Consider the following 243,793-nt stretch of genomic DNA (forward strand, 5'->3'; position numbering starts at 1 on the left):
ATGATGCTCTGAAGCCACAATAACAAGCAGAAGGCCTTGGTTCACAAGGCAATCAGATCATGATTCATTTGGTGCTGTGAAAGATTGGTGGTTGCAAAGTATTGCTTAGCCTATATAACAAAAGACATCCAGAGTGGTGAGAAGACTTACACCAACTGCCCCACTGGAAGCCACTCCTCCTTATTTCTCACATCTGAGCCAATTCTAGCTAAATCCCATTGAGGGGGAAAAAGCCCAAAAACTACAAGAAGTATAGTATTTCCCCCAAGTTCATCCCAAAAGGAATGTAAGGTCACTTACCTGAAGAACTAGATACTGGGGAAAAGAGTAAGATCATTAGGAGTTGTTGGGTAAAGGTTAAACTTGTTAGTGATATGAAGGATAGAAAAAATGCTCATGAATTTCCAGTTAAGACTAGGAATGCATGAGGCCAATTAATAAATTCCTCAAGGAGGATTCTTCATTAGACCAAGTAGCCTCTGGTTCCACTGTGGATTCCCCTCATCCTTGACACCTAAATGTGAGCATATATGGAAAACCATCATCATGGTTTTTCAAATTCTGGGGTTTAAGTTGTAAAACATATGAAGTAGGTGGCCAGGATGGCTTGAATATTTGGCCAGAGCAGCCACACACACTATGTTCTCCAGGAGGCATCAGTGATCCCTACTTTCTTCTTAGGGGAAATACTTAGGGGAACTAAAGGAGAGCACTAGTGAGGAGAAAATACAGTCTGTGTGAAGAGCTGGTGGGGGAAGGTTGGTGGGAGGGAATACATGAAGCTGAGCTCCCTGATGTCTGTGGGGATGGTAGAATTTGGACAAGAAGTGGCCTGGCACCAGATTTTAATTGCATCCACATTGCCCTGAGGGCTGCCATAAAAAACTATAAGCCAGAGTGGCAAGCATGGGGCTAGTAGATCATGACCCACGAAGTGATGACAAAGATGGGTAGCTAGCCCTGAAGGGTTTAGCTCAGTGGATAGAGCATCGGCCTGTGGACTGAAGGGTCCTAGGTTCGATTCCGGTCAAAGGCATGTACCTTGGTTGCAGGTACATCTCCGGTGGGGAGTGTGCAAGAGGCAGCTGAATTGATGCTTCTAGCTCATCATCGATGTTTCTGACTCTATCCCTCTCCTTTCCTCTCTGTAAAAAATCAAAATATATTTAATTAAGAAAAAAAGATGGGTGGCTAACCATCTTGGAAGTGTGGGAACAGGAGGTGCAGAATATAAAGCTGGATGAAGGAAAACCATGATTTTTCAAATCCTGGGTTTTAAGTTGTAAAGCATATGAAGTAGGTGGCCAAAGTGGCTTGAATATTTGGCCAGAGCAGCCACACACTATGTTCTCCAGGAGGCCCCAGTGGTCACTCCTTTCTCTGGAACTAAAGGAGAGCCAAACTGAAAGGGATAGAGGGGATGAAGTTTGAGACAGCTCACCACTGGAGTCATTATCCCTTATTCAGTTATCACACCTGATCACTTATCTGAGAAAATCCATCTTGTGATAAGGGAACTCCTCAGATCATGCAGGAGCTGTTGAATACAGAATCAGATGTGAAGAACCCAAAACACTCATGGCCTTCCTAATAGAGTAAGGAGTAATTGATAAAGTCCCCTCCCAAGTTGGTCTTGCTGGGTTCACTGAGTCTCTGAACCCATCCTGTATTCATTTCCCATTGCATTTGAAGGCTTGAGTTGGTCAGATCTTCTTACCATTGGTAAAGCCCTCATGCTACTTCCTGGTATGTGGAATCTATAAGCCTAAGAGACTGTTACAACTGGAGACCAGATGACTGGCCTGTAGCTATGATGTGCACTGACCACCAGGGGGCAGATGCTCAATGCAGGAGCTGCCCCCTGGTGGTCAGTGGTCTCCCACAGCCAACCTCCCACAATCCCTCCTCCTGGCCAGCCAACCTCCCGGCCCTGATTGGTTGGATGGGGACTGGGCAAGACAGTCCTGATCAGCCCCAATGGCCAGCCAGGCAGAGGGACCCCACCCATGCATGAATTCATATACTGGGCCTCTAGTCAATTATAAAGGAGGGAAAACCCTACATTTCAAGGGACAAGTCCATAAAACTATACCCTGTATAAGAGAACAGAATTAATACCAGATGTGGGAGGAATGGTAGATAACTATTATTTCCTGAGTATCTTAGAGGAGATGGGAATTGTGACCCCTGTCAATCATATCCCTGTTCAATGACCATGGATGGCATCTGCAATAATCAGAAGGACTCATGGTGGATAATGAGTGGGCCTAATTACAGGCACCAAAGGAACCAATTACAATAGTATACCATAGAGCCTAAAGGCTACCAGCTTGATATTCCTGAGGGTAGCCTCTTGTCCAGAGCTGGTACATCAGCTTTGTTATCTTTGGCACCTGACTGTCTGAACAATGCCTGCACACTTGAAACCAACAGCCACTACACAAGGCCACCAATAGGTAGCACCTGAGAGTACCCTATACATGAGGGAAAAGGTACTCATATCATGCCTTTAGTGATTCACTTAGGGACTTATGCTTCCCCTTGACACAATCTTAGAAGTACTGGTTTCTAACAGAGGGAAGAATGGTGGATAATGTTCCCACCAATGGACACACAATCTCCACCAAAGTATAAACACTACCAGATCCTATAGGATCAACAGGCAAAGAAGGTAATAACAAGGTGATGAACTCTAGCTGTGGTGAGGAGTCAGGGTTGCTGCTGCATAATGAGAGAGTGTGGGAGCATGTGTTGAATTCACCAGGCACCTTTGCTTCTTCCACGACCTGGCAAGTGACTGGTAAGCCAGGACTTAGACTACCTGGGAATGAAAGTCTGAGTTTACCTTTCTAGGCAAATAATTTAGACCATACAGGTGAGGTCTGGGAGTGAGAGAACTCTATCTTGAAAATGTTGTACCAACTTTGTACCAACAGCTACTACTTGATGCCACCAATCGAAAACTCTTGTCTTCTACCTATCACCAAGTGGCCACTCATATTCCCTACTCAGGACCCACCTGGGGAACTTGTGCTCATCTTTGCCATACCTTTGTGCTCTATTGGGAGGGGGGTTCTGATATTTTCTATAGATGGAAAGAGGAAACTTCTCACCAAGGATACACAAGAAGGAAATTACTATATACATTTCTTAGTGATGTAGTGCTAGGACTGATGTGACATAATGAGAGTCAGGAGCACATCTGAGGATCACTGGACCTCTTGGTGCTTCCATGAATTTCAGTAACCAAGAGTTTTGTGGACAGGATTGGACACCTTAGGAACAAAAGCCTGGTTACCTCTCTCTATAAGACCCTAGATCATGCAAATGAGATATAAGGGTTAAAAAAATCTGGAATGAGGAGAAATATAATATAGATGGCACCTGTGAAAGGAACAGAAGGATGCAGATTGGGCAGATGGAAAAGGCAAACTGTGAGGGATGCCAGAGAAAGTTTCAACCAAACTGATGGGTAACTCTCACACAGAGCACCTCATCTGTGTCCCATACTGCACTTACATGGCCATGACTCTAGTTCCCTTCTTCACCCAGTCAGAATGTGGTGGGTCAGAACTTCACATTAAGCAGGAGGAGACTCTAGGACTGGCTCAGACCCCAAAGGAGCTGGTGAACTTGCAGGCTCCAATTTTAGGCTGGGTGACACTTTAAAACAGTTATGTCAGCCAGGGTAAGTCATATTAAGTCATTCAGGCAGAGGGGAGCTGAAGTTCTGTGGAAAAGCTGACATGGATGCAGATCACATCAGCAGAATTGACCATACGCTTATACTTCCTTATTGCCTACCTTCCCACTTACAGTGTGGCCTGCTCTCCCCTAAGTTACTGAGGCTGTCCACTTATTGCTGTCCTTTATTTATGGCCTGATAAATATTGGGCTGCCATCGGCCTCTCCCTGAAGGCAGCATGTTCTCATTTATCTAGGACATCCTGTTCTCCTTACTTGGTAGTGGTTCTATTCCTACCACAGTTTGAATTCACTCCAGGGCTCAATGTTAGCAGAATCCCTTAGCCTAACTACAAGGGACCATCCCGATCATCGGGGTGAGGTGAGCTGGTAGGTAGCTAGATGGCTTCTAATAGTAGGGAGTAGGATACCCAGCTTCCTGCTAAGAAAACCCAAAGTTGAAGAACAGCTATCAACTCAGGCACCTAATGTCTGGGAAGACTGAAATAAACGCTGAAAATAGCCAACAACGTGAATAACCCTTACAATTAAGGATTTACCAAAATCTTGTACCACAAATAAAATGATTCTAGAAAATAATCTTGAATGTCTTCTCTTGTCAAAAAAGGAGATACAATCAGATACTGTGTGCCTCCTGATGGAAGTGCACAGCAGGTCTGAACTCAGACATGCAGCATTCTGGGCTCATTCACCTGCTCCAAGTCTGACTCCAGGGGCTCTAACACTAGTTGGTACTTTTCCTGCCATCTGGGAAGACAGGTTGTTGCTGCCTCAGCAATTGCCACATAATGAGGGATTTGCAAGGGCTGTATCATGAGTCTTCAACTTGCTCCTGGCCTTGCTTTATGGTGCCTCCCTCTGGGAAGGTAGACCATGGAAGACCCTCTGAATTCACATCAGATGTGTTGGGTAAGTTAACAGTCCCTGGGCAGCTTTGCCGGTGAGAGAAAGGAGCTGGTGGATAAATTATTCTCTTCTTCCCTCAAAGGGATTTGGGGGAAATAACTTCCTTGGCCTCTCTAAAGACTTTTGGGCAAACTGAGACAACAGCCACGGGTAGTTAGGAAGCTACAGTGAACTCAGAAACATACTTTATCATATTTGCAATCTCTCCTTCCCTGGTTTTTCCCTTCCTGTTTTTCTTGGGATGGTACTTCCTTACACTAAAGTATCAGCAAATATTTTTGCCTCAGGCTCCATTCCCAAAATACCTGGCCTAAAATAGTCCTCTGTTAACTGTTCTTGTCAAAATACAGATTTGATCTGAAGTGTCTAGATCTAACGTTCAACTTACAGAAAATGGAAGGGGCAGAACATGATAAATGACACCCTGCAAAACCTAGATTCTGGAACCATTTACGGAGTAGGTTATGTAGTTTCAAGGAGCTATTTGTTAAAAGAAGCACAATGGGTTTGGATTTGAATCCTGATGGAAATTAAAGGTTTCAAAGGTATTGGGAAAACTCTATTTTATTTACATGAATTGTTTATACACATAGTTATTTACTAATCTTTAAAGTTATCTTATATTGAATTTCATAGAATAAAATATTTAGAGCAGGTTAAAAATATAGGGTTGAAAAAATTGGAGATCTGATGGCAATTGAGTGTTTAGTAAGGAGGAGGATTCTAAAGTTTCAGTGTTTGGAGAAATATACAGAATTGGTAAGATGTGCAACATTCAGAAATGTGTCCTGTGGGAGCTTTGAGGAAATGAAGATCTTAAAAATGACTCCCAAGTTCCTCAGAAGTGATCAACTCAGATGAGGTGTGAATTATGTATCTTCTAGTCAGCTCCAGCTCCTTGGCAACCCCATGAATGAGTGATGTCCACGTGTCCTGTCCTCAATAGGCCTTCCCAGCTGCTGGAGACTCAGACCCATGGCTGCCTTTATAGTCAATTTATCTCATATTTGTTCTTCCTTCTTCCCTGCTGCCTTTCATTTTTTTCCAATATCTTTGTCTTTTCCAACTAACTCTTTTCAGGATATGCCCATAGTAGTAGAGCTTTGGTTTGTCATTTCTTTCCTCCTGTGATGTTTCAGGCTTAATGTACTCTAGGACCCACTTGTCCATCTTTTTGGGGGGCCAAGGGTATCTATCTATAAAGCTCTCCAACACAATCTTTCAAACAAATCAATTTTTCCCCTATCAGCCTTCTTCACTATCCAACTTTCACATCTGTACATAGTGATATGTGGGGTTTGGCGAGCAGACTCTCCTTCTGGGTTCTTGTCCTATGAAGTTTGAAGAATAAATTCGTGGCCGAAACCGGTTTGGCTCAGCGGTAGAGCATCGGTCTGCGGACTGAAAGGTCCCAGGTTTGATTCCGGTCGAGGGCATGTACATTGGTTTCGGGCACATCCCCGGTAGGGGGTGTGCAAAAGGCAGCTGGTCGATGTTTCTCTCTCATCGATGTTTCTAGCTCTCTATCCCTCTCTTCTCCTCTCTGTAAAAAATCAATAAAATATATTTAAAAAAAAAGAATAAATTCGCAGACTAAAATATTTTAAATAAAAATGTAGTTTATTGAAAGCATATACAAACTCCCTCTAGGGGAGGAATCCCTGAAGGGTAATTCATTGGGGAAAGGTTCCCAAAATGGGAAAAGCCTGCTCTCTCGCTCTCTCGCTTTCTCTCTTCTCTGTTCTCTCTCTCTCTAAAATGGGAAAACATCTAAAATCCTCTTGAGTCTCTTTGTCTCCTGGTTTATAAAGGCTGTAGCTTTTGTCTCTTCATAACCTTTTCTAATTGGACCCTTCCTTAATTTATGACCCCCATGCTTTCCTAATGGTTCATTCTTCTACAGAGTATCAGTTTCAGAGGTCAAAGCCCACCTGGTGCCCCCTTCTTTTGCTCCTCCTTATCTTGTAACATTCCTCTACTCTCTGTGAAAGTTTGTTTTCCTTTTGTAACATGTCTCTATCATCCGTAAATGTATGCCTCCCTCTTGTAACATTTCTCTGACTTCTCTAAAAATAAGATAAGGATTCTGGCATCTTGAAGCTATCTCTGCTCTTCACATATGCACTCCTCTCCCATGGACCACCTTCCTAAAACTGCCTGTCCTGTCTCTAAAATTCCTCTCAATAATAATTGGGAATATGAGAGTGTGGATGATCTTAGCCTTGGTCTCTAATGACATACCTTTGACCTTAAAGATCTTTCCTAATTATTTCCTTGCCCTTCTGAGTCTCAGCCTTCTCTTGAATTAATGCAGTCTCCATTTGAATTGATGACTGAATCAATTGATGAGCAAAACCTTTAACAATTTCCATGTTTCCTTTGTCTAAGCTAAAGTTGTGTATTTCTTCTGTGGTCATAATTTTTGTCTTCTTAATTCTCAAATGAAATAATACTTTGGCACTTTCTGTTTTCACTTCCATCAGAAGTCATTTCAAATAATCAAGTTAAGAGGGTGTCATCTGCATATCTTAAGTTATTGATATTTCTTCCACCAATTTTTACTTTTTCTTCCTTTGAGTATAACCTGATTTTTTTTTTTGTATAATATATTTTGTGTACAGATTAAACAAATAGGAAGATAAAATGCACCTATGCCTGACACTTTTGCCTGTAGAAAACCATCTCTCCATATTCTATTCTGACCGTGGCTTCTGTCCACAATACAGGTTACACTTCAGGATAATCAAGTGCTGGGACACTCCCATTAATTTTAGTAACCCAGAGCTTTTCAAGATCCACTCAGTCGAAGGCTTTACTGTGCTCTGTAATACATAGACTAACCTTCTCCTGAAATTCCATGGAGTTCATCCATATCCAACAAATGATCACAATGAGATCTCAAGTGGCGCTTCCTTTTCAGAATCCAGTTTGAACATCTGATATTTCTTGCTCCATGTGAGGTATAGAGGCCTTTGTCATATCACCTGAAGTGAGAAGGAAACCGCTATTTGTAACAAACTGCTGTTTGGAATGTTCTGCTGTTATTCTTAGATAAAATGTTGCTTTCTAGTCTGCATTAGCCTGTTTGAAGAATGATGATAAAATTAGCTGTCTGACCTTGCAGGTCAAGACTAGGTATGCCCATAAATTTAGCTGTGTTTGTTTTCATGGACAGCAGCAAGATAACCACTAATTGCACAGAGAGCTGGCTCCTTTATAAAAAGGGAAGCTCTGCTTGTACCTTTGCTTAGAATTTGAATTCGTTTTCTCTAAGCCCATCGCGCGATGAATAAAGTGAGTTTCTCCAAACTCCCCTCCTGCGTTGTTTGATTTTTCGGGAACTCTGCAACAGAAGCATCACTTTACTTGCTTGGGAAATTAGAGCAGTGGTCCTATGGTTACTGCACTCCTTGGCATCTCCTTTCTTGAAAATTGGGATGTATGTCATGCTGAGTGAAATAAGCCAATCAATGAAAGAGAAACACCACATGACCTCACTCATTTGTGGATAATAAAGAGCATTATAAACTGATGAACTAAAAGATAGATATAGAGACAGTAAAGCAACAAGCAGATTGTCAAATTACAGCGGGGAGGGGAGGAGGATCTGGGGGAGATAATAGATCAACCGAAGGACTTGTATACATGCATATAAGTACAACCAATGGACATAAAACTATGGGGAGGGAGGGGCTATGGGGGAGGGAGGGAGGGGGGCAAAAAAAAATCATTAAAATATGTAAATAAAAAAAAATAATAAAAAAAAAATAAATAAATAAATAAAAAAAAAAAAAAAAAAAAAAAGAAACTTACAGGTTTCAGCTGACAGTGTACAGCTGAGAGCATCTCACCACACCCTTACTTGGCTTCTCAAGCTTTAGCATTAGATTGCATGAGAAATCATGCCTCTTGCATTTGTTGATGTTAATCATCCACAGCTCATGTAAGGTTTGGCCTTCCCTCCTTAATAAAGGTTGCTGGAGTTGTGATAACTTAAAAAAAAAAAAAAAAGAAAAAAGAAAATTGGGATGTATGTAATTTTTAGTCTGTAGGCAACTGCTTTATTTTTCATACTTGTTAACATATTCTTGTTAGGATTTTGACAGATTCAGTCTCTGTGGCTAAAAATAAGGGTCAAGTTGAGAGAAGTTTCATTCTGTTGGAGCCTGAGATTCCTGTAGCTCATTCAGGTAGAAATGGGCTTTGGCAATTAGGGAGCCTGGACAGAGGCCTAGGTAGAGGAGGGGACTTGCCGATGAGAAAGTACAAGGTCGTTAGCCACTGACCATACAGGATGGCTTTATTTCAGACCCTGCTCTGGGGGAAATCCAAGCTGAGGCTGATGTGCAGGTAGTTTATTGGCAGGAGCTAGCTGTAGTGGGAAATGAGCCAATACATGGATGCATCATTGAGTTAGTCACTACTACAGGTGACTGATGGTGCTATTCCTTGGGAACTTCAGGAAAGGCCTCAGAACTATCTTCCAGGGAAAGAAAGGGGAAAGCATCTATCTAGAAGGCTCCATTGTCTTGACTTTCTGGGTTCTATTTGCATAAGCACTGAGCAGATTCCCACAGGCATCTATCTGGGACAGGATGCTGGTGGGGTGAGATGATTTTGGATTTCTCTTAGATGAGAAAGTTCCCTGTTGCAATGTCTTCAAGGAGAGGCAAGGTCAAAGAGTCTGAAGTAGTGCACAAACATTTCCAGCCCTCTCCAGGGGAGTTTATAGAGAAGTAAACACAGTTGAGCCCCAGGGCAACACCAACTTCTAAGGGACAGGTAAACAAGAAGCCTCACATTAGACTTCAAGGATTAATAGTAAAGAGGAAAGCTTACCACAAAACCCAAGAAAGAAGAGGAATTAAAAAAACTGGTATCAAATTTAGCTAAAAAGCAAGGTAGATAGTGACTAGTAAATTTGGTGGGAAGTCATTAGCTAAAGATTACCCCTAGAGCCCTAACCGGTTTGGCTCAGTGGATAGAGTGGATAGAACCTGCTGACTCAAGGATCCCAGGTTCGATTCCAGTCAAGGGCATGTACCTTGGTTGCGGGCACATCCCCAGTAGGGGGTGTGCAGGAGGCAGCTGATTGATGTTTCTCTATCATTGATGTTTCTAACTATCCCTCTCCCTTCCTCTCTGTAAAAAAAATAAAATAAAATAATAATAATTATATATATATATATATATATATATATATACATATATATATATATATATATTATTTTTTTTTTAAATAATAAAGTCTACCTCCTGAGATGAAAAAAATAAATAAATAAAAGCAAGGCTGCAACATACTGAGCAGTAAATGGATTGTGATCTGTGTAGTCTGGTGCCATTGTATACGTCTATCATATGTATATACTACTGTATTGATGCAATATGTTTCTAAATATTCTCCAAAAAACTAGTCACAATGCAAAAAAAAAACACGTTAATTTGTGAATAAAAGTGCTCTATTTTCTAAAGTTTTTTTTTTTTTTTAACACTATATGATACTTGGAAGATCTAAGCTTAGTTTGTTTTGATGCTTGATTTTAAGGATTGTTATAGCTGAGAAAGGTGTTTTACAAAGGTTGGTAGCTTCAAATGAAGGAACTACACTGTTTACTGTTATTGAATTGTGAATTTCACAATTAGTTCCATCTACCAATTATGGTAAACTCTTTGTTTTTGAGACACTTTGGGAAAATTCCCATCTTCTCTGATGCCAATCACTTGTAAACTAATTGGAAGGTGTTATATTTCTACATTTTTAACCAATTAGCCTAAAGCTGCTGAAATTGTTTGAAAACATAATCTTCTAATCTGTTTAAAGCTCTCCTGGGTTTTAGTATGCAGACAAGACACCTTTTTTCCAGAAAAAAATATCAACATTGGAAGCATATCAAAATGTGCCTTAGCATGAAATTTTCCAAGGCAGCCTTCACTTTTACCTCCCCAAGAGAGCATCAGACTCTCCAGGGCAGCAAAGGGGGAGCATTTGAAAGTTTAAGACATGCATGACTCATCTTTCCTTTTCTCTCTTGAGGGAAGGAGTGATCAATTATTTCATACCAGAAACATGTGGTTCTTATATCATAAAGAGTTGACTGTGGTTTTTAAATTCTTGTTTTCATAAAATTAGTCTCATCAATGAACTCTTTTGGCATTGCATACTGTTTTCATCTTCCTCCTGGCAACTCCAGTTTGTGAAATATGTGCTAGATGAATTGCATATGCTGTGTGATATCTATAAACTTACGCTGTAACAACAGTGGTCACACTTATATTTTCCATGAAGGGGTCATTTAATGTTAAATGTGGCTCACAAAAGTAATTTTCGGTGTATATCATTTCTGAAATAGAATCTGGCAGATACTGCAGCCTGAGACATGTTCAAAATATTTATACTTTCAGCCAACTGTGTAGCAACCTCACACCCTATGTAATTTGTTCTAAGCCTTGTATCTCCACATCTTCAGTATTTCCTGTGCATCTGCTGATAATGTTTGGTGATAAATACATTTGGTTTCTACTATTGATTCCAGTGCATTCTGGAAGTGCCTGTTATGGTAGAACCAAGTGTTTCCCCAAGAGTAAATGAAATTTTATCTTTCACTCCTAGTCATTTATTGCTAAATTTAGTGAAATATTGTGGAGTATTCAAATAGAATTGCATAACTTTACAAACGACAGAATTATATTTATCTTATATGTTCTGCATGCTTAGTATGCATTTACCAGGATTAGAAAGACTTCAAAAATAACATTAACATGCCAAAGTATAACATGTATATACTTCGGAAAAGTTTTTTTTTCAGCTATGAATAACAAACATTACCCTAAAAGTCTTGATCATTTCAATTTAACAATCCTCTGACAGATTTCTTGAACTGATTGTTGTATCTCATAACATAGGTAGGAGTAGAAACTACCCTGTTTCCCCGAAAATAAGACACTGTCTTATATTAATTTTTCTCCCAAAGTTGCGCTAGGTCTTATTTTCAGGGGATGTCTTATCTTTCCATGCACTAGGTCTTATTTTCGGAGGATGTCTTATTTTTGGGGAAACACGGTATCAGCTTTCCAAGTCTTATGCTCATGGTCTTTATTAGATCCTTCAATCTGTAGTTTCACTGTCACAGTCTTAACTCACAGGCTCCCCAAATTATGATGAAATAAAACCCATCAATCCATGTAGGGCAGCACATTGTGGAGTGAAGGCAGAGGAACCTTGGTCAGCATCTCCAGGCTGGAGAGCTTCCTCTCTGTTCACGTCTCATGTACCAGGTGCCCCCAACCATCCAATGCACAGATAAACAGTGGTCAACCTGTGTCTCCAGGGACCTTCTCGGAATTTTCCAACATTAACTGAGTTTTTATTGGGGTTAACTGTGGGTACATCTATCTCAATATGGAGTCTGCTAATACAATGAGCAAATAACTTTAAGGAGCTGATCTGTAAGGAAATCAGTAATATTAGAAAAAAGAAATTTTAGGGAAGTTTTTGTTTTTAATTAGATGAGTGAGACAGGAGTTTTGGGTTAAGAGGAAGAAACCACTGGAAACAAAATTGAAAGTGCAGGAGAAAAAATAATTGATAGAGTATGTCACAAAGAAAGAAGGGAAAGTCTGGGACTTGGGAAACACGAGGAAGAATTAATCTTCTACCTCAGATGACATCAAGTCCTGCTAAGTAAGTGTAGAGAAGTGTAGAACCTAAGTAACTCTAGGGATGAAGGTGAGCTGGAGGAGTCACACTTCACATATTTTCTCAGCAGCTTGAGGCAGGGGCATGTGTTCAAAGAGCAAGGAAGGTTTCATTCCATTGTGATAAGACATCTTGCATGGTTTCAATCCCATAAAATAGACTTGTTTTGCAAGTTTTAATGTGGTCTACCAAGAGACTTTCATGCAAATTTGAGGGGAAAAAATGGTAGTTCTTTTGTTGGGTGGAGTGCTCTGTATAGGTTAGAAAAAAGTAGTCTGCAGTGTTCAAGTCCTCTGTTTCCTTATTGGTCTTCTTTATTATTCTACTAGAGGCCCATTGCATGAAGATCATGCAATAGACCTTCCTTCCCCTTGCTGCGGGCACCCAGGACCCAGGGCTTTGCTCTGGCCAGAGCGCTACTCCTGTAGCTCCCTCCATCCCAACCCCTACCGCCTTCTCCCTCATAGTAGGCATCCTGCCCCACCCAGCTGCTCCTCACCTGCATGTGTGCTGCCCAGAGGCCTGCAGTGGCTGGGGGGTGGAGCTGCTGCTAGCTTTGTTATGTTAATTTGCATATTCACTCCTGATTGGCTGGTGGGCATGTGGAGTGATTGTTAATTTGCATGTTTCTCATTTTTTAGTTTAGACCCTCTCTTATGGTAGAACCATCTAATTCTCCCTTCAAATCTGTCAATATTTACTTCATATATTTAGGAACTCTGATGTTTAGTATATATGTTTATAATCATTATAATTTTTTAGTGAATTAACCCTTCTATCATTGTATAATGTCCTTTTTGTTTCCTATAACAGTTTCTGACTTAGACTCACTTGTCTGATACTATTATAGCCATCTCTACTCTTTTGTTACTACTTGCATGATACCTTTTTTCCATCCTTTTATTTTTAACCTATACATGTCCTCGATCTAAAGTGAGTCTCAGGCTCCATGTGTTAGGATTTTAGAAGTCACTACTTCATCCTGACAAGTGAAAAGCTAAATACTGAAAAGATTAACAACTCTTTTTGGATCAATAAGAGAGGGGAGGACACAGGACAAACTGCTGCCCCCCGGATTTTTGAGACAAGAGAATACAGGTAGTCATGGCTTACCAGGGTCAAGACTCCCAAGCAGAAACTTGGGGAACCAGTGCTGGGCAGGAAAATCAGTACCCCATCCAGGGTACATGCTACACTATATTGTGAGATTTATCTCTAGGAACTCTACAGGTTCCCACAGTAGATGTTGGAGAATAACTCCTCAGGCTTCCCACAGAGAGAGGGGGAAAGAGATCATTTTGAAATGTGCCAGAGCCCTCTGTTCTTCTTCCCAAGGCCTGCCCTCAGGGGAAGCTGTTAACCAGAGCCTGGCCTGTTCAGCATTGTCAGAGCCTAAGGGATCTGTGGGAAGGAATCCCTTTCTCCAGCCCACTCAGCCCAACAGCCCCTCCTAAGGGTAGGAAAACTCTAACAGACATTTGTGAAATCTAATCTGGGACTCCCTAAAAGAACTAATCATAGCACTATAGAACACTCCCCTGCCTCACCCCTGCCTCGCCCCTGCCTCGCCCCTCCCCAACCCACATGCACTCCATCACCAGGTGACTAAAGGCCTACTTATAGGAAGCAGTTCTTTTTACCTGGTACAGCATGTCTCAGTGTGAAGTTATGTGTGATCATTTCACAACATATACAAGTGTCAAATGATACTGTACACCTGAAGCTAATATAATGTCATGTCAATTATACCTCAATTAAAAACAAACAAACAAACAAACAAAAAAAACTACAAGGCATACCAAAAGCAAAAAACCATACAATTCTAAGAGACAGAGAAAGCATTAGAAGCAGACATGGCAGAGATGTTGAAAATATTAAGCTTGAAATTTAAAACAACTCTTTAATATGTTGAGAATTCTAATGGATAAAGTAGACAGGATATAAGAATAGAGGAGCAATTTAGGTAGATAAATTCTAAGAAAAATTCTAAAGGAAAAGCAAAAAGAAATTCTAGATAGAAAAAAGCAGAACACTAACAAAATAGTGAAGTATGGCTTTGGACTTTAGACTAGACATGGCTAAGGAAATATTCTCTGAGCTGAAGGAAAAAGTTCTTTAGATTCCAAAGTTTCTCAGCTGATTTAATGAACAACTAAAGTCTAGAACTACTAGTCCAAGGAGTTGGCTGTGATATGGAGAAGTCAGCTGCCCCGGCCAGCGGGACAGCAACATGGGAGTGAGGAGACACCTGGAAGGGAATGAGGGAGGACAGGAGACACCGAGAAATGGAGGCAAGACAGGGTTCTGATCAAGCCTCAAATTTTATTTGTTGCAGCTTCAATATATGTACACAGGTTGTAGGGGGAAGTTGCCTCGGAGACATTCTAGGGCGGGGAGGGTTGTTTATCAGCTGGATGTGTCTGCGGGGGAGGATACAGCAGAGATTCTCCGGGGCAGGACGAGTTATCACAACAGGTGTGCCTTGCTCAAAGGCCAGATATGCTGCTAGGCATTTAGATTGTTTCTAGTTAACTGCCACACAGCAGCTTGTCACATGAGTTCTGGTAAGTCATAAACTCAGTGTCTAAGATGGAGGTGTCTTTTAAGATGTAGTCACTAATTCTTTTTCGGCTCCCGACTGTCAGCACTGTTCTACTGTCATCCCAGAATTTTGTCCAGGAATATACACCTCACACACCTGGACAAAGTTCTGTGATCCTGAAAGAGTCAGGAAATAGGTGCATAGGATAGACTCTCTAAGACCAACTTCAAGAATGAAAAGTCTGGCCAGTGGAGGTGAGCACTGTGCTCACTTCCACCCCAGTGTCAGTGGAATTGTTAGAGTTCCCAAACAATCAAATAATGCAGGAGGGGAGTTTGGAGAGACTTACTTTATTCATAGCATGATGGACTTAGAGATAATGAATTCAAATTCTAAGCAAGGCTACCAACAGAACTTCCCTTTTTATTAAAGAGCCAGCCCTATGTGCACTTAGTGGTTATCTTGATGCTGGCCTTGAAAACAATACAGTTCTATCCAATTAAAAAGTGCACCTGGCATGGCATTGAGATTATGGCATAACTAGTCTCTGGCCTACAAAGTCATACTGCTAAGTTTATCTTCAAACAGGCTAAAGCAGACTAGAAAGCAAACATTTTATCTAAGAAAAACAGCAAAAAATTCCAAACAGCAGTTTGCTACAAAATAAAGATTTTCCTTCTCAGACTGACATCTTCTGGAGGACCTACCCCCGGATCTGAGAGGCTGGCCTTGGACAAGGACAGCTAGGAGAGTTGCTAAACTGCTTCCTGTAGAAACAGCCCAGATGGGGGAGGGGAGTCCTTTCCAGAAACATCTAAAAAGACCTCTACAGGAGAGAAACAAGCCCTGAGAGATTTGGGACCTATTTCTCCTTAACTTTATGAAAACTGTATAGTTCCTAAGGTTTCTTCTCCAACTTTATGGAGGTATAATTGACATATGAAACTAATGTTTTTTTAAAGTTCTTTTTCAAAAAATGATAGTTCAGAAACTCAGTTTTACATAAAAAGGGAAGAGCATTAAAGAAGAGTTTTGTAGACAGCTTTATAGTTAGATCCTGTGTTTTTATTCATTCTACAAATTTGCCTTTGGTCAAGTAGATTAAGGCATTTGCATTTAAATTACTGATAAGGAAGGACTTAAGGAATTCCATTTTGTTTAGTATTTTCCATATGTCTTAGTTTTCTTTAACTCCATTTCCTCCCTTACTCTCTGCCTCTGTGTCCAGTTGATTTCCTTTTTCATAGTGATTCCCCTCTCATTTTTGTGGGTGTGAATAGTCTGTTGATGTTTTTGTGTCTACCCTGGGGTTACATAAAACATCTTAAAGCATAACAATATATAATTAGTGGCCAGATTATTATGATGTCTGGATGCATAATAATCTGGCAACTCAGTGTAACCCTATATGATAAAAGGCTAATATGCAAATTGTCCCCTTGACCAGGAGTTTGACCAGCAGGCAGGCCGGCCAACCACCATGTCCCCTCCTCATGGCCCTCCCTGTGCACGAATTTCATGCACCAGGCCTCTAATATATCTATATAGGTGTGTGTGTGGTGGCGGGGGGGTCCTCTCAGTCCAGCCTGCACCCTCTCCAATCTGAGACCCCTTGAGGGATGTCCGAATGCCCTGGGATCGGGCCTAAACAGTCAGTTGGACATCCCTCTTACAATCCAGGACTGCTGGTTCCCAACTGCTTGCCTGCCTGCCATCCTGATTGCCCCCAACCGCTTCTGCCTGACAGCCTGATCACCCTCTAACCACTCCCTTGCCAGCTTTATTGATGCCTAACTGCTCCCCTGCCAGCCTGATTACCCCTAATTGCTGTCCCCTGCAGGCCAGGTCACCCCTAACTGCTCTCCTCTGCTGGCCATCTTGTAGTGGCCATCTTGTGTCCACATGAGGGCAGGATCTTTGACCACATGGGGGCAGCCATCTTGTCTGTTGGAGTAATGGTCAATCTGCATATTACTCTTTTATTAGATAGGACAGAGGCCTGGTACATAGGTGGGTCCAGCTGGTTTGCCCTGAAGGATGTCTCGGATAAGGGTAGGGGATTCCCTTGGAGTGTTGGTGAGGGTCCTGTGGTGGTTTGCAGGCCAGCCATGCCCCCTGGTGTCCCAAACGGAGGCCCTGGTATCTGTGGTTTATCTTCTACAATTGAAACTTTGTAACCTGGAATGGAGCCAAGCCTTCTGCTTGCTTCATGGCAGCAGCCATTTCTATTGGGCTTTATGTATCTTCTACAATATAATTGAAACTTTGTAGCCTTAAGCAGAAGCCTGGGCCGGCCAGGGTATGTGGAAAGCTTGGCTTCCTCCATTGTCTGGGGCAGCCCTAGCCTCCTGCTCTTAACAGTTCCGTGGCTGCCACCATTTCTGTTTAGATTTGTTTACCTTCTATAATTGAAACTTTGTACCCTTGAGTAGAGGCCTAGGAGGAAAAGAGCTGGCGGAAAGCTTGGCTTCCTCCATTGCCTGGGAAACCCAAGCCTCCCTCCTGCTCTCCCTGGCTGTAGCCATCTTGGTTGGGTTTATTTGCATATTCGCTCCTGATTGGCTTGTGGGCATGGCTTATGGGCATGGTTTATGGGTGATGGTTAATTTGCATATTACTCTTTTATTAGGTAGGATGGGTATATATTTACATATATTTACATATATTTATATATACACACACACACACACACATATATATATATGTGTGTGTGTGTGTGTGTGTGTGTGTGTGTGGCCAGATTATTATGCATTTAAAGATGATAATAATCTGGCCACTCAGTGTATTTTACACTGATGAAACAATTGAATACAAAACTACCCATTTACAATTTCACTTCCCATACTTGATCTTATATCCCAATGACTTCTGTATATATTGTTTATGGAATAACAAATTTAATTTTTTTAAAATATATTTTATTGATTTTTTTACGGAGAGGAAGGGAGAGGGACAGAGAGCCAGAAACATTGATGAGAGAGAAACATTGATCAGCTGCCTCCTGCATACCCCCTACTGGGATGTGCCCTTGACCGGAATCAAACCTGGGACCCTTCAGTTCGCAGACCAACACTCTATCCACTGCACTAAACCAGTTCCGGCAACAAATTTTTACGCTTTTTTCTTTTAAGTCTTACAAAACAATTAAGAGTTATTGAAACAGGAATTTTAGGGGTAAAACAGGACAGGTTTAGGAAATTTAAGAAATTTTGAAAATTAAGGGGACCCTGGAAGAAACCAACAGCTACAGAGCAGCAGAAGGTATATTTCCATAGAATAGGAGGGCTGGAAAGCTGCAACTTTTTAATAGAATGTACATTTCCACAGAATGGGGGAACTGGGAACAGCAAAAGATCTATATTTACAGATAAAGAGAAGGAACCCCTTCATTCAGAAGGAGAAGAAGGAAGCCCAGAGGGAATAGGGAACAATGGGGGAGGATCAGGAGGGGGGTGGGGGAGAGAGCCTCACATGCCCTATGTGAGGTTCAACCTTTGAGCCCAGGAGTTACTATAGTAACCAGTCTAAGGGAATAGTGACCAATTAGAGGGGTATCAAGGCACCAGGATCTGCAGCCTTTATAAGACATAGGAAAAAAGAACTCAGTGGGATCCTTTCCCCTCCCTACGTGGGAGTCCATTCTGTGGGACTCTTTCCCTCTCCCCATGTGGGAGTCTGTATATGTTCTTTAATAAATTTCCCACCTTTGCTATACTACTTTCTGTCCATGGATTCATTCTTGGACTCCTGCAGACAAAGAATCTAGGTTTTCAGTCCAAAAATTACATATCATTATGAACCAAAATTACAATAGTATAGATTTTTACATTTGGACATATACAGGGTGTCCCCAAAAATGTACCAGGATACACAATTTAACAGCTAATAGCTCAATTTTGAAAATGAAATGCATTTTAATAAACACTGCCTTTATAATGACTCAAAGTGTATAAATACTGAAAGGTTTAAGTCGCTGGTGCACAGGCAGGCTAAATAGCCATCTCAGATCATGAATAAAGAAAAATTGAATTTATTTAAAGAAAAGGGGTAGGGGGATGGGGATATCCAAAGGGAAGGACTACACAGCACCCAGCCAAGGAGTATTGGGTTAATGGAGGCAGCCCCTAGGAGCTGGAGTCTCATCCTTATACACAGCCACTGGCAGGAAGCTTTTGGCATCAGTGAGCTGTGCGGGTTTGGGCAGTGGGGTTGGGTCAAGAGAAATGCAAAAGTGCAATTGGGTGCTTCTGGGCAGTTTTAGTTCCTTACATGGTTTGATTCCTGATGTCTGGCATTTCCTGTCCTACAAGTCTTCCTGGCCTTTGTCCTCCTGTAGTGGGAAGCTTACAAAATAGCCATTAAGAATTATATGACCCTGAAGTCCTAACATCTACATTTGGGAGAACACCCTATATTTACCTTTATCAGAGAACTTTGTTTTCATATGGCTTTGCGTAACTGCCTATAGGACTCTCTTTCACGACCCATGTAGAAAGAGTTCCAATTCAGGGTTCAGGTTCTGGAGAAGGGCCGCACACAAATGAAGAGACTTGAAGAAATTCAATTTGGTGATATGGGGGGCCAGGCGGTAGTCCAACTCTAGTGGGAGAACTACTCCTGTTCTGGCCCTGCCATCCCTTTTATTGAGGCTTTGGGGAAAACATTTTAGGCAACATAAAACAGAAATTTACATGTAGCCCTTAGGCAGGAAATAACAGAAACTTTCTCGGGACAAGGTAGATTCTGCTTCAGCTAACAATATCTCAACTAAAGGTTGGAGCAATTAAGGTTGTTGACCAGCCTTCCTGGCTTCCTGTCAACATCTCTTTTTTAGTGAAACAGATTTGTTTTCCAGCAACTGCCTAGCACCCTTTCCTTTCCACTGGAAGGACTCCCTCCATTGTTTCTGTGGGGTAAGTCTAGTGGTCATAAACTCCCTCAACTTTTGTTTATCTGAACATGTATCCCTCATTTCTGAGCACCAGATGTGCTTAAATAGTATTCCCTGATATTTGTTTCATTCAGTACTTTGAATAAATTATCCTGTTGCCTTTTGGTCTATAAGTTTTCTGCTAAGAAATTTGTTAATAATCTTACTAAAAGTCAGAGGACAAGTATGGCAGACACAGAGGTACCTCTCTCAAGGGCAGGCTACTGCCTAAGTGCAGAGAGTCTTTCATCCAGGTCAAGCCTGCCCTGAAGCAGCCCATGCTCAACAACTGAGGAGGTGGGGCTGTAATGACCCAGCTGTGTCAACCCCACAGAGGACATTGAGATGCACAGACTTCAGGATTCCCGCTAGGCTGGCCAAAGTATGTTGCAGTTTGATCCTCTCTTAGTTCCATTTCTTCACCTCCCTTTCCCAAGGGTTGATATCTAGCAAACATCTGTATCCCAAACTCCATGTCAGTGTCTCCTTCTAGAGAAATCAACCTGTGAGAATGAGGGAGACAGAGGAGCCATTGCACAGTTTACCTTCTGTGTGCAGAGCAAAACAGAGGTAAACACAGAATCCTATATAATAAAAGCCTAATATGCAAATTGTCCCCTCCACTGGGAATTTGACTGGCAGTTCAACAGAGGGACTGGCCCCGCCCCCATTTGCCCCCCACTCCTATTGGGGTGGGCCGGCTGGACCCCACCTGTGCATAAATTTGAGCAACAGGCCTCTAGTAACTAATAACAGTGAATCTACACTTAACCTCCACTCCTCCCTCCTTTCTCTTAAAGTGCAGAATTCAGTGAACCCAGTATCCTTTCATCTGTGAGGGCCTGCTCAGTTTAGGGACATGTATAAGGCTCTTGGAGCTGTAATAAGAAGGTGTACACACCAATGCATCCCATCCCTGTCACACACTCCCCAGGGGGCATGTGAGAATTTGCCTGTACATGCTGTCACTGTGTCTCCAGTGGCATGCGTGCATGTCAGCCCTATATGGAGCTCTTCACGTGCTGTCAAGGGAAACTCCAGGACAATTTTAAATGGTGCTGCTCTGACTGAGGCGATTAATCAGCTCAGTGACAATATCCTCTTGGGGAGGGGAGGCGGTGTCTGAGAACACGCCTGAGTGAGTCAGAATGCGCCTCCCATGAAGGGAGCAGGTTGACACCCCAAGTTAAGGTGTAGTCAGTTCGCACCTCTGGCTCATTGAAGCAATTCTGCATTTCTTCCCAATCTGCTTGCATTTAAGCAATCTTTAACTCTGAATCATATCTCCATTACACAGGGAACTCTGTTAAGGATGGGACAGTATCTTCTCTGTAGGTCATAGGGATCACCACGTAGGAAAGGAAGAGAGGGGCATGATGGACAGAGAGAACTGACACAGACTAGATGATGTCTGAGCATCTGTGCAGAGAGCTGTTCACCCACTGGAGCCACTGGGCTGAATGACCAGGTCCTTATGCCCACACCAGGTCCCAGGTTCGATTCTGGTCAAAGGCATATACATTGGTTGCAGACACATCCCCAGTAAGTGGTGTGCAAGAGGCAACTGGTCGATGTTTCTCTCTCATTGATGTTTCTAGCTCTCTATCCCTCTCTCCTCCTCTCTGTAAAAAATCAATAAAATATATATATTTTTTAAATTGTTAGCTGAGCCCGAGGCACTGGCAGAGTACCTTTGTCCAGGTCAGCAAGGGCGGGTCTAGATTTGTAAATCCAGTAATGCTAGAGCCTAGTTAAGAATGCAAATAAGCTCCTTTGACCCTATAAAAGGGGAAGGCCTTGTGAGCATCTAGGTGGTGCATCTCCATGTCTAAGACTCTCCAACATGAGGCTAACACTGCCAATTCTGTTCTGGTTCCAGGCTATGGAGGGGTAGGATGACAACTCCTGGATCTTAGAGGCAGGAGCAAGTGGGGCCTTTGCTGCTCCCACATGAGACAGTGGGCTCCTGCCATGAATCACAGTAGTTCCTACTAGTCATTGGTTCTGCGTGGATCTGGGTCAAGGTGTGACTTAAACTGGTCTTGAAAGGATTGGCTGGACCGAAACTCAGTCTCAGCCTGCATCCTCCTTCCCAAAACAGCAAGACTCAGAGACTAAGACAGCAGGACAGAGGCCAGTGCAGGGAATCCTTCTTAGTGGGCTAATGATCACAGAGCAATTCACAAGGAATGAAGTAATTAAACACTAGTATTACATTGAGAGTGAGCCCAACTTCCCCGTTTCTAGAAGGGAAGAATGTTCTTCCTTGTAGAGGGCTGCCTGAGAAGGCACATGGACAGTCTTTAAATTGTTAGCTGAGCTGAAACTGGTTTGGCTCAGTGGTAGAGCGTCGGTCTGCGGACTGAAAGGTCCCAGGTTTGATTCTGGTCAAGGGCATGTACATTGGTTGCGGACACATCCCCGGTAGGGAGTGTGCAAGAGGCAGCTGGCCGATGTTTCTCTCTCACCGACGCTTCTAGCTCTCTATCCCTCTCTCCTCCTCTCTGTAAAAAATCAATAAAATATATATATTTTTTAAATTGTTAGCTGAGCCCGAGGCACTGGCAGAGTACCTTTGTCCAGGTGTCAGGAGGGGCGGGTCTAGATATGTAAATCCAGTAATGCTAGAGCCTAGTTAAGAATGCAAATAAGCTCCTTTGTCTATATAAATAAACCTGCCCTGTGGCTTGGGGGATTGCCTTGCTGCCTCTCCATCAGAGAGATGGCGCCCACCTAGCACCCAGTTTGATGAATCTATTTCTGCCTCTTAGTTTCTTTCTTTCTTTCTTTCTTTCTTTCTTTCTTTCTTTCTTTCTTTCTTTCTTTCTTTCTTTCTTTCTTTCTCCCTTCCTTCCTTCCTTCCTTCCTTCCTTCCTTCCTTCCTTCCTTCCTTCCTTCCTTCCTTCCTTCCTTTCTTTCTTTCTTTTTCTTTAAAAAAATATGGAACGCTTCATGAATTTGCGTGTCATCCTTGCGCAGGGGCCATGGTAATCTTCTCTGTATCGTTCCAATTTTAGTATATGTGCTGCCGAAGAGAGCACTAGTCTCTTTCTTTCTTAATCCCCAGTTCCTTCACTCAGGAACCTGTCGTTTTCCATGATGGACACGGAAAACAGAGAAACAGCTCCCTGCACTTACTGTCTTGGCTCCTTTCCCAGCTGTGATTGTCTGGAAGAGCGGTTCTGCCATCTTGGAGCTGAGTACTCCATCTGTCCTTCACCCCCAAGCGAGCACAAGTACAGCTCTTGCCCATCTCCCAGCCCCGTGGATCCTGGGGGGTTCCTGCTGATGTTTGAGTGTCAAGAGCATGAGAGCCAGGCTCACTCTGCTGTCTAACCCAGAAGCTAAGGAACAGCCAACTGAGGTCAGAGCAGCTGCTATCACCTCAGCATGCCTACAGGCAAGCTCTGATGTTACACTTGGGGTGCTTGACTGGCAGCTGGGCTATGTGGCAGGATGAGCCCCGAGGGCACGTTTGCCTATGTCCCCTACCAGCGCTAGTTGCCATCACTTGACCACCCTGTCACTTGTCTCCTGGAGATGCTGTCTGGACATGCGAGGCCTGCACTGCCTACTTCTTTAGCCTAGCTCTGGTCAGGAAAACAGCAGGAGTGTCTGGGTGGATAGACATCACAAATGCCCGTTAGGACTGAGCTAAGCCCATGCCCATAAGCACTGACATTCTCTCCTGAGTTTCAGGATCCCACCTAGATGGGGATGCCAGGACACTGCCCCAGAGCCACTGTTTCCCAGAAATTGCAGCTGGCCATTCTGATGCCCTCTTTCATGGTGTGTCCTGAGACTGTCAGGGACACCTTGCATGACTTAAAATACTGCTTATTAGAAGAAGGTAATGCAACATCCAGCAGAGGATGGCTGTTCTGTTTCACTTTCGGAGGTGCCTGTCAGCAGAGTGGTAACCAATTCCCAAATCCCCCTGCAGTGTCAGAGGGGAGCTGCCTGCCAGGTGAAGCTGCGGATGCTGAGGCCAGCAGCGTTTCACACATCTGCCTCTGAATCTCTGCCAGTGTGGTCCCAATAGGGAACACATGGCCCACTCAAGTTTATATCATTTCAGAGCTGTGGGTGGCTACAGGGGGACCACAGGAGTAGTCAATAACAAGCCACAATGCTGTGACCACCTCTGGGCTGAAGATTGAAAGGGAGGAGAGTGAGACCTTACTAAACATGGCGAGTGAGTCTGAAAGAGAAAGCAGCCTTGAAAGGAGCAGTTACCTTTGGTCAAGGGGGCAGCCAGCTGGAGGTAAGTAACTCCCTCCCTTACTCTGATATACAACCTGGCCTCCACATGGATTAAACTCAACCCAGAGCCAGAGAATAAGGGGTGAATCCTTCCATATACTCAGCCTCCCAGGGCAGACCGAATAGGGAATGGTGGAGAAGGTAGCTCAAGGCACAAGGGAACACCTGTGGGAAGAGTTCTAATGTTCTCTTCATTTGGTATGTGTCCCCATCAAAGCTCAGTCCCAAGAGTTGGCTGAAAGGCTGGTTGTTATTATGTGCTTAGATTCATTATCTATTGCTGTACAACAAATTGCCCTAAAAGTTGGCAGCTTAACATCATGCTGTAGTTTCTGTGGGTCAGGAATCTAAGCCAGCTAAGCAGGTGGTGCCCGCTCAGACTACCTCGGGAGGATGCAGTCATCTGAAAGCTTGACTGGAGCCGGAGAGTGTGCTCCCAAGGTGGTTGGCATACACTTCTGGCTAGGGTCACCAACTCTTTCTGGTTTGCCTGGAACTGTCTATATATTGGCTATGGCTGCCATGGCATCCTACAAAGGAAAAGTTGAATAATTCAGAGACCAGATGGCCCTCAAATCCTAAAATATTTAGAATCTTGCATTTTTACAGAAACATTTGCCAATCCTTTACATAGGTAGGCTGATGGTGAAAATCAACCCCAGATGAGATGTGAAGTCTTTTCAGCTTTCATGCTTGTAGCAGATGGTGTGCACGGTTGACTAGTGGCCCCCAATGCCCCTCAGGACCGAGGTAAGACTACCCCACAGGTATAAGACCCAGACTCTAGGCGTCAAGATGTCACCAGGATAGGGATTCCAAGGCTGTGCAGCCAGGATATTTTAAATCCATGCTACAGTGCTCTTTAAATAGGTGCTACCAAACTTGACATCATATGTGAAAAACCCACTGAAGTCACATGGTGGTGGTGGGTTGCCCACATCCCTTGGTTGTTACCAACAGCACACTCAAATTCCCCTTGTAACTGCACCTAGGCTTCTTTGCCTGCACGGGTTTTCTGGCTGCTGAAATCTGGTCCACGGCAGTCTCAAAGGGTCAGGGTGTTCATCAGTGAAGGCAGCCCTCAGCCAGTGACTAACAGGAATTTAAGTGTAAACACCCCAGATCCCTGAGGTGTATGTGCTATAGGACTCTCCAAGCACCCCAGGGAAATGTGTTCCAGGTATGCACCGTAGTGATGAACTTGACAACATACCGCTCATTGACTGCCTTCTCATCTTTGTGTCATTTCTCCTCCCCTTATTAGTATTTTCCTGGACACATCTCCAGGATACTAAGCCACTTTCTCTCAAATCCTTACCTTGGGGATCCTTCTATAAGAATGCAACCTATGACATGGGACGTTTCAACTTGAGGCTTCTTAAGCAACCTTGAGACTTGGCCCAGGCAGCTGTTTCCAATAGCTTACTTTGCCGTTCCATTGCTGCCTGACTTTGGTTTGCAAACAGGATGATTTTGCCCAGTATCATCTATAAAATGAGAAGGTCACATCCTGAAATCCTGACTGAGACTAATAAGAGACCAGTCAGAAATTTCCAAGAGTTCCTTTTGACATGAATCCCTCAAATCTGGACCCCCAAATGGTCCCTCTGCCTTAGTTCTTGCTCTGGACATAATAACTGCTAACGGTTTGCCTTCTGCTACCAGAGATGTTATGGTCAAGAGTGAAGCCAATGATGAGGAAATAGTTCCTGAGAGTTTCCTCCACCCTGAGCCATAGGCTTATCTTCCCTCCAATGGGGCATATAGGTGGGACCAGCTGATGCATATGGTGCTCCTCTTGAAGTCAAGGTACCAAGGGGCTCAAGGGAGCTCTTCAGGTGCCCAAGACTGAGGTAAACTCCATCAGCCGAATCTATCATCAGTTTTCCATGTGTGGTGATGACAAATCTACCGGTTCCTCCCTTAGGAAGAGGAACGTGGAAAGGAATTCTAGAACACAATGGAGAATCTGTGAGCCATAATCTGTGAGCCAAACAGTGTGGGCTTATTTCCAAAAGAGCTCATTTCAGAGCTGTGGTGGAGGAAGAATCTGGTATATCGGCAATATAATGGACCTTGACAGAATTATCATATAGTGGCGATGCCTGGATTTGCATATATTAGATTTAAAGTGACTAGGGAATCTTAATTTCATTGTGCCAACCATCCACCATATGTACTAATTTAATTTGACAGATGCTGATCTAACATTGCTCCATGACTTGAAGTCCAATAATGGGTATAACATAATGCCTTCTTGGCACTGAGGTGAACATCAAATTCCAGGTCTAGGGTGAGGGCTGTAGGTATAAGGTTTGGGAGGATAATGGCTTCACACAGTGGGAATGTCAGAGATAATCAGGGAGACAAATGTGGGTGGATAAAGTAAAAGTCCAGATAAAAATTCCAGATAGGATACAGTCCAAGGAGGTAAAGGCTGCAATAGAAAGGGATGAGAGCTGAGGGAGAAAGGTAGGCTGGTGGAAATAATAGTATAACCAAAGGGCTTGTAAAGAGTGTAAGAGCCTCAGAAAGACTGCAGAAAATAATATTGGGTGGCCACGTAAGGCATGTGACTTTCAAGTCAGTCTTGGGTTTGAATATGTCTCAAACTTAAAAGCTGGAAAAACTTGGGCAATTTTCATGGTTTCTATTTTTAAAAATATATATATTTTATTGATTTTGTACAGAGAAGAAGGGAGAGAAATAGAGAGCTAGAAACGTCGATGAGAGAGAAACATCGACCAGCTGCCTCTTGCACACCCTCTATTGGGGATATGCCCGCAACCAAGGTACATGCCCTTGACCGGAATCGAACCCGGGACCCTTCAGTCCCCAAGCCGACGCTCTATCCATTGAGCCAAACCGGTTTCGGCCATGGTTTCTATTTTAATAATTATTTTTAAAATATATAAAATGGAAATTTATTACTACCTCCTAAGGATGTAAGAGGATTATAGCAGCCAATGGATATGGGTAGACTGGCCAGCATGGTGCCTGGCAAACAGTAAATGGTCAAGAAGTGATGGTCACTGCCATTATCATGCCATGTATGAAGGCCAGTCTATGGAAGGTAACAGTGAGCTCTACCTGTTTTGGCTCAGTGGATAGAGTATTGGCCTGCAGACTGAAGAAGGGTCCCAGGTTCAATTCCAGACGAAGGCACATGCCCAGGTTGCGGGCTCAATCCCCAGCAGGGGACGTGCAGGTGGCAGCTGATTAATGATTCTCATCATTGATATTTCTAATGTTTCTATCTCTCTCTTTCCCCCTCTCCCTTCCTCTGAAATCAATAAAAATATATATATTTTTTAAAAGTGACAGTGATCAGTGATTCTGATTGTCCCTGGCAGTAAAAGAGGGAGGCAGATTTGTTTGGTGTTAGAAGTCATTCCATGGCTCTTCCGGTTGTGTGAATAAGAGGTGGGGGGAGAGAGGGTCCCTCTAGGAATCAGGAGACCCTCCTTCTTTATTGGAGCAGAAAATGCTTCAGGCTCACTCCTTGGCTGTATGGAGTATTGAGTCAGCCTTGGCTGGATGGTCAGACAAATGAGGAGACTCAGAGGCTGCTTCAGGTTCCGTGAGAGATGTGTGTTAATCTTGATTTTTATCCTACTAGACCTCGAGTGGACCCTGCTCCAACCAAAAGCTCTGAAAACAAATTTGTTTCCAAATCTTTTCTGTTTAAACCTCATTGTATCTCATTACCTGACCAGGGACTTTCATTAGAAGAAGTGAGGTAGAAAATAGGTATGAAAAATGTTTTGCAGTCCTTTAAATCTAAGTAAAAATGAAATTACACTCCAGCCAAGCTATTACAAATTGAGATTCTGCGAGTGGCCGTGCCCAGCCTGGAAGTGTTCTTGAACCTGCTCAAATTAAATCATCTTCAGTGCGCCAGGAGAGAGCTTGATGTTTAACTCACATCGGAGGATGGTTCTCATGGAACAGCATTTATAATAAGATGGCTGGATTTGTATATATTAGATTTAAAGTGACTAGGGAAAAGCAATTACTTCTTATTACAAAATGAGCGTTGTGTTCCTGTGAGGGGATTTTTAGGATCAGTGGCTAAGAGTGAGAGAGGGAGCTAGGAAAAGACCAACTCGTCCAGCATGCAGATCCTGGCTTTGCCAGGGAAGGTCTTACCTGCGTCCTCACAGGCTTCATCTTTGGGTACCCCCTGGTTATGTATGCTGACTTGTTCCCACCTGAGGAAGAAACTGGGAATCCACCCATTTCCCTTGGAACATGAGGGTATCAGGGCTGACTTTCAACTGTCAGGATCAGCTCTGTGGATGACAGCATTTTTCAGAAATTGATGGGCAATTGACAGCAGATCTCAAGCACTAAGCAATGCACATTCCCTAAGAGGTGCATTCAACTGGTGATTGACGGGTATAAATACCCCACCTTCCACCCCCACACACCTGAGTGGGATCATTCTGAGGCCTTTGTTTTGTACCGTTACTCGGGGTCTCCAGTTGCCTCTGTGGCTTTTTTGGCATCCTTCTTTACCCCTGTCACTTCCCCAAGCTTCTATCAGTTCCTCTGTACCAGGTGGGCCACTTGCACTGGATTCTTGTCCTTGGCCTGTTTCTGGGCGGATATAAACTAAGACATGAGCTTTGTGAACTCCTTACCAGCCTTGCTGGATTGCTAAATCTGAGGCCCATGTGCATGAGCACACAGGCACCCTCCTGTCTCCATAGTTCCTGGGAGTAGCAGTGCTGCTCTCAAGGCAGAGTTGGGAAGTTGGGAAGGTCAGATCAGGCTGAAGTGTCCTGGAAGCTGTGCTCAGGGAAGGGTTGGTTTGGCTATTCGCTGAAGGCTCACCTCTAAAATTAGGGCACAGACTGTGGTAGGGGGACAAGTTCCTAATGTCACATTACCCTGCAAACGACTGTTAATCAGCCCCAGTGCATTATTCCAGATTCTTAAGCTGAGTTTCTATCATCTGCGCCCTTGTGTACAGGGGTAGGATGTGTGGGTGCCTGCCACTGCCTCCTCAGAAGAATATTCTTCTCGTTTCCAGACAGTCCTGTCTCTCCCTATACACACAGAATTTGGGGGAGGGGAGGCTTTTTTTCTGGCTAGTTGAAGGCTAACTTTGAATTGTTTCTCCCAAGGGAGGTCACAGCCTGTCAGGAAGAGTTGTGGCAAACTGGCAGCTGAATCTTTACATGGAAGTTCTTATTAAAAAACCTTGTCCACTGACCTCGCTGTCTTTAATACTGGTTCTGTTCATGGTGCTCATCACTGTCAGCACAGTGAGAACCCGGGAGGCTCATTGGCGGCTCCCATCACAACACAAGTAAAACATAGTCTGGAGCCAAGCCACTCTCTTCTGGGGAGAGATGGGATGGGAGTGCAGGTGGAAGAGCCTGGGCAGCTCATTGGGCTCCAGCTGGAACCTTGGCTTGCCTATGGTTCCACGTGGTGCCCATGGATTCTCTCCACTTCCTCACCCCTCATGCTCCCAGCCATGGAGGCGCAGCAGATCATCTGTGGGAGGGGGTAGAACTTCATCTTTGAGGAGGAGAAGGTGGTGGTCTCGTAGGTGGTACAGTGTCTTGAAGGCTTCTTCTTCCCATTTGTGTGTGACCACTGGTGTGGGGCTCACAGTGGTTTAGTGATGCTGAGCTGGTGGGGAAACGCAGAGAATCAAGGGATCTTCTCAAGGGAAATTCTGAACTGGTCACTTGAAAATGGTTTCCAGGTCTTTACAAGTAAATGCCCATTATAAATCATTTGTTACCAGGGGGTCAAATTATATTCAGTGGTACCAGATGTATCAGTCAGTTTCCATTGGTTTTCTGTTTTATATTTTTACTGGGACCAGGAAGTGCTCCTCCACTTTCTTGCTTGGCACTAGGGGACTTCTAATAGGAGATGGCACGTTAGATGGCATTGTGGGAAGGAAGGAAGCAAAGTGAAGATAAAAGGCATAGATAGGATGCTGAGAGCATAATAGGATTCTATAAGCCTAGAGTCCTTAGTTTAATTCCTCCAATTTCCCCACCTGGATAGCCTGGCTCCTGTGAGTGTGTGGTGTGTGTGTGTGTGTGTGTGTGTGTGTGTGTGTGTGTTTTCTTCCATAATTAAAAACAAAAACAAACTTCAGAGCAGGTGTTATTGTGGGCAGGAATACTGTGGGTGGGTAGAAAGGGAAAGATCAGTTTTGCAAAAGGCACACCTCTCGGGACCTAGAAGTGAAATTGTGTAGGATGACAAGTTTACCATTTGTCACCAGACAAATGAATAAGATATATGTGACAAGGGTCACAAGGTGATTCTTTAGCACCCACGCTCTCATATGGGGAGGGGGGCTGTGGTGAAGCTTTGTGGAGCTCAGCCAGGGATGATCAAATCACACATCAGTGCCTGGAAGCAGTGCCAGACTGTAAACCTCAATGTAAGACTGTAAGCTGCCTCAAGAAGGCAGGACTGTCCTATCCATCTCTAGTCCTCGTGACAAGCAAGATGTTTTGATAAATGTGATATATGTCTGTGGTCAGAAAAAAATGCATGTTTGAACAAGTAAAGGAACTCCTGGGGCTGTCTGGGCTGAGGGAGGCAAGCTCAGAGAGCTGGGCTCTGCAAATGTCAGGGTCCTTGGAGGAGAGAAGTAATTATAGTCCTGACATTTGGAACATGAGGCAGAGCCTGCCTCAGTGAACTATTTTGGAAGCTACCAAGAGGAGTTGGCAGCCAAGTTTCATGGGGAAAGGAGATGGGTCCTTCATCTTCTGTTTATGTTCCTTTCCCTCCAAGACTCCCCACTCATAAAGGGTCCACATTGTTTTGGTTCTCATCAGCCCAGACCTGCCCCATTTGCGAAAGGAGGTTTCAGCTCAGAATACCTTTAGGGTCCTGGGGGACCCTGGTTATTAGACCTCATTACTGACATGTCCCTTATCCTGGTACTCAGTTCCATGTCATTGCTTCCCACCCTCTGACATTGAAAACACATTGAAAGGATCCTCGTGTTGAGGTCACTTAAGGCCCTGAGTTGGGGGCTCTAGATGCTCATGCCCCACCCACTGTCCCAAGAATCCAATGGGAGAATCTCTACCTCGGCTCCTCAGTAACCATTCCAGTCCTTCATGGGAAAGCTCCCCTCAATGGTCTTCACCTTTGGTGGTTCCCACAGCATCCCTATTCTCATGGAAACAACAGGAAAAGCAACTACTCTCCCAGGCCAGACCTTGGAGAGAGAACTTCAGAGCTCATTCACTCAGTGAATGGGTTGGGCACCTTTAGTGAGCTCATGTAGAAATGGGAGAGTAACTGATGAGGCAGAGGATTAGACTTCTGGCCCTTAGAACAAGTAAACAGGCAGTCACGGTATCCCGAGAAAGACAGTAAAAGAGGAGCTTGCAAAGTTTCAGGAACTTTGTTGTATGCAAATTATTGTTAATGTTCTTAACCAAAAGGCATGATTTTGTTTCGGTGCAATAAATGATAATGCACTTAAAAAAAAATAGTCTAGATTCTGTGACTATCCCCCAGACTAAAGAGATGGCGATTCTTTTAACCACCCCTGGCTTCTGTTTTCCCTCCTTCAGCCCACAGTGCTGGTAGAACATGTGTACCACAAATGCTTTGTTAAAATTCCATTTAGAAACTACAGGGCAAGAAAAGAGTGCTCCCCTTGGATTTTCAAAAGTAGCATTTTTATCATCAAAACTTTTTGTTGTTAGCTAGTGGGAGTCTTTTGTGTTCTGATCACCCGTTTCAATGTGAGGAGGGAGTTCTCCACACCCACAAACAATGCTCCAGACACCAGCTGGTGTCCAAGGAATTCAACTCCATTCTGACACTATCTACTGGAGGTAGAATAAAATTCTGCAGATAAAGGGCTCATTTCCACAAGCCCACCGCCCATGTCAGTGCCGAACAAGGCCTGATTATGGCCTGTGCTTCTGACCAACCAGCTAGCTGCAAATTGAAGGTCCCAACAACCCCCTCCAACTCAGAATGCCCACCACAAGTCCAGGTCGTCACCTATATTTCTGACTGACTATAAATAAGAGGTTCCCATGACCCTTGGATTTGCTTAGTTTGCTAGGGCAGCGAACAGAGTCAAATATTTTACTTACTAGATCACCAGTTTATTATAAAAGGATGAAACTCAGGAACATTTCAGATGGAAGAGAGCATAGGGCAAGGTACGAGGAAGAAGGGTAGGGCTTTCACGCCCTTGCCAGGTGTACCACTCTCCCTGAATCTCCATGTGTTTGCCAACTGACAAGCTCTCTGAACCCAGTCCTTTTGGATTTATATAAAGGCTTCATCACAGAGTCATGATTTATTGAATGATTGGCCATTGATTCAACTTCAAGTCTCCTCCCCAGAGGTTGGTGTGTGTTGGGGGGCAGGGTGGAGAGACTGAAAGTTCCAACCCCTCTAATAACTGTCCTCCAGCCCCCATCATAATGTGCTTTGCAAATGTCACCTAAGAAAAAACACCTTTATCACTCCCAGCACTGAGAAAATTCCAAAGGTTTTGGGAACTGTGAGCCAGGAACCTTGGATGAAAACAAAAGACAGAGGAAAGGGGGTCAAGTCATACTAATTAGGGCATCACCCAAGTCATTTATTAAGTAGCATGTGACTCCTGACATTTTCTGGTTGTCTTTGTGCCCATGTGCTCCCTTCTTCATCTTCACTAGTCCAGCATTTCTCTCTGGCTCTATGAGCAGAACCAGATAGATTAAGGTACAGGTGATCCTTGGAATGATAGGTTATTAACCAGATCATCCCAGATACAAAGCTTTAGTTCATAAGAACACTGTGAAGCCACGAGTATAATCTGGGGTATGAATGTGCATGTGTAAGCACGTGTCACAACTCTTTCCCTATGGACTCCTAGCTCCTGGAGGGTTGAAATAGTCCAATTTATATTTTTATTTCCAGTGCCTGACATAAATATAAGAACTCACATGATTTAATAAAATCTTACAACGCTATGATTCCTTGTCAGTTGTCTCTGACCATAAATAGAGTTGGTTTAAAAAAAATGAACTCACTGAGAGTGCTTTTCCTAACTGAACTTCCCACTTTTCCTTCACCCCCACTGTTCTGGGCCACCCTGTGCCAATAGCCCAAACCCCAGGGATCTAGTCTTGCTGACCGCCTTGAAGAGTAAGAGAGGCATTACAGCTGTGACTAAGTCCACCAAAATGTCACAGTCTATTAAAAGCATCAGTTCATCAAATTCCATAATGTTAATTTGCTGGGAGAGTCACACTGTATTAGACTTTTAATTGGTATGAAATGCAGCCTAGAATATGGGGGTCTTGGGGAAATTTTTCTCTGGCCTGGCAGTAATTAACGGGCCTCCTCCAGAGTGAGTGCCCCCTGGAGTACTAAAGTTGTTAACTTACCAGGCAAAGGAAATTCTATTATCCAGACATTGAGCCCTTGCATATTCTCAGTGCTCCCCTCCACTCCCTTCCTTCCTTTCTCTGAAGGAAGTTTTCATGCGCAAACTCTAACCTAAAGACTCTCAGAGATGCTAGAGAACTGCGTGATCATGAGCAAATGACCATCCTCGCGGGTGTTAGATCATTTCCGCTTATTTTCAGGGACAATGGTGTAGGAATCCTTTGAACTCTGACAATTCAGGACTTCAAAATTTTTCTGTAAGTCAGGATTGTGGGGCAGTGGTGTAGTCAAACAGTATGATAAAAATAACTATAAAATCATAGAAGATATTTATATTGATAATATAAAATCAGTAGAAGACAAATGGTGATATATTTTTACAATGGAATAAAAACTATATAATACAAATTATAAATATATAAGTTAACATATAATCCTATATAATAAAAGCATAGTATGCAAATTGTCCCCTCAACCGAGAGTTTATCTGGGAGTTCCACCAGGGGGTGAGGTGGGCCAGGGGAAGGGTGGGAGCCCCTGGCCGGCAGTGGCAGCAACAGCAGTGGTGGCAGGTGATTCTTGGAAGCGAGGGAGGCTCCAGTGGCAACAATTGGCAGCTGGCAGCCGACAGCCACTAGGGACTCTACCAGTGCACGGATTTCATGCACTGGGCCTCTAGTATAAAATAAAGAAGAATGAACTGTGTATTCATGTGACAATATGGATAAATCTAAAAAACATTAAGTTTGGTGAAAAAAAAAAACAGACACAAAACAAAAGTTATATGGTTTCATATTTAAGAAGTTCAAGGACAGGCAAAACTAATCTGTGGTAAAAGAAATCAGAACAGGTCTGCCTATGAAAGGTTGGGATAGGGGCCGACTACTCACAGGGGGCATGAAGGAACTTTCTCAGGCGATGAAAATGATGTCTGTTTTGAGCAGATGACAGTTAAACCTTTGTCAAATTTTATTGGGTTGGACACTTGAGAGCTGTGTGTAAATTTTACCCCAATAAAAGAAAATTAGGCTTGAAGGGAAAAAACTTCACATATCTCCTTAGCAAATTTCACTCAGAGAATTTCTTATGTCATTAGACAAGTATATAAAAGCAGTTATTGCAGTGCTTACAATAGAAAAAAACTAGAAATACAATGTAAATGCTTAGCAATGTGATTAAATTATGGCAGCTCTCTACTCTATAATGTAGTATAGAGTACATTATAGGAATGCCAAAATGTACTTCGATGTGAAAATACAAAATGTGATGAATTAGAACATTATAGAGTGCAATCTCATTTTTTTGTGAACATAAAATATAACAGTGGCTTTTGGGCTGGCTTTTTATTGACAGCATTTATGCTTTTGTGAGTTATATAGCATATGTAGCAGAATATGTGTCTATAATCAGTGTTTATTGCTTTAAAAACACCTAGTTGTTTTGTTATGCATTTTGAATTAGACTTGGGGTGGCATCCACTATAATGCCCAGTGCCTAGATGGCGGATGCTCATAGCCTGTTCTTTCTCCATTTCTTGTCTTTCTACCCATGCCCTCAATCTTGTACTCTTTTTTTTTTTTTTTTTAATATATTTTATTGACTTTTCACAGAGAGGAAGAGAGAGGGAGAGAGAGTCAGAAACATCGATGAGAGAGAATCATCGATCAGGTGCCTCCTGCACACCCCCCACTGGGGATGTGCCCGCAACCAAGGTACATGCCCTTGATTGGAATCGAACCTGGGACCTTTCACTCTGCAGGCCGACACTCTAGCCACTGAGCCAAACCAGTTTCGGCTCTTTTACTCTTTCTTTCTTTATGAACCAAACCCAGGAACCTTGTATTACCATCTCATCAATACATGGCCAGCATGTAGTCCAGAAGAGGATGCCTTTGTTACTTTATTTTAGGCAGGTCTAGTCTGTTCCCACCCACAGCTTGTGCAGCCCCCAGCCTGTGCAACCCATCTTCCATGAAGGTGCACAGTAACCCACCTGAGATCTACTGACCCTTCAAATCTGTTCTACGGGCCATTTTGTTGGAGTCCTGATATCCCACCTGCAGGATCTGGCCTCTGGATTCATGTGAGGTGCTCACACACTGGTCACATCCAGCTTCACCCCAGCCTCTGATTTTGGCCACATCTGTACACTGGCTCTCCTCCCTCTGGAACTTCCTCAGGGTTCACACATTTTCTTCACCTGCCATCTATTCTAGGTTCTCAGATCCTGAGATTCTCTGCTTAAGGTGCCTGTGTGTCTCCATACTTTGTACAAAAGGGGTTTACTAGTACTCCCCTCCCCACAAAGATATGTCAAAGTCTACCCCAGAACCTGTGAATGTAAACTTATTTGAAAACTGTCTTTGCAGATGCAATTAAATTAAGGATCTTTAGACGAGATCATCTTGAATCCAATGACATGTGACCTTATGAGAAAAACAATGGGGAGAGGTGACACACAGAGAAGTAAGTCATATGAAGACAGAGCCACAAGCCAAGGACACCTGGACTTGCCAGGAGTTCTAAGAGGCAAGGAAGGGTTCTCCCCAGAGCCTTCAGAGGGAGGGTAGCCCGGGTGATGCCTTGGTTTTGGACTTAGAGAATAAATTTGTTTCAAACCAACAAGTTTGTGGTAAATGTTACAATAGTCCCTGGAAATATGTTGTAGTATTGTAATTAACAAACCATCTGTATCTGCCCTTCTCCCATCCCTGCCACCTGGACTGGTAGAAGGAATCATGATGGCCTTTGCTTGAAAGACACAGATGAAAACCTACAGAAAGGGCTTTTGAGCAGGCAACTTAGTTTGAGAAGTGATTCAAAGAAATCAAGAGAGGAAAGAGATGAAGTGAAATAGGAACGAAGGAGATGCCAAAACAAGTGTGTGCCATCTATCAAGCCGGTCACTTCTATGGGCAATGGAGGTGTGTTCTCACTGGGAGTCTAGGGAGCTGAAGCAGCCCCCTAATTGTCCATCCAAGGAACAGAATAGGGGCACATTTATGTCCTGGCTCCCTTTCTCCATTGATACACAGTTGTCTCTTTGGATACTGATTGAGGCTCCCATGGTTCCAGCTGTGCCTGCTGGAGTCAGGAGAGGGAGAAACCTCAGGCAGAGCATGGCTACAGAGGCCGAAGTAAGAGGTGAGCCCGGAGGACAAAAGGGTCCCTGCCATGGTCTAGAAGGAGTGTCAGCAGACTTGGACTGAAAGGCCAGCTCTGAGACTCTGGGGAAATTCTCTCAAAACTCTAAGCTCATTTGAATTACAATCTGACCACAGAGGTCTGTTGAGGATTCAATAAACATCAAATATGAGAGCATTTTCTAAACTTTAAAAGACTAATAACTATCGCTAATGTTTTTTCCCGTTTATATGATCAGCTCCAACACAAGAGCCCATTTTTCCAAATCTCAGCCTTTGCCCTGCACAGGCAGCACCTTTCTTTACTCCTTCATCTCTAGCACACGGCCCTCCCTGTCTCAAGCCCCTTTCCCATCAGGCCTTGCAGCATGTCCTCAGCCCATCCTCCATGCCAAAGCAGCTGTAGGCCCAGCCAGGGGACTGAAGATGCTGCCCTATGGCGGGAAATGGAGGGGTGAGTGAGTGTCCCTAAACACAGAAAGAACAAGCTCTCCTCAGAAGTATCTTTTACTGTAAAACCTAATTGCATTTCTCCTGCTGCTCCAGCAAATGAAGTTTAAATATTTTAAAAGGATGTTAGCACCATTTGGGTGGCTGAGGGTCCTCTTCAGATGAGACCTCAGAGGGAAGGAAGACACCTGACTGGGGCAGCACAGCCCACGATAGGATCAGAGCTGACCTTTCCTCGCTCCCACACACCCAGTGACCGGGCACTTGGAGCTTGAGGCTTTTGCTCCCTTGCCACTCAAAGCCTGGCCGCGAGTTGGGCCAGACCCCACCAGGTGCCAGATGGTGCATGTAGCTCAGCCTTGAGCTCAGTGGGTGCTGGAGCAAGATGTTCATACTGCTGCTTACCACCAGAAATAGGGCTGCTGGTCCCATGGGGGGCTTAGCACCTCTAAAGGCCAAATGGCTCTTCATCTCTGTCTTTCATTTCCCTGCTTAGCTTTTCTGAATGCAGGCCCCCAATACATTATATTTCAGAAGAAATATTTTATTAATATAGTAATACAATAGTAAGCCAAGAATATTTATAAATATAGAAGAGGCCCGGTGCACAGATCAGTACAGTAGTGGGGTCCCTCAGCCTGGCCTGCAGGGATCAGTGGTCCTGTGCACAGTGGCAGCTCAGCCTAACCTGCCAGCTCATTAGGCTCCAGCCCGCTGTCCTTGTTGATCCCACACAGCATGAAGTAGCGCACCAAGTGGCAGGCAGCCAGGAGGAGCCCGGGCCTCGGCCTGGCCCTGCACTGATCCGGATCATTCAGACCTGCCACTGCTGCTGCTCAGTAGGCTCGCGCTGCTCAGTAGGCTTGCTGCCACTCTGCTGCAGTCTCTGCGGGCCCGTCCTAGGGTGATGCCTGCATGTCCGTGACTGTGCAGCTGCTCATCATCGCAGCCTCGCTCCTCATGTGGCGCCAGAGAAGCTCCCTCAGGCTCACACCCAATCCATCTGGATGCCAGTCCCAATCCCTGTCCAAGTCTGGATGGGGGAGGGGCACTCAGGGGGAGTGTCTGGGAAAGAGGCTTGCATAGGGGCAGCTGCACTGGCCAGCTAGCAGTGAGCCTGGGGTCTGGCACCCATCAGCAGTGAGAGTGCATTGACCACAAGGGGGCAGCTCCTGCTTTGAGCATCTGCCCCCCTAGTGGTCAGTGCGTGTCATAGCTACCAGCTGATTGGCTGGTCTTCTGGTCACTTAGCTTTTTATATATGTACTAGATAAGCATGTTTATAATGACATTATATAAGCAATCTATATCTTATACATATATTTTACAAAGTTATGAAAATCAGTCAAGGTTCCATCTGAAATAGAACTCACTCATATTAGAGTAGGAGGAAGGTTTATTTGTAAGGAGGCTCTTTGCCAAGTGAGGCCTCACAAAGGACAATGTGCTGTGCTAGGAACCACAGGGAGCTGTCACCGACCCTAGGCCCAATGGAATGAGGTGAGGAATTTTGCAAAAGAGATGCATCCTACAGGCTGCCCAAGCAAACGTTCTATACACAAACTTACAAAATGCTACCATGCTAGGTCCTGGGAACAGAGAGGAAGAAGGGACTCTGGCTAGAGTGGCTCAGTGGTTGAGCATTGACCTATGAACCAGGAGGTCTCAATTTGACTCCTGGTCAGGGCAGATGTCTGAGTTGCGGGCTCAGTCCCTAGAATGGGGCCTGCAGGAGACAACCAATCAATGATTCTCATCATAGATGTCTCTCTTTCTCTTCCTTTCTCAAATTAATAAAATATATTTTTTTTAAAAAAAGAGGGGGGGATTCCTTTGCTTTCAAAAAACTGCTTGGCAAGGCAGCCCACTACCACGAAGGTGCAGTGTGCTGGCACTGACATCTTACACTTTGTCAATGTCTCTAGTAAACAGCAAACAGAGTGGTCAAATTTCACTCCTGGGAAGGGGGTCAGAAAGAGGTCATCACTGGCCAGCTTCCCAGCTAACAGCTGAGCTGAGTTTAGGAGAAAGGTGCTGCCTAGAAAGGGGGGGGGGGGGCGATTTTAGGGAGAGGAAGCAGTGCAGGTGCATGTCCAGTGAGTTTGGCTTCATGGCAGATTTGGGGGATGGCTGGAGTTTTGACATGGCTGCAAAGGTTTTAAGAAAATAGAGGAGATGCCCCAGTCAGTGACACATGCAAAATTGATCTCCCCCTCTCCCCAACCATATGAATGAGAAACAGGATATTTGGGGAGGGGAGTAACTGGGAAAGCCATTGAGTGGATGCACATCTATGCGCTGATGGCAAACCCCAAAGTTGGAGTTAACCTCTCCAGGCTGCAGTTCAGATCTCACCAGCCCTCTTCCCACTTCCTTCCCAGGTTCTCCCAGGTCAGGAGGATAATGAACTATGACAAGACCGCAGTTGTGTGCAAGAGAAGAGGGAGCGGGCTTGGGGATCTAGAGGTGGTGGAGATGGGAGACCATGTGCTCTCTAGTTCTTGCCTGTGCTCAGACTTATGAGTTCTCAGCCTCGGACCTGAAGGTGTGCTAAACACCAAAGATGCCTTTCCCACTGACCCCAGTTCCTAGGCTGTTTCTTGCATGCCAGTAATTTATAGCATCTAGGAATAATCCTAGGCAAAAAGAAAAAGAAGAACCCAATCTCTAAAATGATGTGGCCCTTCTATCCAGGATCTAATAACTTAGAACGTTTGCTTGGGCAGCATGTAGGATGCATCTCTTTTGCAAAATTCCTCACCTCATTCCATTGGGCCTCTAAAATATAGCTCTACAAAGTATCTACTTTTCCTATCTACCTCTAAATATTTTCACCCTTCTTAAGTAATTATGAGCATCCTTTGAGAATATAACACCTGATAAAATACCTGTAGTAAAGGAGAAAGTCATTAACCAACAAGCATCTATTATCCCTAATAGTACAGATGGCTTTTTAAATTATTACAAAGATGGAATCAGGGACTGACAAAATTTGAAAGGGGAGGGAGGAAGAGGTGAAAAAAATGTCTGTAGGATGCTGATTTAGGGAAGATTTTTAAGCCTGAGGATCCTGGATAGAAGGGCCACATCATACCATGGAGATCAATAGATTTGATGCCATCAAATATTTGCTTACCTATTCATGTCCTGATTTCATTCTTATCAGGCTGGGCCTGGTACATGCACCTCACTGGAAACCTGCTCAGGGAGTCCCATGATGGTTATATTGTACTCCAGTTAGCCTCCATGGGAAGTTTAATTAAAACTGTATAAGAAGAGACAACCATGGGCATGAAGAGGGTGGCCTAGAATTTGGTTCCCTGCAAAGTTTCTTTACATTTTGGGAGAGGGTGAGAAGGGAGGTGCTCAAGACCTTTGCAGGTGGAATGTCAGAGAAGATTGGCGCAGCCTAAAATGGTATTTTTTGAGCATGGAAGTCCTCTGGCCTTTGGGCTGGTCGCTAGACTCCATGAGCCTTGACTTCCCCATCTGCAGGTGGGAGAGCAATACCTGAGCCTCCCACAGAGGGCTGTGCTGAAGGAAGAGAAGCCACCACAGCCCACCCAGGTGCTGAACTAGCCAGTAAATGCCACGCCTTCCTCCAAGGTCAAAACTAGCAAGAACTAAAGCAGGAAACCCAAACACAGAGGAAAGTGCAGAAACCCACCCCACAAGGTGGAAAGTAGGACTTTTATAAGAGATGGAGTCGGGGAAGGAGGGGAGTGAAAAGGGGTTGGGGGAAATTAGAGTGAGAACATTGAGGAAATGGGAGAGAACAGATGGGGGGGAAATTACAATCCTGCCCTTCCTTGCATTTTCCTGCTATTGTCCTGGAGCAAAGAATATCTGCCCCAGGTGAATGTGCATGTCTCCAGGATTGTAACCAGGGCCATAGGAGCTGTGTTGGGGAGAAGCTGTGGGAAAACACATCAACTGGCCTCAGGCACTTGCTTCTGGCAAACCTCACTATCCTGGGTACCAGGATTGGGGAATTAAAGTCGAGCATTTCCTCATTCTCTGCTTTTCTCTGGAGAGCAAGGGTGAAGGCTGACTGGGGTTCTCTGGTGCCTGGAGCTCTCTAGGTGAGAGGCATCCCCTCGAAATCCCTCAGTGCTTTGAGGCAACCTAGACTGGGGTTGGGCCTTTCACATATGCTTTGACTGACATTAGGGATAAAAACCCTGGGGAAAATAAGTTCATAGGTGGAAATAAGTTTAGTAAGTCAACTATTAAAATACATATACAAAAGACATTACAAGTTCTATCAAAAAAGCAGAAATATTAAAAAAGGTAAACCAAGAATTTAAAATTATACTAATAAACATGTTAAAAAATAAGATATTTCGCCGAAACCGGTTTGGCTCAGCGGTAGAGCGTCGGTCTGCGGACTGAAAGGTCCCGGGTTCGATTCCGGTCAAGGGCATGTACATTAGTTGTGGGCACATCCCCTGTAGGGGGTGTGCAAGAGGCAGCTGGTCGATGTTTCTCTCTCATCGATGTTTCTAGCTCTCTATCTCTCTCCCTTCCTCTCTGTAAAAAGTCAATAAAATATATTTTAAAAAATAATAATAAGATATTTCACAGTTAGAAACAAGAACAAGAAAATACCAAAAAGAACAAATAATATTATTTATGAAAAATACTAGAGGCCCAGTGCATAGGATTCAAGCACTGGTGGTGGGCATAGCCTGTGTGGATAGGTCATTGTGGGAGCACTTCTCATGCTGGTCAGCTGAGCAGCTGTAGACCTGCCCTCTGAGCGGTTGCAACTTCTGTGAAGCTGGAGCACTTCCCTCGAGGGGACCGGGTTGGGGCCAGGCCTAGGGACAATAGCACTGAGAGGCAGCAGGGTAGGCCTCTGTCCTGTGGCAGCCATGAACACGCCTCCCAGCCTGTGAGGTCAGCTCTGCAAGCCCAGCGGCAGTGCTGTGTGGCCTGTAGGCATCCAGAGGAGGCAGCAGGGAATGAGGAGGAGAAACCTGGGGAGAGGAAGCAACAATCAGCCTGGGCTTTGCAGTGGGAGCAGCCACTCATCCCAATCAGCCAAGCGGTATTCCCACTGTGGGAGCATACTGACCACCAGGGGGCAGCTCCTGCATTAAGCATCTGCTCCCTGATGGTCCGTAATAGCGACTGGTCAATCAGTTGTTCTGGTCGTTCTACCATTCAGTCACTGGGCTTTTATTGTATAGGATAATAAATAATAAACACATTATATAAGAAACACAACAGGCTAAATAAAGAGTGGTTTGGATAGAGATGAGGAATTATTTAGCTAGTTAGAAGATTAGATTAAGGAAACATGAGAAGAAGAAAAATGTTTTAATTATAATATATGATGGATAGAAATAGAAGTGAAAACATTACACAAAGAGAGCTCAACTAAAAAGACTGTGGGGAAATATTTGAAAAACTGGTAGAGATCAACTTCTCAGAATTAATCAAATAAGACCTCTCAGATCAGGAGGGCCTACAGAGTGCCAAAGAGAAGGGAGAAGAAAAAACTCAGACCCAGACACAGTATAATGAAATCTAAGATTTAAAGACAATAGAAAACTTTTCAGCTTATACAAAGAGACTCATTGTCTTCTTGCATTTAATGTTTCTGTTGAAAAATTTGATGTCAAAGTATTTATGGAAAATAAGTTATATTTTAAAAATGCATATCAAGTCAAACTTACACATGATTTAAATATTCTCAGGCATTCAAAGGCTGAGAGCTGCCATACAACAGCTCTCATTGAAACAGTTTTGGACAAAGCAAATAAATTAATCTAGGAGATGTCACAGAAGAGAAATAAAAGAAAAATGACCACATGTCTTGGGCCTTAGCTGTTTTTTAAGATCACAGTAGCTTTACAAAGAAATAGAAAAAATATTTAGAATAACCCAGAATTAAGAATCTGTATGATATTAAAGGGTAAGTTGTATGGGCAAGGGGAGGAACAAAGGTTGTAAAATCATGCTAAAATTCAACTCATGTTAGAAGAAGAAATCATAGGTATTAATTACATAAAAAGGAGATGTGGAGACTTACAAATATGTGGAATAAATAAATAAAAATTTAGGTAGAATAAATCAGAATTAATGCCAATTAATAAATGTACAAAATTCATCAGCTAAGAGAAAAGTATTGATGAAAGGATTAAACAATAGCAAAATCCAACTATAAGCTATTTACAAGAGAAACAATTCATAAAGATAAACTTTAAAAGAATGAAGAAATATATTAGGCAAATTTGATGCAAAAGAAAACCTATAGCTTTATTAAGAGCAGATAAAATAGAATAAGACAAAATGTATAATTGGGGATACAAAAGGTAATATTTAACCTTAAAATATTAAGTTCAAGCACATACAGTAATTTTTAATTTTCATTATTTTAAGAAACAGCTTTATAATATGGAATCAAAAATTAATAAAACTACAGAAAGAAGCTGATTAATAAAATACCATGGTGAAGGATTTCAATATGTCTTTCTCAATTATTGAGATAAGTTAAACAAATACCCCAATAAGGATATAACTCAGTTAACAAGACTGACCCAGTGGCCAAAAATTAAACCAACTTCCAATAACTAGACAATTGGGGTTTTTTAAATCACACAGGAAATTTTTCTAAAGAGTATGCATTGGCGTATAAAATTTAATGTTTAAAGAATAAATTTTATTAAGATCATGGTCTCCGACTATAAGTAATAAATTGAAAATTAATTTTAAATATTCTGGCATATTTGAAGTTTAAAAAAACTCTATTTAAAAAATGTATAGATTGCCTTGGCTGGGAAGCTCAGTTCTTTAGAGCATCATTGTAATACACCATGGTTGTGGGTTTGATTTCTGATCAAGAAGCAACCAATGAGTGCATAAATAAGTGGATTAACAAATCAATTTCTTTCTCTTCCTCTCTCCCTTCTCCCCTCTTTCCTTCTCTTTCTCTCTCTCCCTCTCATTCTCTCTCTCTCCCTCCCTCCCTCTCCCTCCTTCCCTTAATCTCTCTCTTTCCAAAATAATTATTAAAAGACTATAAAACACAATTCAAGAAGTATTTTAAAAATATAAACATAGATTAAATAAGAAATCTTAATAGAAATTTAAAAATACTTAGAACTGAATGATAATATTATTTATTAGAACCTATAGAGTAAAGCTAATGTCTTGAAATATGTTTAAAAACAGGAATATTAAAAAGTAATGAGTCAAAAAGTTAGAAAATAAGAGAATAAACTCAAATTAAACATCCTATATAATAAAACCCCAATATACTGATTGACTGAATGGCAGAACAACTGGTAGCTATGATGAGCACTGACCACCAGGGGGCAGATGCTCAACGCAGGAGCTTCCCCCTGCTGGTCAGTGCACTCCCCCTGTGGGAGCACCACTCAGCCAGAAGCTGGGCTCACAGCTGGTGAGTGTAATGGCAGTGGTGGCGGGAGCCTCTCCTGCCTCTGCTGCAGGTGGATGGTAAGGAGCAAGGGGCCCCAGACTGTGAGAGCTCCGGACTGCAAGAGGGATTACTGACTGCTTAGCTTAGGCCCTGGACTGTGAAAGGGTGCAAGCAGGGCTGAGGGACCACCACCCCTCAAGTACATTAATTTCGTGCACTGGGCCTCTAGTAGATATGTCATTTAAATAAGATAAATGAACAAAATAGAAAACAGATTTTTACAGAGAGGAAGGGAGAGGGATAGAGAGCTACAAACATTGATGAGAGAAACATTGACCAGCTGCCTCCTGCACAACCCGCACCGGGGATGTGCCCGCAACCAACCTACATGCCCTTGACCGGAATCGAACCCGGGACCCTTCAGTCCTCAGGCCGACGCTCTATCCACTGAGCCAAACCGGTTTCAGAAAACAGAATTTTAATAAAGAGGCAACAACACCAATGTGAGATATGAATGAGAGAGAGAGGAGGAAACACTCAAATAATGTACATTAAATAGGGACATAGCTATATATATAAAGTAGACATTCAAAAGATAATAAGAAAATACCATCAACTTTATACCAACAATTTTGAAAACAGACAAAATGATTAAATTCTTAAAAGCAGACAACTAACTAGAGCTGAACCGAGAAGAAATAAAATTGAAATTGGGGGTGGTAAGGGGAAGAAATTAACCAAAGAATTTATATACACATATGCATAACATATGGACAGACAACAGTGTGGTGAGGGCCTGGAGAAGGGTGGGATCAGAGTGGAGGAGGTCAATAGGAGAAAGAGGAGAATATCTGTAATAGTTTCAACAATAAAGATTGTTTAAAAAATTGAAACAAACAAACATATAATAGAAATTGAAACAGTAATTGAAAATATTTTTCTAAAGAAATTACTAGGCCTGGACAGGTTTACAAGATCAGAGTATTATATTATAATTAAGGGCAATGACTACATGGAACAGACTGGCTGGTGCCCGAGAGGAGAGGTGTAGGGGTGACTGTATAAAGAAAGTGAAGGGGTTAGCTAAAGAACATATATGCATACTCCATGGACACAGACCACAGTTTGGTGAAGGCCAAGGGAGGGAGGGAGGAGTGGGTAGAAATGAGCAAAGGGGAGAAAATGGGGATGGGGATGGGGGAAGACAGGACATCTGCAATGTCAACATTAAAAAAAATTAATAAAAAATAATAAAGGCAATAGAAAAAGAGGTAGTATTCCCAAACTCAATCTAAGAGTTTTTATACCAGCATTTATACCAAACCTTGAAAACATTATGAAAAACATAAAATTATAAGCACATTACCTTTGTAAATATAGGTGCAAAAATACTAAATAAAATATTAGAATATTAAATCCAACAGTATATTCAAAAATAATATACTATGTTCAAGATGGGCATATACAAAGATGGTTTAATATTAGAAAACTCATAAATATAATCCACCACATCAGCAGATTAACAGAAAAAACACACAAATATTAAGACAATTCTCCATGAATCTTTTATGTTTCTGCACATCTTGTGAGAAGAGTGCCCATGACCTTTGTTCCAGATTAACCTTTCAAAGATCATTGTATAGAGAATAGCTGAAAGTTTTATTGTCTCTTTCTGAAGCAGATGGCAGTGTTTTGTTTTATTTTGTTTTGTTTTATTATTCACTATAATAAAAATAATACCTTGCTTCAGGGAAAGTCTTAGGTTTTTTTGTAGCCTATTTTTAAAGATTTAGATTTTATCAGCTGTGCAGCACCCACCTGGGCTGCCCTGTGTTGGCTTCATGGGGCTTGAGGGGCAAGGGGAACTGACAGGACCATGAAGATCATGCTGCCTGCTGCACATAAGTAATAGTCCTTTATCTCTTAAACAAGAGTCCTATATCTTCTGCCTGCATCTATAAAACAGGTTAACTCACAGCTTGCAAAGAGAGTAAAATCTCAAGACTCTATGACAATTGTCAACTGAAAATGTCACAATAAAGCATGTTATAATATTCTACAACTATTTTGATTTAAAAAATTTCAAGTGGAAAAACATTAAAAGCATTCATTTTAAAATGAGAAAATAAACAAGAATTTTTACTACAACTACTTTATTCAATGTTGTATTTGAAGGTCCTAGCCAAAGTAATAAGACAAGAAAAATACAGTCATAAAGATTGGAAAGGGGGAAATAAAACTTGTTTTATTTTGTTACGTCCAGACTTCGTGATCCCCAAGGACCACCAGGGAGCCGAGTCCGATGCAATAAACAAAAGAGCCTTTTCCATGCTAGCATGGGCTCTGAACCATTCACGCCGGCAGCATGGCGGAAGAGAGAGCGAATTTCGCCCAGTCCAGGGTTTTTACTCCAGTCGGTGGTGATGTCACTGCTTCGCTAACCCTGATTGGTTGGGTGAGGGCTAGGGTTCAGATACAGAATGGAGTATAACTCCACCCTGCCCCACAGTGGAGTCAGGAGCCCATCCTTGCCCCACCCTGCCCTCTCAATTTGTTTATAAAGAAAACTTGTCTGTAGATTCCTTTGAATTTATTATATGTATGGAGAAGTCTGGGCATAAGAACAGTATATCCAGCTTAATTGTATGTCTGTATACCAGCAGCAAGCAAATGAAAAATGTAGTTAAAAAGAAGACACCATTTATAACACTATTAGAGATTATAAAGAATTTAAGAATAAATCTAACAAAAATATGTAAGACCTTTATTAAAAAACAAAAAAAACAAAACAACAACAACAACAACAACAACAAAAAACCCTCTCTAAGAAAAAAGAGGAAGAGCCAGAAAGTCTTTGGTATCAAATGTACTTACTAAATATGATGCTATATTAATTTAAACTGTGTGGTATTGACAGAAAACAAATTGACAAATGGAATAGAGAAAGGAACCCAGAAAGACCATGACAGTGGAATGACATGTTGTGGGTGAAGGAAGGATTTTCAACAAATATAGCTAGAGAATTGTAACCATATGGAGTAAAGAAAAATTGGACCCTATCCTCACACAACTCTCTTTCTCTCCCTCTCCCCCCTCCTCTCTCTCTCTCTTTCTCTCTCTCACACACACATACACACACACAAAATAACTTCACTTGAATTACAGAATCCGCTTATGTGAGTGTTCCCCCAACATTCCTCATGGTTCAGGATTCGGGCTCTGGAGGAGGCTGCATGCAAATAAAAGACACTAGAAAATATTAATTTGGAAATATTGGGGGCCAGGTGGAAGCCCAGCTCAAGAGGAAAGATTCTGCTTTGCTGGGCCTCCCTATCCCTTTTATTCAAGTTTTAGGATACAACCAAAGCCCTTAGGCAGGCAATTCCAATAATGGCCAATCAGCAAAGATTTACATAAAACTAAAAGGTGGAAGTTGCTTCAGCCCCCTTTGTCTCAACTACACGGTGAGTGCTTGGCTCAAGCTTAAACAGCCTTCCTGGTTCCTTGTCCACACCTCTCTGCTAGTGAAGGCAATGTGCGGCTTCCAGCACACTTATATTTTATATTAAGTGTTAAAAGTTTTGCTGAAACCGGTTTGGCTCAGTGGTAGAGCGTTGGTCTGCAGACTAAAAGGTCCCAGGTTCTATTCCAGTCAGGGACATGTACATTGGTTGCAGGCACATTCCCTGTAGAAGGGGGTGTGTGTGTGTGTGTGTGTGTGCAAGAGGCAGCTGGTGGATGTTTCTCTCTCATTGACTTTCTGGCTCTCTATCTCTCTCCCTTCCTCTCTGTAAAAAAAATCAATAAAATATATTTTTTTAAAAAAAAAGAGTTAAAAGTTTTTTATTTTTTGGAACTTGGAGTTGGAAAAATTTTGTTAAGAAACAAAAAAGCATTAATCATAAAGAAATTTGATAAACCTGACTATAGAAAGAAGTCCTACAAGTAAATAAAAAAACAGAAAATAGGCAAAAGACACAAATGGGTATATCTCAGAAGGTGACACAAATATAACCAATAAAATATGAAGAGATGCTCTACATTTTGTGATTATAAAATGCAAATCAAGATCCCAATGAGATAACCATTTTATACACATTCAATTGGCAAAATTTTTGAAAGTCTGACAGTACTAAAAGTTGGAAAAATCTATCCACAGGATTTCTTATATTTTGCAGGAAGAAGGATAAATTGGTGCAATCAGTTTGGAATGCAACTTTAATAAATACCACAGTATGTAAAAGTCGTTGCGCGCGCATGTGCGCGCGCGCGCGCGCGCGCGCGCGCGTGTGTGTGTGTGTGTGTGTGTGTGTGTGTGTGTGTGTGTAGGAGGGAGTTGATGGATTATAAATATTTGGCATTACCTCCAAAAACTGAGTATTCAAACTCTTTCAAATATATCTGGTTCTTCTCTTGTTTTTGAAAATGTACAACCTGGCCCCTTGTGGTTGGTGCTGCCATGGGTCTAGTTTTGGCCAATGAGTTATGAGTGCAAGTGACATGTGTCACTTTTTTGCCAAAGAGGACTAAGAGTGGTGGACACCTTTGGCAGGAAGAATGGGGCATGGACTGGACGGAAATGTGTTGGTAGATGTAAGAGGTTATCAAGATCTTACTATTTTGGGAAGTGGAGACTATTATATAATAATCAAAAGGAGCAAAATAAATGACAGATCATTCATGGATTGATGATGAATGCTTTATAAACCAAGACTATCATAATCCATAATCCAAATCTATGCAATCGAGATTTAAAAAACAACAACACATGATAATGTAAGTGGTCCTATTATCATTAATTTGTGAAGAGTGCTACCTGCGTGGAGGGATTCTCAGTCACCCAGGGCTTGAGTTAAAATGTGGTTGTGCAGCATCCACCCACATTAAACCCTGAAAGCAGGGTGACCTGAAGCCAATAGACAGGTGTTTTTTTTTGTGTGTGTGTGTGTTTCTTTTTTTTAATAGAATTCCAATCAGCCTGACAGTTGCTGTCTCCTATTCATTTTCCTATAAGGTCCTTAGTGAAATACCACATTTAAAGGCCAAGCAGGAAGTGATAATTTCTGCGTGAATCAAGAACAATGAACAAATAAAGTAGTTACTGACCTATTGATCAGGCAGGAAATTATGATTTTCTGGGACATGTTGGCAGATTAATGGGTGCCATGAAAGTGATGGCCCTAAACCAGACTGCTGTTGAGAGAAGAGATGACATTCACACTGAGAACTAAGGTACAAATAGGACCTATCCAGATAAAGGATTGGGATTGGGGGGGGGGGGTAGAGGGGGGGAGACAGAGGAGGAAAAGGGTGTGTTTCAGGCAGAAAGCAGTGTGTGTCAACACCAAGTGAAGGAGGTTTTGAGCAACTATGAAGGTTGGTGTGACTAGACTTAAAAAAGCAACATAGAGAATTACAAGGGGGAAATATGAGAATGAACAATTTATCCTGGTTATCTCATTGGGATCTTGATTTGCATTTTATGATTCTATATTCTGAATACTATTTTTTTCTAATTAGTGTATATTGCAGAAATTTCTCAGTTTGTAACTTGTTCTTTTACTTTCTTTATGGATAAACAAAAGTTCTTAATATTAGCATAGTCAGGTTTATCAAATTTCTTTATGATTAATGCTTTTTTGTTTCTTAACAGGATCATGAGGGGCCTCGTGGAAGCTTGGACTGTAGCCTGAGGGCAGTCAGCCACATTGGAGTGTGTGAACCAGGGGAGCAAGAGCAGGAGCAGACTGGAATTTAGAGTCACTCTGCTGCTGTGTGCAGAATGGACTGCAGGGAGTGTCTTTGAGGGCGTGTCAGGGTTCCCACTGGAAACACAGGCATGCTCAGAGGGTTTTACTGAAGAAAGTCAGTGAAAGACTATTTACAGAGTGTTCCCTTTACACAGATTAAGGCAATCCAGAGAGGATGATGCATTGCTCAAGAACTGGCAAAGGTGGAAGCTTTAGCACATAAGCCCATAAGATCAAGGGGAAGAAACTGAAGCCCTGGGAGAGGGGCCGCCTGACAGAAGCTGTGGCTGTGGAGAGTGCAGCCACTGCCAAACCATGCCCTGCAGGGGGGGAGGGAGCTGTGGGGGGAGAAGGGTGGGGAGAGAGTGGGGGAGCCAGCCTCTGTGACCTCAGTCCATGCTTCAGGTTAGCCTAACCCAGTGGTCAGCAAACTCGTTAATCTACAGAGCCAAATATCAACAGTACAACAATTGAAATTTCTTTTGAGAGCCAAATTTTTTAAACTTAAACTTCTTCTAACGCCACTTCTTCAACATAGACTCTCCCAGGCTGTGGTATTTTGTGGAAGAGCCATACTCAAGGGCCAAAAAGGCGCATGTGGCTCGCAAACTGCAGTTTGCCGACCACAGGCCTAACCTAACCAGAGACAGGTGGAATAGGAATCTGGTCTGCATATATTCTATGGAGGGCAGCCATCTGGGCCACAAAGAAGGATGTGGAGGGAAAATTTTTAAAAAGTTTGCGGATGAGGCTCTAGTGATAATTCCAGCACAATGGTAGCCTGAGCCAGGGGCATGGCCCAGGAGATGAAGAGAAATGGAAAGATTTGAAAGAGATTTAATAAATCCATCCAGTTAGTAGACTTGCCATCAGTGGAGGAATGGCCAGAGTACAGTCATAAACCATAAAGAAGAGCACTCCTTTACCCTAATGTGGGAGCTTGAGGACAAAGGAATGCCCACCACCTCCTTGCTGTTCCCTAGGAGAGGGACGGCCGATGCAATAGGTCACAATGGAACATTCACAGGTCATGTCTTACTAATGGGCAAGGTCACTGTGGCAGTGCTCTTAGTGGTATGTTTTCCCTCACTCTTTTCTATCCAGCGGCCTCCTAAGGCAGGCCGGCCAGCCTCACCCATGGGTGGAATTGGCCAGCTGAGCCAGGGCCTCTCCTAGAATCAAGCCACATATTCCACATATTCCACCCATGTGTACCTGCTCAATGGGCCCCACTGTCCTGTCACCAGGCAGAGCAGCGGGTAACAAATTATGGGAGATGGAAGTGAGCCCAGCAGGAGTCTGGGCAGGGCACCCACAGCCTCTGCTGCCCCCAAGCAGACACCTTTGGTCCTCTCTACCAGCACGGTAGGGGCCCTGATGGCATGAAGGTCCTGGAGGACAGAGGAGGGCACTGGTGAGTGATAATACTGTGCCAGGCCTATTGGGTATCCCATTATGATGAGTCCATTATCATATCATGAAGACTATGATATTGGGCCTAAGAGTTATCACAGGATGTTTCTTAGTATTCCACATATGTTCAAAATTGTGAGAACCCAGAAAAAGTGGGTAGTTGTTTTTTTTTTCCTTTATGAAAACAACAACAACAAAAACTAGAAGGTGGCTCCTGGCCCACGGAATGGTCTCCGGTAGCCATGTCTAAACAGTGCAAATCTGAGGCTCTGTTTTCACAGGGATTTGATGTGTTTGGTGGGATTTTTCAACACACCCTGTTACTGTAACAGCTTCTATACTTTTCCTCAAGTCAATCCCAGTGTATAATCATTGTGAGAAATGACCTTTTGTCACAATATTCTTCGTCCTCAAGTGAGAACCCAAACAAGAGGAGTTGTGGCTTAGGGCTGATCCCACTTATCTAAACCACTAGTGAGCATCCAAGAAGTGCCTACACAGTGTTCCTTCAAAGTGTTGCTTTGTGAACCCCTACACAAAAGACTGGGTAACTGGTTAAAAGGTAGCTTTCTGGCTTCATCAAATACTCACTGAATCTGATATCTGTCTCTCAACTAGGTGATTGTAATACATGACCAAGACCTGTGATTCTCAAATTTTGCTACGCATTAGAGACATCAAAGGAGCATTTAACCACCACTCCACTCCCCACTTATCTCTGGCACTCCCCCCAGTGTGTAATCCCCAAGACCAACTAAATCAGAATCCTGGAGTGAGATCTGGTCATGGAGATGATTTGAAACTCCCCAGGCGATTCCAGTGTTTAGCCCATTTGAGAATGAGAAGATTAAAAAGCTAATTCTTTCTATAGCATCTGGTTCCCTCTAAGGGAACTTTCCTCAAGTGGAACAATATAACCCAGATGGGAAAATATAACCTATTGCCCCTTTTCCTGCAGTCTGGGCTAGCAAGATTTGTTGCCTGTTTGCTCACATGTTACAGAGGCTATAAATCGTAAAAGAATACACAACCCCTGGAGAGAGCTGTCAGTGCTGGCGCCAGACCTTAGTTATGGTCTCATGACCCCCATCCCCGACACAGATCCCCAGAAGTCCCATCCATATTTGGGGAACAAAGATGCCAAAAAGATAGGAAGAAAAAGCTTCCACCAGATTGTTTTGCTCAGACTTTGAGAGGCAACGCCTCTGAGTCCACCGGCATAATAAAGCTCTGTAATTCCATTTCTCTAAGTGTTGCTTGGTTTTTCTCTGCTCTTCTATAACAAGAACAGTGACCTGACCTACAGCTAATAAAGATGACACTGTTTAAATGGTGGACTGTGAAACTGGAGTGTCTAACCTTTAATGAGTTTAAAAAAAAAAAAAAAAAAGAAAAACAAGCCCTAATGGCCTTAGAAATTTTATCTATAACTACCAATTTACACAGGAGGAAACTGAATCCTATAAAATAAAGATTGTTATCAAACAATTGATTAAACTGAGGTTTCTTTATTTTTTTTCTCTCTCAATACAACATTCTTTAATTTTCAGCACCAATACCCAATAAATGTTTAATATAACATCTCTGATAAAGAATCAGAGGTGTGACCCAAATGTACCATCATCCCTATTGCCTGACTTGTAATTTTTATATGACCTTACACTACACTTTTTTTCTTTAATTCCTAAAAACATTTCAATATTTCAATGTCCTAGCCAATCTTTTTATAAACAATCAGAATAAATTGTATTGGGAGGTAGGAGGGCAAAAATGTAAATAAATACCCAAACAAGAATTAAAATTCTTCCAAACCACAGGCTTTTTATTATTATTATTATTATTGTTGATTTTTTACAGAGAGGGAGAGGGACAGAGAGCTAGAAACATCAATGAGAGAGAAACATCGACCAGCTGCCTCCTGCACACCCCCTACCGGGGATGTGCCCACAACCAATGTACATGCCCTTGACTAGAATTAAACCTGGGACCCTTGAATCTGCAGGCTGATACTGTATCCAATGAGCCAAACCGGTTTCGGCAACCACAGGCTTTTAATAAGTAAAATAATTACATATAAAACTTTGTCTCTACACAAATTGTACAAGATTGAAACTGCTTTTGACTTACATCAACATTGGCAAGTTTATGAAAACATCACCATCTGTAATAGGCACGTTTTGGGGCTTGTAAGTATATATATTACCACAGCTTTGTACATTTCCCCCCATAAGAATATAAAAAAGTAACTCTCGTTTATTGATTCATTATTTTTTTTGAGATCATGTGCAATAGAACACTATAGGGCAAGTCTCAGGAACCGTTATTTTATTTGCTTCCAGGATATTTGGTTTTGCAGAAAATTGCTAAAGTAAGTGAAATAGCTTCAGTTATTTCCCTTCACTTCAGTGCACCCCGCCTTATCTTCAGATGAAGGCAGCCCCACTCCTAGGGAAGAATGAGGCCAATACAAAGTTGGTTCTCCAAGTGTATGATATAGTCACAAGAGAAACCCAATGAAATCACTTTCATACAATCAAATGTACCGAGGAGCCATAACCAGGTTTTGGTTGGTAATAGAGCTTTCAACTTAAGGTTTTAAAAAGTTAATGTGAAGTGGGGGAAAATAAAGCCACCTTTTTAAGGGAAAATCATGGGTTTCCTGGGCTGCTTGCTAAATTGCCAAGGTAATTCAATTGCACTGAAATCAAAGTATGTTTAGCCTGATTTTCCCTGGAGCCAAGAATTGTTTGCTTCCAGTGTTACACTTTCTCATTTTTTCTTTATGCTTTAAAACTCCCCATGAAGATGATTAAATATTCAAGGTAACAGAGTCTGCATTCTTTTTATACCTTAGGTATGGCCTAGTGCAAAGGAAACCGTAACCTGGGACATTGCTTGAAACAAACCCCAAGCAGACAGTGCAGAGAATTTGAATGTGTTCAGTTCTGCCTGAAATGACTCCTTTCTGAAAACATTTCCCATTTAGGGCTCCCTCTCCTCCATGGGATGAAAGAGCTGATCTGTGGGACATAGACCTGGTACAGTCCATTTTGTATGCTCCTGGCAGGGTAGGCTCCTGGTGAGATTCAAAAGTTGCTCCAATTCTCTGTCATTTCATTCTAGAGTTTCATGTGGTATAATAAAAAATATATATATAGTTGATCTCTGTCTCATGTCCCAGGCACAGAACTTCGAAAACGCTTGGAATTTATTATCTTTTGTGTGCTAATGAGATGCCTTATGGTTGAGGGGTGTCACTAGATGGCTTCAGAATGGGCCTGGTTGTCACACAAACCACAGGCTTTTAACACATAATTAAATTAAAGAAACTAGCTCCACCCCTCAACCTCCAGGAAAGGGAGGGACTGGGATTGAGATTAATCACCAATGGCCAACAATTTCATCAAAAATTGCCTATATAATGAAACCTCTGGAAAAAAAAAAAAAAGCCCTAAATGATGAAATTCAGGATCTTATCTCACCAGTGGTGAACCCATTAAAATATTGGGAGAAGGATGGAAGTTCTGGGCACACCTGGAGAAGGCATGGAGGTTCTGGGCCACCCTCATCCCATATCTAGCCCTATACATCTTTCATTTGGCTCTTAGTGTCGGAATGGGATGGGATGGGATGGGATGGGATGGAATTGTTAGATACCAAGTTGGTGTCCTAATTGGTGTGAAAAAGAAAAAAGAAAAAAAACACCATGTTTATTCTCTCCCTCCTCATCCTCCTCTTTGGATTTCCTAAGTGATGGGTCCTGTGTTAGTTAAGGTCCAGTTAAGAAAACAGAAACCACTCCAAATATTTTAAAGGGGGTATTTAAATCAAGGTGGGTCTCAGCTGCTCTGCTTCTGGTTACTTAACCCAGCCTGATCTTATCTTTGTCTGCAAGGGAAGAGGGGCACATTGTATAGCAAACAACAAGCTTGACAAGATGCCTTAACAAGCCAATTAATTAGGAGTCATTTTTATTGTGTGCAGGTTCAGATCAGATTACCTCTGTCAAATTCTGAATACCCAAAGGAAGAAGCATTCTTTTTATTGTATATATATATTTTTTGGTTCCTTGTGTAAGTTATTTTTTACAGACAATTTATAACCTTGAGTACATATCATATCTAACATACACCTGTAGCCTTGAGTATCATATCTATACAGACACCTGGCATCAATACCAGTGGATCAGCCAAAACCGGTTTGGCTCAGTGGATAGAGCATTGGCCTGCGGACTGAAGGGTCCCAGGTTCGATTCCAGTCAAGAGCATGTACTTTGGTTGCGGGCACATCTCCAGTAGGGGGTGTGCAAGAGGCAGCTGATCGATGATTCTCTCTCATCGATTGTTTCTAACTCTCTATCCCTCTTTCTTCCTCTCTGTAAAAAATCAATAAAATATATTTATTAAAAAAAAATACCAGTGGATCAGTTAGATGGCTAGCTTGCAAGATCAGATAATTAAGTTTATCTTTTCTATTCAAACAAAAAAGTTATTTTACAGTCTAAAAATAACAGAGTTGACCTACAGACTAAGAGACTAATAATAACAGAGCAGTTCAAAGAGCAGTTTCAAACAGCAGCTTTCCAAAGGAGGGATTACTATGCTTCAACATCACCTCATTAGTACGCATGCAGGGCATGCAGTTGGCTTTTCCATCCTGGAGATAATTGAGTTCCTGGGTTATAGCAGGAAGAGGGAGACAGCTGCTTCTTCAACTCCAGAGTGGTTCTCCTTGGGCTCAGAGCCTCACTCTCTGTGCCACAGTCTTTCCTGAGGAGCAGGTCTAGCCTCTCTCACTCACTATAGGGACAGACAGAACTCAGACTTATTTTCCTAGTTTACACTGCTCCCTGGGCTTTCCTCTCCAGCCAAATAGCTATCCTGGTTACAAAGCAAAGCTGCACATTCTGTATCTATGCACACAGGCAGGTGTATTTGGGAACAAGGAAGCAGAGGTGTTGGCTGTGCCTCTTGCACATCCCCTACTGGAGATGTGCCCGCAACCAATGTACTTGCCCTTGACCGGAATGACCCAGGCCCAGCCCAGCCAACAAAAAATTACATAGATAATTAACTGAAACGTGTGTGAAAGTGAAAGTAAATCTCAAGCCCATTGTCTCCATCATAAATATGTTTCTGTACCTATTTCCTCACTATTCCCTTGCCCCTCTGCTCCCTCCAAAAGAAAGCGTTGGTCACTTGGCCTTGTTGATTGTGCCCATGGCCCTGGCCTTGAACCCCATAATGCATACCCTAGAGGTTGAATGTTGCTTCAAGTTCTGGTACAATGCAGGTCACCAGAAATTTGGGGAGGTTCCATGATTCACAGAGCCATTGGCTTTTATTAATTATCTATGGATATGTAATAAAGTCCTCCATAAGTCTGCATCTTAAAAGGAACATTATTTTCCACAGTTTCAAGGGGCAAGAATTCAGGAGTGGTTTATTATGGTGATTCTGGCTCTAAGGGCTGCAGTCAACCTGTTGTTTTGAGCATCAGGTGTCTTCTGGGTAGAAGACCTCCCAAGCTCACTCATTTGGGTGTTGGTTCCTCCCAGGCTGTTGGAATGAGGGCTTCTTTGCCTCTCCACAGGGGCTCTCTGAGTGTTCAAAACACATGGCAACTGGCTTTTCCCAGTGCCAAGAGGTAGATCCCAGGGATCAACGAGGGAGAGAGAACCCAAAAAAGCAACTGCTGTGTCTTCTGTAATCTAGTTCCATAAGTGGCATGCCATCACTTTTGCATGGTCACACAGAGCAACCCTGATACAAAGTGGGAGGGGACTACACAAGAATGTGAATTCTACGAGGTAGGAATCATTTTGAGACACAATGGAAGCTGGCAACTCTGCCTTCTTAGACCTCCTACCTAGCTTTATCAAAGACTAAATATCAAAAGGAGGTGGTCCTAGCCTAGCGAATCATCAAGCAGTGATTGCTTTCTAATTCAGCTCGTGTTCCTGTGCTTCTCTAAGGCACTGTGACCTGGAGGGATGACTGATATTCTGGAGTCACATGGAAATACCATCAAATGCTATTATACTCCGCCCCTTCTACTAATAACACGTGGGTAGTCCTGATAAATCAAGTGAGTACATTCACGGAATTTGGGACCCATGCACTGTAATAGAAGGCTGAGCTCTCTTGTGTATCATTGGTTTAGGATTTTAAAATAAGTATGGATGTTTTTTTCTTGGCCTACCTTAGAAATACCTTTCCTTGGACCCTGGGAGACTCACTCTGGGACATTAACATTAGATTGTGAAAGTGGCTGCGCATATAAGAAGTTTCAGCTGGGTAACCTCACTCCAAATATTGAGGGCAGGGCTCTCCCTGGGCAAAGCAAATGCAATTTTAAAAGAAGCCCTTTAATCTTTAGGTAGAAGAGCTTTTGCTCTCACAACTCCTCCTCCCTCATCTCCAAGACTCATTCTCAAATGCTGCTCAGGATTTTTTTTTTTTTTTTTTTTTTTTTTTTTTGCTTCTTCATGGGAATTGATGCTGCAGAAAAACTGGTGGAGGAAAGGGATTTGGATGCTGCCTTTGGAATAATAAAATCAACCAAGCTCTGGGGGACCCAAGGAATGACATTTTAGAGAATGGGGAGGTCCTGTGCATTTCCCTAGGTTTTTGCAGCATAAGCTAGGCACAGGTTTTGTAGTTTAAGTTGGGCATCTGCAGGGCTTACGGAGGAAGCAAGTGGTAAAGATCATTGAGTTCACTGGGTTTCTACGTTGTTAAAGATATTTTGTCACAAATATTTATTGCCTGGTTTATAATACACAATCTCCATGTTCTGGTGGCTCAAGGATTGTTCTCTCATACTTCATGTTCAGGTCGAATTAAACTACGTGCTCTGCTCATCAGAGTCACTCAGAGGCCCTGGCTGATAAACTGTCCACCACTGGGCAGAAGGAAAGAGGGCTCTGGGGAGTCACGTGCCAGGTGTTAAATGTTCACCCACAAATAGACACGCATTTCCCATCATTTCTACTCATGATTCTCTAGCTGAACTATGCAACAAGACCCCACCCAACCGCAAGAGAGCAGGAAGTAGAGTCCTTTTCTTTACTCGGAATGGAGAAGATGGGCATTTGATGGGTAGCATTGTTGATAATCCCCACTGGCATCCCAGGGAAGCTGAAACGCAGATTTTCCCTTCTCTTTTGCTTTCTTGCCTACCTTCCTCCCCCCAGATAGCACTTCCTCTGTGTTAGTGTCGACAGCTGGCAGCAGCAATGTGGGGCTGGAGACTGTAATAGTGCTGCGTCTGGAAACAGCACTCCTGTTTAGAAAATGCTATTGTTGTAACTAAATGGGATGAGTCTAGGATTGGTGCTATGGCTTCCATATGTCCTCCTCCCCTTTGGAACTTTGGGAAAGTGGAACAGATGAGACTTGAAGTTGGAATTATTTCAGCAGTGCAGGTGCTGAAATGATTCTATCCATTCTGGTGGAAGACAACCCGATTGGTGCTGTTGGAGAGGGACCACTCTACCCAGCTGCCTGATGCCAGGTATGTCAGTGTGAAGTCAAGGTCACAGCAGGAAACAGGATGCAACTCTGATGTTTCAAAGGAAGATGCCTTAATTAAAGGACTTTCAGAGGTTTGGACAGAATTAAGGGAATCAGCAGGGTTGTTGCACCCATGGCTGGTAACAGCAGAAACCTGGTAATACCCTTAACTAATAAGAAGAAAGAAAAAGAGAGAAAAAAGGGCTATCTTAGCACAGTGAGAGCTAGAACTGGGGAGAAGGGGCTTCTAGACAAAGTCTGTAGTTATTTAAGTACACTGTTACTGCCAGAGTGTGTCCCAAAGTGGGGTAGAAGTGGGAAGAAATATTTTCAACCTACCAATCTCCTATTAGTGGCTCTCATTTGCTGAACAGGACAAGAAACCAATTAGTGAGAGAGCTCCAGTAATACAGTTCCCAGGGACCAGCCTCCCAGGGCAGAGAGAAGGGCAAGGATCTGAGAGAGGGGGGGGACAGAGGGGTGCTCAGGGAAGTAAACACAATCAGCACAGTCAGGCTGTCTCTAGCAAGGACTGGGCAGAATGAGAAAATTAAAGTGAGACTTCTGAATTCCAATTTCTCTAGGATTTTAATTTCCCCAAGGGAAGAGAGCTTTTATTTTCTCCATGATAACAAAGAAAGAGTTTGTACTAGAACTTAAATATCTCTGAGAGAATTTAATAAGGAGAGATTCATATGGTTCAATTTGGGACATTTTTTTTTTTATCATAGGCATTATGTATTATAGATGCTACTCACGTGTATACTGTCTGGTGAACAAAGTCCTATATAATAAAAGCCCAATATGCTAAGTTTCTGGTCATCTGGTCGTCTGGTCAATCAATCAAAGCGTAATATGCTAATAATATGCTAAGGCCACTCAACCGTTCACTATGATGTACACTGACCACCATGAGGCAGACGCTCCAACTGGTAGGTTAACTTGCTGCTGGGGTCCAGCGATCTGGACTGAGTGAGATAGGCTGGACACGCCCTGGAGCCCTTCCATAGTCCCTCCCCTGTGGGCCAACCTTCTGCATCCTTCCCCTACTCCAAGCATGCACTGGTGGGGTCCCTGTGCCCTCTCGCAATACAGGACCCTTAGGAGATGTCAAAGAGCTGGTTTCAGCCTGATCCTGCTCAATGCAGAAGCTGCTCCCTGGTGGTCTGTGTGCTCCCACAGGGGGAGCGACACTCAGCCATAAGCCAGACTATGGCTGGTGAGCGCAGATGCAGTGGTGGGGGCCTCTCCCACCTCAGTAGCACTAAGGATGTCTGTCTGCTGGACATTTCCCAAGGGCTCCTGGACTTTGAGAAGGCACAGGCTGGGCTGAGGGACCCCTCCTCCCTCCCCCCACCTCTCCCTCTCCCCCAACTATACAGATTTCATGCACTGGGCCTCGAGTTTTCTATAAATCTAGGAATTATTTGGGTTGAGAAATAAAATAGGAAGTCAATATTTTATAAGCCTGTGACCTTGAACTAAATGTCATCTTCTGTCCATTTAAGAAGTTTCTAGAGTCAGAAGCGGAACTGCCCATTTCTCTGGTCCTGGGAATTTATAAAAATTAGTGGAAAATGTTAGCGGGTAGCCTCCGGGGGTTTCCCTTGATGACTGATATTCTCCTTCACTGAAGGGGATTGTATCTTTCCTGGTTGGCCATAAATTTGAGTAAGAACCTTAAACTTTTTTTTAATTGTTCTTTATTGAAAGCATTCAAGCATCATAGCCTGAGGAAGTATTTTCAGTTCAGTTTGTCAAAATACTTCAGTTTTCCGACTGGATCTGGAATTATTGTTTCACTCCCAGGTTTCCAGCCAGCGGGGCAGACTTCTCCATGTTTATCGGCGAACTGAAATGCTTGGACCAAACGTAGCGTCTCATCCACCGATCTGCCCACAGGAAGGTCATTCAGAGTCATCTGTCTTAGGATCCCTTTGTCATCGATAATGAAGAGACCTCTAAGACTGTGGCCCAAGTCTTCCAGATACACTCCATAGTCCTTTGTGATCTGATGTGTCAAATCAGAAAGGAGTGGAATCTTTATTGCCCCAAGTCCTCCTTGCCTTCTCGGGGTGTTAATCCAGGCCAAGTGGGAAAACTGGGAGTCGACAGAGCAGGCCACCACTTCTGTGTTTATGGATTTGAATTCTTCAATTCTATCACCAAAGGCAATAATTTCAGTTGGACACACAAAAGTGAAATCAAGTGGGTAGAAGAAGAAAACCAGGTATTTTCCACGATAATCAGTTAACTTAAGCTCCTTAAAGTCTCCATTTATCACAGCAGTTCCTTCCCAATAAGGTGCTGGCTTGGAAATCATAACACTGTCTGCCAACCCTTCACTTGCCAAGGCCGTGTGGGTAACAGTCCTCTGACGAGCGAGCTCTCCCTGCTCCCATTCTTCTCCTTCCCTGGCCTCCTGTTCCACATGCAAGGGGAGTGGGGCACTGGGGGTTCGGGTCTGAGCCCCAGGGATTCGGCTCAGGCCTCTGCTGCGAGATCGGCTTCGATGATCCATGATGACTGATTGATTGTTGAACAAGCAGCCACCAAGCTTCAGTGAATTCTAGGCCCTATGCTGGGCCTCTAAGTTTGGGAACTGGGAGAGGAAGCTTGGGTAGAGAAATATTTCTCGATACCTCTACTCTCGGCTGAGCTGAGGTGCCCCAGTTGGTAGAAGGGGTTGCACAAAAGGGGGCCCCAGTGAACTTCCTGCCCACTGGAGAGAGTAGCCAGATAGGCCAGCTCCCAGGCCCCAACTATGTGCCCCAATTCAGTTCCACCAGAACCTCTTGGCAGCTGACATTCTGGGTAGAAGTTTGCTCTGAATCCTTCTGTCCAATGATATTTCCTGAGTGCCCGCCTCTGCAGACAGGCATTGTGCTGTCACAGTGGCAGTCACAGAAAGCTTGGGCAGAGGCCCTGCCCCCAAGGCACTCACCATCCAGCTCAGGACCATAAGCTTGGCCACCACATCACAAAGGCCACCACATCACAAAGGGGTAAATGTAAAGGAGAAAGCACTTCCACCAATCACCCCCCCTCCCCAACACACACACACACACACACACACACACACACACAACTTCCTAACTCCTACTCACCACCCGGAGAGGACCTGCTAGCCAGTCGTTGCTGTGATGGATTCGGTCTTATTTACTAGTTGGGATAGAGCTCAGCCTCCTGGGGCTTCCTGACTCAGGGTATTGATTCTGTCAGTTAGAATGAGAGAAAGCTTCCCAGTCCGTATTGTGTGGGTGACTTCACAAATTTCTTTCTCCTTGCATTTGAAGCTCTGCTCTCTCTTTTCCTAAGCATGTTGGTTACTGACCTGGAGGTAGGTAGCAACCCTGCGTAAGCCTCAATCAGACCCAAGGCTTAACTCAAGTCTTATGCATAATTAGGAGCTCTGCGTTGAGAGCTACATGTCATTAATCTGATGAGTAATACACACACAAGTGTAATTCTGCTTTCATTTCTTGTAAATGTGTCCTTTGTGTGCCTGGGAGACTGGGAAACGGACATTCAATATTGCTTGCCCAGCACCGTTTTCCTCTCCAACTATCATTTTTCTTTGGTAAGAGTATTTTCTTTTTGAAAAATTCTCCTTCCCTACTCCAATCATGCAGTTTGAGTGGGTGACTGTCAATCATAGGCTATGGTTGCACATGTGACCCAAAAAAGACCAATCAAGGAACCTGATCCCTTGACAACAGTAATGATTGGCCCTGCTTTGGTCATATGTCCTTCTTCTTCTTCTTCTTCTTCTTCTTCTTCTTCTTCTTCTTCTTCTTTTTTTAATATATTTTATTGATTTTTTTTTACAGAGAGGAAGGGAGAAGGGAGAGAGATAGAGAGCTAGAAACGTTGATGAGAGAGAAACATCGACCAGCTGCCTCTTGCACATCCCCTACTGGGGATGCGCCCGCAACCCAGGTACATGCCCCTGACTGGAATCGAACCTGGGACCCTTCAGTCCGCAGACCGACACTCTACCACTGAGCCAAACCAGTTTCAGCAATATGTCCATCTTCTGCACGTGTCATTCCTTATTGTTGTGTAACTGAATCTTGATTGAGAAGAGCCTATTCTTTTCTGGTAGTGACATTTGCAAGAGATGAGCATAAAGCAGTTAGGATCCATGTCCTCTACCAGCGGGACAAAGTAAGTCTTCTATAAGAGAAAATGAATTTGACACTTAAAGCAATGGAGAAAAGCAGCAAGAATGTTCCAGAGAAATCATGTTATCCTGCTTCTAATCTTCCCCAGCTATACCTATGCCCTTCCTGAAATCAGTAACATTCACTTTTCATCTAGGGTAATTTTCATCTAGGGCACCAAAGAAAGCCCTGCCTGTTTAAAGTAGGAGATTATTAAGAGGGAATGTGTAGGCAATTTTGGGCCCCTGACGGTCATACCATCTCCAATCTACATCTTTAAAATTATCATGAGGTAAGGTAGTGGCAAAAAGGGTCAGATCTCCCAAAGAAATTGGGGGATGATTCCCTTTAAAGCAGATCAGAAGCTGTTGAAGCTATAGGTTTGGGACACAAAAAGCACCATGCTCAGTTTAGGAAGCTTCAAAGAACATAGAACCATAGTGAAAGAAAATCCTGCAACATGCAGACTATCTTGTAAACCATGCTATAGCACTTGAACTTTATCAAACAGGCATGGTGAGCCACAGTGCAGCTGCCATTTACGAACTCTGACCTCTAGATTCAAATCTGATTTGCTTCTGGTTGGCACCTGTATATTAGGTGGTAAAGAAGGAAGGTTAGAGGTTAAAAATAAGCTCAACAGTTCTTGAAGCAGAACCTGAGGTTTTTGCTGGTCCCTAGAAATCTGAGGTGTAGAGAATGGGACAGGGCTAGTCATTAGTGACCTTGGACCACATTGCCCAGCCTCAGTGATCCTCTTCCATCTTCTCATTTGTGAAATGACATTTCTCATTCAGCCCAGGCTCCATTCTCTGAGAAACCTTTATAGGCTCATGTGCTGCCCGACACTGCCACCTAGTGAGAGCTTTTGGACATCATCTCACAGGATCGCCCCCCCACTGCTTCTGTGCCTCATCAACCTCCAAGGCAGGGACACCCCATCCTCTCTGCCTGGTGCCTCAGAGATTCTCTTAAATTCAAGTTCTTTGCCTCATCCTTCCACTCACATGCATACGAACACAAATCTCTATATGTGAATAAGCTCTAACACTTCCAAGCTATGCTCACTTACCAGCCTCATTGGCCCTCTTCATAATCAGCACCCATAACATAGATAGCAATACTGTCAGCACATGGCATTCCTCTGGATCTTTCACTCTCAGTTTTAAGTGACCTCAGCTTCCTCATATTCTTCTCCAATTATCTCAATATTTTGAGAATTGTCACTTCCAGTTGACAACTCTTGTCATCTCCATGACTGTAATGCTTGTTGTTGTTTTTTTGTTTGTTTTTCAGGACTGTAATTTAACCTCTGGTGGATGGCTCAGGTGGTTGGATGTTGTCCCATGCACTAAGAGTTGCTGGTTTGATTCCCAGTCAGGGCACATGCCTGGGTTGTTGGCTTGATCTCCAGTTATGAGTGTGCTGGAGACAGCCAATTGATGTCTCACTCTTGCATCTATGTTTCTCTCTCTTCCTCTTCCTCTTTTTCTAAAAATCAGTTAAATTTTTAAAAAATTAAAATCAATTCAAAACCCCTCTCTATTTTATCTCACTGGGATGATGTGTAGTTTTTCAGTTTATTCATGAACATCATACTTCTTTGTTTTTTGAGCTACCAATGCCCATGTGAGATATTAGAGACATCTGTATCTATGCTTAAAGGATACCGATACTCTCTCATATCTGAGCTACTGGTGCCATTGTCAGGAACATCAACTTTGCCAGAGTTATTGCCAGGACAACACTCCCCTGTCTCTCTTACCACCACCTTGAGTGCAAGAAACCCACAACTTAGCAGAGAGTGTTATGGCTATGGCGAAATATCTAGGAGATTAATCTGTGTTATGCAAGACTATAGGTACAATGAGGGAGGAAACTACTCAGTAGTCGAGGGGAGAGGTGGGCTTGAATAGCAGAAACTACAAGGGCAAATTCAAAAAGTAGACATCCTGCAGAGACATTTAAAACTAGCAAGCATGAAAGCTTAGTGTCAGAAATCAGGAAGAATTTTGGGGGAACATCTAGTGAAACATACTTATTATGCCAATGAGGTGCCTTGAGTCTTAATTCTGTCATGTTTTTGGACAAAATCAGGCAAGTTTTCTATTTCTAATCAGGTGGCCTGATTTTCATTGCCCCAAGTTTCTTAAGAAGGAGGGAGAAGCCCATGTGGCAATGAATGAAGGAATCATTGATTATAAGAAATGTACACAGCATAAAAATATGATGTTCTCATTGTACCACAAGGAACCAGAATAAAAGTGTGTACCTGCAGGACCTATGAATTGGGTCTCCTCATATACCCTCAGATTGAGAGTCTGGTATGTACCAAACTATACAGAGCACTGAAGATAAAAAGATTAAAAAGTAGCTCCTGTTCTGAGAAAACCCATAATTACTCAATGTACTCATGCTTCCTTTTTCCCCAGAATAATCAACTCCAGAATTCCTTTTCTGACTAGACCTTTTTTCTTTCCCTCCCCCCACTGTACCTGCTCACCAATCCCCTTACCACCTCCACCACCCATATCTCAGTTTACTCAGTCACCAGACTTCTCTCACCTCCATATAGGCCTTGGAATCCATATTACAACTATGTTCTCACCAACTTCTTCAAATTCCCAATGCCCTTGACCTTTGATCTCTCTACCTTGCCAGTTTCCAGTTTTGGTCCAACCCATGTTTTCTTTTATTCTTTGAGTAAAGACTCATTAAGTAGCTACCATGGGCCAGACACTTTTCTATATGCTGATGATACATCAATGAGGAACAAAATATCTCTCCTGAGACTTAAGTTCTAGAGGCAGAAGACAATTTTCATAAAAGAAATAAAAACATTATAAAAAGCAAACATGTAACATGGCATGTAGTAATGAAGAGCTATGAAAAATTAAAATGGGATAATAGGAGTGGTCAGAGAGGGACTCTTTGACCTGAATGAAGTAAAAGAGTAAGCCAGGAGAATATCTTGGGTGAGAACATTTTAAGAAGAAGCCCTGAGGTAGGAAAATATGGCTGGTGTGTTCAAGGAGCAGTATAACTCGAGTGGCTGGGCTAGCTGACTGAGAGAAAGAGTGGTAGGGAATGGAAGCCAGAGCCAGCTCAGACAGATAAGCTTTGGGGACATGTTGGGTTTCTCCTCTAAATGTGATACGAAGCCATTTGAAAGGGAATGGCTGAGTAGGAGAATGACAGAATTACTGAAGAAAAACAGAGTCAATCAGATGCCACTGTAGGAATTCTGGGGAGAAGCATTGGTGGCTTGTCTTATCGATAGATAGTGGCAGTCATTGGAAATGATAAGAAGTGCTCAGGTGCAGGACAGATCTGTAGGTAGAACTGACAGGATTCACTGGGAGATTGGATGTGACTCATAAGGGAATGATGATAAGACAGATTCGGAAATGACTCCAAGGCAAAGAGAATTGACATTTTATGAGAGGGGAAATTATGAGAGAAGAACTAGGTTGGTGGACAGTGACGAGGAAATCAAAAGTTGTTCCTTTGATATGCTTGAGAAGTCTATTAGATGTTTAAGTAGATATATTAAGCAGGCAGTTTGAAAGCAATATAAATGAGGTAATCAAATTACCAATGATGTTTAGAGCTAAGATGCTGAGAGAGGTCATCTAAGGAGTAGGAGGAAATGGAGAAGAGGTCCAAAGACTGAGCCCTGGGCACACCCTGACATGGAGAGGTCTAGAGGGGTGGAAGAACCAACTAGACTGAAACAAAGTAGAAGGAAACCCAGATGACTGTGACATGCTGGAACATCTCGGCAGCCACTAAGATCATATTCCAACCCACAGGGCCAGGCCCTAGAGTATTTCTTCCACTTTCCCCATCTTTGACTCTTTCACATCCTGCAGATTGTTCTTTCTTCACTAGCAAAGAGGGAGATAACCCATTTTCCTTCACTCTCTTCTCTTTTCCCCTCAGAGGAGTAGAGTGGTGCACTCCCCATTGCCTTAAGTAGGTGCTAGTGACATTTCCCGCATTTGCTGCCTTGATTCTCTGTATCCCAGTCTCCCAGTTATCAAGATTCTGGAAATGTCACCAACAACCCAGTCCCAGTCTTAGAAACAAATACTGGTTTATGCTTAATATGGACAGTCTTCTGTCTCCCTCACTCTAAATGTGCCTCTCACCAGCAGCATCCTTTTATTTTTTATGTATTTTTATTTTTTAAAAATATATTTTATTGATTTTGTACAGAGAGAAAGGGAGAGAGAGAGAGAGTTAGAAACATGGATGACAGAGAGTCATCGATCAGCTGCATCTTGCACACCTCCTACTGGGGATATGCCCGCAACCTAGATACATGCCCTTGACCGGAATCGAAGCCAGGACCCTTCAGTCTGCAGGCCGATGCTCTATCCACTGAGCCAAACCGGTTTTCGGCCAGCAGCATCCTTTTAAACCTCAGATCTGGAGGTAATCATGTTCTCCAGTTCAAAAAGCTTTAGAGGCTCCTGAGAAGAAAGCCCACATTTAATGCATTCAACTCAGGCCCTGCTGTGGTCTAACTTCCTAGTCCTCCATCCCAGCCTCATCTCATGAACGCCCCATTGCATCAGGCAACACAACTCTCCCCTAAACTACCTTGTACTTTCTTGGCCACAGGCCAAGCTAATCACTATGCCTAGATTCTACCATGAAGACTTCAAGATGCCAGTTCAAACATCATCACCTTTGATGCTTCCCCAAGGGGCTCAGGGTCACTGGGTCCTGAGAAGGGGTGGGTACGGTGGCTTTCTACTACAGAGGATTTTCTACATAACACAATTGTATGTTCTCATCACTGTCAATTTTTAAATAAAGGCACTGTGTACTGAAATAAATTACCCATGACCAAAAAGGATTTTAGCATGTTTTTAAGCTCACAGTCTTACCTGGTAAGAATCCAAAGCCGCACACACTTGGACTGATATTTACTTCCCTGTAGTTCTCTCGGCGTCCTGCCCAGGAAAATCCTGTTCTAGTTCTACAACCTGTCCTGGGTGTCTCATATTCCAATGACCAACTACTACTAAGTAAATGAATAATAAATAAATACCCAGCTTTTTCTCTAAGCTACATAGTACTCAGGAGTTTAAAAAATGTAGTAGGCATTTTCATAGAAGCCACAGAAAAATAGAATAAAGAAACAGGGTAGGACAAGAAAAAAAAAAAAAGGAAATAATTGAGAAAATAATAGCTAAGAATGTGTCTTTAAATGTAAAGAGGCCATCAACTATTAAACAGAAAAATAATCTGAAATACACTCATCTTAAGTAGGTGCTAGTGACATTTCTCTATCTCAAGGATAAAGAGACAATTTCAAAAGCTTTCAAAGTTGAAAAAAAAAGGTTATATATATATGTTTATTTTGTTAATATATATATATATATATATATACACATCTATACATATATATTTGTATTCATTTCTTTTTACAAAGAAAGAAGAGTAAAAAAGACACAAGGTCTCATCAGCAATTCCAGGTACTAAAGGAAAATAGAACAGTGTCTCCAAAAATTAGAGGGAAAATGACTGGGTATAGAATTCTAGATGCAACATATAAAAACAAGTGTGAGTTAAAATAAAGATGTCCTGCAAGTCCTGTGGGAAAACATGCCAAGATGGGATTATTTGTCCTAGATATATATTAAGTTAAACATCTGTGAGAGATAAGGAAGGGTGAGTGAGAGTGTCTTAGACTGCAGTGCAGTTTTAAAGGAATTCAAAAAGGCTTTCAGGAAGTGCCCAAGCCCAACTGCAGCCTGCATCATTGGCTCAAGCCCCAGTGAACTCACTGATGGATCTCAGGTAGCAGTGGGGGCTGTGGGTCAATGACATGCTCTGCAGCCAGACATCTGAAAGGGACATGCTTGTGGCATACTTCTTCTAAGTAAGGTTCGAGTTTGCCACCCACTATCCCAGTATGTTACACATGAAGGTTGTGCTTTAATAAAGTGAATCCAAGAAAGAAAATGGAGTGAAATATGAGAAACAGTAGGAGCTGATTACATCCCAGAACCAGCAAAGAAAGCTGAATCATATGAAAAGGAAGCCCGTGTAACCTCGGTGCCTGCCCCAGTCCCTTTCAAATGGCACAGATGACATTTGTAGCTTGGGATTCTGCTACAAATAGAAGTGAAATAATCACAATCTTAAAAGTAAATTGATTTGGTATCAGTTGTCAAAGTCAATCTGAATAAAGAACACAGAAGAAGTAATTTTAGAATAAAAAATGGTGTAGACTTTGACAATGAGAAGAATAACACAACAATGTCAGAGGTAGGAAGGAGAGAAGGGAGGTGGAAAGAATTGTAAGCTTAGCTCTAGTGCAGGACAATTCAGTTCCTCCTGATATGTTTCTGGTTCCTTTTTTTTTTTTTTAACAGAAAGTAAGAGAGAGAAATAGAGAGTTAGAAACATCGATGAGAGAGAATCATCAATCAGCTGCCTCTTGCACACCTCCTACTGGGGGTGTGCCCGCAACCAAGGTACATGCCCTTGACCGAAATCGAACCTGGGATCTTTCAGTCCGCAGGCCGATGATCTATCCACTGAGCCAAACCGATTTCAGCTGTTTCTGGTTCCTTTTAAACTGCTGTTTCAGTGCTGGGGTTCAGAGGGTGAGTGAGTCTAAGTAAGTCTAGTCATAAGCCCTTTAAGAGGAACTGCCTGGGACTCCATCAGCCCTCTGTCTCCTTCAGCCTCAATCCCCACTGGTTTTTACAGCCAGAATTTATGGAGTTCTTTTCCTGGCACTGGAACCCTGAATTGGAGGGGTTGTATGGGACTAGGACCCCTCTCTCCCCAGAGAAACCCTCTATAGCCAAGATATCACTCCCAACTTTTCTCTGCCACACATTCTGAGTCACCACCCCTCCTACCAGTCTTGATGTGGCATCTTCTTTAACTACTTAGTTATAGGACTTCCACTCAGCCAAATTTCAGGCAGTTCTGAATGATGGTTATTCTATAGTTTAGTTATAATTTTTGATGTAGTTATGGGAGGAGGCAAGTACTGTGTATGCCTAGCTGTCATCTTGCCCCCATTGCTTTGTCTGAGGGATAAGCAAATTACCAAGTTATGCGTTTGTGTTTAGTTTTCAGAAATTTGACTGTGTATGTCTTGGATTTATTCTCTTTTGAGTTTGTTCAGATTCTTTAATCTATAGTCTTTTGCCAAATTTGGGAAGTTTCCAGCCATTATTTCTTCCAATGTGTTTTCAGCCTTACCCTCTTCCTTTTATCCCTTTGTGACACCAATGATATAAATATTAAATCTAGTCTCCTAAGTACCTGAGACTCTTAATTATTTTAAGCCTATTTTCTATTGTTCAAACATCATAAATTTTTAATATTCTACCTTAAAGTTTACTATTCCCCCCCCTTGTCCTCTCCATTTTGCTGTTGAGCCCATTTCTTGATTTTTTTAAATTAACTTATTGTATTTTTTAGCTCTACAATTTTTATTTATTTCTTTGTTGAAAGTGTTTTCTCATTTGTTTCAATGTTCATAATCACCTCTTTTTGCTTTTTTTTTTTCCAATTTCTTCTTATTATAAAATACCTATAGCAAAATTTACCATTTTAACAATTTTAAGTGTATGGCTGAGTGGTACTTAGTACATTTACACTATGTACCCATCACTATCATTCATCTCCTGAACTTTTTATCTTGCAAAACTGAAGCTCTATATTTACTAAACAATGTGTCTTCATTCCCCTCTTTTTTAAGCTCTTGGTAGACACCATTCTACTTTCTGTCTCTATAATTTTGATTACTCTAGATACTTCATATAAGTAAATTATACAGTATATGTGTGTATGCATGTGTGTGACTGACTTATTTCATATTACATAACATGCACAAGATTCATCCATGTCATATAACGTGTCAAAATGTCCTTCCTTTTTAAGACTGAACAATATTCCATTGTTTGAATACACCACATTTGCTTATCCATTCATTTGTCATTAAACATTTGGGTTGCTTTTTCCTCTTTGCTGCTTTGAATAGTGCTATGAACATGGTGTACAAATATCTCTTTGAGATCATACTTTCAATTTTAAGGGGCATATACTCAGAAGTGAAATTGTTAGATCATGTAGTAATTCTATTTTTAATTTATTTGAAGTACTACTATGTTTTCCATAGTGGATATACCACTGTATGTTCTCATCAACAGTGCACCAAGGTTCCAACTTCTCCACTTCCTCACCAAGACTAATTACTGTCTATGTTGTTTTTTATAGTAGCCATCCCAATGGGTACACAGTGATATCTCATTGTAGTCTTATTTTGTATTTCCCTAATGACTAGTGCCAATGAGCATCTTTTTATGTCTTTATTGGCCATTCATATATCTTCTATAAAAAATATCTATTAACATTTGAATTGGCTTGATTTTTGTGCATTCATTTTTATGATGACTACTTTAGATTATTTATCAGATAACTCAAACATCTTTGTCTATATTTGGTCCTTTGCCCATATTTGAATTGGGTTGATTTTTGTGTATTCATTTTTATGATGACTACTTTTAATTGTTTATCAGATAATTCTGGCATCTCTGTCATTAATATTGCAACTGTTTGTGTGTGTGTGTGTGTGTGCGTGCTTCCCATTCAGCCTGAGATTTTCTAGGTGCTTAACATGATGAATGGTTTTTTGCTGAAATTTGGACATTGGTTATTATGTCACAAGAATCTGAATTTTATTTGGACAGTGCTCTGGGGAAGGGATGTGCCACCTTGTTACTGTCAGGTGAGGGTATAAGTCCAGGTTTCCCATTCAGCCTCCATTAACGCCTGAATAAAAACGGGGGCTCCTTCTTGCTGCTGGACAGGGGTGGGAGTTCTGGCTCCCCAACAGGCCTCCCTGGTTAGGAGGTATAGAAGTGCCTCATGGGTGTTTCCTAAGTGACCTCCACTGACAGCATGGGGCTGGAGGGTGGCCTCATTACCACTGTGTGGCCAACTCTGCTAGATTTCTTCCTATGACACCAGCAAGTGGTTTCGGGGTAGTGGGGTGTTGATGCTTCCTTACAACCTGGCCAAGGCTCCCCACAGGGCCTCTGCAGGCATGGGTGGGGTGGGGAGGAGTGGGGCCATAGTGTTTGCTGTAGCTACCCTGTTTCCCCAAAAATAAGACAGTGTCTTATATTAATTTTTTCCTCCCAAAGTTGCGCTAGGTCTTATTTTCAGGGGATGCCTTATCTTTCCATGCACTAGGTCTTATTTTCGGAAGATGTCTTATTTTCGGGGAAACATGGTAGAGAGGCTTGGTATTATTGAGACTTCTTTGTCTGCACCCACTGGCTTGTTGATTCTGAGGATCTTCAGCTTCAAATCTGTGATATGTTAGGCGAAAAGAAAACAGGAAACTCATTACTCCCTTATTGTTCTTTGGATCTTCAGGTTTTAGCTCATCTTCCTTCTTCTCTCCACCTTTCAGAGTCTTATGATATTTGTTTTACATTTAATGTCCAGAGTTTTTAGTTGGACTTTGAGTAAGAAATCGAGAAAAGTGCATTTTCTCCATCATCTGCTTCAGCAATTCCATCAGAAGTCAAAATTACTGGTTAATTTAAAAAAATATATATTTTATTGATTTTTTTTTTTTTTTTTTTTTTTACAGAGAAGAAGGGAGAGAGATAGTTAGAAACATTGATGAGAGAGAAACATTGATCAGAGGCCTCCTGCACACTCGCTGCTGGGGATGTGCCCACAACCAAGGTACATGCCCTTGACCGGAATCGGAGCTGGAACCCTTCAGTCCATAGGCTGACGCTCTATCCACTGAGCCAAACCAGTTAGGGCACTGGTTAATTTTTAAAAACATTTATAAACCTATTCAGATTTTCCATTTTTATTTTAGTTGATTTTAATAACTTATGTTTTTGCAAAACATTGTCTACTTTATGTCTTCAGATTTATTGGCATAAAATTACTCACAGCAGTTCTTTCATTTTAAAGTTCTCTGGTATATCTATAGTTTTATCTCCTTTTCTGTTCATCATTTTGGTTATTTGCCTCTCTCTCTGTCTGTCTCTCTTTTCTCATCCCCTTGGCAATGGATTGTGTATAGTTTTCTTTTCAGAAGATCATATTTTAGGTTTGGTGATGCTATGCTATAACCATTCTGTTTTATGAGCAAAGATTACCTATTGCAATAATAATACTGCCTAACAAACTAAAACTCTGCATTTAAACAGCAAGCTTTTGCTTCTTATTAAATGATGTATGAGCCAGCTGCACTCAGCTGGGCTAGGCTGAAAGCCAAGCTTCAGAGTCCAAGTTGCAAGTTGTATTCAAGTCTTACCGTCCTTGAACCAGTAGCTGCCTGTGGCATGTTTTCTCATGGTGAATGACAGGCATGCAAGAGACCAAACCACATGGCACAGGTATATTTAAGTCTTCTTTTCCCACCAGAATACTGACATCCCACTGGCTAAAGCAAGTTGATGAGTCCCCTTTTCAGTGGTACAAAGAAGTATATTCTGGCCAGTGTTGCCCAGTGGTTGGGGACTAATCCATCCCTGAAGCAGGAGGTCAAGGTCAGGACACATGCTGATGTTTCAGGCTCAATCTCCACTAGAGGACATGCAGCAGGCACTCAATTGATTATTCTCTCTCATCGTTAATCTTCCTATCTCTCCCTCCCTATCCCTTTCTCTCTCTTCTTCTCTCTGAAATCAATAAAAACATTTTAAAAAGAAGTATATCCTGACTGATAACTTGGCAGTAACCTCTCTTTGTGGGTAAAGAGTGTGGATGTATAATCCTATTACATAAGAGGAAAGAACTGAAACCAATAGTTCAATCTGCCCCAATTAATTGCTGATCTTATCTTTATTATGCTCCATGTAATTACTTTGGACTCTGTTCTCTTTATATATTTTTTTAGTTAGATGATTAACTCATAAATTTCCAGATTTCTTGAATATATGAGCCTGTAAATTTATAAAATATAATTTTAAAAATTAAAAAAAAATTTGCTTTAACTGCACCCATGAGTTTTGACATGTAAATTTTTGTTACTGTTTAGTTGAAATATTTCCTAATGTCCCTTATAATATGGCCTTTAACCCAAAAATTACTTCACAGTGTGGTTTTAAATTTTTCAAATATATTTTATATTATCTTTTTGTTATTGCTTTCTAATTTAATGGTAGTGTAGTCAGATAATGTATTCAGTATGATATTGATTCTTATGGTACTTATGGGAGTTATTTTGTGGCATAATACATGGCTAATTTTCATAAATGTTCTATTTGTATTTAAATAAAATTTATATTTCTTAATTTGAGGTAAGTATAGGGTTCATGTTACCAACAGCTTTTAAACATTTATTACATTTTAATTTGTTTGATCTATCAGAAACAAAGTTTTAAAAATCCCCCTTTTGTAGATTTGACATTTCCCTTTGTAGTTCTCTCACATTTCTACTTTGTATATTTTGAGTCTGTGTTTTAGATATGTATTATTTAGAAACCGTATCTGCCTTATGAATTGATATTTTATCATTATGGAGTGACCCTCCTTAAAGCAAAAAGCATTTCCAGAGATAAAGATTGTCTCATTTCAGATAGCTATGCCAGCTTTGTTCTGAGTGTTTGACTTGTGTTATCTTTTTGTATTCTCTTATGAGTGGACTTGCTATCCTTTCATGTTGGTTTTGTTTGTTTAGCTCTTTCTTGCTTCACACTTTAATGGAATGGAATAGAAACATGTTTTCAACTTTTCATAAACTATAAAGCAAGCAAAAAGAATTTCCACACAGACATGTAGGCTGAATAAACTATGACATTCAGAGTACATAATAAAAATAAGTTGAAAAATTACTGCCCAGCCAGTGTGGCTCAGTGCTTGAGTGTTAACCTATGAATCAAGAGGTCATGGTTCAATTCCCGGTCAGGGCACATGCCCAGGTTGCAGGTTCGATTCCCCAGTGTGGGGCATGTAGGAGGCAGCCGATCAATGATTCTCTCTCATCATTGATGTTTCTATCTCTTTCCTTCTCCCTTCCTCTCTGGAATCAATAAAAAATATATTTTAAAAAATAAAAATTATGTAATCATTTAGGAGAAAACCAAATCACTTAGAAATGTCATGGTGTATAGAGTGAATGGTTGACATCTAATGACAATTTGTTCGCATAACTATTTTTAAAATGCCTTCCAGTAAGAGAAGCCCAATATCCCTTGTTAGAAACTCCTTTCCATTAACCTTTAATGCTCTGTGATTGAAAGTTAAACAATTTTGTTTCCCTGGAAGCTAACACTTTGACAAATTTAGTAAAATCTTCAAGAAACTGTAGAACCTTTTTAAAGGGAGAGATCAGATAGCCTGTTTTTGCAATGGTTCGAGATGAATCATGGAATTTAACAGCATCTTTGGATAAGCTATAAGTTTAGCAAAAAAAAAAAATTGCTTTCTTATAAATAGAAAAATAAAAATGAGAACAAAATGCATTATTTTGACCCCTTCAAGGTACCATATCTAAGATAGATACATCCTTGCCGTTACTCCAAGTTGGTTTTTAAACTATAAACCTCTGGGGCAGTTTCAGCTTCTGGTTCAGTGATTAGTCTGTATTTCTTTCCATTCTGCAATAGCTTCTGACAATGCGAAGGGTTGTTGATTTTCATGAATTACTTAGAAGAGTCCTTTACAGACTTGGAAATATCATTGATGAAGGACTCATTATTGCTTGCTGTATATATTGGAAAAGGCAAAAATAAATTAATTTGTAAAGAATCCAGATATATTCTTAGCAGTCTACCTCTTTGCTATAAAATATGAGAGAGCTCACATGCCTTTTGACATGGGTTGCAGAATCCATAGTAGATTATATCACATGACCCCAAAATTGCTAACACGTAAAACTTTGGCTGTCATTTTGGTGTTACAATGACCCAAGCAGAGGGAATGTGGAAACTGAATGGAGGTCAGACACTCTGGGACACATGTAACATCAAACAAAAGGTCCACTGACAAATCAGGTCTATATATTTGCTCCAAAATGCAATACTCGATGTCAACTTTTCTGTTAACCTCAAATATCAGAAAACATACCTGCTTCTGTGCACTGGTAAATTTCCTCGTGTCTGCCTTCAGTAAAAAACGGCTCCAAGGAAAGGGGTTGGGGGTTGCTTTGCGTGTTGTGTTTATTTTCAGCATTACAGGTTCACAGTGGGGTTGGGCTTCATCAAATTCTGAATTAAAATGACCTGTGGGCAATTCTTTGCTCCCATTCTTTAGCTAGATAGAAGCTTCCTCAGTGGAAGAGTCTCTAGTTCCCCATCAGGTTCACTTTCAAAACTAGTACTGTCCTCTCCTGGGCTCGAGTTCGTTGAAGTATCTACATTGGGGCTAGAGTGATCTTTTTCTTCTGAGGAGGCATTGTGGTTCTTTATCTGTTGGACTTTTGTCATTTAACAGATTTTGTCATTAGTGGCAGTGGCCATTGGCATTCCGGGGACAAGAAATAACGATATGGCATGGGTGAACTCCTTGCAGCTGACTTTCTTCTTTGCTGCTTAGGTGACATTTAGGGAACATGACACCCAGGCAGGAGGTACCCTATGGACATGTCTCAGCTTTATGAAGCTGTGTGGGCTTTTACATGTTCATTGTGTCACTATCAAGTACATGTAATTTGTCACATGTGTGTCATGATGTCTTAATTTAGAAAATAGTACCCAGAAAGCCCTTTGCCATCACTGTCTTCCCTCTGGGTTTTAGATGTCAATGTTTTACCTGCATCCTTATTTGTTAGCTTTCTCTTTCTGGCTCACTACATCTTGCTTGCTGTCATACTCCCCTGACCCCCACAACACAACCTTCCCTGAACCCACTCCATTGTATCCTAGCCTATCAGCTCCCTTCCAGATTCCTTTCTTAGTCCATTCATCATTTCAAGCACTCTATTGCCCTTAACTCAATTCTTGCCCAGCTGTCCTTCCATATATGTGATAAACCTCCAACTTTGGATCAGTCCCATTGTTCACTTTCTCCTTCCCACCATCAGCCTCATCTACACTGCCACAGGCAATCATAAAACCATGAGGCATGAAGCCACTACAAACTTCTCTGCTCCACATGCATCAGAGCCCCTCCCCAGCACAAGCATACCTTCACAAATCTCTCAACAGTAGTTTCTCGCATTTTCCTTCCTAAATGAGCTATGCTGGACATTATTGATTGACTTCCCAGCATCCATTCCCCACTTTTCCTCCCTAAGGCCCTCAGGTTTTCCTTTGAGGAAGTGCCCCTTCCCCATTCTCAAGGATGTAGTTTGGGAGGGGCTGGTAACTGAACCTCATTCTTATCTTCAGGGTTGGGGCCAGATGAGCTTCAGCTAATCAACATTTCTGTTCTTCTAGTCATAATGATTGGTTCATCACAAATAAACACACCATCCAATTTGAACCAATGACACAATTGTAGGGGCTTCTGGGAAATAAGATTTCTCTCTTCTGCAAGATCCCCAAAGAAGACCTTTTCCCTCTGGGGGTTGCAGTGTGGATATGGTATCTAAGCTGCTGAAACATAAGGGCAGGGTGAACAGGAGAATCACAGGAGCGAGATGGAATCCTGAGCCTCTGGACCTAACCATGCCAGTGTCCAGGTTTGCCTTTAGACTGATTGTCAAGTTACATCAGTAAATATCCTGGTTACTTCTTTTAAAGCCAGTTTGTACTGAGCTTTCCATTATTGCTTCATTCCATAACTCATGCTTCATTTCAAAATCTACCTGTTCCCTCAAATCCCTCATTTTACTTCACTCCCAGGAAAGGATCTTGCCTTCTGGTTCAAAGAGTAGATAAAGATCAACTAATGCCATTGACCTATTTCTTTGGCACCTGTTTCTGAATGGGAACATATATCCTTCTTTCCTTCTAGTCTTCCTCCTCCACCTTCTCAGAAACTCAGCTTCCCCTGTGTCTTTGTCTTCTTTCTTTCCACTAGTCCTTTTCATGCACTTTTCATTTTGGCTCAAGTGCTTTTCAATGTAAAACCATAACCTTTTATAACTCACCTCCACATGTTTCTACCTCTCTTCTATTCTTCTCTGCTACATTTCTTGGGGCGGGGGTAGTGAATGTGCTATCACAAAAAATTCAGTTGGAGACATGCTAATTGAGAATCCATGGAGCATTCTGAAGGTTCCACCCAGTAGACATGTTTGCATGGAAGTCTGGGATGGAATGCTCAACACAGAAACCTGGGCAGGATTGGGGCATCACTGGCATTTGGTAAATGGAAGGCACTGAAATTGGTGGGACCTGCCAGCAAGTGTGAGGAATGAGAATAGAAGAAGGCTAAGGTGGAGCTTTGGGGTATGTGGATGCTTATGGGGGGAGTGGAAAAAAAGGAGTATGTTTGAAGAAGACTATGATAGAAAGCTCAGTGATAAGAGGAAAATGGGACAGAGATCCATCCTAGAAGCCAAGAGAGGAGTGTGCTCCCAGGAGGGAATGGTCAGTCAACTGCTACTGAGAGGTCAAGTATTATAGGACAGAATAGCTGGAGTTTCAGAGTGGCAGGGACAGATGCCAGCTTTCAGCGGGGTGGGAGAGTAAGTCAGAGTTAAGTAGTAGGAGGAGAAAGCAACTATGGATGAGGTTTTTTTGTTTGTTTGTTTGTTTGTTTTTAATTTCCAACTACCTTAGTTTAGATTGCTCCAAAAACAGATGCTGGATGAGTACCTACATGGAGGTAGTCTACTCAGGAGGTGAGCCTTGGAAGTACAAGTAAAGTGGGGTAAGGGGACCAGGAATGGGGAGAAGTGTAGATATTATTGTAATGCTCTGCTCTTTGACCATTAGTGTCAGAAAAGGGGTGAAGGACAGGGTCAACCTCTTGTTAGGTCATCTGACTATATTATTCCCCCTCTGTGACTGAGCTCTATACATATTTTATTTTATATTTTAAATCAGACATCATTTTAAAAATATGTTTTTATTGATTTCAGAAAGGTAGGGAGAGTAAGAGAGATAGAAACATCAATGATGAGACTGAATCATTAGTTGGCTGCCATCTGCAGGCCACTTCCTGGGAATTGAGCCCACATCCCTGACGTGCCCTGGATCAGAACCAAACCCAGGGTCCTTCAGTTCATAGCCCAACACCCTATCCACTGAGCCAAATCAGCTAGGGCCATACACTCTGTTTTAAAATAGAGAACCTGATGACTTAACCTTTCTTTTCATGCATGCACCTGTACCATCATTGTTTCTCAGCATTTACTGATCATGCACCATGTGTTAAAGGCAATGAACCTTAGACCCAGCCAAGACATGGCTGGCTGCAGGACTGTGACAGCACAGTCTTGAAGCAAATATGGAAATAAAATGAACTGGCCTTCTCCACTCTCACCTCTTTCTCAAAAGGTCAAGGGAAGAAGAAAATCAGAGTGTGATTGGGGAAAGAATAAAGCAGAGAGGACTGGAAGAGGCTGGCAGTGCTTAAAGCTGAGCTAAAGCTTGGCTGAGTTCTGAGTCCCTTGAACAATCTCTATGTGTACAGTTAGGTCTCTCTTCTATGGTATTGTAGAAGCAGAATTGTGAGGGCACATACATGCCTTCTGAATACACATTGAATACACAGAACCAGGTGACTTAGGATAGACTCCCAGGAAGAGTGATCCTTATGGAGCCTATGGGAAGGGAGCTAAACAACTGGATGCCTGAGATCTTGGTTCTGTCCTGATGACCTCACCTTTGATATCTTTGCCTGGTCTCCAGCCCCCCTCACACATTTCTGGGAGTCTTTTTAGATCTATAAAAAAAAAAAAAAAAGATGGCCACATGACTAGCCACATGGGAAAGCAGCATGCATGTGTATAACTCTGGGAAAGTTTCAAATGCTGAGAAAGGGAAAACAGGAATCACAAGCATTTAGGAGGAGTCAACTGTGCACTTGTCTTAGAAATGAAGTGGAAAATTATGACAGGTCTGTGGGTAGAGTTGGAAATAAACATTTTTTCTTTTGATCAAACTCTCATATCCATGACTCAGATGGTACCACTCAGTGCTCAAGGGCACACTCTTCTCCTCCTTTAACCCCCCAGCAGAAGCTCTCTTTCTGTTTACCTATGAATTTATTATCCTTATTAGTATTTAATAAATAAATGGTTTTTAAATGATACTGGTTTCATATGAATTGTCTATTAAATTACCATTTGACAGTAACATTTACATTGACTTAACTCTTAGGCACAGATTGTTTCAATTGTTATCACTTTTTAATTGATCTTGGCTTTTGTACCAATCAATATCTTGTCAGGACCTAAAGGCTACACTCAAATTGGGAGAGTTCAATAAAGTGATTTATAAAGATGTGGGCTAGGTGTCAGGAAACCTAGGGGTGGGAGGAAGGAGGGGCTGGTATCTGAACCACATCCAGCATGGCCAATGATGAATCTGGGGAGGGGCGGTGAAGAATTAAAACAGACAAGAGATTATAGTTGGGGCCAGGTAGATCATTGTGCCTGGATGAGAACACAGTGACCCCACCTGTAAGCCGAATATTTATTTTATAGTCAGATCACACACACACAAAAAAAAACAAGGAAGTGGTCAAGATATTTACAATGTTCTTGAGAGTTTCAAATCTACTTCTTTCCTGTAATAGCAACTCTCTGAACTTTATCAAGCTTTGTTTTGGCAGCACTTGCTGTACCTCCCACAGCCCACATCCCTCAACTACCTAGGACTACAAGGTCAGACTATAAGGTCAAGCTTACACACAACCATAGCCTTTGGCTATAATTGTGCTGGGAGGGCTTTGCCTTCCAAGCTGGGACTTAAATGTGGCTTTTCCACAAGAGGACCTTGCCCTCTCATCAGTCCGAGGCTTGATCCTGTCCAAACACTGTAGCGGCTCTCCACAAGTAACCACCTAGACCTGAAGGAGCAAGGACAGGGGAACAGATCATAGACACCAGGAAGGAGTGCCTTGACAGAAGCTGTAGCTGTCATTAAAGGACATGACCATCCTGGGGTAGCCACTCAAGAAGGAACTGAATGAGCTGAAACCGGTTTGGCTCAGTGGATAGAGCGTCGGCTTGCAGACAGTTTGATTCTGGTCAAGGGCATGTACATGGGTTGCAGGCACATACCCAGTGGAGGGTGTGCAGGATGCAGCTGAGTTGATGTTTCTCTCTCATTGATGTTTCTAACTATCTGTCCTTCTCCCTTCCTCTCTGTGAAAAATCAATAAAATAGAAGAAGAAGAAGAAGAAGAAGAAGAAGAAGAAGAAGAAGAAGAAGAAGAAGAAAGAAAGAAGAAAGAAAGAAAGAAAGAAAGAAAGAAAGAAAGAAAGAAGAAAGAAAGAAAGAAAGAAAGAAAGAAAGAAGAAGAAAGAAAGAAAAAGAAGGAACTGAATGAGGGATTAGCACCTGGACATCTTCTCCCCCTCTGATCTCCTGCCAGGGATCCCCACTGGAAAAGCCCAGTCAGAAGGCAGAAGATGAAGGTTGTCCCTCCATATCTCCCTTCCAGAGAAGAGGTCTGGAGGTGGAAGCAGAAAATATCCCCATTCCAGAAAGCAAAAACCTTGATTTCTCTCTTAGAACCGCTATTTCATAGCATATGGACTGCCCAGGCTACCCAACCTAAAGGGAAATTAAAAATCTCTTTCATCTTGACCTGGGGAAGGAATGGAGCTCCAGAACACCATCCTCTGCCCTGAGGAGGTGATCAGAACCAAAAGGGGGGAGTGTGGACTCTTCTCTCTGATGAACGTTTAAGTTTATGTTGATTGCTCTTGGCCCCATTCTGCATGTCCACAATTCTTTATCTGTAACTCCAAATCCCAAAGTACTCTGAAACTTGGTTTCTCCATACTACATTGATCAGCAAAACATGACCTATTGACATAGATGATTTATAACCATTATTTGTCCCACTTAGTGTGAGCATATTTGTTTTCTTGCAGAAAAATTGCTGATTACCAAAGACTTCCATAGACCCTGCATTATGTAAAATTATATATATATATATATATATATATATATATATATATATATATACACACACACACACACACACACATACATATATATTAATATGTTTTTTTTTCTTTTACACACATATACAATGTATATAAGTCCATGGCTTTCCCAAATTCCAAAACATTTCTAAATTTTAAAATCTATTTAGCTCCTGTGTCTTTAGATAAGAGATTTTGGACTTTTGTTCTCATTCACACATCTATAACATTCTTTAGGGAAGAATAGGGTGTGTTTTGTTTTTTATTTGTAATTAATAGACTTTCTTTACCTAGAATGTGACTTTGATATAAAATATAAAGTTTTTTTTAAGTCAAAATTACTTTTTTTTAATTTTACATACCCTCAGAATAGTATGTAAGATTATGAAAGATTATAGAATAGATTATATAACAGAATTAAAGCAGAAAAGGAGAGATCTTAAGGGATACTCAAGAAGAATTTACTGAAAAGATTATTTGAGGGGTGTTGTCAGGGTCAAGGACAATGCTTATGAAAATGGATGTTAGAGCCAGACTTTCTGGATTCAAATCCCAGTTTCACCACTTACCAGCTATATGTTCTTCTCTAATTACTTAACTTCTTTGTGCCTTATTTTATATTTGAACAATACAGTAAAATGCTATTTAATTTATTTTTCACAACCACCAGCCTAGGAAGTAGCTAAGATAGGCAAGTATCCCTTTGACCTATGAGGAAACCAGAGAAGTTAGTATATTTGGATAAGGAAATGAACTTGTGGCAAGTGAAGCCTGGCAGTCACATCCCTCTGCTGCCAAGGTTGGGCTCTTTCCAATTCACTATCTGCCTCATTTAAAGAGGCGTGTGTCCCCCCCACCTCTCCCCCCCACACACACACCCTCCCCCCCCACTGCTCCAGGAGGGAGCCAGGTCACATGGTGTTCTTGGCACAGCCAATTCTCAAACAAGCAGGAGGAGCTTCTGGGATGTTTCCAGAAATGTCAACCTTTGATATTTCTTGTTTCATATCTCCACCCCCATAACTACCCCAACTTGATTCAACAAACAACAACAATCACATGATTCAAAGAGTGCAATTTTATTTTGCCTGCAGAGGAATCTAGGATGAATTACTGGATTTGATTGTCTTAGAAGAACTAGATACTATTTTCTATTCAAAAAAGAACTGAAAGTGAGTTATTTTCCCCTGAATGTGTGGATTTTAACATGCTATAGTCAACTCTGCAGGTTAGGAGTGAACTAAAGTCACATGTCATATCATCTCTTGCCTCCCTAGGCCTGGAGGGAAGTAAAGCAGAGTCAGAGGGGTAGATAGCCACACCTCTCTCATCCTGACCACTGCTTCCCTACCCTGGAAGCCTGAGGATAAGGGAGCCCATGGAATCAACCTCTCAGGGCACAGAGCAAAGCAAACACAGGTGAAACACCATCCCAGGTAAGGGTGAGCAAATGGAGAACAACCACCCCGGAATTCCACCAATACAGACAGCAAATGCATCTTTCCTGCAATGGGGATAGGCAATATCTTTAAAGAAACAGCAATCCACAGGGGGCATTCACACACTGCATTAATGTAACCACGCAGAAATGTCATTTGTTTAATTTGCCTTTTCTCCTTTCTTTCCTTCTGATTCAAACTGGCCTCTTCAAATACTCTGACTTACCTTCTTCCTTCTCCCCTACACACCCTACTCCCTTAATCACTAAATCCTTGGGACAATGAGTTCCTGGTCAACATTAAACAAACTTGGGAACAAAGCCTCAGGTCTGCTGACCACAGAGACTGAATTTTCAGTAAACTAAAAACAAAACAAACAAACAAACAAACAAAACCATCCAGGCCTCAGTTGCATTTCAACTCCAGACCCAGGAAAGCAGAACAAACAGTGATGCCATGGCTAACATCAGGACAAGATACAGTGATCAACTATCCCCTGTCTTAGTGCTGGCCACTCAGCACCCTAGTGCCGACCAATCAGTATAGACCAAGACCCTAGCTTATTTAGTCACCATAGGAAATTATTCTTTCACCCCCTCCCCGACATAACCCATCCCCTGGAAGCCATTGGTGAGGTCTTTGAGCATTAGCTTGCCTGTGACTCAGTGCTGTGCCATTTCCTAAACTAATAAGCCTTTTACTTTCTTTCCTGCAAATGATAGTCTTTAATGTGCCCAGACAAATGGGCCCTTTAGTCCAGTAACATTAATTATCTATTGCTGTGGACCGAGTTACCCCAAATGTAGTGGCTTAAAACAACAAGCACTCCTTATCTCACAGTTCCTAAGGGCCATAAATCTGGCAGCAGCCAGCTGGTTGGTTCTGGCTTGGGTATCCCATGAGATTGCAGCTGCGTGAAGCTTAGACTGGGCTGGAGGTCCTGCATCCCAGCTGGCACACTCACATGGCTGTTGGCTAATAAAATCAGTAATTATCTCAGTTCCTTGCTGGCCATAGGCAGAGGGTTTCAGTTCCTAACCACCCAGACCTCTCCAAAGAGCTGCTCCCAACGGGGCAACTGGCTTCTCCTAGAGGGAGTGATTCGGGAGAGAGAGAGCAAGGAGAAAGCTACCTCCTTTTACCAACTACCTTCAGAAGCCTAACACCATCACTTTTGCCACATTTCATGTATTGCAATTCCCAAGTTTAGTTCACATTTAAGGGGAGGGGAACTAGGTTCCACCTTTTGAAGTGAATACTTAGGAATTGAAGAACCTACTTATTTATTTATTTATTTATTTATTTATTTATTTATTTATTTAAAATATATATTTTATTGATTTTTTTTTTTTTTACAGAGAGGAAGAGAGAGGGATAGAGAGTTAGAAACATCGATGAGAGAGAATCATCAATCAGCTGCCTTTTGCACACACTGTACTGGGGATGTGCTTGCAACCAAGGTACATGCTCTTGACTGGAATCAAACCCGGGACCTTTCAGTCCACAGGCCAATGCTCTATCCACTGAGCCAAACCGGTTTCGGCAATAACCTATTTAAAACCACCGTATACTCGGAAGGAGGTTAGAAGGGAAAATGGTTTAGGGTGGTTTCATAATAGAAATGGAGGGCTGGTCTGCCAAAGATCTGAGGAGGTCTCTGAAGAAGGTCCTCAGTGCCCTTCCACACCCTCCTCTTCTCCCAGACACCAAGAGTCCCCGGACACCCTGGTAGTGGGGCCCTGCAGGGACCCATTCTTCTCGGTAATCCCTGTGCCTTCTTAATCTTCCCAACTCATTATTATACCTACCCCAGTTCCCTCTATGTTTCTTGGCTTCTTATTCTTGAGAAACAGTTAATCGAATTTAATTGGAGTATTCATGGTTTATAATGGACCCAGAAATCCCTACGGAAAGTTACCAGAGGCTTAATAGATCTAAAGACATCAGTCTCTACAATCTCTTTCACGTGGGAGAACGATTGCTTCAGTGACTTTAGTAAGCCAATTCTGACTCCCCGATGATATCATAAAACAACAGAACACCTGCTCAGCATTGTACAATTGAATTAGCCCAGCAAAGCTGAAGACCTGCTTATGATTTGCAACTGACAAGAAATCTGCACCAGGAGAGAAAGACTGAGTGGCAGAAGTTAGACATGAAATGTGGAGTTGCTCCCCAGCAAGGGGCTCTGTGCTGAACTTGGTCTGCTGGGCAGGATCCCTGAAGCCATCATCCCACCACTATTCCCTTAGCAAAACAGGTAGCTCACTGTAGAAGCCCAGGGAAATAGGGAGTTGATAGGAGGTTATTTTATTTTCAATGATTTGGGGAGAATGATGTGGACACAGAGCAATTACAAAGCACTATTAGGCTGCTGCTGGTTCTCCAGAAGATGAGTGAGTATATAATAAGGCGGCAGTTCTCAAACTGTTGGTTCGGAACTCTTTCTACTCTTAAAAAGTATCAAAGACCCCAAATAATCTTTGCTTGTGTATTATTTAACATTTATTTACTGTGTCAATTAATTTCACTTAATATTTAACATATTAGAAATTAAAACAAACAATTTATTATTTTTTAAAATGAGTTAAGTACTCTAAAGTCAATAATACCTATTACATTTTAACATAACATTTAAAATAACTTTTTGAAAATATAGAAAGGTGGCATTGTGGTGTATTTTTGCAAACCTCTTTAATGCCAGACCTAGTAGAAACAGCTGGATTGTCATACCTGCTTTTGTATTCAATCTGCTGAAATCATAATCGGATAACCTGTGGGAAAAAAACTCTGAACAGCCATGGGAGCATGAGAAGGCAGATAAGTCTTAGTATTATTATGCAAATAGTTGAGCTCAGGAAGAAATCCTTTGAGAAGCACTAAATTAAACAGGTATTACAAACTCTTCTTAATTTTGCTGATGGCAGACTCTAAACAAGAGAGTGCTAAGATCAGCACTTCATGGCTCTGGGAGTATGGCTGACATGTGCAGACCTGTAAGGCCACCGGGGTTGCTCTCAGTAGGCAAGGGGAGCCACAGGGATGAAGAGAAGGAAGAGTTGTCCAGAGGAATGGAAAAGCCTGGATGGCACATTAGAGCACAAGGGGAATTCTGTTCCTGTGTAAGATTTTTACTAATATCTGCTTCCCAGGAACTCTTTGTGGGAAGGCTAAGGCTCACTTCCTTTTGAAATTACACTGAGTGGCCAGATTATTATGATCTCTGAATGCATAATAATCTGGCCACTTAATGTATATCCTATATAACGAAAGGCTAATATGCAAATTGTTCCCTTGATCAGGAGTTTGACCAGCAGGCAGGCCGGCCAACCACCCATGAACGAATTCATGCACTGAGCCTCTAACACACACACACACACACACACACACACACACACACACGAGTGGCCAGATTATTATGTGCTCAAAGATCATAATAATAATCTGGCCACTCAGTGTAGATGTAGCCATGCAACTTGCTCTGAGCAGAGCGATGTGTGACATTTTCAGGAAGAAGCTCCAGGAGCCACTTTGCTCTTTGCTGTAGTCTTTCCCTCTTGGTAATTGTTAATGTTCCATGTGGCTATTAGCTGTTCTATCAGCCCGGAGTCCAGGCTGACAATGAGGACAACATTAATGGGGAACCATCCCTAGCTAACCCTTGTTGGACATATAATACAAATGAAAAACAACATGTGTGGTTTTCAGCCATTGAGATGTTGGGCTTGTTTGTTATAATAGCACAATCTGTCTTATCCTGACTGATACAGCCACCTGACTAGAAAGGCATATAAAGGATACAAAATGTACCATTTAATGCACACCTATTGGGTGCTTACTGTGTGCATCAAACACAATGTTAGGTACTATGATTGCAAATGGTTTAGATTTGGCACCACCTTCAAAGGGCTTACAAATAAATAAATAAATAAATAATAAACAAACTGTCTCTGTGTTGCAATTGCCACTATTTTAACAAAGTTGAAGCTAGGGAATTATGAGAGAGAGAAGTCATTGAATCCTGCATTTGTCATGGAACTGGCAAGGATCAGACAGCATACTTATCTGGAATTTTTTAAGGGATTTTTAACTGGGGAGACCATTTCTGAGATGTGGGCAGGGTTAAAGTGGCCAACAGAGATATGGAGGCATTTGTGGCAATCAACAGGGGAAAGGCAACCCCACTGCAGGCTGAAGGACAGGGTTAAGAGTGGTGTTACTGGGCCTGGCAAGATCCGGACTCATTGCAGAGGAGCTGTGTGACACTATCTGTAGTTCTAGAAGGGCACAGTCATTGCCACAATCACATCAAAACAGGCAGGGAGCAGGAAAAAGCAATTCTCTCAATTCTTTCTCCTTCTGCTCTCTGACCTCCTGTCTGTGTTTAAGGTGGTCTTTACATCCAAGGACAAATATCCGTATAAGAAGGAGGCAGAAGGAGAATTAAGACAGAAGAGAAGCTGGCCATGGGATAGAAGCAGTCACAGAGAGAAGATACTGCACGGCTGGCTTTGAAAATAAAGAAGGGGACCTTGAGCCAAGGAATGCAGCTCTAGATGCTTGAAAAGGCAAACAAACAAACAAAAAACAAAAAACAAACAGCTTCTCCCCAGAGCCTCTGGAGGGAGTGCTCCTGTCACCATCATGGTTTTGGTCCAGTACAACTCATTTTAAACTCTGGTCTAGAACTGTGGGAGAATCATTTTGTTTTAAGCCACCAATTTGTGGCAACTTGTTATAACAATAATATGAAATGTTAATAGTTTAGGACAGAATCTCCACTGCCTCTAAATTCTATGGACTTACTACTGGATCAAGTTCATTATGTCATGTGACTTCTCACTTGCAAAAATATGGTATTTGTTCTCCTCACCCCCACACCCAGTTCTCCTGACAAATCCAGACATCAAATTTAGCAGTGGACAGAGCTTTGAACAGTCCTCAGTGGCCCTCAGGCCCTTTGTAAACAGATTTCTGTCAGGCCTGTCCCCACCAGTTTCAAACATATCCAGACACACTAACCCCCGGTAATGTATTGTCTGAATTTTGAATAACATCATAAAGCTAACATCATTTCAGCTTTTCTGATGGTCTTGCTGTCTTTTGTTCTACTCAGTTATACAGTCAGTTATTCTTTCCTCTCCACTAGTCTGTCAATTCTGCAAGACCAGAAACTCTATACCCATTTCCTAATATGCACTTGGCAGTTGGTGTGTTCCAGTCAATGTCTGAGTCTAGCTATTCCACAACAATAGAGTTTCGGATGCAATAAATAGGCTGGTTTGAGTATGATGATTCTTAGCACATAGGTCTATTATTGAGTGTGCATTACCATCCAAAATCTGACCAGACTGTAGCTCTTTGTTTCTGAGAGTGAGATATAGCTTCCCCTCCATTCCTAATGCAGACTGAACTTTGACTTTAGGAATCAGATTATCCTGGGTTTCATCCCAGCTTTCCCATCTATCAACTATACAACTTTGGGAAAATTAACCTCTCTAAGCCTCAGCTTCCTCAGCTGTAAGACTGAGGCTCTGTTCACTGCAGGATTATTATAATATTGCATGATGCCTCTCATGGAGTTTGCTTGGAGTGTAGGAAGCATTACAAAAGTGATATCCACTTAGTCAATGACTTCTTCCATACATTTCTTTTTAAACGGGGAGGCCAAGATTGTGAATGTTCTTTGGGAGCACAAGTGGAGAAGTATACCTTGAAAGAGGCAGCTGACGGTCCTACAACCAGGGCCTAGACTGCTGAAGAGGGAGTGAGATGAGTTATAAGCATGTAGAGTGAGATTATGTTTTTATATAAAATGTTGATAATTTTTGGCATTTATTCTGACTTTTCAAAATATTGCATTAAAATATTTATCTTGATTACCTACTTTATTGGCACACTCGTATCTAAATTTTGCACCAAAGCTATACAGAACTTTGTGTCAGTTACATCACAGCCTTGGTAGGGAACCAGAACAGCCACAGAAGTCTGTAGGAAAAGACATCGGTTTTCCTCTGAGTACACTATTACCCTGCATAGAAAGAGAGCAGACGGCGTGGACTACGACTCCCAGAAGGCTGCGCGGCACCGGGCCCTCTCCGATTGGCTGCACGGCTCGGAACCATCGCCAATTGGCTGCGCTGGCCCCGCCCCGCCCGCCCTGGCCGGGATGACCCAGGGCTGTGAGTCCCGGGTTAGAGTGCTCCCGAAGCCGGCTACTCAGGCGAGTCTCGGCCAGGCCCACAGGCTCCATGGCGACGCGGCCCGTGTCCCGGATGCTGCGGCGGGTCCTGAGGTCCAGTGTCCGGAGCTGCAGCTCAGGGGCTCCAGTGACGCAGCCCCGACCCGGGGAACCCTCCCAGTCTGCGGCGGAGGTGAGCCCGCTCGCCCGCATCTGCACCCTCCCTGGAGCGGGAGCGGCTGCCTGGCAGGCTGCCCCCTGTGCCCAGAGAAGCACCCAGGCTAGCCTGGGGCCAGGGCTTCAGGGAGGGACGCCTCGTCGCTTAATTGGGGGCGGGGAGAGGAGTGCAGTGATGTTTCCTAGATGGACTGTCGGTCTGATCTCTCAGATACTTCAGGGTGGGGGAGGGGTTCGCTCCTTGGGGCTCTTGCTTAAACCCCTCCCTGCCCACCAGCCCTGCAGCCCCCACCAGGTCTGAGTGGCCTCCGCCGGTGGGGGGCAGGCGGATAGGGCTTTGGGTCCTAGGAGATGTTATCAATACCCCCTCTCAGCCCCACCTCATGCTCAGCCTCTTCCTTAAACATTTTCCTCCCCACCCCCCAGCAGACTGGTCTGGGTATGACCAGGTGTTCATGAGACACCCTTCTGTAAAGTGTGACACTGCCTAAAAATGTCACCTTGGTGCCAGCAAGAGTCAGTTGTCACCTTGGTGGTCACAGGGCTCTCACTTTCTGTTTCATCTTCATTTCCTTCAGGAGGGTGCAGCCTCCTTTAGGGCAGCGTGGAGCAGGACCTGCGCCCTTCAGGTTAGGGGTTTGGTATCTATCTCTTCAGGGTGAGGAGCTCCTCTTTCTGTCCCCACCTCCCAGTCCTTGACAGCATCCCTCAGAGTGATTCCTATAATCACAAGTTTTAAGTTGGCTCTGCTTTTGTGCATGTGGTCAGAGAATAACTTGGGGAGAAGCGTCTCTTGATTTGCCGAAACCTTAGTTCTAGATCCATCTGGTCCTTCTCCTCCCACTCCCCAGCACAAACCTTCAAGTCCTGGGGTTCATCAGATCCTGCTCCCCTCCCCCCCCCTCACTACTGCCCAATGAGGGGGAGCCTACCTGGCGGTCCCCTCTGGGATCCTCAGATAAACAGGTCCAGTTGCTGGGAAATGGAGAGAATGTTCCCTATTCCTGACCTCTGAACTCCACTGAGGGGGAGGCGGGAGAGCAGAGATTGCTGAGAGATCTTTAAACAGTTCCAGAAGAGGGAGGTTTCTCCCTCCCCCGCCTCTAGCTCATTTCATACCTTTCACGAGAGGACCCGTGCTAAGGGCTTCAGTCCTCACAGAAAGCACGGAGTCGGGTCTGTAAATGTGAGGAGCAGAGTGTTTCTCAGTGTGGAGGCTTGTGAAGTAACTCCCCTGAGTCACAGGGCTGGGAAGGGGCAGGAACTCAAACTCTGGTGCCTGCGGGGAGGACGGGGGAGAGGCTGCCCCTACCCTCTCCTTTGCACCGGGAAGGGAGCTGTCACGAGCAGGGAAGAGCATGGATGGTGGGACAGAGCGCCTGGCATTGAGTCCCAGCCCTGTCACATCCTAGCTGTGTGAACCTCACCTCCCTGTGCCTCCTCTTCCTGTTTGTAAAGTGGAATAATAGTGTCTGCTCCATCAGGTGGTTATAGGGGCTATAAAATATATATAATTAGAACAAAGCCTGGCACACCTAAGTGCTCTGTTAAGCATGTAGTTGTTGTAATTATTGTTTTTGCTGCCACTGGCCCGTGCAGTGTCCCGTTAGTCCCCTCCCACCTGGACATTCAAGATAGCCATTCTGGCAGCTGTTGGACCACAGACCGCCCATCTCCGTCGTTCCCCTCTGGCGTTGTCCTCAGCAGACAGGTTGTCCCTTGAGTGCTGGATGCTCTCCCGCCTTTCTTGGAATCTGCCCACAGTGCTCGGCACAGGGATCCGCCTGCAGTGGAGTCAGCAGATGTTTTTGATTGTTTGCAACCCAAGGGAGGGCCATGGACCGTAGGCACGGGAAAGGGAGCCCCACGTTTGCAGTCTTGCTTGGCCTCCAGTTTTCCCTGGTTCCTGGGCTGCCACTCGTCCTCTCTTCAGGTCTTCAAAAGCCGACGGTTGAAGCAGCCCATCTTGACACGGTGGGGAGGGCACAGATGCCTTGGAGACTCTCAGAGGAGAGACAAGCCTGTAGGCACATGTGGTCAGCCTGTCCCAGAGCTTGCTAATTGGCAAGAGCAGGGGTGGGGGCCCCTGAGCCCCTATCCCCCTTTCCTTCCTGCCTTTTCCCACACCCTGCACAGGGCCTTGACCCTCCAGTTTGGAATAGGGGAAGGGGGCGTTGCTTGGACAGACAGAGGGGCAAGCCACTGGGTAGCTAACATTTCTGTGTTGGGGTGCGGGTGTGAGAGAGCCCCTGTGAGGCCGGCTGAAAGGAGGCCTTGGGATTGGTCCAAGGACAGGTTGAGCAGATTCTACTTCTACATGTAGGAAGGGTAAGAGGCGGTGTGTGGGGCCGTGGGCATGTGGCACGTGGGGACGTGGGGATGTGGGAAGGGGAGAGATGGCTACCTGCCTTGTGATGGGGTGGCCCGGACAGTCTTCTTCAGGAGGCTTATCCCAGCCCAGAAGCACTGCACCCCTCTTCTCTTTCTCAAGCTTCATGTGGGCTGGTCTCGGGTGCTGGGCCAGCTGCCTCAGGCAGGGGAGAGAGGGACCCACAAGGCCACAGCACCCGGATGTGCAAATAGCTGCAAAGGAAGGTTAAGAGGAAGGAACTGGGTATAGGAGAAGGTAGGAGGGACCACAGGGCCGGCCTGGGGCAGGACACGTGGAGGAAAAGAGATAGAGGGCAAGCAGGGTGTTATCTGGACTCCGAGCCTGGGCAGCTCTGTAAAAGCTTTACTTCGGTAAGTGTGCCACTCCCCGCCAGGAGCCAGAGTTGTGAAGACCTCACACTTAGGGTGGGGTGAGGAGGGAGGGAGGCTGGGGGCTAGCGGCTGTGCTAAGTCATCTCATGTGGCAGAGGTAATTTTGGGATACCTGGGGTATATATCATTGCAAAACTGCTGGTCAGGCAGGGCTCTGATACTCAAGTTTGGCTTGTGTTTTTTCTCCTGAATAACCCTGCTACCCTGTGTATACTGTAGAGCTATTCGGGGCTGGCCTTCACCATTGAAATCTAATGCCCAGGTGACTAATGCCAGGGGAGGCTCTTAACTCCTTAGTACTACCCTCGCCCTTGCCACTCCACTCCGCCTCAATCCGCCCTGGGCAGGGAGACAAGGGGTAAACAGGTAGCATGTGGTAGGCTGCTGAGGACTGGTTATTATTGGCACTGGCATCGGTGGTGCTGGAGGGACTTGGGCACCACCGTCCTGCCTCGGGTGGTGTGACAGCAGGTCAAGTCCCAGCTGTGGGTGGGAAGGCCAGGGCCATGCAGGACAGGGAAGGGTGGGAAAACCAGTCCCAGCACTCACAACTAGTGCTGCTCAAGAATACTTGATTGATGATTCAATATGTAAGTAGGAATTATTTTAAGAAAGTGGCAGGAATCACAAGCTTAATACTTACTCTGCCAGGAACACCGCCTATCGAGTTAGGTAGACATATTATCCACACTTTATGGATGAGGAAGCCAAGGCTTAAAGACTTTAGCTCCACAGGTAGTTCATAAGGAGCAGAGCCAAGCTTGCCATTCAGGTTTGCCGACTCCCAAAGCCTGTGCTAGCACCACAGCAAGACCCTGGAGTAAACCAGCTGCTGCTGCTTTTGTCCTGGGGTGGCCGGGCCAGGAGTCCTCGGCCCTGGCTGCAGGGAGGAAGCTACAGCCCTTCAAACACACACAAATCCGCAGCTCACCCCACCCCAGAGCCATTGGCGGGCTCTGGCCTCAGTCCTAGGAGCTCTGCAGTGATGATGATGGCCAAGCAGAGTCGGGAGCCGCTGTATCATGCTACACCATGTGGGCAACCGAGGCCAGCCCGGAAATGCTTGATGACCCCAGTGTAACCTTTGGAGTAGGAGCCTGCCTCTTGGGACATGGACTCAGTTTGCCACTAGCTAATGACATGTAGTGTGGACACTGGGATACTGAGACCCATGGGAGGGCTCCCCACACGGGAAACAGCCTGGTCCGGGCTGGGCCCTGGGAATCTGGGCAGCTGGGGCTTTCTATTCTGATATGTCCAGCCCTTCCTGGGGGAGGCATTGCTGCTACCCTGCCTGTGGCCGTGCCCTCTGGGCCCTGGGCTCCTTTGGCACTGGCATTTTCCCCTCAAGGAGATTTAAGGGAAAGGAAGAAACTAGAAGAACGAAAGTAGGATATGCAGTGTTGGAGGAGGAAAGAGGCAAGGATGAGGCTTGTTAATATCCAAGAGAGAGATAGAGGGAGAGAGGGTGTGTGTATATGCATATGTGTGTGTGTGTGTGTGTGTGTGTGTGTGTGTACAGGAGGCTGGGCAGGTACTGGCAGTACAGAGTCTGAATGAACCTGGATAAGGTCACTCCACGTCTCAAAGTGGAATCGGGCCTGCCCCTCTCTGGCCAGAACAGAGCATTTAATTTCCTCGTGGATGCCCCATTACACTGCTGGCTTGCTGATTCTGCTGAGTCATACTCCTTGGCCCTCACTTGCTCCCAATTCCTGGATTTGTTTTGGCTCCTCCCTCACCCAGCCTCCTTCCCTGTATGTTAAGATGAGGGTCAGGAGAGGCATCTTGGCAAGTGAGGAGCTAGGGCCTGGGGTGATTGACAAATCAATGAATTGCAAGTAGCTGTTGATGGGGAAGCTGGTGCAACTCTGCCCTACATCCTGATTCCCAGGTGTCCGACCGCCTGGGCTCTGGTGGCCAGGGGGGACTCTTGGCTCTGAGGATCTCCTGCCCCATCCTCAAGGCTACCGCTGGCAAGGAGGTGGGAGCCAGGGAGGAAGGGATGGTTAGGATGGTATTAGCCGGCAGTTCTGAGAAGTGACTGCTGCTCACTGGCCATGACTGAGCAGGGTTCTTCAGAGGACATGGGGAACTGGCCTCAGTGTGGGCAGTGAGCACCCCCACATCTCCACACCCTCTCTCCTGTCCCTTCTCTCTCTCAAGTCCGCCTGTGGCCCTTGGTCCTGGCTGCACAATAGAATCACCTGGAGAGATTAAAATCACAAGTGCTCAGAGATCAAATTCACTGATCTCCAGAAGAACTTTTTTTCTTAAGCTCCTCAACTGGTTGCACAGAACAGCCAGGGCTGAGGAGGTCACTGGCGTCAATGTTTCTCCCTCCCTGCCTCAGGAGGGCCTGAGGCCTTCTGCCTCTTAGATTACAAATTCTTAATCCTAGGTGTTTCCCTTCCAGCTCCCTGCCCACCCCTGCACCTCATTATTTCTTTTTTAGTTTACAGCTGGGAAAGCAGGCCTAGAGGAATTAGGGCACTTTCCCAGGTGTAAGGTCACACCTGGCCCAGAAACCAGGGTTCTTGCCCTTCCCGTCTGCCTCGGGGATGACTGCCAAGGCCATGATTTCTTTGTTCTAAAGAAATGGCTTCTCCTCGCCTGCCCGCCCGCTGTACTGCCCCCTGTGCATCTTCTTGGACTCCTCCTGTCACCAGAGGAAGGAATTTGGAACTTGGAATCAGAGACCTGGATTTGAACAACTCAGGGTGTTCTTGGACCCCATCCAAGCCTTAGTTATAATCCTCCATGGAGAAGGTGTGGGGGTTCATTGAGCAGAGAACATTCTTTGGAACTTGAAGATGGTTTGCAAATGTTCCTTCTTGGAGCAATGATCTCGTCAGCATCTGTCATGAAACGCAGAGTTTTGCTAGGAAGGTGGGAGATCAGAGGAGATCAGACTTTGGAGATGGTGAGGCTGGCTGCTGCTTTTCTCCCCAGCAGGGCTCGGGCCTTCCAGGGACTCTCCAGCCACCTCCTCCCCTATAGGCCTCAGACAACGGGTGGGTCATTCTTCCTTCCTGCAGTGGGTGGGGAAGGATAAAGACACGGCATCTCTGCACGGCCATTCCGGCCCCTCCATTCTGCCCTCTTGGGGGCTGGGAGCCCCATTCCCTCTGCAGGTCTCCCAGGTTGTGCTGTCCTCGCCCCTTGGCCTGTGTGCGGGGAGCCCTCCCATGCTGCTGGTGGCTTGACCTGTTGGGTCCTCCTGGGCATTGGGGATGCCCTGGGGACCCCAGCCAACAGGGGGATAGTTAAGGGGAGCCAGCTTGTGTGACACCCAGAGTTAGTGGTTTTGCCTGAGCTCTTTCTGCCTGCCTTGGTCAAGGGAGGGAAGGGGAGGCCTTAGTTGGAAAGGTGGCTCACCAAGCTCTAGCCGTGCAGCGATGGTGCCTCCCTGCCTCAGGTACCTGCCTCCTTCCTGGACCATCTCTCCCAGGGATAGCAAGTCTCCTGGGCAGGCTTCCTCTAAGGGTGGGGGTGCGCATGTCCTGCAGGTTGGGACTCCACAACCCAGCAGGTCCTTCCCTCAGGCCAGTCTTGGGGGAGGGGGAACCCCAGTTCCCTCAGTGCTGAGGGACCCACAGGGCTGGAAAGATGAGAGGTGCTGCTGCACAGATAGGAAGGGTTATGTCCCCCAGGTGGGCTTCCCCCTGGCAGGCTCCCCTGGCTCCACCCCTGCAGTGTCCTCCCCTCTGACCTGACTGTCCCTGCAGGAGCTGTCCAGGCGGAGGCAGTTCCTGAGGGAGCACGCGGCCCCCTTCTCTGCCTTCCTCACCGACGGCTTTGGCCGCCACCACAGCTACCTGCGGATCTCCCTCACCGAGAAGTGCAACCTCAGATGTGAGTCTCCTTCCGGGCCCTCTCTGCGCCCCGTTCCTCTCTCCATGCGCCGAAATCTCCCCATGCCAGCAATTCCTGTCCATGTCCCCAGTTCCTCTTTCTGACTTCCCCACCGCCCACCCTCTGCCTTGCTCGCCAGGTGAAGTTCAGGACAATATTGGGGTCCAGGCTGAGTTTTATGATCGTGGAAGCTGGATTCTAGATTAGAACAAAGAATTGCTGTTCCTCAAGGTTCTTTCTTCCTCCCTTCTGTTGTTCTGCAGTGCCCAGCATTCAGGACGTGCCAGGGTGCCCCACTAGACACCAAACCGGGAGGTCCACAGCAGGGCCCATGGCCAACACTCCAGCTGTGGAGACAACCCAGTGTCGAGAGAAGTTCATTAAGTTGGCCAAGGTCATCTGGGGCCAAGATGATGCAGAGTCCTCGTTTAATAATCCCATGAGGGCTTCCCTGGGGTGTATTTGCTGCTTGACTTCTCAAGTTTGTTGGCCTTCCTCCCTCCCTCTCTCTCTCTTTCTCTTTCTCCTTTTTTCCCCCTCCCCTACTCCCTCCTTTCCCTACTCTGTAGTTCACAGTAAGAAATGTGTTCACTTCATGGCCCAGGAAATATGCATGTGCATATGTAAATGTTGAACTCAACATTTCTAGTCAGTCTTAAAAGACCAATTCTGGAGTCTTCATGACTCACAGATCTGGTCCCAATCCTTGATGGCACTGAACCACCAAAACTAATGGTGGGAATGGCCCCCTCCCCAGCCAGGGCTCACCTCCTTTACCCCATTCTGCTAGCTGGCCCGGATACAGAACCTGAGTTTTCCTACTGATCACAGCGTGGACAGAAATCTGGAGTAGACAGGTTGGATGTAGCTACAGAGAACAGCAGCTTTGCCAGGCCAGAGAGTACTTCCCTGCCTTTTCACCCCATCACACACATGCGAAAGGGTAGCTATTTGCCCAAACCAGATGAAATGAGAGAGGGTGAACAATGCCAGAAGGAATGGGCCCCGGCCCTGGCCCTCTCGTCAGGCCATGCCCAGCATGAGAAGTCAGCATTTTGGCTCTCTACCTGGCTTATCTTTAACCTGTACCCTCCGCTCCCTCAGGTTACCATTTCACAGATGAGAAAGGGGAGGCCCAGAGAGAATCTGGCCTAGGGTCTGCACCAACTCAGTGTCTGGGTGGGTTCTGGAGAAAGTCCTGGCCCGGTGGGGGCGGGCACACCATGGGCCTGGCTGCTGTCATCATCCCCCCACGCTCCTTCCCTGCAGGCCAGTACTGCATGCCCGAGGAGGGGGTACCACTGACGCCCAAGGCCGACCTGCTGACCACAGAGGAGATCCTGACCCTGGCGCGGCTCTTTGTGAAAGAAGGTGTCGACAAGATCCGGCTAACGGGCGGGGAGCCGCTCATCCGGCCCGACGTGGTGGACATCGTGGGTGAGTGTGATGGAAGCTGTCCCCTCAGCTCCTGCCTCGTCCAGCTGGACTCCGATATTAGTACTAATCTTTAGCATTCATTCATTCAGAGCTTTATGCTCACCAGGTCCTTCCACCCTCTGAGATGGGCACCATTGTTTTTCCACTTGAGGGGCAGAGAAGCTCATTAGCTTGCCCGAGATCACAAAGCTCCTAAGTGTCGGAGGCTAAAGTCCTGAGACTAAAGTCCTCACAGGGGCCCGGGGCCCACTGATCTGCCTCCATGCCCACAGCCTCCCACCTCCTCACACACGGTGCCGGGCCTTCGCAGTGCCTGTTCCCTCTCTGGGAGCGGAGGGCTCACTGCCTGCTTCAGTCAGGTTCCTGCTCAGATGCCGTCACCTTGTGGAGCCCTTCTTGACCACTCTAAGTACATCTCTTATACAGACCCCGAAACACAATTTAAAAATGAAAAAAAATAAAGTACATTTCCACATAGACACGCCAGCTACTGTCTGTCCCTGGGATTGTCACGCTACAGCCCACAGGCTTAATCTGGGCCACCACCTTCCTGTGTGGCCTGCAAGCAAAGAATTTTTTTTTTTTTTTAATGTTTCTGTAGATTGGAAAAGCAAAGCAAAAGAATAACGTTTTGTGACATGTGAGAATTAAATGAAATCCTAAACTCACTGTCCATCCATGAAGTTTTGTTGGAACATGGCCACACCTCCATTTGCATGTTTCCCAGGCTGCTTTTGCAGAGTTGAGTGGTTGCAAGGGAGACCGTGTGACCGGCAAGCCACACATATTTACTATCTGGTCTTTTGCAGAAAAAGTGTAGCAGCCCCTACTTTACCCCTGTCCTACCTTACTTATCTTCACAGGATTTGCCTCATTTTGACTTTATGTTATTTGGTTGTATATGGTTTTCCGATTTATATTATCTGTCCCCCTCCGCCAACTAGCATGAAAACTCTCAGTGCGCCGTGTGGCTCTGGGGGGCCGTGGGCTCAAGGAGGGGCTGTGGAGCTCTGGGTGGGCGGCTCATGGGGCTCTTAAAGAGCCATGGGGCTTTCAGGGACCCATGTGACTGGGGGGAGGTCCCGTGGGGCTCTTGGGGACCCATGGGGCTCTGGAGGGGGGGGTTCTGTAGGGCCCTGTGGGGGCCGTGGGGCTCTGTGGGAGCTGTGGCAGGTTTGTTCCAGCTGTGCTTTCAGCACTTGGGACCGTGCCCGACACATGGTGCTCACTAAGGTTTGTCAGATGAAGGAGAGTAGTTGAAAGTGCAATCTCTGAAGCAGGATAGACCCAGGTGTGAGTCTTACTGACAGCATGCCTTTGGGAAACTTTCACAGTCCGGACAGAGATGGGACCTGCCTTACAGGGGGAATGAAGAGGGAGTGCTCAGCGCCTACCAGTGCTCTGTAAGGCCCTGCCCCGCTTCTACGCCCCAGGGTCAGGCAGAGACCTTTGCTCATGTGATTGCGGCTGATGAAATCAGAGGAAATTAAGGTTGTGTGTTTTTGATAGTTGAGCCCTCCGCCCCCTCACCGCCAGTCCCACCCCAGCTCTTACGGGTAGGACCTCCTAACCCTCAGCTCTCCGCCTCGTTTGCTGGCTCAGCGAGCGTTCTCTGGAGTGCTTTGTCCTGTCTGGGCATGTGCTGGGCACAGTGAGCCCCTGACAGTGCTGTGGGCAGAAGCATGTGCTGGAGCCTGCCATCTGACAGGGGCTCAGGATCCCGACAGCCCTCTGCTTTCCTTCCCATGGCCAGCTCCCTCCACCCACCACTGGTCACTTGGTCTGGGATCCTGCCATTATTTCTGGGCTGGACACCCTGTCCTAGGAAAGCTGACGAGTATTTCTGGTGGCTCCTCGGAGCTTCAGAGAGAACTGGGTTCCAGGAAAAGGCTGAACCTGCTGAATTTGGCTGGCTGCCAGGCACAGCCCCTGCTTCAGGCCACTTCGTGCGCCCTCTGGTCCAGGTTCAACCTTAAGTCCCCGTGTTTCCTGCACATTGTTGTGATGCTGTTGTAATAACTTCGTTATTATTTAACAGGAAAGGAGGAAAGGGCAGACCTAATAGTATAGGCATGCCATTTATACAGCTTTGCCAGAAAGCTGCATCTAACATTCTCCAAGTCTCTTCCCAGATGAGTGATGGGGGAAAGAATGAGATAAAGGACGTGTAGATGCATGCCTAGCAGGTCTGAGTGACATGGGAGGATGCTTACCTGTCAGGGAGGATGCTTACCTGTCAAACCTGGAAGTTAAGTGAATCACAGGCTAGACTAGGTGTGGCCACTACAAGTGCAGGAAACCTGAATATTTAAATCAGGCGTCCTCAAACTTTTTAAAGTGGGGGCCAGATCACGGTCCCTCAGAGAGCTGGAGGGCCGGACTATATGAACTACTAATTCCTACTGTAACACCAAGGCTGCGCTCACTGCCCAAAAAACCTGGCGGGCCGGATCAGACTCCTCTGCGGGCCACATGTGGCCCGAGGGCCATAGTTTGATGGCCCGGGGGCCATAGTTTGAAGACGCCTGATTTAAATGTCCAAACAAAGGAAGTTCTAGCTCTCTTTGTCTTTCACCTGTGATTCCCGCTGCAGGGGGCTGTGCTCTGTGCTTGCACAGCCATGTGTGACTTTCACAATGGACTAATGGATTTGATTTGATTTTTTATTTTTTCAAATTTATTTATTTATTTATTTATTTATTTATTTATTTTTAATATATTTTATTGATTTTGTACAGAGAGGAAGGGAGAGAGATAGAGAATTAGAAACATCGATGAGAGAGTCATCGATCAGCTGCCTCTTGCACACCCCCTGCTGGGGATATGCCCGCAACCAAGATACATGCCCTTGACCGGAATCGAACCCAGGACCCTTCAGTCCCCAAGCCGACGCTCTATCCATTGAGCCAAACCGGTTTCGGTGACTAATGGATTTTAATTAGCTTGTATACTGAACTACACCTGGTTGCACCATGGAGCAGACTGGCCACTGGTCTTGCTTTTGACACTGCTGAAACCCTAGCTGCACTTTTTCCAGGATTAGCTAAGGGGCAGGGAACTTTGGAATCTGAGCAATGTAAATTCATGCAAATAAAGCCTTTTCCCACATCCATTATCCCATGGGGGCTTCTAAAAATTCTTATTTTAGCAGTACCCTGAGCACCTCCACCTCATGGGAGCGATGGGGAAGTTTGATTCCTTGGTAACTATTATACCACCACTAGAGGCCCAGTGCATGAATATGTGCACCAGTGGGGTTCCTTGGCCTATCCTGCAGGATGGGGCTGAAACCAGCTCTTGGAAATTCCCCAAGGGGACCCAGATTGCAAGAGGGCACAGCCCAAGCTGGGGATCCCACTGCACGATTGGGGCCAGGGAGGGATGAGGAAAGTTAGCCAGCCAGGGGAGGAACCACAGGAGGGTTCCAGGGTGTGTCCGTCCTGATCTGTTGGACACCAGCAGCAAACTAACCTACTGGTTGGAGCATCTGTCCCTGGTGGTCAGTGCATGTCAAAATGACTGGTCGGCAGGTTGACTGCCTGCCCCTGGTGGTCAGTGCACATAGTGAGCAGTTGAACAGCCTTAGCATATCATTAGCATATTATGCTTTGATTAGTTAAATGGATGACCAGACAACTTAGCACATTAGGCTTTTATTATATAGGATAACCACCATCCATAGTCATAACGCTTCTCATTTAGTAGGTCTGAACCTCTATATCCATTAAACAATAACCCAATTCTTGCTCCCCATACACACCTCAGCCCTGGTACTTTCTGTCTTTATGATTTTTAGCTATTTTAAGAACCTCATGAGTGAATCATACAGTATTTGTCTTTTGTGACTGCCTTTTTTCACTTAGCATAATGTTCACAAAATTCATCCATGTTATGGCATACATATTACAGAATTTTCTTTCTTTTAAGGCTGAATAATATTCCATTGTGTGCATATATCATATTTTGATAATCCATTCATTAGTCAAGTTAGGTTGGTTCCATGTTTTAGCTGTTATGAATAATGCTACTATGAACAGGTGTAGAAATGTTGGCGGCGGGGGTAACAGCACCAGGTGTTAGACTGGTAGGGTCTGACCGGACATGGGTCAGCAACATCAGTACTTGAGTTCTGGCTAGGAAAGAATTCAGAGCCAAGACTCAAACTATAAGAGAATATTTACTTAGAATATTTACATAGAGGTGGAAGAAGTGAATGATAGAAGAAGAGGGTTTAGGAAACAAGTTACAGAGGCCAAAGGAGGGCTCTTGGAGCTTCAAAGTGAGGAAGGTAAAGGTGACTTGCCAGGGGGAATGGGAAGGGGAAGGAGGAAGGGAAAGGAAAGGGTGTGCTTCAGGGAAGGAGAGCACGCTAAGTCCTGAGTCCTAATGGTTTTAAGGGTGTAGATTTTAGGGGAGGCTTCAGGGGAAGAACTCAGTAGAATATTCAGCAGATTTCTAGATGTACTTTTTCAGGATTGTGATCTCCACTGATTGACCTCAGGACCAGCTGCACTGAATAATGACCCCCGCTACCTTGGCACCAATCAATCAGTGGAGATTGGTGCGAAGGCAGCGGGGGTCATTATTCAGTGCAGCTGGTCCTGAGGTCAGCCTTGGTGTTTGTGTCTGGTTTTGATGCTTCTCTGAACCTGGAGCTGAAATACAACCGAGGCCAGGATGTTATCTCTAGAGAGTAAAGGTCAGGGGATCTAAACAGATTGACCAGCGATATGCTAGGGGAGGGAGGGTCACCCTGGACTTCTCTCCCTGGTGACTTTCTGTACCAGTCCCATCGTCCTTATTCTTACTCTGCTCATCTCTGTTTAGCTGCCTACCACAGAAATATCTCTTTGAGATCCTGCTTTCATAGAGACAGTGGAAGTGGAATTGCTCGGTCATATGTAGTCCTATTTTTAATTTTTTAAAGAACCCTCCATACTGTTTTCCACAGTGACTGCACCATTTTAAATTCCTATCGACAGTGACAAAGTTCCAATTTCTTCACATTCTGGCCAGCACTCTTATTTTTATTTTTTTTGATAGTAGCCATCATAATGGGTATGAGGTGGTATCTCATTGTAGTTTTGATTTTCATTTCCCTAACGATTAATTGAGCATCTTTTCATGTGCTTATTGGCCATTCATATATCTGCTTTGGAAAAAAATCTTTTCAAATTTTTTGCCCTTTTTTGAGTTGGGTGCTCAGTTGTTGTTACTGAGTTTTAGGAGTTCCCTATTTATCCTGGATCTTAGTCCCTAATAAGTTATATAATTTGAAAATATTTTCTCTCTTTCTTGCTTTTTCTTGCTTTTTATTCTATAGTCAGTATCTTTCCATGCCCAGATTTTTAAATTTTCAAGAAGGCCATTTTTTCTTTGGTTGTCTGTGCCCATGGAGTCATAGCCAAGAAATCATTGCCAAATCCAGCGCTGTACAGCTTTTGTCCTGTAATTTCTTCCAAGAATTTTATTGTGCTAGGGCTTACATTTAGGTCCTTGATTAACACTTTGAGTTAATTTTTGTATATGGTGCTAGGTAAGGATCAAACTCCATTCTTTTGCATGTGGATATCCAGTTTTCTCAGCACCCAAAACTGTTTTTTCCCCCCTAAGGAATCGTCTTGGCAGCCTGCATCAATAGCATGGAACTATAAATGAGAGGGTGTATTCTAGGCTCTCTATTCTGTTCCATTCCTCTATATGTCTGCTTTATGCCAGTACCACCCTATTTTGATAACTGTAGCTTTGTAATGGGTTTTGAAATCAGGAACTGTATATCCTTAAATTTTGTTCTTTTTCAAGATTGTTTTGGCTATTCAGGGCCTCTTGAGATTCCATATGAATTTTAGAATGGTTTTGTTTTTTAGTTCTACAAAAAAGGTCCTTGGAAATTTGATAGGGATTGCATTGGGTAACATTGACACTTAACAATAAGTCTTACAACCCATGAACATGGGTTATGTTTCCATTTATGTTTTCTTTAATTTTCTTCATCAGTGTTTTGTAGTTTTCATTGTTAAAGTTTTTCACTTTGGTTCATACTAAGCATTTTAATATTTTTTATGCTATTATAAATGGATTGTTTTTATAATTTCCTTTTCAGAATTTCATTGTGTAACTGTTGAGATTTTAATTGCAATATCAAATTGGGGAGAATTAATATCATTTTTTATTCATAGACCCACCATCCCAGACATTTTTCTACTTTGTTTTGCTCTTTGCTCCAGGTGGCTGAACCCAAGAAACTATATCATCTGGGGTCCCTTGTCTGTTGGGTTCCTGATGAGTTGAGCACTCCAGTGAGGTCAGGTTATTTTTACTGCTCCCGGCTCTATTTCTACACTGGGTTCTAACAGTAGCTGTATTCCCTCTGAGACTAGAACTCCCACAGGGCAGCCTCTCTCCATGGTGTCTTAATTGGGCTCCTAGTTTAACTTTCTCTTTATATCTGTTCCTTTGGCCTTACAAATAATAATGGATCCCCAATGTTGCTAGTCTGAATGCTGTACTATTCATTGTTGAGGCCTCCAATTCCTCCCATATCTTTGTAAGTAGTTCTTTCAATACAGTCTCTTCATTTTAACTATCTGGGATGAATTCTGTTTTATGCTAGGATCCTGACAGACAGTGTCATTTTTTAAGTTACATTTTCTCATTTCATTATTGATATATCCTCTAACTCTACTGTCAATGTTATAACATGTTTTTTTTAGATTCTTTGGAGTTTTCTGTGCTAGCAACCATATCATCTGCAACTAAAGACAATTTACTTTTTCTATCTATATGCCTTTAATTTCCCTTTCTTGTTCTATTGCAATATCTAGGCTCTTAAGTACAATATTGACTAGTAGTGGAAATGGGAGACTGCTTTTAATGTTTCCTCATGGAACCTGGTCACTTTTTATTTACTTATTTTTTGTTATTATGATTCAACTACTTTATTTCTGTTTTTAAAATTTATCTTTATTATAGAAAGTAGTACAGAGGTCTCCCTTCTTTTTCCCTATTGACCCCTTCTAGCTTCCTCCCGCCCCCTACCCAAGATCTTCATCCCAATAATCAGCAAATGACAAGTGCTGGTAAGAATGTGGAGAAAAGGGAATTCTAGTACACCGCTGATGGGAATGCTGATTGGTGTAGCCACTATGGAAACCAGTATGGCGTTTCCTCAAAAAATTAAATGTGGAACTGCCATTTGGCCCATGATCCTACTTCTAGGAATATATCCTACCAACCCTGAAACAGTGATCAGAAATAATATAGGCATAATTTCTAAGATCTGGAAGCAGCCCAAGTGCCCATAAATAGCTGAGTGGCTAAAAAAGCTGTGGCACATATACACCATGGAATACTATGGAGTAGCAAAAAATAAGGATCTCTTACCCTTTGAGAAAGCATGGAGGTACCTGGAGAGTATTATGCTAAGTGAAATAAGCCAGTCAGAGAAAGGCAAGTATCACATGGTCTCACTCATATGTGGATTCTAATGAATAAAATAAACTGATGAACAAAATAAATCCAGAGATAAAGAAGCATGGAACGGACTGAGGAATCTCAGAGGGTAGGGGGTGGGTTGGAAGAGATTAACCAAAGGATATATATGCATATATGCATAACCCATGGATACAGGGAGATTTTCAACTGCTGCTGCAATTTCTTGAGTAGTTACTACAATATTCAAGTTCTCTACTTCTTTTGGAGTCAGTTTTGGTAGATACTTTTTGTGTGCAATAAATCAGTACCTATTATTTATTTTTTTTAAAGAAATCAGTGAAGAAAATATCAGAAACATTTGATTCACTTATGTATTTGTGAATAAAAAAACTTATAATGCCAATTCTGTCATTAAAAATCTTATGTACAAATCATAACCTTACAGATAACCCCTTTTTTTGTTTGTTTTGTTTCACATAGAAACCTTAAAGACTCAATTCATTTCAAGAGCTCTAACTATGAGTACTCCAAGAAAATATTACACAAATTGTAGGCATCTTGGATTTTTTAAAGTATATTTCAATACTTAAATTTCTGTGCATGGTTAAAACAAGTTATATTTTAAAAATGAGAGAACCTAAACATAGTGTATGATCAGCACCAGCATTTAAGTTTCTGATGTTTTTATTTGTCTGTCACAGCACTAGTAACCATGCTATACTGTAACATGTTACGATACAATTGAATCATTACATATTATACCCCACCCCCCAGAGCTAATACTGTGAAATTAAGTATTTAAGCATAATCAGTTATGGACAGCCTCTTTTATAAATTGCTATTTAGCAATACACAAACTGTCTCAAAGATGAAGGTTTATAGGTAGACATTCAGTTATACCAGTAAAACAGCACGTCCTGAAAATATGGGCACATTTTAAGATGATTTTGTTAACCATTAAAGTCCCACAGTAAGAACCTACTTTAAAAGCAAAAGGAAATTTAATCATCTAGTGCGTGATTGATTCAACATAGTTCCCGGGGAACAGACCAGTCACTTGATTACAGACTCCTTCCTACCAGCCATCATTATTCTTTGTTATTGCATAAATGATTGCACCTTCCATAAATGATCGCTCATCTTCCTTGTCTTTCATATCACATATTGCCACAACTGTCTCAGTATAATTCCTGGATGATTATACTGAATTACTGCGGCCCCCTCGTCTTCATGACTCACTGGAGGTGGAGGCAGTGGTGGTGGAATGTCACATGGTGGAGGGGGTGGTGTGGAGTTGGATTATCAGCCACCGGTCCAGTGGTGGGTGGCGAAGAGGTAGGCATGGCAGAGGGAATGCCAGTACTGCTGTTTCCACTGCTTTCTCAGTGTCCACTCCCCCCACCATTTCCATTGTGTGTCCTGGGTCTCGGGTTTTAAAGAAGCTGTCCTGCCTGAGCCGCGCTGACCTGCACGCCTAGCAGGACTTGTCATGTAGTCATTAGGACCTGTTTGGGTTTAACATGTTCCAGGGATTTGTAAGGAGTGTTCCTTCCCACATTCCCTGGCCAGACATGGGAGGACTTGGCTCAGCAGTATGCCAGTTCTTGAAGGCTGACCATGTCCATGCTTGACACTGTGGCCCTCATTGTCCAGAACTGCATAGTCCATAGGTTTCCGAATGTACCTGACAAGGTGCTTCATATTTGCAGGTGCTGTTCTTTTGTGAGTTCTGTTTTGTTTTGTTTTGTTTTGTTTTGTTAATCCTCACTGGAAGATATTTTTTTCCCACTGATTTTTTTAGAGATGGTGGAAGGGAAGGGGTGTGTATGTGTGTATGTAGCGGGGGAGATAGAGAGAGAAGGAGAGAGAGGGTGATGGAGAGGGAGAAGAAGGAAGAGAGGGGGAAGGAGAAGGGGGAGGAGAGGAGAAGGAGATGAGAGGAGAGGAGAGGGAGAGGGAGAGGAGGGGAGTGGAGAGGAAAGGAGATGGAGAAGGAGAGGGAGAGGGAGAGGAATATCTATATGAGAGAGACACATCGATTGGTTGCCTCCCACAAGCACCTGATGGGGGTTGGAAATTGAAACTGCACCAGGTGCATGCCCTTGACCAGGATGAAACCCATGGCCCTCCACTGGACAGGCCGATGTTCTAACCACTGGACACACTGGCTGGACACTTTTGTGAGTTCTTGATGCATTCTTATTTATTGTCAAAATACCAATCTCTCTTCAAGCTCCTTTTTCTTTATGAATGCCCACCATCTGTGAGAGATGATTGATGGAAGACTCATTTTCCAAGGCTGAGAGGCTCGGATGTCCAGCAGTTAGAGCACATTGTTGGCCAATGCGTTTATTTGATAAGCAACACTAGCTAGGGGTTGGGTTGTGTAGGATTTGCTCTCTCTTTAAAGCTTGTCTCCTATCTGTAGCCTGCATGTCTGTTTTCACAGTAGTCTGCCATCTGGGTCAGGTTCTGGTACCTCTCTATCGGCATGCCCCTGCCAGATGATCTCCTCCTCTGGTAACATCTGCAGCTCTGCCATTCCTCCCACTCCACATTGCTTCCTCTGGTGTTAAAGAGACAGGAAGCAAGGCCTAGGCCCAGATACAAACTGCCTATCACCCTCCTGCCTACCAGATTAAAAAAAATAAATTATATATTGATATTGATATTGATATATAATTTCAGAGGGAAGGGGAGAGAGAGAGAACCATCAATGATGAGAGAGAGAATCATCCATTGGTCCATTGATTGCCTCCTGCATGCCCCCTATTGGGACTAGAGGCCACAACCTGGGCACATGCCTTGACCAGAAATTGAACCATGACCTCTTGGTTCATAGGTTGACACTAAACCACTGAGCTACTCCAGTCGGGCCATATTTATATTTTAGACATTTGTTCTTATTTCAAATCATTTGTATGAAATTATTGGTAGTATTTTCTTGTCTTTTTAGTTTCAGTTTTACTAGCAATTTTGTACCTTTTTTTCTTAATGTAGTTTATTTGTGCTTTATCTTTTTCCCCCTCTTGGTAAATCTTACTAGAGGTTTGTCTGTTGTGCTAGTTTTAGATTTGTTGAATCTCTTATGGTATATTTGTGTTCTATTTTATTATTTCTGCTTCTATCCTGGCATAGCCTATCACTTTAATAACATTTACTAGTGGCCCAGTATATAAAATTCAGGCACGGGGGTGGGGGATATTCCTAAGACCAGCCTGCACCCTCTCCAATCTGGGACCTTTTGAAGGATGTCCTACTGCTGGTTTACAGGGATCAGACCTAAACTGGCAGTTGGTCATCCCTCTCGCAAGCTGGGACTACTGGCCCCTAACTGCTCACCTGCCTTCCTGCCTGCCTGATTTCCCCTAACCACTCTGCCTGCCAGCCTGCTCACCCCCAACTGCCCCCCACTGCTGGCCTATTCACCCCCTGCTAGTCTGATCACCCCCAACTGCCCCCCATGCCAGTGTGCTTACTTCCCAACTGCCTCCCTGCCAGCCTGCTCATCCCCAATTGCCCCCCTGCTGGCCTGCTCACCCTCACCTTCCCTCCCCACTGGCCTGCTTGCCCCCAGCTGCCCCCCTGATGGCCTGCTCACTCCATACTGTTGCCATGATCACCTCTACTTGACCCCCACTGACCACCTTCTTGTTCCCAACTGACCCCCCTGCTGGTCTGCTTACCCCCAATGCTCCCTCCCTCCCCCCAGCCTGATCACCCACAACTGTTGTCCCATCCTGGCCTGATTATCCACAACTGCTCTCCCCTCTTAGTCTCTAACCACCTCTTCCTTGGCCCTGCCACCAGGGCTTTGTCCAAAAGAACATCCAGAAGGTCTCCTGGCAGGTCTCCCAGGCTAATTAGCATATTACTCTTTTATTAGTATAGATGGAGGCCTGGTACATGGGTGGGAGCCAGCTGGTTTGCCCTGAGGGTGTCCCGGATCAGAGTGGGGGTCCCACTGGGACCCCCGCTGGCCAGCCTGGGTGAGGGGCTGATGGCTGTTTGCAGGCTGGCCACGGCCCCCGGTGACCCAAGCTCCCAGCCCCTCCTTTTTTGCTTTTTTGTTTGTTTGTTTGTTTTTCAGTGCCTCCTTGAGGGGAGGCCAGGTGGCTAAAAGCAGATATCTGGGATTTATTTATCTTATATAATTGAAACTTTGTAACCTTGAGTGGAGGCCAGGGCTGGCCAGGGCAGGCGGGAAGATTGGCTTCCTTCATTGCTAGGGGCAACCTAATCCTCCTGCTCGCTCCAGCTCTGTGGTCTCTGCCATCTTGGTTGGATAATTTGCATACTTGCTCCTGATTGGCTGGTGGACATGGCTTGTGGGTGTAGCAGAGGGTATGGTCAATTTGTATATTTCTCTTTTATTAGATAGGATATCTAAATATTAATTTTTATTCTGATTTGTTCTTTCATTCACAAAATATGTAGAAATAGTGCTTTTAATTTCTAAATATATGAGGATTTTTTATTTATATTTTAATTATTAAATTATAATTTAAGTATATGGTAGTTAGGAAATATATCTTCATGATAATCATTTAGAATTTATTGAGACTTTATGATCTAATGTATTGGCAGTTTTTGTAAATGTTCTACTTGTGCTTGAGGAGAATGGTTAATCTTTAATTATTGGATGGAGCACTTTATATTTGTTCATTGGATCCAGCTGGGTAATTTTATTGTTTAAACCTCTGGTTATCTCTGTCTTTGCTGGCTTTCTGTCTGCTTGGCCTGCCAATAATAAGTAACTGAGTAGATTTGTTCATTTCTCTCAGAGGTCCTATTGCTTTTTATTTTATATGTTGTTGAGGTGATTTTATTAGATGCCTATGTGATTCGAATTGTTGTCTTCTTCATAAATTGAATCTTTTATCGCTATATAGTGGGTTTCTCTCCATAATGATACTTTGGGCCTTAAGGTCTATGCATTTTATTTTACCAAAGCTATATCAGCTTGCTTTTAGTTGTAGTAAAACTTGAATATAAACTTTTTGTGTGTTCTTATCCTTTAGATATATCTCTTATAATAGCACATAACTGTTACTTTTTTTTTGTTAAATCAAACTTGACAATCTCTGACTCTTAACAGGTAACTCTCACCAGTTATTCTAGTTACCTTTATTGTAATTAATGATATATTTGGACTTGTTTCTGCAGTCTTTTATCTGTCATATATTTGATATGTGTTTTTCTCTTCCTTTTTGGTTTTTAAAATAAATGATTCCTCCTTCTTCCTACCAAGACAAGAACTTTAACCCAGTTGTTGATCCTTGATTTTATTAAGGTCCAATCCCTCACCTCCACTTACTGTTGATATTTTTGAGAATTTTCTTGTGGGTTATTATGAATAGCCTTCCCCTGTGTCTCTCCTTAGCACACTGTCTGTCATTTAAGATAACAACAAACTATTCCAAGGTATTTGGTCATCCATAATTGTTGTAGCATCTTCTGAATTTATTTTTCATCTTATTTATTTCCTCTAACAGTTTTTTGATGTGGGTCTAATGGTAAATCTAATTTTGATAGTAAATCTGATTAAATCTGGTAAACCAGGCAGTTTTTAATAATGCTTTAAAGTATCCAAATAGTAGTTTAAAATGTTATTTGAGCGCATATACAATTCCAGGTTCAGAGTTCATTCCTTTATTATGTTAAACATGTCCCTGCATTGTCTCCTTATACCAGTATGCTATTGGGAAAAGTCTGATGTCAGTCTGCTCCTTGCTGTTGGCAGGCAATATGCTCTTTCCCCTTAGAAATTATTATAAACGTTTTCTTTGTACCTGATTTTTATTACATTTTACTATATGTCTAAAATAGACTTTTCCTTGTATGTTCTGTTGCCATTCCATGAAATTGTTCTTTCAGTAATAAGCCATTTGTTTTACATATGGGGAACATTTTCTCCATTATTTCTCTAGGCATTTCCTTCTCTCCAGTTTGATTTTTCCCCCCCTCTGGGACCTCTATTATCTTGATGTTGCCCCTTCTGCTTATAGCTTCCACAGCTCTTAAATTATATTTTGATTTCTTAATCTCTTCTTCATTTCTTGTGGGAGAACTCTTTAATCTTACTTTCTAACTTACCAGTATTTCCCACGTCCATACCACCATTGATCTTATTTCTTATGTTCCTTATTTTACAATTACATTTTTACTTAATATTCCCCCTTATTTTTTAAAATGAACATTTTTGTTTTATATTATAAATATCCTTTTAAAACTGTATATATTATGTCTATTTTATTTGCTTGATTTATTTATTTTAATCTTATTTCTTTCATTTATATATATTTTAGATTTTTTTGTGTGTGTGGGGGGGTACTTGTTATACGGTGGTTCTCAAGGGTCTCCTTAGTTTAGCCTATAAGTTTGATCCCCTAAAATATTAGCTATTCTGTATGATACTAGAAACCATTCAACATACATCTCAATTTTCAAAAAAGGAGATGCCAAGGAGTGCAGGAGCTATAGGATCGCTGCTCTGATTTCCTGAGCAAGTAAAGTGATGCTCAAGGTGATATAACAAAGGCCTCTACCTCACATAGAGCAAGAAATGCCAGATGTTCAAACTGGATTCTGAAAAGGAAGAGGCACTTGAGGTCTCAGTGTGAACATTGTTGGATATGGGAGAGCTCCAGGGAATTTTAGGACTTTACAAACTACAGTAAAGCCTTCCACTGCGTGGACCTTGAAAAGCTCTGGGTTGCTCTGGAAGAACTGGGTGTGTCCCAGCACTTGATTATCCTGAAGTGTAACTTGTGTTGTGGACAGAAAGCCACTGTCAGGATAGAATACGGACACAGAATGGTTTGCTGTCGGCGAAAGTGCATTTTATCTCCCTATTTGTTTAATCTGTACACATACTGTTGCATATAAAAAAACTGGGCTAGACTACATTCAGAGGAAGAAGTGAAAATTGATGGAAGAAATATCAATAAGTTAAGATATGCAGATGGTACTTTACTTGCAGCAAGTACCAATGATTTGAAACAACAGAAGAAAGTGCCAAATCAGGACTTCATTTGAATACCAAGAAGACAAAAATCATGCCTATATAAGAAATACACAACTTTAGCATCGACAAAGGAGTCATCCAAATTATTTAAGGTTTTGCTTACCCTGGTTCAGTCATCAATTCAAATGGAGACTGCAGCCAAGAAATCAAGAGAAGGCTGAGACGCCGCACAGGGCTGTGAAAGAATCAGGAAGGATCTTCAAGGACAATGATGTGCCATAGAGAAGAAGGCTAAGATCATCCACACCCTTTTCCTCCCAATTGCTAAGTATGGATGCAAACGTTGGACAGCAAAGAAGGGTGATAGGGAAAAATATTGGTTCATTGGAAAGATGGAGCTGGAGAGCTTTACAGATACCCCAGACTCTCAGGAAGGGGAACAAGTGGGTCCAAGAGCACATTAAATGGGCAATAATGACAAAGTGTACATACTTCTATGTCTGTTCTTTGGAAAAAGACAATGATGCTGGGGAAAATAGGAGGCAGCAGAAACGGGGGAGGACTAAGTCTGAGATGGGCTGACTTCATAAAAGCAGCCATGGGCCTGAGTCTGCAGGAGCTGAGCAGAGCTGTTGAGGGCAGGACATGGGTGTTACTCATTCATGGCATCATCAGGAGTCAGATTGACTCAGTGGCACATCACACACATGTCACTGCTTAATGGAAATAGGATTAAGGCCAGAGTTTAATAGGCATAGGGAGCTCAAGATCCCAGACTATCTCAGTTATTCACTCATCTCTGTCTCCCACTGAATGACCAGCACGATTGTGCACTGCACAGCTCCAGGTCATACTGTTCATTTAGCTTATGATGAGAGTGGCACCTGGACTTAGGCAACGTGGCAATCCTGTAGGTCTTCACCCTCAAACCTCAGGGAGAAGCAGATTTGGAAGGAGCCCTTGGGCTTTGGGAGGACGGAAGAATGAATGCAGGAGATTGTTAGATCCCCACCGGTTGTCTTGAGCTCCTCCTCCAGGGAGACTTGGGCAGCTCCTCGGAGTTTGCCACCAGTGGATGCTGAGCTAGTTCTGGGGCACGTGCCACTGATCCCTTCAGTAAGGGGACAAGCAGTGGTTGTTCTGAGGCATCAGGGGGTGAGGGCAAGAAGGGAGTTGAACTGCTTTGCTTATCATTATTGCTGACATTCTCTGCCAGGCACCTTCCACCCAGGCTACAACTCCTCCCCACACTAGTTCAGACCAGTCCATTTTCCTATGAGTTTTCTAGATTTTCTTTAATTAATGTCCAGGATTCTGTGTTTCTCCAGAATCCCTCTGTGTAAGGAACCAACAACTACTGCTAATTTTCCATATTGGCAGAGCCCCAGAGTAAATCTTTCTCACCCTCCTTTTTTTAAAAAAAATTTTTTTCTTTTAAAAATTTTACTTTTTTATTACAATAGTAATACATGTTTATTTTAGGTAAACAAAAGCAATTTATAACTACTACCCAATTGTAACCACTGTCAACATTTTGGTGTTTTCTTTTCACATTTAGTTTTTAATTACTGGATTTTTTTTTGTTATTTACCCCCCTCGCCCAATTACAGCTGATATTCAGTATTATTTTATGTTAGTTTCAGGGTATAGCATAGTGGTTAGACAATTATATAACTTATGATTCCCCCCCTTCCATCTATGAGCATAGAATAGCTTTCCTCTTATTTGTGTCTTCTTCAATTTCTTTTATCGGTATCTCATAATAGTCAGTGTAAAAGTCTTTTACCTGTTTGTTTAAACTGATTCCTAGGTATTGTATTCTTTTAAATGCAGTTGTAGTTGAAGTTGTTTTCTTAATTTATCTTTCTGATATTTTGTTGTTAGTGTATTAGTACATTCAACATATTTTTGTATACTGACTTTGTCTTCTGCAGCTTCACTGTTTGTTAGTTCTAACAGATTTTAGGTGGTGTCTTTAGGGCTTTCTATATTTTATACTAGAGGCCCGATGCATGAAGATTCATGCAAGAATAGGCTTTTCTTGCCTTGTTGCGTCAGTTTGTATATTTCCTCCTTATTGGTGTGGGTGTAGCCATTTTTGTTATGGAGTTGTGGTCAATTTGCATATTATGTCTTTATTAGATAGAATTGTGTCATCTGCAAATAGAGACAGTTTTACTTTTTCCTTTCTGACTTAAGTGCCTTTTGTTTATTTTTCTTGCCTAACTGCTTTGGAGAAAAATTCTAATGTTGAATAAAAGTGGCAAGAGTGGGCATCCTTGTCTTTTTCCCAATCTCAAAGGAAAAGCTTTCACCATTCAGTATGTTCTTAGCTGTGGACTTATATATACTAGAGGCCCGGTGCATGAATTTGTCATGGATGGGGTCTGGCCAGCGTGCCCAGATGGGGGCCAATTGGGGCTGGGCTGGTTGGGGAGGAGGGACCACAGGAAGTTGGCCGGCCCCGCCCCAAATGGGGGATGATCTGTGGTAGGGCCCTCGGGGGCAGGGCTGAGGGAGGTTGGCTGGCCGGCCCTACCTCTGGTGAGGGTGGGGGGCGCCAATTGGGGAGGGGAGTGTTGCCTGGGGGGAGGGGCTGCAGGCAGTTGGGGGGTGCCAATCGGGCCGGTTGGCTTCCACAGTGTGCATCATAGCAATCAGTCATTCCAGGCATTCCAGTCACTTGGCTTTTATATATATAGATGGCCTTTATTTTGTTGAGCAATGTTCCTTTTATACCCTTTGTTGAAAGTTTTATCATGAATGTATGATGAATTTTGTCAAATGCTTTTTCTGCATCTATTGAGATGACTGTATGTGTTTCATCCTTCATTTTGCTAATGCTGGTATATCACATTGATTCGTGGATGTTAAACTATCCTTGCATTCCTGGAGTGAATCCCACTTTATTATGGTGTATGACCTTTTTAATGTATTGTTGAATTTGTTTTGCTAATATTTTTTGTGGATTTTTGCATCTATGTTCATCTAACTCTGAATTTTAAAAGAATCATCATCTGTCATCTCATGTCTCCTTCTTTCATTTCTCTATTTGTGAAATTCATGTTTCTTTCTCAGCATTGTCTTTATTTTCTTCCTTCTTATTGCATTTATTGGGGTGACACCAGTTAACACAATCATGCAGATTTCGGGTGCATAATTTTGTAATGCATCATCTGTACACTGTATTGTGTGTTCACTACCCAAGTCAAGTCTCTGTCCATCACCATTTTTCACCTCTATACCCTCAGCCACCTCCCCCACCTGCTTCTCTGCAGCAATCACCACACTGTTGTTCTTGTCCATAAGTTTTTTCTCTTTTTTCTACATTTTTTGCTATATCCTTCCACCCCTCCTACCATTGTCCCACTACCCACCAACTGCTGTTGGCCTGTCCCTATTTTGCTTGTTCAAAATGTTTGCTGATTCTTGACTGTACTCATCTCAGTTCCCAAGGCCTCTGTTGGCTTGGCTGCCAGGGCTGTTTCTGTTTTTTCTGATTGCCCCTGAAGTTGTGGACAGAGGCTTGAGGTCCCGCTGGTCTTCTGGGCCTCAGGGCTCCCATGTCTCCTGACTATCTACTCAGAGCTTCCCCCACCTCCTTAGGCTGCATTGAGTGCTCTAGCTTTGGGGTAAACCCTGCTGCCTTCTCCCTGTTTTTAGAGGTGATAGGGAGGCCAACTTGGCCAACCTGCCCAACTCATCCAGTAGAATTCCCCCCAAAAGGCAACCTCCTTGGCATCACCAAGGACCCTTCTGCTCCTTGTCTGTGTGACTGCTAAGTGTGGTGCATGCTAGTCACCCTCCCACTTTGTACAGAACCTTCTTCTGTGTCTGCTTTGGGCCGTGGTCTCCTCGAGCCATCGGATCCCCCTCTGCTTTCTATCTTTCAGAAGTGGGGGCCTCACCTTTCACCCTCTCCAAATGACCCTTGTCTTTGTAGTCACAGCCCTGAAGACCTTGGGAGGCCCCACACTTATGGTTTTCTTGATTCGTCTGATCCCCCACTGCTTTCGATCTTTCAGTATTTCTCCACCTTTCTGGGCCAGTGAATACATTCTTTCTTGCCTTCCAGTGTTATTATGGGTGTGGGTGTGTGTTTTTGTTTTTTGTTTTTTAAAAATCCTTCTGTTGTTTCTGGAGATTTTGGTGGAATGGAGGAGTCAACAAACTAGAGTATCAGAACCTGTTAGTTATTAAGAGCATAGTTCTGGAGTCAAATACACATGGATTTGACTCTCAGTTCTTCCTCTTACTAGCTATGTGCCATTTTCTTACTTCTCTGAGCCCTTCTTTTCTTATCTTTTAAATGGGATCATTATTATCGTGACACTTCAATGAGCTCATGCACTCAAGCCCTCAGCAGAGCCTCTAGCAGAGTGAACACTCGGTGTTTAATCTTTTGGTTAGCTTTATCATTGTTTTTATTCTTGTTTCTGATTAAACTGAGCCTAGTTAGTTGAAGTCCATCCATGTTACTTAGATTCAACCCCCTCTTGGCCTCACCAAGAGCAAGTAGGCTGATGCCTCCTCCTCTCTTCCTACAGCCCAGCTCCATCGGCTGGAGGGGCTGAGGACCATCGGCGTCACCACCAATGGCATCAACCTCGCCCGCCTGCTGCCTCAGCTCCAGAAAGCTGGTCTCAGTGCCATCAACATCAGCCTGGACACGCTGGTGCCAGCCAAGTTTGAGTTCATCGTCCGCAGGAAAGGTGACCATGCAGCTCCCAGGGGAGGTGCCTGCCCAGGCCCCGGAGCTGGGGCTGGGGCCAGAGGCCTGGGCTCTCACTCTTGGGGTCTTGGCTAAGGAAAAGCCTGGGCTTCACCCCTCACCCTCTCTAAATGCCCCTTGTCTTTGTAGCCACAACCCTGAAGACCTTTTGGGGTCAGATGCCAAGAGCTATGGTGACCAACTTCCCCGTGCTCTGTCCCCAGTTTGCTCATGTCTAAGAATTTCATTTTGAAACCAAGATAGCCCCTGGCAATCTGGGCTGAATTGGTTGCCTGATGAGTTTCGAAGAAGTGTGGGGCCGCCCAGGGTGGAAGCAGCAGCCCTGAGGTGCCAGGGTCGGGACCGGCACTGCCAGGTGGAGGTCCCCCAGCAGCCCCCAAGGGTGTTCCCTGTGCCCATTCTGGGTGTAAGCCTCTCCCTTCACCCCTGCAGCAGGGACTCGCACAGCCTCCTCCCACTGGGCTTCATCAGGGAGGGCAGAGCAAGACGGAGATCCACCAGAGTCCCCTGTGGTCTCAGGCCGTGGGCTTCACATTGGGACAGAGGCTCCGGCCTCTCCCTGTGCCTCCCTGCTCACAGTCCTCCCTGTGCTGAAGTGCCCCCAAGGCCTCGCCCTCAGCGAAGCCTGCTCCAGGCACTAGGAGGGGACAGACAAACAGGACATTGCCCTGCAGGACAGGTTCCTGAAAAGGTGTGAGGCCACTAGGTTTGTTTAGTGGTGTCCATTGAATTGCCAGCAAGGGAGAGAGAGCTATTGCACATTCCTCCTTTTGCCCTCCTTCACCGGGCCAGAAATGCTGTGAAGACATCCTTTCCCTCAGCTGACATCCCTGCTAGGAATCCCACATGATCTGCAGACAGCGGACTGTGGGTGGGTGAGTGAGATTAGCAGGTAGTGGGTGCAGGAGTGAGCTGAGGGGAGGACAGGCCAGCCTGGGTGAGAACAGAGACAGGTGAGAACCACATGCATGGGAATCGCTCACCGACCCTGACACAACCACGCACAGTAGGTGCTAGTGAGAACGTGTAGATTGTATGAACAGAGGGGCCGTTGGGGAGGAGGCCTGGGTACAGGTCAGGAGCCTGTGTTCTGAGATGCGGTGTGTGGCAGCCAGCAGGGCCCTACTTCTCTGGGCCTCGGTTCCCTCAGGACTGAGAAGGCTCCCCAGGTCTGCATTGCACACTACAGCCTCGGGGTCAGACCCAGCCCCGCCTGCTTTTAACAGCCTGTGAACCACGAATGGACTTTGTAGGTAACATATGCAGTCAGTTTAATGATAGGGAACATTAACTACGAACCCCAAACCAAGCAAAATATTATCCTTGTAAAAATAATTAATTCCTTCCATTCCATACGTGGGCCTGTATTACCAAAAACTATTCTCAATCATTATCATATTCTGAATTGAGCCAATGAAATCTTTATGACATACGCCTACATAATATCCTCAATTTTGCCTCTTGGCCTGCAAAACCTAGACTCTTTACGACCTGGCCCTTTACAGAAAAGCTTGCAGGCCAGGCCTCTGGTCTCAGAGATGCCTTACTGCTGTGTGCTTCCTCCCAGCCTGTGAGGGAGGGGCCCGGGGAGAGGGAGGAGGTTCCTGACCGTTCCTCTTCCTCCCACAGGCTTCCACAAGGTCATGGAGGGCATCCACAAGGCCATCGAGCTGGGCTACAGCCCTGTGAAGGTGAGGGGGGGGCCACTGCTTCTGTCCCTACTCCCCAGCTTAGCCTTTCCCTGCCAGCTCCCGGCCACCACTTCCCTACCCACTGCGTGCAGCCCTGCCCCTCACACCGCAAAGGAGGGCAGAACTGTGGCACCCATGGATTCCTCCAACCCAAGGAGAGCTGTGGGGTGAAGGGTAGGGACCGGGGCCTCCACTGGAGAGCCGAGGCAGGTCCCAGATCCCCAAAGGTCACCCCTGCAAAACAGCCTCGAGGGTCAGCACTCACGGTCCCTTCACCCCGGGCAGGTGAACTGCGTGGTGATGCGCGGCCTGAACGAGGATGAGCTCCTGGACTTTGTGGCCTTGACCGAGGGCCTCCCCTTGGACGTGCGCTTCATAGAGTACATGCCCTTTGACGGTCAGTGATGTGGGTGCGGAGGGCAGAGGAGGCTGGGCCTGCGGGCAGAGCATGGAGACCCCATGGAGGGTGTGTGGGGCAGCAAGGCCTGGCTCACACTCAGGGTGCTACTGACCTCCGACCCTGCTGTGTGTCTAGAAGCTTCTCCAGAGATGGTGGGTTGGCCCGGGCAGGGCTAGGCTAGGGCTGCAGAGGCATCGGAGGCTTTTAGGAGAGGCCTCCTGGGTCCAGGGCTGTGCAGGAGGGTGGGCTCCTGCCGTGCTGGTCTGGGAACCTCCAACCCCAATACAGGTAACAAGTGGAACGTCAAGAAGATGGTCAGCTACAAGGAGATGCTGGACACCCTGCGGCGGCAGTGGCCGGAGCTGGAGAAGCTGCCCGAGGAGGAATCCAGCACAGCCAAGGTGGGGCAGCCTAGGGCTGGGCAGAGGGAAGTTCGGGAGAGCTGGCGGGGGCCACGGGAGGTCAGCGAGCAGCAATGTAGGGCAGTGCCAGTTAGCAGGATGCCCCTCGGTGCCAGCATAGCGGCCTCTCTTTTCTGGATACAGAGGATATGGAAGCGGCCGGTTGTGGGACGGGGGTAAAGTGACTTGACATAGGACACAGGCCAGTAAGAGGGGGAGGGGTGCTAGGTCTACTCCTCCAGGGGCCTGCTCTGGCCACGGTGCTCCGGTCCCCGTATCCTTAGCTGGTCTCCTCGCAGGCCAGGCACGGGCACAGCTCATCCCCCACTCGTGTACCTGAGTCTTCTGTGGGCTGAGGGCCCTGGGTGCTCCCTTCTGAAGGCTTTCCCGAGAGGCCATGGAGTGAGGGCTCGGGTCGGCAGGGGGAGCGGGCCCTCCCGCCCAGGTTCCGCCACTGCCCTTCTCCCTCCTCGCCCAGACCTTCCGCGTCCCTGGCTTCCGAGGCCAGCTCAGCTTCATCACGTCCATGTCTGAGCACTTCTGTGGGACCTGCAACCGGCTGCGCATCACAGCCGACGGGAACCTCAAGGTGAGTGTCCACGTCCCTCCCACTGGCCCCGGGTGGAGGAGAGACAGCGGGGCACACGGGGTCGGGGGGTGAAATAGTGTCAGCTTTGGGGAGGTCATGGGAGCATCAGGGGAAGGTGAACTCATGGCATTCATGGGACCTCCCTTCCTCTCACTCCCTCCCTCCCTCCCTGTAACTTGCAGCTGATTGGGTGCCACTTTCCAGGACTTGGTGCTACCATGGTGGGGGAGGTGGTGAAGAGTCACTGTGCACATTCCCCCCCCCCCCCCCCACACACACACACACCTGGCCCCTTCAGCCAGCCAGGGCTCAGCTCTGAAACCAGCCTCGTTACTCATGTCTAATGAGCATGTGCTGCGTGCCTGCCCTGAGGGATGAAAGGGAGCCATAGACCTGCCCCCTCCCCCCGTTAGGGGCGCACAGGCTCCTTGCTAAGACCAAACAAAGCTGTGAATGTGAATGTGCGCAGGTGCAGGATTCTTGGTCCAATGAGTGATGACCTAAGGGTGATGGCTATAGGGGGTGGGCCTGAGGACAGTGCTGGACCTCAGTGAGCCTGGAGGATGGCTGGGTGGAAGTGAGGGCAGGGGAGGAGGCATGAGTGAGGGCAGCATCCTGGGCAGATCACAGTTGGACCCGGGAGAAGCATGGTAGGGGCTCGAGTGCCCAGGGAGAAGGTGCGGAGTGTTCTGTTGACCGGGCTGTGCAGGGTTTCTGAGCAGGAGGGAGACCCGGTCCCCTGTTCACGTTTTAGGAAAAATAGCCTGCAGGTGGAAGCTGGAAATAGGAAGACTGGTTAGGTGGCCATTTTGCAATGTCCCAAATGTGCAAGAGGGGGCGGAGAAGGTGGGAAGGAGGAAAGGGGATGTGGTCGTGCAGGTGGCGGTGGGAGAAAGGCGTCAGGGATGTCCACTCTGGGACCCGGTTAGGACTGAGGGGCGGGATGGGGGAGGGGGTTTCAGATGCTTCAGGTTTGCCATCCAAAAGGAACCCTTCAGCTGTTACTAAAAAGCAAAAAGGTTTTCCTGGGCTGGGATTTAAAGTGGACCTGAACTGTGGGTGGTGAGTCGGGGCCCTGCAGGAAATGGAAGGTGGGGTTCACCGGGCTGAAGGAGCAGGTGAGGGGAGCTGTGCGGGGTGTTGAGGCACCCCATGAGCAGCAGCTGGACCCCTCCTGGAGGGAGCAGAAGGGGAGGTGGTGCCATTGGGGCCAGTGAAAGCGGAGGCTGTGCAGTTGTCATTATGGAGGGAAGCAGCCGCTCCAATGAGTCAGTCAGAGAGGGAGGAAGCAGGGAGCAAGCGCCAGCCTCTTTCCTCTCACGCTCTCCTCTCCAGCAGCCCAGGCCCAGGCAGAAGCAGCTGGAGGGGCCTGGGAGGTGCAGTCTGGGCCTCCTGGAGGCCGAGAGCGGGGGAGAGTAGAATCCGGGGCCTGGTGGGGAGTGAGGATGGGAGCAGCTCGGTGAAGTAGGTGGACCTTTTGCTTGGATTTCACTCCTGTCTTCTCTGGTGGTCTCCGCCCTCAGGGGCTCCGCAAACATCCTTCTGACTCTGAGTCCACAGAGCCTTGTATAGCGCTGGCACATAGTAGGTGCTTTATAAGGTTCTGTGGGAGGGTGGTGGGTCTCTTTCTTTCTGGAGCCCCCAGAGCTCCAGCCTCTCTCGGGGCTGGGAGCCCTGAGTCAGTGTGACTGACCGCAGGGTGGCCTCCCTCAGCCATCTACTGTCCGCTCTGGCGTGGGACAGGGCAAGCAGGGGATGTCCACGAGATGGGACCAGGAGGGCCCGAGGGAGAATGGGATGTGCAAAGGGACTTGCTAGGTCTCAGCGAGGACTCCTCAGGAGGCCATTCCAGGGAAGGACCCAGAAAAGGGTGCATTTGGATGGCTGTCTCCATGAGCAGCGATTCCATTTTTTAAGGTGCATTCTCCACGCTGAAGGCGACAGGGTCATAAGCCAGAACCAGGCCAAGGACGTCTGAGTCTGCTTCCTGCCCTCCAGCCTGGCTCTTCCATCTGACGCCTTCTGCTCCTTGTGCTGAGAAGTCCTACCCTGACTGTGCCTGGCCGTGGGAGGCCTGGACACTGGTCCCAGCCCAGAGGGTTCTTCAGGGATGGGCCAGGCGAGGGATGGAGGACAGACGCACATTGTCCTCATCCTGTGACACCCCCTCAGGTCTGCCTCTTTGGGAACTCCGAGGTCTCCCTCCGGGATCACCTGCGGGCGGGGGCGTCCGAAGAGGAGCTGCTGGGGATTATCGGGGCGGCTGTGGGCAGGAAGAAGCGGCAGCACGCAGGTAAGGAAGGGCAGGGCAGGCCAGGATGGGTGAGTGGGTCACTGTCAGCAGGAGGGAAGCAGAGTTTGGATGGCTGGGTGGACAAAGCACAGCCTGACGGGAGCTGGGGCCTCAGCGTTGGGATGCAGTGATGGTTCTCCTGGGAGGCTGGCACAGTGGAGACTACAAGAGGCGGGTCCCCGAATTCTCCTGGGCTGTTTTATTGGTGGGGAAAGGGGTGTCATTGCCTCTCCCTCTCTCCCCACACACAGCCTCTGTCAGGGCAGGGCCTGGCGTCAGACTTCTGGGCTCGGTCCTAGGGGGCCTGCAGTACACAGTGGGGGCTTTGCCAGGTGCTCCTGGGTGAGTGCATGTCCACGGGCTGTCACCCCACTATGTCATGTTTGTGTCACGACCTGTCCCTCCTTCTCTCTCCTCCCCCGCTCTCCCTCCCCACCCTTCCCTCACCCCAGGCATGTTCAGTATCTCCCAGATGAAGAACCGGCCCATGATCCTCATCGGTGGGTGACCCAGCAGTACGTAACCACTCACCCTTGTCATTGGGGTTCCGTGGGGTGGGGCCCCCTGCCACAAGGCACCCCTAGATCCTGCATTTCATCCCGATGCTCACAGCCCCGTTTTTCTTCTGCTCCCCTTCATCCTGTCATGCCCCTCCAAGCTTTGACTGCCTCCGCTCTTCCCTGCACACACCCCTCACCCAGCATGACGCAGGAATAGTCACTGTCTCACCAGACACTTGGGGGGTCCTCAGATTTAATGATCACCAAGCTGCCCCCCAAATGTGGGGCTCCTGGTGAAGGCAGAGAGCTTATCCTGGGCTCGGGAACGTTCTAGCTCAGGAGCAGTGACAGGTGTCTCCTCCCCTCTGGAATGTGGGCCCAATCCTGCATCGGGGCCACTGGCCCCCATTGGGCAGTGTGTCGCCAGCTTCTGCGCAGGGCAGAGCATGAGCAGCAAGCTGAGAGTGCGACTTTCAGGTTTCTTAACTCCCAGGAACCATGCGATGAGGACCTCTCTCATTGGGTGGGATGCCGCAAACAGAACACCTCTCATACAGAGCTGCCCGCGGTGTCTTCTCCCTTTCTCGGCTTTGTGCTCTCCATTCCTCCGCCAGTGGTGTGGGCAGAACCGGAGTCGGGGAGGGAGGGTTGTGAGAGGAGGTGGGGAAAAGATGCCCTTTGCCCTGAGTCTGTCTTCCCCTTCCTTCTTGCCTTCCAGAACTGTTTCTGATGCTCCGAGATTCCCCACCAGCCATTCCAAGCATTTCCTCTTGGGACCCACTCGGCGTTCAGGGCCTGAGACGCAGCGTGCGTCTCTCCAACCAGGGGGCGACCCTGTGGAAGGGCTGCCGGGTGCCCCAGACGCCTCCCCTCGCACAGCGGGGGCTGGGGGCTGGCTCCCCTCAGAGACACTACTCCTCCCACCCGGACTCCGACGCCAACCCTCAGTGCCTTAGCCCCGCGTCCCGGGCTCCTGCCGCCCACTCAGGACCGCTGCCCGCCTCGGACCAGCTCACCCACGTGGACACGGAAGGCCGGGCAGCTATGGTGGATGTGGGTGGAAAGCCGGACACAGAGCGCGTGGCCGTGGCCTCCGCCGTGGTCCTCCTGGGGCCGGAGGCCTTCAGACTCGTCCAGGAGAACCAGCTAAAGAAGGGAGATGCCCTGGCGGTGGCCCAGCTGGCCGGAGTCCAGGCCGCCAAGCTGACCAGCCAGCTGATCCCCCTGTGCCACCACGTGGCCCTGAGCCACGTGCAGGTGCGGCTGGAGCTGGACGGCGCACGCCACGCCGTGGTGATCCGGGCCTCCTGCCGGGCTCGGGGCCCCACCGGGGTGGAGATGGAGGCCCTGACCTCAGCCGCGGTGGCCGCCCTCACCCTGTACGACATGTGCAAGGCGGTCAGCAGGGACATCGTGTTGGGGGACATCAAGCTCATCAGCAAGACGGGGGGCCAGCGGGGAGACTTCCACCGGACCTAGAGCCCCTGCCCTCTCACCCGCGGCCCAGCCGGGTCACGAGGGAAAGACGTCTAGTTCCTCTAACCCGTCACTGTTGACCTTCGCCGGTAGGAAGCCCATGGTCAGCCCATGCCTTCCTGCTGATGGTGACCGGCGAGGTCTCCTCTATTCGGAGAGAAAGCAGCAGGCCCTTCGCCTTCCTGGACACCAGGTGACGGGAGGGGTCACAGCGGGCGATGCTAGATGGCAGAAGTCAGCTGTGTCATCTGCAGGCCATTCAGATGGCCAGTTTCGTGGCTCGCTCTGGGCTTTCTCTCCTGCTGCTTCCCTGGGGAGAGGAGGAGGCTCACAGAGCAGAGGAAGCCGCTGCGAAGGGAATGCACAGTGGCACTAAGAAGGTACGGGACTTCTCGTCTGGGAGTCACAGCCCTTGCCCGCCCTGCCTCTCCGCCCTCCGCCCTCAGGAGGAAAGCCAGGCCCTTCAGACCTGCGGGCTTCTGGTTTAACAACGCACAGTCCTGCCTGCTCCCTGACCTTCGCCCCCCTAACAGGACCCACAGGGCTGCGGCCCTCAGGACTCCTGACCAGCCACTCAGGTGGCCCCTGGCCCCTGCCTGCACTGCTGTCCCCCCACACCACCCCTTTATTCTGGAACATATCAGGGAAAGAAGAGAGTTGGAGGTTGCCTTCACCCTCAGCGCACAAATAAAGCCTGGATGCCAACTTCGGAGACGCGGGAATGAGGACGGTCTGTGCACAGGGCTCGCAGCCGCTAGGATTTCATGCCCACCCTGCACCCACCCAGGCCATGCCCCCGGGGAGAGGAGCAGGAGGGTGCTGGAGAGGCCGCAGGTGCACGCCTACCCTCCATCCCCATTCCCTGTGGGAGTGGTGGAGGCGAGCTGGGTGTGGAAGGCTGACGGTAAGACGGTCGGGGAGGAGTCCGAAACTCATCACTGGCCGTTAGAGATCAGGAAGTGGTTAGAGGTTCCTGGGCTTCAGCCCAAACACTGGCCTAGGCTGCTGGGCCCTCGAACGTGGATCCCTCCTTGGGCCTGTCCTTGGGACCTCCCACCTGCCTCCCTCTGCTCAGCCCGGGAAAGGGAAGGCCACACTCCTGATGTCAAGCTTCGGCCCAGGTCAGCTCCTGCAGGCGTCACCGCGGGGCCCTCGGCGCTGGGAGGAGCTGGCTCCCCACACCCCAGCCCCTCACAAGAAGAAAGGAAGCACGGGTTTCAAGGCAGGCTGGGTGGTATGGGTTTTAATATTTTTTAGTATTACAATATATTCTTATAAAAAAGGTGCGGGTCAAAAGGACACTGCCCATTCCGTACATCAGCCTCCTCTGTCCTCTGAGACCGCGGGCGAGAGCCGCCTTGGCAAGAAGGCGGCCCAGTGGGTGGGAACAGGAAGGGCCCGGGGAGCCTGGGCCAGACCCTTCCCGGCCCCCTGGAGGACTTGCTCTTCCTGTGGCCCTAGACACACCTTACTTCCATCACGGAGGCTGGGGGAGGTGGGGGCGTGCTGCAGGGGACAGGTTGCCTTAGTTAAATGGATTTTACATTGGACACAAAATTAGACAGAGGGAGACATTCACCGAGGATGGCGGGAAGGGCCCTGGAAGAGACCAAGGAACACAGGCGTAAACATGAAGCACATCCAGGACCAAGGCGGCCGGCTCCACGGGGCACTGTTCCCTCAGCCAAGTCGGTGGCGATGGTCTGTGGTCCAAGGCACTCGTGGAGATCTGGCTACCGTGGCATCTGGTGCCAGAGCCACTGGCCAGATCTTGAAAACAATAAATAGAGAAGGGAACATCGGGGTGAGAAGCCAGAGCTCTGGAACAATGCATGTGTCCTCTAGAAACAGTGGAGTCCAACTGCTCTCCTGCGCACCCCACTTGTCTCCGTCCGCTTCCGTATCCCTCGTCTTCCATGGGGCATATCCAGTCTCCGTAGCAGGTGGGAAGGCCAGGCTTTGGCACAGCTGTTGGATGGCAATGGAGCCCGACCTGTGCCCTGCCCTGTGGGTTATGTGCACCCCAGCCAGGTGGGGAGAGGAGTCCGGAGGCCCCACGTACCACCTCCCCTCATCCCAATGCCAACCCTCAGCGAGCTCCTGGGTGTGCCGAGTAACACAGCCCTGCAGCTCTTCCCAGAAGCCTTCACCTTGCCCTCCCCTGGGCTCCAGGATGGCCCTGCACCCAGGTCCCGGCCACACTTATGTTTTCTCTAATCCTCCCCCTCAAACCAACACACATGCTGGGCTCACCAACCCTGTTTCTTCCCCAGAAGTTACTATGGCCCCATGTGGAAAAAGAGGCAGCTGGAGCGTGGGCCCAGCCCACCAGTCTGTCCACTGGCAGTAACCCTGAGCCTGAGCCAGGAGCAGGTTAGAAGGGCAGACACGTAAAGGGAGGGTCAGGAGAACAGGAGGCGAGGAGCCCGTGGATGGGGTGCAGACAGAACGGAAGGTGAACTTGGGGAGGGGGGCGGTCATATTAAAAATAAGAGTCCTGATGGAAGTGGCCTCACCTCCTCTTTTAGAAGATGTTTTGCTTAGATACAGCCATCGACTCACCCGCTCAGGGTGCAGAATGGGAAATGGGAATGGACCAGAGTGAGCCCCTGGGAGGCAGGTTGAAGAACCAATCAGGTACCGACGATGGGGGTGGCCGTTCAGGCAGTGCTCTCCCCAGGAAGTCAGCCTCCCCAACTCCATCTGCCCAGCTTCCCCGCCTGCTCCAGCCCAGGTCCGATGGCCTCAGAGGAGGAGACATCTCCGAGATGGTGTGTAAGTGCAGAGGGTAGCCCGGCCCTCAGGACCCTCTCAGGAATTGACCCCTCAGCCAGCCATCTACTCAGGGTTAGAGGGGGCCTCCTGAGTGCTGGACAGGATGGAGGTCCCCACGGCTCCTACCCTGAGGCAGACGTCAGAAAGAGTGCGGGGTCTGAGGAACGAGTGGTAGAATAGAAGGCTCTGGTACGGGGCTGTGTGAGGTCAGTTTCTCAGGACCATGGCCCAGGGTCCCAATGCCTAAGGCACAAAGTATGGTGGTGAGGGGGGGAGGGTCTTTGTTACAACCCTTCCCTTATCAGACTCATAAAATACCTGATGGGGAGCTGTAGCCAGGGAACCCATAGGTGGGTTTTCTGGGATTCTAGGTTAGCAGACAGGATGGAGGTGGCAGTGGGAAGGATGGGGGAGACTTAGACATGTGAGAGGCTGGAGTGAGTGGTGATGGAAAAAACAGGCTCTGCTACTCCGCGTCCTGAGGACTTGGTCCCCGTGGTACCCTCAGCATCTTTCCTGGAGCACGTCTAGGATACATAGTGCCTCTTCCTTTCCATCAGGAGGGCAAGGGGCTCCTAGATCCATGGCCCATCAGCCGCCTCTTGAGGGCTGGGAGCCTGGATCTCTCACCTGGTCTTGGGGTGCCCCCCTGCCCAGGTACTGCCCACCGCACATGAGAGCTGAGCAAGACCCAGGGACCTGTCCAGGCTGGATGTGGGCGGCTCTGTGCCAGCATGTGGGTGCCGAGCCTGCCAGGGAGGTCCCAGCGGGCCTCCGAGAGTGATGCTGGGGCCCGGAGGCAGGACGAGTGATAGGAAGAGGAGAGGGAGCAGCCCTTCAGGTCAATGTGGGAGACACCCGGTCCTGCCTCATGTAGCCACACCCCGGGACCCAGCCCGGGGCTCTCAGCCGAGCACCACGTGGTTAAGTGTCCTGCCACCTCCACGCCGCCCCTGGCCATCCCTGTCTCCTGGCCTCCAATACGGCCAGTGCCCAAGTCAGCAATTCAGCCTGTTGATGGCCCGCTCCCGGGTCACTTCCAGGGCCAGGTTCCCAGATCGCTTGCGGCTGCGCTTGAGCTTGCACAAGTCCTTGTCGAAAACCTCCCCGGAGCGCAGGGCTGACACCAGGTCGTCGAACTCGCCGCCCTCCTCCAGCGTGTTGCCCGCGTGGACCTTCCGCTGCCGCTGCCACCGCTCCCGTTCCCGCTGCTCCTTCAGCTGCAGCGGAGGGGGACAGGCTGAGGCCGGGCAGCCACCCCCAGACCTATAGGCCATGTCACCCAGCAGGGGACCTCCCCCACTGTGTCCTGGATGCCAGTGTTCACCAACTGCCATCCCCACCACCACCACCCAGGATGCCCTGTGCTCTCTCCTCTAAGGCGGAAGACATTCTCGCCCCTGTGGGGCGGGGGGATTGACATCAGTCTCTACAGTGCTTCTTGGCCCCTGTCCTCCTCAAACACCCCAACTATTGACCCCTGGGGACACCCCACTGGGACCTGCCTCTCACCCTGCCTGCCACTCACCATGGCTTCCATGCGCACCCGCCGCTCCTCCTCCTCCTTCCTCCTCCTCATGGCTTCCAGGTCCTGCTGGGCCTCTGAGAAGGCCTGCAGGAAGGTGTCGAAGATGCCAAAGAACTCGTCGGGCTGCATCTTGCTGTCCTGCTCCCCAAAGTGCACCAGGGCCTTGGAGAACTGTCAGGGGGAGAAGAGCTTGGAGAATCACCCCTGAGCACCACGGGCCACATGGTTAGCTGGGTGCCAGCCAGAGCTGAGTCCAGGCCGAAGCTGGGGCGTTTGGCATGGGGTCAGGGCTGGAGAAGGGGAGACCCCCTTGTCAGCAGGGTGCAGACAAGGCTGAAGGAAAAGGTGGAGGTAGACACCCTCAGGACGTGGGGGTCCAAACTGGCTGACGAGGCTGCCCAGAGCCACTTCTGGGCCTTGTCACGGTGTGAGTGCGGGGCAGGAGCTGCCTGGGACCGAACTGCCTGGTCAGAAATCAGAAGGGCCTCAGAGATCATAGTTATTGGGCTAGTTGTCCTGTGCCTTGGTTTTCTCATCTGTAAAGTGGGGATGATGATAATAGAACCTACTTCAGTGTTGCTGTGGGGCTTAACGCGTTAACAGAGGCAACCAGGCACTGCTCTGCAGTGAGAGCACCATCTCTGACCCACTCAGAGTCCTCCAAGGAAGACCTCCCTGCCCTGTGTGTGCTCCATGGGCCCGTGTGAGTGCTCCTGTGAGCATCTCAGCACTGCTGGACCTCAGGCCCCATTCCGGACCCCCTGAAGAAGGACACATGTTTTACTAAAACTCCCACAAACATGTCCACATGCAAGTCAGTGTGAGAGGCAGGAACTGAGGCCGAAGCTAGCACCAGCCATTCTAACCCAATTCTGTCCAGCAAAGCCGGGCAGCCCGGGCAGTTACCGAACCTCTCTGGATCTCAGTGCACGTATCTGTGGAAAGTGCCAATAACCATTCAACAAACCCATAGAGTGCGCAGTGAGCCTGCGGTGAAGCAGTGCGCTGCTCAGCACCTGAAGAATGGGTTAGGATCTTTGCATTAGAGTTGCTATTGCCTCCTTTTGGGAGTGAGGATGTGGTTGGTCCTCGGGGCTCTGCGACTTTGGGTCTGTCCCTCCTGGGGCACCGGGTAGGCGTGGTGAAGGAGCCCCATCGACGTAAGGCTGAGTTGGAGAGGGCTGGGGTGGGCTAGGCTAGAGTGAGCGGAGGCTTGGGCCCCTCACCTTGTCCCGAGCCTCGCTGAGCTGGTCCTCTAGCTCGGAGAAGCTAAAGCTGGACACCGTGATGAAGTCGCTCATAACAGGGACGAATTTGTCGTTTGGCTCCCGCGCCTGGCGTTTCTGATATTCCAGCTCCTGAGGGGGAGAGAGAAGTGCTGGTTAGATTAGTGGTGGGTCACCGCCCTGCCCACCCTGCTGTCAGTCATGGGGCGATGGGCTTTCCTTTGGAAGAGGAACACCCTGGGCGTCCATTCTAAGGGAGCAAAGATTGTGAGAGTTTTCAGCCAGCCCACCCGCCTCTATCCTGCCCTCACCCACCCTGCCATTTTCCTGTCTCTAGACCTGGGCTACCCAAGTGTGGCCTGCCACCAGCCGCATCAACCTCACCGGGGGAAGGTGAAGAAACAGACTCTCGGGTCCCACCCAGACCTCTGGGATCAGAGGCTGCCTCTTAGCAAGACCCCCAGGTGATCGTGTGCACATCCAAGTGGGAGACGCATTCCTAAATCTCGCTGACACTGCTGGCCGGGGACCACGCTTTGGGAAGCACTTGATAAATTGGCTGTCACCCTCAGAGCAGCAGTGAAAGGTTCTTCCTCATCTTTAACTTCGTTCTCTAAGCTCATTCTCTGTACCCGTAATACCCACACACATTCTCCATACCTGTAACATCCCCCCCCACATGTGCTCGGTGAAGATGGGTATAGGGGACAAAGAGTTGGGGACATCCCCACACCGAGCCAGCCTAGCCAAGGGCCAGAGACAGTGTCATCAGAGGAGCCATCAGAGCAGGAATGGTGGCAACCAAAGACCTAGGTCTCCAGTAAAGAGTGAAGCCAGGCCTGGGAGGAGGTAAGGAGACATGAGGCAGGGACCCCTGGGGATAGTGGTCCCCAGTGTCACAGGGTGCCACCTGCCCTTCACTGGCGCCCAAAGCATGTGGGTCCTCTTTCCCACCTACCGGAATCAGAGTTAAGCATGTGTCTGATCTATGGTTCAGTCCACCCCTCCGCCTAGTACACATGTTGGCAGGGACCGGGTTAGTGTCAGGGTCCCTCTTTGAGAGCCTACCTTTAAGCCCCGGATAAGCCGATCATCCTCCCGGAGGCTGGCTCTGTGCTAGAGGCTGTGCTCATTATTCTCTCACCCAAGCCATGAGCGCTGGGCCGGGCATGCATCTGACAGGGTCTGCTGCCTGGGGGCCTACCGTCTGACCCAGTGCCCCTGACTGCAGCCCCTCACTCTCACACATCAGGAATGATGTACTCACCATCTCGACCTCTCTGAGGCCCTTTCTGAGACTGCTGATCTCCTTCTCCAGTTCTGCCAGGCTGTGGAGGGGCACAGAGGGAGGGACAGGAGATGAAAGTGGTCCAGGAGAAGGCAGTTTGAAACCCTGAGGCCTGGGGGTCAGTGGGCCTGAGCCCCAGTCCTGCATTGGCCACTAACAAGTAGCCAACCTCCGCCTTCCTCCCCACCCACCGTGCTCTGTTGGTGCTGCTGTAGAATCACGGGGGTGAAACTTATGCTCTATAGATCCCTGAGATCAGACATGGCAGGTTCCTAACACGTGGCCTCTGGCATGGATTTATTTTTTACTGCCAGGGAAGAGGTGTAAGTTCATAACTTGTAAGTATTACACTTGTAAGCAGTAAGCATTTGATGATGCTAGCAATGTACCACTGCATTTCTCCTTCTACTGAAGATGCTTCTAACTACTTATATATGTTCAGGTCTGACTTTGGTGCCCCACCCATCGCTCCTTGGACCATTCACTGCGGTGTACAGTCCTGACTTCTGCTATGAGCCCTTTTTCTGGGAGCCAGAGAGTAATGCCCCACCCCCTGAGCCCCTCAGCCAGTGACAGACAGGAGATGGTGTATGATGTCCCAGGTCCCTCACCACTTGGTAAGTCTAGAAGAGTGTCTTGCACTATCTCCCTTACTTCCTTGGAAAGGGTCAAGCTCCAGCTGCCACCAGTGGTAGCTGGTGGAATGACACTCCCATTAGTAGCCTTCCCACTCCTGGCTCACTTCCCCACCCCCACTCTGATTCCTGGGAGATCCCTGAATAAAGGTTTGAAGAGCAAATAGTCTGTCTTCATTTGGCAGACCCTGAGACACTGCCCCTCCCTACTCAGCCCAGAGTAGCCCCAAGGAGGACATGTGGACAGAGCGAATGTGGACAGGAGAGGATGCAGCCTCGGAGGGACCCCTCACTTGACTTTGGCGGCTTCTGGAAGATGCTGCAGTTCCGAGGGCATGTTCAGGATGTCGGGGAAGTGCTTCTCCAGGATCATGATCATGTAATGGAGCAGAGAGATGTTCCTGTGGGTGAAAGGCAGCTTATAGCTAAGGGGACGAGGGTCAGTAGGAAACCAGGCAGAGGTATAGAGGAGAGAGGCCACGGGTTGGGTTGGAAATGCAGGGAGGGCCCAAGGGATGAGGGGCAAGGCTGGGGGGGTGGGGGTGATGGAGGCTCAGGAAGCAGGCAGATCGCACCTGTCGATGCTGGACTTGGTGTCGGCAATCTTGTTGAGGCTGGCCACCCGGAACCCGTAGGCGCCCCCACGCTGCCCCTTGTTCATGAAGTTCCCGATGGCCAGGACGATCTCCAGCATCTGCTTCAGACGCCTGCTGCGGATCAGCTCCCGGGAGGCCAGCAGGATGGCTGGGGGGGAGGGAGGGGCAGTTCAGATCCTTACAGACTGGGCCAGGGCAGCTGGTCCCCTCGCACCCCAGCATGGTGCCACCACAAAGTCCAGAAAAGGGGCTGCAAGTGTCTTGCACTCTCAGAGGGGCAGGAATCATGCCCAAGCTGCCACAGACCAGCTACCCCACCCCTGCCCACCTCCAGTGCAGGGACCAACTTGCCAAATGCCAATTTGCCAAATAACACATTCTTAGAATGTGCCAACTCTTCCTAAGAATATATTCGAGAATATATTTTTCTTGTGGATATTAAAGATTATGAATATAGTCTTCCTCTGGATATATATATAAGCGTATAATATTTTCACTTTTCTAAACTTAGTGATTGAAATTTAAATTTTAGCATTTTACATATTGTGGGACTCTCCTTACCTCTTTTGAAATGTTGGATTTTATTTAGTATTTTTGAAAAGAAAAAAATTCTCTCAAATTAAATTATAACATGTCACCAATTGTAATATTCCCAAATTACTTTTGTCCTACAAGATAATTGTGTGCTTTGTAGATGATGGTGTCTTTGATTAAATAAGTGACTTGACATCTGTTGAATATAATTTTTAAAAACATTCCAATCTTCAGGTATTTTAGCTATTTTATCCTCTTAAGTAATGGATTTGCTAGAAACTCAAATTAAGCTAGCGGTGACCAGAACTTCTGTAATTAAGTCTAACATGGATAGCATGGCCCTTTCTCAGCTACTATGTATTTATGGCAAATGTGCAGAATCAGGAGACAAGTCCTACACTGAAATGTTGGCTACTAGCTGTGGAATTTACCTTTTGGTTATTAAATGTGGTGTTAAGAAGACCAAACTAGCCTATGATCTTCGGCTTATGCCAAACTGAACATGCTTTAAGATGCTGCTACGAAGACAAGATGAGAACCATCTGCTAAATATGTGCAGAAAATCTTCAAGACAGAAAACCTTCAAGACAATCTTCAAGGTAATTGTAGGAGAAGAAGAAGAAAAAAGAGAAGGTGGAGGAAGAGGAAGAGGAGAGGGAGGAGGAGAGAGGAAGGGAGAAGAAGAGGAGGGGGGTGGGAGAAGGGAAAGAAGGGGAAGGAGAGTAATATAGAAGGATTGTCAGTAGCTTCTGAAGTTGAACATGTACATATTCTATGACTGTTACACTTGAAGGGCATTTGAGTGGTTTCCAGCCCATCCCTTAAATTATAAATACCCTGGTTAAATAAATTATGGTGTATTGATAAATGGAGTAAAATGCAGCTTTGAGAATGAATAGCCCACTGCTACATGTAACTACACTGACACACAATCATAATGTTGAGCAAAAGAAACAAGTATGGTGAGGACAGGGTCAGTGACACAGAACTGGGGAGGCTGTCCCACTTCTATAAAGTTCAAGCTGGACAAAACTTTTATAGAGGAGGGGAGAGCAGTGGTTGGAGGAGGTAATGTTTGAGATGGGGGGCATGAAAAAGGGGCTAGAAATACTCCACTCAACCGGATGTCAATCACACCAGTGAGCTCACGTCACCATAATTCCCCAACTAGGACTCATGATTCTGTGTCCTTTTCCACATGCACATTTCAATAAAAAGTTTACTTTAAAATAGAACTACTTATAAAAGTTCCAGCAGTTTTTATTGGTTGAGATGGTTTCTCTTTGGTTGATATGCTATTTGAAAAACCTGCGAAGGAATCCTCTTGAAAATGCTGAAATGATGGCAAAACAGATGACAAGGGTTCAAAGAAAGTCAGTGCAAATGGGGAGAGTCCCGTGTGCAGAGCAGACGGTTCAGATACGTTCAGAAGAATAATGGGCTCATGAATGCATTCATAAGAGCATGTTTACATTTGAAACCATATTCATCTTAACTATATTCAGTAAATGTATTCATAATAACAATCAGTAAATTTAGTATATTCGAAAACGAACATATTCATAAGAATATATTCAAGAAACATTTATGAATATATTCATAAAAGAACTGGTACATTTGTCAAGCTTGGGGAATGGGCCTAGAGGACTTTCTGGGAGGTGGAGGGTGTGTGGAGTGGTGTCAATAGCTCCCCCAGGAGCATTTCCTCGGAGAACTGAGCGGAGAAATATGAACCCCAGTCCTGCACCATCCTCTGTCCCCAGCCCATTGAGCCCACTGACCTGATTCTGTAAGATACACTTGAGCCTCCATGCCCACCCTTGGGAGGGAGGAGACCTATGGACCCTTCTAGAACAGTAGCTATAGTGATGGCGACCTTCAGGGCAGGTTTTGCCATCTAACCACACCTCGCTCTGCCGGGTGATATGAAAGGTGGACTCCTCTCGGCTGCAGTGACTAACTTGGGGAGAGTTGAGGAGTGGCCCCAGGAATAGGAAGTCATCCGGAGTAAAGCCACTGGATGGCTAAGCTACTCTAGTTCCACAGCCCCAAGTGCTACGGCTTCCATTTCTCCATTGACCCAAGAGACACAAGTAACTGAGCACATATGTCGTGGGCTGAACCCCTTTCCTGTGCCTCAGGCCCCGAGGACAGTGGGCAGCAGAACAAAGAAAGCTGTGTGAAGGGAAGGGTGCCCATTGGCTGGGGCAGGAGGTGTGGGACCACCACTGACATGGCTCCCCATTTCTCCATCACAGATCATGGCCAACCTGAAGAGCCCTCGTTGGGTATGAGTGCTTGTGTGTGGGTGTGAGCACGTATGCATGTGTGTCAGGATCCGAATCACAGAAGATATCTGCCTCTCGCTCTGTCATGCCACACCTGTCCCCAGAAACCTCCCTGAAGCAACTTGGAGAACTCCAGAAAGGACCATTCTCTGGATGGGCATCCCAGGACGTGCCAGCAGCCCTGGTGTCCAGCAGAGGGGGCCCATGCTCTGCCCCCAGCTAGTCCCCCTCAGCATCCTGGACACAGCCTCCCCAGTTCTGCGTCACTGATCCTGTCCTCACCACCAGTGGGCCTCTCAGCCTGACCTGCATCCCCCGCCTGTCCCCATGGCTACCCACCATCCTACCACCTGCCTCTGCCCACTCCTGCTCCTCCGCCTCCATCTCTGCCATCCCCTGGGGAGTACTCCAGGAGGAGAGTGAGGGGATGGATTTTGAAGAACAACATTGTGTTCCAGTCCTGACTCACCATGCACCAGTCACATGGCCTGAGGCAGCATTGCCCGATCATCTCAGAATTGAGAGCCCTGCCCCCACAGGGTTGTGGTAAGGACCACACGAGACCATCCGAGAGGAGTGTTTCACACACTGCTGGGCACATAGCTCTCATTTAATAACAAAGCGCTCGTCTGACAAGGCCTGTCTGTGTAGGATGGGGTTCTCGCACCCAGAAAACCAGGCACCACCCGGGGTCACCTTGCTCATTTCCTACCTTCGGAGAAGCTCACCCTTAAAATGATATGCCCAGGGGTCTCCTATGAGGGAGCACCTCTCCAGCAGGTAAAGGTGGACGAGCTTAAAGCATGCCAGGAACTGCTCTCGGTGCTTGCTATTACCGGTCCCCCCTTATCTGCGGGGGTTATGTTCCAAAATCCCCAGTGGATGCCCCAAACCAAGGACAGCACCGAACCCTATGCATACTGTGATTCTTCCTAGAAGTACATACTTACAATAAAGTTTAATTTATGAGTTAGGCACCGGAAGAGATGAACAATAACCAATAGTACATTAGGACAATTACAGCAGTAAGTTATGTTAACATGGCCTCTCTCTCTGATAGTGGACACGGCTCCTAAGTGACTAATAAGGGGCGTGTTTCCAGCATGGATATTCTGAACAAAGGGATGGCTCACGCCCCAGGTGGAACAGAGTGGGATGGCATGAGAGTTCCTAATGCTACTCAGAACAGCACACAATTTAAAGCTCAAGAATTGTCTATTTCTGCATCCTTCCTTTTAATATTTTTGGACCATGTTGACTGCAGGTAGCTGAAACCATGGAAACCCCAGACAAATGTTATCATTTTTTCAGCATCTCTGTTCCATGCTAGGGCAGATGTCACAGATCCTCGCCCTAGAGTTTGCATGCTGAGGCAAAGGAATATGTCCATGCGTGGCACATGAGCGAACATACGCAAGTGCATATATCTACAAAATCAGCATTAGAGTTTGTGTTTGATTTTGGATTTGGGGGGCATTTTCCTCTTCCTGTTCCTGGACTCCCTCCCCAGCCTCCCCCGATACCCCTCCTCTCCGGCTTCATTTTCCTCTTCCTCAACCCCCTCAGCCCTACCTTCCACTTTGGGCTTGGCCTCAGCCAGCCGCTCCTGGAACTTCTTCTTGAAGAAGAGGGCCTGCAGGCGCTGCTGGTAGTGGTCGATCCTGTGGACAGGGAGGCTGCGTCACAGGCGGCCCCCTCCAGCCCCGGCCCCGGCCCCGGCCCCAGAAGCCAGACAGGCTCCTCCACAGCCAGCCTCCCCCCACCCCTCCTGCCACACCCATGGCCGACCTGCTCATTTCATAGAGGAAGCGGTCAGCGCGGGCCATCCGCTCGATCTCGTGCTTGTGCTCCTCAAGGAGGTCAATGTCACTCTTCTCCGGGATGAACTTGAGGAGCTGCAAAGAGCAGGTGAAGGTCACAGCACACATAAGTCCACACTAACAAGCTCAACCTGGGGAAGCGTCCCTTTAAGAGTCAGGCATCCTCTGAGGATGGTGTGTATTTCCTCTGCCCGAACGGAAACGCAGGGCATCCGGTTCTAGACTTCTTTCCTCCCTCCCTTCCTTCTTTCCTTTTTTTTTTTTTATAATTAAGAAATAGCTTACATAGAGCAAAGTACATTTTTCTTAAATATACAGCTCAGTGATTTTCTTCTTTTAAAACCTTTATTGAGGTTGTATATACAGAGTAAAACATGCCCCTTTAAAGGTGCATGTCCATGAGCTTTATGAAACTACCCACCACCACCCAAATAGGATGCAGATTTCCTTCCCACCAGAAAGTTCCCTTGCGTCACTTTAACCAGCCAGTTCACCGCTCCACACAACACAGCCTCTCAGCTGAAGTTTGTTCCCTTAGGGTTGATGTGCCTATTCTTGAATTTCTTATAAATGGACTCAAGGTGTGTGTTCCCTTTAGTATCTGCCTTCTTTCACTCAACACAGTGTCTGAGATTCATCCATGCTGTCAGTATGGATGGCCTGTTTCTTGTTCATTGCTGAGTAGTATTCCACTGCAGCGACATACCACAGTCCATGCTTTCCTACCGATAGACAGTGGGCCACTCACAGGTGGGGGTCTGAGTGTATCCCAAGTGCTTTTCCAGATGACTGTCTGGAATGACAATTCCCATTGCCTGCCCTCCCAGCCCACACTGGGGATGGCTGGTCTTTCTAATCTCAGCTGTTCTGGTGGGTGTGTGGGGCCATTTCATACCCCTCACTTCCACCCTGTTTCTCTGATGACTGAGAAGAACCACTTAGAAATGCTCCTTCATGAAGTACTTGCTCAAGCTTTTGCTCATTTTTAAGTGCAGTTGTCTGCCATATTCTCACTGACTTGCAGAGTTCTGTATTCTAAATATGAGGTCTTTGCTCGATATACCGAAGGCAAACATCCTCTAAGGTTTGGCTTGTCTTTCGCTCTAATATAAAATAACGTAATATAACAGTGCCTTAGATGAATAGAGTTCAGGATTTTAATGAAGTCCGATTAATGGCAGTTGGGGCTGGCTAAGGGAAGTTTCCAGAAACTTCTCCGCCACTCCTCCAGCCTCCAGCCTGATTGCTCCTTGACCGCTGGGTCTCTTGGGGGGTGGCTGTCGGGAAGGGGTTCGCCACCCCCCTCGAGGGGCTCACCTGCTCCAACATGTCCTTGGCGAGGTCCTCCTGCTCATCCATCTTTAGGACAGCCTGGCGGATCTCATCATTCGAGAGCTTCAACCTAGGCAGAGCCCAGCCCTGAGCAGCCTGGCGGATGGGTGTCCGCTCCGGACAGACTCCCTTCACTTCTCCCAACTCCCTCACGGAGCAAGGAGCACTTCGGAGAGTCCTCCCCAGCTCTGGGAAAGCCTCCTTAGACTTCACTAACTTGGTTCACTCCACAAAACTCAACGAGTCCTTTTAGTCTCTGACAATGGTGCCTAAGACTCTGTGAGAGCTGACCGAGGGACGGGGCGTTTGGGAGTAAAGGGGTATCTTGGGTGCAGCCTGAGACATGGGGAGATGGGGTCCTGATCTTCCTCCTCCTCTTCCTGCCAAAAATATCAGTAGCATCTCCCTGGGAGCTCAGGAGGAGGGCAGGCCTCTGAGGGGCAGCTTCCTGCTTCCCTCATTCTGGGCAGACAGAACAACCTCAGTCTGTAACAGCCTCAGCTCCCACACAGCTGTTCAATCAGGTTTATCCTTTTGCTGTCTGCGGAGGGGGGAGGAGCCCACCCCCAACACACACACACACACACACACACACACACACACACACACACACTCCTTCCCAGCCCCTCCAGGTGCTCAGCCAATGGGAGCCCTGGGGTGCAGACCTCTCCCCCACCCTCAAGGGGAAGGAACAGAGGCCTGGGCCTTGTGGGAGGGAAGGAGGGGTGGGTGTCCCAGGGGCAGCTGGGCCAGCACTAAAATAGTCTGGGAGGCAGTGCCCTCTGACCCTGGCCCAGGCGGGAGGCCCCGCACAGAAGCTGTGCTGTTAGTGCACATACTGCCCTGTTTGTTCTGCAGCCACGGGAAATGCTTGGGGGCTGAGATCATGCTGCTCTGTGGCCTGAGCCTGGGGGCCTCCTTGGGCTCGGAGCCACTCCACCGGCAGACGCTGGCCAGGCTGGTCAGGGGCCTCGAGATGGGGCAGTTTCCTGCGAGCAGAGCCCCACGCTGCTGCTGACATGGGTTCCCGGGGAGGGTCTAGATCAGGGCCTGTCTTCTTTCCCAGAGGGCAGTGGACAGGGGAGGCCAGAGGCTGCTGTCACCCTAGTCCTCAGCCACCTACTTCCCCCAGGCGTTCAAGTCAACCATCTCCCTCCACAGCCCCATCTCAGTCCTCTGCTTCCTGGGGCCCATCCCCTCCCACCAGGAGGGTATCCTGGGGCAGCCCCACAGGCCGGGCAGGCCCCACAGGCAAGGCTGGGCAAGCACTTACTTGGAGAGCAGGATGATGCAGTTCTGAGCCCTCCGGCCATCAATGACCGACAGCTCTTTGACCTTACGGGAGGCCAGGTAGATGTCCTCCGTGGAGCCCAACTCTTTCTGCAACCAACAAGCCACTCAGAAAGGTGAGGTGTGTTTCCCCCAAACCTCTACTCTCCACCCCGCCCCTGAAGGAGCTGCCCCTCTCCAACCAGGCCAGGCTCCTGGTGTGAGAGAACAGGGAAGGAAAAGGCTGGGAAGAGAATAGGGTGGTTCATGACAGACCTAGTAGGAGGCACCTGGGGCTTTACCATGGGCTGGAATGAGTTGAGGGCAACGAAGAAGCCCTTTTTAGAGATTGCCCTCTCTGGGCAAACTAGAGAGGAGCTGTTCCGATGGAGGGAGACACCGATCCCTATGGCTTCGGGAATGTCTTAGGATCTACACATTCCCAGAGACCCAACCCCCACTCCCACCGCCCCATCCAAACTCCCCAAAACGTAAGAAGCTGGTTCTAAGTCCCCACGAGGTCACAGTCCCTGGACTCCCGGAGACTTCAGGCCTGGCCCAATGTCCTCTGGGTAGAGGGCATCCACATGTTCAGAGGTGGGGAAACGGAGGCAGAATTCCCTGTAGAATTCTCTCCTTGGAGGTTCTAGCAGGCATATTCCCAAAAAATCAAAAACTCTGCCCCCTTTCCTGCACCTTCTCTGAGCTGCTAATGAGCTCCTATCCTGGGAGCTGCCTGCAAGTATGTGCTCCGTGCTGTGCGCCTGCAGGGGCCACCACTCACGTGGCCACCTCTGCGAGCTGTGCCCCATCTGCTCAGTCTTATAGGATGGCCTGGCGGGCCCTCTCCTTGGGTGAGATGACAGACCAGGAGCTTTCTCCTCACTCCAGGGCCCATTCACTCCACCGCTGGCTGGGGTCTGCTGTGCTAACCCCTCTCCTACATTTCGCTCTCTCTTTGGGGACCCTCCTCATGCCACCCTGTATGGATGGGGAATGAGACAGAAGGTAGAAAGGACAGGCCTGCTCTTTCGGGCCCAGGACCAGGCATCAGCATGGGGGGAGTAGTTAAAAGTCGGGATGTCCAGGCCCCTCAGTGACTCACCCGTTGGGAAGTATTAGTTATCAGCTCCTAGGCAGGCAGCGGCCACAGCCAATAGAGAATTAAACATGCACAACGTTAGCCAAGAGGTACAGGGACCCAGGGACGGGAGGAGAGACATGGGGACCCTCATCTCTACTCCGCCTGCTCCATCCCAACTAGACTGCTGGCTGCAGAGGGAGGTGGGGAGGAGCATGCACAGGAGCAGCTTCTAGAAGACATGCACCCCAAGCCAAACTCAGCGGAGGACAGGCAGTGCCTCCCACAGGCCCTGAGCACAGGGGACCCCTGCCACTCCCCATCAGGGCCAAGCAACCCCAGCTGCTGGTCCCAGGCTTTCCTCTCCTCCTCCTGGAATCTGCCCAGAGGGCAGAGGGCACTTTCCACCCCATGAGTTAAACTTTCTAAACGGGGAGAAAACGCACGGAATTTGAGCGGGACCCTGTGCAAGTTGTGTCCTTGAGACAGAGGGAAGCAGGCATCTCTGAATTTTGCTCCCCGTCTCTTGCCCCTTACTTGCCTGTGAACCTCTCAGGGGAGCTGAGGAGGCGGAGCTCACCCCTGGTTCTCCCTTCCTGACCCTGATGGAGCTGAAATCACTAAGTCAGAACCTACTTGGGACAGAGAGGGAGACCCACAGCTTATAGACGTTGCTCCACCCACAACCACCCAGGTCCCGAGATGACCAGCTCTGCTGCTGTCAATTTAACCCCGACCACTGAGTGACAGTAATCAGGATGAGCTTTGCACTCAGACAGGATGCTGGCCTGTGTGGGCTCAGAGCAGTGAGGGGGGGACAGACTAGGGGCTCTCTGTCTAACTCTTCTCTATTCACCAAATGGGGAGGCCCCAGACCCAGCCTCTCCTCAATTCCATAGCCCCTCTTCCCCTACTGGCCCCCATCCCAGCACTGCCTCCGGATCCTGGAGGAGATGCTCCAACTCCATGGAGGCGTGTGACTGGCCACGCCAGGAACACCCCTTGCAGGCCTGCCCTGCATCCCCATAGGAGCACGGGCATGCAGGAGCACCAGGCCCTCAGGATGCCTCCATGCAGCCTGGCATGAGCAAGGGCTGAAAACGCCTCCTGCAAGCAGATGCCTTGAGCACCCACATTTAAATGGTATAAACAACCATCTGGCTTTTCTAGAACCCCCCCCACCCTTTGGCTAGTTCCCTGGGAGCAGGGACACCTGCCCTCAGCCCCCCACTGCCTCAGGGAGGGTCAGCCTCAGGCCTGGATATGGCAGGAAGAAGTGGGGAGCCTGGTCACTACATCCATGGCCAGGAGGGCACAGCCGCCATCACTGGCACATGGGGAGTCCTCAGGGCCGGAACCCTGGGCTCAGCAGAGAAACCATGGAAGAAAAGAGCATAGCCCTGAGTGGAAGCAGCCCCTGGAGGCAGGCCAAAGAGAAAGCAAACCCTTTCAGGCCTGGGCTGGTAATGCCCAACTGGACTTGGGGGGCAGCCCCAGACATGCTGCTGCAATGCAAATTCCTAGGCCCCAACCCATTTCCGGACTCACATTCATGTGAGGATGAGGTCGCAGAAGCTGCATTTTTGGCAATTCCACAGGCACCCGGCACAGTTAAGGTCCCTGGCTCGGGAGTGCCCTGTATTCTACCACCAACCCCACTCCCTTCATGCTGATTACTCCTCAGCCCTCTGAACCCAGCACCTGCAGAGCAAAGACCAGGGCCTCTGCCCGCCTGCCCGGGCTTGGTCCAGCCTCAACCTCTAACATGACCTTGAAATATTAGCATCCTCTTCTACCCTACTCTTGGGGGTGTTGAGAGATAAGAGTATATAAGAAAAGTGGTCTGACAAGTTAAAATGCCTTTTAGGTATAGTTCCTAAATCCTGCGGCCAAAGAAAAAGCAGGATCAGCAATGGCCAGCCCCTTGGACTCCACCTCCAATGCTCCAGGATGAGAGAGAGAAACCACCGCATGCTCATGCATCGCTTGATGTGTGAATGCAAACTGTAATACTATGGGATGTCTCCCCTCCTGCACTGCACACCTCTACTTCACATCTATGCTCCCAGCATGCACCTGGGGCCTGGCAAATGATCAATCATTCAACACATTCAAGATGGAGGGAGGGAGGAGCCATGTGTCAGATGCTGTGGGTTTATTAAGGCACAAATGTGAAGTCAAGGCTAAAAGTCAAGATCCAAGAGGCTCGAGGGGGCAGGATCTTACCTGGTGCCTCTGATAGGCTGAGAACATTTTTTCAAAGTCCTGTAGGTCCAGAATCCGGAATATCTGCATGTCATCAATCTCATTCCATACGGTGCCAGGGACACGCTCCTAAGATTTGGGGTGGGTAGAAGATGAATGGTTAACTCACTTCCTTTTCTGTGAAGATGGCTGGTGCCTCCTTACCCCCAACAGTCCCCAGGGGTACTCATCCTGACAGCCAGGCGGCCAGACCCTCAGAAGGGGGTCATTCCTCCTCTCTAACCTCCATTCCTCCTCTCTAACCTCCACTCTTCCTCAATACTTGGCCCCAGTATAGAGGGCAGAGACAACCTCCTTTCCCACCTGTCCACATGGGGCCGAGTGTAAGCACGTAACAGAAATCAGTGGGTGAGCTGCGTAAAGGATGGGCGAGTATGAAACTCCTTCCAGAAAAGTAAGCTCTGGGGCCCTCCTCCTGAAGGTGGGCTGGCAGGGTCAGCGGCAGGAAGCATGCCCACACATACTGGAGATCCTTCGTGCAAATGATATTTCCTGCATCTGAGATGGCCATTTTCTTTCCCAGGGGTCTTCCTCCCACTCTCCCCTATTCCCAGAAAGTGGACCAATGTCAAAGGCTGGGACATCCTGTCCCCCCAGTGACTGCTGCGGCCAGCAAGACTCTACCACAATCTCCTGATGGTCAGACCCAGGGACGATGGGAAGGGCCCAGGAGTTTACATCCCAGAGCCCCTCCCCATAGGCCCCGCCCACCTCTGTTAGGACCTGGCATTGAACCCCATTCCAAGGGCTAGGAAGAAGCTGCCAGCCTCTGGGGAGGAGCTGCCAGCCAAGCCAGGCCACTCCAGTGGTCCTGAGGCACCTGAGGATGGCTTAGAGCCATGGCTCTTGAGTCACATGATGCTCTTTAGCCCCTTGAGTGTGGCTCTTCCACAAAATACCACGGCCTGGGTGATTTTATTTTGAAGAAATGGCATTAGAAGAAGTTGAAGTTTAAAAAATGTGGCTCCCAAAAGAAATGTCAATCGTTGTACTGTTGATATTTGGCTCTGTTGACTAATGAGTTTGCCAACCACTGGCTTAGAGGATGGAGACCAGAGGTCCTCCCAGCAGGTGCTCCACCTCTCCTCCTGGGAACCCACCTCGCCTACAGCCCTGCTGACTTTTCAGGTAAAGCCTCCCACTGTCCTCTGGCTGCAGGGCGGTTGGGAGCCTTCCTCATGCCCCCGCCTCCTCCCCCGCCTCCCCCTCAGCAAGTCTTGGAGAGAGAAACATACCTTTCACTCACTTTTATTTTCTTAAACTCTGGAAAAGGGGAGGCTAGGCCAGAGCAGGGGGTGAGGACATTCCTGTGGCCTTCCTAAGGCCAGGGACCCTCTTGTGGAATGCCGGGCTGGGAAGCTCGGAGCGGCAAGGGATACAGGCAACTGGCCAAACCCAACACAGACACATTCTTTTCATGGCAGAAGCAGCCACTGTGTGTGTGTGTGTGTGTGTGTGTGTGTGCACAGGAGCACGCGTGGGGTCGGGAAAGAGGAAGGGGCCTGGGGAGAGGGGCCAGGCTCCTGGAATGGGGAAGGTAGTAGCAGAGAGGAGATGGTTGGGAATTGAATTGGGGCAGGCAGGGGAGAGAAACTTCTAATTCATTTCCCATCTAAACCCAGGCCTGGGGTGCAGGTAGGCACACTGGGAAGGCTCAGAGAGGTGAAGCTTCCCATTGCTCCTCATTCCCAGTGAGGCCAGGATGAGGAAAGGGCAGAATGAGAGGGTGGAATGCTGAACGCTAGGAAGAGAAAACAGACTAAGGGCTAGTGTGTCTTCCCACTCGCCCTCCCCCATATTCTCCACAGGAACTCCTAGTGGGATACACTGAGTCTGGAGCCAGACCAGTGTATGTCTATTCCAGTGTTCTCCACACCCTAAATCTCACCAAGTCACCCTGATGTGCTTGCCATGCCTCATCTTCCCCAAATTTAGTTTTTACGCCACTCTGGCTGAGACCCCATCACCTGTGGCCTAGATCCCTGGAGTTTCTGCCCCTCAGAGACAACTTGTGTATGCCAGGGAAATATTTTTCAACACACATTTCACTGTTTCCTTCAAGGAGTGTGTGGGGTCAGCGAGACCAGGCTGGCTTGCTCTGTCCCTGTCTCATCACTCTGTGAGACTACTGGCAAATGGAGGGGCACTGTTCTTTTTTCATGTCACAGGGGGGAAACTGAGTCTCAATGGTGCTTACTTACTGAACTCAAGTGTATATGAAGTGAGGTAACATACTCAAAGCACAAATGGTAATGCCACCTACAATAACCAATCTATTATTATTACTAGAGGCCTGATGAATGAAGATTCGTGCAAGAATGGGCTTTCCTTCCCCTGGCTGCTGCCACTGCCTTCACTCTGGCTGGAGCCATTTTTCCATCTTCCCATGCTGCCCATAAGCCTGGAGTGACTGGGGTGGTGCAGAATGCCTGTGACCTGTCCCACCCCTGGCTGCTCAGCACCTGTGTATGCAAATTAACCCAACAGGTTTTGGGTTAATTTGCATACTCACTCCTGATTGGCTGGTGGGTGCCATGAAGGTACGGTCAATTTGCATCTTACTCTTTTATTAATGTAGATGATGATGATGATGATGATGATGATGATGATTATTATTACTTTCTATGTGTTAATCACTTGGCAAGTACCTTCTATGTATTAAAACAACCATTGCTATGGATGTCATAATTACCCTCATCTTACAGATCAAGAATCTGAAGCCCAAACGATGAAATGACCCCTCGATACAAGTCAAAGCTTGTAGCTGGGATAATAGGTTCACAAAACATTTGACTCCCTGCCACCCACCCTGGCTAAGAAACATCTGCGGTTCCCAGGACTGCTCCCTAGTGCCTATTCCACCAAAATGGTGCTTTCCAGTCTAGGCATGAAACTGGCCTGTGCTGGGTCCCTGAGGAATGTAGTAGGCTTTATTAGTACTGGACCCCAGAGAAAATCCTAAGCATAAAGCTCAGGCGTCTTCAAACTGCGGCCCGTGGGCCACATGCGGCCCGTGGGCCACATGCGGCCCGCAGAGGAGTCTGATCTGGCCCGCCAGGTTTTTTGGGCAGTGAGCGCAGTCGAGGTGTTACAGTAGGAATTAGTAGTTCATATAGTCCGGCCCTCCAGTTCTCTGAGGGACCGTGATCTGGCCCCCACTTTAAAAAGTTTGAGGACCCCTGAATGATAAAAAATGTTGCAAAAATATTTTGCCTTGTCTGTATTCCTTAATTGCTAAGGTACCTAATCAACTTTTCATGACATTTTAAAATCATAAAGTAAAAGTTATATGTATAGGAGATGCGTATTATATCTTTTTTACGACAATTTAAAATCATCACTTCTGATGATCAACAATGAACATTCCCACACAGCCTCTGACCTCTGGCTGCCAGCTCACATGCCCTTGGCTTTCCTGCCTTTTCTCGTAACCATGGAGAAGCATGCACAGGGCACAACTTCAACACAATGCCAAGAGGTGGCTCTAAAATTTTAATAGCTCAGGTTGACGATGTCATCAGAGGCCTAGGAGACTACGAATGGACTGTATTCATGCATCATGTTTCTACCTAGGTCACAGAACCAGAGGTGGAAGGAATTGTAGAGATCACCTTACAGACAAGTAAATGGAGTGTAGACAACGTGAGTTGTTTCACAGGCCACATAGTTAGAGCCAAACCTGGTGTTGTTAGAACCTCTCTTTCAGTCCATCCTCAGGATCTAGAAGTATTTCTCTGAACACTCTTTCTAGATCCAAAGGTCAGAGGGCACCCATTACTCTTAGCTCCAATCATAGCTGTTGTTGAAGGGTGAGTGTGAGTCAGACCAACTGAACCCAATTGCCTTCTATGTGTTTATCTCAGGGACAAAGTCACTGGTCCTCTTACTGGGACACAGTATAGAACCAGATGCAGGGCTTGACCCAGGCTGCAACTGGCCTTCATTTTCCAGGGATCATGTGACCCAGGGTATCTATGCTCTATGATCTTGAACATCCAACAGAGAAATCAACTCCACACTTGGGCCTGGAATAGGTGATTAGTGGGTAATATTTGTGAGGGCCTCTCACTGCTGAGCCATCTAAAAAGTAGCACCATTCTTCTGGGAAGATGCCAAAATGGCTATATCTTGGCATCAAACTCTTCATTGCAAGGGTGTCATAGCCCCTGTCATGGCCTCATTTCAGTCCTTGATCTTTATCATCTCAGTCCTTGGCCCAAGATCTTTGCTCAGATCTTCTACCCTTTTCCTCAAACTGACCCTGTCCTTACGGTTCCAGTCCAGCCCTTCTCTTGTCTAGAAGGCACCCCTGCTTGGCTCATGCGCTTGTATCTCTTATTACTCCATTAATCCCCAAGCACACATAAATTCCTTTTGTAGGTGGCTTGGGCAATGTAAGCATAACCACATGATGAGCCATATCCTCCCAGGGTAGAATGTTCTTCCCAGTAGGATGAGCTGCATGGCATCAGCAACCCCATCTTTCGCATCCTCTATGTCTACCCTTACACCCACCAAAGAACCCAGGGGCTAGATCTCCAAACAGTGGGGCTGACTTCCCCCCAGCTGTAAGAGAATGGATGCACTGGCCTCTCCTGGTTACTCACCTCATTCAGCTTGACCCAGTTGAAGGACTTCAGTGGATGGGAAGGTTGGGGGACACACTTCTTCCTGAGTGAGACTTCACTGCTGGGGAAAGGGTCTGGAGGGACAGGCAGGCCAATGCCGAAGCAAGGTGGGGCACCAGGGGGAGTAGGAGTCCCACCAGGTGGAAGGGGTGGTGGCGGTGGGGGACAGCAGGCAAACGGTAAAGGGGGTGCAGGTGGAGGCAGGTCATTGGTTGTCATTGAGGAAGTCAAGGTAAGTGGGCCTCCAGGGGGAGGTGGGCAAGATACAGGTCCTGTCTGTGAGGAGACAAAAAAAATCAAAAGAACAAAGCTTTTAGCAATAATACCTTTCAGGTCGCCCACGATTACTCCTTTCCCTATTCTTATTCTCCATCTACACTAGATCCTCCCATCCTGCTCTTAACTCCCACCTACATTGAGCCCCTGTTTTCTCTCTGTATCTCAAACATTCACCACACACACAACCACAGATAGACAGACACTAAGCTAAATCAGAGTCGTCACGATGCAACAGTAGGGTTGACACGAAGAGTTGTGTAGGCCATGACCTGCTGAGGGCGTGGGAGCCACAAGCCCACCTGCACTCTACTTCCAAGGTGTGCTTCCTGGGACAGCACCACCCAGAAGAAGGAGCATTATTTTTTCTAAGTAACACAACGGTGTCACCCTTACAGCTTCTTAAGGAGCCCCCTCTATGCGAGGATGAGGCCCTCCTCTCTTCTCCCTCATCCCGGGATCCTTGGCCTCTCCCTACACCTGCTCTTCCCTGCAAATCCTGAAGGTCTCAGCTCTTCTATGTGGAAGGAGAGGAAAGGGCCCACGTACTGAGATCTCACTGAGTTGGGCTACCAGCTCAGCCACTTGTCCCCGAGCCTGGCGCAGCTCCTGGGACTCTCGGGCCAGCTTGTCCTTCATCTTGTTCAGCGTCCGCATCATCTCTTCCTTCTCCAGAGTCTTCGTCTCACATTCTCGCTCCTTCCTCTCGAGTTTGCTCACCAGTTCCGTGTGTTCTGGATGATGTGGGGCAGGAGAGGAAATGGAGAGAGAGAATGTGAGTCTGCGTGTGCCCCCCTCCAGAGGAGGTGGGTCCTGGGCTGGGCAGCGGAAGGGGTGTGTGGAGCATGCAGCAGGTTTACACAGAGCTCCTCACCTTTCCGGAACTTCTCCGCCTGGTCTCGCCACTGCTTCACTTCGTTCTCATTGACGAGCCTGGTGGGGAGCAGAGGGAGAGTCCTGTTGAACGTTGGCACTCAGCCTCCCAGCCTAACATTGGTGCCTTGACCCCAGCCTAACTGGTCACATCGAGGAGGGTGGGGTTTTGACTCCATGATCCTCCAGGTCCCCATCCCTTCTCAGTTCCCACTGTATGTTTCTCCATGGACTGTGAAAGCTACAAGGACCCCTAGGTGCCCTGTAATCTAACCCCTTTGTAGGACAGTTGAAGCTCCTGAGACAAGATTTTAATAGTAGAACTAGGCCTAAACCTCAGGCTTCCCTTAGCTGTAATGATTTGTACCCCTTTGTACAAATAGGTTTTTGCATTGACAGAGATCAAAATATTGGCACTACCATGGTGCAGGCTTCCAAAGAAACAATGTGTAAAAGTGAGAGAGGCTACCCATTCCAATAAAGAATGAGGGTGAAGGGGGCGGGGGTGTCTAAATTATAAGAAGTCCTCATTCGCATCAAACTCTTGCAACTGGGATAAAAGTAAACTTTCATTTAGACATCAAGGTACAAGAGAGGTGAAACCCCAAGTGAGACCCTAGGAATCATGTCTTTGGTAAACCTGAGAATGTGGAAGAGTGAGATCCATGACTTTGGCCTCCTCCACCAGGCTAAGGCTATAAAAGGGGGACAGAGTGGAAGGGAAATAACTTGTGCAGAGATTTCTTTGGGGAGAACCACTGCCATCGTCCCCGGGGTGCTACCTCCTTCACTTCCATCTGTGAAATGGCTTCTTTGAGCCTCTCAGAGAGTTTTGACCCAGGTTCCTTGACACTTGGCAGGAGGCCTGGTGGACTGGGGTCTGACCTGGGGCTGGGCAGGTCCAGAGAGTGAGGAAGCATTAAGCAGGACAGTGCTTATTGTTGACAGTAGCTGAATTGTTTAAAATTCATTTTCTGCTTGTTGTTGAAATGTAATACAACCAATCAGTGAGAGCCTATTTAATCTCCTTAAGGTCAACAGGCTCAGACTTAGGCTGAAAACTAAGTAAAAGCTTGAAATTAAAAATTTTAAAGGGGAATCTCTTTTTTAAAAAATAAATATATTTTATTGATTTTGTACAGAGAGGAAGGGAGAGAGATAGAGAGTTAGAAACATCGATGAGAGAGAGTCATCAATCAGCTGCCTCTTGCACACCCCCTACTGGGGATATGCCCGCAACCAAGGTACATGCCCTTGACCGGAATCGAACCCAGACCCTTCAGTCCCCAAGCCGACACTCTATCCATTGAGCCAAACCGGTCTCGGCTGAAATTAAAAATTTTAAATTCAGTGTTTAAAATAAAAATTTTATGCCAAAAGATAAATGTTTCAAATTAAGTTTACCGTAAAATCAATATTCAGAACATAAGGTCTGAATATGATGGATGTGACTTGGAACTTGCTCTCTGTGCTCCTCTGTACCCAGGGTCAGACAAAGCCTGTAAGGTCAGAATACTTCAGGCTGTGCCCTCCTTGTCCTATAACCTCATGGCTAAAGGGTCTTGCCCTTCATCAGCGGTCGGAAAACCTCTAAAGGGACAGAGGTTATCTACTGTGTACAGTCTCTGCTGCATATTCGTGTGTATGTTTTTAACAACCCTTTTAAGATGTTAAATCTCTTTTTAGCTCATGGACCATGCAAACACAAGCTGTGGAATTCCCCCACAGGCATGGCCTGCTGACTACTCCTCTATGTTCATGAGTTTAAACTTCTCTATCCACTCCTCCCAACGAACCAGTGAAAGGTGAGTAACCCTCAGCTGTGCTGTCCAATAGGGTGGGCCCTAGCCATATGTCATATCATTATTTGATTAAAAGAAAATACAATGTAAAATTCAGTTCCTCAGTCACATCAGCCACATATCAGTGCTGGGCAGCCACGTGTGGACAGGGTGGACATGGAGCACTTCCATGATCTCAGAGTTCCTTTGGACAATGCCGCTCAAGACCAGTGTGGAGAAGTCTGGGGTGAGACAGGGACTGAGACCCCCATGTAGGAGAGAGATGAGAAGGAGGAGGAAGACAGGTGAGGGCTGGCCCCTGCTCACATGTTGACGATGTTCTTGACGTTGAAGTTCTCCAAGGGAGCCAGGTCAGGGTCCACACCCCGCTCATCCTGGAGGACGATCTGCTGGAGGATGCGGTCCAGGAGCTGCCACTGCTGCAGGTAGCCACCGTTCCGCTTGTCTGAGGGACACAGGCATTGCATCTACACTGAGCCCTGGAGCCTCACTGGGGAGTCACTGCCTGGGCTCAGGCTGGTGAGATGCTCCCCACTCCCTTAGCAAGCTCCCAGTCTGATGCGGGAAGCGATGCAATTACTGATGATGGAGAATCTCAAATCCAGCCATTTCTTGATTATCTGTGACTGACCCTCTGATTGGGTCAAACCTCTGGACATATTTCTCTGAAATGCTTCCTATCTGCTTTTCTTCCCTGTGGGTATTCAGCATCTAAGGCCTTGGGAATGCAAATTGCTTTTTCAATTACCTTAAGAAAAGCCTTTCTGAAGGCAAATCTACTCCAAAATATTACATGCTGAATAATAAAGTCTGCAGGAATTTTTTTTTTTTTTTAAGAAGAGGTTTTATTTAGGGCAATATCTATGCTATTGTTCTACAGAGAAAGATGGATGGAAACTAACTGCAGGTGTGCACAGGGAGGGAATCAGCCTGTATCGGAGAAGTGGTAATGGAACCCAGGAAGATTTGTTTTGGTGAAGGTGACGCTGAACTCTGAAGGCAAAGGCATGGTGTGTTATGCCCGATCTCACAGGATCCCACTCTTATCCCCTCTACTCATAGTCTGGCTGGGCATAGACTTTTTTTGAGGTTGAAACTCTTCATTAGTTCTTGTTCCCCAATACTTCATCTCTGCTGACCACCAAGGAAGGTCAACCAGCATGATCCCGACCTTGAAGTCAAATCATTAATGCCTACAAGATGGAAGGTCATGTCTGTAAAGCCCCTTCTAAAGTAGATAGAGAGACCCAGACACGTGCCCATGGACACCAAGCACAGGGACTTGAGGCAGAAGTCAGTTTTCCCAGGACCTTCCCGTGTCTTCCATGAAGATTTCTGCTCTGACTTTCGGAGAAGAACTGAGAGCTGCAGTCCCAACCACTGCATCTCCCCACCACCACCACCACCACCACTCCACTGACACAGGTATTGCCACATGGTGTGTCATGCTCAATTTTCCTTTCACCCAGGAAACCAGGGTGGAGCCAGGACACTGGCTCCCAGAAGCAGAACACGTTTCATTTAGAGCCCTGATCCCAAAGAAACAGAAGTTCCTTCATATGCACAGACTGGCTCAGCCTCAAGTTCATCCACTGAAAACAAGATCGTAATGCTCACTCTGTACATCATTCTGAGGTTCAGAGACACCGTGCTAAAGGACCTCACACTGCACCTGGCCCAGAGCTGGCACACGGTAAACTGTCCTTGTCACCACCACCACCTTCACTACAACCAAAGAGAGTCTGTCTAGGTTGACTATAATTTTCCAAATACCTCATTTTTTGAAGAGCTTAACTACCAAATGGTACAGTTTCACTTTGCATGCTGGAGTGGCTTATCAATAATTATATGTAACTTATGTAGTCACTGTGCACACTTGGATCTTAAGAGCTTAGCATCTGCTCCTATAGATGCTGACATTTGAAAAGAGAGGCAGGGACAAGGGTGTTAGGGTGGGTTCCAGCAAGGACTGCCTGGAGGAATTGATTTTCAAAAAAATTAGCCTGCTCATTGCACATCTGTGCCATGCCCCAAACACAGACCTTTCAGGAACTCCCCAAGAAGTCTGCTCACTCTCCTGTCAGAGCTGTCTGACTTCAGGGTGATCAAGTACTGTTCGTTGGACTGGGATATTGGCACTGCTTGGGACCAAGTCCAGCAACTCCCCAAAGTGATTGTGGAAGTCCTGGTCTTAGGAGGAAGAGAAAAGTAGAGGCCTGAATCCTGGCCTGACCTTCTGGGGCTGGCTGAGGAAGCGGCAGGTGCTGGCTACTCACAGGGCATCTGCAGGCAGTGGTGCAAGACAGACAGCAGGCAGGGGTAGGCCTCCGTGTGCTTCAGCTTCCGATGGATCAGCTCAAACATCTGAGAAGCACTCTTGGTATCGATGTGGACCTGGGGGGTTGGGGGCAGCAGTGACTGGGTTGAGGGAGACAGTGAGGAAGAGAATAGGGGAGGGAAGACCCTGCCTCCATCCACTGTACCATCCCCCAGGAAGTCCCACCTTCCCCTGCCTCTGGCCCAGGAGCAAGGGGGAGATATGCTAATTATATAACCGGGGCTTCTCAGCCTGGGCCTATTGGCATCTTGGACCAGATGATTTTTCATTATAGCGGTGGCCTTGCTCACTATAGGGCGTTTGGCAGCATCCAGTGGCATCCTCCTCCCACTAGTTGTGACTACTTAAAAATGTCTCAAGACATGTGCATGTCCCCGTGGGCAGGGGATGGGGACTGCTAAGTTGCCCCTGGTTGAGAACTACTGATTCAAACCCAGGGGAGGAAGCAGGGACACAGGTGAGTGAAGAAGCACATGGCACATGGGTCCACAGCCTGGGCTTAGCCCCAGGCCTGCTCTCTGATTGTAACAACAGGCCAGCTGCCCGGTCTCTCCAACCTGCTTCCGTGTCTATAAATCCAGGAACTTTGAGAGAATATACAGGATAGTGGTTCGTGACTGAAGCACCACCCAAAGCAGGTTTCTATTTGGATGAGGATTTTATAGTACAACATTTAAGCAGCAGAGGGCTACTAGGGCTAAAATGAAAATATGATTGTGTTTGCTAAGCATGATCTGGTGCGTGATGGGAGGAGGAGACTCAGGATTGCCAGAAGGCCGGGGAAAGTAGTCCAGGAGTGGCATTTGAGACTACTCAGCCGAAAGAAAGAATGTCTCTCTTTCCTCTGGGGGTTGTGACCAGCTAGGACAGTGGTCGGCAAACTCATTAGTCAACAGAGCCAAATATCAACAGTACAACGATTGACATTTCTTTTGAGAGCCAAATTTCTTAAACTTAAACTTCTTCTAATGCCACTTCTTCAAATTAGACTCACCCAGGCCGTGGTATTTTGTAGAAGAGCCACACTCAAGAGGCCAAAAAGCAGCATGTGGCTCTTGAGCTGCAATTTGCCGACCACTGCGCTAAGGGGTAAATACTCTATCAGGTTAAACACTCCAGGTGAGGCCCACATACTGCCGGGTATCCAGAAACAGGACCTGGCCATAGGGGGACGCACCAGGGAACCCAACCAGCACTAGACCCACCAGGCACAGGATCGTAGAAGAGGCTGTGGGGCCACCTGGACCACCACAGTCACCTCACCCCAGCAGGCTCCTCACCATGTCAAACCTCCTGGCTAGCTCCAGGTCATCCTCATTCCGGACCATCTCGAAGAAGTCTAAGTGCCTGGATAGGATGGGAGCATTGAGAGCGCAGACATTAGCATCAGAACATCATTGAAGGGTTACAGCCCCTTTAAGGCCCCACCAGCGAAACTTGAAAGCTTCATTCAGGTGAGGCCAATGCCAAACCAGAAGGAAGCAGCTATCTGCAGGCAACTCTCCCCTGTATAGACTCCCATGCCTTGCCCTCATGGAGACCAACCCAGCACTACTGATATTGGGGCTGGATTACCCTTGGTTATGGGAGGCTAACCTGTCAGTTGCAGGAGGTTCAGTAGCATCTGACCTCCACCCACTAGTTGCCAGTAGCACCCCCACCTTCAGTTGTGACAACTAAAATGTCTCCAGGCATTGCCAAATGCCCCCTGGGGTGGGGGTAAAACACTCTCCCAGTCAGGGACTACTATCCTACATATACTTTTCCCAGTGTCCTCATACTGTCCCCATGTCAGCCCTCAAGGTCAATCTCACTCATTTTCTACCCCTTCACTCTCCACTCCACTCCAAAAGGATTCATCCTCTTTCCCTTAAGGTCGAATGTAATAAAAGAGCCTGTACCCATAGGACAGAACCAGAAGGGCTGCTAGTAACAAACGGAAATGTAACTATGCCCTTGACCCATAAAAGGCTTTATGGATTCTGAGTGGGCCATTTCTGTTGGGCAGGAGCACACTGTAGGACATTTAGCATTCCTGGTCCCTAACAACTAGGCAGCCTGAAACCAAACAACACCCCCACATGTTTCCAAATGCCCCTCAAAGGGGAAGTACTGCTGTGGTTGAAGACTATAGAGTCCACCAGTCTATAACATCAGAGATGAGACAGCTGGTCAGCAAAGAGGACAGGTAGGGATATAGGTAAGACATGGGACAAGAGGATGGGATCCACAGCCCGCCCCACACACAGGGCTGATTCCGCATTGATGTTGGGTCTGGCAGGTGGTCTCCAGTGGAAAGGGCAGCTGCCATGAAAGTTGTGACCATTACCCACCAAGGCTCTGTTCCCATAGGTCTGCCATGGGGATGGGTGGCGTGGGCCTTACTTGTCCAGGATGGCATTCTCATGCTGCCGGAGTTTGTCAATCACAGGCTGTATCCCCAGCATCAGGAACTCATACCGTAGATGTAGGCGGAACTCCAGATTGTCCTAGGGGGTCAGCAAGGAAGTACCAGACTCTTTGGCTGGTCTCGATTTCCATAAGAGTCCCCAAGGGACCCTCACTGCCACTGCAGTCATCATCACACCACTTCTGCAGCCCACTCAACTGGAACTGCTTCAAGTTCCAGAGCCCCAAGGAAGGATGGCAGGTGACATCTTTTGATGTTGTTAATCCACTCCTTGTAGGTCTCCTGCCTCATCTCCATTGAGTCTCATAGCTTTTGGTGTCAAAGGCCAGTGTTGTACAGTGATACAAAGCATAAGCTTTGAAATCATACAGATCTTGGCTCAGCTCCCTGCTCTGTCACGTTTTCTAGTTTTGTGACTTTGGGAAAGCCTTAGTTTCCTCATCTGTAAAATGGCCACAATATTACCTACAGCAAGCATGTGAAACTCAAAGCCTAACATGGGCCAAATAAATGAGGCATGTGGCCCATAGGCCACGAGTTTGACATGCTTGACCTACAGGAATGGTGTTAGTAAATGTTACCTGATGAGTTATGGTTACCAACTAATAAGAACAGATGCCAGCCATAAATAGCTAGTAATGACAAATGTGTTGTCAGCATCTTAGGGACAGATTCTTCCCCAAATTCACCTCACCTAACTGAGGTCATGAGGATTGGGTGACAAACAAAACAAAACACCAAAAACATGTTGGCAGGAAAAAAGATAAAATTACAGATTATTCAAGTGCCCTTTTTTATCCTTCAATAAACTGACCTTGACTGAGGCATCTGACTAATTATTCTTTAATTATTGCTATTTTTATGGTCTGAAAATCCCATTCTGACCCCAAAGGAAAGAAATAGGAAACCAGGCTTCCTAACAGAAGGTGCTAGAAGAGCATGACTAGCCAACCCAGAAACCAGGCCACAGCAGATCTTTAGAAATCTCTAAAAAAGATTTCCTCTTCCCATAAATAATCCCACCGCCCAAAGCCATCATCAGCCAGCCCAGGTGGGATGCACGATGCGACGTGTGCAGGACACTCCCAGAAGGCTCTCCTGACAGCAAGGTTAATGACAAGCTATTCTTGCTCAGCCCAGGAGAAGGCAGCAAGAGGTGCTAAGGACAATGATGGCGGTGACAGCCACCCAACCAGATGCTTGGCCCTCCCCTCTGCGACTTCCCCAGGAGGCACACCCGCTAGCCCAGGTCCAGAAAGTCAGGGCACAGTGAGGGCGGGGAAAGATGCCTCACCTCCCCGGCGCCAGCATTGAGGACGGCGTTGATAAAGGACATGATGGCTGTCTTCAGGTTCACTTCATCCCGGTACCGGCCCAGACTTCGGTCCAGTTCATTCAGCAGGGTCTGGATGGGAAGGCAGCACAGGAGAGGAGTGGGGAGCTCAGGATCCTAGAGGTCCAGCCTCCGTGCCTTTTCCCCTGCCATCCCAACTAGCAGAATTCCCCATCCATCCTCTCTACCCATCTATCCAACTTATCCAGGGCCTTCACCACAGCTTCCGAGAGGCAATGCCTCATCCCAGCCCTGCCTTACTCCCTCTCCACCCAACCTCAGGCTTGGTGATTTTGCTGGGCAGTGCTAAAATTCTGCTCTGGCACCTTACAGCTCCTCCACATCATGGCCACTGCCTTTGTCTCTTTTGTATCTTCTGCAAAGGGTCAGGGGCCACGTTTCACACAGAATAGGTGCTTAAACATGTTTGATGAGAGAATAAACAAATAGCCTATCCTGGAGGATAAACCACAGATTGTAATAACAGTTCATGTCTACGGAGACTTACTCTACGCCGAGACACGTGATACTCATTGTCTACCTCACTGGCACGTTTCTGGGGAAGGCCAGGGAGAAGAAAAGAACAGCCTGGCCTGAGCTCACAGAACTGTTCCCAGGGTCCCTGTAGTAGGCACAGGCCAGGCACAGGGCCTAAAATCTTGAGCCCAACAATTGCATGAATTAGACAATTCTTCGCTGAGTCCCTCTGAGCCAGGAGCTGGCTCAGGGAGACAGAGCATGAAAATGAAACAAACCAGTATCCCAGCCTCAGAGAACCATGTTCGAGCAAGAAGTCCATTTTCCTCACCAAAGACCTATCTCTCCAGGTCCCTCTGCAAGCCAGCCTCCGCGGGCCCTCACCTGGAAGCGCGTGCGCTCTGCGGCATACACCTGGTAGTGCAGCATGGCCTGCAGGACCTTCTTGTGACCGCCTGGCACCAGGCACACGGCGCCCAGGATCTCCAGCACGGCCACCTTGGTCTTGCTGTTCTCCGTGCGCAGGCTCTGCGCGATGGTGCTGATGGCCTCGGCCTGCGCCAGCACGTGAGCCCGCCCCTGAGAGTTGTTCATCAGAGCCTTGATGCAGCCGATGAGGGAGGTATGGATGCGGCTCTCGCAGGTGGCGTGGTCCATGCTCCGGAGGAAGTTCAGCAGGCAGGTCAAGCCATCCAGCTCAATGAAGCGGGTCACGAACCTGCCCAGGCCAGAGCCATTAGGGGATGGGCATCCTGCACTTGCATGCTATTCTGTACAACTGTTTGCAAAGAGTCATCCCATGACCCGTGCTCCACTGTGCCCCACCTATAGTAACCGCTTCGCTCATTTATGCAGTGTATCTAAAACACTGACATGCTAGCGTGCTCACGGGTGACTCACATCTTGTTTGCATTTTAAATACTGTTCATTTGCATGTCATTGACTGTCAGTTACATAGCTATGGTGCTGTGCAAGGGAAGGCGAAGATCATGATCATTGTTACAATAATTATTAGGGCTGTTAAACCTGAAGACTTATGTCCAGGGAGGATGGGAATTAAGAGAATTGCAGTCAGACAGCAGGAAGGACTTCCCAACCATGGGTGGGTGGGTGGGGGGTGCATCAGAGTCAAAAATCAAAGGACCAACACTCCAGAAGGCACTCTGCAAGGGATCCTTAAGAAAACAGTAAAAACCATTTAGTTCAGAGGTTCTTAACCAGACCAGGCTATACTCTTTTCTTCTCTGTTAGTCTATGGCTAGCATTCAGGGGTCTAGGGATGTGGGTGGAAAAAATAAAATTATACAGGCATACCTTGTTTTACTGCACTACTAGAGTCCCCATGCATGAAGATTCATGTAAGAATGGGCCTTCCTTCCCCTGGCTGCTGGCATCACCTTCGCTCTGGCCAGAGCTACCTTTCCCCTCTGGCCAGGAGCCACCTTTCCACCTTCCCATGCTGCCCAGAGGCCTGGAGCAGCTGGGGGCTGGGAGGAATGCCTGCTTTGTCGCCCCGCCCCCAGTCGCTTGGTGCCCATGTATGAAAATTAACCCGCCATCTTTGTTGGGTTAATTTGCATACTCACTCCTGATTGGCTGGTGGGCATTGTGAAGATATGGTCAATTAACATGTTACTCTTTTATTAGGTAGATGCTTTTTTGTGCTTCACAGATATTGCAACAAGATTATGTCTTGCTGAAAGCCCAGGTGACAGTTGGCATTTTTTAGCAATATAGTATTTTTTAAGGTGCATACCTTGTTTTTTAGTCACCATGCTAATACACACTTAATAGACTGCAGTATTGAAAACACAACTTTAATGTGCCCTGGGAAACCAAAACATGCGTGTGACTCGCTTTATTGTGATATTCAGTTTCTTCCTGTGGTCTGGAACCAAACCCACAGTATCTCCGAGGTATACCTGTGCTTTTATTTTTGGCAACTTTCAACTGAAACTTAGCATTTCCTTCCAGGATAAATGAAGGCAATAAATGTCAGTGGTATTAGCAGATTCTGTGACTTTGTCCCCAAAGGAATCACAGTGATCTTCATATCAAGATTCAGTCATTGCTGCATCTCAAAATATCACTGACACTCGTCAGCACATCAAAATGATGGCGCTGCCAGTTCCTGCTATTTAAGGCACATTTATTGCTATCTCACCAAATTTTAATATTTGGTAACTGTATTTCCATTTAATTGGCTAACTTTTTAAAATTCCCATCTAATTTTATTTTGACTACTTAAAAAAGTAATGAATACATTTGATCCCAAGTATATTTATAGGTATTTCTATATTACACAAATGTACCTAGAAAAATAAAATTTACTCTCAAATTAAGTTGTTAAAATAAGTGTTATTTACATTATTACAGGCTTTTCTATTCCACAAAATCGCTACCATGAGTTGGTGTAACTTTTGCCATCAGAGGTATACCCAGGGGAAGAAAAATAAACTGAATGGGACACAAACCTGAACACTCCCCTTAACTTCTTTGCTTCTTGACCCCTCCTCCTTCCTGACTCTCCTTTCCATTCCAGCCCCCTACTCCTACTCCCCCCCGAAATCTGAGCGACAAGTAGAAAATAGGATGTTCCATTCTCCTTGAGGTTCTGTTTCCAGGCTGCTGGGGTGAGAGCTCAGCCCAGACAACACACACACACACACACACACACACACACACACACACACGCTCACAGACCAGTACTGGTAAATGTTAAAAGACTGGCTCTCTGGAGAAATTAAAAAAAGGCCTGATTGTAGTGTTTGCCAGTTTCCATGGCATAAATACTCCCAGTATAGCCAATTTCAAGCCATCAATGTGACCTCCTTGGTTGTGGAGTTGGGAAGAGATGTGGCATTTATAGTATTTCCGCCATTCATATACAACGGGCTTAAACTAGAGCATAAATAATAGTGAAGATTATATATTACAGTAAAATGGAGTCAGTAAAATCATTAGGTAATTAGGGAGTGATAAATGTAGAGTATTTATTACCTTTATTTTTGACGTAATTTAATCATAAATTTATATTAAGTTACATTTTAGTCACAACTGTGTATAATACAGTTTGCAAAAGGGTAAAAATTTAACACTTGGCTCTCATAAACTGGTGTGAGCCTGATCCCGGGCCCCAAGAAGAACCTGTGGTTCTTGTCCCCTGTTTGGATCCTTGTACTTTGTGGCCTGGAGAGTGGGGGTTTCTTCTCCAGCCTTTGAGGCACCCATCCCGTTCCTGGCCTTTTTTGTTTCTCCCACTCTGGTGGTGACATCTCATCCATGGACACCACAGCTCCCCCTAGTGGCTGGAGTATTTCTCACCCATACTCAGGATACCTCAACCTCAGAGCTCTTTTTATTTTTATTTTATTTCTTTATTGATTAAGGTGTCACATATTTGTCTTCATCCCCCTACCCCCCATCCTAAACCCCTCCCCCCTCCCCCCATAGATCCCCACCCCTCTGTTGACCATGACCACTGGTTAGGCTTATACGCATGCATACAAGCCTTGAATGTTTAGCTCCCTTCCTTCCTGTTCTATTCTCCCGAGAAAAACAAGTACCTGTCCTCCATATCTCTTTGGATAGCTCTTACAAAGACCCGAGGTTTATTCCACTTTCCTATGCCCTCTTCCCCAAGTTCTCCATCCCCAGCTCCTCAGAGAAAGGGGTGTGGGAGCTGGAATGGAGTCAGTTCCAGGGGATGCTGGGGAGAGGGGTTGGCCAAGGGGACCAGGATGGGAACTGCCTGGCGCTTTAGGAAGCTCAGGGAAGCACTGGGCGAAGGGCAGCGGAAGGAGGTGAGGGAAGGAGGAACACACCTCATGGGCTGCGTCCGGAGAGCTGTCTTCAGGGCTTCCACCACTTGGTTCCTCATCTCTATCTCCTCCTCATCGAATTTGTACAGACTCTGCATCTGAGGCAGGTACAGAGCAGAGGTCACGCTGGGCTCTGTCTCCCAGCCCCTGTGTCCCCAGCCCTGGTGTGGGGGCCACCCTGCCCTCAGGAAGGGTGAGACCAGGGAATGGCTGACTAAGACCGACTGTGTCAGATTATGAGAAGACGCAGGTTCTGGCCTGGACTTCACATTCCTCATCTTTAAAATGGGGAGAATTATTGGCCCAGCCTTCCTCCCCAGCTTCTGTGGCAAATAAGTGGTTAAATGGTGGGGACACTCTGAAGTCACATGGAGAAGGGAGGGATGATGATAGCATCTTGGGCTCTGGTCCGGTGGGTGGGGTGTGAGGTGCAGGGGGAGATGATGGAGGCTCACTCGCCTCCATAGCCTTCGGTGGGACCAGGGCAGGAGAGGAGCGCCACTCACCGCTGCCATGGAGTTGATGCGGTCAATGTAATAGTCAGGCCAGCTGGTCGCCATCTTGTTGGGGTCCTCCTGCTCCTGGAACGAGAAGGACTTGTGAGGACTAACCTGCCAGGCAGGCGGTGCCCACGATCCTCAGCTTCAGGCCCGGGCAGGCATTCCCCAGCCCCACCTCGATGGGACGCGGCAAGGGAATCACAGTCTCCCATCTCCCCCTTCTTCCTCGGCAAAACGTGGCTGATAAACACCGACTCTCACTACCAGCTAGTGATGTGGGCGGACACCAGGCAGGTATGTCCACGTTCAATGAACAATATGTGCAATGAAAAATAAAGTCACTTTTCCTTATTATATTTCTTCTGACTCTATTTTCACAAAATATAATTTTATGTCTGTTGAAGCTAATAAAAATTTGTATTGATATTTTATATCTCTTTTTCCCCCCAAATTTTATTGTTTGATAATATTCTCATTGTAGTCTGCAAAAGTATTTGGTCTGCCTGCGATGGTTTGAGAATTTAAAAACTTGGTCTCTCTCCCCCAGATAGTGTGAGAAGCACTGATATAAAAGCATTTGGTGCAGTTCCTGGCACATAGTAGGTGATCACTAAATAATAAGTTTATAAAAAAGAGGAAAAGACCCTGGTTTAAGGAAGACTCAGGAGGGGTCTGTGGATCTGAGAGGCAGAGCCCGGATCAGGGTGCCTCTGGCCCAGTTGTCAGGTACCAGGAAAAAGCCCCAGTCCTTCCCCAGTGGACAGATAGATGGGCTCTGAATAAACATCCAAATTGACTGAAAACCCAGCCCTCTCCTCTGCCAAAGGATCTGCTTCCGGGCATTACCCAGCCCCTGCTCCCTCCTGTCCCTGTCCTTGTCCCTGTCCCTGTCCCTGTCCCATTGGGCCATTCCTACTGGCTTCTCTTTGCTAAATTCCTGCTTCCAAATCACCATGAAGATTTACCTCCTCGAGAACCTCTTGGCTTAGACTATACCCTGAACTTCTCAGCTCTGTCCACTGGGGCTCCAGGATTTGGTTTCATAAAACCCAAATTTGAGTCCAGGGGGAAAGTTGTCCTGATTTGGTTTTGTGACTCCATGTGACTTATATGTGTTAAATCCCATGCCGGAGGCCCACAAGTCTGTCTTCTACCTTGAAGAAGGGTTCACAGAACCCACAGCAAATGCATCATAAAACACACATTTCCCTGCCTTTGCAGGCTCATCCTTTACCCACTCCATATACATTTAGTGAGAGCCTACTGCATGCCAATCACTGCACTGAGTCCTGAAAGTACTGAGCAAACAGTCATCATCTGAGTTTTCAATGTCAGGGGCACGGTGACAAATGCTCTGTGGGAGAACTGTCTCTAGTGGGGCACGGAAACCCTGGGGAACATCGAACACCGAGGCTCCTGAGGGGTGAGGCAGTGGGGCTGGGGACAGGGCTGAGTTACTGAGGATGACTGAAGCTAAGACAGTGAGAGGGTGCTGTAGACAGAGGAGGCCCGGTGTGGAAAGCATGGGTTATGAATGGGGATGGGGAAATTGCACACACTTTGACTTGGAAGAGAGAGAGAGAGAGAGAGAGAGAGAGAGAGAGAGAGAGAGAGAGAGAGAGGGAGAGAGAACTCCTTACATTTTTAATAACTTGTTTAGAAAAATTTAGCTGTATGAGAGATCAAATTAAAGGAACTCCACACACAGTAACTCAATTTGCAAAGCGGGGAAACATGAGACAGGATTAATTGCTCCCGAAATTAATTTTCTCATTCCTCCCTCCCTTCCTCCCATAACTTGTGTTTTTTTTAAGACGTGCTTTTCTGAGAGTGAGATTCATAGACACAGAACGTGGTATTCTGCAGGCGCTTAATGTATGTGCACTGAGTGCAGCAGATAATGACTTGTAGTGTGTGCAGCCCGTGCAACTGGCCACAGGTCCGCAAACCCAGCAGGCGGGCTCTAGCCACGATGCAGCCATAACCAGTGAGGGTCTGGCTGGGCCATGGCCTCGCAAGGCTTTTCTCGCCTCGTGTGCAGAGTAAAGGACTGGATTGGACTGTTGCTCAGTGCCTTCCAATAAATGGTGAGGGACGCTAGTCTTCCCCCCCCTCCCGCCCCCGCCTCCCCAATTTCACAGTCAGCCTCTCCGTAGGGGCTCTGCCAGGTCCTAATTCCCAAATACCTGCCCTTTGAAGTCAAAGGGAGAAGCTGCAAGTCTGAGAAATTGGAGGGGGGGGAAAGGGGAGCAGGGAAGGGGGATAAGAAAAAGAAAACAGACTGAAAGAAACAGATGGGTTCACACACTGAGAGAGAAAGAGATAAGCAAAAGAGACACAGAGATGGAGAAAGGAAGAGGAAGAGAAGAGGAGGGGAGGAGAGAAAATCCAATTAAACCCTGACTAAAGCCGCATACCCCTTTCTAGGGAGGACCAGAGTCAAATGAACTAGAGGTGAGGGAGGAGAGGGTGGAGAGAACAGACCGATGTGTGACCTCCTAGCGTGACCCTGTGAGGCCAAGCCTGAGACAGGGCAGAGCAGGTGCTCAAGATGCCCCAATGGTCCCTCCCCTCCCCACCTAAGCCCAGGGTGGCTGCCCTCCAGGTGCGGGTCTGGCACGGAAAGGAGTCTAGACGTGTCCTCTGTGTGCCTCCCTAACCCAGCACCCCTCCTGGGTCCCAGCAGGCACTGCTTAAAGGGCTTTTGAAAAACAACCTATTTCCTTGAGTGTAGTGTGAGAGCAGGGATTTTTTTGTTCCGATTTATTCACTGTCATCCCTCCAACACCTAGCCCAGAGCTGTGTGCAACAAATACACCCCAAGCTGTGGACCCTGAGCTGCAGGGGGGGTGGGGGGTAAGGAAGGGGGGCAGTCAGAGGGGGCACCTTCTTCTTGCTGCAGTAGATCTGCCATTTCTTCTCAGGGGGCAGAGCAAATACTGCCTCCCGGTTCTTGTCGGTGAGATCCAATTCATCCTGCAAAGACAGCAAGAAGGAGCGTCTGCATCCAGAGATGAATACTCAGCCCTCTAGGACATAACAAGGCCCCCAAACCCATCCCTCAGCCTACGCCTCCCTCCCAAAGAGGATCAGAGGATGGCAGGGCCATTCTTTCTCCTGGAAACTCAGCCCGCGCCCTGGCTTCTGCCCAAGCCTGTGCTGCTTCCATCCACACACGCCCTGCACCAGTCTCCCTCACCCCTTCACCGCTGCCCCTGCAGACCCACCTCCTCATCCAGCCCTGCACATCTCCTACAATGCTTTGCCAGCCATTAATCCTCTTACCGGGTTTCTTGTCTTCCTTCCTTTGTTGTTCTTAAACTTGTCAACATATAAGTCAAGGCCCGACAAGGGAAGTACCATTCCTTTCTACAGATCAAGGCCTTGCCCCATCCTGCAAGTCTCCCTGACCTGCCAGTCTCTCCTGCAGAAATTCCAGCTCCTCTGACCTCCGCATTGGCCCAGCACTGGCTGGGGAACTGGGGAGGATGAAGGCAGAGCAGCTCTCCTGGCAGAAAGGGCATGCCGTGCCAAGGAGGTGGTGCCCTGCTTCCTGGAGGTGTCCCTGCCAATGGTGGCCCCTGTACCCACGTGACCCCCAGAAAAGGCTGGGGCTCTGGCAGGCAAGGCCACGCTTTCTGAGGGGAAGCCAGGCGTTTCTGACATCATCAAACTCAGGGTAGATCTCTGGGTGTGTGTCAGAACGCTTCCTTCTTGAAGGTTTTCTTTCACCTGTCACTCAAGAGCGATGCTCAGCCTCATCTAAGACATAGCTAATGGGCCGGGGGAACACAGCACACTTCTCGACTCAGCTTCTCAACTTGCTTTAAGATAACAAAGTTCAGCATTACTAACCTTTTCATTTTTAAAAATGATAAATGGTGAGAGTAGCATTTAAAGCATCCATACTGTCCCTAAACTTTTATTTATTTAGTTATTTTATGTTTTTATTGATTTTAGAGAGAGAGGAAGGGCAAGAGATAGAAACATCAATGAGAGCCATAGTCAGTTTGGCTCAGTGGATAGAGCGTCAGCCCTGGGACTGAAGGGTCCTGGGTTCAATTCTAGTCAAGGGCACATGCTTGTTGTGGGCTGGATCCCCAGTAGGGGGTGTGCAGGAGGCCAGCCAATCGATGATTCTCTCTCATCATTGATGTTCCTATCTCTCCCTCTTCCTGCCTCTCTGAAATCAATAAAAATATATCATATATCTGGCCAGTCAGTGTGTATGTGTGTGTGTGTGTGTGTGTGTGTGTGTGTGTGTGTATGTATTAGCGGCAGGCACAGTGCATGAATTTGAGCATGGGTGGGGTCTGGCCAGCCTGGCCAGGGGGAGGGGACATGGGCGGTTGACTGGCCTGCCTGCTGGTCGAACTCCTGATCAAGGGGACAATTTTCATATTAGCCTTTTATTATATAGGATATACACTGAGTAGCCAGATTATTATGCGTTCAGAGATCATAATAACCTGGCCACTCAGTGTATATATATGAAACATTAATGAGAGAAAACCATAGATCAGTTGCCTCCTACACGCTCCCTACTGGGGAATGAGCTCACAATCCAGGCATGTGCCCTGACCCAGAATCTAACCAGCAACTTCTTGGTTCGTGGGTCCACACTCAACCACTCCCCCAAACCAGCGGGGCTCCTATCTTTCATTCACCAGATAACAGTGAAGATTGTGCTTCACCTGGCTCAAGACTGTCCCTATAGGAATATCATGTGATCGACATGGTTTTCTAAAATTTTTTCAGGCACATTAAAAAATTAAGAAATAGGTGACGTTAATTTTAATAACACATGTCATCAACATAAAGAAATGATCAGTGAGGTATTTGACATAAAATCTGGTGTACATTTGACCCTTACATCTCACCCCAGTTCAGACCACACGCCAAGTAGCCAGCAGCCCATGTGACCAAGCCTGCCACCTTGGACAGCACACAAAGGTGATTAGAAAAACTGCCCATCAGTTCACCTTGGGTGTTCTTTGCTTTCTACTCACTCACCCAACAAGTCCTATTACAGTTTCTCCTGAATAGCTCTTAAATCTCTCCACTTTCCTCCACCCTCACTGCTTACACAGGCCCAAGCCACCACTCTCCTAGTATGGACCTCACCAAGAGCCTCAGAATGGTCCACCCAGAGCCCTTCCTCAACAGAGGACCCTGCATAGCCGTTTACAACAGCAGTTCAGGTCACCTCGAAGGCCTGCTTAAAGCCTCGGGGCTCTCTGTAGAAATAAACCCAAATGCCCAGTTATTCTCATCACCGTGGTGTCTCCCAAAAGGACCTGCTCTTTTCTGTGGGGGCCCCTCTGTGATGGTTCTGCACCCCTAGTCACTTATATGACCATCACTCTGTGTTCAGATCTCAGTGGCAATGTCGCTGCTTCAGGGGGACCTTCTGGACCCTCATTCTAGAATAAAGCTCCCTGCTAGACACGCCACGGGCTCCCTGAACATTCCCCATCCTAACACTCATCACACCGGTCAGACAGTTCAAGTTCGCCCTACTGTCAGCGACTGTGCCTGTTGGCTCATCATAAGCCCCTGTCCCACAGGGCCCAGCACATAACGGACTCCCAATAAACATTTTTTTTTCCATTTACTTTTCAATAACCAACACTAGTCTCCTCACTGACAAGACTTCTCGGACTCATTCTTGCTTTGCCAACTCGCCCTGTTAAAAGTCAAGCTTGCGAAAGGTCCTCTGTGAATACTTGCTGAATCACAGGGCCAGAGGCAGGAATTTCATGTCCTTCTATCAAAACACATGCCTTCTGACCAAGAAAATGCCCCTGCCTGTGACAGCTTGAGGAATACACTTTTGATCTTTGTTCCCAGGTCCTCGCACAGAGCTCCTAAGTCCCTTGGAATTTTCTGGGTGATAAGAGCTTCTTTTCCACAAGTGACATAAGAATGAAGCAACTCCACTCCCGGTGGGACCGACAGTGCTTCCAAATGGGGGCTGGGCACCAGAAAGATCAAGCGCTGACTCAAAGCCTCGAACTTTCAGCCTCGCCTGCCAAACTCCATGGGGAAGGAGAGGGGTTTGAGATTGAGCTAAAACTTGATCATGACATGATGAAGTTGCCATAAAAGTCCCTAAATAACAGGGCTCAGAGCTTTCAGGGTGTTGAACCCATTCAGATGCTGGGAGGGTGCTGAATCCCAAAGTCCCCAGGGACAGAGGCTGCTGTGCTCCAGACAGGAGCCTTATTGTCCTTACCCTGCTGGGCCTTATCCTATGCACCCCTTCATCATGGGTATTCTTCATAATATCCCTTATCATACACTGGCATTAGTAAGAAAAGTGTTCCCTTGAGTTCTGTGGGCCATTCAACAAGCTACTGAACCTGAAGGGGGGGATGGTGGGAAACCCCAATTTGCAGCCCAGTTGAACAGCAGTGTGGGTAACCTGGAAACCCACCAGCCGTGATTGGTGTATGAAGTAGGGGAGCAGTCTCGTGGGCTGAGCCCTCAACCCATGGGGTCTGTGCTAATTCTGGGTAGCTAGCGCCAGAAACGAGTTAAATTATGGGACACCCGCTGGTGTTTGCGGAGAACTGGAATTGCTTGGTGTGGGAACCCACACGTGGTGGCAGCAGCATTCTGAGTGAAAACAGATCTTAGCAGCGCTGACTAACCCATCGGGCTCCACGTGTTGGTCCACACTAGGAAACGCTGCTTGCTCTCTCCAACCTCGCCCAACCCTGAGGGAAGGGTATACATTAAGACAGCAACAAGTGTTCCTACTAGTAAACCGGATATGATAGGGAGGGCAGGCAACCTTTTCACATAACCAATCATGTTCTCATCTGATAGTGTCCTGTTATTTAAAGGGCTAGATGGCCTTAATCAGATACGTCTATTATCGAATTCAAGTGTGATATCTCATTCCGAATCGCACAACATCATCTGTATGTTGGTCAGCCAGGAGCATGAGCGGCCTGGAGCTCACGGTAGATAGGCTCCCGGGCTTGTGCCTGTCACTCTGCCCTATGGCGGGGCTCAGGTCTGAATCTTGGGTACAGGCCCCACATCCCTGGTCTGGGCTTTCCTGGGCCTGTAGGCTTTCGCACTGTCACACCTCCCAAGAGAGGAATCGTGCTTCTTTCCTGTTCTGCCCCTTTGTGGTAGAGGAGGAAGTTTTTCACACACAGCGGTTCCCACAAAGGCACACTGTTACTATGCTGGTCCAGGTGGGCATCAGAGAGAGGGGCTGATGCCAGTGTGAGCAGCAGAGCTGCTGCCTCCCTACTGGCTGGGGAGGACTGCTGGATGTGGGATCCCCGGTCCAGGGGAGCTCCAGGTGTGATGTAGGCATCTTTATCTCCACACTTCCAGCCAGTCATCACCGTTCTGGGTGCCCAGTGTCTGCCTACAGAACCCCACCCTGCTTCCTCTTCCTGCATCTGGTTAAAAGGATCCAGGGAAACCCAGAGAGAATGTCAGATTTGGATGCTCTCTGAGTGCTCATTGCCTCATTCCACAAAATCCTGGACCTGCTGTTTCCACGGTGGCCTAACTGCTGCTGTCCATTAGGTCTAGAAGCCAAAGCAGAAATGAGGTAGGTCTGCTCTCCTGGGGATACATTCCCTGGTGAGTGGTCTGCTTCTCCCACACAACTCAGGTGTCCTTGGGGACCATTTCAGTGCCACACAGAGCTTCAGAGGTTAGGATCCCAGCACATGCCCCTGCCCGCTGTCTTGCTCTGCCTGCTCCAGCCATTCCCCTCCTCGTTGCCATCACCTTCCCAGCCCTTCACTCACCACCAGCTCTGCAAAGCGGACATTGAGCTCCTCCGTGTTTGGGATTGGACCGGAGAACTCCATGTACTGCAGAGGATTATTGTCCCGGAGGTTGATCTCAGGGAGGTCATTGCCCCCAAAGCAGCACAGGAAGCCCAGGCCATGGCGGCTCCTCTTTCGGGGGGCCATGGTCACTGCAGGCCAGGGGGACAGTCCACAGGCAGGTGCCCTAGGTCCTCATCGTGATCTGAGTAGGGGAGTAGAGAGCACAGAGTGGTCAGACATGTTAGCCAGGTAGGTGGAGACAGTGGTCCCTCTGCCACCATAACTTCTTTGTTCAACTGTCAGAAGCCCTCAACGCACCAGCCAAGCATTTCTCTGGCTCTTTCTACCTGGAGGCATTTCCTCCTCACCACATCCTCCCAGTGTTTGACACACACTTTCAGCTACCTACTCTGTGCCTCTAAAGAAGAGGGTGGGTGTGGACCCAAATTGGACTGCCAGGAGGTCAGAGATGGCCCTCATCTTGCCTTCCCTATCACGTCAGATGGAATGTTATTCCCTGACCTTAGCAGACCCATGTCCAGCGGGACTCACTCACTCATTTCATTCATTCTGGGGTTGGGGTTTCATACAATGGGGAGGGAAGAGTTAAGGTATTTTAAGTATCGATTCTTAGCTGTTTCTTTTGGATTTGGGTCATGAACAGAATGATCAGAATGTGTCCATGGTCCTTACTCACATCATTACTAAAAATGCTGAACAGACTAGATAGGAACGGCGAAGAACTAGTCAACTCTCAGGGAACAGTCCTCCAACCAGCTCTTGATCCACAAACCATGTAGTTAACCAGTCCTTTCCTGTAAAGACACTGGAGGAGACACTCCCTGAAGTTTGGTGGAACTAGCTGTGCTTAACCTAAGGCATTCTTTTGACCCAAGCTCTAGAAAAAATAAGTAAAAGGTGGCGTAACATGTTCCTAGTAAACGCAAGGTGACTTCTGGAGGGCATCACTTTGTCTCCTAAGCCCTAACCATTTCACTACTAACTAACCTGGCCTCTCATATAAGTCATGATGCATTTTACTTGTCATTATAGAGATTTTATATTTCTTTATAAACTTTGTGACAGGATAGCCGCAAATAGTATATACCCAAGGCTGCCTGTGTTGTAGATTGTCTGCTATGTATTTACATATTGGCTCAGCAAAGCCACATTGAATACAGGGCCATGCCTCCTGCTTCTTTGACCACCTACCCTCAATTTCTATAGCCAATAAAATGCCTTTCACTTAATGTTAAAAACATATTTTGTGGTCAATTGAAAAACAACCAACCTGTGTTTTCACAGGAGGAAAGGGGTCCTTATCAATCGGTCAAGAAATCATGATTGAAATCTGACTTCTAGTCATTGATAAGCAAACTGCGACACTTACAAGGAACAAGGGGACAACCTTGAAATTGGGAGTAGAGAAAGCAGCAGGCAGGCTAACACAGCAACCCTGGTATATGGTGGCAAACCTGGAATAGGTTGGCGCTGAGGAAAACAAGAGAGGAAGGAAGGCCATGGGACTTGTTAGCCAAGAGTGGATGAGACAAAGCCCTGGTCCCCGCTCTCAGGTTCGGTAAAGCAACAATTCTGCAGGCAGATGGGGTGGACTATCCTGGGAGTCCCCTGCCCATTGTCAAGTTTGGGATGATGATGCAGAGTACAGACCAGGCCCCCTTTTTCCCCATCAGCTTACAAAATGAAGCTTCACTTGGGAGGCAAGACTGCTTGCTCAGGGCACAATGTTTGGGGAAGGAAAGAAGCCATGGTGAGGCTGGGTGGATGGCATGATGGCGTTTGGGGAGAGATGAGCTGATGTCTGGGAATACCTGTGAACTCTTTTCTGCATTCACCTCCTTGACTTCTTGCTCCCCCAGTCTTTCTTGTCCTTCTTTGCTCTTCACCCCCTGAGCCAGGCTTTGCCAGGAGGAAGCGAGGGGGGGGGGTTGGGGGGAGGGCAGGGCAGGCATACAGCTAGTATACCCTGTTAATCTTACACCAGCTGTTTATGGCTGTGACTTCCCTGATTAGTTGGTGCCATGCCATACCTTAAATATATATTTTGGTTATTGGTTAATTCTCACCTGAAAATATATTTCTCCATTGCTTTTCAGAGACCGTGGAAAGGAGGGAAGGAGAGGAAGAGAGACAGAGGAGAGAGAGAGAGAGAGAGACAGACAGACATTGATATGAGAGAAACACATAGATTGGTTGCCTCTGGTATGCACCCCAACTGGGGTCAGGGATTGAACCTGCAACTCAGGTATGTGATGTGCCTTTGACTGGGAAACAATGACCATGGCTTTCTTTAAATATTTTTAATGTCTCCCCTGAGTATAAGGAGTGATGGGGAGTGGCCTCAGGAGGAAAGAGGAAGTAGATCCAGAGAAGAGCCTGCACACCCAGGGCAACGCTGTATATCTGCCCCTTTAAGAGGTGGCCCATTTCACAGATGCCGAGTATGTTTCTATTTCTGAGGACGTCCTCCTCCCCATGAACCCCTCTTTAAGCTTGTTGTTGCCTCTCTTTCTTAAGGGCACATAGAAGAATTAAAAACTAAAGCTGGAAATTATCTAGCTTCATGGAAGAGATCAGAAAACTACAGTTCAAAGAGGAGATATCTTATCTGGGTCTCACAGGTGAGGGACAGGGCTAGGATTGAACCCCAGGGCTCCAGTTTTCAGGCTGTTGTCTGACCTACCACACCAGAGCTTGCCTTCCCAAATCAATGCTCTTTTACCCATGGCTCCAGGCCCCAGTAGCCTTCCCCACTAGAGATCAATCTTCACAGCTTAGTTTAGAAATAGCTCCGATATCAAATGTCCCTCTTCTAGACCAGGAAAGGGTCGTGGAGATTCCAAAAGCCACCTAATTTTCTTCCATCAGGAGAAATAGCTTCCACTTGCCACCACCCCAAGTTCCCAACACCCTCTGCTGTAACCCCTCCTCTATCTGAGCAGAGTCTTCGAAGTGGGAGGAACTGGGATTTGCCTCTGGTTGGTGACCCTGAGTATGGTTCATGGGGTGTTTACCTCTCAGAACCTCAGGCTTCTCATCTGTGACACCGAGATAATAATAATTGCATCTTCCCCATTGGGTTTTGGTGAAGAGAAAAGGAGGTAATGCAAATGAGATGCCTGGATCACACTGTGCCCTCACTGCTGCAGCAGCTTCATTGGCATCATCACAGCAAGGTGACTGCCGGCCCAGAGCCTCAGCCAGGAGCCCTTCTCCAGATGTGGATGGGCCACCAAGCCAGGCTTCGCAGAAACAAGCCAGCCAGATTTAAGCCACCTGGCATAATCTCCAGTAACTGGGAAGTCTGACCCAGAGGATCTGATTTCTGAGCTACCTCCAGATGGAAAGGTAAAACCCCTGAACTCACCCTGAGCAGGGAGGAGAGAAGGTGGAGGTGACCAGAAACAGTCCTTTCAGCAAAACCCTTTACAAAAACGGGCAATGGAGGTTCCCACATTAGAAAAGTATGAGAAGCAATATGGAAAAACAGGTAGCAACAACAGAACAAAATCCAGTGTCTTTGAACTTGGGCCAGAAGGATTTAACCTGCTCCCACTACCACCCACCTTTCTCTCCGTGGAAACTTCCCCCACACCAACAGCTCCATGCCCTTCCTCTCCTATCTCCTGGCCCCATCCCTTTCTTCTACTGTGGGGACAAGGTCTTCCGGGACAGTTAGTCCCTAAACACAGACCAACTAGCACCCTAAGACACCAAAACATCTCATCACCACCAATTAGCCCTCCTGTGACTGACTGTCAGGGGTCTCCTCCAGCCTGGAGCTCCTCCAGACTTCTCCTTCTTACTGCCACCCTTCCACGTTGTGGAGAACACATATTCCCTCTATTCAGGAGACCAGAGCTGGTCACCAGTCAGCTGTGGGTCAGGGGGTCATGGTGTTATCCTATCTGGGCCTCAGTTTCCTCTTGGTGCAGTGGCAGGGTTGGACTGAAGAACTAAATTCCAGAGCCCAGTCAGCCCTGACCTTTCACTCTATCTGATTTGATCTCATTCCCAAAGATTTCCCAGGGCTTCAGCCTCTACTGCGTGCTCCTCCCACATTCCACCAGAGCCAGGAAGCACTTCCTATTGCGTGAGTGCAGTACTCCCATTTGGTTTGCAAAGATGAAAATCCTAACCCTTACCCTCAAACCCTAGCCCTCAGACCCTCTACGCACCAGTTTTTGCATTAATTAGAACTTCAAAAGCTCTGTATCATCAGTGCTTACTCTTAACTCATAACTAAAAGCAGAATAATATTTTTACAACTGAGACTCTGGTATTCCACACACTGGGTTATGTCTACATTTCATCCCCACCGCAACTCTCTGAGATAGGTGGCATCATTTTAAAGAAGTTAGTAAAAGAAATAAGAAAAATCTGCTGTTCAGAGAAGTTAAGTAATTTGCTCAAGACGCATAGCTAGTTATGGCATAGGTAGGCTCAAACAAATGACTTTGACTCGAAAGCTATAAACCACTAAGCCATAGGGTACATGTCTAAGGAATGTCCATATCTAACACCTGATCAGAGCTTTCTCAAGAGTTCTGTAGGCCCCGACTCAATCACTCGTAATTGAGTATTTCCTATGAGCTGGGCCAAGTGTTTTCATAGCTCTGCGGTCTCATTTCAGCTTTGTGATGGCCTTGTGAGGTGGTTATTGCTATTATCCCTCCCTACAGATGATAATTATGAGGCTCCAGAAGCTGCCACATGGCTTGTCACAATACCAGCTGCTAAGAGACAGAGCTAGAACTCACAACTAAATATTCTGACTTCAAAAAATAAAATAAAAAAATCAATCAATCATTATTCTGACTCCAAGTTCAGTGCTTCTATCACATGACCAAAGCTGACTGATAAACTCTCCCTTTATCTCTTGGGACCAATACTGTGGCTTCAAAGTATTCAAGTTGTATTCTCTTGTTCCCTTCCCCAAGCTCTACACATGGGGGTAACAGGGCAAGGATAAGCTATTGTGCCTCTCCTTGGCTACTTCCAAACGCCTGCAAGGAGCTAGGTACTGTGCTGACAATGTAGTGTTTTATCTCACTTAGTCCCTGAAACACTCCAAGAACATGACTCTACCTTCTTAGTGATGATGACATAAAGACTCACAAAGGTGAGGCAACTGGCCAACAACCACAGCCTATGGGTGAAGGACCGAATTTTGAGGACAGTGGTGGCCACTTGAACACACGTGGTTTTAACCAGCTTCTAGCCTGTGTGTTAGACACGGACCTGGCTGGTGATAACTAAACGAGGTGCGGTCCTTCTCCTCAAGGAGGTCCCTTCTGGTGTAGGAGCCAGGGAGGCAAGGCAGTCAACAGAGAAGGGCTGGAGAGACACGTGCAGTGGCAGCACGGAGAAAGGGGACCTGATTTAGCCCAGGGAAGGTGTCTGGGGGAAGATAATATTGAGCTAGTCTTGAAAGAAATGAGAGAATTAAGGAAGGGTAAAGGGTGGAAAAGGCATTCCAGGCAAGGGGAACATCATAAGCAAAGGCAAGGAGGCAGAAACATGGTGTGCATGAGGCCAGAGTTCTGACCAGTGGCCTATTATTTTATGGCTAAATTAATAGGCAAAGGGAATAGATAGGGGATACAAGTATCTTGGTTTAACAGTATAGCTCAGGCATTCTGGGGAGCCAGCTCCTTTGCCCTCCTCACCCCACCTTGTCCCCTGGGGCCGGGGTCTTGGAATGGGGCCCAGAGCTACTGCATGAAACATAAGGAATGCAAACAATTTCCTGTTTCACAGGCAGGAGATTCTGCTCTATATACTGACCCACTATGCACTACTGGAGGTCACCTAGGAAATGGACCCAGGCCCAGCTTGCCCGGGACCTGGCTCCCATGGAAGAGTCTACGCTTTTCCATTTTGAGCCTTTACCCACCTTCTCCCCACTGCCCACCTACACAGCGCCCACTCCCACTTCAAGCCTCTGAAGACCATCTCCTCATGAATTGGGGTCTGCAAACAGGTTTGAGATCCCTCTTAACTCTGTCTATACAACACTTCCGGCCGGAAGCTGTCTGAATTCCCAGCAACTAACTCTACCCACAACCTTGGTTGGGTTCTGTTCAACTGCCAGCAACTCTAACTCTGTGGCTTCAGACACGTTACTTGACCTAAGTAAATCATCAGGAAAATGGGGAAATAATAACAGCACATTCTGCATAGGGTGTCATTAGGACTAAATTAGTTAGTATTTGTGAAGCACTTAAAAATGCCTAGTGATGGGAAACACTATGAATAACTACATACATATGCCACTGTTATAATTATGAAGATACCTGAAAGTTGACTGTTTATATTACAGGAAGCTCTCTACACGAATGAATGTTATATATTATTACAGGGGCCAAATCCAGCCCACAGCCTGTGTTTGCAAATACAGACTTATTGGAACACTGCACACCCACCCTTTAAGTATCACCCATGACTGCGATCATACACCAGAGACCCCGGGGCTCACAAAGCCAAAAGCATTCACCACCTGGCCCTTTACAGAAAGCTTACCCATCACTGTGTTAGGTTGAATTACATGGAGCTGACAGTATTCAATTATGTTTAATCTACAAAATCATTAATTTCATATGGTTCAACTTAGTGTATGAAATAGGCTAATCACGTGTCCTCAACCATTAAAACGGCAGGGTTGTGTTCTAAATCCAGTGATTCTAATCATAACAAAGTTATAATTATCATTTGGGAACACCTACCACATTCAAGGTTTACAGTGAACGTTCACTGCACTCCTGCAGGGTAAATATGATTATCAACACCCCTAGCCAACCGCCCGCTTTTACAGATGAGACATGTGAGGCTCAGAAAGAGGCAGAGTATAATGCCAGGCCTCAAATCAGGCCTCCAGACCCCACATCTACCCCACTCAGTGCTGAGCAGTTGCTGGGAGTGAGATCCCTCTGAGTAGGTTAAGAAAAGAAAGCATGAAAACATCCCATTGCCCACTTCTCTGTGGGACTGTCTCCCAAACAGGGCTTGGCCCCTGGTTGTCACTTCCCTGTCAACCTCAGGACAAGAGAGTGTGAGCCTCAGGCAGGGCTGGGGAGGGGTGGGAGCACATTCAAAAATAATCATGCTCTCTTTACAGAACTGGGGAGCTATTTTTAGCAGCCACCTAAATTATGGTTTTCCCCTCTGCTCTGGGAAAGACAAGGAAGCAACAGTCAACTCTCTCAGCCCCATTCCCTCTGTGTAGGCTGCCCTGTCGAGTGGGAAACACAGAGAAGGGGAGAAGGGGAAGGAGAGATAGGGGTATTTTGCTGGGGAAAATGAAACTGAAAATTCCCCAAAGTGGCATTTCTCTGACTTGGGGTGAATGTGAAGTTAGGGATTTTCCAATTGATTTCTCATTTTGAAAAAATGATAAGGAGAATATAGGTTTCTTTGTCTCACTGAGACAGAAAACAAGCAGATACTAGCTCCTCAAGGTCATGGTCAAGCATCCATCCATCCACTCACCCCCTGAGTGACTGCCAGGTACAAAGCAATTTCTTGGGTATTTCAGATGAACCAAACATCATATCCTATCCTCACCAGGTTGGCAGTCTTGTTGGGGAGGCACGTGCATAAACAACTAGGATGCACAGGAGGGAGGAGGTGAGGTCTAGGCCTGGACCGCAGCGAGGATAAGAGTGACTTCTGGCTGGTGATCTGAAACAGTCTCCACAGGAAATGGTACTGAAGCTGAGTCACATGGGAAGAGGGAATATTGGCACATGCCAGCATGCAGGGGTGACCAAGAAAGCATTCACCAGGTGTACCAGAGCGTCTGTCACCAAGAAAGCCCCAAGGAGAAGGGCCGTTATTTTCCCAGGCTTTAATGAAGGACTCAGAAAGGGGCATGGGAAACAAGGTTGGGCCAGGCCCCCATGCCAGCTGAGGAGAAGCTGCTGAAAGATGGGTGGGTGTGGTTTGCTGGCTGATTAGTTGGTTGCTCTTAGTGAAAAGAGCGAGTTTGTGAGGCCTGGGGAGAGCTGGGATTTGGATGGACAATTCCAGTGGCACCGTGAATTGCCACAGGGGGAGGAGGGCATGTGGGTTACAGGAGAGACAAACGGAGGGGAAGGGGTAGGAGGCAGATCTCTCCAGCTCTCTCTTCGGGCTCTGAATCACTGAGAACAGAGAGGAGTGGTCGGATGTCAGAGATGTCACGGAGGGTGTGCCCGCACATGTGTGGGCAGAAGAGGGGCTTTAGCATGACATGTACTGGGCACAGAAAACAGGACTTCTGCAGAGAGGGAGAAGGAGGGCTGGGAGCTCTTTGGACAACAGCTGTGAAGTAAAGGAGAAGAAGGAATTTCAACACCAAGTCTGCTACCCATCAGAGCCAGAGGAGCTCCTGGCCAAAGGGAAACCACCCTCTAGCTTCCCCTCCTTCATCACACAGATAAGGCTCCAGGGAAGAGAGCCCACAGCTTCTGTCTGTGTACCCTGCCTGCCTGGACTCACCCCAGCACTCAGCACGCTGAGAACTCAAACCTCAGTGGAGTGGGGAAGAATGCAGAGTCCTACTGGCCACTCCTGCTGGTCTGGTCCTCTTCCCCCAGGATCCTAGGATAAAGGTGTGCTGTCACTCCTGAGGGCAAGACCCATGTGCTATTAGGGCAGGCTAGCCCTAGGACCCAGGTAGGCCTGGGGCACATGGTCACACTGTGGACTCCAGCTTATGTTCTTTAATTATGTAAGGCTTGTTATATATCTTCCCAGACATGGTGCCCTTATTCAGTCCTGCCAGTCCCCTCAGCATCCTGCGTTCACACCTGAGAAGGCCCCATAGGTGCCTCTGGGCTGAGCTGGACATAAATCCTGGACTGGACCACAGGCACATCCTCTCTCCTGGCAGGCAGAGTAGGGGAGGGCAGGGACTCAGAGAGTGGGAAGGGGGATCTGATTTGGCTCCTGTGATTGAAAAGGCAGACCCAAGATGACCCCTCAATCTGCCTCTCACTCTTATCCACATAATTTCATCTATTCATTCTTTCTACCAAGTATTTGCTGAGCACCTAAGTGCCATGTGAAGAGCTGGAAAAGATCATGGTAAACAAGAGTTTGGTTTGGTGGGGCAGGAGACAATTAAACAAATACATCTAATAAAGTGTGGATACCGTGATGTCAGGGGAATTGCAAATGCTTGAGTCTGAGAAACATTTGCAGAACTGCATGCTCAATGGGGGGTCGTATTCCACCTTGGGCTCCCAGCTAATACAGAGGAGTTAGAGGAGCATTTACAGCGGGGAGGGTGCTGGACATAATCAGAGGTGCCATCCGAGTCAGGATCAGATGTCCAACCTGGGGTCACAAGACTGAAAACACCGAAGCACAAGGCTTGGTTAACAGGGACTGATTAGAGAAACACACACACAATGATCTTTGGGTTCCTGGAGTTTGAGGGTTTTTTTTTTTTTTTTCTTATACTTTTCCAGATTTTCCCAAATTTCTTACTACCCTGTTTCCCCGAAAATAAGACAGTGTCTTATATTAATTCCCCCCCCCCAAAGTTGCACTAGGTTTTATTTTCGAAGGATGTCTTATTTTGGGGGAAACACGGTATGAGCATTTATTACTTTCATGAGAAAATGATGCTTTAAAAGATGAACCACCTTAGGCTAAAGAAGAGGAGACCTCATCTTAGGATTGAGTCCCAACTCTGCCCTAGCAGGCCACCTGTACAAGACAGGAAAGACCTTGGATAGAAGATGAATGACCTTGGACAAGAAGCATACTCTCTTGACCTTCTCCTGTAAGTGAGCAGGTCAAACCACATGCTCCCTGGATTTTCTCCCACCCAACACTGGGCTCTGGGCCACAGAACACACGAGGTGCTACATGCTGCTGGCTGAATGAGCCATATATCCTCTGAGCTCCCTTAATTCACCATTCATTCCCTGGTTCAATCACTTAACCCCTAAGCACTTGCTCCACACCTGGCATTGCTCTTGGTGCTGGGGATCTAAGAGCAAACCATCAGGTGATAGTTTCAGAGGTGTACTATAGGTTAAACTTACTAAATTATGTTCTTTAATTATGTAAGGCTTGTTATATATCTATTAGAGGCCTAATCCATGGATTCATGCACCAGTGGGGTCCCTTGGATTGGCCTGTGGAATGGGCCAAAACCGGCTGACATCCCACGAGAGGTCCTGGATTGTGAGAGGGCGCAGGCCAGGCTAAGGGACCCCACTGGGGCACAATTGGGGCTAGGGAGGGATGTGGGAGATTGGCCAGCTGGGGAGGGACTGTGGGAAGGCTCAGGGCATGTATGGCCCATCTTGCTCAGACCGGAACAGCTGGACCCCAGCAGCAAGCTAACGTACCAGTCAGAGTATCTGTTCCCCTGATGGTCAGTGCATATCATAGCAAGCGGTTGAGCAGCCTTAGCATATCATTAGCATATTACGCTTTGATTTGTTGAATGGATGACTGGACACTTAGCATATTAGGCTTTTATTATATAGGATTATAGTCAATTAAGCCGTTAACAACAAACCAAACAGGTCTATCCATAGCTCACAAGATAAAGCCACCAAGGGCTTAGGTTCCCTTCTAGAAGATTTCTAATATTATAAGCTACTTTGCAAATTCTAGAAAAGTCTGCCTGGGAGTGAGGGGATCTGGAACATGGAATCCCCACAGGCTAAACCTCAGCTTATCTGATTTCATCTTCTAGGAGGAAGGAGTGCAAAGAGTATATGCCTTCATATTAAGCCTGTGGCTAAGTGACTTAGTACCTATGAGCCTCCTCTCCCTCATGGACACAAGGATGGCAATGCCCACCTCCCAAGGCTGCCACGAGCACCAAATGAACGGCAAGTATCAGGCAGCCAGCATAGCATTGGGCACATTTGCAAGCCCTCAAACAGAGTTCCCTCCTCCTCTCCCTCCCCAGGCTGCTCAGATTGAGGGCTAAGGTGCAGGGCTCAGCCCAAGAAAGCATGAGAGGAGCTGAGGGGCTCCAGGAGCTGAGTGAGGATGGAGTTAGAAGCATCCTTTCCATAGGATGTCTCTGGGGATAGGGCTGAATGACAGCAGCCTAGGGCATCCAGGTGGGTAAAAATAGGGCTCTCACTGCCGGGGGTACAGTCCTGAAATTTGTCAGAGGCAGAGAAGATGGCCAAGGGGGCTGAGGATGGGACCATGATGTGGAGTTCTCAGGACAAAACATCAGGAGGGATGGGGTTTGGGGGGTGGGGGGAGATACCAGATCCATGAAGAATGGACAAGCAAGTGTGGGAGATGCTCAGTAAAGGGCTGAGGGGAGGGAGAAGAGAGGAAATTAATGCAAGTTAGCACGTGAGAGAATGGGACTCTGGGTGCAGAGGTGTGCATGTAGGGGTGGTTGCATGTGGCATGCATGTGCATATGGGTTGAGTGTCTTTTTGTGTTATGTGGTATGGTGTGTGTGCATAGGTGATATGTGTATATGTATGTTCATCTCCAGGAAACAAATACATCTGATTCCACTGACTTTCAAGCCTCAGCAGAGAGAGGATCCAGCCACCTCCGACGAATACTGCTCCACACCCGCCCACTCCAAATTCGAATTAGCCTGCCTGTAGGTCATGAAAGGGCTGCCTGAGACTCATATTTAGTAAGTGTCACTGTGGGGAGTGCAGTGCCTCATCATCATGTCCCCGTGAGCAACTGCCTGGCAGCAGAGACCTATTTAAAGGACGCTTGTACCTGCCATGGGCCAGAGTCTGAGGTGGCATCTGTCATCTCATCTAATCCCAAGACAATCAAGTGAGGTCAGGCTCATTGACCATTGAGGACCTTGAGGTTCAAAATCAGGAGATGACACCAAACTCAGACTCTTTCATGTAAGACAGCCCCTGGTTGCAGCCCAGTTTAGATTCTGCTCTGGAAGTGTATACACGTGCATGGGTGCATGTGTGCACATGTGTTTGTGTGTGTCCAGCAGATGTAGCTGGGTTTCCTTGGGTGTCTGTTATAACAGGGCACACTTCCCACCCCCGCCCCCCTCCCCCACCCAGCCTCTACCTGAAATTCTCCTGTTGATTTTCGCTGCATCCCCAACCAGCCTGAGATGGAAAAAACAAGTAATGTGTCTCCGAACTACTCCGTGCCCTGCACTTTACAAGCTAGATGTTCAGTACATTTCCAGAAAGAAGGACCCTGACTCACATTTACCCCCAGCTCAGCAGAGCTCAGATTTTCACGTGTTTTTTTTTGTTTGTTTTTTTACCTCAGTTAATCACCCTGACATCCTGCAAAGATGCTATTATGATCTACATTTCCACATCTAGGGATATTAAGGCTTAGAGAAGATAAGAACCAAGCCAAGTTAGTCAAGTTCATAAAATGCATGACCCTCGGTCTGAATGATTGCAGACCTCAGCCTCCCTCTGCACAGAGAGGAGAGAAGGCAGCATAGTGGTGAACATGGTGAACACAGAAGCCCTCACAGCCATGTCAGTCTCCTGCAGAACCCCCTCCATCCCCCCCCCCCCTCCTCAGTACTCCAGGAATAATCTAGTCCAGAGAAGCCCTGCCCCAAGACAGACAGCACCAGGCAGGTCACCTTACCGCACACACCGAGTCACAGAAAGGTCCAGGCTGTGCCATCCTGGGGGACAGCCTCCTGGGCGTGTGGACTGGGTGCCTTCGGAAGCACCCTGCTCTGCTATCACCGTCATGAAATCCTTCATCCCTTTTGAACCAGGAACCCTGCATTTCCACTTTGCCCCGGGCCCCACAAACCATGCAGCTGGCGCTGCCCATCTCCCCAGGCAGCCAGCGCAGGCCGACTTCCCCGGGAAGGGCAGCCCTGAAGCCACTCCCTCTGTTTCCAAAAACATGAGCCACAGTCCGGAATGGTCAGATGGAACAGATACCAGTTTCTTCAATCGGGGGTGGCTTCCTGCCCGAATGGCCTGGGTGGGCAACTCAGCAAGGCTGGGCTGTTTCCCATCCTGGTCTCCCCTCCTTCTCCCCCTCACCCTTCACGCCAGCGCTGGGTTTCTGAGCTCCTTGTGGTCCTCACTCCGCCCTCAGAGCACCACTGCTGGAGGGACTGACATTCCTGGAGGGCCTGACACTTTGGCTTTTATCTCCAGCTCCCCACAGGGCTTTTTCCGCAGACACAGCAGGAACTTGATAAGAGCCTTGGATTGGATTAAATCAATGGCAGTATTTCCTGAATTCTTGACTCTGTGTTATAAGGCATAGCACAAAGATTATGCGGCTTCTGCAACTGGGTATTAAAAGCAAGGGAATGTGTTAGCTTTGAAGTAAAGTGAAGAACAGCTCTGCTTACTCTACATTTGGGTTCATAACATTATCCTGCACCCATGCCCATGCCCATGCCCACTCGGCTTCCCACTCCTCTGCTTCATCCCCTATAGATCCTGCCTCCTCCAAACAGCCTTCCTGGCCACCCCAATCTACCTGAATCCTCACAAAGAAACTCAGAGCGCTTGTGTTCTGTTTACAGGACACTTGGCCATGTACTACTCCAGTGTACTTTAAGTTATTTATTTTTTAAAATATATTTTTATTGATTTCAGAGAGGAAGGAAGAGGGAGAGATAGAAACATTAATGATGAGAGAGAATCACTGATTGGCTGCCTCTTGCATGCCCCCTACTGGGGATCAATCAAGCCTGCAACCTGGGCATTTGCCCTTGGCCAGAATGGAACCTGGGACCCTTCAGTCCACAGGCTGATGATGTATCCATTGAGCCAAGCCAGCTAGGGCTATGTTGTTTCTTTATTGACTTATATCCATTGAAGTAAAATGAATAGCCTCAGGGCCCTGTGAGTACAGCTCCTGGCCCTGTGCCATGCATGCAGCAGGTCCTCTTCCCAAATGAAGGACCTCTAATGGCAGTGAGTGGGGGTGGGAGGGAAAGAGAGAAGAGAAAGTTGAGTCTCCAGAAATAAATGTTCTGGCAAACCCAATGAACTTCACCTCTTCTTTTCTCCCGAGTCCACTGGAGGCCAAAGGCCTCTAAACCTTGGGCAGACACCCTCAAGAGGTGTCTCAAGTGACACTCAGTCGGAGGCAAAGGCATGCTCCTGTACAAACAGAGCTTGGCATTCCCAGACAAACCCAGGACGCCTGCATTTCTGTTTGTCCCTTCTCGCCCTTCTTCCCTGTAAACAAAAGGCCTGCTGCAGGTAAAGGCAGAGGGCTGGCTTCTTTGTCCCTCTGTGCTCCGAGGAAGGGTGTTTTCTCAGAGGAGGGGAGACCTGATCGCCAGGACAGCAGACCCAGGAGCTGGACTTCCTCTGGAGCCAGCTGTCCCTCGAGGAGCCCCAAGCCCAGGGGGCAGTTCCTGCTCCCATTTCTAAATCCTTTCTTCGACCCCAACTTTCCTGCAAGCTACACCAATTCTCCCCAATGAAGGGCTTTCTCTCTCCAGCAGGGCACCTCATTTTCTCCCTCATGTGCCTCCTTAGTGCCCAGTAAATGAGGCCCATGACCCACCTCGCCCTGACATCTAGCTTCTGGGCATCCCTTATTTCCACCATGTAAACCTCCAAAGACAATTTCTTAGTCCCCCTCTTCCCAGTGTTTCAGAATAATATGCCATCCCACCCAGCTGTCCCGATGCTCCAAGCTCCCTCTTCCTCTTTGATTTCCTCCAGCTGGTCCCCTCTGCCTGGCACAGCCTCCCCCTGCCCATCTCCATCCTCCTAGGCACTCCCCTGGCAAGCCTTATCCTTTTCTGCAGGTGCCACTGGGCACCCTCCTGAGCAGCCTGCTTTCTCCCATCATCAAACATCAGGCAGCACCGCTATTGCTTCCTGAATGACAGCTACTCTGACCCGCGTGACCTTCCTGTGCTCGGGGCCAGTGTTGCAGAGTTCCCCAGTAGCCAGCATCCAGCACAGAGCCCGTACCCAATGGATGCGCCCCGGGCTCTGCCATGGTCCACCTCTCAGATCTCTGCCCTCCTCCTGCTCTCTCTACATCCTCCTCTCCCCCACCTCAGCTCCACCCTCCAACTCCCAGCCTCTCACTCAGATGTGCACAGGCTCCCACTAGCTCCTCTCACACACCTCCACCCGCTTCCCCTAAGACCACCCTGCTTTCTGCTGCCAATGACACTACAGTCATGAGGCTCCAAACAGCAGGCCGCTAACTTTTCCTTGAGCACTGCTACCTGCCAAACACCTCGTGTGATTATCTCCTTCAATTCTCCCCACAATCCTTAAAGCAAAGATTAGCGTCTGATTTTACAATGAGGAAACAGAGGCTCCAAGAAGACAAGTGACCTGCACAGTTTAAGCACATGGCTGCCGCTGGTCAGAGGCAGGGTCTACAGACCATCCCTAGTCCCGAGTCCCCAGCACACACTGTCTCTCCTTCACTCAATAAGTCATCATTAGCTTCCAGCTCAGTCCACGCCACTCAGAAACGCTTCCTGTGGGGGTACTGTGCTCCTGTGTGGACACTCCGGCCCCACACAGACACGCAGGGCACACAGCCCAGTGGTCATGGCAGCAGGTGCTCACTCGCTGAGCTACCTGGGATGTCCTCCGAGCTGGGAGCTCTCTCCAAGGTGCACCTCCTTTTCCACTGGGTAAGATGACCTCCAGCCCAGGCCCAGACTGACCCTTTCTTCTGGGCTCCACCTGCACCAGCCCACTCCTCCTCTTGGCTCAGGCCAAACCCATCTGCAAGCTACTTGCTCAGAGCCTATGCTGGGTTTCCAGCTCCCCTCCCTCAAGTCAGCTCTTCATTTCTCCCCTCGGCAGTGCCTTTCCAGAAGCTCAGTAATCCCGAGAGCTGCGGGCCCTGCTCTCAGAGCTCCTAGGTCGGCAGATCTCCAGCAAGGACCCAGGACTCTGCAATGTAACCAGTGTGGTGGGCCCACACATAAACCTTCCTCTTTTTGCTCGAGTTATGCACCAGCTCACAAACAGACAGAGCACACAGAGGGAGATCACCTTACTGACCATGTTCCTGAAAAGCTGGGGTGAGGGGGTTATATCTCCAGACAAATGGACTTCCTAATGCCCCATCAGGAGAGAGCTTGGCTCCTAGGCACAGGCATCGGCATAGGAGGGTGCCCGTGGGCCTCCTGTCCTCTCTCACCAGCACCCGTGCCCACCTATTCCTCAAGCCCCTTCTTTCCAGACTTGTGATCACATCCCCCCGGTTCCCATACCAGCTGTGCAGGTGCCTCACAGGGCATTCTGGAAAATATCAATGCCTAGACCCAAATCAGAGCTCATTAAGCCAGACTCTCTAGGTGGGCAGGGGGAGCCAACAGGATTGCTCAGGTCTGAGCTGGTTTTAAGAAGTCCCACATCCAGGGACCTCTTAGTCCCCGGAAGCTGGAACAGTTCCCCTCCTGGGCTCTGGCATGTGTCAATCTCCCTGGGTGATTCTAATGTTCAGCCAACACTTGCAAGATACGTGACTACATCCGGGCCCAGAGATGCCTCCGCCTACCAACCGACTCCTCATGCATCCCTAACACCGGAGCTCCTGCCTTTGGTTCCCATAAGCTCAGGCTACCTCAGCAGGTGGGCCAGCAGCATCAGCATCACCTGGGGACACGATAAAAAAAAAAAAAAAAAAGGTAGGGCCGATTCTAAATAATTTTCTCTTCTCTCTGCTACAATAGATCCTTTTCCGATCCACATTCACTTAATTGCGAGAAGTGGGGTTAAGGAGCTAACGGTCAGACAGGAGGTGGTGATGAAGGAGGCTGGAGGCTGGGAGACCAGGCTGGAGGAGGTGCTCAGAGGGGGCTTTGTTTTGAGTCAGATGCAGCAAACTGAGCACCAGCTCGCTGGCTCCCCAGAGCCAATACTTGATCTTATGGCATCTTAGTGTCACCTGGGGACTTTGCAAACTACCAGCTCTGAGATGGCTCTGCCGTTTCAGGAAATTCAGCACTAACTCTGTTGAATATATACGTTTGGGCTTGGGTATGTTGGACGGGTCCTACATAAAATCTTCCTGTTTTTGTTTGAGTTCAATAGCAGTTCAGAAACAGACACATGGGGCACCCTGACAGAGGTCACCTTATTGGTCACGTTCCTGAAAAATCTGTGGGAGCGTGCGGCTTTGTATCTCCGGCCAAAAGGACTTCCCAGTGCCCAACTCAGGACAGCAGCCAGCTCCCAGGCCCTGGCATCGGCACAGGAGGGTGCCCATGGGTGTCCCCACAGAAGCAGGCTCCTGACCTCAGCACCCGGAGTGGCCAGATGCACCCGCCCTGCCGGGGGCAGATCCCAGAGAGCAGAGGGAGGCCCAGCTCATCACTTCCCCCAGAGTCACTGTGAGAGCCGCCTGGCCTCTTCCCGGGAGGAAGTGATGGGGAGGGAGAGGCCTGAGAGTGAGCAGCCGGGGTTCTCCACCCGATGCACTCTGCAGCCACTCAGGCCCGATCCCACCCTCAGATGCTGGCCTGGCCTGGGAGGGAGCCGGCGCTGGTAGTTTGCAAAGTTCCCAGGTGACACTAAGATGCCATCAAGATCAAGTAATGGCCTGGGGAGCTCCTCTCCCTGAGACACAAAGCCGGGGCTGTTCCCCTCTGAGGCTGAGGCTGTTCCTAGTTTGCAACCAGAATCTGGTGCCCAGGAACCCTGAGCACCTCGCCCTGTGCCCAGAGCCCGCACACAGAACTGTCCCACTGAGTCAGACACCTTGCTTCCAGTCTTAGGCTGATTTGGAGGCTTTCAGCCAGTTGGAGCCAGCAGTTCTAGGATCTCCTAGAGCTGTGGTCGGCAAACTCATTAGTCAACAGAGCCAAATATCAACAGTACAACAATCGAAATTTCTTTTTTGAGCCAGATTTTTAAAACTTAAACTTCTAACGCCACTTCTTCAACATAGACTCACCCAGGCCGTGGTATTTTGTGGAAGAGCCACACTCAAGGGGCCAAAGAGCCACATGTGGCTCGTGAGCCCCGGTTTGCCGACCACGGTCCTAGAGGGTTTGTTAAAATGCAACTCGCCGGGCCCCACCCGAGTTTCTGACTCAGAGAGAGGGCTGGGTAGCTGTGGGGGGAGCCCAGGCGTTGGGGAGGGGCAGATCTGGGCTCTCACCACGGCTTTGCCACCACCTGGCAGGGGGGCCTGGCCTGGTTCACTCATCCTCTCTGAGGCTCAGTTTCTCCATTTGTCAAGTAGAGGTCACAGGAGTCATGAGCGCATGTGTTTCTTGTGAGTTGAATGAGGATGTGCAAAGCTCCCAGTGTGGGGTATGGTGCGACAAACTGTAGATGCCAACTGCTATTTGTCGGAGTTATTTAGGGAAGGCTTCTCTGAAAAGACAGGAGGAGGTTTTGGAATGAGGCAAGCACACGGGAGAATGAGCCAAGTGCCGAAGGCTGCAGGGAGGGAGCCAGGCCGGAGCAGAAGCCAGTGCACAGAAGTGGGGACGCAGGGTTGTGTGCAGAGGTGGGGTCTGCTGCAGATCTGGCGGGAGAGAGGCTGGGAGTCAGTCACCCAAAATAGAATGGCCTCCTCCCCACACTCCCAATGTGCTCCCCCTCTTCCCCGTCTCCCTGGGCCACTCTCCACATGCCTCTGTCCAGACTCATTTGTTAGAACCGCCCCCCCTCCACACCCCCACCCCTGCTCTAGGGACTCAAGGAATCTTAGCAATGTGTCCAACTCTCAGTGCTGGAGGGAAAGCAGCAAAGGGAAAGGGAAAGGCCTCTCTCTGGGCCTGTGGTTCACACGACTCCCTAGCCTTCCTCTCCCACAAGCGATGCCACTCGGAACCAGCATCTGGCTGCAAATATCCTCACTGAGAGGGGCACCCACAGCCTGCCCCACCACCCAACCACAAAGCCTCTTTGCCAATGCCTGCCCCTCCCCCTCCCATAACTGCACTCCAGGCTTATCTCTCAGGTCTTCCCTGATGAACTTCAAGAGTTCCTTCCTCCATACATTCAGCCATCCATTCATCAATTCATTGCACAAATGTTCCCTGAGCATCTAGTCTGTGACTGGGCCCCCTGCGGGGCAGCCGGAATTCCAATATGAGGACACTGTCCTGCCTCCTGCAGGCTGAGGGAGAGAGCAGCAGATCCGAAACTTGCATAGTTGTGAGGGGGAACCAGGGCTCCTTCTCATGCTCTTCAAGTGTTCTTCTCTTTCCCAACATGGGAAGAGACCTCCCAGGCACTGGTGAGATGAGGCCAAGGCTTCCTCCTCCGTTTTGCACGCACAAACACTTCTAAGAAAACACACCCTGATCAGGCACGGGTCACACACTTCAATGTTGCTTTCTGTCCCGCAGACTTTGGACATCTGCCTGAGCTTCAGTGCATATGGTTTTCTGTCAATGCCTGATGCCTATGTGCTCCTGAGCACCTAGGAATCAGCCTCGTGAAAGAGCCAAGCACATAAACAGGCATATCACAATATGGGAAGCACACAGGTAAGACGTGATGTGAGTAGAAAGAGGCATCGAATACAGCCTGGCTGTGGACAAGGAGGCCACCACGGAAGGCTTCCTGGAGGAGGTGATTCCAGAGTTCAGTCTTACCATAGAGAAGCCATAAGCTTGAAATCAAGCCTGTGCATTGGCTTGATTCCGGCCATTTCAGGTCACCTAAATCACTTCTCACTGCCTACCCCTTCCCTTCCCTTCCCTTCCCTTCCTTTCCCTTCCCTTCCCTTCCCTTCCCTTCCCTGCCCCTCCATCTCACAATGTCCAGGTCATTGGGACTTTTGGAAAAATTAGTCCATGTGCACGTGGTATAACTGTGTGTAGATCTCCCCTCCCGACCCCCATTTTATTTAGAGTTAATATTATAACACCATTAATATGATGCTAATTATGTAATGTAAACTAAAAATATAAATATAAATTATTTATATTTATATATAAATATAAATTATTCCTCCTGGCTATGTTTAAGTGCTGAACAGATCTCCGTCCCCCACCTCCCTGACTTAGCCTTTCAACTCCAGAGCAACTGAGGGCCAGAGCTGAGTTTTTCTAATGTTGCACCTGGTCCTCGGCAGCTGGAGAGCAGCTCCTGGCAGACAAAAGGGGCAGGGCTTTGGCCAGGGGAGAGCTGCGAGGCAGGGTGTGCCAGGCTCTGCAGAGAGGTGCCAGCTGCGGGCCCAAGGCCTCCTCGGGGAAGCAGGGTTGCAAGCTGTCACGCCACACTCCTTGTGGAGCGCAGCCACCGCACAGCTGGGGAAAAGCATTGCTCAGGTTAGGCTGTGTGAGAGCAGGCGTGTGCAGGTATGCCTGTGCATACGGACGGGAGAGCACTGGCAGGCAAACAGCCCTTGCTAACCCGGAACGAGATCCCCTGTGGTATGCAGGGTCTGCCTGACACTGACCCCTGGGTGAGCCACTGAGGCCAACTCCCTTTCTCTGGGGGATTTCCCACTGTATCCAAGGGGCCACATTTCATGTCACTGAGTGTTCGCTAAAGAACCTGCACCTAAGACGCCTTTCTGAGAAGCAACAGAAGCCCAGGAACAGGGGGGTCAAGAATGCAGACTTTATAGCTTCAAAACTGGGCTCTGTCACCCACTGTCTGTGAGGCCTCGGGACGGCAGCTTCACTACCTCTCATCGTCCTCATCGTGAAAGGGAACAGGCAGGCACACCCCTCACCTCGGTCTGAGAAGGAACGCAGGAAGACTCTGTATTGGATGTCCATACCGAGTATTCTACAGGAAAAGCATGTAAACTATTTCCAATTTATTTTGCCCCCAGAAAATCCGGCTGTTTGTTTTGTTGTCCATCCCTTCTCTAAGACCTTCTAAGAGCAGAGGTAAGCCGTGACCTAGTTTGCCGCGCAAAGGAGTCCCCAGTTCAGAGCCACCCATGGAGCAGGGAGCAGCTGTGTTTCCTCCTGACAGGAAGAGGGCACAGAAAATCTTTCCAGGGCCACGAGGAAAAGAAGTCAATGGTGGGGACATCACGCCCTTCCCTCGTGGAGGTTAAAGGGTGGGGGTGGGGGGAAGAGGAGGGACATTGCTAACAGCCCAGCTACAGATTCCTGGGCCAGGGATATATCTGGGAAATGCCTCGACCTTGGAGAAGCATTGCTTTCAGCTGGCTCAGCATCGGGCTGTGACAGACAGTAAAGCAAGGATTGAGGGAGTTACCTGGGTGCCACCCTCAGGCCACCCATCGAGAGCCTCACACCCAGGCCACAGCTGGACACCCAGGCCCTCCAGAGGCCGGTGGGCATTCTAGGAGAGCCAGAGGCCTGAGTGAGCCGGGCCAGGTCTCCCCTCAGAAGCACCAGGGATAAGACCACACCTGGCCCCTAAGTGGATTTCAGCGCAGGGACCCCACGGCCCCAGGGCCTCTGGGCAGCCTGGGTAATACTGGAAGTTCCCTGGCACCGGCCCACATGGGGAGGAGGCCAGAGCAGGTGATGCCCTCACAGAGAATCTGCCTTGTGACTTGACCGTGGCCTAAAGCTACCATCTCATACCCAAAGAGACTATCAAACCTTTATTTATCAAGCTGAAATTAATTGCAAGTTATTAATCACAGGGAATAATTCCTTCTGCATAAGTGAGTTGTAAAAATACACATTTTTCACCATCCATTTCAGTAAGTCTTCCACAAATAGTAGCTGCTGTCATCATCATCATCACCATCATCATCACTAAGTAGATTCTTCTCAAGTTGCCACAGAGGGAGGGAAAGAGCAAGAAACAACCCTACTTGTTCCAGACCTGGGTCCTAGGAGGGCTGGGAAGTCTGGTGGGGACAGGGGTATATGGCCTTTGGGACTCACCTGAGTTTTACTCTCACCTGTTCCTCTCCTCTGCAAACCTAGTCAGCCCTCCCCTTTCACCTGGGCGCATCAGCACAAGTTAGATGCCACATACTTTACTTTTTCTGTCACCTTCCTCTTCCACTAGAATATTCGCTCCATGAGACAGTTTTATCATCACTCACAGCTCTATCCACAGTGCCCAGAATCACAGCCTCACACACAGTAGGCCCTTGTAATAAAAAATAAGTGTACGAAACATTACTCACCAACTGAATACATTTATGCAGATGCTGTAACTTCGTGTGCTTCAGTTTACTCATCTGGAAAATGGAGCTGGTATCTACATTCGCCTCACTGATGTGAGGATTGAAGAGAGAGCATCTGTGAATATGCCCACGCCACCCTGGGTACGTGGTCAGTGGGTGCCGGCTGATCTGGGAGCACTAGGCTCGGCCTGACTCAGGCGGGGCCTGCAGTGGTTAATCCCTGGCGCTCGTCCCCCAGGCAAGGCCAGGCTGGGCTGCAGGGCTCTGGCAGCTGTCCAGTGGAGGACAAATGTCAAAGGTGGCTGCCTGCAGAGCTGCCCTGGTCTCATATGGGGTGTTGCCCTGGGCAGCTGGCGTCTCCCCCACCCTCTCCTGCTGAGACGCTGCCTGGGCCTGGAGCATTTGGGAGTGAGGGCAGGGGCTGAGCGGTGGGAACCTCCACCCGCCTGGGTCCCACGCCACATCCTGGCCTTGGGGGAGGTGAGCCCAGAGCCTGGACATGCTTCCCAGCCATTCCCAGGCGGCCTGTTGTCCTAGAGGCCCAGCTGGGCGGACTGAGCCGCAGGGCTGCAGGGGCAGGTCTGTCCCTTAGCTCGGGGTCGTCCCCACCCACAAGGAGGAAGACACAGGCCTGGGCACAGGGGTCTGGGTTCTGAGCCCAGCCTTGCCCACCCTGAAGCCCACCCACCCTGCCGGCCTAGGCAAGGGAGTGCGCTCAAAGCAAATGAGCCTCTTGTGACCATGTCTCTCAGAGGAACCACTGGAGAACTGACTCCAACCAGACCACCTCCCATTCCTAATTTCTTATAACACTTCTGCTTTCCAGCAGTTTCCCCAGGAGGCCGTCTCTCTCCCACGACTGGCCCAGAGAGAGAGGAAAACAGATGCACTGTGAATGGAAAAGGTGAATGAATGAAACCCAGCCTTTACCCCATGATACATTCATTCTGCAGTCATATATGGACTCCCACCCTGTGCCAGGCACGTCACTGTCAGTATGTGACCGTGAGTAACACGCAGACCTGAGCATCAGAAACCCTCTCAGGTTGGGGAAGGTGAGCTGGTCAGAAAGGGACAGCAGGCTGGGCAGAGCTGCAAAGAGCATGAGGGGAGTGGGGGTGGAGGATCTCTAACCCCACAGGGGAAGGAAGGAGAATTAGGAATCAAGGGAGGGTGACTCCTGCCTTGGGGAGAATATAGGAGAGAGCGACCACGGGGCCAGATCAGACCGCTTTGGGGCACACTGGCCTCCACGGGCATCTCTCAGAGCTCAGGGACTCTCTGCAGGAGGCGAGCCCTCTGAGGGCAGGAGCGTGGGCACCTACAGCCATGGCTGGAACAGTAGCGGCACACACGCAGAGGCGTTTGGCAGAGGTGCCTGAATGTACTGTGAGTAAATGACCTCCCTGAAGTGAGGTCACTACTGGCCCCGGGGACCCTTGCTGTCCTCTTATCCCAGGAAAACTTTATTGCCCAACTTCCTCTTGGTCAGCACAAAAGCTTCCCACGCTATAACTCTCTAGCTGGGGCCTAACAGGTGTCTCAGCCTCCAACATGGGTATTCTTTGCGGGAATAAACAGTGGGGTTCCCTCTGTCCCCGGAAGTGCTGCCAGCATCCCCCACAGCTACACTCATTCCATAAGCCCGGGCACAGCCCTGGCACAGCTGAGAGGATCCCACCATGGACAAGGCCAGAAGGAGTGGGCAGGGCACCAGTGCTGGTGCCTTGGTCTGTAAGAACTGAATGCTGTCCTCACACCCGGTCCTCAGCACACTGTGGCCCATCCGAATGGCTCCCCAGCCCCACTGGGGACACATACAAGGAGGGGATGCCCTTTGAGTGCTCTGTGCAGACACACTGTAGAGCTGGCCCCTGGGTAAGTGACCCGGCCACCTTGCTTCCTTCTCAGTGGAAGACTCAGGAGCACAGGTTCCCTGGTGCATGTATGCATGTATGCATTCACTGTGTGTGTGTGTGTGTGTGTGTGTGGCTAAAATGCAAAGTGTCTGGGAGTTCAACCAAGAGTTCTATCACTCGCTATGACATGCTCTGACCTCCAGGGGGTGGCGTGGAACAAAAGAAGGCCCTGGCTGGCAGCCTGCAGTCAGCAGCCAGGGAAGGAAGGCCCCAGCTGGCAGGCAGAAGAAAGGCCCTAGCTGGCAGCCAGAAGGCCCCGATTGGCCCTGATGGCAGGACAGGCCTAGGGACCCTACCTGTGCAGGAATTTCATGCACTGGGCCTCTAGTATTTAATAAGGACCTACTGTGTGCAAGACCCTGTATCTGGAACCAGGAATGCACAAGGGAACCCTCCGATTCCTTGTGTATGGAAGTTCCCAGGCCAGTGAGAGCAGGCAGAGCCCTGGCTTTGCACGCTGTACTAAGTGTGCGGCAGGGGCAGGTGTGGGGGGCAGGGAGGAGGGAGAGCCTTGCCTTCCCAACATTGGAGAGTGGGAAGAGGGGCTGGAGAAATTGTACAGCAGTGGGGATGTTTGAGCTGAGCTTAGGCAGAGGGGAGATGCTCTGACTGAGGTGGGCACATAGCGGGGAGTTTGGCTTGGCCATTGCTAGAGGTCGGACCTCACAACCAACCCAGGTCTCAGTCAGCAAGGGAACCACCCTCCTTGGGTTTTGAAACTGGTTTAGGGTTTCTCAACTTTCCCTTTGGTCCATTAAGAGAATCCACTCTCAGACCAAGGAGGTTTAAAGGGAAACACAGTTCATACAGACAGATGAGGTCCCACCCCCACACCCACAGGCACAGGGAGCCTCCATGGACCCCCATTGGAGGGCCAAGGTGTGAGGGCCTCTGTTTTCTGGAGTAAGCAAGCCCCATCCCACAGCCCAGAGGCAAAACCTGACTGTGGAACACTCTCCTGCCTGCTCCTGGGTGGCTGCGCCCCCTGTTGGGGTGTCACCCCTGCCTGTGTGTGAATGAACACAGTCCTTTCTCTGCCTGCCCTGCAGGAGGCTGAGAGCAGACGTGACTGTCCTTATCAAGGCCATTCGTAGCGGGTAAATAGGCCTGAGAAGCAAGGTCTGGCCCTAGAGCCAAGCACAGTCCCCACAGGCCATGCCTCCAACCCGTCCTGGAACCCTCAGCAAAGAGAATTGCTGGGGAAACCCTGCTCCGTTGCTTGGTATCCCTGAAACAGTTTCTGCTGAAGACAGTGTATATAGTGAGAACAACTACTATAAAAATGTAACACAAAAATAAAGCCCTCCAAATATCATAGCCAAGATTTATTTGTGAACTAGAGTCCCTGTACACGATGAGGTCTAGCCAGCCCACCCTGATTAGGGCCAATTGGGGCTGGGTCAGCTGGGGGGCAGGGATGCAGGAGGTTGGTGGTGAGGCATGCCCTGCCCCTGATAGGGTCTGATTGGGGCTGGGCCAGCCAGGAGGTAGACGGGGAAGGGGACCTATGGGTGGGGGTGGGGATGGGGGGAGGTTGATCAGGGCCGCAGTGCATGGTCAAAGCAACAGGTCATTGTGCTCACTTGGCTTTTATATATATATAGATATTTCCCTAAGTACTGAGACATGCCAGGGCCCAAGACACAGCGCCTTTCTCTTCAGATGATGTTCCCTAATATTCCAGAAGTGAATCACAGCCTATCTGGGTCTTTACCTATACTTTCTCTTTGAAGCCTGGAGAATATGTAGAAACTCCATTTAAAGAGAAAAGTGCTCCCAACGGTCCATCCACAAGGCTCTGAGCTGCCTAGTGGAAGGCCCTTACTGCATATGTGATCATCACTTGCCTACCCTCAGCGTGCCTTTCCATAGCCCACACCTGACTTTATGTATATTTTCCTTAATGTTTGTGTGCAAACGGTCCCAAGACAAATTGAGAAGAATGAGCAGCAGAAGCAGAAAACAAGGGATTTGGGAATTTTAGGAAGATCAGGTAGTATTTTGGATGTGTTTTCTAGGAAAGAAGAGCTAAATGGTCACACCAGCTATACAACCTGGGGGTTCTGTTGGAAATGAGAGAGAGAGAGAGAGAGAAGCCTTCTCTCCTGCGGTACAACTAGCACCTAGCACCCAGAGATGCTCATCTTCCAAGAGCTGCTTTCCCAGAATGGGGAATGGCCCCGCTGCTTCCAGAATGCGGCTCTGTCCAGTTAGTGATGGTGATGAGGAGGTAGCGATGTATAGAAGGCAGGCAGGAAGCTCTGAGAGTCCGAGGGGGATAAGGGGAGGGCTCTCAAAAGTCAAAAAAATATCTGCTACCAAGTGTTTGGACTTGTCACACCAGATCTGGAGCACTGACCCCGGGAACCACTTCCTCCCCGGTCTCTCCTCCCACCGCTGAGCAGATGCTAAGCACAGTGTTGCTATTTCTCCCATATCCTTTAAGCAGCTCGATCCAGAGCCAGCAGGCAGAAGGTGGACAAGGCAGACATCTGATGGGGAAGGAAACTAGGTTCACGGAGCAGGGCCTGATAAATCTCTGCCTTATCCAATATTCACCCCATGCCTTTGGGACGCACATATAATGTGAACCTCATCCCCACTTCCTACTGGAAACAGGAGGCTCTCAAAGGCCAAATCATCAGCCCTGAACCAGTTACAGTGGCAGCGCAGGACTGGGCCTCCCTCCTACCGCATTCTGCCTGAGAGGCGCCAGGGCCACCATAGGCGGTGTTCAGGCTGTGAATTTCAAGAGGATCCCTGTTGGAAGCCGCCCATTGTCCTCACTAGCAGAGAGGTGTGGACAAGGAACCCTGAAGGCTGGTCAACCTTGAAGCTCTGAAAGGTCAGAGCCAACCACTCACTGCCTAGTTGAGACAATGGTAGCTAAAGCAACCTCTGACTTTTAATCTCATGTAAATCCTTGCTGATTGGCTATTACTGGCTATGGGTGGATCCCAAACCTTAATAAATGGGGTAGCAAGGCCGGAGCAGGGTGGAGTCCTCCCCCTTGAGTTGGGCTTCCGCCTGGCCCCCAATCTCGCCAAATTAATGTTTTCTAGGCTCTTCAATTTGTGTGCGGCCTCCTCCAGAACCTGCACCCTGAACCTGAATCCTGATCCATGCGGGTCATTGAGGTGGGGACGGGAGAGACACTCGCAGATCCTACCACCAAGGGGATGCATGAAGCCACCCAGTCCACAGGGCATGCACACCTGGAAGGAAATGCACCTGCTGGACACACAGACACACAGCACCGTTACCTGCGTGCACTGCGCACCTGCCACTCCGAGGCCCAATTCCCTTCCCACCTGCCCGCAGAGACCCTGTCAGGCCTGGTGCTGGCAGGGTCCAGCATCTCCTCCTGAGCTCCACAGAGAGCAGGTGGGCAGGGATGCAGTGACTGGGCCACTTCTACAGTATCTGGTAACTACTATTCCCTATAAATCCTCACCCAGGCCGGGCACAGTGAGCAGCATCCCTGCCCAGGCTCCCCCTTGGCGGGCAGCTCCTCAGGCTCCACCTGAAGCCTCCCCCAAGCCATCTGTCCCCACTGTCCTCATGGCCAGGAGTTAGAATAACCTGCCTCTGAGAAGCTGCCGGGCCAATCCAGTGTCCTGGGTCCTCCCCTCCTGTCCTCACCCAGCTGGCCTTGCTCCACATCCCACCTGTTCAGAAAGTGCCCTAGAAGGGAAGGAGGAGCAGACTTGTGCTCACCGCGGCCCCCTCACCCTCCAGCCCCCACCCCTGGAGCTGGTGCCTGCAACCCACATATGTTCTCTAGTGAGCAGACACCCGGGCCTCTCTGGCCCACAGTCCCCTCTTTCAGCTCATCCCGCACAGAAGCTGGGAGGCCACTCCCACATGCTGACACAAACCTCCATCCTGAATCTGCAGGCCTGTCTCTGTCAGGGATATGGGGCTTGTTTGCTTAATTAACTGGAAATGCTAACACGGGAGCCCAGGAGCCACAAGGGCCTGGCCCTCCGCAGCTGCGAGGAAGAATTCCTGCTTTGAAATCGGGATCGCTCAGCTCCCCTCTAGCCCTTCACGGGATGTCAAAACAAACAGGGCACCACGTCCGGGCAGGCTCAGGTTACGGGCCAGCAATGGATTTAGCTGCAGGACGCGTCAAGGGCGGGCACCTGATGGGACCTTGGTTTCCCAAAATGGCACAGCCAGACCCTGAGAGGCCCTGATGCAGTGGGGACAGTCACGGTGATTGTGCCAATGCCATTTCCTGAGAGTCCACTGCCTGGCAGGCTGGCACTGGGCAGGGGGGAGGCAGCAGGGCTAGCCAAGTCCGGTGGATTCCTGCCCTGGAGGAGATGGGGTTAGAAACAATGACTAGACTGCAGCATGTGGAAGGTCACTGGGGGGCATGTGCTGAGCATCAGGCTCATGGAGGAGAGGACGGACCCACAGCTGGCGAGGGCTGAGGACTGAAGGGAAACATCTAACCTGAACAAGGAGCGCAAGGCACATGAGCAGACAGGATGCATGAGGAGGGAGGGCATTTCAGAAGAAGGGGCAGCACAGGCAAAGGCCAGGAGGCGTGGAAGGGAAGAGAGGTTTGAAGAAGGGCAGGCGGTGCATATGGCAGGAGAGCAGAGCTTGCAGAGGCGAGAGAGGGACCTGGTACAGAAGATGCCTCTGGAGATGGAGGAGAGAGTGGGCCCATCACGTTAAGGAGTCCAGCAGGCCATGGGGACAGAGGCTTTCCCAACAGAGGCTAATGCATCCTGGTCAGAGGCTGCCAAATCTGGCCCCAGCCAGCTTGTGTAGCTCTTGTTTCATTGGTGCCCAGCCATGCCCACTCATTTACATATTCTCCAGGGGCCCTGGTGCTTGAGTTGTGACTGTAATACAGACTGTGTGTCCCCAAAACTGAAATACCAACTCAGGGCCTTTCCAGAAAACATCTGCTGACTCCTAACATAGAAGATGGACAAGACAACAAGAGAGCCCACTGCATGGGAGAACATATGTGCCAATGTTATATCCGATAAGAGTTTAATCTCCAACATTTATAGGGAACTCATAACTTCACAAAAGGAAGATAAACAATCCAATGAAAAATGGGCAAAGGACCTAAATAGACCCCTTGTTATAGAGGATATATAGAAGGCCAAGAGACATATGAAAACATGCCCAAAGTCACTAATCATCCGAGAGATGCAAATCAAAACAACAATGAGGTACCATCTCACACCTGTCAGAATGGCTGTCATCAATAAACGACAAGTGCTGGCGAGGATGTGGAGAAAAAGGAACCCTCGTGCACTGCTAATAGCAATGTAGCCTGGTGCAGCCGCTGTGGAAGACAGTATGGAGTTTCCTCAAAAAGTTAAAAATGGAACTCCCATTACCCAGTGATCCCACTTCTAGGACTATATCCTAAGAAATCAGAAACACCCATCAGAAAGGATATATGCACCCCTATGTTCATAGCAGCACAATTTACAATAGCTAAGATTTGGAAACAGCCTAAGTGCCCATCAGCAGATGAGTGGATTAAAAAACTGTGGCACATCAACATAATGGAATACTGTGCTGCTGTGAAAAAGAAGGAACTCTTACCATTTGCAACAGCATAAATGGACCTGGAGAGCATTATGCTAAGCGAAATAAGCCAGCTGGGGAAAGATAAATATATGATCTCACTCATATGTGGAATATAATGAACAACATAAACTGATGAACTAAAAAAGACCCAGAGAAGCATTGAACAGACTGTCCAACCTCAGGAGGAAGGCAGACGGGGAAAGGGGTGAGAGATCAACCAAAGAACTTCTATGCATGCATGTGGGCATAACCCATGGACACAGTCAGTGAGAACATGTGCTGGGGTTGGGCGGTGAGGGTGGGAACCTGAGCGGGAAGGATCAACGGGGGCGAGAGGAGGATTCATATTTAATATTTTACACAATAAATAATTTTTTAAATAAAGAAGATGGACAAGAGTGGGAAGGGGTCTGGGGAAAGAAAGACCAGGACGCCTGCTCCGGAAGAGAGCCAGTGACCAGAAGTGAAGATCTACCTGAGCATGACACAAAGCAGGTGCGCACAGGGTCCTCACGGCAGGACCCGAACCTCCATGGCAGGAGAAGAGCAGGAGCTGGAAGAGGAAGAGGAGGAGGTCTGGGCCCTGGGTCTCCTGTCTCCAGTCACCTGCACTGGGGGGGACATCGGATCTACACACAGTGATGTCACCTAGGCCCCTCCAAGGGCTCGGCCCCAAGCAGAGGCCAGAGGGAGAGGTCAGAGTCCTGGAATGACCCGAGGGACAACACCCCTCTTTGAGAGGATGTCACAGGGTGCTCTGGGGAGACCATCCCACCCCCTTCCAGCCTCAGCACAAGTTGTCCCAGCTGTAAAGGCCAAGAGAGGAGCAGACACCTGCTGGGGGCCAACATGCTGTGTCAGATGTGGGCTCCTGGCTCCTAACTTGGGGGCTTGCACATTCCTGTCTGAGCCTCTGGTCTGGGTCCATCCTGATCCTGGAGAACCAGAGGCTGGAAGGTCTGAGTCCGCCAGTTGCTTCACCCCAGCTGAGTCCAGGTTGCTGCCTGAGGAGAGGGGCGGGCTGGACCAGCTTTCCAGGGGGAGGGGGCCAGCCTGTACCCCCTCTCTCTGCAGCAGAATCAGTGTGGGCCTTCCAAGCAGACAATGTGGAACCCAGTTTAAGAAACTAAGCATTAAAAGCGCAACACTATCCTTTTAGGAAACCACTTGGTGCCAACTTGCACCGAAACATAAACTCAGGGACTAAAATCCGTGCCAGTGGTAGGTTATGGTGGCCATTCAGATGCTTCAGATGCGTTCAATGTTTAGATTATTATTAAAATGAAAACAAAAGGAAACAGTTCTTAAGTAAAAGAACATTCTTAAGCAGAGTTCCTAACACTCTCCCCCAGGCGTCTCTGGGCCCATTTGAAAAACTGCATGGGGCTGAGGAGTTAGGTGGCCCGGCCGGGCATTCCTTAGTCCTATGCCCAGCCATGCCATCGGAGCCCACCAGAAGGGCTGGCGCAGGGTAGGCCATTAGCTCCACTTCGTCAAATGAATAAATGGTTGACTGAACGAAGAAGTCCGAGCCTGGTTCTGCAATTTCCCAGCTCTGTGTCCTCAGGCCAGACTCTGAACCTCTCTGAGCTTCAGTTTCCTCATCTCCAAAATCTCCAACATTATTCACAATTCAAAGAATTACTGTGAGAATTACCTGAGATAGTACCCATTAAGGCCTTGGCACAGGAACTGGCACATTCCAGGTGCAAAATAAATGGTAGCTATTATTGTTACTTTCCAAAGAGGACTTTGATCCCATATCAAAAACACCTTTCCAGTTCTTTCACCCTCACGATTCCATCACCAGACCCCAGCACAGAACCCAGCACAAGGAGCACAGGAAAGAGTCGCTGGAGCAGAACTCAGCAGAGAGCTTCACGGCCCCCGGTGGATGCTGGGGCCGAGGCTGCTCCTGTCTGCCTCCTGCCTCCGCAGTGGGAGGCTACCCCTCATGCCAGACCCCAGCCCTCCAAACTGCACCTGGGCTTCCCAGCCAGGGAGCCCACTTGGGCCCATGCTACAGAATAGGGGGCAGGAGACCCTTTGCTCTGCAGAAGGTGAGGGCGCCAGCTCAGCCGTGTTCTGCCTCTGCACCGACCTCTCCCCGACTCCTTCTCACGCTGAGCTGGGCCCACGTGGGTCTCCCCCAAGGCCTCGTTCCCAGGCCCAGGAACAACAGGCGCCCCATTCTTCCCGGCCCTTGGCAGACCGGCCTCCTCCCACTGTGGCACTGCCCACTGCTGCTCCCAGGCAGCGGCCCTGGGTCAAGGGGCTGGCACAGACCTCTCTGGGGCCTGGGGAACAAGCCAGGCCTGTCCCCTTGCCCTGGGAGGAAGAGGAACTGGCTCGAGTTCCCTTGCTGAGACAGCATCGCAGGGGCACTCGCTTCACCCTCAGGCTGTCACTGTCACTGGTCGTCAGGTGTCTGTGCACACAGCCCTCACTGGCCACACAGTGTTTCCTCCACAGAGAGGGTCTGCTACCCACCTCTCCCTGAGCTTCACCCCGCGGGCCAGAGGTCAACCCTCAGCTCCCTGCCTCAAGGGTGACACCCCCAAATCTCACCACCCACTGGGAATCCCAGACCCACCTCCACATCCTCCTTCCCACACTTGCCCATCGGATTCCAAATGAAATGTTGCCATTTGCGACAACATGGATGGACCTAGAGAGTGTTATGCTAAGTGAAGTAAGTCTGATGGAGAAATACTTGTATGTAAAATCTAAAACAAAACACACATACAAATCAAACAAAAAAGAAACAGGCTCATAGAACAAGCCGATGGTTGCCAGAGGGTAGGGGGATTGGAAGCTGACTAAAAAAGGCGAGGGGGGATAGGAGTTACTAACTGCCAGTTATAAAATAATTAAGTCATGGGGATGTAATGTGCAGCAAGGGGGAAAATACTCCATGATTCCGTAATAACCGTGGACGGTGACAGATGGTTACCAGGCTTATTGTGTGATCACATCATGAGGTATGTAAATGTTGAATCATTATGCTGTGCACCTGAAACTCATATGACATTCTATGTCTACTACACCTCGGTAAAAAAAATTCCATCGGACAGGAATCACCGGACTCACCCCAGAGCCTGCAATCCACAACCCAAGGAGGAGGGTGCGATATTGTGTTTCTTTCTTTTACCACAGTCATGCAGCTATTTCCTAACTTTCTGTTTAGGGATCCCGAGCTCAGGCCTTAAGAACCATCCTCCTCTGGCCCCGGAGGGTGGGAGCTGGGGCCTCAGTGGGGAGGCTGCGGACAGGGAGTCCTTCCCGGGGCATGGATTCCTGGGGGATGTGCACTTGATTCTCAGGAGTCCTCTCCTCAGAAGCTCCAGTACACAGCTCCAGCCCAGGAGGGCTCCATCTGCAGCCCCGAGGGGCACCCTGCAGGGGAGTCAGGGCCCTCAGTGGAGGTGCAAAGTATGGGGCTGTGTACCTTAAAGGGACAGTTTGTCCAGTGCCCAAGGAGCAACTACTAAACAGGAAGGAGGGAGAAAGGATGAGCCAGCCTTCTCCAGGGAAAAGCTCTGAACAAGCCCCAGGGCTGGGACTCAGGCAGAGGGCAGTGCAATAACCAATAACAAACCTACTGTGTGCTTTGCACAAGGGAACTTATTTGGTCCCCACATTTTAGGATGTAGGCCCTGTTGTTGCTATTGCTCCCATTTTATAGATATAGAAACGGAGGCCTGGAGAGAGTAAGTGGCCAAGGTCTCACAGGTAATGAGTAGCAACATTAGGATTTGAACAAGGTGGTTCTCCTGGGGCTCAACCAACAGAGGAACCTCGCTAAATCAATCTATAATTGCGGACGGAGCATCAACCAGGTCAGGTTCATGCCCCTGAAAAGGTGTCACACGAGACACTGTCTGCCCTCAGAATGCTTGCTGCAAGAAATCACCCAAATGCTAACACCAAACGTGTCTTTTGCTTTTTCCCCATTTTTGTTGTTTTCTGTATTTCCCACGCTTTCTAAAGTAAGTAGTTGTTCCTTTTATAAAAAGAAGAAAAGAGGATTCTACCTCCTACCTCCCATGTGAATATGACTAGACGAGAGCAGGAAGAAGAATGAATTCTACCTGAAAGTTCCAAGAGGAAGGAGAATAGCAAAATCCCCAGCCAGCCAGCTCCGCTGTGATTAAATCTGTGAGTGCAATGTTGCCTATTGTGAATCAATAGGCAGGTTTTCAATAAAAGTGAAGCAATCGCTTTCCTCTCAGCTAAATGGGCATAAAAGTTTCTAAAACCTGGTAATTACAAAAACCTCAGTGAAGGCCCAGTCCTCATGTGTTATTCAGACTCTTCATAATCTGATCACCACCCCCCTTTGTAGCTTCCCTTCCCTTTGTCCCATTCACCCCCCACCCCCCTCCTCCCTGGCAGCCAGGCCAGACCTGCCAGGTTTCCCCAAACTTACCCAGCAGCTGATATCCTTCAAGGCCCAGCTTGTCACTGCTCCCGTGGTCCCTGCCACCCCCACAAGCAAAAGGGAGGCTCCCCTCTCGGAGCTCCCGCAAGCTCTGCCCACCCAGAGCAGGTCATTAGAGCTGGCAGCACCTGTGTGCTGACGAACTCGGTGTCTTTGTCCACTTTCCATCCCTAGCACCTACCACCAAACATCTGTGGAGTAGGCAGCACATGATAATAATTATTATTGTTTTAATAATAAAACATGTCATTTTCCATGTGCTCCCTCCTACAATATCTTATGTGAGATGACAGGCTGGGTGGATATTAGAGTATCAAATGTGCATATGGAGGAAGCTCAAGGTCCTTGAAACTCTGTTCTTGGACAGGAGGTTTGCCCGGGTGGCCAGGAAGGGCAGGCTTAGCTCCCTGACCTCAGTGTCAGCTGGCCAGACTGTTTCTATCTCCTCCGGGCCCTCTGCCTGCCGCCTAGCCCTCTGCCTGCCTCCCAGAGCTCCATCCCAACACATCCTTCCCCTCAGACCCCCACCGTCCAGGCAGGGGGACACCAGAGGAGACTGGGCACAGAAATGACGCTTCCCAGCTGGTGTGTAGCATGCATTCTCTCAGGGATAGTGAGCGCAGTGTGGCCAGGACACAAATGAGGCCACAGCTGCAGTGGGAGCCCAGAATGATCCTGTCAGCTTCATGGAGGAAATCTCTGTCATGCCCCCCAGAATACCAACCGGACAGCCTGGCCACAAACTGTGACAGGGCGTGGACCCAAAGTGCACAGGATGTTTGAGCCAGAAGGAGTCTTTGAGATGCCATTGCTCAACCCCCTCCAGACAGCCAGGAAAATTGGGCCCTGCCTAGGAGGGACTTGTCAGAGGCATAGAGTGAGATGGTTCAAAGGGAGGGCTGACTCCTGGCCCTTTCTGATCCAAGCAGAGGACGGTGTTCAGCAACAGTGTGAGATCTAGTCTCCCTGGAGGCCTGGCCATGTCACAACCCACTCCCTCCACAGCCCTCCTTTGAGCAAAGGGGGTGTGTGAGTCTAAGTCTAAAGCTCTTCCCGCATTGACTTAGCAGCATGCACTGGCATGGGCATACCACAGACTGGTGTGTCCATCCTCAGCCACTATCATTGACAGTTGTGATAGTTACTGGTGTTTGGTCAAATATTGTTGGTTTCCAACCCCCCACTCTAGGCACATAGTAGATTCCTGGCCATCGTGTCTGTGTGGGGCCACAATTCTGGCCCAGGAGGTGAGAGGAGAAGCAGAGTGTTGTGATTCTTAATTTAAGTGTCAACTTGGCTAGGCCATGGCACTAGATGTGTAGATGTCACTGCAGTGAAGCGTTGTTTACATGAGATCAACACTGAAGTCAGGGGACTCTGAGTGAAGCAGATTATCCTCCATAATGTGGGTGGGTCTTGTCTAATCACTTGAAGGCTTTAAAGAGAAGACTGAGATTGCCCATGGAAGAGAGAATTCTGCCTGTAGACTGCATTTGGACCCAAGCTACAAAGTCAACTCTCCCCAGGGTCTGTAGCCTGCTGGGCTGCCCTCTAGATTTTCAATCAGCTCCCACAATCAAGTGAGCCAATTCCTGGAAAAAAAATTTATATATATATATATATATATATATATATATATATATATATATATATATATATATAATTATTATTATTAAATATATATATATATATATATATATATATATATATAGAGAGAGAGAGAGAGAGAGAGAGAGAGAGAGAGAGAGGTTGACTCCTTATTGGTTGTATATCTCTGGAGAACCACGACTAATACAAGTGTAATTAGAGATCTAGAGCATTAATTGGCAGGACCAGACCATCTTTCCCTTTGCTGCACTAGTCATCAATATTTAAGGAAATGCCTGTTCTGCCAGCCTGGCTTCTGAATGACTATCATGAGCAGAGCCTCTATTAACTGACTACCAATAGGAACACCAATTGTTTGAAGTCCCTGGAACTTGAGGGATGTGTGTTACCACAGCATCATTTAACTTATATGCACTGAAGCACTGGCTGTTTGTCTTAGGTTTGAGATGTTAGAGTGTGAAAAAAGAGAACTCCAAAAATGTAAGGGAACCTTGAAAGGGTTTTGATCTTGGCTGACCACTGAGTCCCAGACGTGCAGCTCTTCCTCCAGCTGCCCAGCTGCCCCCATGGCTATTTCAGGATCCTGGGATGTCTTAATCCACGGAATCCAAACATAGCTGTGTGAATGCATCAAAGGTACAATCTCGGTGGTGAAAGAAACTTCCCTAGAAAATGCTTAGAGTTCTGCTGAGGAATCTGACCCCGGGCTTGGAATGGGAAACTCTCCAAAGAACAAAAGTTTCCACTACGGCTACAAAAATGTTAAATGTGATAAAGACATTTTTTTTTCCTCAGTAAGAAAAATGAGACCCTGAGTATTTATAAGCCAAAACCCAAAGGCCATTCTCTGATCCCCATGAGGTTTCCTGCTGCCTGGGGAGAGGGGGACTGGAAAGAGAGCAGGGTGTCCTTGGCTCAAACGCAGATGGGTTAAGTTCAGGGTCTTTGAGGAAATTAAATTACAAAGTATTGGTGATTCTCCTTAGGAATCAGCAGTGACCCAGAGGCTGCTAGGACGCTGTGTCTTGCTTCTCAATGGGTAAATCCAGACCCCTGACCTTAAGTACAGCCTAGAGATAAACTCTGCGAGACTAAGCTGAAACCAGTGGCTCTCGACTTTGGGTGGTTCCTGGGTCCTTTGGCGACATTTCTGGCTGTCACAACTAGGTAATGTTACTGGCATCTAATGGGTAGAGACCTGGGATGCTGGGACAGCACTCACCTCCCCGACAAAGGGTTATCCAGGCTAGTACCAAGGTTGAGAAACCCTCATCAAAAATACATCCCTAGTTGGAAGGGTGTGAACATTAGAACAAAGAGCAGAAAGGACATTTATGGAATATGCTCCGATGGGAAAAAAGACACAGGCATGCATATCCATATAAATGCTCACATGTACATTCAGATCAACCAAGACCGACTCTTCCACTGACGCATGCTGAGAGGGAGCAGAGGTTTCATGGGCAGGAAATACTAGTAACTGCACTGCTACTCCTCTCTGATGACAGAGGAAGCCAGCAGGAGCATCTGAGGAGAAGGCCCATTATTTAGAGCAGGGGTGGGAAAGGTCCAGCCCTCTGGTCCTATTAGGCCCGAGAAATCATTTGGCCTGGCCCTGCCAAGGCATTAGGGGTGAATTAATTAAAAGTTAGGCCAAATAAAATAGCAGAGCTAATTTTTAAGTTGATAATTTTGTATGCCTGTGAATGATGTTAAAATTGTCCAAATGGCCCTTAGCAGAAAGAAAGAAAGAAAAAAAAAGGTTCCTCTACCCCGATTTAAAGGTTGTCTTTGGATTTGCTAAGTGAGTCAAGAAGCAAAGTGTAGGGTAGGGCTGGAGAATAAACACAGCGGGACTACTGGGCATCTAAAGAGGGGAATTCCTTGAGTTGCTGGTAAGCACCCAGAAGCTCAGGAAGAAGGCCAGACAACCTGATGTCTGGCCAAGCAATCCATCTTTTTTAGGACAAGGTTGTCCAGTGTTCAACTGCAAATTGTTTGCATTATTGTGATGTAAACACTGCTGGTCTCCTCAAACCTCACTAAAGTTTACCATATCCACAAAGTCCTAGTGTGAATGCTGTGTGTGTGTGTGTGTGTGTGTGTGTGTGTGTGTGTGTGTGTAAAAAGAGTATGGGCATTAAATTCTACAACTGAGTCAGTGCAAAAAAAAAAAAAAAAAAAAAAAAGTCCACTTGCATGAAATCAGTAATAATACCGGTAGTTAACATTTACTGCAGGCCTACTATGTGCCAGGCACTGATGTAGTACTTGCCATGCAATCTTACCAAATGCTCACAGCTGCCCTCTGCTGTGGGGGGTTGGGGTGGGGGCACCATTGTTATTCCCCAGTAGGACAAAGAGGTCTGAGGTGGAGGGAATTTAAGCCACTCACTCAGGGATCACAATGAATTAGGTTTAGGCAGAATTCAAATCCAATTCAAATTCAAATCCTAGCTCCAGAGTTCATGTCTTAATGTCTGGGCCACCCTGCTTGTGACCAGTGGTGATTCATAATCTTAACTAATTAGATGGAAACAGGAACTTGGAGCTGGAGATGATGAGGAATGATAAGCCCTCACCCCTGACTTGGGAATCCCTCGCCCAGGGGTTCTCAGACTTCAGTGTGACTAGGATCACCTGGCGGGCTGGATAAAACACAACAGTTGGGCTGCATTCCCAGCCTTTGATTTAGTGGGCCTGGGTCGGGGCCCAAGGATTTGCCTTCCTAACAAGTTCCAGGTGATCCTGACTCTGCCAGCCCAGAGCCAGTCTTTGGGAACCTCTGCTCCTATGGAAGGATATGGACTTCCTGTGCTTGGGGTGGGGTGGGGGTGGGGGGACTGGACTCAGCTAATGCATTCTGAATTTCAAAGGCAGGGCTTCTCAGGTGACATTTGGTCACAATAGCAACTACTGAGTAGCTGAGAATTGGAGGAGGCTAATATGGAAGACAGTGGAGGAGAGAAGGGACCAGTGTTCAGTGGAATTCAACCTGGAAGGCTTCCGGAAGGAAGAGCCAGTGGTGAGGAGAAGCATTGGCCTTGAGATTACTGATTGGGTGCACACTCCAGAATGGGAAGTTGTGCATGACGGTGGTTAGAGGAAGATAAATGAGTTCAAACTGCAGCTCTTCTGCTGTGTGGTATGGACCTGACTCAAGGTCCTTAACTCTTCTAAGTCCTAGTTTCTGAATCCATAAAATGGAGAAACTAACAACCAAAAGCTCAGTGAGTATTGTAAAAGGCAACACATCAATGGCATTAGGGCTATATCTGTGGCCAGGGAGCCTGAGCCTCAGTCAAAGGCAGGGACTTTGCTGCTGCTCACAGCCCACGTGGGAGCTGGGAAGTTGAACTTGAAATCTTCGCCACCCTCCATCTTTGAAAAGATCTCCTACCTCCCTAACCGGTTTGGCTCAATGGATAGAGCATTTGTCTTCGGACTCAAGGGTCCCAGGTTTGATTCCTGTCAAGGGCATGTACCTTGGTTGCAGGTACATCCCCAGTAGGGGGTGTGCAGGAGGCAGCTGATTGATATTTCTCTCTTACTCATGTTTCTAACTCTCTCTTCCTCTCTGTAAAAAAATCAATAAAATATATTTTTAAAAATTTAAAAAAGATCTTCCATCCCATTGGGTGCCCTTTAGTGTTATAGGGTCCTTCCCCCAGATCTGAGCTTTCTCTCTATCGGACCAGGCTCAGCGACCACTTTCCACATCCAGCTCAGAACTTTTCTCATTTACACAACTGGTAACACTAAAGGGAGGCAGAGGAGGAAGCAGGATACATACCTGTCCCACCTGCGTGCCCGCAGCATGAGCTCACTGTGCTTTAAAATGTGTGCAGGCAGAGAGAACTGAAAGGTGACTTGTCAAATGTCAGTTGAACTGGGAAGGCAAGTTTCCCACGTGTGCGTGGTGGCCAGGTGGGAAGGTGGGGAGCAGGGGTACAGGGACAGAAAGAGCCGCATCCCTTTGGGTCCCCCAGGGATGGACTCATAGGCTAATTTTATGTTTGGCTTTCTGCTTCTATGTATTCTCTATCATAAGCCTGCACTTCTTTTATAATCATGGAGGGAGAGGTTTTTCAACTCCATATCCTTCCAAGCTGTTCCTTGATCATGACCCACTCCACACCTCTGGCTCCTGTCTGCCTCTAGCCCATGAGTTTGCCTGTGTCGCCATGGTAGCTGGCTTCTCAGTGTCCTCCAATAGCTGTCCTATGAGTTGACCTGTGACCCTCTGGGAGGTGGAGCTGCCCCAAAGTGGGAGGAGACATTTCCTCCAACAGAAGAGCAGGTGGACTCCTTGCCTGCCATTCTCTATTCCGGGACCCACCCTTACCCCCAAAACTCACGTAGGGGAGAAGGGGCCAAAATCTAAAATCCAGCCTAAATCGCGGGCCGAATGGTTTACTGAACAGTCATAAACTGTCATTGTGATGGAAACGCAGCGGAGTGCAGTGATGACAGCGCGGTGCGGGCCACATTGCAAGGCCTGGCGGGACGGGTTTGGCCCTCGGGCCTTGTGTTTGACACATGTGCTGACTAGAGGGTTCTTCAATAAGGGGGTGGTTCATGCCAAGAAGACAAAGTGATCTGCAGCCGAGCAAAACTACACACACACACCCCACGCAGGCACCCCGTCTGCCTCTTCTTCCCTTCTGTATCCAGGGGAAAATGTCATGTTGGTGCCCTAGGATGAACTGGAAAGGCAAATTCCCAGGGTGCTTTGTGAGGGGAGAGTAGCCAGGGAGGGGATGTCAGGAGCAGCCAGTCGGCTTCCATCTGGCTCTGCAATCCACACTTTTTTTCCTGGACGGGTCTGGGCTCCCATTTCCCAGCGTGAGGAATCACACTTTCCCAAGAATGCTTGACTTTTCAGTAAGGATTCTTGTCTCTTTGGGATTCCTGGAAACAAGACAAACTAATGAGCTGGCTCTGCCCTGGGCCTGGAAACTTGTTAGAACTCACAGGAGGTAGGGAGGCAGGAGGCGGGGGACGGGTTGTGTGTGTTCTTAGCAGAAAGCAGGGTGCAAGGCTGAAGTGCAGGATCCTAGGGGTCAAGCTATAGATGTACCAGAAACTACCCATGTCCCCCAAATCAGAAGTCCCCTCCCACTCTGTGGCTGGACATAGGCAGGGCGGGCAGGTGGGGACACTGAACGATGCTTGTGGGGCTGAGTTATAACACGGAAGCAGGTGGTTTGTTGTTGAGCTCATCACGAAGGGAGATGGTTGCCATAGGTCAAGGTGCAGCACAGATGGCAGGGGGCTTAGAGTCAGGCACATGTTACCTGCAATGGTCTTTAACTACAATAGTTATGTGACTTCAGGTCAGGTGCCTAAACTCTCAAAACCTCAATTTTCTTATCTGTGAAATGGGATAACACCCACTTTGCAGGTCTATGGTGAGAATGAGATGTGTTGGAGTGCACAAGTGCTTATCCCAGTGCCTGGCACATAGTAGGTCTTGGTAGGTATAGTTGGCGCGTTTGAAGACTAGGAATTAATAAAGCCATACATGTGGTAGGCCAGCCGCAGAAGGTCTGAGCCCTGGCAGTTGCCAATGAGAAGACCCAGCTCCCCAGGATAATGGCAGCTAAGCCGAAGCTTCCTCCTTTGCAGGCTCCTTGGAGCCTCTGAATGCTCTGGCAAGTCTGGGCCAGGCCACCCTACCCCCTGCCCCAGCCGCAGACCCTCTGCAGCCTCAGCTCCTTAAATCTGAAGTGAATGTGTGGGTTCCAGACACCAGAATGAAATGAAGGAGCCTCTAGGCGGGTTCTGGGTCTCTCAGTGGACTCAGGGTTGTCAGGAAGCACGCCCGCCTCAGTAAGGATCAGATGAACCGCCTCAGCCCCACTGTCCAGGGAAGTCCATGACTCTTCAGCCGTCCCAGAGAAGCAGGACCTGAGCTACTGCCCTCCTCCATCCCTCCTCCTTCCATCCCCTCCCCCATCTTGCCAGGAGCTCCAGTAATGGGGCAAACACACCAGGCCCCAGGTGTTCTAAGTCTAATCGAGAAAGCAAAACACAGACTGAAAAGACTTAAGAATACAGAAAAACAGGGGCAAGGATTGTTTTCTTTTAAAGGAACTCATAGGCCGAGGGGCCGTGAACTAAGGAATCCATACCCATGGGTTCATCCACCACCTTCCAGAGCGTGGTGATGGCGAGGCTGCCACAGAGGGTCATCCACAAGCTCTCCTCAGAGGTCCCCTAGGAGGCCTTGTGGCCCGCCTGAAGGAGAACAGGCCCTCTGCCTGAAACAGTGAATTTACATAACCTCCCAGGCCCCGACGATGCTCCTCAGGCTCTGGTTACAACAACAAGGGCTGGGGAACCGGAGAGCCTGTGATGGCCAAGGCAGGGGGGAAACCAAACACAATCCACATGAGGTTTTCATTTGCTCAGCCACGTGAGATGGCCCTGCAGATCCAGCTATAAATACCCGCTGCCATTGCCACAGGATGGAAAAGCCTGCGCTCGCTCGCTCTTGCTCTCTCTCTCTTTCTCTCTCTCTCTCTCTCTCTCTCTCTCTCTCTCTCTCTCACACACACACACACACACACACAAACAAGTCCCTTCAAATGGTTCATGGGCTCAATAATGCAGATCAACGTCTCTAAGAATATCTACCTTAGAAGACACAGCACTCCACTCCCCTGGCTGAGCGTCTGTGTAGAAGCCTCCCCAGAGATGACAGGGCCTGGGAGAAGCGTCCCACAGCCATCACCAGGGCAGAATGCAGGGCTGCCCCTGCAATTCCGAGGCCCAGTCAAAACCCACCAGCGACCACAAACAGGACGGAGGGGAGGGGCTTGGACCATGGCAAGACAGCCTAACACAGCGTGGCCCGTTTCCAGAGGGCTGGCTACAGAGAGCGAGTTAGCTGGCGTGGACCTTCTGTGCTTTGTCCTTCTCTTTCTTCCCACCTGGAAGAAACCACCTTGTCACCAGAAGGCAATGAGCATGACGGCGACAAAATGGTGTCTCGTTCTAGGGGCGGCAGCAGGGAAGACAGAGGGCCGCTGTGGGCACTGTGGGGCCACCTGCCCACTCTGGACTGCGTGTGCCGGACACGCTGTGTAAGGAAAATATAGGCCCCTTGCTGGAAGGGCCACGCTGGTAGGGTTTCTGTACCCGACAGCTGGGCACAAATTCTAACGAATATGGGCCTCAGAACACTGGTTCTATGGGGTTTCCCAAGGAAAAGCCCTATGTAGATAAATAAAGAGAAAGAGTACTACCTTAAATACTGTGAACTAGATTTTCCTGCAGAGCTTCTCTGAGCGCTGGCCAAGGTCGCCTCTCTAACATCAATCACAGCCTTCATGGAATGGGGGGTATGGTTAGGTGAGCCATGGAAAGGTAACGAAGATGGAGGCAGGAGAACTCTGGGCTCAGATCCTGTCTCAAGTCCTCAGACTGCCACCTGAGAGCACCGAGTTCAATCACCTTAAGGAAGATACATCCATTCTCTGGACAACAAAGTATTTAGGCAGGGGTGGGGAACGCCCTAACCATGGGCCACGCAAGGCCTGAGAAATCATTTGGTCTGGGTCTGCCAAGGCATGAGAGGTAAGCCAATGAAGTGTTGATCAAATATAGCAGGCTAATTTTTTAAAAATATATATATATTTTATTGATTTTTCACAGAGAGGAAGGGAGAGAGATAGAGAGCTAGAAACGTCGATGAAAGAGAAACATCGACCAGCTGCCTCTTGCACACCTCCTACCGGGGATGTGCCCACAACCAACGTACATGCCCTTGACCAGAATTGAACCTGGGACCTTTCATTCCGCAGACCGACGCTCCACCGCTAAGCCAAACCGGTTTCGGCTAGCAGGCTAATTTTTAAGTTGATAATTTTATTTGGCCCTCAAATGTTATAAATATCCCAATAGCCATTGACAGAAAAAAAGGTTCCCCACCCCCGATTTAGAGCAAGCTAGAGGGCCAATCTCCAAGCCTCATTCGTAACATTATTCTTTTCAAAGCACAGAGCAAAGTACCTGACTCAAAGCCGTAGTGTCAGGTCCTTTCCTTCCCAGACTCCTCCCTGGCTCACTCAGCTAAGACTCCCAGAGTCAACCAGACCACAAATAGCTCAAACTGCCCAAAGCTATTACAATTTGAATCCAAGGGCCTACCCATTATGTCTAGATTATCCAGTTGCATGGCAAATGCATACAGAAATATACAAGTTGCTGACTCTTCTCCACTAGCCCCTCTCCCTCCAGACTCTGCCCTGCTCACTACACCCCTGCCCAGGGGAATGACCTCTCTGGAATGCATCCCTCAGGGTGCTGGGCTTCTGCTGCCCAGTGGGATTTGACCAGCAAGAAGCAGGCAGGTGACTGGAGTGTGGAGGGAGAGGCCTCATGGTGTTTGTTCCCATTCCCTCTGCTCATCCCTGATGGCAGTGATGGGCAGTGGCCAATCCTCTAGGACAGCAGCTCCTGCCAGAAGGCCCCTCCTCCTCAGCTCCAATTGGCCCAGGGCCCTGAGGACACTTCCTTCGCCCTCAGCCCTCCAGGGGCAGGAGTGCTAACAGCTTCTTGCTGTTGCTGGTCTCAGGGTGTCTCACATCTCCTCTAGTCCCTTATCTCTGCAAATAGTCCTCTCATTACATTCTTATCAGCTAAACCCTCTGGGAGTGCCAAGTGTCTCCTGACCAGAGCCTGACCATCATAGACGACAAGGTATGTTATCAGAGCAACCATGTGCCCAGGATTCGTGCCGCAAAGTCCCAATTTCCTGCGATTTTCTTCCTTTTACTTAAGGTGAATTATAGGTCATAAATAAGCAGGAGGCAGAGAGGCAAGCCCCTGGCTTTGGTACCAGGGCAAGCACTCTGCTGGCCAGATAAGGGGCTCATGGTGCCGAACTGAGGCTGAGGGTGGTGGGCATGGTCAAGGACAGAGGCTGCACATCGGAGGACAGGGCACTGGAGGCCCACCCAGTGAGTGCCCCTGGCCTTGGACTGGGACCAGATTCCCAGGGAGGGGAGCTGTAATTGAAGAAGAAGGCACGTACAGGAGCGGAACCGCCTGCATGGTAACAGGCTTCATTGTCCCTTGAAAGAAAGAGGCCAGGCGGTCCCAGTGGACTGACCTCCCCATATCAGGGCCGCATGTCTGCAAGAGGAGCAAAGAGGGGCCATTCCCATGAAAGTCAGAGGCAGGGAGACCTCTGTGGGAGCCAGGCAGTGAGGACGCAGAGGGAGAGCCTCTCAGCCCGGGGCACTGAGGGATACTCAAGACTGTTGGTCCCATGTCCTTATCAAAAGGATGTCAGGACAGACGATGGCTGTGGTCACTTGCAAGAAATTCCGGTCATTCCCAAGGAGGGGATGGGATGAGAGGAAGCTCCAGCAATCTGCAATATAGAGAATGTGCCAGAGAGCTGTTATTTGGCTCCTATTCCTATGACCCTATGTTGCATCTCCATGGATATATCAAAATAGGATCCCCACAAATCCTCAAACCAAAAAAAAAGAGGGCAAGATTTTTAGTTCAAAAACAGTGATTACCATGAGCTCACAGGACCCCATGGCTCACCAGAAGGTGGTCACAGCACCTAGGACGTCCCAGCTGGACCTGGAGCAAAGGAGCAGTAGCTTCTATTCACTCTCCAACATGTCCATGTGCCAACGGGCAGAGGAGATGAATTGGGAGTCTGTGCCCATTTTATTGCTTATTTAATTTTATGTATTGATTGACTAATCTTTAGAGAGAGGAGGAGGGAGAGAAAGGGAGGGAGAAAAAGAGGGAGAAACATTGGCCGGCTTTTTCCTACATGCCCCCTACCTGAGATTCAGCCTGCAACCTGGGCATGTGCCCTTGACCAGAAATCTAACCGGCAACCTTTCAGTGCATAGGACAACCTCCAACAGCTGACCCACACTGGCCAGGGCTGTACCCATTTTAAAAAATTTAACTTTTTACAAACTTTAAAAATACAGATGCTAAATAAAACATTTGTATACCACTGAGTATAAGGAATAAACTAGCACAGATGTAAGTGGAGTCCCTGTGTACCCACCCTGCCTTCTCTAGCAGGAGCCATCTCTCTGAATCCAGTGATTGTTCCGAATGTGTTTTTATGCTTCTATCCATATGTAAATATTTGCAAATAATAAGGCATTCCTTTATATTACTTCAAACTTAATGACAATGATATCTTCTGCACCTTGCATTTCCACAATTGTTTCTGAGATCATACCTTCCTACTACCTCTTCGTGTTTTGCCCTGGGTGTTGTATAGTATTCCACTGTATGTAAATATCAAATTATTTAACCAGTCTTTAGATTGAGGTAGACATTTGAGTTACTTTCTAGCTCTCAAATCGCTCATTTTAGAATAGTCACGCTATAATGATTATTCCTGAACATATCTCCTCTTCACATGTTTTCGAGTTTTTCTCTAGGAATGGAATTGCTGGGCTGAAGGATAAGTGCATCTCTGGTTTCACTAGACAGAAACAAATTGCTCTCCAAAGTGTCAAAGCAATTTCATTCCCACCATTAGTGAGTGGGAATTACGTTTGGCTTTACATCCAGTGTGATGAGTATAATTTGGGGGCCAATCTGATCAAGTGGGTGTTAAATGATGTCTCCGTGTGATTTCTCTGTTTCCAAGTACGTTTGACCGTCTTTTCATGTGTTTATTATTCTATGGCATCATTTTACTGTTAGAATTACTCTTGCATGCTTTGAAAAACCAAAAGAATTTTTCTTTTAATTTATAAAAGTTGGAACAAGTTGTGCATTTCATCACCTCTTCCCTGGAAAAAGAGAAAGAGATGGAGGCAGAGGAAGGACTTCCTTTTGCAGACCGGCTTTGAGGTAGGGGGCTGTAAAATGACCATCACCTTCGAGGTGAGCCATGGACAGAAATTCCCACAATCCCTGGGCAACATGGCAGGCCCATTTCTCTAGACTTTGTCAACATTGTTCAGGAAAAGTTCCCAGTGTTTTGTTGGTGCCCTTCATCTGTGAACATAGAACTGTGTGGATGTCACAAAGGGGCAGAAGGACCCAGAGGGACCATCTGTCCATCTCCCCGCAGGAAGCACCATGTATCTGCCATGCCATGGTATCTACTGAGTACATACTATGTTCCAGACAATCATCTAATAGCCACAGAAACCCTGAAGGAGAGTCTGTAATTTTCCGACATTTCCCAAGCTTTCATAAACGGACTCTACATTCCTCAGCTTTGAGCATCTCTAGGGAATAGTGTTCCTCACTTCTAGATCCGCCTTAATAGCTCCAGTCACTGGCACAAGGGATGGATGAACAGGCTCAGAAATGTGTGAGAGCAAAGACCAAATCTTATTCAACTGCAAAGTTCCAGGGAGCATTTGACCTATGCCTCTTTAGGGAAGCACTTCTTCTCATACTAAATATTCTTTTCTGAGCTCGAAGGCAGAGTCATCGTAGAAATAAACAAGCTCTTTTGCTCAGAGTATAAAAGATGCCTGAGATATAGCTGGGGACACTTCTTTTCCATGAACTCTTCCCCGACTTCCCCATCTCAAAACCATCTTTCCTCTAACCATGCACTAGTTTCCTCAGACCACACACTAGTTTTCCAATGGAAAGCACATTGCTTGGCAAATAATAATAATAGTTAAGATTAACTGAGTACCTACTACATTCCAGACACTGTTCTAAGCACTTTACACGTATTAATGTTGTCCTCATTTGGGGGGAGGTACTGATACTGTCACCGTTGAACAGATCAGAAAACTGGGCCTCGGAGGAGAAATACTTGCGGGAGGCCCTGACTCTAATAAGTGGTGGGATCTGAATGTGCACCCAAGCATTTGGGGCTCAGCATCTGCACCAGGAGGCCACTACGTGCTCCAAAGCTGCTGCTAGGCACGCTCCTGGCTGGTGTTCTGGTGAAAATGCAGCTGTGGGCTTAATGAGAAATTAATTATTCTTTGCAACCATATCTTTGACACACTCACATCAAATCTCTAAGGCCTAGAAGAATTTGCTGATTCTGTCTTCATTTATTAATTAAAAACTCCCCGTCATGTGGGCTTGTCACGTGTGCACTGCAGGCCTCACTTGAAGAGACCAGAGACCCCAGAGGGGATGAATTTTGCTCCCCAGGATTCACTCCCCAGGACCCGCTGGAGCCCCCCACACAGCGCCTTACATCAGTGCTCCTCAGACAGCTGTTGAGCCACCACAACCATTACCGACTGGGAATCACACAGCACTTTGCGATGTGACCTGCGCTTTTTCTATGCCCTGGGTCACAGGCTCACTTAACTCTTTTCATTTTACAGGAGACTCCAACTGAGGCTCAGATATGCCAAACTGCTCAATCACTTATCTACAGAAGTGTAACTAATTAGCGGATGGCTGAAATTTCAGCCTAGATCCTCATACCAACTCCCATGAGACGGTATCATTAAGCTGATCCCTTTTACTTTCTGTCTTTTGCATGTACATACACTTCTACACACAACTGGCTTCTCTTTCTGGGCCAATGGAATAGGAGTCATATCCAAAGAGAGAAAAGAAAGAATCTAAATTAAGCTTGTTCTATGAAATATGAATGAATTAATAAATGAATGAATGATTGATTGAATATGAATGAGCACATGGATAAATGATATGTACCAGGTGTACCGGTTAATAATGCAGATTTTATAATCAAAGAAAACACAATATTTCCAAGAGAAACATTAAAAATGCTTTATTCAAAGTAATGTCCATCTCTAGCTACACATTTTCCCCATCTTTCAGGTAATTTGTGGATACCATCCCAATAGAACTTTTCTTGTTTTGAGGCAAACCATTCAGACACCCAATTTTCCACTTCTTCATACGTTTTGAAGTGTGGCTCAGAAAGTGCATGTGCCATCATTCGGAGTAAGTGCTAATCTGAAGGAGCAAGGTCTGGTGAATATGCCAGGTGGGTTCATACTGCCCAGGCAAGATCTTTTTAATGTGTCTTTAACTGGTTTTGAAATGTGTGATGGTGCATCATGAAACAAAATTACTTTGCCGTGTCTTATGTCCCATTATGGTCATTTCACAATCAAAGCATGGTTCAAGTTGATTATTTGTTGTCAGTAGCGATCAGTATTAACAGTTTCACCTGGTTTTAGAAGCTCAAAATACACCACACCTTTCTAATCCCATCAAGCACAGAGCATTGTCTTCTTTTGGAAGCAATTTGGCCTTGTAGTTGATGTTGATGGTTGACCTGGATCAACCCATGATTTTGTGCATTTGGGATTCTCAAAATAAATACACTTTTCATTGGCACTCACAATTCGATGGAAAAAAGACTTTCTTTCGTGCTGTTGAAGCAACATTTTACTGATGACTTTTTGGTTTTTCATTTGTCTTTTGTTCAGTTGATGTGGCACCCATTTTCGTTCCTTTAAAATCTTTCCCATTGCTTGTAAACTATTGGAAATTGCTGAGCAACGTTTAGTCTTTCAGCAAGTTGTTTTTGAGTTTGACACCCATCTTCATCCAATAATGTTTGTAATTGTAGGTCTTCATACGTTTTTGGTTGACCTAGACGTTCTTTGTCTTTCACATTGAAATCATCACTTTTAAAGTGATTAAACCAGTATTCACAAGTATCTTGAGATGGAGCATGTTCACTGTAAGCTTCCCGAAATATTCAGCAGCATTTTTCTTCAAAATAAAGTAATGAATTTAAACTTCCCACAAATGCTATTTTTTTGGCACGAAATTTGACATTTTTAAGCATAAAAATATCTATGATGTTAACACCTTTAGAAAATTTGACATACGAAGTTTTGAGGCTTGTTGTCCATACAAAAAAATAGCATCCATATCAAATCGCATATATATCAACATATGTGTAACTCCATCTATTAAAAAAATAAGCCTTGTTAACCGCTATACCTAGTACAGTCAACAAGAATTCCCTGAATGCTAACTCTGTGCCCGAGACATGGACAGGTGCTGTCAATGTCACAGGAACTAAGGCACAGCCCTAGCCTTCTAGGAGCTTCTGATCTGTTGGCATAAGGATCTCAATGGTAATTGGATCTGTCCAAGAAAGCTTCCCTTGTCAGAGCCATGTGTGAGCAGGGAATGGTGTGCAGGGGAAGTGAAGAAAGCCAGGCTCTGGTTGGCATGAACCAAGGAGACTAGAATTCCATCGCATAGGGCAGACTCCCACACAGACAGCGTTCTGAAAGAGTTAAAAAGAGCCGGGACAGCCCCTCGGAGCAGGAGAGCGCTGCCCACTCAGCCTTGCAGGGGTGAGCAATATCCCAGTTCCCCTGGGGCTGTGTCTGCTTCCCAGTGTCCTGTCCAGTGAGTGCCCCTTTCACTCTTGAAGGAGTCCTGGTTTAGACAGTAAATTACATGGTCACCCTTGCCTTCCAGGAAATGCATGACTTTCTCCAGCAGCTCCAGGGCAGGAAAACAATTTGGCTTCTCAAGGTCACTGAGTTGCTCCTTTTTACAGAGCATCTCCTCATAGCCACCACCCACAGCTGGCACGGGTTCTAGGGGAACAGCCCCCACACCCGCGTCTATGTTTCTATTCAGTGTTAACATTGAAGCCAAAACTATTCACCATCAGATACCCAAATGCAGAAGCTTTAGATTCAATACATCTGTGTATATTCTGACTCTGAAATGTATTCTGTGTCCCCTTAGGCAAGACACTCAACCTCTCTGAGCCTCAGTTGCCTCATCTGTGGAGCTGATAACTCTCATCTCATGAGATGATTGTGAGGAGTTAGCACTGTGCCTGGTGTGCAGGGCACGCCTACCTACAGCAGGCTTTCTAGAACATGTGAACTCTCTTATGCAAAGAGCATGGGGGATAGGAAGATCTCAGGAACCCCAGGGTATTACTGGGCCTCAAGCCCCTGCGCTACCAAGTTGGAGCCGCTTCTTCATCTTTATAGAAAATGGAAAACACAGCACAACCACTTCATTGAATTGTTTGGCAATACATACCTTCTACAGCCAAACACATGCATTCCCTATGATCCAGCTGTCCCATGCCCAGGAACATATCCATACCACATATCCATTTGTTCCCCCAAGAACAAGTACACAAATGCTCATAGCAAGGCTGTGCATAACTTCCCCCTCCATGCCCAGCCAGAGAAGGGTAAGTAAATCATGGAAACCTGCACCACCATGAGAATAAATGACCTATACAGTAGCATGATGTTGAACAAGAGAAACCAGACACAAACAAATATGCACTGTGTGCTTCCATGTATGTGAAGTTCAAGGACAGGAAAACTAACCTATGGAGTTGGGTTTCAAGATCACGAGTAGTAGGGGAGAAGGTACATGAGTGGCTTCTCTGAGAAGGGGACGGACGTGGGGGGCTTTGGAATGCTCTGTCTCTTGATCTGGATGCTGGGTACACAGCTGTGTTTGGTTTGTGAAAACCCATTGATCTGTATACTTATAAACTGTATTTTTCTCAATCATGTCAAACTTCACTAGCAAGTTAAAATAAATGTTTAAATGGAAAACATATTTTTTGCCCTAACTGTTGGGCTCAGTTGGTAGAGAGTCGGCCTGCAGACTCAAGGGTCCCAGATTCAATTCCAGTCAAGGGCATGTACCTTGGTTGTGGACACATACCTAGTAAGGAGTGTGCAGGAGGCAGCTGATCGATGTTTCTTTTTCATCAATGTTTCTAACTCTCTATCCCTCTCCCTTCCTCTCTGTAAAAAAAATTAAAAAAAAATCAAAAAAAAAAATCAATAAAATATTTTTTAAAAACAAACCAAAAACATATTTTTTGGTAGAGAGTTGAGCTAAGTAGGCAGTAGACACTTAGCAAAAAGCAGTGGGATATTTGGTTTAATAAATGCTTGTTGAATCCCTACTCTAAGCCAGACACTGAGCAGGATGCTGGATAAAGAGAGCTAATGAGACTTAGTCCCCATTCTTCATCATCATCTTCATCATCATCTCCATCATCACCTCTATCACCTTCATCAGCATTATTAACATTCCTCAGTGCTTAGTATGTGCCAGCCATGGTTTTAAGTACTTTCCTCCCCTTTTTCTTCTTTTTACCAAACCATGCATCAACTATCTTCATTAACAACCCATTTTACAGGCACAGCGACCTGCAATAACTCTGCAAGGTCACCCAGCCAGCAAGAAGTGGAGCCAGAATCTGGACCAGGGCCTGTGCTCTGAACCACAGCCTTACACTCAGAAGTCTGGCCTGTTTATCAGCTCTGCCAGCCCTGGCTTCTATAGAATCACCTCTGATTAGGGCAATGGTAATGGGAAATGACAACTGTGTGTCTCAGACAGGCAGAGGGGGTTTCTAACTCTGCCTCTTGGCAGCTGTCATTCCAATTGATTGCGATTTAGAAAAAGAGAAGAAGAAGAGTTAAAATGGTTTGGCCTTTCTACTGTCCAAAGTCCACAGAAACCCTGAATTTGCTTCAAACTAACTTCAAAGCTGCCTCTGGCTCTGTGGAAACACTGACAGATCTCCCCACTGGCCTGGCATCACTCCCTTCCCTGGCTGCCTGCTCAGGGGACCTTGAGGCTAGGGACTGTGGCATCTGGGAGGAAGGGAGGGAGGGAGTGTTGACACTGACCCCCACGAATGTGGTCAGACGTTGAACTGTGAGTCTGGGTCCCGAGTCTGGCACACGAGCATCCATCACGCAGGCTAGCTTTGCTTTGGCACTCGGGGCAGGCGATCGGTGTACTTAACCTGAGGGCGGAATGTTTAAGTCATAGCGCCAAAGCCCGCCCATGCTCAGGACAAACTAGTAAGAAACAACAAACACCCACGGGGACAAATCAGGTCTGGCAGAGACTCATGCAGGAATGATGTGGACACCTATGCTGGCGGGAAGGTGGCTCCTAGGGGCCAGCAGGGGCCTCTGAGACTATTGCAGAAGCACCAGTAAGAGGGAGAGGCATTCCCAAAGGCCAGCTCGTCCAGTCCCCGTCGTCTCCAGGATGGCAGCAAAGCCATCTGCTTTGTGCTTCTACCCAGAAGTACCCATATCCTCTGTCTAACATGAGCAGCAGGGGCAAGGACAGGGGCAAATGCAAATTTGGCAATAAAATTCTAAACATTTGCTCAGTCTGCCCAACCTATTTGTAGAGAAATCTGTTGGGTCTCACCTAGAAAACAGACAAAATAGAACACAAGGAAAAAAAGGTATACTTTTTCATATTCTAATAGAGCCACTGATGATTACAATAATAATAATAATAATAATAATAATAATAATAAATAATAAATAATAATAATAATAATCGACGCCTCTGAAAGGACTTCATATAAAACAGTCACAGTGTCTGGAACAGGCATGGGGTTTTCAGGAAGGGCACTTGGAATCAACCACCCAGGGGAGGGGCTGGCAGGAGGGAGGTGGCACTGGGAGGAGGGAAAAGGCAGCCATCATTTGTCATTCAGCCTCAGGGAAGGCCTCTGGCAACCCTATGGGGAGCCCTGACACTGGGAGGCCCTTTGGAATTTTCTCACATTGGGACAGAGGGGCAGGCCTTCCTCACTCCCACCTATCATTGGATGCAGGTGACCCAGGAGAGGAGCGTGGGTGCAAGTGACTGTGGGCAAAGGAAACTCTTGAGCTGAGTAAATTCCAAAGAGGATGACAACCCCCAGCACTGCCCACCGCCGAGTTAGTCCTAAACGAGGTCTGGGTGGCATAGCCCAGACTCCACTATGCGAAACTTGGACTCACTCTGGCCTGCTTGGCTCTGGTTGAGCATTAACCTATGAACCAGGAGATCAAGGTTAGATTCCTGGTCAGGGCACATGCCCAGGATGTGGGCTCGATCCTCAGTGTGGGGTGTGCAGGAGTCAGCCTATCAATGATTCTCTCTCATCATTTCATCATTGATGTTTATATTTCTCTTTCCTTCTCCCTTCCTCTCTGAAATAAATAACAATATTCAACAACAAAACAACTTGGACTCAGAGAGGCAATCAGTGTGTAGAGGCCACACCCTGCCCATGATACTAATTTGTGGCATCGGTACTAGCCTCCAACCTAATGTCTAGTCTTTGATGTTTCCTGGGCATTGCCTACATTTCAGTCATTGAGGAGACCCAAGGAGGGAAGACTAAATCTGATGAGGGGAAAGAGGAGCCATATAGCCTGGTGCTCAGTAGCTTCCCTAGGGGACGAACGAGGACCACATATGACATGTAGTCATACCCCAGTATGGTCAGGCCTGGTACTGTACAGCACTCACTATGCCCGAGTGCCAAAGCCAAGCTTTCCTTTCCTGGGTGAGAGATACTTGTATTGTCAGACTCAGGGACCCAAACTGGTGATCAGCCAGGATGAAACCACCTCTAATATCTGACTGATGCAAAAGTAAACATCCCTACAAGAATGGCATGATCTCAAATAGATACAGCTGTATGTGTCCAGGCATCAAGAAGTCAAGAAAAATTAACAAGAGCTTGAGGCATTGGAGGGATGACCTTGACATATGATCAAGAGGAAGAGACACATGCTGCAGAGTAATGTGCAAAGTTAGATTCAACTTCAACGAAAAACACACTCAGACAAGATCCCGCCCCATCTGTAGCATACCTGTAGGTATTTGTTTGAACAAAGGAAAGGATATGGAAGAACATCACTCTAGCCCAGGGATCAGTAAACTCATTAGTTAACAGAGCCAAATATCAACAGAACAAAAATTGGAATTTCTTTTGAGAGCCAAGTTTTTTAAACTTAAACTTCTTCTAATGCCACTTCTTCAAAATAGACGTGCCCAGGCCGTGGTATTTTGTGGAAGAGCCACACTCAACAGGCCAAAGAGCTTATTTACATTAATTATGAGAGTGTGGAGGAGAAGTAGACATGCTATTCGTTTCCCACTTGTCTTTTTGTAATATGGTTTCATTTGCTTAAGCAAGGATGAATTACTTTCATAATTTGGAAAAATCAAATGAAGGATACATTTTTAAGAATAATCAGTATTGCACCATGTGCATAATGGGGAAACACATACACGTACTGTTTCATTCTCTCTCCTACCTCTCCTCTTAGGATGCAATTCCTCGTTATCCTTTTGGGGTTGATCAAAAGGAATATTTAATTCAAGGCCAATATTTTCCTGTGCCCTCCCCTTAGTCATTACAAGAGAGCATCATTTGAATATTATTCCACACACAGTATGTATCTGCCACCAAAGTAAATCTGCCATTAAATCTATAAAAAATTATGCAACACATTCTGTAGTCAAATGGCAAAGCGGTGAATTATCTGCTATTTGCTGTTATCCAAGACCATGCTTCTCTCTATTGCCGTGCTAATGAAAGCTGACCATAGCAAGCTCCCAATTATCCTGGCTCATGTACATGAAAAACCCAGAGGCCAAAACCCAACTTGCCACCACATCTGCAGACAAGAAGTCAAAGACTTGGTTTTAAGTTTCTTCCATCTTTCTCTGTCCCTGGCTGCACCCTGGAAGAGGTGTCCCAGGGGGGAAAGAGCCACCACAGAATGGCGGGTTGAGGACACAAAGGGTCCACGTAAGTCTTTAAACACGGTAGCTCTGCTCAATCTGGTTGACTATAGGAATTCTCTCTTGCAATCCCATCAGTACCTGCACAGGACCTACTCATTCCTCCAGAGTTAACTCGGGTATCTCTGTGTAGAATCAAGGGTTAGTTGACACTGTCTGGCTAACAGGTATGGACTCTACAGTGGAATTTGACTTTTATGAGCTCCAAACCTGTAGAAAGCAAGATGGAGACAGTCCCACCCTGACTGTAATGCAGTTTTAAGTGTTAGAACAGAGTTGCATGTCAAGTTCATGGGAGTGAGAAGGAAGGCGGGACTGGGGGGAGCTTATTCCCATGAGAGAGAAGGCAGGGGCAAACCCGGTAGGTAAAGGACCAGGAAGATGGGGATTGGGAAAGGTCTTTCCATTAGAAAGAACTATGAACAAGGGTACAGAGGTGGGACATGCTCATGACTATTCAGTGCAATAAAACCTAGGCCAGTGGTCGGCAAACCATGGCTTGCGAGCTACATGCGGCTCTTCGGCCCTTTGAGTATGGCTCTTTCACAAAATACCACGGCCTGGGCGAGTTCATTTTGAAGAAGTGGTGTTAGAAGAAGAAGTTTAAGTTTAAAAAATGTGGCTCTCAAAAGAAATTTCAATCATTGTACTGTTGGCATTTGGCTCTGTTGACTAATGAGTTTGCCGACCACTAACCTAGGCTAACCCTTGAGGAATGATAGGGACTGCTGGTTGACACAGCAGTCAGCCACACAGGAACTCCTCACTCACATCCCGAGGCCTGATCTGTGTTGTTTTAACAGGGGAACCTTTACTTCAGAAACCTCACAAGAGTTTTTCTTGGCCAACTAACTCACAGACTTATTATTTTCCCTACCGCATCCCTTATTCTGCCCATGACACTGGATTTAGGTGTTGGCTCCAACCTAGTTAGTTTTTGTTCTATTTGGTTAATTGCAAGGAACTACAACAACAGTGATAGTGAGAGCTAACATTTGCTGAGTGCTTACTCTAGGTCAAGGGCTGACAATTCTCACCACCACATGGAGTGGGAAGTATTATTTATTATCATCCCTGTTTCTCCCATGAGACTCAAAGAGATGAAATAATATGCAAGGCCTTACAAAAAGTAAGTAGCAGGGCCAGGATTCAATCACAGGCTTGTCTGATTCTAGACCCATATTCTTGACCACCATGCAGAAATCACTCTCCCGAAGGCATACTCGCTCTATACCTGTCTGAGATCCAGAACAGAAGCCATCAAACTTTTTCTGTTAAAGGGCCAGACAATAAGTATTTTCAGCACTGTGAACCACAGGGTCCCTATTAGAACACTCAGCTGGGCCCTTTTAGCATGAAAGCAGCCATAGACAACACATAGACAAATTACATGGCTGTGCTCCAGTAAAACTCTGTTTATATAACAAGTGGACAGATTGATTTGGCTCCTAATCTATAGTTTTTTGTTCATTCATTCATTCAGGCAATGTTTATTGTCTCCCTTGTGCCTGATACTATACCAGGTTCTAGAATTCAGGGAGAACCACGCAAGTCCCCCCACCCCCCAACCCCTCATGGAGCTTACTTAAATCCTAGCAAAGTCTTGCCTTCCTTTTACCTGTTCCTGATACCCAGCATCCTGACCTGTGTGAATTAGGGTGAGTCTTTTAGCCCACAGAGTAAGAGCCATATAATGTGGATAATACCGATCTCAGATCTCACAGGATTGTTATGATGATGGAATGAGGCCATGACCTTTTCAAACTGTAGGATGTTGTACATGGTAAGGTACTATTGTCATTCTGCCATTATGTTAGGTACCAACTCACTGATTTCTTTACCCAGGCTTGACCTTGCCTGTTTGAGCCATGGCAGTGTTTGGGATTTCTACAACAAGCTGTATGGAGACAGCTCACTGGTAGCCCAGGTGGCCTTTCCTTTCCTCCCGCAGAGGGTAACAGGGGGCTGCCACTGGCATGGGGAGTGCTGGTCTATGCCCCACTTCTGTATGAAAGGGTCTCCCACTTTGAGCACCGACGTTAAGCCATGAATAAGTGGCTTATTTACTTACCCTCATAGGCAAAGATCCAAACCCAGGTACTTTCATGAGCTTAGATCTAGAGGGGAATGGCATGAACAGTTTGCTGAGCATGGAGCAATGGGCTAGGTCCTTCTCATGTCCTGTCTCATCTCATCTTCAGAACCACGGTGGGAGGTGAGGCTAGTCCCTGCTCCCATTTAGCAGACGAGGAAAAATCACAGAGACTGAACTGCTTGTCACCCGGTGGGGTTGGCACTCACACCTGGGTCCACCTGGTCCTGCGGAGCCCCAGGCATCCTGCAAGTCAGTCAGCTCCTCGATGGCAAGACATGAACTGCCAAACGTTTCTTTCTCCAGGTTTTTTCTTGTCTTTGCTTTGGAGGGGGGACCCAGAAAGAACCCCATGGCACCTGCTCCCCGCCACAGCGTGAAAGCCTCACACCGCTCTGGCGTGACACCCGGGGCCAGAGAAAAGGCATTTACTCCCTGCGCAGCATTTCGACGGCACAGTTTTATAACCTCGCAATGAAGCAAAAAAAACAAACAAACCAAAAAAATGTGAGGAGAGAGTTGGAGAAATGGATGCTGCCAGCAGTGAGGAATTCACTGACCCCCAATCTGGGCCATCTCAAGAGATGTTGGCCACTCGCTGAGCCTCTTAAAAGCTGAAAAGTCATCCCAGGCCACGGTTAAAGAGAGTGCTTGAGCAAAACAGAAACAAATGTGATCCTCAGAGTCTTAAATGTCAACGTGAAGGATAACTTAGAAGCTCTCCGAGGGTCCAAGAGAACCTGCAGCTGCTCTGTGCAGCATCAGATGCTCCCGTGCTTGGACGGCCACTAACCTACATAGTGTGTCAATCGGGGTGCCAATGCGGGGGGGAGTAAGCTTGCCCACTCCACCCCACAAGACAGGCTTACCGATGCCTAAAACTTCCGTTCCTTTTTATAGATATTTTTTATTGATTTTGAGAGAGGAAGGGAGAGGGAGAGAAAAAGATTGATGGGAGAGTGGAACATCGATCAGACTACCTCCTGCATGCCCCCTACCAGGGATCCAGCTGGAAACCCGGGCATGTACTCTGACCAGGAATTGAACCAGCAGCCTTTTGGTGCATGGGGCCACACCCAGGCAACTAAGCCACATGGCCAGGGCTAAAGCTTCTATTCTTTGAAACCCATTGGAATCTCCTCCCCTTACTCTGATCTCAGCACCTTCAGGCGCAGTGGCTGCCTAACCTCTCTCTGACCCTAGTCTTCAAGACTCAACTGGTTCTTCTACCTCATTTTCTTAGATTCTTTTTTTTCCTGCTGCTCTGAGTGAGTGTTTCCTGCTACTGTGTCTTCCAAATCACTGATTCTATCCTCTGCCTCATCTAATCTTGACTTGGGGAAACATCTTGTAAAGTATATGATTATCTCACCTCTATGCTGTACTAGTACAAAATAATATCAAAGGTAAACTATAGATGAAAAATAATTAAAAAAAAAGAAAAAAAGAATGATACAAAGGTTAAGTCAAAAGTCAAAAGAAGCCGAAACCGGTTTGGCTCAGTGGATAGAGTGTCGGACTGCCGACCGAAAGGTCCCGGGTTCGATTCCGGTCAAGGGCATGTACCTTGGTTGCGGGCACATCCCCAGTGGAGGATGTGCAAGAGGCAGCTGGTCGATGTTTCTCTCTCATTGACATTTCTAACTCTCTATCCCTCTCAATTCCTTTCTGTGTAAAATCAATAAAAAATATATTTTAAAAAATTTAAAAAAAAAGTCAAAAGAAAAAAGGAATCCCATGGTTCTTGATCTTGCTGCCCCACCCCCACCTTGCCACTTCCCATCCCCACCATACACTCCAGCTTGTTCTGTGCCCTCTGCCTCTGGAGGGAGTGTTTTCAGGCCAGATGCCCAGGATGCCTGGTGCCTCCTCCCACCCTCAGGATGATGGGCCAGGCATGTGCTCCTGGGTAATCCCCATCAGCCACCTTTACTCCAGGGAGCCAGTAAAGGTCACCTGACCCTATCAACTCCACCCATTTGCCTTCAATAATGGAAAACATGGAACCAGATTTGGGGGGAGGTCCTTTCCAAACTACGCAGGCTCCTGGTGGCTGAAAACGGGATCATGAAATGATGACAGGCCCTTTGTGAAAGGTCTACAACATCGCTAGCTGCATTTCCGTCCTCTTGCATAAATATCATTTTTGTAAGAACCTTGTGAGGTAAATATTACCCTCACTAACTTTTTGCAGGTGAGGATGCTGAAGCTCTCAGGGATAAGTAGGGTGTCCCAGGTGACGAGTCCCCTCCCGGCAATGCTCAGAAGCCTGCGCTCTCTCCTGCTCCAGGCAGAGTGTGGAGACCAGATCTGAAACACGCAGGGTCCCTGACCATAGACTCTGGCGGCCATGGAGACCCAGAGAGTCGGCCACTAGCAAAGCCAAGGACTCCATCCAAGTTGTTTGTCAGCTAGTGTGCTTGCCCTTTGGAACTTCAGGAGAGTCTGAGAATGGGCCCGAAGTATTCTGACCTCAGGGATGAGCCGGCCAGATTTTGAGCTGATAGACTGGATGCGGAGAAGGCTCCACTATCGCTCCAAGCATCAGCGGCCTAGGAATTTGTCCCAGCTCGCAAGTTGGTGAAATGGCCCAGAGCAAGCCTGGTGGGGCCAGGATGGCACTGACTCTTAGAGAAACCTTCAGGAAGAAAGAATGGAAGTCCAGTTCTCTTGCTGAGGACTGGGTGCTGCTGGGACAGGGGAGTTCTGGGCGTCCACCTCCAAGGGGTCCCTCCGTCCCTGGTATTCAGCCTTCTATTTGGAAATAGTGGGAATGAGCGGGAACATTGAAAATCAGTCCTCCCATTGGCACCACTGAAATCAGAGAAGCAAGCCTCTGCCTCACTGGTCATCTTTTACCCTCCCGACAGGGCGCTGAGGCGTGCCCTCTCCTCCCCTGGTCCAAGACTCCTCAGTGAGGGAGAGAGTCTCACCTGTCTAGTGTCCAAGACTTTGGGGGCAGGAAGTTGGAAAGGAAGACTGGGGAGAGACCATGTTCCCATAGAAAGCAGTAGTCTCTCAATCTCACCTACTCCCCCCCTTTCCCCCCACAAAAAAATCATTCACAGGCCTTCCTACTGGTCCTGCCCTCACATCTTCCCTTCCTGATCGCCTGACTCTCTCTCAGTTCCAGCACCCAGGAGAAGTTTCTCTCCTCTTTTCGTCCTGATTGGGGCACTGCGAGGAGTATTCCCTCAGCATCCCCCGAGTTGGAGGACAAGCTCCGAAAACTTGGCTAGGAGCACGCACCAGGAGGACACAACTCACCAGGCGGCACGATAGAAAAGTGCAGTTGCTGCTTTTCAAGGAAGGAGTGCAGCTCCGAGCACAGAGGGGAAGCGGGCTGTTGATGCTTCCCTGCCCCAGGCCATGTCCATCCCCAGGACCATCCCGCACATGCTTCTCCGGGGACCCCAGCGACCTCTCTTCCACACTCCTTTCCACCTCCTTCTTCATCACACGTAGGTGGAAGATGGACCCCCGAAGCCAAACCACTCTATTTTTGCCATCGCCGTCTGCTCAGTCTATTGCCCTGTTTCCCTAGGGATCGATTTGTATAATTTCTAAGATCCTTCCCAAATCTCCAACTTCCTGTGGGTCCTAATCTCCTCCCTGTCCCTTCGTTTTTCTAGGGCACAGGGAGAGCCCAGCCATGTTCCTCCCACCCGAACACGGGAGGTTGGCTCCATGACAAAATGCAAAACCAGAGCCCAGGCGAGGGCAATGCTGAGAGGGCTGTCTTTGTGGCCACAGGTCTATGGAACCTGCTATGGACATCCAGGGCCTGCATTGGGCAATCCGGGGCTGCTGGGTCCACACGGCCGGCTCGCTCCTACTCTCAGGACAACACCACCCCCGCTCTGCGTCCCAGGGAAAACCCACTGCCTCTGTCAGCCGGCTTTTTGGAGAAACCCAAGAAACTGACACCCGCACCCAGATGGGGGAAAACACAAACCGTCAGCTTTTCAAAAATGGGAAGTTGCTTTCATTCCCGTGTCAGCTTCAAGGAAACCCTCCAGGGCCTCTTTGCTAGAGACACAGGCTTCTCCTGCCCACCTTCCCTGGAGCTCTGCAAGCCCACCCCAGAACAGTGCACAAGTGGCCAGAGCAGGGAGGCAAGAGTTAAATCCAGCCCAGACCTCAGCAAATCTGTGTTCAATTTTGATAAAAATCTCTCTCCCTTTTCCCCACCACCCCCCTCCCTCCACCCCACGGCTCAGACACGTCTCTTTATGTTATGAGCTCGCATCTTGTTTGGGGCACCGCGGTGCTCCCAGAGGGTCCCCCACTGCGGGCACATGTGGCAGACACATTCATCCCACTCCTGGGGCAGGCTGGACACAGAGCCGCCGCCTTCTCCTCCTCCTCCTCCTCCTCCTCCTCCTCCTCCTCCTCCTCCTCCTACTCCTCCTCCTCCTCCTCCTCTTCCTTAAATTACCTGCCTCCTGACCAGACCCTTCCTTCTGCTTCAGTCAAAGTCCCAGGGCCTGGGCATGCCAGGGCCACAGGTGCTGAGGCCCCCAGCGAGGGGACCCCTTTCCTGAGATGCTCCTTTCTCTGCTCCAGATCCCACTGCCCACTGTCTGCTGCTGAGAGCCAGGACAGCCGCCCCCTGCCCTGCCCGCGGGCCAGAGGCCAGGCTTGCTGGGGAGGGGAGTGGGGGGGGCCGAGGAGCCGAGCTCCTGAAGAGTTAAACCCCCCAAGGCAGGCACAGACCGACCCAGGACAGGCCACCCCCCACAAAGTTCTGTTTGGGGGGCACCGGCTAAGTTTGTCCACTTGTGGCAGCAAGGAATCCGATTCCAGAGCCACAAAAACACTTTTTTAAAAAAAAGTTTCCCGAAGACCTTTTCCGTGTCCAGATGTGCTGATGCCCACAGACATGCACACACGCACAGGGCCCCGCGCGCAGGCCCCGGGAGCCCGCTCCGCAGCACTTTGGAGACAAAACAGACAGCTCTGCCTCCACCGCGCCCCGCTTTACCGGGAGGAAAGTTAGGGGTAGAGAGTGGGGAAGATCTCGCAGAGAGCCGCCCCCGCCGGGTCCCCACCCCGGGAGGGACGCGAGCCCCGCAGGCCGGGCGGCGGCGGCACTTACTCCGAGGTCCCCGCGCGGGCGCCGCTCCGCAGCCCGGACCCCTCGGCCGGCGCGCTCGCTCTCTGCTCTTCGCTGCTCCTCGCCCCGTCTCCGCCGTGTCCGGAGGAACCGCCGCCTCCCCGCCTGGCCGGCCTCCCTCCCCGCCCGCCCCGCTCTGACGTCAGGCGTCTTGGAGCGGGATATTTATGGCCGGGATACTCTGAATTTCCCCTAGGTAGAGTTCTGATTGCGGTTCCTTGGGATTTGTAATTTTCACACTTGCAGGCAGAAAGGGGGGAGGGGAGGAGGAGGGAAAAGGGAAGGAGGAGGGGGAGCCTGCAGGGGCGAGGCACACAATGAGGGTAGCTGTTTCCTACTCTGGCAAGGAGCCTTCGCAGGGCTCCCTCTGTTTTGGAAACATGTTAGGGTCAGGGAGGCAACAGTGGCGACCTGGCCATGGGTTTCTCCCAGCTCTTCCCTGGGGCATCTGGTGCAAAGACCTGCTCTGAGCCTGCTGCGGGGTTCGGTCTGGGGGGGGGATGCCCGTTCCATCCCCAAAGGCAAAGGGTCCCTGTAGGACAGTAAGTCCAGGAAGGTGCCAGGGCAAGAAAAGAGATAAATCAGGCAGAACAGAACAGCTAATTAGAAGCCCTGGTCCACACCCTAACAACTTTTCCATTTCTTCTTTGGGAGTGTGTATGTAAAAGGGAAAAAAAGGTTTATTTTTATAAAATTATGTTCCACACTCCCTGCCTCTGTCTAGCTTTTCCAACTCAGTGCCAGTCAATTCATCTTACTTCGCTGCTTATATACAGAGTGTGAGCCGTTTACAATAGCTCTTATTCATACTTTTTAAAATCACCTTTTTTTTCTTCTTCTTCTTACATGTGATTGTGACCCATCTGGGCTGCACTGGAGTTGCCTTGGTCAGGAGTGGCTGTCTGCCCCAAGCCTGGCACCATTCTCAAGGTGAATTTTGATCTTATTCCCCCCACAATCCCAGGAGGCACTCACGCTGGGTGATGGCCCCTGTAGAGCTTTCTGGGTATCCACGTCTGGATTCTGGTGGTTTCTCTTTCTCCACCGAGCTGAAGGGTCTTAGGGGAATGGCTGGGTATAAGGGCCCTGCTTCCAGAATACAGAAAAAGAGAATGTAAGGCTCGGGCCTTCCTGGTTCCCAGGAATTGGAGAAGGAACATGAAAGCAATGCACAAGATGCAAATGGCTTGTGCAGGGAGATAACCTAAGTGTGTAGGTATTCAGCTCCCCATGCTAGGACGAGCAAAGATAACTGCACATCATCACTAAGCCATCACAACTCCAGTGAGCTTTCTGTTAGCCCAGATGGGGTGGGCGTGTGTGTGCCTCAACCAGTTACAATGCAGTGGGGACTCACGGACTTGGAATGTGTTTACCCCTTTGGCAGCGGCTGGTGAGGGCTGATCGCCAGAAGGGGCCAGGTCTTGGGGACTGGGCCTCTTGGTGGGGGACAGCCAAGATGTTTTGATCCAAGCCACAGAGGGCCGGAGCCCTGCTGCGTGGCCAGTGCCAGGCGCCCTCCTGAGCTTTATACTCACTGCCATGTCTTTCCCCTTCCTCACATCAGGGTTCTATTGGCAAGGCAAGTTCTGCTCTGAGGTAGACATTGCAAGGTGGCTTCCAAACGCCATCGGCCAATCCCTTCTCCCTTAGCTTCCTCAATAAAAAAAACTGGAAGTCTATAGTATTCACTGTCCCAGGCTCCCTGGCGACTGGGGAGAGCTATGAAACCCAGTTCTGGCCAAGAGAGGTTGTTGTGCAGAAGGCAGGAGTCAGTTGCCACAAAACTCTTTCAGAAAAAGTCAGATTCAGGCGGCATGCCCCTTCAACACCTTGGCATCCCTTCATTGTCCTGCCCCTATTTCTTCTCTCTTGGAACAGAGACATGATGCCTGGAGATACAGCAGCCATCTTGCAACCTTGGGAACAAAAGCCACTCACTTAAGGAAGGTGGAGCAGGAAGGTGGGAGGAGCCTGGGTGCTAGGAGGCATCTGCAAAGGGCTGCACCTTCTTCTGACTTCTTGTTAGGTGACAAAAATAAACTCCTATGTGTTTCAGTTATTATAGTTGAGTCTTCTGTTCTGTGTGTTTTTGTTTGTTTGTTAGGTTGTTGTTGTTGTTTTGTTTTTTTTTACAGCCAAATATAATCTTTCCTGACATGCTCCCATCGGTCCACCAAAATATACTATTGGGATCAATTCTGTGCATTAGCTTACAGGTATGACAATGATATTTTACATGTCATGCACTGGTATCATTCTCTATAGTTTTCAAAGACTATTCACATATGTCTTCTCTGAACCTCACAACTGCAGGAGATATCACTATTACTTCTTCATACACAGATACACACAAAGATAGACACACACACACACACACACAGAAGCTGGATCTGACACATGTTCTGCCCCAGATCAGAGTCAGTAAATAAAGGACCTTTGACCCTAACCTAATTTCTCTGACTCGAATTCCATGAATTTTCTGCAACATCTTTAATAACACAACAACAAAGGCCAACGAAGAACACTTATTCCTACTAAATTGGCATGGATTCTGTTTAATTCAACCAAGATGAATCAGATTGCAAGTAAATTCTGAAACTGGAAAGTGCCACAGTCTGTGTGGGAATTAAGTTTAGTCCACTGTCTTCCCGAGTCCCCCTCCCCTTCCAGCTACCTCCTCATATCCTAGCTTGAATCCCCACAGTTGGCCTTTCAGGTGAACCCAGTCTTGTCACTCTTTCTCTCCCTTTGAAATGCTTGGCCCACCCCTTTCTTGAAGTACTTTCATCAGGGATGTCATCCCATCACCACCACTTCCCTTGTGCAGTTTCTCTCCTGAGCCTTCTCTTCCCACTGAGATGTTGATGTTCCCCAGGCATCTGCCATTGGCTGTCCTCCGAGTGTCACAGATCCTCCTCTGTGAATTTGTTCAGTTCTCCTGAATTCCACCATGGGCTAGACCATATGGGAAACTCAACTCTGGTCTCTGTGCCCAAATCTATACTCTAACCACACTTTCCTCTCAACTCGAATCCCACTTTTCCAACTGTGGTCTACAATGCCCAGCAGAAGGCAAGTATTAAATACAGGATCTCTATTTTTAATTATTTTTGAAAAATAAAAGGATGCAGGAAAGTTACTATAGCGTAAGCAGGTTTTAAGACTGACTAACATCTAGTATCAGGAGATATGGCGTGATCATGCTCCCTTGGAATCACACCACAGGCCAATCTAATCGTTCCTATCATCCAGAAATGAAGTGGCGTTAATAGAAATCGGCAGCAACGGACCAAAAAGAAATGAAGAGGCAGGCCTAATGAGAAATAGAATATCCTCATTAGCCCCTTTTAGAATTAACTCCTTTTATAATATCCTCATGAACGCATTTCAGGCAAAGTGGGAGAAAGGGAGGATGTAAAGTCGAGGTGAGATAGGGCCAGAGACTTAGAGGTGGTGGGTGAGGAGCACTGGGAAGACAGGAACAGAAGGGAGGCTGGGCCACCGATCGTGCCAGGTCTGGGAGAGGGGAGGCTCCATCCCTGCCAAGGTGAGCTTACTCAGGGTCCCTTGGGAAGACGGGCAGGTGAAGCTCATCAAATGCATGGGTCTCAGTGCTGAGGGGCTGTTTTCGAAGCTGATGAGCCCTGAAACGTCCATGAACTCCTTCCAAGATTATCTGAGTCACCCCTACCCCAAACTCTGTCACACAGAGTCCTGCTGTAGGGGTAGGGGCATCACCTAATTCTCCATCTTTCTTCACCTGTCAGTCACCTGCATGTACCAGTAATAGCCCTGAACATAGACTGTGCGCAGCACACGGCTCACCTGGAAATGTTGCCTGTGCAATGGAGGGTTGGGGGGAGAGGGGGTTCTCAAATAGTTCACCAAGCTTGTCCTGGCTTCCAAAGCTAACACATGCTTCCAAGGTACAGCCTTTCCGTGGGGAGAAGTGGCTTCACAATGGCCCCTCCTTACTGACTTCCCAAAGGTACAGCTCCTGGTCCACCTTCCATGGACCTTGGGAACATTCAGTGAAGCCCTTCTGATGAATAAATGAGAATCCCTTGAGTATGCCATCCAACCAATAGGAAGCTCTCCATGAGTAATGGATTTTTCTTTGCTTTACTAACATGGGGCGTGAAGACCATAAAAAGAACTCAAGTATTATGATCAGAGACCTTGGTTGAATCCCCAGGTTTTCCTCTCATTGTGCAACCTCCGTTTGGGAGCTGGGAGGAGACTTCTTGAAGCTCAGTGTTTGTGACGGTTAATTTGATGTATCAACTTGGCTCATATGGTGCCCAGGCATTTTGGTCAAACGTTATTCTGAACGTTTCTGTGAGTTGTTGTTTTTTTTGGTGAGATTAACAGTTAAATTGGTGAATCTCCATAATAGGATGGGCCTCACTCAATCAGTCAAAGACCTTAATAGAGCAAAGACTGGCCTCCAGAATTCTGCCAGCAGATGGCCTTTAGACTGGAACTGCAACCTTTCACTGGGCCTCCTGCCTGCCATCTTACCCATCAGATTTTGGATTCATCAAGCTTCCAAATTGCATGAGCCAGCTGTTTGAAATAAGTCTCTATCTACCTATCTATCATCTAAAATATCTATCTTTTTGCACACACACATCCCGTGGGCTCTGTTTCTCTGGAGAGAATGCAGCATTCCTTATCAATAACGTGGGATGAAGATTGCTCCATCCCAAAGACTTGTTGAACAGCCCAGTGAGTCAAAACAGAGTAAAAGTCCCTGACTCTGTGAGTTCCTCTGAAACTGGGGAGGGGGAGGAACACTTGAACTGTGTGTTCATTCTCACTCAGCCCTTGGCCTGTCAGAATCAACCTGCTGCCCCGTAGGTTCTGCTCAGGGATGCTTCAAAATTTGTCAAGGGCCCTGTCAGTGCCGTGAAGACGAAAAAAGCTTGTTCTGAGTTGGACCCAGTTCCGTACAGACATGCCACCCGGGAGGATCATGGGCCGGATCCTGCTTCCCTCACTTAGAATAAAAGGTAGTGATCTCCATTGTTTAGGGAAATCTCTGGACTTCTGTTATCTGACAGTAATGTCCAAGGATACGAATAAAAAAAGAGACCAGAGCGCCCACACGTTTCTCCCCCCGCCCCCTGGGAAGGACCTATCAGTGGGATGTGAAGGGTTGATTAAGAGGTCTTGAGTTCTCACCACCGTGGTGTGTGAAGTGCAGTGGGAAGGCCTCTCAGCACACGGGCTCCAAGAAGCCGGCTTCTCACCCCAGCTCTGGCTCTTGCAGCTGAGTAAGAGCATCCTGTGGCTTCCCTGAGAGATATGGATTAACAGGAGGATCCATCCCATGGTGCCAAAGTGAGGACTGCATCACAGTATTGGTACCTCACCGATGGCCATTCTCATAGGCCTTTCCCCCCTTTGCCATTTTCCCGGTCCACCCCCAACACACACGGCTCCTCTGTTCGTTAATACCAAGAATGTGCTTCACATCAGTGTACAATCCACCAGGTTCCTGGCATCCAGCTCTCTGTAAATATCTTTGCCTGGAGTTAAGAAACCTCCCCTGGCTCAGACATGACCACACCAAATAGGCAGCAATTGGAAAATTGCCCCTGTAAAGGCCATCTCCTTCCGAGGCGCAGGGCTGAATGTTTCAGAAGCCTTCTCAGGTTGTTTGCAGCAGCTCTGAGGGTCGGCTCTGCCGTCTCGTCTACGTCAAAACCCTAAGTGTTTAACCACAAGACACACAATCCTGGGACATAGTGGCGGCAGCCCTCCACCCCCATAGCGAGGCAGGCCACGCGTGTGTCTAATCTGGCATGTGCTACCCCCGCCCCCCACAGGCCAGTAAGACACGCACCTGGCCAGATGCGGGATGGAATGTCACACAGTGTGAAGAGTGCTTGAGTGGGTGGGAAAGGGGGTGGAATTCCTTCATAACCCCCTGTCTTCCCTGCTTTCCTTCTTCTCCCCCCTCTCCCCCCATGTGTGATCAGAGCCGAAGATCCCAGGCTGGGGAAGGACATGCCACTGGTAGCCACAGCTGCTGGTGTTATTTCTGGAGCCAGAGTTCTTGCACAGCCATGGCTGCCTACAAAGTCCCGCTGGAGTCCCTTTTCAGTAGCTCGAACCCTTTGAAAAATAAAGCTCAGGGCCAAGCTCCCCAGTCAGCTCCAGGGTGAAATTCTATTTTGAAACATTTGGGAGAAAGACATCTTCCCAGCTGTTTATATGGAGGGTGAGGGTGAGTAAATCTTTCTACCCACTCCCTACCGCGCCCCCCTCCTCCCTCTCTCTCTCTCTCTCTCTCTCTCTCTCTCTCTCTCTCTCACACACACACACACACACACACACACACACATACACACACTTTTCTCCATTAAAAATACTTTTGAGACCCCTTATAATCTTCAGGTATGTGTGATTTTGGGCTGTCATGTATGTTTGTGTGCCACTGAGCAAGGACTTGTGTAAGACTACGGGCACTTCAGTGGAAGCATGACATGTTTCATCATTCCGTGGTTTTGTCTTTTAAAGGAAAATTTCTTAAAAATGGTAACGTGATGATGTTAGGAGTCTGTTCTTAATTACCACTCAGTGACTTGACAATCTGTTTTATCCCATTCATTTCTTTTGGAAAGTTCTCAGCAACTCGCCTCCTCAGCTGTGTGTACACAATCACATGCAGATATACAGAAAAAGAAACCCCACCCGGGGTGCCCTGGGAAAGAGCACAGTGCATTTGTGCACTGAATGAACCCTCCTACAGATATTAATACACACAGATTGTTTCATAAACACGGGGAGTTTCATAAACACCCAATAGAATTGTTTGATTGCTGTACATATGTGGTTTAAGACCCACGTTTAGAGTTTTTATTATTATTAATGTTTTACTTTAAGAACAAACAAACAAACAAACAAACAAAAAACAACAACAACAGAAGCAGCAGCAAGAAACCCTCCTCTTAATGCTGTTTTTCATTCATTCCTGCTGAGTCCTGGGTTTAAGCCCTGGAAATGCAAAGATGAATAGGATGGGATTCCTATCAATAAGGAACTTGGCCTAGTGCAGCGGTCGGCAAACTCATCAGTCAACAGAACCAAATATCAACAGTACAACGATTTAAATTTCTTTCGAGAGCCAGATTTTTTAAACTTAAACTTCTTCTAACACCACTTCTTCAAAATAGACTCTCCCAAGCCTTGGTATTTTGTGGAAGAGCCACACTCAAGGGCTCACGAGCCGTGGTTGGCTGACCACTGGTCTAGTGGAAAGACCATGCAGCCAAGCTCTAGGACACTCAGGTTAAGCAAATAAAAGAATCGCTGTGGTTGGGAGCAGGGGAAAGGCAATTGCACGTGGCCTGCCTTCGGGAGCACTCTGGATGAGCAGGAAAACACCTTCTCTTTCCACAGATACTTCCCAGGCCAATGTTCCAAAATGTGTTCTGCAGGATGCAAACCTCTTTAAACGGCTTGCCAAAAATGTAGGGGAGTGTGCCTCAAGACCCAAGAAGTTTGATAAAAACTGTATATTACACACACACACACACACCTCGGAGCTTCACAGTGCCTATTAGCATATTAAAGCTTCTGAGAAGGCTCATGGCATAAGAGATTTGCCTAACTTTGCTTAGCACAGTGATTTCCTCTCAAGACCCATTTTTCACATAACATCTGTGAACATCCCGTAACTTTAAGAAACATTGTTTAGTCTAAAGGATCCAGAGAAGGCTCTAAAAATAAACACAAGCGTAAGGGGATGCTGAATTGGAATTTTTAATGAAGAAGGGAGATGCGATAGATAAGAAATTCTAAAAGAATGTTTCAGCGTTGAGAAGCAGATTTTCAAAAGGAAATATCTAGGAACCGGTTTTATGCCCCTAAAAAACCTCTTCCTATAAAGAGAATTAGAAGTGTGGAAGTTGAGAAAGAACGCTGTGAGGAGGATTTCCTTGAGAGACCTGCCCCACAATTCTTTCTCTTCGCACATACAGTGAGAACGGCTCAAGGGTGATGACTCAAGGACCTCACTAAAGCCTCCCCAAAGTTGGGAATGTGGACAGTGTCAGACTGCAGCCTAGAAATCAAGAGGGCAGGAGCCAGATGGTGAATTAATTTTGTGTGGATCAAAGGAGAGTAATTGCTTTATTGGGAAGGCTGGCACTGGCTGAGCTTGCTAGGACAGGGATTAATACATGTTTCCCGAGGACCATATGTGGGCCACATGGGAAAGAAAGTGAGCCAGAAGCTATTTGAGATCTTATCCGAAGGGGACTACCTGGAAGAATCATGGGGCCACGCTATTGAGAAGAATCAGCAAGTGGGCCCCAGGGAGAGAAGTAGCTGAAAGGAAGAGAATGCACAGCCCACATCAGAGAATTTGCATTGGGAGGGCCTAAGTGAATAATCTGAAGAACTTGCAAAAAGGCTCAGAAGTGAGAGTCAGATGTAGGCAAAGCCATTTTACAGCTGTATTCGTCAAGCAAACAGTTCTCTGTGGAAGAGAGGACTGTCATCAATGGCTGAGTAGGGAAATGAGAAAAAATTATATCCACAAAGCAATAAAGAATAAAATTGAAAAAAACACACCCACACACAATCATTTCAGTATTCTGAAAATCAACAAAAAGCACATGACAATGTCAGAAGTGTTTATACTTAAAACAAAACAAAAACACCTGATGATTTTAAGGAAAGAATAGCAGGAATCTTAGGTGTTCTAGCTTGTGGCTATGTGAAACCATTGGCTGTTCACTATGCCACCATGAAGACACAAGGGTGAATTTTAAAAAGGCAAGTTTATAAATAAAAGTAAGAATATTTAAAACAAATCTGAGCTGAGACATCAGTGTCCATATGCTGCAGGCTTCCCAGATTTAGCCAAAATAAGTTATAATACAAACAAATTAAATACCAACAACAGCCTTTGAGGACCAGGGAGATCAGAATCCAGAGTTACTGCAAAAGGTTACCCAGAATGCCCAGTTTTCAACAACAAAAAAACTTATGGCAGACAAGTTAACAGTAAAATATAACTTATATGTAATATATAAAGCAATCAATGGAAACTATTTGGTGTCCTCAAATGCTGGATTTAACAAACAAAGACTTAAAACAGCTACTATAAATATGTTTAAAGAACTGAAGAAAGCAGTGCTGAAAGAAAAGAGTGACACCAATGAATAGAGATTTTTAATTAGGACACAGATGTATTATTAAAAAGCAAAAATAAAATTCTGATGCTGAAAAACATAATTCAAATGAAAAGTTCACCAGAGGAGCTCAGAGCTCAATAGCAGATGCAAGATGGAAGAATCTGTGAACATGAAGATAAATCAATAGAAATGACCAATCTGAAGGACAGAGAGAAAATAAAAATGAAGGTAAATGAACAATTCATCAGAAACCTGTGGAACAGCATTAAATGTCTGCACTAAATGTCCATTACAATATTTATGTAATGGGATTTGCAGGAAAGAAGAGATATAAAGGGACAGAAAAAAACAAAACAAACAAACAAACAAAAAAAAAAACCCACCACATTTGAAGATATAGTGGCATAAGATTTATAAAACCTGATAAAAATATTTAATCTACTGGTACAAGAAGCACAAAAATTTCTAAATGGAATAAACACAAAGAAATTCACACCTAGACACAACATCTAAGTCTTAAAAGTTAAAACAAAGAAAAATCTTGTAAGAAGGGAAAGAACAATGATGTGTTACATACACGAATATCAATATGAAAATGGCTGACTTCTGATCTGAAACAGTAGAAGCCAGAAGACAGTGGAATGGCATATTCAAAGAACTGGGGAAAAACAAAAAACAAAAAAAACTTAACCAATAGTGCTAAATCAAGCAAACTATTCTTCAAAAATTTAGGCAAAATAATACGCAAACATGGTTAAACTAAATAGAAAATTATACTGCTCAAAAATATATTCAGCCCAGCCCATGTGGCTAGGTGGTTGAGTATTGACCTATAAACCAGGAGGTCACAGTTTGATCCCTGGTGAGGACACATGCCCAGGTTGTGGGCTCAATCCATAATGGGGGTGTACAGGAGACAGCTGATCCATGATTATCTCTCATCATTGATGTTTCTATTTCTTTCTCCCTCTCCCTTCCTCTTTGAAATTAATAAAAATATTTTTATAAAAAAGGTTGGAAAAATATATTGCGGGGCCTGATGCGGCGGGAATCTCCCTTTTCCATGGCCAGCACAGAAAGAGAGATGAAATTGGTTCTTTGTAGAGGTGTCCGAAGATTGAGAACTAATGAAATGAAGAGAGTTGATGCAGAAGTAGGTTCAAGCTCAATCCCGGGTGGGTCGCTGACCTCCTCTGCTGGAGAGAGACAATTCACCTGAGCCACACAGCACATCTATTTAACCCAAGACCAAAAGAGCCTGGGAGGGCCCAGGTCCCACACACTCCTTCCTCTCCAGTGCCAGACAAGTTCCACATCTCAAAGCCCTCTTCCGGAACCCGGACAAAGGCAAGCCAGGAATTGACAGCACCTCTGCACTGCCAGGGCAGGGGTGCAACTGACATGACTCCGCCAATGTCCCTGGCCTAGCCAACAACAATCTAAAGAATGTCCATGTGTCTTCCCAGGGGATCCTTTACAATATATAACATTGAAACAGTATTTACAAAAGAATTAGAGTGGTTCTATTAATATCAGACAACATAGACTTCAAAACCAGAAATAGTAGAAAAAATTAAAAATATTTCATAATAATAAAATGGTCAATACATAAGAAAGATATAAGAAATACCAACCTCACAATTCATAAAGAAAAACATGATATATAATTAAAAGGATAAATTTAAATTTAATAATAATAATTAAAGGTTTTAACATCTCACTCAGTAATTTTTAAATCATTAAGCAATAAGTCGGCAAGAATATAGAAGAGTTGAATAATTCTATCAACAATTTGACATCACTAACATTGTATCTCTGAGTGTGTGTGTGTGTGTGTGTGTGTATGTGAGTATCTCTCAATCTTTATTTTGTCTGATACTATAATTTTTTATGGTTAGACACCATACTTTGTATGATTTCAATCTTTTAATGTTTGTTGAGACTTTATGGCTTACTATATTGTCTTTTCTATAGAATATTTCAAGTGTGCTTGAAAATTATATATATTCTGCTGCCAAATGGGCAACCATTTTATTATTAGCAAATACTAAAATTATCTCTAATACTATTTCTGGTGTCCAGCACACCTGGACCATTCTTCAGGAAAGACCAGATACTGAATCATAAAACAAATTTCAATAAGTTCAAAATAATTGAAATTATACAAAGTATGGCATCTGACTACAAAGGAATCCTAATATATAAAAAGCCAGTGCCCATCACGACTGAAACAACCTGACAGATGACAGAACAGCAGGTTACATGGGGCAACCAGGATAGCAGAGGGGTTAGTGAGCTACAAATGACTGAACAGCAGGCTGTGTGGGGCAACCAGGCCAGCAGGGGGGCCAGTTGGGAGCATCCAGGCTGGTAGGTGGTGCAGTAAAAGGCAACCAGGCTGGCGGGGGGAAGTAGGGGGAAGCAGTTAGGAGTGACCAGGTCAGAAAAGGGGGGAAGTTTGGGGTGACCAGGCCAGCGGGAGGGGGGGGAAGGAGACAGTTGGGGGCTATCAGGCTGGCAGGCAGAAGTGGTTAGGGGTGATCAGGCTAGCAGCAGAAGCAGTTAGGGGCAATCAGGCAGGCAGGCAGGTGAGCAATTAGGAACCAGCAGTTCCGGGTTGTAAGAAAGATGTCTGACTGTTGGTTTAGGCATTATTCCTGGGATCGGGCCTAAACTGGCAGTCAGACATCCCCTGAGAAGTCCCAGATTGGAGAGAGTGCAGGCTGGGTTGAGGGGACCCTGACCCCATGCATGAATTTTATGCACCGGACATCTAGTTAAATAATAAAACAACAATAATAACAAAATCTGGGAAATTCCCAAATATTTGGGAATTAAACAGCATCCTTTAAAATGTTCAGGTATTAGAAGATTCAACATTGTT

General features: G+C 47.2%; 3 protein-coding genes, 1 non-coding gene and 1 pseudogene across 8 annotated transcripts; 1 reads left to right on the forward strand and 4 right to left on the reverse strand.

The window, feature by feature from the left end:
- Positions 1-22,713: 22,713 nt before the first annotated feature.
- On the reverse strand, positions 22,714-22,820 carry LOC118706272. Its single transcript, XR_004983977.1, has one exon. It is a non-coding gene; the product is annotated as a U6 spliceosomal RNA (small nuclear RNA).
- Positions 22,821-60,795: 37,975 nt separating this feature from the next.
- LOC118706020 (peroxiredoxin-4-like) lies at positions 60,796-61,613 on the reverse strand. The gene has a single exon (XM_036415151.1). It carries the CDS (start codon positions 61,611-61,613, stop codon positions 60,837-60,839), a length of 777 nt encoding a protein of 258 aa, XP_036271044.1. The 3' UTR covers positions 60,796-60,836.
- Positions 61,614-89,845: 28,232 nt separating this feature from the next.
- MOCS1 (molybdenum cofactor synthesis 1) lies at positions 89,846-125,302 on the forward strand. Of its 4 annotated transcripts, none has more exons than XM_036415352.2 (11): positions 89,846-90,068; positions 96,544-96,670; positions 97,940-98,107; positions 117,056-117,220; positions 118,870-118,931; positions 119,217-119,328; positions 119,620-119,732; positions 120,211-120,321; positions 122,494-122,614; positions 123,067-123,114; positions 123,833-125,302. In XM_036415352.2, exons 1-11 carry the CDS (start codon positions 89,946-89,948, stop codon positions 124,591-124,593), a joined length of 1,911 nt encoding a protein of 636 aa, XP_036271245.1. In that variant the 5' UTR covers positions 89,846-89,945; the 3' UTR covers positions 124,594-125,302. The 4 variants fall into 4 exon arrangements, with proteins under 4 accessions (XP_036271245.1, XP_045429181.1, XP_036271246.1 ...); XM_045573225.1 differs by lacking the exon at positions 123,833-125,302 and adding an exon at positions 123,273-123,761 and having other exon boundaries at positions 123,067-123,129; XM_036415354.2 differs by having other exon boundaries at positions 89,847-90,068; positions 123,067-123,129; positions 123,833-123,974.
- On the reverse strand, positions 106,339-108,083 carry LOC118705431 (annotated as a pseudogene).
- Positions 125,303-125,819: 517 nt separating the features above from the next.
- On the reverse strand, positions 125,820-231,846 carry DAAM2 (dishevelled associated activator of morphogenesis 2). 2 transcript variants are annotated; one of them, XM_036415349.2, is made up of 26 exons: positions 231,740-231,846; positions 169,464-169,689; positions 164,572-164,661; positions 161,692-161,766; positions 161,189-161,283; positions 157,749-158,082; positions 156,849-156,959; positions 155,530-155,633; positions 154,425-154,491; positions 153,083-153,200; positions 151,113-151,251; positions 149,006-149,064; positions 148,681-148,865; positions 147,835-148,131; positions 143,189-143,296; positions 140,987-141,013; positions 139,886-139,992; positions 138,598-138,682; positions 137,249-137,355; positions 137,033-137,121; positions 132,618-132,786; positions 132,336-132,443; positions 131,387-131,447; positions 130,120-130,251; positions 128,894-129,064; positions 125,820-128,585 (listed from the first exon to the last, which is right to left on the reverse strand). In XM_036415349.2, the coding sequence occupies exons 2-26, from the start codon at positions 169,629-169,631 to the stop codon at positions 128,364-128,366; spliced, it is 3,228 nt and encodes a 1,075-aa protein (XP_036271242.1). In that variant the 5' UTR covers positions 169,632-169,689; positions 231,740-231,846; the 3' UTR covers positions 125,820-128,363. The 2 variants fall into 2 exon arrangements, with proteins under 2 accessions (XP_036271242.1, XP_036271244.1); XM_036415351.2 differs by lacking the exon at positions 140,987-141,013.
- Positions 231,847-243,793: the final 11,947 nt, after the last annotated feature.

This window comes from Pipistrellus kuhlii, unplaced genomic scaffold, assembly GCF_014108245.1.
Source record: "Pipistrellus kuhlii isolate mPipKuh1 unplaced genomic scaffold, mPipKuh1.p scaffold_m20_p_5, whole genome shotgun sequence".
Taxonomy (NCBI): Eukaryota; Metazoa; Chordata; class Mammalia; order Chiroptera; family Vespertilionidae; genus Pipistrellus; species Pipistrellus kuhlii.

Excerpts from the sequence above, each read along its gene's own strand:
- LOC118706020 (XM_036415151.1), bottom strand. The coding sequence starts at position 61,613 with ATGGATCATCGAAGCCGATCTCGCAGCAGAGGCCTGAGCCGAATCCCT.
- MOCS1 (XM_036415352.2), top strand. The coding sequence starts at position 89,946 with ATGGCGACGCGGCCCGTGTCCCGGATGCTGCGGCGGGTCCTGAGGTCC. Across the intron at positions 117,221-118,869 it reads GTTCATCGTCCGCAGGAAAG|GCTTCCACAAGGTCATGGAG; the intron begins GTGACCATGCAG and ends TTCCTCCCACAG. Across the intron at positions 123,115-123,832 it reads CCGGCCCATGATCCTCATCG|AACTGTTTCTGATGCTCCGA; the intron begins GTGGGTGACCCA and ends CTTGCCTTCCAG.
- DAAM2 (XM_036415349.2), bottom strand. The coding sequence starts at position 169,631 with ATGGCCCCCCGAAAGAGGAGCCGCCATGGCCTGGGCTTCCTGTGCTGC. Across the intron at positions 138,683-139,885 it reads TGCATCATCCTGCTCTCCAA|GTTGAAGCTCTCGAATGATG; the intron begins GTAAGTGCTTGC and ends GGCTCTGCCTAG. Across the intron at positions 130,252-131,386 it reads GCCTCAGAGAGGTCGAGATG|GAGCTGGAATATCAGAAACG; the intron begins GTGAGTACATCA and ends TCTCCCCCTCAG.